Below are 288358 nucleotides of genomic sequence, written 5' to 3'. Positions count from 1 at the left end.
ACTGAGAAATAATGGCTTGGGGGGGGGGGGTGAGGTGGAAGAAAGGGAGAAAAAATATTTTTTAAAAAAGTCAGATAATACCAAGTGTTAGCAAAGTTGTGGAAAAATTAGTGAGAATACTAAATGGGGCAGCCACTTTGAAAACAGTCAGTTTAACAAAAAGTTAAGTCAAAAGGTTAAATATAGACCTAGCATTTGCTTCAGCAATTTCATTTCCAAGTGAATTGAAATATGCCCACATAAAAACTTCTACATGAATAACAGCATTCTTCATAATAGACAAATGGTGAAAACAACTGAAATGCCCACTGAATGATGGATAGGTAAACGAAAGTGAAATGGAATAATATTTGACCACAAAAAAGAATGAAGTACTGATATATACTATGACATGACTGAACCTTGAAAATATTGTGCTAAGTGAAAGAAGCTAATCACAAAAGACCACATATTATATTATTTCATTTGTAAGAAATGTCCAGAATTGGTAACTATATAGAGACAAAAAGTAAATTAGTTATTGTCTAGGGCTGGGGGGTGGATAATAGATGGGGAAAGGTAGGTAATAGCTAAAGGGTACAGGGTTTCTTATTGAAGAGATGAAAATGTTCTGAAATTGAATGTGGTAATACTTGCACAACTTTGTGAATATACTAAAAACCACTGAATAATACTTTAAATTAGTGAACTGTATGGTTCAATAAAATAACAATAAAAGTCAACTAAAGACTTCAACAAGCAGTAATTTCCCTGATTCCTGGAAAAGGAGACAACATTTTAAAGACAGAAATTTCTTTTAAATCAATTTATAAATTCATTTCAATCACATTCAAATTTCTAATGGAATTTATTTGGAATTTCGTAAGTTGATTCTAAATTTCATCAGGAGGAATAAGTATTTGAGAATGCATAGATGTTTTTGAAATAAAAAGAGAGAAATAGGAGTTATTAGTTTTATCAGATGTAATAATATACTATAAAGGAACAGGAATTTAAAGAACCCTGCAAGATGCAGGAAAAAGCAAATAGAAAAATGGAAGAGAACACAGAAACAAGAACCATCTTCGTAAATCCTGGACCTTTAGTAGATAATAAAAGTGGCATTCCAAATCAGTGAAATGGGTTATTTAGTTAATAATGTTGGACTCAGTGACCCAAATCTTAAAATTTGAATTTCTTCTGAAAGAATTAACATTAAGATGTGAAAATAAAACCTTAAAAGAATTGGATGAAAACATAGGAAACTAATTCTACAAACCTGGCTTGGGGAAGGCTATTCTCGGCCAGCAGAAAAAGAAAAGTTGGAGGGATTTGTCCTTATAAAAGTTAAAATTTCCACACGATGAAAGGCCTTAAAATAAAGTTAAATGTTGAAATAAAATATAGCTTAATAATTTCAACATTTGAATATATTAATATTTTAAGATCTGGAATATATAAAGTGCTCTTAAATCCTGTAGGAAAAAGATACTCTTCAAATATTATCTATGTAAAAATGACATCTTTGTTTGCCATCATGGGATTTAAAAAAAATTAATTTGAAAGATTTTCAGCAGGCATGTACTCTTTACTTTGGGAGAGAGTGTGAAGATATGGGGCCCATTTCTATGCTCATGACGAGATATCTCAGCAGAGGAGAATCTCATAGCCCTATAAAGACTTAGATATGGCTCATCTGGTTATCATTCTGACCCAGAGCAATTAAGCAGCAGGTGGTGGAAGTGGGTTCAAACCCAGAGAGGTCCACTGTGAACCATTCCACCACAACTACCATCTGGGAAATAACAGTTCCCTCCATGCTGTTTCTCATTCCAGGAGGCTGGGTGCTACCCTGGCACACTCCTCCTCTCCTGCCCACGCAGACAAGGTTTGTCTGTCCACCTGCAGCACACACCTGATGTGCATCCTGCCAGCCCAGGGGGTCGCAGTGCTCACCCTTGTCCTGGCTTGCTGCATGGATCTCCAGCTGGTCTCTATTGGCTCTCTGGCCCCCACTTCCACTTTCCACACAGGGGACAAGGGCGAGCTCTTTAAAATGCAAATCAGGTCAGGATCCACCCAACAGCTTTCATTGCATGTTTGCACTAAGAGGACAGTCCCACTCTTTGAAATGGCCCTGCCCACTACCTGGTATCAACATTTGGACCACATTGTCCTTCCACTTCCTTTTTCTCACCTGGCCCTCAGATTGCAGGTTAATGTCTTTTCTTCAGAGGTGCTTTTCCTCCATTTTATGCCAGGAATAAAAACAGGATGTTCCACATAGAGAAAGGGTGGAGTGAGGAGTAGGGAAACAAATGGCTCTGGGAGAGACTCCTGAAACCTTTCAAGCAATCCTTCAGCTTCCAGCCCCACATGTGCATTCTCTCTGGGAGCGGTGGTTCCTCCCACTGCTGGTTCTGTGGAGCAAGCCAGAGCCATCTTCCCCGTGGCTTAATTTCAGCAGAGCATTGGCTCCTTTCGGGACCTGTTGCAGTCCTGTCTGCAACTCCAATGTCCACAGGCTCTGAATATGGCCATTCTGCTTATAACTATTCACCAGAAAACCCTCAACTGACCTAAACTCATGTAGTGGACAAACTTGATGGAAACTGACTGAAGTCATTTATTTATCTTCATTTATCCGACTTGGTTTGAATATTCATGACTGTGACCATAGGAATGTTAACGGGTTTGATTACGGGGTGCCACTGCAAACCCTTGAGAGAGCTACACAATGTAGGGTATATGCACTACATACCTTTTAAAATAACACAAAATCTAAATTCAGAAACCATATGGCCGCAATGATCTCAGGTCCACCTGCTTCCATCTTCCAAAACGTTGCCATCTATTGTCTGCTGTCAGCTCCTCTCCTTGTGTCCTAGTGGCCTTTGGCAGAATGCTTTATTCTTTTGAAGGAAGCACATGAATTCAACTTGTCATATTTTACAGATTGCATTACTATTATAATTCAGAGAAAGAGAGAGAGAGCAAGAAAGAGAGAGAGAGAGAGAGACAGAGAGAGAGAGAGAGAGAGAGAGAGAGAGAGCAGAGGAGGAGGAGGAGGAGGAGGAGGAGGAGGAGGAAGGAAGGAGGTAGGAAGGGAGGGAGGGAGGGAGGGAGGATGATAAACCAAGTGTGGCAAAATGTTAATAGAGTAAATGGGTATTTTTTGGACTGTTCTTGTTCTTGCAATTTTTCTATAAATTTGAAATTATTTCTACATAAAAAGTCCATCCACATCCCTTATTATTTCTGCCTGCCCCTCAGCATCTCCCATTTAATCTCAGCTTATTGTCTTATTGTCATTTCCGAGTATATCTTGTTCCATGGATTCCCAAGTTTTTTAGAATTTTATTGAGATCACTTCTCAAATGATTTCTGAAATTTACATTTTGTTTTTGCAGTAGTTCAACAAATATGTTCTTCCTCTATGAGTATAGTTCTTTGCCAACTTGCTTTTTCTTTTTCTTTGGTCTTTTATGATCTTTGCAGAGGCCCCCTTTCCTTCATTTATCACAGTTGAATGAGGAGAGAGACAGCTGGGCATGGTGTTTTTTTGGCACACAGAGTGAATGGGCTCTCCTTCTTCTCCCTTTGCCTCTTCAGAGAATGGTTACTTGTGCAAACCATTTCTTACCAACTTCCTTGTAGCCTACAGAATTTACTTTCATGGGTCTCTGTTGTCCTGAGGGTGGGGTGTTCTGATCCTGTAGTCTGGCTGTCCTATAAAGGAGTGAGTGTATTCTTGCCGTTCGCAGCAATCTGTAGGTTTTCGCTTGTCAGAAGGACAACTATAACCTAAGATGCAAGGCTCCTGTGTGTCTTGGCTCCCATGGGTGTATCATTTGTCACTTCTCAGAAGGCTCTTCCACTTGCTGGCTAGTGCTAGAGATGGAGCATGGGCATAAGAGAGGAGAAAGGCATGAAAGAGCTGGCTGTCTCACACGCCACTTTCACACAGTGGCACTCAGGGAGATTCTAATGGGCCATTGAGCAACAGTTCTAATTTCCAGCACTGTTGCAATTTTCCTGTTTCACAAGCATTGCCTCTGCAATGTCTGGGTAGGGAGATTGTGTCATGAGTTGCTGAAGTGTTGCTATCAACACTAGCATTAAACTGCATTTAATTAAAAACAGAACACACCCCCACACCCCCAGAAAAGAAGGAAGGAAGGAAGGAAGGAAGGAAGGAAGGAAGGAAGGAAGGAAGGAAGGGAGGGAGGGAGGGAGGGAGGGAGGGAGGGAGGGAGGGAGGGAGGGAGGGAGGGAGGGAGGGAGGGAGGGAGGAAAGGAAGGAAAAGAGAGAAAGAAAGATGGGAAAGGAGAGAGGTGGGGGGAGAAGGAAAGAAAAAGAAAGGAGTACGCAGAGGTTGCTTGGGAACAGAAAGATTGGGTGACCAGGTTATGGATCATTTGTAGAAAACTGTGACCAGATTCCTCTCTTTAGGGTCATCCTGACCCTTTCTTGCTCAAATACTTTCCACACTTCCCATTGCTTCCAGGGATAACATGGCATTCGAGTTTCTTCCTGGTCTGGTTTCACCCCACAGTGAAGCAGATTCTAGTTTAATACTGAAAAACATTCTAACCAGGCCATCGGAGAGTGGTCACCATCCCACATTGGGATGGGTACGAAGAGAAGCAGGGCATGGGTTCTGTCTTCCCATGGCTGGAGTGCCTCAAATCCTGGCACTCCATGGCAGTTTTAGAGATGACGTCTTGGAACCCAGTGAGTCAAAGTGGGGGCAGAACGGTTGGGCAAAGGCAGAATAACCACCACAAGGTGTTGATGCACCCCATACTCACATGGGAGGGCAGTCAGGATGGGAGCTGCAGAGAACGAAAGTTGATGTCTATGGAAGGCTGACTCTGTCAGGTACTGTGTGTGTGCTTCACATTGTGAATTCACTCAATGCTTACACACTGCTGTGAGTGAGGGCTATTTGTGACTCTATTTCATAGGGGAGGAAATTGAGGAATAGTCAGTGCCCCGTGAGGTGGGCACTCTCATCATCCTCTCTGTATACCTGGGCAAACCAAGACACAGAGAGAATTCAGTATCTTGCTTAGGAGGATGAGAGGGATTTGAATCCATGTCTCCATCAGAGCCTGTGCCTCTAATTATTGCTCTGCTCAAGCCCTGCCAGAGGCCAAGGGATCCCCTCCAAAGATTTTTCCACAGCTGAAATGCCTTCATTCTTATCCTCCTCTTCCACTCCCTTGGTTGTTTTCAATCCCTCCAGACTGACCGCTTTTTTCTCCCACCCTAGCTCAAACCCCACCATCTTGCTCACCTCTTCACGGGCTTCCCCTAATCTTTCAGTGCTTCATACTGGTAGACCTGAAACTCAGCTGAACAAAGCCCTCTATGGCTGTCTCCTTGCCTACAGTAACACCTCCCAAATTGCAGTCATTTTCCTTGTCAAGGTCACGATTTTTGCCATATACTTGAATTACCTGTATTAGGACTGTAGTTAGCCTTGTTCTTCAGATCAACTCCCTACATAAATGTATTAATTTAAAAGGAAATACCATAGCTCTCCCATAAATGGAAACCCAGTGCTTTTCTAATAGACCTTAAAATAAACAGAAAACCATTAAAATTTAAAAGACTCACTCAAGGACCACCTGTATAATCAGGAACTTTTCTTCTTAGCACCATTTGAAATCACACATCTATTTGCAATTATTTATGTGATGTGCTATGAACACTCAACCTTTCAAGAATAAATAGAGGCAAAGTAAATAGCACGGGATGATGGAAGATACTGAAGAGGGCAAAAAAAGTGCAGAGGAAGATCCTTCTGAAAATTATCTACTGTAGGACCAGACAAAGATGTCAGAAAACTCCTGAGTTGCAGCTTGAATAGGCATCCTGCAGACTGTCATCACCTGCCTTATCATTAGCATCTCCAAGAACTTGTTAATTTGTGTCTCAGTCCTAATTTTCAATGGGCAATCTTGGTTACTTCTTAGTTGTCAATTCCATTAAGACAAGGGACTTTTCTGTTTTTGCCTACTAGATGAATATTCACTGCCTGGACACATGTGGAAACTTTCATTTTTTTCCTGTGTTGTGAGAAGTTGGAGGGTTGCAGTCACAGCTATGAGACAAGGTCCATTTCCAAAGAGAAGATCTATTTATATTTAGACACAGTGAAGTCTTAATTTTTTCTTTCTTTTTTTTTTTTTGTCAAGTCCATATATCTTTTCCCTTATTGTCTTAATCTTTGGTTTCAGGTTTATTAAGTTTTCCCTTATCCCAAGATTACATAAGTAGTCACTGAAATGTACTTCTAGTGTTTTTATGGTTTCATTTTACGTTTGAATCTTTAATCCAATTAAAACAAGAAACAAGCATCTAATTTTATTTAATCTCAAGAGGTTGGCCATTTGCCCAACTATTTATGAAAAAAATCCACACTTTTCCCACTGGTTTAAAAGGTCATCTTTTCACATTGTAACTGTTTATATAACTTTAGGTTGCCATGTAGATTTTTTATTCATTTCCATTCCATTTTTGCATACGACATTCAATGTTCAAAGGATTTAAGCTTTTATATCTGATAATCCTATTTCCCCACCCACTTGATTTTCCCCCCCAAATATTTCTTGCTAGAAAATGGACATATTTGGCAATGCTATGTTTTCCCAGGAGCACATCATGTCTCTCCATTGACTAAATAATTTATATATCTCAGGTAGGAGTTGCAGTCACCTGTCCAGTGTGTTTCCTTGTTTAGTTTACTCCTAGGATTCCCGATTTTTCATTGAATTGTGAATGGGATCTTTTTTCCAATATATTTTGTTCCAGTTATTTTGGGGCGTTTGGCAAGCCATGAGGTTTTGTATATTTATTTTGTAACTGGCCACTGAACTGAATTCTCTTTTCAGTTGGAAGAGTTTCTCCCCCTGTGGCTTTTTTGGAAGTTTTACTCCTGTCCCCTTCTGAGGCAGTAGCCCAGGCAATCAAGGCTGACTCCATGGCTGTGGGGGATGGTTGAGTCTCAGCTCCAGCTTGTGGAATAGGCACTTTACCCTCATAAGCATCCATGGGTCCATCTCCAAGCAAAATATTTTTCCCGTGAAGGAGCTTCTTTTACGTCAGTTGGTATTTTGGTCAGGAATTACAGAATGTACTTCACAACAAATTCAAAACACACTGCTGTTTAATATCAGGACTTTTCCAAAAAAGATCAACAACAAATGTGTTACTTTCCTCACACCTTGGACATGTAGGAAAATGTGTGCTTAGGGAGCTGGCCAGGTGCCCGTCTGGGGAAGATGCCAGGCTGGATGAATGCTCCAGGGCAGGGGCTCGGCTTGTTCTTATTTGCCGGGCTCTGAATAGCTGCTAAGAGTCCCTTTAAGCCCCACGAGGCAACTCGTCCTCAGAGCACAGGCCAGGGAGCTGACAGCTTTTCTCCAGAGGATAGGCCTCCACAATACAGAGACGCCTGGGTTTACCAACTGAGTGCACCGCTGTGTTTTGTTTCCAGCATCTCCCATCCACCTCAACACCAAGAAGAAGGTGCCACTTTACCCTCCTTAAGAAGAGGAACTGGAGCGTCACATGTTTAAAATAATTTTGTCTAGGCATTCAGGAACAGAACATGGATTTGAGCCCAGTTTAAATCGGCAAGTATCAAATATTTTGGTCTCAGAATCCCTTTGCACTCTCAATTAATACATTAAAAATTATTGAGGACTTTGATGAGTTTTGAATAAAAGGTGAGTTATACCTGTCATTATTTAATATATTTGAAATTAGAACTGAGAGACTTTTAAAGTACATGAATATACAGCATAAATCTTGTGGGCTGTCAGAGCTACGATGCCATCACACATCACTCCTGAAGAGGCTTCGGTACCCTTATTAGAGAACAAGACAGGGAAATAATATCTTAGCATTAACATGAGCATGGTTTTCATCTCGAAAACCCTCTGAAAGGATCTTGGGGCCCCACGGCTCTCTGGACCACATTTTGAGAACCATGAGTCTAAACTGCTGAGAGCTGGGCCTTTGTGAGCACAAATCAAGGTGACTTAGTTTCTGCCCTGAAAGGATTGGTCCAAGATGAACTAATTGTGATAAGAAAATGAAGAGGAGGATGAAGAGACAGTGCTGGGGACCAGACTTTGCTGAGTGGCTTCCTTCAGTACCTCCAGCAACCCCATGACAGAGACCAGGACCACTATTGCCCAGGCTGAGGAAAAAGAAGTGGCTTGCCTGAAGTCATGCAGTGAGTGAATGGGCTCAGGAACAGAAAGACTGACCAAATACAGGGACCTGCTGGAATGACTTTCAATTACCTTCCCAGGCTTGCTAGCCCAGGTTAGGCCCTGACCTGATGCTTTGGCCTGAGCAGGAACTGTAGGACCCAGCCTGTTCTAGGACCTTCTTTCACCAATCATCAAACCTCTAAGCACCTACTCTGCACTAGGCTAATCTCGGGGGGGGGGGGGCCTGATATGAGCTCATGATTGAACAGATATCAAACCCCAGACTGGATAAATGAAGGACTGAATGTAGCTAGTGGACAGATGGAGATGTCACTCTTTTTTCTGGCTTTTGAAGGCAGGCCTCTGCAATTCACTATCCAGTTTCCCCCCATCTGCTGGCTGGGTGACCCTAAGGCCCGCACAGTATCCCCCCCAACCCCCACCCACACAGAGCCTTTCTTCATGGTGCTACTTTAGCCAGAGTTGCCCTGCCAGCCCCTCCCTCAACTCCCCAATTTCCTCCTAGCTTCTCATAGTATCCTAAGAGACACACAGTAAAGCCTCCACTCTCTCTGGTCCCTGCACTGGCCAAGGTCAACAGGACTTGGAATTAAGTGGTCTTCTCCATGATGTCCCTGCTCAGCTCTGGGACACACCACAGCATCTTGGCACCCCTTGTCCCAGCCATGTTGGTTAGCCCTTTCAACCATACCTACTTCCTTGCTCTACCCAACTGGCTTCCCTGCTGACCAGGAGCCAAGTCAGATTCTGCTCCTTCTCTCCTGTTCTCATTGCCACTGCTTCAGTGGGGCCACGATTCATCACCCCACAGGTCAGAACATCCCACCAGCTAGACCCCAGCCCTGCCTGCAACTCCCACTGCTTACTGGCCTACCTAGCACAGGGGAGACACAGCTCCTCCCAGAAGGCACAGTTCAGCTGAGGAGACCAGATCCCCCTGAAGCAAATGGGACAGCACGGGCAGGGCCAAGAGCAGGGGCAGGAGGTGGGAAGGAAAGGGAGTGCTTTGGAGGACAGGACTCAGCTAAGGGAGACGTGGTTAAAAGGGAGAGGAAGTACCAGGCAGGGAGAATGAATGCATTAAGCTACTCAGTTTCACCACTGTAAAATGAAGCAATAATAAACACTACCGCATAGGGGACCTGTGGGGGGAAGATTCCACCTACTTCTGTTACCCAAAGGCACGCTAAGTGCCTCTGACCCTCACCGCCCCTCTGGGCCTGGTGTAGTACGGTGCCTTTTCCAGCAACAATCATACAGGCGGCCTGTGAAGGGAGCGTCCGGAGGCTCTGGCCACACCCCAGTCATCTGCAGGTCAATACAGGCAGCCGCACAGCTCACTGCTCCTAGCGTTTTAGCCAGGGGGGCCACCCAGCGCCAGGGGCAATAAGCTCACAGGCCTGAGCTGAAAGAAAACTCTTTCTTCTTTGCCTTTAATCACTAACTTTCTGGCGTTGTCCTCCCTCCCCCCGCTGGCGGGAAAGTTATGAATGGAATGTACGAATTCCAGCCTGTGTGCGTGTCCAGGAATGCTGCTGTGGCGACCTTCACCGGGGGCGGGGCGCTCTGCCGAGAGCCACCAGCGGATCCTCCCCAGCGCCCAACGTCTCTGGCGGTCAGAGCTACCCAACCTGCTGGAGAGTCAGAGTGCAGGCCCAAGAGGGCAGCTGAGGAAGGCCAGGATGCACTTACCCACCAGGATAGCTCCAGGGCAAAAGCACACCTCAGCCCAGGAGATGTGCGCACAGGCACACATAGCAAGATGTGCACACACAGAGCAGGGTTCACCCACACACTGAGGTGTACACACAGCCTATGTGCACATACACAGAAACACTGCAGAGGGACATACACAATGGCATGCACACATCCACATCGTGCTCTTCATAAATACACAGGGTTGTTAGCACACACAGTGGCATGCACTCACACCAGATGCTTGCACACATGTGCACTCTCCCTGCATACACGTATTGCAATGGTGTACACACAAACACAGCAGGTCTTGCACACACATCAATGGGGCATGGATGTCTATAGCATAGTATGCACACACACACACTTGGAGGGAGGGTCCGAATGAACAGCCTCATTCTCCTTAGCAGACAAGCTGAGGACCCTGAAGTCCTGGGCACAAAAAGCCACCCCCAGCTCCCTGGGTTGGCCAATCCCCAGCCCCGGACCTGCTGGCCTGGTCTGTTGGGACTGAGGCCTCCAGGGAAGAGCAGCACAAGGGACTGCTGGGCGTACAGGACACTCCTTGCTAGGGAGTGTGCTAACTCAGAGCCTGTGTTTTTGCCTTTGTGTTTGTGTTAAACCACCACACAAACCTAAGGAGTGGAAGCTGTTGCCTGGAGAACTGGAATGCCAACAGGGACCTCTAAGACTAACCTTGCCTCAGCTCCTTGCTGTGCTCCTTGGCTGCCAGCCAACCCTCATGTCCATGCCAGCTGCAGCACCTTCACGGGCATGCTATCACTGGACACCGTGTTCTCCCACGGGATATGGGGTAAACAAGCTTCCCACCCCCTGGAAACTGGACATCCTTCCAAAACTTTTATCCATCCATCCATCCATCCATCCATCCATCCATCCATCCATCCATTCAGGAATTATTCGCTGAATGTCAATGACATGCCAGACAACACAGGGACACCAGTCAGTCAGGACATCCTAGTCCTTGTCCCCAGTCCCGTGCAAACTTCCAGCTCAGAGATACACTTTGTTTGGACTTGTTATGATTTTAAAACCTTTTGTTTCCTATAAAAATCTAGGTTTCTGTCTTTTGGGGAAGATGGAAAAATGTGACAGCAGGCCTGCCCAACCCTTCTGATGGTCCCAGGCACTGCAATCTGCTGCTGCTCTGCCTTCCCCTCTGCCTCCCACTGGCCTGTGGCTCATCTTGGGTCTCTTACTGCTTGACCCATCCTAGCAGACTTTTGTGTTCAGCCCACAGGGTGTTTGTGGCAGTGTCCCACCTGTCTCCGCCGGGGGACCGCCCTCATCCCAGGCAGGAACATCCCCAGTGTGACTGGAGAGACTGGATTATATCCCCTAATTCAGAACTCTGGGCCTATGTGTGTTTTAAATGCAAGGGAGGCAAGGTATGCAAGTCTCTGGGAGAAAGCTCAATCAGAATCAAGAGGTGCACAAACCTTGGGTTCTTCATAAATGCGTATAGCTTGAAATATTTCAGATGCTGACCTCAAGTGAAGCCAAGTGAGCGAAGCAACTGTCTGCTTTTATTCATCATTCCCTCTGAAGAAGACACTATGCTATTGCAAACTGCCCAATAGGCTGGGGGGGAGGGGGTCCATTCCCAGAGAGCTTAAACAGAACAAAATCCCTAAGTCACTTCCATGTTTTTAGATACAATTTTGATGACGCATTTCAGCATTTCTGATTTTCTTTATCGTGCTGTCCTTTGCTTTCGTAAGTGGACATCCAGCTGTGGGTTGAGGTCCAGAGCCCAAGTGAGTGACCCCAGACATTCCTCCTTCAGCCACCCCAAGCCATTTCTTTCTTGGCCCAATGAATTAGATTCAGGAGCGCTAAACTTCTCAGCACCACTGTCTGCACTGCCATTCCTCTTTGCCATTCTTTATTTCTTGTAATAATAAGAACAAAGTGCACCAAGACATTTGAGTAATTGCACAGCCATCGTGCCCATAGACAGGGTGATGCTGCTGGATGAGTCTGCTATGTTCCCCTACTGTGCTGACACTGAAGACCCCATCCTGGGATCCTGCTTTTCAGGTGGGTCTGCCTTTTCCTGTCAACACTTGGGGTCTGAATCCTCACACCCCAGAGTGACAAGGATTCTTTTGAAAAAGAACTTGCCTGTGAAGTGTGGCATGTCCTGCATCCCCACATCTGTAGCTTTCCTTCCCTCCCTTGTCCCATGAGGTGGCCCTACTCCTCTCCCCTTTTCAAAGATGCTGCGTAGATGGTGTGAACCCAGAGTAACCTGCATAAGCATCTGCGTTCCAGCTCTCCTTGGCCCCAGAGCGGGGCACCAGGATGAATGTCTGGGCTCATTCCAACTCCTTCTAGAAATACAGAAATGGACAAAGACCTGAAAAGGGGTGGGAGTTCCTGAGCTGACTGGGATTTTGGTTAAGTTAAAATGGGAAGTGGAGAGAGATTATTTGAGCCATGAATTCCATTTAAAATGACCTGTGTGCCTTTATGGTTTATAATTCATCCTCACTGTATGGTGTTTAAGTGTTTAGTTTTTTTTTAAAAATTTCTAACTTAAAAATTTGATCATCTTTTACCTTATTTTATTTATTTTATTTTGCTTTACTCTTACAAGGTTGGACAATTAAATTTGTGAGTTCATCCTAGAAAAAGTGCTACATACCTCATTGCTGAATATCACTACGGTCACCTTCCAAGTACTCCCCATATGAAGCTATGCCCCGACGCCACCCTTCAAAGCAATTTTGGAACTTTTTTTCTGGAATGGCCATCAGAGCTGTCATCGTATTACCCTTGATGTCCTGAATGTCATCAAAATGTCTTCCTTTCAGTATTGCCTTTCTCTTTTGGGAAAGAAAGAAGTAATTGGGGGCCAGATCAGGTGAGTAGGGAGGGTGTTCCAGTGCAGTTATTTGTTTACTGGCTCAAAACTCCCTCACAGACAGTGCCGTGTGAGCTGGTAAATTGTTGTGATGCAAGAACCATGAATTGGTGAAAAGTTCAGGTCGTCTAACTTTTTCACACAGCCTTTTCAGCACTTCCAAATAGTAAACTTGGTTAACTGTGTGTCCAGTTGGTACAAATTCATAATGAATAATCCCTCTGATATCAAAAAAGTTTAGCAACAAGTTCACAATCTTAATTGTCAGACATCATATGTTTCAGTTCTAATTTGGGCCTGGGTAGACTTCAGCGCTTGCCCCCAAGGTACTCCTGTGTAGCCCTGAGGCTGCTCTACTGAAGCAGTGGTTCCTGCATTTGGGTTAGTCCAGATTATGGGGGCAGGGGGAGATACCGCCCTGTCCTAGAGGGACCATAGAGGCTCAGGTCTTCACAGGCCCTTTCTCCCGGGGCTATACCTGGAGCCTCTGCTTTGAGATTCCGGGATGGAGCAACCCAAATTGGGCCAGGTGAGAGTGAGGAAGGAGGAGGTAGCCATATGCTTGATAGAGGCCAAAGGGAGGGCTCAGACATTTTGGGTCTTTGTCTTGAAAGTGAGGTCTCCACAGATCCCCTCCCTGCCCTGTCAAAGGCCAGTTACTCAAGAGGCAGCAGGAAGTCCTGGATGTGCTGAATTGTGTGCTGGCTCAGGCTTCTGGGCTGATGTAACCCCACTTGCCATTGTGCAATAGGATGAAAGGGCCACCAGGGAGAGAAGGCACACACAGTGGCTTTGTATCTTCCAAATGTAGGACTGGGTCAAACATACATACTTGAGATGGAGAGGGAGAGATAGCAAAGCCAATTCTCTCTTTGCAGGCGATACACACCCTGAGAGCCAGTGAGAACTGTAGTGAGGAGGATGCAGGGCACCTAAGTTCTCTGCTCTTATTAGCAGCCCTGCAGCAGAACCGGCAGGGAGATCTGGCATCTCCCACTCTAGTAGTAGGTCTCTGTAGCGGGACCTCTGCACCCCTCCTGGAGGCTGACTTCAGTGTATAAAAATAGGTATGGCTCATACAAGGTCCTCAAATCCATGGCTGAGCTACATAAACAGTGATCTGATCCAGTAGCAGAGGGACACCCAACAATGTTGACTAAGCCACGCTGGGCACTCTCGAGTGTGGTGACTTATAAAGATGTTTTCTGTGGGACTTTAAGCCAGTCTTGCATTTGACTCTGCCCTGATCTTAGAACATGACTCTGTTATCTCACAAAAGGTTTCCAGCAGAATCAGAATTCTATATTCGTCTGTTGCATTCCGCTGCCCCCCTCTGGTCAGGCTTCGAGGCCATCCAAAGATCCTGAATATTGGTCTGTACAGGGCACTAGGAAACAGGAAGTGTCAAGCACCTGTCCCCAGAGTGCCCTGGGAGTGGGCCTTCAAAAGAAAAGCTCTCTACCCCTTAGGAAATGGTTCTGGTTATGTCTCTTACAAAACTATCTGTTGTAATTTCTATGAGATTCTTCAGGAGCCTCGCAGACTCTCTCTTACATTACATAGGTAGAGGACACATACTTCTCTGGCCCCTGGGTAAGATGGGAAATCCTTTTATCTGCGGAGCACCAGCAGAGCACACAGCTCGCCCCTCTTTTCTTTGGTCTCTTTCTGTCTTTCTCCTTCATGAGAGTCAAAAGATATGGATGCTGGTCCTTACTTTGTCATGCACTGTGAGAACTCAGCCAGAAGGCGTTCCTCCCAGGGCCTCAGTTTCTCCCTCAATAAAATGGAGCTCTTGGGCTTGGGAGGTTGTTATGCTCCTCCAGCCCTGATATCACCTTGGATGCTAAGATTCAGGACAAATGGAAAACTTTTCCAGCCCCCAAGAAAATATGCACTAATGGGGCCTTTATCTTGTGTGGAGGCTGGGGCAGGATAACTGGAACCAGGGGTGTTCCAGGCTTCCATTACTTTTTGACAGTTTGTATTTCAAAATGTAGATATCTTTGTAGAATTTTCCAGTTATTAAAGTACTATGAACACATGAAACTACCCTCAACTTCCCCAGTGGTCAAAGGACTAAAATTGCAAATTACCATCTTATGTCATTTATCACTCACCAGACTGACAAAAATGCAAAAGTCTGTGACCAGAGTTGTTGAGGGTGCAGGAAAAGAGGCAATTCGCATGCTCTGTTCTGAGCAATTGCATGTCTACAAATCTGCCCTATAGAAGGACTTGCTTGAGGACCACCGGGGCATTCTTTGTAAGAGCAGAAATGGGAAATGAGCTGTTTCTGTCCACAAAAGAGGAGTTGGCTTATGATGCAGATGTGCACAGGTGAATCACGGTAGCTGTATCCATGCTCCTCTGCAATGTGACTGGAGCTCTGCATGGTGCACACTGGGACCTGTTTTTTATCCTTGAATGCATGCCTGTGACACACACAACATGTGGGAATGTCCTTATGCAAGTACTGCACAGCTCCTGCCATTATTACCCTGTGAGAACCCTGAGCCCAGCATGCTATGGCAAAGACCAGTCTAACCTGCTGAGGAGGAGAGTCCCCATGGAAAGGAATTGAGGGCTCCACTGGACAACTAGTACCAATTGCGAGATGTGAGTGAGGTCTTCTTGTGCCTCCTGAGCTTTAGGTAAGTGATCCTGTGACTATAGCCACAAGTATTATCACTGATGAGACCAGTGGAAGGAACCCCCAGGCTGGCAGTCCTCAGCACCATGAAAAATAGCAAATTAATATTGTTTTCAGACACTAAGGTTTTGGATGGTGTGATGTCAATTTTATGTATCAATTTGGTTACGCTATGATACCCAGTTTTGGATCAAACACCAGTCTAGATTTGCTGTGCAGAAAATCTAGAAACAAACACAGAGAGGCAGCCAAAATGGGGAAACAAGAAATTGTGTCCCAAATAAAAGAACACAACAAAGTTCCATTAAAAAACCTAAACAAATTAGAGACAACCAATTTACCAGATGCACAGTTCCAAACACTGGTTATGAGGTCATAAAATGGTGGCGTGAGGTGAGCCTCTTGAAATCTAGCATGGAATTTACAACAAATTGAACAACTATAACTCCGTGAAGGACTTCCTGTGTAGCAGACAGGCAAGACTAAGAGGCACACTACTGAAATAACCTAAAGGTAGGCAAATTGAGCAAGCGGGGGAGGAGGGAAAGGAGCAATGCAGAGACGAGGCTGCGCAGGCACAGGACACAGACCTAGCTTGGTATTCCAAGCTCGCTGCATCCCAGAACTACCGCAGCTGCAGAGAAGGAAAAACTCAGACTGTGAGGGCTCCGTTTATGTCCCACAGGGCTGAGGGGACAGCATATAACATGGCTGAACCCAACGCTCACAACAGAGACCTCAGAGAAAAGACTGAAGGAAGAAGGCTGAAAATGTTGGTTCAAGCCCTCACTGCTGCAGAGAATGGAAGCCTTAGGCACTGAGACTAGCCGCCCCCTCCTTACCCACCCAGAGATTGCCCCACCCCCACCTGCCCAGTGCTAGAAGCAGAGCAGTAGCAATGTTAGATCAAAAGACCAGCATATTTGCAGTTCTGAGAACTGTGGTCCACAGACACAGATTCACAGCCCAACTAGTTCCAGCAAAAGGGGGGGAGCAGTGGAAGCACTGGATGTGGTGGTGGTCACCGCCATTGCTCTGGGCCACCTCTCACAACCCACCCCGCCCCTGTCCCCAACTTTCTGGGCAGATCCCTGCAGGAGTAAACAGAACTGCTGAAATGCATGGACTCTGAATCTGGTGTAGGAAGACCTTTGGAACTTCAAAAGCTTTCTGCATTGCCACATGGACACAGCGCCCTATAACCCATGCAAACTGTTCACAGAGGAGAAGCCTGCCTTCCAGGGAACCCCCCCATTTTGTGAGAAGCTGGAATAGTGCAGAGAAAACATAACACTACAGTGTGAGAGAGAAAAAAAGGCTGCAGCTGGAGATAAAATAAAACATTCTACCAACACATACTGGAAAACAAAAGAAAGACCTCTTCCTATCAACCTGTTGCAGAACCTACTCCTGTAGATATCTAGGAAGAGAAATAATACATCACTAATTGCCATGAATAACCAAGGTAACAAGAAAGCTCACATAAAAAATGAAAAGTCTGAAGAAAATGACATTAACGATATGGAAATATGTGACTTAAGAGAGAGAATTCAAGATTGCAGCTCTGAAAAAACTCAATGAGATGCAAGAAAACACAGACAGGTAGTTTAATGAACTCAGAAACACAATCAAAGAACAAAATGAACATTTTAACAATGAGATTGAAATTTAAAAAAAAAACAAAATAGAATTTCTGGAGGTTAAGAACTCAATAGAAGAAATTAAGAAGGAAATAGCCAGTTTAGGTAGTAGAGTTGACCAGGTAGAGGAAAGAATCAGCACATCGAAGATAGAAACCTGGAAATGACACAGATGGAAGAAGAAAGAGACTTGAGACTTAAAAGAAATGAAAGAACTCTACAAGAACTTTCTGACTCCATCACAAAGAGCAATACAATAATAATGGGCACACCAGAAGGAGAACAAAGACAGAAGGGAACAGAGAGTATATCCAAACAAATAGTCAATGAGAACTTCTGAAACTTGTGGAGAGAATTGGATCCTTGAATCCAAGAAACAAATAGAACACCTAATTACTTCAACCCCAACAGGCCTTTCCAAGATAATTGATTTGAATCTGTCAAAAATCAATGATAGAGAAAGAATCCTCAAGGCAGACAGGGAAAAGAAGATGGTAACCTACAAAGGAAAGCCCATTAGATTATCATCAGATTTTTTCAGCAGAAACTCTACAAGCCAGGAGGGAATGGAAACAAATATTCAAACTATTGAAAGAGAGAAATTATGAGCCAAGAATAATATACCCAGCAAAGATAGATATGAAGGAGGAATAAAGACCTTTCCAGATGGAATGAAGCTGAGGAAATTTTCTAATACACTATGCATACTACAAGAAATAGTAAAGGAGGCTATTCGACCGCTATCAACAGGGACAAATTGTGGCAACCAAAACATACAAAGGGGGAGAGTAAAGGCCTGAACCGGAATATGGAAATGGAGAAAGTAAGCATGCTGTAGAAGATGGAGCACTCTAAATATGAAACTTTTCTTTTACATAAACTTATTCTTAACCTGTCAAAGAAAATCCAGAACTGAAATGTATACCCTAAAAAAAGAAGAAACAGAGGGAAAAATCGTAGAATACCACCACACAGAAATAATAGACTACAACAAAAAGGCAAAGAAACCATGGAGACACAGCCTTACCAGAAAACTAAAGATAGAATGACAGGAAATCCTCACATATCAATAATCACCCTAAATGTAAATGGACTGAACTCACCAATAAAAAGGCACAGAGTAGCAGATTGGATCAAAAAACTAAACCCAACCATATGCTGCCTCCAAGAGACACATCTCAGCTACAAGGACAAGCATAGACTCAAAGTGAAAGGGTGGAAATTGACACTCCAAGCAAATGGTACCCAGAGAAAATCAGGTGTAGCCATAATGATATCAGATGAAACAGACTTCAAGGTGAAAAAGATAACAAGAGACAAAGATGGACATTTCATAATGGTGAAGGGGACTGTACAACAAGAAGACATAACAGTCATCAATATTTATGCCCCCAATCAGGGAGCACCGAAATATACCAAGCAACTACTGACAGAACTAAAGGGAGAAATTGACCAAAACACAATTATACTAGGGGACTTAAATACATCATTGACAGCTATGGATAGATCATCCAAACAGAAAATAAATAACGAAATAGCAGCCGTAAATGACACATTAGATGAAATGGACATAATTGACATTTATAACTGACATTTATACTTCATCCTAAAACATCAGACTATACATTCTTTTCTAGTATACATGGAACATTCTCAAGGATAAACCATATATTGGGACATAAAACTAGCCTCAGCAAATTTAAGAAGATTGAAATAATACCAAGCATATTCTCTGATCACAAGGATTTAAAATTGGATATCAACTGCAAAAAGAAAGCAGGAAAAAAGACAAATACATGAAGATTAAACAAAATACTTTTAAAGAAAGAAGAAGAAATTAGAGATCAAAAGATACATAGAAACAAATGACAATGAAAATACATCCTACCAAAATTTTTTGGATGCAGCGAAAGCAGTTTTAAGAGGGAGATTTATATCATTACAGGCCTATCTCAAGAAACAAGAAAACTCCCAAATAAAAAACCTCATGTTACACCATAAGGAACTAGAAAAAGAACAAATGAAACCAAAGTCAGCAGAAGAAAGGAAATAATAAAAATCAAAGCATAACTAAATTAAATAGAGAACAAAAAGACAACAGAAAAAAATTAATATAACAAAGAGTTGGTTCTTTGAAAAGATTAACAAAATTGACAAACCCTTGCCTAGACTCACTAAGATTAAAGAGAAAAGACACTAATAAACAAAATACAGAAATGAAAGAGTGGAAGTTATCACGGATGCCACAGAAATACAAAGGATCATCCAAGAATACTATAAAGGACGATATGCCACCAATTCAATAACCTAGAAGAAATGGACAAGTTCTTGAAATATATAGCCTTCCTAGGCTGAACCATGAAGAATTGGAAAATCTATATAGACCAATCATCAGTAACGAAATTCAATCAGTCATCCAAAACCTTCCCAAAAGCAAAAGTCCCGGCACAGAGGTACTCACTAGTGAATTCTACCAAATCTTCAAAGAGGATCAAAAACCAATCCTGCTCAAACTCTTCAAAAAAGTTGAAGAAGAGACAGTACTCCCTAACTCATTTTATGAGGCCAACATTACCCTGATACCAAAACCTGGTAAGGATCCCACAAAAAAAGGAAACTACAGACCAATATCTCTCATGAATACAGACGCAAAAATCCTAAACAAAATTCTAGCAAATTGAATTCAACAATACATTAAAATAATTATTCATCACGACCAAATGGAGTTTATTCCAGAGACACAAGGATAGTTCAACATACGCAAATCCATCACTGTGATACATCATATAAACAAAATAAAGGACAAAAACAACATAATTATATCAATTGATGCAGAAAAAGCATTTGACAAGATACAACATCCATTTATGATTAAAACACTTAATAAATGAGGTATAGAAGGAAAATACCTTAACATAATAAAGGCCATATATGACAAACCCTCTGCTAATCTCATAATTAATGGTGAAAAACTGAAGCCCTTTGCTCTACGTTCAGGAACACGACAGGGATGTCCCCTATCACCTCTGCTTTTCAACATAGTGTTGGAAGTCCTCACCAGAGCAATCAGGCAAGAGAAAGAAATAAAAGGCATCCAAATTGGGAATGAAGAAGTTAAATTGTCATTCTTTGCAGATGATATCATGCTATATATAGAAAACTCTAAAGACTCCACCAAAAAGCTATTAGAAACAATCAATGAATACAGCAAAGTTGCCGGCTACAAAATCAACGTACAAAAGTCCATTGCTTTCCCACATATAACAATGAAATCTCAGAAAAAGAAGTAAAATAAAAAACAATTCCTTTCGCAATTTCAGCAAAAAGAATAAAATACCTAGGAATAAACTTAACCAACAATGTGAAAAACCTATATGCTGAAAACTAACACATTTTTGAAAGAAATTGAAGAAGACACAAAGAAATGGAAAGACATTCCATACTAACAGATTGGAAGAATCAACATAGTTAAAATGGCCATATTACCCAAAGCAATATACAGATTTAATGCAATCCCCATCAAAATCCCAATGGCATTTTTTAAAGAAATAGAACAAAAAATCATCAGATTTGTTTGGAACCACAAAAGACCCCAAATAGCCAAAGCAATCTTAAGAAAAAAGAGCAATACTGGAGGTGTCACACTCCCTCACTTTAGCTTGTACTACAGGGCAACAATAATCAAAACAGCATGGTATTGGCAGAAAAACAGACACATAGACCAAAGGAATAGAATTGAGAACCCATAAATAAAACCACATAAATATGGACAGATAATTTTTGACAAAGATGCAAAAATCATACAATGGAGAAAAGACAGCCTCTTCAATAAATGGTGTTGGCAGAATTGGAAAGCCACATGCAAAAGAGTGAAACTGGACTGCTGTCTGTCACCATGTACCAAAATTAATTCAAAATGGATTAAAGACTTAAGCATAAGACCTGAAACAATAAACTGTATAGAAGAAAACATAGGTACTAAATTTATGGATTGTCACGTTCAGCGCAACATGGACAGTGAGAGAAAGAGAACAGACGGCGAAGGGTTAAGAAAGAAACAGAAGTCAAGAAATTTATGCACTAGGGGCAAAGGGTCTCACAGCCTCAAAGGAATGAGAGCCCCGAATTGGCCCACCTTGTGGCTTTTATTGATGCACACACAAGTAAGTAACATTGTTTTTCCATGGTCTGTGAATTTCATACATTATATTAGTAAACTGATTCAAACCAATCACCCTTGCCTGCAAGCAGCTGGAACCAAATGTCCCAGGATATCTTAATTGTATGTACCTCCCCAAGGGACAAAACCTTTATGTGAAACTTACTGATAGGAATAGATGGAGAACTGATGTTATCACATCATTGAATCTCTTCCAAAGCAGGTTGTGGGAAGGAATATAGCCACAGAGGCAGAAGCTCTCCTTAGCGAGGGGAAGGTGGAGGTGTATGCCCGCCTCTATCAACCCCGCGAGTTCTCCCGATTGCCCCTATGCGATTGTGCCTGTCTTAGGTTGTTCCTCCCTTCAGGAATCTTACCCGTCATTGACTAACCATCCATCTTTTGGGGCCAAACAGGGAGACAGAAGGTGTAAGCACAAAGGTGAGGCAAAGTCCCTGAAAGGATCAGTCTCACAGACTCTCCTTTCTTTAGGGGTAGGTACGAGGGGACAGGCGGGTAGGCTGCTGCGTGACAACATCGGATCTTGTGTTCAAAGAGCATTTTAAGAATTTGACTCCAACGGCAAGGGAAGTAAAGCTAAAATAAATGAATGGGACTGTATCACAGTAAAGCTCTGAACAGCAAAAGAAACAATCGACAAAATAAAGAGGTAACCAACTGAATGGGAGAAGATTTTTGCAAACAGTGCCTGCAATAAAGGGCTAATATCCAAAATATACAAGGAACTCATGCAACTCAACAACAAAAAAATAAACAACCCAATTGAAAAATGGGCAAAGGACCTGAAGAGACATTTTTCCAAAGACAACATACAAATGGCAAATAGGCATATGAAAAAATGCTCAACCTCACTAAGTATCAGAGAAATGCCAATAAAAACCACAATGAGATATCACCTGACCCCGGTTAGAATGGCTATCATCAACAAGACAAATGGTAATAAATGTTGGAGAGGCTGTGGAGAAAAAGGAACCCTCATACACTGTTGGTGGGAATGCAAACTGGTACAGCCGCTATGGAAGGCAGTGTGGAGGGTCCTCAAAAAATTACTAATAGAATTACCATATGACCCAGCAATCCCTCTCCTGGGTATCTACCCAAAAAATCTGAAAACATTTATCCTTAAAGACAAGTGTGCTCCAATGTTCATTGCTGTTTTATTTACGGTGGCCAAGATATGGAAACTACCAAAATGTCCTTCAATAGATAAATGGATAAAGAAATTGTGGTATATATACACAGTGGAATACTATTCGGTGGTTAGAAAGGATGAAACAGGACCATTTGTGAGAACATGAATGGATCTTAAAATTATAATGCTAAGTGAAATAAGTCAGACAGAAAAAGCAGAGAACCATATGATTTCATTGATATGTGGTATATAAATCAAAAACAACAAAAGAATAAGACAAACAAATGAGAAACAACAACTCAGACACAGACAATAGTTTAGTGGTTACCAGAGGGTAAGGAGGGAGGGGGTTGTTCCTGAGGGTAAAGGGGATCAAATATATAGTGATGGAAGGAGAACTGACTCTGGGTGGTGAACATACAATATGATTTATAGATGACGTAATACAGAATTTTACACCTGAATTCTATGTAACTTTACTAACAATTGTGACCCCAATAAAGTTTAATTGAAAAAAAAAACTGGTTATAAGGAGGCTCAATGTTCTCAAGGAGAACTTCAACATAGAGACAGAAAACATAAAAATGGAGATAGAAAACATAAAACAGAACCAGTCAGATATAAAGACTACAATAACTGAATTAAAGTATACATTAGAGGGAATCAACAGTAGATTAGATGAATCAGAGGATCTAATCAGCATTTTAGGAGATAAGGTAGCATAAAACACGCAATCAGAACAACAAAAAGAAAAAACAATCCAAAGAAATGAGGAGAGTTTAACGGGCCTTTGGGACAACATCATGCATAACAATATTCACATTTTAGGGGTACCAGAAGGAGAAGAGAGAGAGCAAGGAATTGCAACTTATTTGAAGAAGTAATGACTTCCCTAACTTAGTAAAGGAAATAGATATACAGCCCAGGAAGCACAGCGAGTCCCAAACAAGATGAACCCAAAAAGTCTCACAGCAAGACACATCATAATTAAAATGCCAAAGGTTAGAGACAAAGAGAGAATCTTAAAAGAAACACTAGAAAAGCAGTTATCTACAAGGGAGCTCCCATAAGACTGTCAGTTGATTTCTCAGCAGAAACTTTGCAAGCCAGAGGGAGTGGCAGGAAATATTCAAAGTGATGAAAAGCAGAGATCTACAACCAAGATTACTACACCCGGCAAAGCTATCATTTAGAATTGAAGGACAGATAAAGAGCTTCCCAGACAATAAAAAAGCTAAAGGAATTAATCATTACCAAACCAGTATTACAAAAAATGTTTGGGTTTTTTTAAGAAGAAGAAAAAAACAAAGAAGATAAAAAATATGAATAATGAAAAGGCAATAACTACATGTCTATCAATAATTACTTTAAGTGTAAATGGATTAAATGGCCCAATCAAAAGACAGGGCGCCTGAATGGATAAGAAAACAAGATCCATACATATGTTACCTAAAAGAGACTCACTTCAAATTGGAAGGCACACACAGACTAAAAGTAAAGGCATGGCAAAATATATTTCATGAAAATGGAAATAAAACAAACAAACAAAAAGCTGAAGTAGCAATACTTATACGAGACAAAATAGACTTTAAAAGAAAGGCTATTACAAGAGACAAAGAAAGACCCAGAAATCCTACTTCTGGTTATTTATCTGAAGAAACCCAAAACACTACTTTGAGAGGACATGTGCATCCAGATGTTCATTGCAGCATTATTTACAATGGCTAAGATATTCAGGTAGCCTGGGTGTTCATTGATGGAAAAATGGATAAAGAGTAGGTGGTACATGTATACAATGGTATATTGCTCAGCCATGGATGGGAATGGGTTCTTGCCATCTGCAGCAGCATGAATGGACATGGAGAGTACTGTGCTCAGTGGAGTGTGTCAGACAGAGAAAGGCAGATGCAATGTGATTTTCCTTATATATGGAATCTAAAGAACAAAATGAACCAACAAATAAAACTGACACAAACTCATAGATACACAGAGAACATTTTGATCATTGCCAAATGGGAGGGGGGATGAGGATGAGTTAGAAAGGGGAAGGGATTAAGAAGTACAAATTGGTAGTTACAAAATAGTCATGGGGATGTAAAGTAAAACAGAGAATATAGTCAATAATAAGGTAACAACTATACATAGTGCAGGTGGGTACTAGACTAGTCAGGGGGATCACTTCTTAAGTTATATAAATGTCTGACCACTACGATGTGCACCTAGAATTAATATAAAATAATATTGAATGTTAAAATAAATAAAGTATAAAAATGAGGCAAATATTTATGCACTGCTATGGAAATAGTTTCATGACTGATTAAGGGGAAAAAAATAAAGCCAGTTGTAGAATATTACGTATATTTAAAGATAACCTTGTATGTAAAATACATCTCATAAATGCATACACAGCATGTAGAAAATGTTTTAAGTAACACACACCATCCCATGTATAGTGTACTCTGAGGAGAGTGTAGTAATGAAAGTAAGCTTTTAGTTTTTCTATGATCTGCTGCTCTATGAATCAGTTAGACTGAGTGTGGGCTCAAATATGACTTTAATGATAAGACCCTGTTGGGAGAGGCCTGGGGGACATCAGCTCAGTGTGAGGTCCAGAGCACAGATTTGTGTCAGGCTTGGGTTCACCAATTGCTATGGGACAAGGATGGTGGAGCCCTCATCTGGGCTTCAGTCTCTGCATCTGAAGTGAGGCTAATGATGCCACCTTCATGGGGCTTTTGGTAAGGCTGTGTACATGAAGGGTGCTTGGCATGCACCTAACAAATGGTGTGGCACTCATTCTGTTATGTATCTTCTCTACCAACCCCAGTGCCATGCAGTGAGAGCCACAGAGTGATGGGTCCAGAGTTTATGAATTCAGATCTAGCTTCCCCACTGACCACATGGAGGCTCAGACCAACAAATCCTCTCTCTGTCCCTTCCTTGTCCATGTGGATAGGTGGTGAGGCTGAAGGAGAAGGCTATAAAAGTGGGACGTGCCAGAAAAGGCAGCTCCATAGAGACCTACCAAATGCCTCACAAAACCTGTCCCTTCCGTTAGCAAGTTCCCTACCAGGAGGGAGACAATACTTAAATTAATCAGCCTGAACATAGAAAGCATCCAGAACCTTTGTGCTCTCAACCCCATTCCTTATTCCATTTCCTTTGGTGGCCTCCCCTTCTCTCTCCCTGCTATGCCCTTTTGGTCCCTGCATACCTGGGGCGCTGCTGTCTTTAGCCACTACTGTCGCTGCTGTCTCAGCAGGCCACTCCCCCAAGAGTTGTAAAGTCAAACATTACTGAGGCCAGAAAGGCCACATAAATAAGCAAAGCATAAGCATAACAAAAAAATATCTATATCAGGATAATGGTAGAGCCCTGGCCACCAAAGCAGGGACACAAGACCGAGTGTGGTGAGCAGAGGGCATGTGCCACATCTATAGAGGCAGCCACAGCTCAGCCTCTGTCAAATCTGGCCATGGAACAATGGGAGCCTGGTGGGTCCCTTTGAGCCACAGGCTGCCAGCTTGCCATCTCTCAACTTGATGAGCACTGTGGCCTACTTACTCTCCCTCCTATTTCCCCAACTGATGACCAGCCAAACCCTAGAAGCAGAGCTCCTGCTGACCTACTGATGATCACAGATGCACAAAGGGTAAGACCAGAAGCACTGTCCAAGCAAGCCACATTGAACTGTCTGTCAGCAATATGAAACCCCTAAGTTTGGGGTAGTTTCTTATATAATAGGTTATATAATGGGTAAGTAATGCCATCAAAGATGATCATCGTCAATGTTCAGATAAATCTTTCAAAATCTCTGTAAAACATATTCTCCTCTCCCTATTTCTCTTTATCATCTATTATCTGTTTGTTATCTATCATCTATAATCTATCTAAATATTTAAATAGAACAAGATCCTATTATACACACTTTAGTGTCACTTGCTTCTTAACTTTATTATCAATGCAGAGGAACCCTGCCCCCCCACCCCTGCCCCCACCTCCTCCACACATACACTCCTTTCAGCATCTGTGATTCTCTAGGGGCCCTGTGTTAACTTCAGAAATGATAAACACAACTGTTTGGCAGTAAGGCACACTTTTTCATTTTTCGTCTTGCACCCAAGGAATGACATAGGTGCCTTATCAGTCCAAGATTCAGCAGGAGACAGGTGGCATGCTTAGAGTTTAATGGAAGAGACTTAGATAAAGGGGTTATTTGCTGAGACAGAGTGTGGTCAGGGAGGAGCCAGCCTGGGATATTTCGGAAAGGAGCTGTTAGCTCTTGTTCTGCAGGAGCTAGGAGGGCTTGGTGTTGCTGGACTCCTGACAGCTGGAGCCTGTCAATGTAAAAAATGTCCAAACCTGTAAAGAATTTTTATGAGCTTATTTGAGCCAAACCAATGACAATTGCCAGGCAGCATGATCTCAAATGCTCCAGAGAATGACTGTTTTCTAGTTTCTTTTGTGCATTTGAAATTAAGGAGAGGACATAAAGAAAATTACATGAAAGTGAGAGAAAGAAAGGCGGGTATTGGATTACAGGATAGTTAAGATTTTGTGCCCTCTTGAGGGTGATTTTACTTATTTCAAAGGTGTGTTAACCAGGTGCACAGAAACAATGGACAGGGCTTGCTTAAGGCAAAAATAAACTTTTACTAAAGAAGTTATATGCCTGGGGGTGACTACCCACCATGACCTGCCCAGTTAGGAATTTACAGTCAGATCACCCTGTGAGGTTACTTTCAGTTAAATTTATTACAGCACCCCTTTTTTTTGTCTACAAGCCACACAAAGGAGATTTCCTAGTGGGAACAGTGGTCATAGAGGAAGCAGACACTCTCGGAAATGCAGCTAGGTGAAGAGAAAATGGGAGGACTAAGCACTCTGACCTCTCTCCCACTGGACCAACCCAACTGGAAGCTAGAGAATGAAAAGCCTGCATGATGGAATCTGCATTTAACCATCTGGGGCAAAAAGCAGAATAGAGACAGATAGACAATGCAGGGAGGATAAAGTGAATAACTAATCAAACACAAACCCTTGAAATTTCGTTCCAAAGTGCTCATTTTTTCACTATGACTCAAAGAGGTGTGTGAATCCCTTTCCTAGTGCTATGCCCTGCGGCTGTCCATATCGGCATTGTGAGCCTTAGTGTTTCACATGAGAGGAGAAGACTAGAGTAGTGCAGCTTTAGACCTGTGCGCCTGTGCTGGGGGGCTCCTCCCCTCTTCCCCTGAGCAGTGAGCTTGAAGGGACATCCATGAACTTGGTCTTGCCTCAGCCATCTTGGCATGTGTCTCCTGGGAGCCTTCAGTTGCAACTAAGGAAATAGCCAAGAAAATATCTGTGAATGGAAAGAACATTTATTATCTTACTTGGTAAAAAATTGAGAGCTAGGCCTTCAGGGCTGCCTCCACAGCTCAACCTTATTCTTACTGAGTGGTTTCTCCCCCATTTCCGCTCCCCCAGCCCCTGGCAACCACCAGTCTGTGTTCTGTCTCTATGGATTTACCTATTGTGGATATTTCAAATATAAGGAAACACACAGCATGTGATATTTTTGTCTGTTTTCCTTCACTTAGCATAATGCTTTTGAGGTTCATCCCATTCTAGCATGTTTCAGTATATTATTCCTTTGCTATAACTGTGATATAATAAATAATTTGTATGGCATTCGTCCCAGGGAATGGCTTCTAAAGCCCTTGGGATTTCCTGAGTGATCTGAGTGCCCTTGTTATTTGAAAGATGTGACTCATGCTCCTAGATAACTTTAGGACCAAGCTAGTCACCAGAAAGTCCACCTATGATTAGAGGTTTGAGATATTCATCACTGGAGGGGAGAGGGGCTGGAAATTGAGTTCCGTCACATGGCCAATGATTCAATTAATCATGCTTATGTAATGAAGCCCTACAAAAACTCTGGGCCCTGAGGCTCAGTGGAGTTTCTGGTTGGTGAACACATGGATGTGTCAGGAGGTTGATGCACCCTCATTTTGTGAGGAGAGGATGTGTGAGTTGTGTCGTATCTCCCAGACTCACCTGTGCCTCTCTTTATTGGGCTGGTCCTGCTGATAGGTATCCTTTATAGTAAAAGAGTAGTCATGACCATAGTGCTTTCCTGAATTCTGTGAGTCGTTCTAGTGAATTATGGAAACTGAAGTGATCATAGGAACCCCTGAATTTATAGCCAGCCAATCAGAAATGTGAGTGGCTCAGGAAACCCCTGAGATTTGTACCAGGTGTCTGAAATGGGGATAGTCCTGTGGACATTGCCCTTAGCCTGTGGAGTCTGATGCTAACTCCAGGTACGTGGTTAGTATCAGAACTGAATTGCCATACACCCCATTCAGTTTTTTTTGTTTGTTTGTTTTGTTTAATTTTATTTTATTAAATTTATTGGGGTGACAATTGTTAGTAAAATTACATAGATTTCAGGTGTACAATTCTGTATTACATCATCTATAAATCGCATTGTGTGTTCACCACCCAGAGTCAGTTCTCCTTCCATCACCATATATTCGATCCCCCTTACCCTCATCTCCCACCCCCCACCCCCCGCCCCCGTTACCCTCTGGCAACCACTAAACTATTGTCTGTGTCTATGAGTTTCTGTTTCTCATTTGTTTGTCTTGTTCTTTTGTTGGTTTTGGTTTATATACCACATATCAGTGAAATCACATGGTTCTCTGCTTTTTCTGTCTGACTTGTTTCGCTCAGCAATACTCTCTCAAGATCCATCCATGTTGTCACAAATGTTCCTATATCATCTTTTCTTACTGCCGAATAGTATTCCATTGTGTATATATACAACTTCTTTATCCATTCATCTATCGAAGGACATTTTGGTTGTTTCCATGTCTTGGCCACCGTAAACAAAGCTGCAATGAACATTGGAGCACACGTGTCTTTATCTCTAAATGTTTTCAGATTTTTTGGGTAGATACCCAGGAGAGGGATTGCTGGGTCATATGGCAATTCTATTCGTAATCTTTTGAGGAACTCCACACTGCCTTCCATAACGGCTGCACCAGTCTGCATTCCCACCAACAGTGTATGAGGGTTCCTTTTTCTCCACAGCCTCTCCAACATTTGTTATTATTTGTCTTGTTGATGATAGCCATTCTGACTGGGGTGAGGTGATATCTCATTGTGGTTTTGATTTGCATTTCTCTGATGATTAGTGATGTTGAGCATTTTTTCATATGTCTATTTGCCATTTGTATGTCCTCTTTGGAGAAATGTCTCTTCAAGTCCTCTGCCCATTTTTCAATTGGGTTGTTTGTTTTTTTGTTGTTGAGTTGCATGAGTTCCTTGTATATTCTGGATACTAGCCACTTATCGGAGGCACTGTTTGCAAAAATCTTCTCCCATTCAGTTGGTGGCCTCTTTATTTTGTCAATGGTTTCTTTTGCTGTGCAGAAGCTTTTAAGTTTCATATAGTCCCATTCGTTTATTTTAGCTTTTACTTCCATTGCCTTTCGAGTCAAGTTCATAAAATGCTCTTTGAACCCAAGGTCCATAAGTTTAGTACCTATGTTTTCTTCTATGCAGTTTATTGTGTCAGGTCTTATGCTTAAGTCTTTGATCCATTTTGAATTAACTTTGGTACATGGTGACAAATAGCAGTCCAGTTTCATTCTTTTGCACGTGGCTATCCAATTCTCCCAGCACCATTTATTGAAGAGGCTGTCTTTGCTCCATTGTATGTTTTTAGCTTCTTTGTCAAAAATTATCTGTCCATATTTATGTGGTTTTATTTCTGGGTTCTCAATTCTATTCCATTGGTCTATGTGTCTGTTTTTCTGCCAATACCATGCTGTTTTGATTATTGTAGCCCTGTAGTACAAGCCAAAGTCAGGAAGTGTGATACCTCCATTATTGTCCTTTTTTCTAAAGATTGCTTTGGCTATTCGGGGTCTTTTGTGGTTCCAAACAAATCTGATGATTTTTTGTTCTATTTCTTTAAAATATGCCATTGGGATTTTGATGGGGATTGCATTGAATCTGTATATTGCTTTGGGTAATATGGCCATTTTAACTATGTTGATTCTTCCAATCCATGAGCACGGAATGTCTTTCCATTTCTTTGTGTCTTCTTCAATTTCTTTCAAAAATGTCTTATAGTTTTCAGCATATAGGTCTTTCACATCCTTGGTTAAGTTTATTCCTAGGTATTTTATTCTTTTTGCTGCAATTGCAAAAGGAATTGTTTTTCGTATTTCTTTTTCTGAGATTTCATTGTTAGTATATAGGAAGGCAATGGACTTTTGTGCGTTGATTTTGTAGCCGGCAACTTTACTGTATTCGTTGATTGTTTCTAATAGCTTTTTGGTGGAGTCTTTAGGGTTTTCTATATATAGCATCATGTCATCTGCAAAGAGTGATAATTTAACTTCTTCATTCCCAATTTGGATGCCTTTTATTTCTTTCTCTTGCCTGATTGCTCTGGCGAGGACTTCCAACACTATGTTGAAAAGCAGAGGTGATAGGGGACATCCCTGTCGTGTTCCTGAACGTAGAGCAAAGGGCTTCAGTTTTTCTCCATTAATTATGAGATTAGCAGAGGGCTTGTCATATATGGCCTTTATTATGTTAAGGTATTTTCCTTCTATACCCATTTTATTAAGTGTTTTAATCATAAATGGATGTTGTATCTTGTCAAATGCTTTTTCTGCATCAATTGATATAATCATATGATTTTTGTCCTTTATTTTGTTTATGTGATGTATCACATTGATGGATTTGCGTATGTTGAACCATCCTTGTGCCCCGGGGATGAACCCCACTTGGTCGTGATGAATAATCTTTTTAATGCATTGTTGTACTCGATTTGCTAGAATTTCATTTAGGATTTTTGCCCCTGTATTCATGAGAGATATTGGTCTGTAGTTTTCTTTTTTTGTGCTGTCCTTACCAGGTTTTGGTATCAGGGTGATGTTGGCCTCATAAAATGAGTTGGGGAGTACTGTCTCTTCTTCAATTTTTTGGAAGAGTTTGTGCAGGATTGGTATTAGATCCTCTTTGAAGGTTTGGTAGAATTCACTAGTGAAGCCATCTGGTCCAGGAGTTTTGCTTTTGGGAAGGTTTTGGATGACTGATTCAATTTCGTTACTGATGATCGGTCTGTTTAGATTTTCCAGTTCTTCATGGTTCAGCCTTGGAAGGCTATATGTTTCTAAGAACTTCTAAGAAACATTTCTTCTAAGTTATTGAATTTGGTAGCATGTAGTCCTTCATAGTATTCTTGGATGATCCTTTGTATTTCTGTGGTGTCCGTGATAACTTCCCCTTTTTCGTTTCTGATTTTGTTAATCAGTGTCTTCTCTCTTTTTATCTTAGTAAGTCTAGCCAAGGGTTTGTCAATTTTGTTAATCTTTTCAAAGAACCAGCTCTTTGTCACATTAATTTTTCTATTGTTTTTTTTTTGTTCTCTATTTCATTTAGTTCTGCTCTAATTTTTGTTATTTCCTTTCTTCTGCTGACCTTGGGTTTTACTTGTTCTTCTTTTTCTAGTTCTTTAAGGTGTAACATGAGGCTATTTATTTGGGAGTTTTCTTGTTTCTTGAGATAGGCCTGTAATGATATAAATCTCCCTGTTAAAACTGCTTTCGCTGCATCCGAAAAATTTTGGTAGGATGTATTTTCATTGTCATTTGTTTCTATGTATCTTTTGATCTCTCCTCTAACTTCTTCTTTGACCCAGTCTTTCTTTAAAAATATGTTGTTTAATCTCCATGTGTTTGTGTTTTTTCTGCTTTCTGTTTGCAGTTGATATCCAATCTCATAGCCTTGTGATCAGAGAATATGCTTGGTATGATTTCAATGTTCTTAAATTTGTTGAGACTGATTTTATGTCCCAATATATGGTCTATCCTTGAGAATGTTCCATGTACACTAGAAAAGAATGTATAGTCTGATGTTTTAGGATGAAGTGTTCTATAAATGTCAATTATGTCCATTTCATCTAGTGTGTCATTTAGTACTGCTATTTCGTTATTTATTTTCTGTTTGGATGATCTATCCATAGCTGTCAATGATGTATTTAAGTCCCCTAGTATAATTGTGTTTTGGTCAATTTCTCCCTTTAGTTCTGTTAGTAGTTGCTTGGTATATTTCGGTGCTCCCTGATTGGGGGCATAAATATTGATGACTGTTATGTCTTCTTGTTGTACAGTCCCCTTCACCATTATGAAATGTCCATCTTTGTCTCTTGTTATCTTTTTCACCTTGAAGTCTGTTTCATCTGATATCATTATGGCTACACCTGATTTTCTCTGGGTACCATTTGCTTGGAGTGTCAATTTCCACCCTTTCACTTTGAGTCTATGCTTGTCCTTGTAGCTGAGATGTGTCTCTTGGAGACAGCATATGGTTGGGTTTAGTTTTTGATCCAATCTGCTACTCTGTGCCTTTTTATTGGTGAGTTCAGTCCATTTACATTTAGGGTGATTATTGATATGTGAGGATTTCCTGTCATTCTATCTTTAGTTTTCTGGTAAGGCTGTGTCTCCATTGTTTCTTTGCCTTTTTGTTCTTGTCTATTATTTCTGTGTGGTGGTATTCTATGATGTTTCCCTCTGTTTCTTCTTTTATTACAGTATATATTTCAGTTCTGGATTTCTTTTGAGTGGTTACCCTTAAGTTTATGTCAAAGAAAGTTTGATGTTTAGAGTATTCCATTTTCCACAGCACGCTTACTTTCTCCATTCCCATATTCTGGTTTAGGCCTTTACTCTCCCCCTTTTTATGTTTTCATTGCCACAATTTGTCCCTGCTGATGGTGGTCGAATAGCCTCCTTTGTATTTCTTGTAGTGCAGGTCATGTATTAGAAATTTCCCTCAGTTTCTGTATGTCTGGAAAGGTCTTTATTTCTCCTTCATATCTAAAGGATATCTTTGCTGGATATATTGTTCTTGGCTCATGATTTCTCTCTTTCAATAGTTTGAATATTTGGTTCCACTCCCTCCTGGCTTGTAGAGTTTCTGCTGAAAAATCTGATGATAATCTAATGGGCTTTCCTTTGTAAGTTACCGTCTTCTTTTCCCTGGCTGCCTTGAGGATTCTTTCTTTGTCATTGATTTTAGACAGCTTCAATACAATGTGCCTTGGAGAAGGCCTGTTGGGATTGAGGTAACTAGGTGTTCTATTTGCTTCTTGGATTCGAGGGTCCAGTTCTGTCCACAAATTTGGGAAGTTCTCATCGACAATTTGTTTGAATATATTCTCTGTTCCGTTCTCTCTTTCTTCTCCTTCTGGTATGCCCATTATTCTTATATTGCTCTTTCTGATGGAGTCAGAAAGTTCTTGTAGAGTTCTTTCATTTCTTTTAAGTCTCAAGTCTCTTTCTTCTTCTATCTGTGTCATTTCCAGGTTTCTATCTTCGATGTCCCTGATTCTATCCTCCATCTGTCAACTCTACTACCTAAGCTGGTTATTTCATTTTTAATTTCTTCTATCGAGTTCTTAATCTCCAGAAATTCTGTTTAGTTCTTTTTTAAAATTTCAATCTCTGTTGTAAAATGCTCATGCTGTTCTTTGATTGTGTTTCTGAGTTCATTTAACTGCCTATCTGTGTTTTCTTGTATCTCGTTGAGTTTTTTCAGAACTGCAATCTTGAATTCTCTGTCATTTAAGTCACATATTTCTGTATCTTTAACTGCCTTTTCTGGAGATTTTTCACTTTCTTTCTGAGCTATGTTGTTGCCTTGGTTATTCATGGTGATTACTGGTTTACTATTTCTCTTCCTAGACATCTACAGGAGTGGCTTCTGCAACAGGTTGATAGGAAGCCGTCTTTCTTTTGTTTTCCAGTAATTGTTGGTAGAATGTTTTATTTTTTCTCCAACTGCAGCTTATTTTTCTTCTCCCACACGGTAGTGCTATGTTTTCTCTGCACTATTCCAGCTTCTCACACAATGGGGGGGGGTTCCCTGGGAGATGGGCTTCTCCTCTGTTAATAGTTCATCTGGGTCACAGGGCGCAGTGTCCTGGTGGGTATGCGGAGAGCTTTTGATGTTCCAAAGCTCTTCCAGCTCCAGATTCAGAGCCCGTATGTTTCCGCAGTTCTGTTTACTCCTGTAGGCATCTGCCCAGATAGGTGGGGCCAGGGCAGGGTGATTTGTGAGAGGTGGCCCAGAGCAATGGCAGTGACCATCACCACAGCCCATCCTGCTTCCACAGCTCCCTCCCCTTTTCCCGAACTAGTAGGGCTGCGAATCTGTGTCTGTGGTCCACAGTTCTCAGAACAGCAAATATTCTATTATTTTGATCTGACACTGCTACTCTTCCATTTCTAGCACCGGGCAGGTGCGGGCGGGGCGAGCTCTGGGAGGGTAGGGAGGGGGCAGTTAGTCTCAGTGCCTAAGGCCACCATTCTCTGCTCGGCAGTGTGGGCTTAAACCACCGTTTTCAGCCTTCTTCCCTCAGTCTTTTCTCTGAGGTCTCTGCCGTGAGCGTTGGGTTCAGCCGTGTTATTGCTGTCCCCTCAGCACTGTGGGCCATAAACGAAGCCTTAGCAGTCCAAGTTGTTCCCTCTCCCGCAGCTGCAGTAGTTCTGGGATGCAGCGAGCTCGGAGCACTGAGCTCGGGTTGCGTCCTGTGCCCGCGCGGCTCTGTCTCTGCACTTCTCCCTTTCCTCCTCCCACCGCTCGCGCGAATCTCCCACCTGTAGGTGATTTCGGTAGTGGGCCTGTTCGTCTTGCCTGTCTGATTTGCAGGGAGTCCTTTGTGGAGTTTTTGTTTTTTGATTTGTTGTAAATTCCAGGGGAGCTTTACAGAGTCTCACCTTACGCCGCCATTTTTCCTCCAAGTCTCCCGATGGGCATTTTTGTTGTTTCCATATCTTGGCTATTGTGCACACTGCTGCAATAAACATAGGGGAGCATAAATTTTTTTGAATTAGAGTTTTGGATTTCTCTGGATAGATACCTTGGAGAGGATTTGCTGGATCATAAGGTAGTTCCATTTTCAGATTTTTGAGATATCTCCATACTGTTTTCCACACTGGCTGCACCAACTGCAATCCCACCAACAGTGCACAAGGGTTCCCTTTTCTCCACATCCTCACCAACACTTGTTGTTTGTTGATTTATTGATGATAACCATTTTGACTGGGGTGAGGTGGTATCTCATTTTGGTTTTTATTTGCATTTATATAATGATTAGTGAGGTTGTGCATTTTTTCATATGTCTAGTGCTATGTTTGCCATCTGTATGTCATGGTTAGAAAAATGTCTCTTTGTGTCCTCTGACCGGTTTTTAATGGGGTTGTTTGTTTTTTTGGAGTTGAGTTGAGAGAGTTTTTTTATAAATTTTGGATATTAACCCCTAATCGGATATATCATTGGCAATATCTTCTCCCATTCAGTAGGATCCCCTTTAGTTTTATTGATAGTTTACTTTGCTGCGGAAAAACTGTTTAGTTTGATGTAATCCCACATGTTTACTTTTTCTCCTACTTCCCTTGCGTGAGGGGATGTATCAGTAAAGTTCTTACTCCGGGTATGTAAACTTTCTTCCTATATTTTCTTCTAGGAATTCTATGGTTTCAGATCTTACATTTAAGTCTTTAAGCCATTTTGAATTTATTTTTGTATATGGTGTAAGGAGGTGGTCCAGCTTCATTTTTTTGCATGTGTCTGTCCAGTTTTCCCAGCACCATTTATTGAATAGACTGTCTTTACCCCATCATAAATTCTTGTTTCCATTGTTGTAGATAAAATGACCATATAGGCATGGATATATTTCTGGGCCTCTATTCTGTTCCATTAATCTATGTGTCTGTTTTTGTGCCAGTACCAGGCTGTTTTGATTACTGTAGCCTTGTAGTATAATTTGATGTCAGGTATCATTTTACCTCCCACTTTGTTCTTATTTCTCAAGATTGCCGAGGCTATCTGTGGTAATTTATGGTTCCGTATAAATTTTAGGATTATATATTCTATTTCTGTGAAAAATGTCCTTGGTAGTTTGATAGGAATTGTGTTGAATCTGTATATTGCCTTAGGTAGTATGGACATTTTAACGATACTAATTCTTCCTATCCATGAGCATAGTATGTGTTTCCATCTATTTGCATCTTCTTTAATTTCTCTCTTCAGTGTCTTATAATTTTCTGAGTAGAGACCTTTTCTTCTTTGGTTAAATTTATTCCTAAGTATTTTATAGTCTTTGAAGCACTTGTAAATGGAACTGTTTTCTTAATTTCTCCTTCTGATAGTTTATTATTGGTATATACAAATGCAACTGGTTTCTGAATATTAATTTTGTATCCTGCTACTTTACTAAATTCATTTATCAGTTCTAATAGTTTTTTTGGTGGCATCTTTAGGGTTCTCTATATAACGTATCATGTCATCTGCATATAGTGACAATTTTACTTCCTCCTTACCAATTTGGATGCGTCTTATTTCTTTTTCTTGTCTGATTGCTGTGGCTAGAACTTCCAGCACTATGTAAAATTCACCTGTAAGCCATCTGGTCCAGGGCTTTTGTTTGTTGGGAGGTTGTTGATTACTGATTCAATTTCGTTGGTAGTAATTGGTCTGTTCAGATTTTCTGTTTCTTCTTCATTCAGCCTTGGAAGATTGTATGCTTCTAGAAATTTATCCATTTCTTCCACATTGTCCAATATTTTGGCTTATGGTTGCTCATAGTATTTCTTAAAATTTTTGTATTTCTGTGGTGTCTGTTGTCATTTCTCCTCTTTCTTTCTGATTTTATTAATTTGAGTCCTCTTTTTTTGATGAGTCTGGCTAAAGCTTTGTCGATTTTGTTTATCTCTCTAAAAACCACCTCTTGGTTTAATTGATCTTTTGTATTGTTTTTTTGGTCTCTATTTCATTTATTTCCACTCTGATCTTTATTAACTCCTTCCTTGTACTCCCTTTGGGATTATTTTGCTGTTATTTTTCAAGAATGCTAAGTGTGAAGATAAACTGTTGATTAGAGATTTTTCTTGTTTCTTTAGGTAGGCCTAAATTGCTATGAGTTTCCCTCTTAGGACTGCTTTGACTGCATCTCATAGATTTTTGGGTCGTCGTGTTTTTGCTTTCGTTTGTCTCAAGATATCTTTTGATTTATTCCTTTATCTCATTGTTGACCTACTCATTATTTAGCAACATGTTATTCAGCCTCCATGAATTTGTGTGTCTTCCAGGTTTTTTCCTGTAGTTCATTTCTAATTCCATAGCACTGTCAGAGAAGACAATTTGTATGATTCAATTTTCTTTAATTTATCAAGACTTGTTTTATGGCCTAACATGTGGTCTGTCTTGGAAAATGTTCCATGTGCATTTAAGAAGAACGTGTATTCTGCAGCTTTGGGGTGAAATGCTCTGAAACTATCGATTAAATCCAACTGGTCCAGTGTGTCATTTAAGGCCATTGTTTCCATATTGATTTTCTGTCTGGAAGACCTGTCCCTTGTTGTCAGAGGTGTGTTGAAATCCCCTACTATGATAGTATTACTGTTCATCTCTGTCTTTATGTCATTGAATGTCTGTTATATATTGAGGTGCTCATATGTTGGGTGCATAGATGTTTACTAGGGTTATGTCCTCTTGTTGTATCGATCCCTTTATTATTATATAGTGCTGATCTTTGTCTTTTAATATAGTCTTCATTTTAAAGTCTATTTTGTCAGATATAAGTATTGCAACTCCAGCTTTTTTCTCATTTCCATTTGCATGAAATATCTTACTCCAACCCTTCACTTTCAGCCTGTGTGTGTCTTTTGATCTGAGTGAGTCTCTTGTATACAGCATATACAAAGTTCTTGCTTTCTTATCCACTCGGCCACCCTATGTCTTTTGATTGTAGCATTTAATCCATTTACATTTAAAGTGATTATTGATAGGTACATAGTTATTGCCATTTCTTAAATTTGTAGTTAGTTAGGTTGTTTTCATCTTTCTTCTGTTTACAGAAGCGCTTTTAATATTTCCTGCAATGCTGGTTTTGTGGTAATAAATTCCTTTAACTTATTCTTTTCTGGGAAGCTCTTTATCTCTCCATCAATTTTAAATGATAGTCTTGCTGGCTAAAACAATCTAGATTGTAAGCCTTTGTTTTCCATCACTTTGAGTACCTCTTGCCACTCAATCCTGGCCTGCAAAGTTTCTGTAGAAAAGTCGTTTGATAGTCTTACAGGGGTTCCTTTTTTATCTACCCTGCTGTCTTTCTCTTGGTGCTTTTAGGATTCTCTCTTCGTCTTTAACCTTTGCCATTTTAGCTATAATGTGTCTTGGTGTGGACCTGTTTGGGTTTATCCTGGTTGGAACTCTCTGCACTTCCTTGGCTTGTATGTCAGTTTCCTTCACTAGGTTAGGGAAGTTTTCTGTCATTATGACTTCAAATATGTTCTTGATCCCTTGATCCCTCTCTTCACCTTCTGGTATTCCTATGATGCGCATGTTGTTGCACTTGATGTTATCCCAGAGGTCTCTTAAACCATTTTCATTGTTTTTTATTCTTTTTTCTTTTTGTTGTTCCGTTTGGGTGATCTCTGCTAACTTGTCTTCTAAGTCACTGATTCAATCCTCTGTCTCATCTAACCTGCTGATAATTCCTTCAAGTGTGTTGTTTATTTCAGTTATTGTATTCTTTAGTTCTAACTGGTTGTTCATTATGATTTCTCTATCTTTGTTTATGTCGTCACTAAGCTCCTTAAACATTCTTATCATCAGTGTTCTGAACTCTGTCTCTGATAGTTTGGTTACCTCTATTTCATTTTGTTCCAATTCTGGAGGTTTCTTCTGTTCTTTTATTTGGGACATGTTTCTTTGTTTCCCCATTCTGGCTGACTCTCTGCGTTTGCTTCAATGTATTAGATCCCCTAGGGTTCTTGGTTTTTACTGGTTTATCTAATGTAGTATGTGTCCTTTATATTTGACTTGCACCACTTCCCTATTCTCCTGTGTGTGTGCTCCAAAGGTAACCCTTGTGTTGTGTATATTGTCTTAGTAAAGTTGAGTTTTAATCTCTTTTAGCTTGTGAGTAGGTGGGATTGACTCCTAGGCTGACTAGTTGTGAGAATTGTCTCTGCCCCCAGTGGATGATCTGTTGCATGAGGGTTGTCCACTCAAATGAGGCTTGGCCCCTATGAGCTCTTGTGCCTGTAGAGAATCCCCTCTGGGTGTGTCACTTGTAGGTCAGACCCAGTAATACTCTGGTTTGGTCTGGAGTTGGCCTCTGGGTGTGTTGAATCTTGTGCCTCTTGGACTGGGCCCTGTTGTAGGGCAATTTCAGAACAAAGCAAATCACCAAGCACAACAACAACAAAGAAAAAACCAAATACACTCACATGTAACAACAAGCGATAACCCACACTCAACACAGGCAAAAATATCAAAGATACCAAAGCAAAACAAAACCAAAAGAGGAGGACCAGTCTTGGCTTAAGCCCACCAAGTAATATCCAGGTTGTCCTCTGCTGTACCAAAGAGTCCTCTGCATCTTGCGCAGGCAAAGCTGGACACCTTGTGCCCAGAGTGACTCTGCGACTATAGTTCCAGATGAGTGGGGCTATGGGGTCTGGATGGTAGTTTTTACAAAGTCAGTGCAGTTTCTACTCTTGCCTACACATATGCGCAGTGAGAGTAACACAGCCAGTACTGTGCTCAGGTCTGCTGAGTCTTAGGGCACTTCTTCCGTGTGTGTGTGTGTGTGTGTGTGTGTGTGTGTGTGTGTGTGTATTTGTGTGTGTGGAGGGCGTGAGATTTCTGAGCTGCTGAAAGCCCATTGTTGCCTCTGCCACCTGCTGCTGACCCCTGGGTGTGTCTCAGCAGTTGTAATTGCTCTGGCCTAGGCAGACCAGAAAAGGTGGGGGCTGGGTATGGAGTCTTCTTTCTCCCAGCCCAGCGGTGTCACACTCTTCCCAGCCTCTTCCCTGGGTCATAGCAGCTGCAAACCAGGTCCTCCCAGATCCTGAGCACTACTGCTCCTCTGGAATCTGACACTACTCCTCAGTTCAGGGGCCAGCTTGAGTCTCTGGAAGGGTGGGGGTAAGATGGGGAGAGTGGTTGGAAGGGCCTAGGTATTGTGTTTACTTCCTTTGTCTGACCTAGGGCCCAGCTGGAGGTCTCAGCTGAGGTTACTGCCTCGAATGCTGGATATGCTGCTCTCTTGTCAAGAGAGGTCAGCTGTTGGGATGCAAGGAAGGAGTCACCTCCTGGCTGTTGTGTTCTCTGTTCTGTCCTGGGACCCCGTGCGTCTCCGCAGCCACAGATGTGGGCCACATCTCCACTCCACTCCCTTTCCTCTTCCCCTGCTCACCCAGTTTGCCCACCTTCAAGTAATCCTCGTATGAGTTTCTTAGCTGTTCTGTGTGATGAGCAGAGTCCTTTGAAGGGTTATAGATGTTCAATTTGTGGTAAGTTCTGGAGGAGAACTCAAGAAGTCCACCTTGCTGCTTCCATTCCTCTGGCGTCTCCCAAGTTTTTAATTTTGATGCTGTCCAATTTATACTTTGTTGTTATTGTTGTTACTTGTGCTTTTGGAGTGATATCTAAAAATCCATTGCCCCTGTTTTCTTCTAATAGTTTTATCTCTTATATTCAGGCTGTTGACAAAATTGTTTTTCACTATTATGGGCCCTGTGCACTTTCACGTAAATTTGAGAATTGGCTTTTGCATTTCTGCCAAAAAATATGTTGGAATTTTGATAGAAATTACATTAAATTTGTAGATTGCCTTGGGTAGGATTGACATTTTAACAATTTTAAGTTTCCAATCCAAGAACACAAATGTCTTTCCATTTAATTTATTTAGTTTCTTTCAGCAATATTTTGTAGTTTTCAATATACAAATCTTTCACCTCCTTTGTTATCTTATTCTTTTGAATGCTATTATAAATGGAATTATGTTCTTAATTTCTTTTTGAGATTGTTCCTTACTGACATATGGAAGCACAACTTATTTTTATGTATTGAGTTTATATATCCTCAACTTTGTTAGCTTGTGTAGTTTTTTTTTTGTGTGTGTGTGAATTCTTTAGGATTGTCTATGTACAAGATCATGTTATCTGTCAATTGAAATACTTTGACTTCTTCCTTCTGAATTTGGATAACTTTTATTTTTTATTTTTTCATATTTTGTCGCTCTGGTTAGAACTTCTAGTACAATGTTGAATAGCATCAGTGAAAGCATGCATCGTGTCTTGTTCTTAGAGGGAAAGCTTTCAGTCTTTCACCATTGATATGATGTTGGCTGTAGTTTTTCATAAATGCTCTTTATCATGTTGAAAAAATTCCTTTCTATTTTTAGTTCTCTGAGTGCTTTCTATCATGAAAGAGTGCTATATTTTGTTCAATTCCTTTCCTGCATCTATTAAGATGATCATGTGTTTATTTTTCTTCATTCTATTAATGTGGTGTGTTACATTGATTAATTTTCTTATGAACCACCCTAGCATTCTCAGAATTATTTAATTCTTAAATATGGTGAAATCTAGCAATATTTTAAGTTTTCTAAGTTTGTTATATCACACTTATAAAAATCTTCCTCTATCTGGCTTGTTTCACTCAGCATAATGTTTTCCAGTTTCATCCCCAATGCAGTATATGAGTATATCAGTACTTCATTTCTTTTTATGGCTGAATAACATTTCATTTATAGATATAACGCAATTTATCCATTTATCCACTGATGGACATTTGGGCTATTTCTACCTGTTGACTATTGTGAATGGTGTTGCCTTGAGGTGTCTGTTTTGGTTAATTCGTTGTGTAGCAGGAGACCCTTCTTAAGTGTTGTTTCAGATATGTGATATTCTTTCTGAATTTTTGTGTATGTTTCTTTTTCTCATAGTAACCTGTCTTCTAGCTTCCAATGTTGCAGATGAGAAATCAGAAGAGATTTTTATTTCTTTCCTTTGGTAAAAAAATTGTTTGTTTGTTTTTTCTCCTGAAAGCTTATTAATATTTTTCTTTATTCTTGGAATCCAGGAATCTTTCCAGGACATTCCATCAGTCTATTCTGCAATTTGATAAACTCTTTTAATCTGTGAATGCAAACTATTCAATCTATCTCCCTCTATCATTTATTACCTGGTGCCTGTCCTTTCTACTCCCTTTCTCCTTCCTTACTGCCTTCACTCACAGTCTCACTCTTAAGAGTTAGGCAGGATCCAGATCACTGGTGTAATAGTACATTTGACACTCTGAAGAGATTTTGTTCTCCATTACATGCTATGTGACAAAATTATTTTAAGTAATAATTTTAGGTAATAATCATTATTTTCTTGAATTTTCTTTAGTTTAAAAAAGAGTTAAAAAGATGAAATTTCAATTAAAATATTTTTTCAAATTCAGTAAATAATACCATGTATAAACTAAAAATTGAATTTACCCAGCAAATTATTGCATCTTGAATTTATAATCACTGTGCTACTATGGTTTTTTTGGATTATACTGTTTTAACGCAAGAATATATAGTGCACAGCAATTGGAGAGAAGAACTACATGCAAAGCAATCTGGAACAATCCCAAACTGTTACAAACTTATTTTTGGAAAGAAAATGTGCCAAAATCAATGTGTGTAGTTGATTTTGAGTGTTTTGGGGGTTCCACTATATAGCAGGAAGTTTTTCTGAATTAACTTCCATATAGAATTAAATGTTTATTAAAGAATATGTGATAAGAACATACTACTTTGAAGCATACTATTTAAAAAACCAGTAACTGACTTTTAGTTTCAGCTCCAAAATGTAAGTGGCCTGGAAGTCATTGCCCCTTTCCCCATAACAACAGCAGCAACAACAACAACAACAAAAACCAACCCTGAACAAACTAAAAATCATTGCATTATCATTGAGCCATAAGAGAATTGAGATTATAGGGTAAACCACCACTTCAAAATTTGGATAGACAAGTGAACACAGAGTGTTATGGGTTTAACTGTAATAGGGTGGGTAGATAGATAGAAATGAGCAGGAGAAGGAGAAATTTAGCTCCAGTTAGAAAACCCTAACTGCAGCTCCTACTTGGGTCAAGACCCCTTATAGCTGCCTAGCAGGATTCCAGGCTTACATAGACCTCTAAGGGATGTGTTTACACATGCCCCTAAATCAAAGAAATGCATTGTTAAGAGAGGAAGACATACTGCTTATCAGGAATGCATTCTGTTTGTCAGGACCACCTTACTAGCCCAACAGGATTCCAGGTTTTCACGTACCTCAAGGGGATGTATGTACATCTGTCCCCAAACCAAGGGGATGTGTTTACACATGCCCCCAAACTAAGAGGGTGTGTTTATACATGCCCCTAAATCAAAGAAATGCATTGCTTAATGCCAGAGAACTAGGGTCTCAGGTAGAGAAAGAGAGATAAGAGAAGGAAGAGGGAGGAGGCAATTCTACCCATAGAAATAAAAGACTTCATGCAATGTAAGATGAGCCTTCTTCCCTCTCCTGGATCAGCCCACACCATATCTTAGAGTGTACTCCCATTTTCTAATGAACTTGTTGTTCTAGGCTGCTTCCCTCTCTTGGGTCAGTCCACTCCATCTCTCAGAGTGTACTTTCTTTCACTAATAAGTTTCTGGCTGTTTTATTCTGCACAAAATTCTGTCTCTTGATTGAGTTCATTCCTTCAAGAAGACAAAGAACTGAGGTTCAATGTCATTTCCTGGTAACAATTATGTCCCCCAAAGATATGCTAAATCCCTAACCCTCAGTACCTCAGAATGTGACTTTATTTGGAAGTAGGGTTATTGAAGATATAATAAGTTAAGTTAAAAAGAGGGCACATAGAAGTGACGTGGGCCCTTAATCCAATATGACTGGAGTCCTTATAAGAAGAGGAGAAATCCAGAGACAGACACACAGGGAGAAAACATCATGTGTTGATGGAGGCAAAGATTGAAGTGCTGTAGCTGCATGCCAAGAAACTTTAAGGATGAATAGCTACCACCAGAAGCTGGAAAGAGGTAAAGCAGGATTCTCCCCTATAAGTTTCTGAGGGAGCATGGTCCTGCTGGCACCTCGATTTAACACTTCTGGCCTCCAGAACTGTGAGAGAATGAATTTCTGTTGTTTTATGGCATCCCATTTTTGGCACTTTATTATGGCAGCCCTAGCAAACTTATACACAGAGAAACACAGCCAAGGTCAGCTTCTCTAGAGCAGAGAACACTGGAACCACGGGCTAATATGAACACTTAAATGGTATTTTGATGAATGGCTGGGGGCTGAGTGTGAACTAGGATGAGAATAGTAAACTACTGGGGGTAAAACATAGTCTTGAGGGAGTTCCTACACTTTTGCAGGTTTTACCTCCAGGACATCTACCAGCTTCTTACAGCAAAGAACCAAGAAAAATCACCCTGAACCTTTGGCAGGGGATGGACAAACACAATCATTTAGAAGTATACCTAGTGTAGCCTCCATAGCAAAGTCCAACTCTCCAGTGAAAACGACGTTGTCAGATCCTATCTCATATAGGCTGAAGTACAATGATCTGATTTTAGTCCCCTCTAGGCTCCCTGTGTCATGTAATCTGGAGAGAGAACAAAACTCTTAGAAACATTTGTGAAGGTCATAGCTCAGGGACACAGATCCACTAAAAGACTGAGATTTAATCAGAAGATTGCAGAATGCTTTCCCTCTCTCACTCCTTACCATAACATCAACAGGACCCCAGTATAATGTAAGTGAATTACAGCTTAAAAATCTGCAAGGCTCAGAATCTTTTTAAGAAGGAATGCTAAGGAAAATCTAAAGACAGTGGGGGAGTGAATAAAAAAGGACTCTAGAGGAATTTGAAGCCTCTGGCACCTACAGTTACAGCAAACATTGAACACAGCCTAACTCCTAGTTATATTATTAATGATATCAAACCTCACATGAAAGGTCTATTTACCTCAGTCCCTATTACCCAATACATCATGTCCAGCTTTCAACAAAAATTACAAAACACACTAAAAGGAAAAAGCACAGTATTAAGAGACAAGGTAGGCATTAGAACCAGACTCAAGTATGTATGACACAGATGTTGAGATTATTAGACAGAGGATCAAAAGCAACTATGACTACTATGTAAAGGACTCTAATGGAAAAATTAGACAACATGCAAGAAAATATGGCTAATGTGTAAGCAGAGATAGTGTAAGCAGGGAAACTAAAAATAAAATAAAACACGATGATGCTAGATATAAAAAACACTGTAACAGAAATGAAGAATGCTTTTGATGGAGTCATCAATAGACGGGACATGACCAAAGAAAGAATCAGTGATCTTAAAGGTAGGTTAATAGAAACTTCCCAAACTGAAATATAAAGAGGAAACAACAAAAACAACAACAGCCAAACATGCAAGAACTCTGGGACAATTACAATAGGTGTAACATATGTGTAATGGAAATACCAGAAGGAGAATAAAGAGAGAACAGAGCAGAAGAAATATTTAAAGTAACATGGAAGAAAGTTTCCAAAATTAATGACAGAAAATAAAGCACAGCTTTAGGTAGTGTGAAGAATAACAAACAGGATATTAAAGAAATTATGTCTAGGCATATCATATTTAAACTGTACAGAACAAAAAACCAAGAGAAAATCTTGAAAGAATCCAGAGGAATGTAAACACCTTACCTAAAGGGAAGCAAGGAGAAGATTACAGTAGACTTATTGTTAGAAACCACACAAACAAGAAGAGAGTGGAATAAAATATTTAAAGTGTTGAAAGAAAAAAACACATCAACCTAGAATTTTATATCAAGCAAAAATGTTCAAAAGTAAAAGAAAAATAAACACTTTTTTTTTTCAGACAAACAAACTCTAAAGGAGTTTATTGTAATCATACTTGTACTTCAAGAAATGTTAAATAAGTTCTTCAGGGAAAAGAAAATGATGTAAGTCAGAAACTCTGATCTACACAAAAAAGGAAAAGCATTGGGGAGCATTAAATGAAGATAAAATAAAGCTTTTTACTTATTTTATTCTTCACTGACGTAATAAACAAATGCTTGTTCAAAGTAATATTAGTAACCATCTATTGGTTGAATACAGCATATGGGTAAGTGAAAGGAATGACAGTAATATTATAAAGAACAGAAGGAGGCATTGGGATACTCTGTCATAAGGTGTCTACTACTCATGAAGCAATATACTATTATTAGGAAGTAGACTTAAACTAGTTGTTAATGCATATTGCAAATTCTAAAGCAACCGTTAAAATTTTTAAAAATATATGAATTTGACTCCAAAGGCAATGGAAGTAAAAGCTAAAATAAACGAATGGGACTATATGAAACTTAAAAGCTTCTGCACAGCAAAAGAAACCATTGACAAAATAAAGAGGCCACCAACTGAATGGGAGAAGATTTTTGCAAACAGTGCCTCCGATAAGGGGCTAGTATCCAGAATATACAAGGAACTCATGCAATTCAACAAGAAAAAAACAAACAACCCAATTGAAAAATGGGCAGAGGACTTGAAGAGACATTTCTCCAAAGAGGACATACAAATGGCAAATAGACATATGAAAAAATGCTCAACATCACTAATCATCAGAGAAATGCAAATCAAAACCACAATGAGATATCACCTCACCCCAGTCAGAATGGCGATCATCAACAAGACAAATAGTAACAAATGTTGGAGAGGCTGTGGAGAAAAAGGAACCTTCATACACTGTTGGTGGGAATGCAGACTGGTACAGCCGTTATGGAAGGCAGTGTGGAGGTTCCTCAAAAAATTACAAATAGAATTGCCATATGACCCAGCAATCCCTCTCCTGGGTATCTACCCAAAAAATTTGAAAACATTTAGAGATAAAGACACGTGTGCTCCAATGTTCATTGCAGCTTTGTTTACGGTGGCCAAGACATGGAAACAACCAAAATGTCCTTCGATAGATGAATGGATGAAGAAGTTGTGGTATATATACACAATGGAATACTATTCAAGGTAAGAAAAGATGATATAGGAACATTTGTGACAACATGGATGGATCTTGAGAGTGTAATGCTGAGCGAAATAAGTCAGACAGAAAAAGCAGAGAACCATGTGATTTCACTGATATGTGGTATATAAACCAAAACCAACAAAAGAACAAGACAAACAAATGAGAAACAGAAACTCATAGACACAGACAATGGTTTGGTGGTTGCCAGAGGGTAAGGGGGGTGGGGGGTGGGGGGTGGGAGATGAGGGTAAGGGGGATGGAATATATGGTGATGGAAGGAGAACTGACTCTGGGTGATGAACACACAATGGGATTTATAGATGATGTAATACAGAATTGTACACCTGAAATCTATGTAATTTTACTAACAATTGTCACCCCAATAAATTTAATAAAATTAAATTAAAAAATAAAATAAAAAAAATAAATTTTTAAAAAGAAATTAATTGATATGCTAAGAGAGGAGAGAAAATGGAATCCATAAAATGCTAAATTAAAACCACAGAAGCAGAAAAAGGTGAGTGAAAAATAAGAAGCACAGAAAAAGTGCAATGAATAGAAAACATTTATAAACCTGGTAGTATTAATCCAATTCTATTAAGATTAACTTTAAATGTGAATGGTCTAAATAATCAAATTAAAATTGATAATCAGAATAGACTTTGAAAAATAAGATCCAACTATATCTGGACTACAAGAAATCCAATTAAATGTAGACATGTGTAGGTTAAAAATAAAGGGGTGGAAAAGTGAATATGGCACATCAGGGAACACCCAAATCTGTCCCTAACAATGAATTAATTAGCAAAAACTGCCAGAATCACTTGTTTAGAAATGCTGCAAATTAATCAAAATCTTACAATAAACAAAGGAATACTTAATCAAGAAAAACCAGCTGAATCTCAGTAAAAGACCTTTGTGGCATTTTAATTTATCCTGGTCCTATTCCTTACTGGCCTTGAGACAGCAGCCTGACTTCACAGTGCAGGTACCTAGTACTGGATGGAGAAGAACTGAAATTATTCTGAGTAAATTGTTATTTGTTTTGCCCTGTCTGGTGACCGGCTCCCTGAAGGAATGGATCAAAGGACTTGCCTTTATTTTCCTAACTCCGAGTTTTACCACAGCTTTCAGTATTCTGTCAAAAACACTTAAAAGCAAATATCAAATTCACTGCTATCTGAGGCCAGGACGACAATTGGGACAAACAATAGACTTTACGAATAAGTTTGGGAGGAAAGGCTGGGGAATGAGATACTTTTCAGGACAAAGGCTTTGAAAAGCTACCACATATCCCTGGGAACATGGAAGCCATATGTCTTCAGGGCTGAGTGCATGCTTTAAAAAGACCTTAGAAGGCCTTTAGCTCCCACCTCTGGGTGACCTTCAGACTTTTAAGAGCCAGAAGTGAGGCTAAGGCAGAGTTGTGAACTGCTTGCTGAATGTTGAAGTCATGCCCCAACACACAAGCAAAGCCCATTTGTAAAGAAGTTTTTCCCCAGGCATTTAAAGAAATCTTTGTTGAATCACTAGCTGACCACTAAGCATGACCTCTGGGGTCACACAAGACAAAGAATACAAATGTCACAAAATTAGTTCAGAAAAGTCACTAAGCACACAAACAACAACTATAAGAAGCAGCTACACTGGGGGTAAGAGAGAACTCGATTGCCAGAACTGCCTCATTATAATACTCGAAATGTCCAATTTTCTACAAATTCTCTGAGGTCAGCATCATCTTAATACCAAAACCTGATAAAGGCATTACAAGAAAGGAAAACTACACACAGATATCTCTCATGAGCAGAGATGCATCAATCCTCAACAGAATATTAGAAAATTAAATCCAGCAGTATATAAAAAGAATTATGCACCCTGACCAAGTGGGATTTATTCCAGGTATGCAAGACTGATTCAACATTAGAAAATAAATTAATGTAATCCATCACAACAAGCTAAAGAAGAAAATCATGTGACCATATCAATAGATGCAGAAAAAGTACCTGACAAAATACAATACCCATTCATGATTAAAAAACAAAATAAAACAAAAAACAACTCTCAGCAAATAAGGTATACAGGGAAACTTCCTCAGCCTGATAAAGAGCATTTACAAAAACCCTACAATTAACATATTTAATGTTGAAAAACTAATGATTCCCCTATAATATCAGGAAAACAGAAAGGATGTCCCCTCTCACTACTCCTATTCGACACTAGACTAGAAGTCCTAGGCAATGCAATAAGACAAGAAAGGGAAGTGAGAGGTATCAATTTTGAAGGAAGAAATAAGACTATATTTCTTAACAGATGATATAATCATCTATGTAGAAAATTCTAATGACGCTCCTAGAACTCGTAAGTGGTTATGGCAAAGATGCAGGATATAAGGTTCATATAGAAAGTCAATTGCTTTCCTATATGCTGGCAATGAACAATTAGATTTTGAAATTAGAAGCATAACACCACTTATATTAGCGCCAAAGGAAATACTTCCAACAGAATATGTACAAAATCCCTAGAACAAAGATCTAGGACCCAGAAGAAGAAGCTAGAGTTTTGTAGAGGATAACTACAAAACTCTGATTTAAAAAAATCAAAGATCTAAATAAGTAGAAAGATATTCCATGTTCATATATAGGAAGACTCAATATTGTTCAGATGTCAGTCTTTCCCAACTTGATCTTACAGATTCAATGCAATCCCAATTAAAATCCCAGTAAGTTACATTGTAGGCATCAACAAACTGACTCTAAAGTTTATACATATAGGCAAAGTCCCAGAACGACAATACAGTATTAAAGAAGAAAGAGGAGTAATGCCACTCAATTTCAAGGCTTAAATAAAGTTGCAGTAATCAAGACTGGTACTGACTAAAGAATAGACAAAGAGATCAATGGAATACAGTAGAGAAACTAGAAATAGACCCACATGAATAGAGTCAGCTGGTCTTTGGCAAAAAGGTCGATATCAATAGTGAAAAATCATGTTGACAGCATATAACCTTGATATGATGTGATGAAAATGACATTCTACCTCTGTGGTCTTCCCATAACCCCAAGTCTAATGATGAGAAAAACAGATAAGTTTCAATAAAGGGACATCTTACAAAATGCTTAATCCTCAAATTGTTAAGATGATCAGTTAAAAAAAAAAAAGGAAAATCTGAGAAACTATCACAGCCAAGCCTAAGGAGACATGACAAGTAAATATAATGTGCTCTCCTGGGACAGAAAAAGATGTTAATAAAAAACTAAGGAAACCAGAACTATGGGCTTTAGTTAATAATCATTTCTCAATACTGCTTCATTAATTGTAACAAGCATATCATGCTAATGTAGGATGCTAATTTTAGGAAGAATTGGATGAGGGAATATATAGGAACTCTCTGTAAAATCCTCTCACTCTTTCTGTAAATCCTAAAAGAAAAACTTAATTTTTAAAAAATAAGTAACTGCAGCAAGCAAGTCTTAGATCAACAGAAGACTATTTTGCGGACTATTTTAATGTTGGGAATGGCCAGTGCATTTGATAATAAAAAGTCAACTCTCTTTTAGTTGGTTTTCTAAATTCTCTCCAAACGAGGCACCCATTACTGTCTGAGCTGAGGGTGGGCACCCCCACTGCCTTCCCCTTCGTATGCATTGCTCCAAACTTCTTGTATTTTTATGGTAATTTTTATTTTACTTGATATTTTTGCTATCTTTATGTATATTTGTGGTCATTTTTCTATTGGATTTTTATCTTTTTCATTACTAGTATGTAAAAGCTTTTTACACCTAAACACTATTAACTTTTTGCATTAGTTTTCTAAGGTAACACAAATCCCACAAAATCTCACAGTTCTGGAGGCTGGAAGTTTGAAATCAAGGCACCGGCAGGGCCATTCTCCCTCTGAAACCTGTAAGGGAATCATTCCTTGCCTCTTCCTAGCTGTTGGTGATTTGCCAGCAAATTTTGGCATTCCGTGGCTTGAAGGTGCATCACTCCAATCCTGCATTTCACCTGGCCTTCTTCTCTGTGTGTGTGTCTGTCCCTGTGTCCAAATTTCCTTTTTATAAGGATACCAGGTGTATTGGATTGGGGCCCACCTGAATGGCCTTATTTGTACTTGACAACCTCTGTAAAGGTTCTACTTCCAAATAAAGTCACATTCTGCGGTACTGGAGTTAGGACTTCAATCCCTTTTTGGGAGGTACACGATCCAACCCATAGCACTCTCTGACGGTCATTTCAGTTGTGAATTTTTTTACTAGTGACTTCATTCTTCTTTAATATTTGTGGTTCTTTTTAGCATAAACACATTTCATATTTTCACATGGTTAAATCAGTCATGTTTTACCTTTATGACTTCTGAGAAACAAATGACTTCTCTAAGTTTTTAGAATTATTAGTCCATATCTTATTGAAATGTTTTATTGATGTTTTCATGTTTAAAATTTAATTCCTCTAGAAATTAATCTGTGTGTGGTACAGAAGTATCTCTTGATTTAAACATAGATGCGTACTTCTTAAAGACAAACAGTTCTTGCCACATTGAGGAAGAAAATGTCCCCTGACAGCCTCTTAATTAGCAAAGAACCTCCCCTGCCCCAGTGGAATCAGTAAACAAAACTATTATCCAGTATAATAGTTTTTAGTCTTGTGTTCTTTTCCTGCTTCCTTTCAGGCTTAGCGGGGTAAGAAAGCAGTCACAGACCTCCTTCTTTCAAAGGCTGCTCCCTTAGCAACACAATGAGAGGCTTAGAAATGAACACTCCAGAAAAGACTGGATTAAATTATTAGCCAAGAACTGTAACTGTCCTCAATCTCCATCTGAGAGAAAAGAAAAGATGTCACTCATTCTTACACTCATGGACAGACTTACACCTATGCTCACACACATATGTTATACTCAGATATATGAACATATACTGAATTTTAAAAATACAACTCTAAAATCCAGCTGTCTTACTATACTCTATTATTATATTTTTTTTAATTTATTGGGGTGACAATTGTTAGTAAAATTACATAGATTTCAGGTGTACAATTCTGTATTACATCATCTATAAATCCCACTGTGTGTTCACCACCCAGAGTCAGTTCTCCTTCCATCACCATATATTTGATCCCCCTTACCCTCATCTCCCACCCCCCACGCAACTTACCCTCTGGTAACCACTAAACTATTGTCTGTGTCTATGAGTTTTTGTTTCTCATTTGTTTGTCTTGATCTTTTTCTGTTTTTGGTTCATATACCACATATCAGTGAAATCATATGGTTCTCTGCTTTTTCTGTCTGACTTATTTCGCTTAGCATTATACTCTCAAGATCCATCCATGGTGTCACAAATGTTCCTATTTGTCACCATGTACCAATATTATTGTTTTGAAAGGGACAATTAATGTACTTACATTTTGTCTCGTTCCTTTCTAATGTTTTTGCCTAATTTCTTTGTCTTATTGCATTATTTAGAATTTTGTAGACATTGTTGATTAACAGCTCATTGAGCATATGTATGTTGTCTGACTTGAGTAAGGATGACTCTGGTGTTAACTAATTAAACTTGACTTTAGCTGTTCTCTTGTGACAGATTCTCTTTCATTAAAGTTTAAATTAAATTAAATTAACTTTTAAATTGAATTAAAAGGGCTTTCCATGCCATCCATATTTATTGATCTATTTATGTTGTCTACCACTTTTTTTAATTGATATGCAAATATAAAGAATGTTTGTTTTAAAAACTAAACCTGAAATATTTCTGACATACAAAAGTATAAAGTACAATTTAATAAACACACATACAAGGTGTGATTAAAATAAATATGGTGAATGTTTAAATTACAAAAATGTATTACAGTACAAGACACGTTGCCATTAACCCCCCTCAAAATACTCCCTCTCACTTTAAACACACTTATCCCATTGTTCTTGCCACTTTCTGAAGCAGTTCTGTAAGTCTTCTTTAGTTATGCTGTCATGGCTGTCTCAATGTCCTGAATCCATTCAAAACGTTTTCCTTCGGTGGTCATTTTGATTTTGAGAAAGAGCCAGAAGTCGCACAGTGCCAGATCTGGTGAATAAAGTGGATGAGGACACACCATAATGTTTTTATTTGACAGAAATTGCCATACCAGAAGCGATGTGTGACATGGAGCGTTGTCATGATGGAGGATGAAGCAAAGACATTCATGAAAGAGGACTTCCAGAACTGCTTCAGGAAGTGGCAAGAATGATGGGATAAGTATGTTTGAAGTGAGGGGAAAAGTTTTGAGGAAGATTAATGGCAATGTGTCTTTTACTGTAATAAATTTTTTATTTAAACATTCACCATATTTTTCAATCATACCTCTCATATTTCATCACTTAGCTTGCACCCCAAAATAACGACTATCCTTTTGGTGATTTATCGATTTTTGTAAATTTATGATTCAATAATATTTCTATGCTACGAAACAGTCTACATTACATGTGTTATTGTTTTATAATGTTTGAAACTTTATATACATAGCATCAAAATCTAAACTTTACATTTATATGTCTAAAATGTTTCATAAATTGATAATAAGTATTTCTTTGATTAACTCAGTACAATGGGGACTGAAACTATCACTCAAGCCATTAATAAACATGTTACTTTGTACTCATTCAAATGATTACTGTGGTGAAGAAGAATGCTAAGTAGTGTTCATATGATCATTTAATTTTCTTTAAGAAAAAAATTCTGAACCTTGTTTTGCCAAAATTCATTCTGGAAATTCTATTTTCATTTTTAATCAGTAAGAAAGGACAGATGGAATAACATGATGAAATAAAGTTACCAAAGTTCTCCAGTTGTCAATTTTTCTTATTTGTAAAATTTCAATAAACAGAAAGGTGTTAGTCCAGTAAAAGAAAACAAAGCAGCTCACCAGTATGAGAATAACATGGGTAGCTTTGTTTTCAAGAGAGTACTGTGAAGAACAGATGGTACTGCAGACATGCTGAGCTGTTTTGTGGTGTCTCAAAAGGAATTCACCATGTACATACTATTGAGTATTACTAGAGAAAGAAGGTAGAAATGTCAGATGAATACTGTACTTAGAAATGTTACTGCTAGACAGTGATTGTACGTACTGACTACAATAAGGACTATAATACCCAAGTCTAGCATTAGTGGTATTCCTGTTGGCCGCAGTTTTTAAGATGACCACAGTATAGATGACCATGTTGATGAACCAGAAGAAAAGTAAAGAGGATTTAATGAATGTAATGATTTTGTTTTTGAGCCAGGCCCATTTACAATTAGTTGGAGTCATAGTCAGCACCTGAAATGTACTCTGGAGGCATGTTGTATACAGAGAAATACTTCGAATATCTCTTTGAATATAGAGCACTCTTTACATCCAATATCACCCATCTTGGGCCTAATTCCAAAATATGACATTATATTTGGAACCCCTCTGAATATGAGTGTCAGGGCATTAGCCAAAGTGAAGTGGGCAAGAATCAAATCTACAAGCTTCTTATGGGGGAGGATTAAGAAGGTGTACATATATAATGTAAATAAAAAGTAATTCCCCATGAAACCAATACAAGTTTGAAAGGTGAAGATCCAAAAAATTATGTCACTGGAAATCATTGTCTTTCAGTCTCTCTTAGATCTTCAAACCAAGGCCAGCACATCATAATAAGGCTCTGGGGAGAGCAGGACATGCCTCCTGAGATCTGAAAATGGCTAGTGCGACCCAAAGCCAAGATTTAAAGACCCTTATAGTCCCGTCTACCTTGGGTCGGGAATTTGGGAGGCCTGGCCCTTTTCCCCCAGGCTCCACTCTCCAGGGTTTGTCTACCACTTCTTGGTCATTTCTATTTTCCATGAAAAATTTAATTGTATATAGACTTAAAATGTTTGGGGACTTGCAGTTTCTATTCCAGCATAAGGAGTTTGGAAGAAGTTGTCACTCTATTCTCACAAATAAAAAGTTGAACAAACTGAAAATCAACAACTCTTCTTAGATCTGTCAGAGAATTGAGATCATAAGGTGAACCAGTGCCCTCAAAATGAGAGAGAGAGAGAGAGAGAGAGAGAGAGAGAGAGATTGAAATACAGAGAACCACAAGTTACCAGAATAAAAACCTCCAAGCAGAAACCTCATGGGAACCAGTGGTGCTTGGATTGGAAAACCTGAATTATAATTGACAAATTGCTGGAGTTCAGTAAAATCTTTAGGGGGCCAGTCTTAGAGAGGTGGTCTGCATACCTTTGTGAATTTTGCTTCCAGAAACTTCACCAGACTTTCACAGTGAAGATGGGAGAAAAATCCCCTGTGCTTCTGGCAGGGGGAGGGAAAAAGCAACCATATGAAATACATCCAGAACACTCAATTCTTATTAAGGCCTGTCCTTTAGTGAAACTAACAGAAACTAACTGTCTAGCAGGACGGGAAATACCCAGCTCCAGCCCTCTCTAGCTTTCCTCTCACCGAAGGGGGATAAAACAACCGAGAAGGAATAGTGAGGGACACAGCCAAAGAGCGCAGGCTCACTAAAAATCTGAGACCTAATCACAGGCCTATAGAAAGTTTACCCATTCCACACCTCACCAGCACATCAGTAGGGCTCCTGTACAACAGGAGAGACAAAAAAAAGGACACCAGAGGAAATTTTAACCTCTGACACCTACAGCTAGAGCAAACAGTAAACGCAGCCTAACCCCTAGCTGGATGAACATAAAATTTCACACTAACGGCCTATTTACCTCAGTTCTTTTTACTTAGTACATTATGCCCAGCTTTCAACAAAAAATTACAAGGCATACTAAAAGAAAAAATAAAACAGAAGCACACAGTTTGAAGAGATGAACGCACATTAGAACCAGACTCTGATATGACAGAAATGTTGGAATCATCAGGTTGGGAATTTGAAACAACTATGATCAATATGCTAAGGGCTCTAATGGAAAAAGAGGACAACATGCAAGAACAGATGGGTCATGTAAGCAGAGAGGTAGAAACTCTAAAAAAAATGTTTGCCTACAGCTAAACAAATTATTCTCAATTGTTAGTTCTATTTTATATCTGTGATTGTTTTTCACATTTCCAATACTGTATTTTATATTCTTTCTCTCTGTCTTGTAAACTTGCCAGAAACTTATCTATCTTATTGATTTTTGCAAAAGAAACAGTTTTGATTCTATTTCCCAATTGCCTATTTATTGCTTTGTAATTAATCAATTTCTGCTTTTATCTTTATTAATTTCATTTCTCCTGAGCTCATTTAGTTCATTTTGTAGTTATCTTTGTAACTTCATTAAACTAGTTTATGTTCATCTATTTTCATTATTTCTTACTGGTTAACAAATCATTAAGATCCTGAATCCATGTGACTGTGACAGTACTGAGTCAGTGACCTCATAGAAGTTGGGACTGGCAGGGGAAAAGTTCTCAATGCCAAGGTACAGGGAAGGGCTGAAAAAACAAGATGGATAGACTGTAACTTCTGGTTCCTTGGCACTAGTTATTCCTTTGCTACATCTATTTTAATGTCTGAAAATGTTTCATCATGGGATTGTACTACAGTATGTATATGAAATCCCAAATATTGGACATTTAGGTTCAATTGCAGGACATTTAGGTTCAATTGCATCTGTTTGGGCACCAGGACTTGTATGAGGGGCTGAGGCTACAATGATGAAAAAGACAGACATGTTTTCTGTTCTTATAATATTTTATTGATGAAAATAATGCAACAGATAAGTGTGGGGACAGAGCCCCAGAAAGTAGTTTACAGGCTCTCGGCCTCACGTGGAAGGGTGCTGGCTCGGGTGGTGGATGGCCGTCAGCTGTAGCCAGTTAGCCAATTATCCGCTAATGTAAGTGTTGCGGCTACGGAGGAGAGCCGAAAAGAGCCGAGGATTGCTGAGGAGAGCGGAGGAGAGTCGAGGAGAGTGGAGGAGAGTTGGCAGAAAAACGGACAGCAGGTCGGACGTCCGGTGAACCCAGCCTCCAGTGAGACCATAGTGGTATGACTCCCTGTCGTGCGGGAGACCCTGCTCACTGTGCCATTTGTCGTGCGGGAGACCCTGCTCGATTTCGATGAGCCATTTGTCGTGTGGGGCGGCCTACGGGGTCTCTGCTCCTGCTCCCCACACAAGAACGCAGGATATGGTGAGGCCAAAAAGGAACACCCACGGAGCCATAGGTAGGGGAGTCATACCACTATGGTCTCACTGGAGGCTGGGTTCACCGGACGCATGACCTGCCATCCGCCTTTCCGCCAACCGACCGACCAACGACTCTCCTCCACTCTCTTGACTCTGTTCCTCTCCTCTCTTCCGCTCTCTTCGGCTCTCCTCTTCCGCTCTCTTTGGCTCTGCTCTGCTCCTGGGCAATCCTCGTCTGTCCTCGGCTCTCCTCCATAGCCGCAGCAGTTATACCAGCGGCCAATCGGCTAACCAGCCACAGCCAACAGCCAATCAGCCACAGCCGAGCCAGCACCTTTCCACGTGAGGCCGAGAGCCTGTAAACTACTCTCTGGGGCTCTGTCCCCACACTCCCCTACCTATGGCTCCGTGGGTGTTCCTTTTTGGCCTCACCATATCCTGCGTTCTTGTGTGGGGATTGGGAGCAGAGACCCCGCAGGCCACCGCACACGACAAATGGCGCAGCGAGCAGGGTCTCCCGCATGACAGTAAGTCTTGGCAATATCCATTACTATGTATTTAGGATAAATTCTTAGAATAAGACTTGCTAAGTCAACAGGTGTGCATATTTTCACAGTTTTGTGGCAAATTAGCCAAACATCATATATTGATATCATTGGTATTGAACAATGTCTACCTCCTGAATCACCACTGACTGCTGGAATTTCAAAAATTCTTTGCCAGTTTAAGTGAAAAATTATATCATATAGTTGTTTTTATTTTCTTTTATTATCAGCATTTGTTGACCATTATATCTTTTGTGAATGGCCTTTGATCATTTCAGTATTAGTGTTTTGTCTTTTATGTATTGGCTTATATTGTATGTATATAAAGAATACTATACATGGGTCTTTGTCTGACAATTATGTTGCTAACGTGGTATCCATATTTTGGTAGTTTGGTGTTAATATACTTTATGGCACTTTAGGACATATAAATATTGCTAATTTTAAGTTGTCAAATCTATGAATTCTATATTAATTTTGTCTTTGTACTGATGCATAGAAAGTTGTCAAATCTATGAATTCTATATTAATTTTGTCTTTGTACTGATGCATCCTTGTGATTAGATAAACATTTAACTATATTTTCCTCATGGTGATGTATTCTTCCATGCAAGGCTAGGGTCTTTACAAAAGTCCTTGTCCAAAAAGTGGGAGAATACTCATTTGACAAAGTTACTGAGTGCCACCTATGAGCCAGGCAGCAAATCTCTACTGCATAGTCTCTGGCTCTCCTGAGATCTGGTCTGAAATCTGTCTGGTCCTCCTTTGCAGGTAAAGGGTGGTAAGGAGAGAAAGAAAGCTTATTCCATGGCATATTGCAAGACTTATTTATGATCTTGCTAATTTTGAAGATATTTATAGCTATGCAAATTAGTTGAATCTTTGATTTCAAGACTCCTGTACCATTTTGAGTTTCAACCAGCAACAATTGAGAGCTCTTGTTGCTCTACATCCTCGGCAGCATTTTGTGTTGTCACTGTTCTGGATTTTGGCCATTGTAATAGGTGTGTAGTGGTACTTCATTGTTGTTTTAATTTGCAATCTCTAATGACATACGATGTTGAGCATCTTTTCATATGCTCATTTTCCATCTGCATATCTTCTTTGGTGATGTGTCTGTTCAGATCTTTTGCCCATTTTTAAATCAGTTTGTTCTTTCATCTCCTTGGTTAAATTTATTCCTAAATTTTTCTTTTTTAATTAAAGTTTATTGGGGTGACAATTGTTAGTAAAGTTACATAGATTTCAGATGTACAATTCTGTGATACACCATCTATGTGTCACATTGTGTGTTCATCACCCAGAGTCAGTTCTCCTTCCATCACCATATATTTGATCCCCCTTACCCTCATCTACCACCCCCCTCCCCCCTTACCCTCTGGTAACAACTAAATGATTGTCTGTGTCTATGAGTTTTTGTTTTATCCTTGCGTAATTGCTCTGGCTACAGCTTTTAGTACAATGTTGAATAGCAATGGTAAAATCTTCAGGTTTATCTGGAGAAACAGACCCAATAGGATATGAAAGCTGGTGATATAATTTTAGTCTGAGTTGAAAGGCCTGAGAACCAGGGAAGCTGATTATGAAAATCCCAATTCAAGGGCAGTAGGAGGCCAGACTTCTTATCTCAAACAGTCAGCAGAACAGACCAAATACTCCCCTCCTCCACTTTTTGTTCTTTGCAGACCCTCAATAGATTGCTTGAGGCTTTGGAGTGGGCAATCTACTTTACTGAGTTCACTGATTCAAATGTTAATCTCACCTGGAAACATGCTCAAAGATACATCCATAAATTATTTTTAATCTGGGTACTCTGTGGTTTAGTCAAGTTGATACACACAATTAACTATCATAGTAGGCATCTTTGTCTTGCTTCATTTTAGGGGCAAATCTAATGGTCTTTCACAACTGAGTATGATATTAGCTGTGTTTTTTTTTTTGTTTTTTTTTTTTTTACTTAAATTCACTTTATCATGTTGAGGAAGTTTCCTTATAGCTCGCTTACTATTTTTGTCATGAAAATGTGTTGGCTTTCGTCAAATACTTTTTCTGCATTGATTCAGATGTTCATGTGGGATTTTTTCCTTCATTCTATTAGTACTATATATTATATTGATTGATTTTCTTATTTGAACCAAAATTCAGCATAAATCTCACTTGGTCATGATATATAATCTTTTTATTATATTGTTGCGTTTGATTTGCTAGTATTTTGCTAGTATTTTTTGAGAAATTTTGCATCCATATTCATAAAAGATATTGTTTTGTGATCTTTTATCGTAATATCTTTATGTGCCTTTGATATCAGAGTAATGCTGGCTACATAGAATGAGCTTGGAAGTATTCCCTCCTCTTCAATTTTTTGGAGGAGTTTGAGAATTGTGGTTAATTTTTCTTTAAATGTTGGTAGAATTCACCAGTGAAAGTACTCGGTCCTGAACTTTTCCTTATTGAGAGGTTGTTGTTGTTTTTTCTTTTTTCTACTGATTCAATCTTTGTTATTTGTGTTGGTTTATGTAAAATTGCATCCCTAAATAAGCTATTCAATAGAAGTGTGGGACCAGGGAAAAAAATGAACACTTTGTGTTTGCATTGTTTTCTCACTATCTTACTGGATATGAGACGTGGAGTCTCTGGAACAGGGTCTGTATTTTCTCCATTCAGATTTCAGGTTAAAAGAAACAACATCATAATGTATTTTTCTCTTGCTACGGATCAAGCCACAGGGATCCTATAAAAGGAAGCTCACCTTTATATAGTGGTACCTCCAGGAAGTTTCTGATGTCTAATAAACAAGAGAGTTAACTGGCATGAAGGAGGCCTGACAGAAGCAGTTTAGGACAGCAGGTTCTCTGGAACAGGAGCCAAGCAGAGGCCTTGTTGATGAATGGTAAAAAGTGGGATAGGTTTTGGCTACCTTACAATAAGGCTACCTTGTTACCAACCTCTAATTCTGAAAACTGATCTCCAGTCTCTCTCCAGATAATCCCAACTCCTAGGGTTTGCATTTTGCCTTTGGAATTATTTCTGTATTGCATTTTTAGTTTCCTTATCATTCTTTTCTTTAAATTCTTGTTATAGCAGCATGCCTGTGTTGCTTTTGCATGCCTCCATCACTGATTCACACTACAAGTCTCTGTTACAAATTTTTCCATGATCAATCATCTAAAATGTAAGGTGTTTGCCTGGTTTTTGAATTCAAGAGTTTGTTCATCTTTAACTATCTCTTGATTACTTAGACCTACTAGGCCTGAAGCTGAAATGAATGCTACCAAGTAGCAGGTTGGTAAAATGGATCTGTTTTTCTTCAGAGGGGGGCAGGTACTGGGGTTCTGCCACTATGCTCACTTCTTTAGAAAATGAGAAGACATAACCTACTCCATTTGGAAACCTCAAATAAGGTTTGGGGCATGTTTTGAGGTCTTTCTATAACTTTTTTTTTAAATTTACACACTTTATACATAATAACTTGTTTAATACTCTTACAAATCCTCTGATTTGGTATCATCATCATACCTATCAGGATATCGAAGCACTGCAAGACTAAGTAATTTGGCCTTGTTAGCCAGTAATTTCGATTAGTAATTTTAACAATGAGTAATTTCTCAAGGGGACTGTAATTTCAGCAAGGGGACTGGAGTTTGAATTTGGACTGTCTGGCTCCTAACCCCACGCTCTTCACCCTTTCCCCACCATCCTGTGTTCTGTTGTATATTTCAACATGGGGCTGGGTTCAAAATTATTGGCCCATTTTGCCACCTCCTGTTTTCTGGTAACTCAAAGTGCTGGTCAGTTTTTGTTGCAAAATAAGAGTTCAAAGTAATAAAGGAAGTAGCCCCAGGAAAAGAACTTGGTTGTACTATGACCAGTGGAGGTTCTCTGCCGTGGGCAGTGGGCAAACACCTATTGAAAATGTTGGTAACTCAGGGCAGCTGGAGAGGGAACAGCATGCTGAGGAAGCTTGCTCTGAGGGTTGTAGGCCAGTGCTTCAATGCAGCTATAAGTGTCACCCAGGGACTACCACAATAGGTTCCATCAAATATAGACGTAGGACTTTTTGTGGTGTGATGTTAGACATTATACATGGACAAAATCAGGAACAAGCTAGGAGACATGAAGGACTATTGTTCCTCAAGTCCGGCTCCCAAATACCTTGAATTAGTCAGGATAGACTCAGTTGCACTGTGGTAACAAACAGCCCTGAAATAGCATTGACTTAACACAATAAAGCTATGTTCTACCTCACCCAGAGTCTATTGCACATCCAGGCAGCATTCTTGATACAGGGACACAGTTGTCTAGGCCACGTTGATCTTGGGACTTCATTGGGATTCTGCAGTAGGAAAACAAGGAATGGAAGGTCCAACACTGGCAATATAGAGCGTCAGCTTGAAATTGATGTTCACCATTTCTGTTCACAACCCATGGGCCAGAGCTGGTCAGATGGCCTCAGCTAATTATAAAAGGGGCAGGAACTGGTCAGCACCAGAAGTTTCTATCATAACTCTGACACCTAATTGTTTTGAGGAGGAAGATAAGGATGAAGTTTGGCACCTTTTTTCTTTTTTCATTTCCTGAAGGACAACTTACTATAGCAGAGTGCACAAATCTTGTGTGTACAGTGTGATGAAGTTTTATATATGGATATCCATGTATATTCAGCACCCAGATCAAGAAATACAATTCTCATAGTTCCCCAGAAGACATTCTGGTGCTTGCTCCCAGGCAATTCCCCAAAACCTCTATTCTGACCTCTATATACCAGTTTTGCTTCATTTTGTATTTTACATATTGGAATCCATAGTTATGTGCTCTTTTGTATGAATGAAAATTTAATATTGTGACTGTGTGAATCATCTGTGCTGTTGTAAGGATTAGTAGTTTGTTTTTGTGGTTGTATAGTATTCCATTGTGTTCTTTTAAAAAAGATTTTTATTAAAATATAGACAACATACAATATTATATTAGTTTCAGGTGTACGCTATAGCTATTCTCTCTCTCTCTCTCTCTCTCTCTCTCTATATATATATATATATATATATATATATATATATATATATACCTAAGCAAGTGTTCACCATGAAATATACAGCAACCATCTTACACTATACCACTCAATCACAATATTATTGACTATAGTTCCTATGTTGTACATTACATCACTGTACTGCAGAGTGGTTAGATATTTACATAATTTAAGAAGTGATTCCCCTAACTAGTCTAGTATCCACCTGGCACTATACATAGTTATTTCCATGTTATTGATTATATTCCCTATGCTTTACATTCCATGGACTATTTTGTAACTTCCAAGTTATATTTCTTAATCCCTTCACCTTTTTCACCCTGCCTCCAGCCCCCCTCTCATCTATTACTCCAATAGATCTAGCACTCATCTGACACCATACATAGTTATAACAATATTATTGACTATATTCCTTATGCTACACCCTACATCCCTATGACAACTGTGTAACTACCAATTTGTACTTCTTAATCCCCTCCCCTTTTTCACAAACCTCCTCCCATCTGGCAACAATCAAAATGTCCTCTGTATCTATGAATTTGTTTCTGTTTCATTTGTTTGCTCATTTTTTTCTTTAGATTCTACTTATAAGTGAAATCATATGACATTTGCCTTTTGCTTTTTGACTTACTACGTTCAGCACAATACCCTCTAGGTCCATCCATTTTGTTGCAGATGGCAAGATTCCATTCTTTCTAATGGCTGAGTAATATTCCATTATATATATATATATATATATATATATATATATATATATATATATATATATCACCTCTTCTTTATCAATTTATCCATTCAGGGACACCCATGGTGCCTCCATATCTTGTCTATTGTAAATAATGTTGCAATGAGTGTATGGATGAGCACAACCCCTCGAAGTAGCATTTCAGATAAATACCCAAAAGTGGGATTACTGAATCCTTCTTTGTCTCTTGTTATAGCCTTTGTTTTAAGGTCTATTTTGACTGGTAGAAGTATTGCTATCCCAGGTTTTTATTTCATTTTCATGAAGTAACTTTTTTTTAAATTAGTTTCAGGTGGACAAAACCATATAATAGTTAAACATTTACACCCCTCACAAAATGATAACCCCTCCCCCAATCTACTACCCTTCTGACATCGTATGTAGCTGTTACAATTCCATTGACTCTATTCCAGTGCTGTACTCCACATCCTGTGACTAGATCATATATATATATATATATATTATATATAATATAATATATATGTATATAATATATAATGTACATATATTATATAATATATATAAAATTATAGTTAACATTCAGTATTATTCAGCTTCACCTTGGATTAAGAAACTGTAGTACATTTATACAATGAAGTAACTATTTTTATCCCTTTACTTTCAGTCTGTGTGTATCTTTGATCTGAAGTGAGTGTCTTGTAAGCAGCATATATATGTGTCTTGTTTTCTTATCCATTCAGCCACCCTATGACATTTGATTGGAGCATTTAATACATACATTTACATTTAAAGTCAATGTTGATACGTATGTAGTTATTGCCATTTTATTATTCATATATTTATTTGTTTATTTATTTGTGTATTTATTTATGTCTTAGAGAAGTCCCTCTAAGATTCCTTGTAATACTGGTTTGGTTGTGATGAACTCCTTTAGCTTTTTCTTGTCTGGGAAGCTCCTCATTTGTCCTTTGATTCTAAATGATAGCTTTGCTTGGTGGAGTAATCTTGATTGTAAGTCCTAGCTTTTCATCACTTTTAGTATTTCCTGCTAATTCCTTCTGGCCTGCAAAGTTTCTATTGAGAAGTCAACTTACAGTCTTATGCGAGCTCCCTTGTAGGTAACTAACTGCTTTTCTCTTGCTACTTTTAAGATTCTCTCTTTGTCTTCAACCTTTGGCATTTTAATTATGATGTGTCTTGGTGTGGGCCTCTTTGGGTTCATTTTATTTAGGACTCTGCACTTCCTGGGCTTGGATATCCATTTCCTTTGCCAAGTTAGGGAGGTTTTCTGTCATTTCTTCAAATAGGTTTTCAATTCCTTGCTCTTTTTCTTCTCCTCCTTTACTACTATTGAAACTGGAGGCCAAACGAGTCCAGGGCTTGTGCTGCCTGCTCTGCTCAGCCAATAGACCAACACAGAAGTTCAGTCATAGAACATGAATGTATTATCAGAGCACCAGAGGTCTGAGAAGGCAGCGGGTTAACACCTCCCACAGCCTTAACATTCTCAGACTAGTCTGCGATATTTAAGGGAAAATCTGGGCAATCCTCCAGAGGCTATGTATGTTTTCAGGGGTCTGCATGGAGTATTCCCTCTGGTGATGTGGCTTTCCAATGTGGTCACTAACCCAGGAGCAGTGATGACAGTAACCTGGAAAGAATGCTGGGCCAAAAAATTGTAATTGGCAAGCACAGGAGGCATTGTGACTAGTAAGCAAGCATACGTTTCAGGGTAATTATCTAAAGCAAGGAACTGGGATAGGGGATATTCCAAACTCAGAAGCTGGACAGGGGACATTCCAAGCTCAAACTGCAGGGAGGGGGTTGATCAATTGTTAAGCTCTAGGCCAGGGAGAGGCAAGACCTCTTTTGTGGGGGTCCCAACCAGTTATTGCCATTCACTATGATGCAAATGTTGGTACACTTGATGTTGTGCTAGAGCCCCTTAAACTGGCCTTCTTTTGTTGGATTCTTTTTTCTTCCTGCTGTTCTGATTGGGTATTTTCTGCTACCTTATCTTCTAAGTCATTTATTTGATCCTCTACTTTAACTAATCTACTGTTGATTCCCTGTAATGTATTCTTTATTTCCATTATTGTATTCTTTATTTCAGACTGGTTCTTTTTTATGTTTTCTATTTTCATTTTTATGTTTCCTGTCTCTTTGTTGAAGTTGTCCCTGAGATCACTGAGCATCCTTATAGCCAGTGTTTTGAACTCTGCATCTGGTAGATTACTTGTCTCTGTTTAGTTTAGTTATTTTTATGGAGCTTTGTTCTGTTCTTTTATTTGAGATATGTTTCTTTGTCTCCCCATTTTGGATGCCCCCCCAAGGGTTGTTTCTATATATTAGGTAGGGCTGCAATGTCTCCCAGTCTTAGTAGAGTGCCTTATTTAGTAGGTGTCCTGTGGAGCTCAGTAACACAGCCTCCCTGGTCACTAGAGCCGGGTGCTCCAAGTCGGTCCCTTATGTGGGTTGTGTGAGTCCTCCTGTTGTAGCTGAACCTTGGTTGCTACTTGCACATCAGTGGGAGGCATTGACCCTCAGTCTCATTGGTTGTAAGGCTGGTATGACTACAATGGAGGAGCTGTTGAGGAGAGGCAGACCCTATGGAGCAGGATTCGCTTTAGCAGGACTCTGGTGCTGGCTCAGTGTACCCTTTGGGTGTGTCGTCCTTGGAGTCAGCTGGATGACACTCCAGCTCATTTCAAAGCTGTCCATTGACCATGCCAGCCCCAGGGTCACCTGTGGGGGACGTGCTGTAAGCCAAGTTCAGCCATAGCATGTACCCTGCCTGGGGCCACCTGGCATGAGCCACAAAGCAATCCAGGGATGGCTGCTGATGGCCTGGAGGTGCCTCAAGACACCAAGTCACAAACCAAGGCTAGCTGTTGCTTATGCTGGGCTTAGGACTTCTCAGACAGAGGCACAGGACACACTGAAGCCAGATGCTACTTGTTTGGGTTTGTGAACCTTTGAGAGATTTAAAAATATTCTACAGTATGAGCCAAGGCATGCAGTTTGTACAAAAAAAGCCACTGGAAGCAGTTTGGGTGTGCCCGAAAGTAGGGAGGGGCATGGTCTCAGAATTACCAAGGCAGGGCAAATGAACTGTGTTAGACAGTTTGATACAGACTCAGATATGGTGGCCGCCTGCATCTGCACACCGGAAAGGGGGAGGGCTCAACAAAGAAACAGTGGCTTCTGCCAGCTCCTCCATCTGGGAGAATAGTGCTCCTCTCACCCTCAACGTGAAGCCAGACAACTCAATTCCTCCCCGTATGTCCTTTTTGCCTTTCGAGCTGCTGCCCCAGCACTGGCGCTCAGGGTGAGTGAGTTGGTCAGCGAGTAAGTCCACATGTGGGCCCTCCAAGAGGAGTATGTATAACCACCCTCCATCACATTCAGCCACAATCTCCATTGGTTTTCATACCCAGAAATCATGGGGCCTTCTCTCCTCAGCACTGGACCCCTGGGCTAGGTAGCCTGGTGCAGGCTCTGGGATCCCTCACTCCTCCAGGTGTGGAGGAAACCTCCACAGCTGAGGTATCCCTCCTAGTTTTTAATGGTCACACATGTGTATGAGACCAGCATGTTCCACAACTCCGCCCCTCCTACCAGTCTTGAGGTGGCTTTTCTGTATGTTTGTAGTGTACAGTTTCAGTTCAGCAAGAATTCAGGCAATTCTCAAGGATTGTTGTTCTGTAGTTTAGTTGTAAGTTTGATGTGGTTGTGAGGAAGGTAAGCACAGTGTTTACCTACTTGGCCATCTTGATTGTAAAAACTCTCAGTTGCATTCTTAAAATACCACCATTTAATTAATCTTCCTACTGTTTAAAGATATTTGTGTTGTATTCCATTTGGGGCTAATGAAAAACAAATAAACTTGTGCATATTCTTGACCATAATTTTGGGGAGAATGAGCACTCACTTCTCTTGGTTATCTATCATAAATGAAGTTGTTGGTTCATGAGGTACGTGTTGGTTTACCTTTATTAGATGCTTTCACATGGTTTACAAAGTGGTTGTACCAATTATGCTCCAATCAGCAGTGTATGAGTGTTCCAGTTGCTCCTCATTCTTGGCAACACTTAATATTGTTATTTTAGCCATTCATGGATGTGATATGGCATCTCATTAAGACATTAATTTGCATATTCCTGCTGAGTATTGATATTAAGTAGCTTCTCATGTATAGATTGATGATCTGGATATCCCCTTTTGTGAAATATCTACTCAAGTCTTTTGCCAGTTTTTAATTAAGTTATCTTTTTTCTTATTGATTTGTGTAAGTTCTTTAGATTTTCTGGTCTCAAGCTCTTTCTTGAATAAAAGGCAACTTTTGAGGGTTGTTTTTTTTTCCCTTTTAATGGTATCTTCTGGTGAATAGCTCATTTTAATGAACTTCAATTTTTTAACATTTTTCTTTTTGTGTTTGGTGGTATCTTGATATTGTTATAACCAGGCAAACATAAATAAACAAGTCCTCCTTGTCCATTATTCTCAGCCTCAGAGAACCCTTAAAGGGATTAGCAGTAAATGGACCCCAATTTCCCTTATTCATAGCTAAACCAGTGTCTAATCCTCACAACGGCAGGGGTGAAGAGGAAATGAAAGCAAGAGAAAGGAGACAAAGGCCACTTCACCTGGAGGGCCCAAGTTGTTCTGTGTCTGCTTAGCCCTGGGAGGCAGGAAGCAGAAAGTGAATGCAGAGGTAACAGATCACAGAATCTACCTCCTAAAGCCAGTGGGTCCTGACTGCAACAATCAAGTTCTGATCAATGGCTCACTCTCAAATCCATCAAATTAGTAACTCCTCCCACAAGGAGGAACTAGGAAAGTCCACATGGGCCTATGGAAAAGGAGTCAAGAGCTCTCTGTTGCCATTCCCTCTTAACCCATTGGGCTTTGCAGCCTCACCTGTGGTCAACAAAGGGAGTGTCCACCCTTTCAGGTCAGGAGACAACAGCATTTCACAGTGTTTGGCCTCCACTTCCGTGATGCTGCTGTCCTATGAACTTCCCCTTCTGTACCTGACTAGGATCATGAGTATGGACAGTCTACCTGCTTTCTCCAGCTTCAAAGTCACAGCAAGACTTTGCCCCAAAGTGCTGGGAAACAGCAATTCCATGCTTAAGTATACACTCAAGAGAAATGTGTATGCATGTTCACCGAAAATCATGCACTAGAATGTTCATAACAGTGCTATTCCTCACAGCCCCAGACAAATGGTAGAATAAGGAAATCAGCTACTGTTTATCCATGCAATGGAATACTGTACAGCAGTGAGAATGAATTGCAGGGACAAATCTCACATAATGTTGCGTGGAAAAAGCCAGAATATATACTATGTCGTTCTGTGGACATAAAAGGCCCAAAGTGAGCAAAATGAACCTATGGGGCCAGAAATCAGGAAAGGGTTTTCCATTGGCGGTTGGAGAGTAGGGGACCAAGAGGACTTCTGGAGGCTTGTAATATTTGACCTGGGTGAAGGTCACTGGGTATTTTCATGTAAGACTTGTCAAGCTGTACACTTAAGGTATGTATATTTTCTATATACATATTGTACATCCAAAAATGAAAAAAAAAAGGTCTGGACCTGGGGAGGTCAAGAAGATGGGGAGATGGTACTTCACAAAGATAAGAGTCCTGGCCTCCTTCATATACTCTAATTATGCAAGTGCTGGTGGGGTACTAAGAGGGAGTGGAGTCTTTCCAAGAACCACAAAGGCATTTCTCCTGTCGCCTTTAGACTCTGGAGCTCCCGGGCAGGAAGGTCCACGTCCTGGGAGACAGCCCTTTTGAGTTTTGAACAAAGTACTTTTGGCTGCAGTCCTGGAGGCATCTCTGGAAATGCCAGGTTGCATTGTCTCCAGACAGACAGGGAGAGAGCAGAGAAAGACGCACAGAGAAGAGGATGTGGACTCAGAAGAGTGGCTGGTACAAGGGGCACAAGGCTGTGACTGGGAAAGAATGGCAGTGCACTGGTCCCTCAAGCCCCCCTTGACTGACAGGAGAGTGGGCCCAGCCCTGGCCCTCCATCGCAATCTGGGCTTTGACAGGCAGTCCAAGGCAGCAGCTGGGGGGCACTTGCTGAGCCCCCCCACCCAGAGCCAACCCCAGGTTTCCGGACCTCCTTGTCCTCATTTGCATCAGGACAAAGCTCCCTGTCCTCTCCTCCGCTGGGAGGGCAGCCACAGCCAGGACTGTGGCCAGGACAGCAGGATGCTCTTGCCATACAAATTAGATGAGGCTGTACGTCCAAGTCCTGCTCTAAGACATCATGATCTCAGACCCAAGTGTGACTTCAGCCTGGAAAACTGGGGGTGGGTGTGCTCTGTGAGGCCCTGAAGTGTGGGAAAAAAGGTGGGGTGGGGGTGATGGCGGGTGCTTGTGGCTTCAAAGATTCTAGCTCTGTGACAACAGTGGCTCTGTGTGTCCTTTCAAGTTTTTAGTTAAAGTTTGAGAGCGGGTAATATCTTTACATGGTTCAGGAATCAAAGTGATTAAAAAAAAATTACTTCTGAAAACCACCTCTTCCATTCCTGTCTACTCTGCTCTTATGTTACAGGTTTATGCCCATAGGAAATGTAAGCAAACAGAATATATACTCTTCTCTATGCCTTTCTCGTTGTTCTGTATCTCACTTTCATTTTTTATTTTTATTTTTTTGACTTTTTTGTTTTTTAATGTAACAGCAGGTCCTAGAGATCTCTCACTATACGTGCATAGATAGCCTCTTCATTCCTTTTGACAGCTGTGTTGTGCCCTCATATGCTCTTAACCAGGACACTGTGGATAGGCACGTGGCTTCTATGTGTGCCATTTTGCACCCATGCAGGTGTATCTGTAGGAATCTCCCGTTTCTGTCACTGAAACCTAACCCCTCACTGACCTTCAAGGCCCACAGTGGCTATGTCCCAGGCTCAGCTGCCTGGAGAGTTTCCAGGGCTGGACTGCATGTCACGTGGTCCCCAATCCCTGGTTTTACTATCTTCTCAGCTTCTACCTGAAGGAGACCCCAGTTCAGGGAAGATTTGACAGGGCCTGATTTACCTCCTGGGATGGTCCCTTAGATGAAACCCAGTGTGAGCCTTTGGTTCCAGAAGACCAAGCCATAGAAAGCTCAGAGTGGCTCCTCCAGTCCTGGTCTCACCCTCAGGGGCTGTGAGTATTTTCAAAGAGCCTTGGGCAGTGAGATCCACAGGACATTGTGAGCCCTATTCCCCCTGACCACAGATGTTGCCCCTGAGACCCAGGCATGGAGGTCTAAAGTTGGGATGTATGCCAGAGGCCAAGCCAGTGTGGAGGGAGGTGTGCTAAAGGGACTCAGGAGGTGTACCTGCCCACAGCACCTGCCCTCCTGCAGCCTCTCTGGGCACAGGAAAAGAGTGAGGCAGGGTGCCAGCCTGCCTGCGCAAGGATGTGGAAAGAGGTTAAAATGACTTCTGGCTTCCAGGCCAGATCTGAAAATGGAGGTGGGCTTTCTGTCTTGATCCTAGAGCAGGCTCCCAGGGTCAGTAGTGATAGGTACTTGGCCTTTCCCAATGGCTTCTGGAAGGTCCATGGCTCAAGCAGAACATCAAAGAAGCTCAAAATTTACCCAGAGTCCTCTCTAATGGGACACAGGATGACGCTAGGGGAACTGTGCCAACAATAAGGGGGTGACAGGAATCAGGAGGATACATCATCTCAGGTTAATGATGATTATGGAAAACAGAATGTCCACTTCCTGCACTGTGCCTTGCTTTAAACCTGAGACTAAGAAGTTTGTCCCAGGTTTGTGGTGAGACCAGGACCCCTAGCTCACATGTGGGTCCAAGACCCCAGCCCACGTGTGAGACCAAGACCCTTAGTGCATGTGTGAGGGAGGACCCCTGGCCCCTATGTGAAGCCAGGACCCCTTGTCCACATGAGAGGGCAGGACCTCTGTCCACATGAGAAGCCAGAACCTTAGGCCTGTGTGAGAAGTTAATACCCTCAGCAAGTAGGTGAGCTCTATGTCTCAAACACGTTCCTGTGACCTGAGTATGAAGCCCGTTTTCTAACTGCGTGTGAAATCCAGGTCCTAGACCCATGGTTCAAGCTGCCTGTGAGATTCTATTCATTATGTCAACGTTAAATAAATATTTATCAAGCCCTGTGGTAGATTGTGCTGTTATTCTCCAGCAGTCCATGGTAGGGCTATGCTTCCATGCCCCATTGACTCAGTCCTAACCAGGGAGGTGAGAGCAGTATCAGAGGCTTTAACTGTGTAGCAGAAGCTTTTAATCATGCAGTTGCATTATTGCTCTTTCTCCTCTTCCATTAGACTGACATGGCCCGGTAGGCGTTGCTACTTCAGCCTTGATTCTGGATGAAGGTGACATGGAACAGAGACCCACCTAAACTAAGAGAGACATAAATGTGAGTGAGAAATAAGACTTTGTTGTTCTAAGTCACTAGAATTTGGAGTCATTTCTAACTGTGGCATAACAGCTTCTTCAGCTGACTGATACCAGTACCTACCTTGTGCCGGGAAATGTGTTCCACACGAGGAATATGGCAGTGAACAGGCCGTGGAAACATGCAGGCCCATAGAATAAATTTCCCCCACCCCTTCCTGACAGGGAAGATTGGGGAAAAGCAGGTTCAGGGCAAAGATCAAGAGTCCTATTTTCAATATACTAAGACTGAGGTGTCTATAAGATAGCCATCCAGATGGAGTCATCCAATATGTGTCTGGCTACAGGGATCTGCAGCTCAGAAGAGAGGCTTGGGAGGCCTATTTGGGCTTTGTTAGAAGTTAGTTTGCCAGGTAAGAGCCAGGCACTGTCAAGAAAGCAGGCAGCTTATACAGCCTGGGGAAAACATAAACATTTCAGAAATCCACACAAGTATTGGTAGGGGTGAAGGAGAGGGTAGGAGGAGTCTTGCTGTGATGCATGGAATGAAGATTCAGGCTGTTTGGGTTTCGGATGAATGAAAGAGAGACCCATGATAATTGGATGGCTTGGGGCTTCCAGGCTGAAGACATGTCAGGTCATATCCCACATCCTTTAGAGCAATGTGTCCAAAATGGGGTCTGCATATCCCAGGTGGTACACAAGCTGGTATTAGAGGAGATTATATTATGTTATATTATATTATATTGTATTGTAATGTATTGTATTGTATTGTATTATATTATATTAGTTGTTTGATAGTTGTACTATTTTTTTTTCAGGTACCTTCTATTTATGGTACCTGACATTGGTTTTTCATTTCCAGTGAAGATATGCACATATTTTAAAAAAGACATTTAATTTTATTTAAAGAAAAATTTTAATAATTATAAATATAGTATAAAAATATACCACAAAAACCGAGACGGGGAACTCAGTGAAGTTAAGTAAACTGGCTGCGATCTCCCAGCTAGGCAGTGTGCAGGGGGGACTCAAGCCCAGTCTGGAATGAGGTTGACCCCCTCTGAGGCCAGGAGGGGAAGGACTGGGCTTGGAGCCGGGGACTCCCCCCAGTGGCCAGCACTGCTCACCTCTCCCAGCTCTGTTGGCCCCATGTCCCTTTAGAATCTTTATCCAACAGCTCATTTTCCAATGCGTACAACAAGCACTTTGGCCTCTCTTGGAAAGGCTTCTGGCCTGACTTAATTATGAGCAAAGGGCCAAACTGTGTGCTTGAGTCCTTTGGGGGCACTTAAAAATCAGACTTCCAAGTGGGAAAACATGCAATGGGAATTTTGAAATACAGTCTGGGAGAGATCACGATCAGAGAAAGTTCAGTTGATGAACAAACACCTGCCTTTTCCAGGTGGCCTAGAGACCGGCAAGCTGGTGGCTCTAGAGCATATAACACAGGGTCTAGAAAAATCCATTTACACACTGGAACCCAGACTCAGATCTAGATTATGACTTTCCCTCTGTCATTCACTTGTGGTGACATTGATCGATAAATTTCTTCTTGGAATCTCAGTGTTCTCATCTGCAAAATTGGATAACAATCTCTACTTCACAGGGTTGTTGTATAAAGACAGTGGGCCACAGGGCCTGGAGTATGTTACTCCCCATTTTCCCAGGAGCTTCGCCTCTCTGCCGCCATTGGCAGTTCTTTATTTGCAAGCAACAGAAACCATGTCTGGTTGACTAGAGCAAGAATCAATGATTTGGGTAGCTCACAGAAAGTGAAAAATCCATTCTTCAGAACCAGAGTAAGGGCAGTTCCCACTGAAGACATGGAGAGTACTCTTCTTGGGGAGCAGGGATCAGCAACACAGGGCAGCTATTCTCCATCTTATCATTACTCTGCTCAGGAGTCAGATTCCAAGGGACCTGGAGACTCACTGACTTATATCACAAGCCCTTGCCTAGGAAATGTGTCAACTGCTTTCTCGCATTGACTGATTTCTCACATGACTGTATGCAACCTGGACCTGTAGTTTCCCAAAGTAAAATCAACGAGTGCTATCAGAAGTGGGGTAGGGTATGGGGAATGCAGAAAAAAAGGAGGGGAGTCTACAACCATAAGTTCCTGCCTCTGAATGTGCTGTCTCTCAGCCCCTCCTTCTGTTCAGAACAGGCCACTCCCTTCATTCTTTGTTTTCTAGTCCCAGTTACTCTTCAAGGACCATTAAGGATAATGCACCTACTGGATAATCATCACAGCATCAAAACCATGTTAATGTCCTATGTGGACATCAATCTTTACATTCCCCAAAGTGCTCTGTGGTCACAGTTTCTTCATACCATTCTCTCCCTGGCTCTTCATGACACACCTTCCAACTGCCAAGGCAGGCAATCCCCCACTTTCAGAAAGCTCTACAGAGTCTCAGATGAGAGAAGAGATAGGAAGAGGCTCTTCCCAGGCCATAACGCTTGTAGGACTTTACTTACTAATTTTAATAGTTTTCCTATTTACTCTTTTGGGTTTTCTGTGAATCAAAATCAACATATCTGAAAATTGTAATACTTTATCTCTTCTGATAATTATATGTTCTATTTTTTTCATTGCACTACTTCAAAATTCTACAGTAAAAATGACAGCTTATACCCGTTTATTTTCTGAACTTAATGAGTGTTCCTCTTAAGTTCTGCCATTAAACATGATGTTGGTTGATATTTAAAGGGTTTGAAACAGTGTTTGGCATACAGTAAGTACTGTATAAGTATAACAGAGTAATTCTCATCCTTCTATAGTTCTGTGCCCATCTGTCTCACAAGCACAGGAAAGGACTGCCTCACCCCTTACATGCCCTAGACTTGGGCGTAGCTAACGAGAGCTTTCGGTTGTGAGTCTAGAAACTCACACACCTAGTGGGGACTCAATGAATGTTTGTTGGTTTAAAATGCATGTCTGAATGAATCAGTTGAAGGAGTTCCAGCATCCCTTATCTGGGGGCATGCTGGCCTCTTGCCAGAGGGGAAAGAGTATGGCAGAACCATCTGATGGTGTTTAAAGCTTGAGTTAGAAATGGCCATCATCAACTCCTCCCCAAGCCCTTATACCTATCCTCCTTCCTATGAGCATGGTTGACCGTGCTGAGCCCTCTCCATCTCTGGGTGCCCAACCCAGATATGGGTGGATAACCCCCAGGAAGAGGCAGGCAATCCTCAGAGCAGAGTTCCTGACATAAGGCTTAGGAAGTGACTTTGACCACCCTTTCCTCTGGAAATGTATTCTTTGATAAGCCATTGCCTTCATAAATAATGTGAAGTAAACATCCCAGAATTCTTAACCTTTGGGGGTGAGACTCCACCTAAAGCTACAAATCCTCACTCTGGGGAAAAACCCCATTGTGAGTAGTACAAACAAATTTCTGCATAGTACTTCTAATAATTACTGACTCCATGAATCTTGTCCCCAAGCTCCAAATTGAGAAGATCCTATATTTTGGAGGTTTGCATGACAAGGGGAGGGAAGAGACAGGTAGGCAAGGCAAAGGTGAAGGATGAATTTTTAGCATGGAGAAGACCTAAGCAATAATCAGTGGAGAGTGGCGATGTGGAGCTAGAATAGATAATGATGAAAGGAGGTCCTCTGGGCATCTGAGAGGACAGGATTTAGAGCCCTGGAGGCTGGGGAACCCCAGAGAGGTGAAGGACACCTCTTCTCTGGAACTAAAGAGAAGAAGAGAAAGAGGAAGCAGGTAGGGCCTGCTTGGCCCAGGTACCATCAGCCTAATGTATACATGACCAACACAGGTGCAGGTTTATGGGGATGAGTGTCAGAGCATAGGACATCATTCTTTCCATAAGCATTTATTGAGCATCTACCATGTGTCAGGCATTGTTCTAGGACATAGTTCCTGCTCTCATGGAGCTTCAACAGTGCCCTGTTAAATAAGTGAACAAAATTACATTAATAAACAGGACAATTTCAGGCACTGCTCAGAGCTGGAAGAAACTATTTGGGGGGATTGAAAAGAGGACAATGGACATCACTTCCAGTCAGTACCTGAATGAAGAGAAGGGGCCAGCTAAGTCAGAGACACCAGAGGGGAAGACAGTGAGTGCATAGGCTCTGAGAGGAGTCTCACTCCAGAGACTGTGGGCTCACCTCACTGTGTAACTCTTCATTGCCCACCAAGGGCCTCAGACAGAGGTGGAAGTAAAAACCTATAGTGACTAAATAAATCAGGAATGGGTAATGTGTGCACCATGCCCTCCTCATCTGGCCCCTAGATTTGCCCTGATTCTCATTTACCCCGTACATCCCCTCTCTCACTCTGAAGCTTGCCAGGCATAGTTCTTCCCCACAAGCTATGCTCAGCACACTCTTCCCCCAAGTGTACCTTTCACCAAGCTGTGCCTTTCCCTTAGGAGTACATTTGCTCCAGATGTACTCTTCCTCAGGTGTATCTTTCCTTTAAGGGTGCCCTTCCCCCAGGCGTGCCCATTCCCAGGGGGCACATTGCTACCTCACCTTTTTAAGACTCTGCACAGCCATTACTCTATTATAAAGATTCTCTCACCACCCTGATACCTCCCCAACTCTCCTCTTTCTCTTCTCCACCTTTATTTCTCTCATCTCACATGCCCTATAACTTCCATGTTTATTGTGTTTCTTGCCCATTCCCAGTCATCAGATATAATCACCACAAGGGTGTGGTGTCTTTAAGAACTGTTTTCTTTGCTGTATCCCCAGTGTCCAGAACAGTGTCTGACACATAGCAGGGGCTCAGTACATATTTACCAAAAGAGAGAATGAATTTTAACTTATCCATCTCCTTTCCCTGATTTTGAACTTCTGGAGCACAGGAACCCTGCCTTTTTCATCAGGACCAACATACAATGGGTGCTTGTTTAAATGTTAGTTGAACTTGGTGGCCCATCTTCCACAGTGTGAAGACACCAATAATTTCATAAAGCTTCAGAAAAAGAACAATTTCTTTACAAGAAATGTTCTTCCCAGGGCAGGTGCTGGTGGGGACAACTCCCAACAACAATTGCAAAGCTCTGTGCCCCATGAGTAAGCATTTCATCAGAAGGTGACCTCATACTGTGTTTCCCCGAAAATAAGACCTAGCCAGACAATCAGCTCTAATGTGTCTTTTGGAGCAAAAATTAATATAAGACCCGGTCTTATTTTACTATAATATAAGACTGGGTCTTATCTAACATAATGTAATATAAGACTGGATCTTATGTTAATTTTTGCTCCAAAAGATACATTAGAGCTGATTGTCTGGCTAGGTCTTATTTTTGAGGAAACAGGGTAGGGGCTTACTCATTCTTATCCACAAAGAAATTTTACAGGTTCACTCCTGTAATTTTACAGCATTACTCCTATGGAGACCTAAGAATACCAGAAATCAGGGGCAGCCCTCTTGGGAAGGGAATCAAGTGCTGTAATCAAACTCAATAGACCAACCCTAGAAACAGAGAGATAGCCATCTGAGAACCTAACTAGACCTGGCCTTGGCTGGGCAGCTTGCTGAAGGACTCAGGAGCTCAGGGACATGAGGCCGGCACTCTTGTGCTCAGCAGGGCTTTGCATGAGCAACACTAATTGCTCCAACATAGGCCATCAGGGCCTGGAACTGAAACCAGAGCCTATAGCTCTTAGGTGCTCTTCCTTCCGTTTCTCAGCTTACATCCCTGCTTCCTGGGCCAGCAAAGCCTTCAAAGGTTAGCTATCCCAGCTCTGCCTGGACTGACCTTCCAACGGATACCCTTCTCGCCTTCCAGTGTTTTTGGCTGCCATCAGGACATGGCAGGGTGTGTCCAGCCTGGGTGTGGGTGGGGACTACAGCCAAATTACCCAGGGGATAGATCCTTAGGGCACAGATTCCTGCTTCCCTGGCATCCCAGAGGGATTTCCAAGGGCATGCAGCTATTTGTCTATTCGTTAACTCACTCTACAACTCTTTTTTGTGTACTTCCTACTGCAGCATACTGTGCTGTGTGCTGGAGATACAAGGGTGAGCCAATAGACATTCATTTCTAGACCCCACAGTGGAGAGGGAAAATCATGACTCCGTCAGCTCGAAAATGAACATCATTAGGCAAATGGACAACTGCGTGCCTTTGTCTTCTAGTTCCTTTGGATCTCCCATGACCTTCTTTTCCCCCAAGGAGAAGTAGGACTCGGCAAAGCTGTCAGTTTCTTGACTTTTTAATTCAAAACCCTTTTTCCAGCTTTTGTCAGTCAGGAGAAGTTAGATTATTCTGTAATAACATATTAACCCTCAAATCTCAGTGGCTTAATGTAACACAGGTTTATTTCCCAATTAGTCTAAATGTGTCATGGCCCACGGCTCTCCAGGACAGCTCTCTTATAAGCAATGGCTCAGAAACCCATTTCTACATCCTGTGACTCCATCATTCTCCCCCTGAGAGACATGGAGTTAGAGTTATGTGCGGGCTCTTAAACACTTCAGCCTCCAAGTGACATTTCTGCTCACAGCCACTGGTTAGAAGAGTTGGGTGCAAAGCATACTCAAAGTTCATAAGTGACATTCAAGGGACCAAGAGGGACATAAATTGAGATTGGCAAAGTGACCATAGCAAATGGATTGTTGTCTCATCCTGAACAAAGGCTCGTGCCTTTGAGTACTTGAGTTGGAATGTGGTCTCTGGAGTAGGACTGAGAGACAGGGAGATGACAGGAAAGAGAGAAAGCAGCCCAGCTTACTCAGCAGAGCTGGCCTCTGGTTGCTTGATCCCACCACACCTTCTGAGGAGCCTTTGGAAATGCATCTGTCAGGGGAGGAGAAGCCCTTATCTGTTCATCCCATCTCCCATTGATCAAGGTCTGCCTTGTGGGGTGTGGAAGATCCTTCACTTCTGGATGGCCAGCTGGGTTTCTGGGAAGCCCTGGCCAACTGGCATCAACAAAGCAAGATGGGAGCAACATCCAAATGGGCAAATATTCCAGTGCCAGCTAAACAATGTATCTTCTATTTCCTGTCTTGATAAACATATTTCTAGAATGACCTTTGAGGTCAGGTTTGAGTGCAAAACTCTTAGGTTCCTCAGATTCTCATGCTTAATCTTATCTCCAGGACAGGCCTGCCTTCAAAGGGCTCTTGGGAGAAGCACAGAGCCGAATCTATGGGGAGTTAGGCAGTTCTATTCATTGAACTTTATTTCCATTCATTGAACTTTATTTTTATTTTATTGAACTTTTCAAAGAAGTTTAAATTTTTTTTCGTTTTGTTAAAACACACCTTCCAATCCTCTGTCTTCATTTTAAACTCTGCTTTCAGTGTTCTGGACACAAATAGTCAGACTCCAACCCGGTTTAAGCACTCTGTTACTAGTGTTACTTACTTGAATTGCTTTTTGTACTTGACAACCATGTAAATTTATTTTGATGTGTTAATTATTGTTAATTGTTCTCTATTTACGCTAACTTTAATTACTGGATAATACTTTGATTCTCCAATATTTTTAGAACTCTGCTTGATTACCAGTGAAATTGGAATGTTCTCATCATCACCTCCTGTCCCTTCATTCTGTGTGAGGTTAAATGAGCTTGCCAGGATCTTCACCCACCCTTGTCCCCCTTAACCCATCCATGGGTGACATGGGGTTTGCAGAGTCTGACTGGGGTGGGCCCCACCTAGAAGAGGTAAGGTTGTTGTGGCTGGGCCCAGGTATGCGTGAGAGAAGTCCAGGCCTCTCATCACTTTAATGTGGTAAGGGGTAAGTGTCTTTCAAGACAGGTGAGAAGCCATCTCCTCAACATGTGGGTCTGCTGTGTGTTTTACAAAAGCAAAAACTCATCTCCTTTCCTTACCACAAAGGAAATTTAGTGTAGGGAATGATGCACGTCACATATCAAGCTTGACTGAGAGCAAAATGGGGACTACTTTGGACTAGAGGAAAGGGGAAATTGGGAGATGTGTCCTGGGATACCTTTAGCTCAAAGGCCTTTGTCTAGAAGGGCCTCCCTCCCTATGTGTGGTGTAAGGAAGCACCTAAGTTAGCCCAAATCTCAACCTTGGTATGTAGAACCCATATCCTGTGGAGATTGGCCAGGTCCTCTGTAAAGAGCTTAGCTGGAGTGTGCGGGCTTTCCCACTGGCTTCTTTAGCATTCCTGCCATCCAGGAGCTAGCCAGGCATGAGGAACACCCTTGATTGCTGTAGCAATGGAAATTTGAAATTTCCCAGAAACAGCAGCTGAGAAAATGAGGCTGAGGGAGTGAAGCTCCTTCCTTCATTACCCCATGCAGGTGACAGAAGACACTGCTTCTGCTGCACGCTAGATCCCATCTAGCTGGTGGCCTCATCTTGATTCCTGCTTGGACCCTGTGCTAGCCTTCCCTGCATTTTCCCCTGTATTTGGTGCCAAGTAACTGAAAACACTGCAATCAGTGCTTAACCAAGGGTTTTCTCTACCACAGTCAAAAAAAGGTGGGCAGATGGCCCAGAACTCCACATCTTGATCAGGGTCCTGCTCTGGCACCTAAGCAGGTGGCTCTGCTCCTGCTGGTGAATAAAGAGGGATGGCATCTGCAGGTGCCAGCAGAGGTCAAGAGTGGACGTGGGGGACAGCCCTTCCCATAAACGACTGTTGAATGTTTTCACACTGTGTCCTGTGGCCAACAAAGTGGCAAAAGAGGTGAGAAATCCTGTATTTTACTTTTCTAGTCCCCATAAAAGAGAAAAGTAAGGGAGAAAGTGGGTAGCAATGAAAGTTGGGTGAGAGTATTTCACAGTTATTAATGTTCATTTTTATAAAAACAACACATGGACACAATTAAACATTCAACTAGTACTGAAAGTATGTGAGAAAAAGACCAGTTCTCCACACCCCACCTGTCCACTTCCTGCTGGCTCTGCTTCTTGTGGGTGATCACGTTCACTTCTTCAAGTGCTGGTTTTGCCCACCCTCAGGTCCCTAGTGCCTGGGACAGTGTCTACCACTTAGTAGGTATTTTACAACTAGAAGTTAAATACTAACTGAATCAATATTTTTAAATAGTATGCTTATACTATTATTGTTCAGTGAACAAATTTTGAAATGCTTTACTGAGAGTCTGTTATGGCAGAGGAGGATTTAGTCCTCAGTGACAACCCTGTGTAATTTCTCTTTCTCTCATACCGCCCAGTCTCTCAATATGAACATAGCAAAATTTTGGTAAAATTAATGGTATGTTATAAAATTAATAATCTATTATGACTATGCAATATTATGCATTACAGAGGCAATAGTAGTATACCATGAATTTTTTCTTGTCCTGTGTTTTGTTATTTTTAGAGTTAGTTTTTTAAATTTTCTTGATTTTCAAACTACTGATCTTTATTTTCAATTTTTTCAGAATACCCCATCAGACCTGAAAACACATAGTCATATTTTTTTTAGGTGTTTCATCCTAGTGAAGAATCTGTCAATTCCTGTCCTGACACCTCTGGGTCCCTTGCTATATGGACCCTATGTTGTCTGGCCTGGCTTATCACCCTGAGGCCACCCTGTTTCCTGTACTGGTCCTCCTGTTTCCTTGATCCAAACATTGCTATTTCTTGGTTAATTCTGCTGTTTTTATGGATCATGTACTCCAATGGCTTCTAAGAAAAATGTGGGGACATAGCAGTTTCCGGTCAAGATGATGAAGTAGGTAAATGTTGTGCTTGCCTCCTCTCACAACCACATCAAAATCACAATTAAACTAAGAACAACCATCATTGATAACCATCTGAGAATCATCTTTTTATAACTAAGGAGATACAGAAGAAGCCACATCAAGACTGGTAGCAGAAGTAGAGACATGGAACAGGCTGGTACCACACCCATGTGTGGCAGTCAAGAATTAGGAGGGACATCTCAGCTGCAGAGGTCCCCTTGGAGGAGCGAAGGATACCAGCCTCATACCAGGCTCCCCAGCCTAGGGTTCTAGTGCTGAGAAGAGAAGACCTCACAACTTCTAGCTGTGAAAACCTGCAGAGATTGTGGCTGAGTGAAACAGAGAACTACTGAAGACCCTCTTAAAGGGCCACACATGGATTTACTCACTGATAGACTGTCTCACTCTGAGCTCCAGTTCTGGGACAGCAGCTTGAAAGATGCCAGGGACATATAAGGAGGAACTAAATTGTCTGGTTTCAGGGAGAGGACTGAAGGGGCAGCTTTCTCCCAGAGAGAAGTGCTGGCAGAAGCCATTTTTCCTTTGCTAAGCCATCCCCCAATCCAGCATGCACGCACAGGCAAGCTCCATATCCGAGTCTCCATCAACCTGCCTATCACCATTTTCCCCACCCTGTTGATTCCCTGAGATCATGCCACAACCAACTTGTGGGCCCACACAAGCTGCTTCCAGTGGCTTTTCCATACAAATGGACTGTCTTGGTTCATTTTGTGAAATTTCCTTAAAATCTCTCAAAGGTTCACAAACCCTAAACAAGCAGGGCCTGAGTGTGCCCTGTACCTTTTGCTAAGCAGCCCAAGCCCAGCACTAGTGGCAGCCAGTCTTAGTTCACAGCCTCGCCTCTCTCAGTCACCTCCATGCCCAGCGGAAGTGGTAATCATCTTCAGATTACTTTGTATCTCAAACCAAGTGGCCCTGGGCAGTGCACAGGAAGCAGCTGAACTTGGCCTGCAACAGAGCCCCTCCAAAGAGGCCTCAAAATCCACACACCCCATGGCCAGCTTCAGACAACACCAGAACACCACCCAACCACCTCCACAAACCACACACCTAAAGGGCAGACTGGGCAGGCACCAAAGCCATGCAAAAGTGAGCCCTGTTATGCAGGGTCAGACCCTGCACAACAGCTCCTTTATTATAGTCACAGCCGGTCCTCACCACCAATTAGCCCAAGGGTCAGCCGCTCCCATTGATGTGCAAACTGCAACCAAGGCTCAACTACAAGAGGAGGGCACACAAAACCCATACAAGGGACACACCTGGAGCACCCAACTCAAGTGACCAGGAACACTATGGCACTGGGCCTCATAGGACACCTAATACATAAGGCCAGTCTACTGAGACATAGTAGTCCTTCCTAATACATAGAGACAAACACAGGGAGATAACAAAAATGGGGAGAGAAAGAAATGTCCCAAATAAAAGAACAAAATAAAGCTCCAGAAAAAGAACTCAAGAAAATGGAGGCAAGCAATCGATCAGAAGCAAAGTTCAAAACACTTGTTATAATAATTCTCAATGATCTCATGGAGAACTTCAACAAAGAGATAGGAGACATAAAAATGGAGATAGGAAACATAAAAAAGAACCAGTCAGAAATGAAGAATACAATAACCACAATGAAGAACACACTAAAGGGCATCAACAATAGATTAGATGAAGCAGAGAATTAAATCAGCAATTTAGAAGGTAAGGTAGCAGAAAACACCCAATCAGAAGAGCAAAAAGAAAAAACAATCCAAAAAATGAGAGTAGTTTTAGGGGCCTCTGGGACAATATTATGCATGCCAATATTTGTATCATAGAGGTACCTATGATGCAAAGAAGAAGAGAAAGAGCAAGGAATTAAAAACCTATCTAAAGAGATAATGATGGGAAACGTCCTTCATCTGGCAAATGAAATAGACATACAAGCTCAGGAAGCACAGAGAGTCCCAAACAAGAGAAATCCAAGAGGCCCACACCAAGACACATCATGATTAAAATGCCAAAGGTTAAAGTCAAAGAGAGAATCTTAAAAGCAGCAAGAGAAAAGCAGTTTGTTACCTAAAAGGGAGTTTGCATAAGATTGTCAGCTGATTTCTTGATTGAAACTTTGCAGACCAGAGGGATTGGCAGGAAATATTAAAAGTGATGAAAAGCAAGGACCTACGACTGAGATTACTCTACCCAGCAAAGCTATCATTTAGAATCGAAGGACAGAAAAAGAGCTTTCCAGATAAGAAAATGAGTTCATCACTACCAAACCAGTATTACAAGAAATATTAGATGAACTTTGTTAAGAAGAAAAAAAAACAAAGATCAAAAATATGAATAATAAAATGACAATAACTACATATCTATTAACAATTATTTTAAATTGAATAGATTAAATGCTTTAATCACAAGATAGGGTTCCTGAATGAATAAAAAAGCAAAACCTTACATATACTTCCTACAAGAGACTCACTTCAGATCAAAAGACATACACAGACTGAAAGTAAAGAGATGTAAAAAGACATTTCATGAAAGTGGAAACTAACACACAACAAAAGAAAGCTGGGGAGTTCCAGAAAAATGGCGGTGTGAGGTGAGCCTCTGTAAAGCTCCCCTGGAATTTACAAGAATCGAACAACCAAAACTCCACAAAGGACTCCCTGCAGAGGAGACAGGCAAGACGAAGAGGCCCACTACCGACTGAAATCACCTACAGGTGGGAGATTCGCGCGAGTGGAGGGAGGAGGAAAGGGAGAAGTGCGCGGAGTCGGACCCGCGCGGGAGCAGGACGCAGACCTAGCTCAGTGCTCCGAGCTCGCTGCTTCCCGGAACTACAGCAGCTGCGAGAGATCGGACTGCTAGGGCTCCGCCAGGGCTCCACAGGGCTGAGGGGACAGCATATAACACGGCTGAATCCAACGCTCAGGGCAGAGACCTCGGAGAAAAGACTGAGGGAAAAAGGCTGAAAACAGTGGTTTAACCCTGCACTGCCAAACAGAGAACGGAGCCTTAGGCACTGAGACTAGCCGCCCCCTCCCTCCCCTCCCAGAGCTCGCCCCGCCCCACCTGCCCGGTGCTAGAAGCGAAACAGTAGCAGTGTCAGATCAAAAAAACAGAAAATTTGCTATATTTGAGAACTGTGGCCCACAGACACAAAGTCACAGCCCAACTAGTTCCGGCAAAGGGGACAAAGCTGTGGAAGCAGGACCAGTTGTGGTGGTGGTTGCCGCCATTGCTCTGGGCCACCTCTCACAGCTCACCCCGCCCCTGGCCCCACCTATCTGGGCGGATCCCTGCAGGAGTAAACAGAACTACTGAAACATACGGGCTCTGAATCAGGAGCTGGAAGAGCTTTGGAACATCAAAAGCTCTCTGCATACCCACCGGGACACTGCGTCCTGTGACCTACACGAACTATTAACAGAGGAGAAGCCCGTCTCCCAGGGAATCCCCCCATTGTGAGAGAAGCTAAAGTAGTGCAGAGAAAACATAGCACTACCTTGTGAGAGAGGGAAAAAAAAAGCCTGCAGTCGGAGAAAAAGTAAAACATCCTACCAACAAGTAATGGAAAACAAAAGAAAGACCGCTTCCTATCAACTTGTTGCAGAAGTCACTCCTGTAGATGTCTAGGAAGAGAAATAGTAAACCAGTAATCGCCATGAATAACCAAGGCAACAAGATAGCTCAGAAAGAAAGTGAAAAATCTCCAGAAAAGGCACTTAAAGATACAGAAATATGTGACTTAAATGACAGAGAATTCAAGATTGCAGTTCTGAAAAAACTCAATGAGATACAAGAAAACACAGATAGGCAGTTAAATGAACTCAGAAACTCAATCAAAGAACAGCATGAGCATTTTACGAAAGAGATTGAAATTTAAAAAAGAACCAAATAGAATTTCTGGAGATTAAGAACTCAATAGAAGAAATTAAGAATGAAACAACCAGCTTAGGTAGTAGAGTTGACCAGATGGAGGAAAGAATCAGTGACATCGAAGATAGAAACCTGGAAATGACACAGATAGAAGAAGAAAGAGACTTGAGACTTAAAAGAAATGAAAGAACTCTACAAGAACTTTCTGACTCCATCAGAAAGAGCAATATAAGAATAATGGGCATACCAGAAGGAGAAGAAAGAGAGAAGGAACAGAGAATATATTCAAACAAATTGTCGATGAGAACTTCCCAAATTTGTGGACAGAACTGGACCCTCGAATCCAAGAAGCAAATAGAACACCTAGTTACCTCAATCCCAACAGGCCTTCTCCAAGGCACATTGTATTGAAGCTGTCTAAAATCAACGACAAAGAAAGAATCCTCAAGGCAGCCAGGGAAAAGAAGACGGTAACTTACAAAGGAAAGCCCATTAGATTATCATCAGATTTTTCAGCAGAAACTCTACAAGCCAGGAAGGAGTGGAACCAAATATTCAAACTATTGAAAGAGAGAAATCATGAGCCAAGAATAATATATCCAGCAAAGATATCCTTTAGATATGAAGGAGGAATAAAGACCTTTCCAGACATACAGAAGCTGAGGGAATTTTCTAATACACGACCTGCACTACAAGAAATACTAAAGGAGGCTATTCGACCACCATCAAAAGGGACAATTTGTGGCAACCACAACTCAAAAAGGGAAAGAGTAAAGGCCTGAACCGGAATATGGGAATGGAGAAAGTAAGCGTGCTGAAGAAAATGGAATACTCTAAACATCAAACTTACTTTTACACAAACTTAAGGGTAACCACTCAAAAAAAATCCAGAACTGAAATATATACTGAAATAAAAGAAGAAACAGAGGAAACATCATAGAATACCACCACACAGAAATAATAGACAACAACAAAAAGGCAAAGAAACAATGGAGACACAGCCTTACCAGAAAACTAAAGATAGAATGACAGGAAATCCTCACATATCAATAATCACCCTAAATGTAAATGGACTGAACTCACCAATAAAAAGGCACAGAGTAGCAGATTGGATCAAAAACTAAACCCAACCATATGCTGTCTCCAAGAGACACATCTCAGCTACAAGGACAAGCATAGACTCACAGTGAAAGGGTGGAAATTGACACTCCAAGCAAATGGTACCCAGAGAAAATCAGGTGTAGCCATAATGATATCAGATGAAACAGACTTCAAGGTGAAAAAGATAACAAGAGACAAAGATGGACATTTCATAATGGTGAAGGGACTGTACAACAAGAAGACATAACAGTCATCAATATTTATGCCCCCAATCAGGGAGCACCGAAATACACCAAGCAACTACTAACAGAACTAAAGGGAGAAATTGACCAAAACACAATTATACTAGGGGACTTAAATACATCATTGACAGCTATGGATAGATCATCCAAACAGAAAATAAATAACGAAATAGTAGCCCTAAATGACACATTAGATGAAATGGACATAATTGACATTTATAGAGCACTTCATCCTAAAACATCAGACTATACATTCTTTTCTAGTGTACATGGAACATTCTCAAGGATAGACCATATATTGGGACATAAAATCAGTCTCAACAAATTTAAGAAGATTGAAATCATACCATGCATATTCTCTGATCACAAGGCTTTGAAATTGGATATCAACTGTAAAAAGAAAGGGGGAAAAACACAAATACATGGAGATTAAACAACATACTTTTAAAGAAGGACTGGGTCAAAGAAGAAATTAGAGGAGAGATCAAAAGATACATTGAAACAAATGACAATGAAAATACATCCTACCAAAATTTTTGGGATGCAGCGAAAGCAGTTTTAAGAGGGAAATTTATCTCATTACAGGCCTATCTCAAGAAACAAGAAAACTCCCAAATAAATAACCTCATGTTACACCTTAAAGAACTAGAAAAAGAAGAACAAGTAAAACCCAAGGTCAGCAGAAGAAAGGAAATAATAAAAATTAGAGCAGAACTAAATGAAATAGAGAACAAAAAGACAATAGAAAAAATTAATGTGACAAAGAGCTGGTTCTTTGAAAAGATTAACAAAATTGACAAACCCTTGGCTAGACTTACTAAGATAAAAAGAGAAGACACTGATTAACAAAATCAGAAACGTAAAAGGGGAAGTTATCACGGACACCACAGAAATACAAAGGATCATCCAAGAATACTATGAAGGACTATATGCCACCAAATTCAACAACCTAGAAGAAATGGACAAGTTCTTAGAAACATATAGCCTTCCAAGGCTGAACCATGAAGAAATGGAAAATCTAAACAGACCGATCACCAGTAACGAAATTGAATCAGTCATCCAAAACCTTCCCAAAAGCAAAAGTCCGGGACCAGATGGCTTCACTAGTGAATTCTACCAAACCTTCAAAGAGGATCTAATACCAATCCTGTACAAACTCTTCCAAAAAATTGAAGAAGAGACAGTACTCCCTAACTCATTTTATGAGGCCAACATTACCCTGATACCAAAACCTGGTAAGGACAGCACAAAAAAAGAAAACTACAGACCAATATCTCTAATGAATACCGATGCAAAAATCCTAAATAAAATTCTAGCAAATCGAATACAACAATGCATTAAAAAGATTATTCATCACGACCAAGTGGGGTTCATCCCCGGGGCACAAGGATGGTTCAACATATGCAAATCCATCAATGTGATACATCACATAAACAAAATAAAGGACAAAAATCATATGATTATATCAATTGATGCAGAAAAAGCATTTGACAAGATACAACATCCATTTATGATTAAAACACTTAATAAAATGGGTATAGAAGGAAAATACCTTAACATAATAAAGGCCATATATGACAAGCCCTCTGCTAATCTCATAATTAATGGAGAAAACTGAAGCCCTTTGCTCTACGTTCAGGAACACGACAGGGATGTCCCCTATCACCTCTGCTTTTCAACATAGTGTTGGAAGTCCTTGCCAGAGCAATCAGGCAAGAGAAAGAAATAAAAGGCATCAAATTGGGAATGAAGAAGTTAAATTATCACTCTTTGCAGATGACATGATGCTATATATAGAAAACCCTAAAGACTCCACCAAAAAGCTATTAGAAACAATCAACGAATACAGTAAAGTTGCGGCTATAAAATCAACGCACAAAAGTCCATTGCCTTCCTATATACTAACAATGAAATCTCAGAAAAGAAATACAAAAACAATTCCTTTTGCAATTGCAGCAAAAGAATAAAATACCTAGGAATAAACTTAACCAAGGATGTGAAAGACCTATATGCTGAAAACTATAAGACATTTTTGAAAGAAATTGAAGAAGACACAAAGAAATGGAAAGACATTCCGTGCTCATGGATTGGAAGAATCAACATAGTTAAAATGGCCATATTACCCAAAGCAATATACAGATTCAATGCAATCCCCATCAAAATCCCAATGGCATATTTTAAAGAAATAGAACAAAAATCATCAGATTTGTTTGGAACCACAAAAGACCCGAATAGCCAAAGCAATCTTAAGAAAAAGAACAATAATGGAGGTATCACACTTCCTGACTTTGGCTTGTACTACAGGGCTACAATAATCAAAACAGCATGGTATTGGCAGAAAAACAGACACATAGACCAATGGAATAGAATTGAGAACCCAGAAATAAAACCACATAAATATGGACAGATAATTTTTGACAAAGAAGCTAAAAACATACAATGGAGCAAAGACAGCCTCTTCAATAAATGGTGCTGGGAGAATTGGATAGCCACGTGCAAAAGAATGAAACTGGACTGCTATTTGTCACCATGTACCAAAGTTAATTCAAAATGGATCAAAGACTTAAGCATAAGACCTGACACAATAAACTGCATAGAAGAAAACATAGGTACTAAACTTATGGACCTTGGGTTCAAAGAGCATTTTATGAATTTGACTCCAAAAGCAATGGAAGTAAAAGAAGCCATCGACAAAATAAAGAGGCCACCAACTGAATGGGAGAAGATTTTTGCTAACAGTGCCTCCGATAAGGGGCTAATTAATATCCAGAGTATACAAGGAACTCATGCAACTCAACAACAAAAAAACAAACAACCCAATTGAAAAATGGGCAGAGGACTTGAAGAGGCATTTCTCCAAAGAGGACGTACAAATGGCAAATAGACATATGAAAAAATGCTCAACATCACTAATCATCAGAGAAATGCAAATCAAAACCACAATGAGATATCACCTCACCCCAGTCAGAATGGCTATCATCAACAAGACAAATAGTAACAAATGTTGGAGAGGCTGTGGAGAAAAAGGAACCCTCATACACTGTTGGTGGGAATGCAGACTGGTGCAGCCGTTATGGAAGGCAGTGTGGAGGTTCCTCAAAGAATTACGAATAAAATTGCCATATGACCCAGCAATTCCTCTCCTGGGTATCTACCCCAAAAATCTGAAAACATTTATAGATAAAGACACGTGTGCTCCAATGTTCATTGCAGCTTTGTTTACGGTGGCCAAGACATGGAAACAACCAAAGTGTCCTTCGATAGATGAATGGATAAAGAAGTTGTGGTATATATACACAATGGAATATTATTCGGGGGTAAGAAAAGATGATATAGGAACATTTGTGACAACATGGATGGATCTTGAGAGTGTAATGCTGAGTGAAATATGTCAGACAGAAAAAGCAGAGAACCATGTGATTTCAGTGATATGTGGTATATAAACCAAAAACAACAAAAGAACAAGACAAACATGAGAAACAGAAACTCATAGACACATACAATAGTTTAGTGGTTACCAGAGGGTAACGTTGGGGGGGAGGGGTGTGGGAAATGAGGGTAAGGGGGATCAAATATATGGTGATGGAAGGAGAACTGACCTTGGATGGTGAACACACAATGAGATTTATAGATGATGTAATACAGAATTGTACACCTGAAATCTATGTAATTTTACTAACAATTGTTACCCCAATAAATTTAAAAAATAAATTTAAAAAAAAAAGAAGTTAAGAAAAAACATGCTACTAAATAATGAATGGGTCAAAAATGAGATCAAAGAAGAAATCAGAAGATACTTTGAGACAAATGAAAATACAATGACCCAAAATATATGGGATACAGTAAAAGCCTTCTTAAGAGGGAAATTCATACCTATGCAGGTCTACCTCAAAAAACAAGAAAAGTCTCAAACCAACAGCCTATCTTTACACCTAAGGGAACTGGTAAAAAAATGGGAAACAAAGCCCAGAATACAAGGAAGAAAATAATAAAGATCAGAATGGAAATAAATGAAATAGAGACTAAATAAACAATATAAAAGATGAATGAAACCGAAAGCTGGTTTTTTTGAAAGATTACGAAAATTGACAAAACTTTATCAGATTCGTCAAGAAAAAAAGAGAGAGAACCCAAATAAATAAAATAAGTAATGAAAGAGGAGAAGTGGCAATGGGTCCCTCAGTAATACAAAAAAAATTATAAGAACATACTATGAGCCACCATAAGCCAAAAAATTGGACAATATGTAACAAATGGATAAATTTCTAGAAGGATACAATCTTCCAAAGCAGAATGAAGAAGAAACAGAAAATCTGAACATACCAATTACTACCAACGAAAATGAATAGGTAATCAACAAGCTCCCAACAAACAAAAGTCCTGGATCAGATGGCTTCACAGGTGAATTTTATCAAATATGTAAAAAGGAATTAACATCTATTCTCCTCAAACTATTCCAAGAAGTACAAGAGAAGGGAATTACAAGGCCAACTTTACCCAGATCCCAAAACCAGACAAAGACATTACAAAAAGAGAAAGCTATAAACTGATATCCATAATGAACATAGATGTAAAATTCCTCAACAATTATTGTGGCCCTGTAGTACAGGCCAAAGTCAGGAAGTGTGATACCTCCATTATAGTTCTTTTTTCTTAAGATTGCTTTGGCTATTCGGGGTCTTTTGTGGTTCCAAACAAATCTGATGATTTTTTGTTCTATTTCTTTAAAATATGCCATTGGGATTTTGATGGGGATTGCATTGAATCTGTATATTGCTTTGGGTAATATGGCCATTTTAACTATGTTGATTCTTCCAATCCATGAGCACGGAATGTCTTTCCATTTCTTTGTGTCTTCTTCAATTTCTTTCAAAAATGTCTTATAGTTTTCAGCATATAGGTCTTTCACATCCTTGGTTAAGTTTATTCCTAGGTATTTTATTCTTTTTGTTGCAATTGGAAAAGGAATTGTTTTTTGTATTTCTTTTGCTGAGATTTCATTGTTAGTATATAGGAAGGCAATGGACTTTTGTGCGTTGATTTTATAGCCGGCAACTTTACTGTATTCGTTGATTGTTTCTAATAGCTTTTTGGTGGAGTCTTTAGGGTTTTCTATATATAGCATCATGTCATCTGCAAAGAGTGATAATTTAACTTCTTCAATCCCAATTTGGATGCCTTTTATTTCTTTCTCTTGCCTGATTGCTCTGTATTGGCAGAAAAACAGACACATAGACCAATGGAATAGAATTGAGAACCCAGAAATAAAACCACATAAATATGGACAGATAATTTTTGACAAAGAAGCTAAAAACATACAATGGAGCAAAGACAGCCTCTTCAATAAATGGTGCTGGGAGAATTGGATAGCCACGTGCAAAAGAATGAAACTGGACTGCTATTTGTCACCACGTACCAAAGTTAATTCAAAATGGATCAAAGACTTAAGCATAAGACCTGACACAATAAACTGCATAGAAGAAAACATAGGTACTAAACTTATGGACCTTGGGTTCAAAGAGCATTTTATGAACTTGACTCCAAAGGCAATGGAAGTAAAAGCTAAAATAAACGAATGGGACTATATGAAACTTAAAAGCTTCTGCACAGCGAAAGAAACCATTGACAAAATAAAGAGGCCACCAACTGAATGGGAGAAGATTTTTGCAAACAGTGCCTCCGATAAGGGGCTAGTATCCAGAATATACAAGGAACTCATGCAACTCAACAACAAAAAAACAAACAACCCAATTGAAAAATGGGCAGAGGACTTGAAGAGACATTTCTCCAAAGAGGACACACAAATGGCAAATAAACATATGAAAAAATGCTCAACATCACTAATCATCAGAGAAATGCAAATCAAAACCACAATGAGATATCACCTCACCCCAGTCAGAATGGCTATCATCAACAAGACAAATAGTAACAAATGTTGGAGAGGCTGTGGAGAAAAAGGAACCCTCATACACTGTTGGTGGGAATGCAGACTGGTGCAGCCATTATGGAAGGCAGTGTGGAGGTTCCTCAAAGAATTACGAATAGAATTGCCATATGACCCAGCAATCCCTCTCCTGGGTATCTACCCAAAAAATCTGAAAACATTTCTCCATAAAGACAAGTGTGCTCCAATGTTCATTGCAGCTTTGTTTACGGTGGCCAAGACATGGAAACAACCAAAATGTCCTTCGATAGATGAATGGATAAAGAAGTTGTGGTACATATACACAATGGAATACTATTCGGCAGTGAGAAAAGATGATATAAGAACATTTGTGACAACATGGATGGATCTTGAGAGAGTAATGCTGAGCGAAACAAGTCAGACAGAAAAAGCAGAGAACCATGTGATTTCACGGATATGTGGTATATAAACCAAAAACAACAAAAGAACAAGACAAACAAATGAGAAACAGAAACTCATAGACACGGACAATAGTTTAGTGGTTGCCAGAGGGCAAGGGGGGTGGGGGGGGGAGGTGAGGGTAAGGGGGATCGAATATATGGTGATGGAAGAACTGACTCTGGGTGATGAACACACAATGGGATTTATAGATGATGTAATACAGAATTGTACACCTGAAATCTATGTAATTTTACTAACAATTGTCACCCCAATAAATTTAATTTAAAAAAAAAAAATCCTCAACAAAATATGAGCAAACCAAATTCAGCAATACATTAACAAGATTGTATATCATGGTCAAGTGAAATTCATTCCTGGTGTGCAAGATTGGTTCAAAATCTGCAAATCAATTACCATGATACACCACATAAACAAAAGGAAGAATAAAAATCACATGGTCATATCAATAGACGCACAAAAAGCATTTGACAAAATCCAGCATCCATTTATGGTAAGTACTATCATCAAAGTGGGAATAGAAGGAACATGTTTCAGCATAATAAAGTCCATATATGACAAACTCACAGCTAATATCATACTCAATGGGAAAAAGCTAAAAGCATTCCCTTATAGATTAATGACAAGACGATAATGCCCACTTTCTCCCTCCACTTTTACTCATAGTACTGGAAGTTTTAGCGACAGCAATCAGAGAAGAAAAGAAATAAAAAGCATCCAGTTGGGAAAAGAAGAAGGAAAATTGTCATTATTTGCAGATGACATTATACTGTATATAGAAAAGCCCAAATATTCCACCAAAAAAACATTAGAACTGATGAATAAATTTAGTAAACTAGCAAGATACAAAATTAATATTCAGAAATCAGTTGCATTTTTATACACCAGTAAAGAATTATCAGAAGGAGAAATTAAGAAAACAACCCCATTTACAATTGTATCAAGAAAAATAAAATACTTAGGAACAAATTTAACCAGGAAGTAAAAAGTACCCCCCAAAATTATAAGACATTGAAGAGAGAAATTAAAGAAGACACAAATAAATGGAAACATATACCATGCTCATGGAGAGAAAAAATTCATATAGTAAAAATGTACATACTACCCAAAGCAATCTATAGATTCAATGCAATCCCTATCAAAATACCAATGGTATTTTTCACAGAACTAGAACAAATTATCTTAAAATTTATATAGAATTCTAAAAGACCCTGTGTAGCCATGGCAATCCTGAGAGCAAAGGACAAAGCTCTAGGTATCAAGTTACCTGATATCAAATTATACCACAAGAAAGAACTGAATTGCCCATAACAGACAATTGGATGAAGAAATTGTGGTACATTTATGCAATGAAGTATTACTCTGTCATAAAAAATAATGAAATCTTACCATTTGCAACAACACGGATAGACCTAGAGGATATTATGCTAAGTGAAACAAGTCAGACTGAGAAAGACAAATACTGTACGATCTCACTTATATGTGGAATCTAAAGAGCAGAATAAATGAGCAAACAAAACAGAAATAGACTCAGATGCAGAGAACAAACTGATGGTTGGTAAATGGGAAGAGGATTGGGGGATGGATGAGAAAGGTGAAGGGAAGTACAAATTGGTAGTCACAAAATAGTCACAGTATGGGGAATAGAATCAATAATGTCATAAAGACTATGAAGGGTGTCAGATGGGTGCTGGACTTATTGTGTGGATTATATAAATGCCTAACCACTCTGCTGTACACCTGAAACTAATATAAAATAATGTTTAATGTCAGATAGATAGATAGATAGATAGATCGATAGATAGATAGATCGATAGATAGACAGATATACTGGGAGTGCAAAAAAATGTATACAAGTGGACACTGTGGTCAGCGTTGCTCAAGCAGTAGTTCGCCGTAATCAGCAGTATCTAGATGCTGATGGTAACCACTTTGAGCACCTCTTGTAATTGCAGATATCAAATGTGACTTGTATTCATCTTTTGTTATTGGTATATGTTGAGTATTACAATTTTTAATACAGTTTTCCTTTCTTAAAATGTGTATACATTATTTGGCACCATCTATCTATATCTATCTATATCTATCTATATCTATATCATCTCATCATGGATGTAAAAATACAGCATAGGAAATACAGTCAATGGTATTGTAATAGCTATGTACAATGTCAGAGGGGTAACAGACTTGTTGGGGTTATCACTTTGTGAGGAATGTAAATGTCTAATCACTATGTTGTTTTGTACACCTGAAACTAATTTTTTAATTTTACTAACAATTGTCACCCCAATAAATTTAATTAAAAAAAAAAAAAAAGAAAAAGAAAAAAAAAAAGGAAAAAAATAAATAAATAAAAAAATAAAAAAACAGAAACACTCTAGTAGGTACAGAGAACATTCTGCTGGTTAACAGATGGGAGGGGTGATAAGGAAATTAGTGCAAAAGGGGAAGGTTTAATAAGTACTAATTGGTATTTACAAAATAGTCATGGGGATGTAATATGAATAAGGAATAGAGTCAATAATATTGTAATAAATACGTATGATGTTAGATGGGTACTAGATTTATCGGAGTGACCACTTTGTTATATGAATGTCTAATCATTATGTTGTACACCTGAAACTAATATTGTGTGTCAACTGAAATTGAAAACTAAAAAAATAAATCAAAAAACAAAAACAAAAGCAGCACAGAAACAGCATGATTTTGTAAATGAGATGTGTGCTCCAGTAGCAAGTATTTACTGGGTACTTTTTGTTTTGGTTTTACTATAGTCATTACTGGGCTATCATTCACAAGTGTTCTACTTAACAATGGAAAATATAAATATGATTTTCATGTGTTCACTGAATATTTCCAACTGTATAGGGGATATTTTTATCTCAGTCTTGTTTCATTTTTCATTCCTTTGTTTTGTTTTTTTAAGCTAGGATAAAGCAAATAATCTTGGAAAGATTGGATTCTCCTAGGTGTAATTTTTTTTTAATTAAATTTATTGGGGTGACAATTGTTAGTAAGATTACATAGATTTCAGGTGTACAATTCTGTATTACATAACTTTCTTACCATCCTAAATGAAACTAGTTTTTGTCTCATCTTAATTTCATTAAGCAGGTCATTCACTGAGCAACTCACTGTCTCATACCCAATAATCCTGCAGCATGACCCCTTCAGTCCGTTGATCCTACCACCCTTTCACTGTCCTTGCCCCTCGTGTACTCACTTCTCTCCTTACCCAGCCTAAATGCCAGTCAATCACTAAATCACTCCCCTGTGATACTTCCAGCTGTCTTCCCCTACCCTTCCTTCTCTTAGTCGCTTGGCAAAACCTCAACCCTCATGAGATCTTATTGTGCCTGCTTCACATGGCTGACTGATCTCACTTTAAATTCATAACCATGAAACCCAAGTGGGACCTCTATGCTGCCTGATAATCATTTTATTTCCATAAACAAATCATTGTCGCACTCTTCCTAGGAGACTGCATCATAATCTCTTCCAGCATCCTTTCCCTTATCTTCACTCTCAGCTGATGACCTTGCTTCCCATTTTAATGAAGGAGCATAGTGGTCCCTTTAAAACATAAATCATACAGTGTCGTTTCTCGGCTCAAAACCATCTACTGGCTCCCTTTCTCCCTCATAGTAAACACTGAAGTCCTTACAATAATTTACAAAGCCCTATTGATCTGGTTCCATTACCTTTCTAACCTCTTTCCCTATGTTATCTTCTCCATTGCTGATCCTGCTTTACTGGCCTCCTTGTTTTTCAGTTAACATATCAATCACTCTCCTACATCAGGGCGACAGTACTTGCTGGTTCCTTTGCCTAGAACACTCTTCCCCCAGATACATTTACATGATTCACTCCTTAGCTTCCTTTATCTTTGTTCTCAGTGATGTCTTCTCTGACCATTTTATTTACATTTGAATCCCCTCCTTCACCCTGGAACTCCCTCTACCCCCTTCCTAATTTATTTTCCTCCATAGCACTTATCACCATCTGCATACTATATGTTTTATTTCTTTGTTTTGTTTATTTTTTTCTTTAAATTAAAGTTTATTGGGGCAACAATTGTTAGTAAAGTTATATAGATTTCAGGAGTACAATTCTGTAATACATTATCTGTATCTCACATTGTGTGTTCACCACCCAGAGTCAGTTCTCTTTCCATCACCATATGTTAGATTCCGCTTACACTCCTCTAGAGCCCCACTCTCCCCTCCCCCTTGCCCTCTGATCACCCCTAAACTATTGTCTATGTCTATGAGTTTTTGTTCTTTCAGTTGTTTGTCTTGTTATTTGGTTGTTTTCAGTTTATATACAACATATCAGTGAAAATATATGGTTCTCTACATTTTCTGTCTGACTTATTTCGCTTAGCATTATAATTTCAAGATCCATCCATGTTGTTACAAATGGTCCTATTTCATCTTCTCTTACTGCCAAATAGTATTCCATTGTGTATATATACCACAACTTCTTTATCCATTCATCTAACGAAGGATATTTTGGTTGCTTCCATGTCTTGGCCACTGTAAATAAAGCTGCAATGAACATTGGAGCACACTTGTCTTTATGGAGAAATGTTTTCAGATTTTTTGGGTAGATACCCAAGAGAGGGATTGCTGGGTCATATAGTAATTCTATTTGTAATATTTTGAGAACCTCCACACTGCCTTCCATAGTGGTTGCACCAGTCTGCATTCCCACCAACAGTGTAGGAGGGTTCCTTTTTCTCCACGGCCTCTCCAACAATTGTTATTATTTGTCTTGTTGATGATATCCATTTTAATCAGGGTGAGGTAATACCTCATTGTGGTTTTTATTTGCATTTCTCTGATGATTAGTGATGTTGAGCTTGTTTCCATATGTCTATTTACCATTTGTATGTCCTTTTTGGAGAAATTGCTCTTCAGGTCCTCTGCCCATTTTTCAATTGTTTTTTTTTTTTTTTGTTTGTTTTTATTGTTGAGCTGTATGAGATCCTTGTATATTTTGAATATAAGCCCCTTATCGGAGGCACTGTTTGCAAAAATCTTCTCCCATTCAGTTGGTTGCCTCTTTATTTTGTCGATGGTTCCTTTTGCTGTGCAGAAGCTTTTAAGTTTGGTATAATCCCATTCATTTATTTTAGCTTTTACTTCCCTTGTCTTTGGAGTCAAATTCATAAAATGCTCTTTGAACCCAAGGTCTATAAGTTTCATACCTATGTTTTCTTTTATGCAGTTTATTGTGTCAGGTCTTATGCTTAAGTCTTTGACCCATTTTGAATTAATTTTGGTACATGGTGACAAATAGCAGTCCAGTTTCATCCTTTTGCACTTGGATTTTCAATTCTCCCAACATCATTTATTGAAGAGGCTATCTTTTCTTCATTGCATGTTTTGGGTTTCTTTGTCAAAAATTGTCTGTCCATATTTATGTGGGTTTATTTTTGGGTTCTCAATTCTATTCCATTGATTTATGTGTCTGATTTTCTGCCAATACCATGCTGTTTTGATTATTGTTTCCCATAGTACAAGCTAAAGTCAGGGAGTGTGATACCTCCAGCATTGTCCTTTTTTCTTAAGATTGCTTTGTCTCTTCAGGGTCTTTTGTGGTTCCACACAAATCTGATGATTCATTGTTCTGTTTCTTTAAAAAATGCCACTGGGATTTTTATGGGGATTGCATTAAATCTGTATATTGCTTTGGGTAATACGGCCATTTTAACTATGTTGATTCTTCCAATCCATGAGCATGGAATGTCTTTCCATTTTTTGTGTCTTCAATTTCTTTTAAAAATGTCTTATACTTTTCAGCATACAGGTCTTTCACATCCTTGGTGAAGTTTCTTCCTAGGTATTTTATTCTTTTTGTTGCAATTGCAAAAGGAATTGTTTTGTCTTTTTTTTCCATTTCTTTTTCTGAGATTTCATTGTTAGTATATAGGAATGCAATGGACTTTTATACATTGGTTTTGTAGCCGGCAACTTTACTATATTTGTTAATTGTTTCTAATAGCTTTTCGGTGGAGTCTTTAAGGTATTCTTTATGTAGCATCTTGTCATCTGCAAAGAGTGATAATTTAACTTTTTCATTCCTAATTTGGATGTCTTTTATTTCTTTCTCTTGCCTGATTGCTCTGGCGAGGACTTCCAACACTGTTGAAAATCAGAGGTGATAGGGGTCAGTCCTGTCATGTTCCTGGACGTAGAGCAATGGACTTCAGTTTTTCACCATTAGTTATGATATTAGCTGAGGGTTTATCATATATGGCCTTCATTATTTTAAGGTATTTTCCTTTTATACCTGTTTTATTAAGTGTTTTAATCATAAATGGATGTTGTATCTTGTCAAACAATTTTTCTGCAATTATTGATATAATTATGTGAATTTGTCCTTTACTTTGTTTATGTGATGTATCACATTGATGGATTTGCATATGTTGAACCATCCTTGTGTCCCTGGGATGAACCCCACTTTGTCATGATGAATAATTTTTTTAATGTATTGTTGCATTTGATTTCCTAGAATCAGGGTAATCTTGGCCTCAAAATTAGTTAGGGAGTATTGTCTCTTCTTCAATGTTTTGGAAGAGTTTGAGTAGGACAGGTGTTAGATCCTCTTTGAAGGTTTTGTAGAATTTACTAGTGAAGCAATCTTGTTCCGGACTTTTGCTTTTGGGAAGGTTTCGAATGACTTATTCAATTTCCTTACTGGTGATCGGTCTATTTAGATTTTCCAACTCTTCATGATTCAGCCTAGGATGGCTATATGTTCTACAAACTTGTCCATTTCTTCTAGGTTATTGAATTTGGTGGTATATAGTCTCTCATAGTATTCTTGGATGATCCTTTGTATTTCTGTGGCATCTGTGATAACTTCTCATCTTTCATTTCTGATTTTGTTGAAATGAAAGAACTCTATAACAACTTTCTGACTCTATCAGAAAGAGAAATATAAGAATAATGAGCATGCCACAAGGAGAAGAAAGAGAGAAGGGAACAGAGAGTTTATTCAAACAAATATTCAATGAGAACTTCCAAAACTTATGGAAAGAACTGGATCCTCGAATCCAAGAAGCAAATAGAACACCTAATTACCTCAACCCGAACAGGCCTTCTCCAAGGCATATTGTACTGAAACTGTCAAAAATCAACAGCAAAGAAAGAATCCACAAGAAAGTCATGGAAAAGAAGACAGTAACATACAATGGAAAGCCCATTAGAATATCACCAGATTTTCTTGTAAAGTTTCATCAGCAGAAACTCTACAAGCCAGGAGAGAGTGGAACCAAATATTCAAACTATTGAAAGAGAGAAATCATGAGCCAAGAATAATATACCCAGCAAGGATATCCTTTAGATATGAAAGAGGAATAAAGACCTTTCCAGACATACAGAAGCTGAGGGAATTTCCTAATACACGACCTGCACTACAAGAAATACTGAAGGAGGCTATTCAACCAGCATCAATAGGGATAATTTGTGGCAACCAAAATGTAAAAGGCAGGAGAGTAAAGGCCTGAACCATAATAAGGGAATGGAGAAAGTAAGCATGCTGAAGAAAATGGAATACTCTAAATATTAAACTTTCTTTTACATAATCTTAATGGTAACCACTCAAAAAAAAAATTCCAGAATTGAAATATATAACGTAATGAAAGAAGAAACAGAGGGAAACATCATAGAATACCACCATACAGAAATAACAGACAACAACAAAAAGGCAAAGAAACAATGGAAACTCAGTCTTACCAGAAAACTAAAGATAGAGTGATAGGAAATCCTCACATATCAATAATCACCCTAAATATAAATGGACTGAACTCATTCAACAAAAAGGCACAGAGTAGTAGATTGGCTCAAAAAGCTAAACCCAACCATATGCTGCATCCAAGAGACACATCTCAGCTACAAGGACAAACATAGACTGAAAGTGAAAGGGTGGAAATTGACACTCCAAGCAAATGGTATCCAGAGAGACTCAGGTGTAGCCATGTGAAGTCAGATGAAAGAGACTTCAGGATAAAAAAGTTAACAAGAGACAAAGTTGGACATTTCATAATGAGACAGGGGAATATACAACAAGAAAGCATAACAGTCATCAATATTTATGCCCCCAATCAGGGAGCACCAAAATATACCAAGCAACTACTAACAGAACTAAAGGGAGAAATTGACCAAAAGACAATTATGGTAGGGGACCTAAATACATCATTGACAACTATGGATAGATCATCCAAACAGAAAATAAAGAAGTGTCAGCCCTAAACGACACGTTAGATGAAATGGACATAATTGACATTTATAGAGCAATTCATCCTAAAACAAAAGACTATGCATTTTTTTCAAGGTTACATGGAACATTCTCAAGGATAGACCATATGGTGGGCCATAAAACTAGCTTCAGCAAATTTAAGAGATTGAAATCATCCCAAGTATATTCTCTGATCACAAAGCTTTGAAATTGGATATCAACTGTGAAAAGAAAGCAGGGAAACCCACAAATACGTGGAGATTAAACAACATACTTTTAAAGAACGATGGGGTCAGAGAAGAAATAAGAGGAGAGATGAAAAGATACATAGAAACAAATGGCAAGGAACATACATCCTACCAAAATTTTTGGTATGCAGCAAAAGCAGTTTTAGGAGGGAGATTTATATCATTACAGGCCTATCTCAAGTAACAAGGAAAATCCCAAATAAATAACCTCATGTTACACCTTAAAGAACTAGAAAAAGAAGAACAAATTAAACCCAAGGTCAGCAGAAGAAAGGAAATAATAAAAATCAGAGCAGAACTAAATGAAATAGAGAACAAAAAGACACCAGAAAAAATTAATGTGACAAAGACATGGTTCTTTGAAAAGATTAATAAAATTGACAAATCCTTGCATAGACTCACTAAGATAAAAAGAGAGAAGACACTAATAAAATCAGAAATGAAAACGGGGAACTTATCTCGGATGTTTTGTTTATTGTCTATCTTCATCCACTAGAATGTAAGCCTGGGCCTATGACCCAAGATGGTGGCCTGTTTTGTTCACTGTTGAAATCCCATTACCTAGAACAGTACCTGATATATAGTGGTTGCTTAATAAGTATTTGCTGAAGGAATGAATGATTGACTAGAGAATCTCTATTAAAGAAGTCTGAAGCTTAAATGCATAAATAAATAATGTCAGATTTTTAAAAAAGAAAAAAATGTGGAGTGTATGTCTCTATGTGTAAATTTTCAGTACTTGTTTGTCTTAAAATGTACTCCTTCCACTCTCTATGTGTATCACTTTGAGTTGGAAATAAAATAGGTAGTTGAAAGTAACTTTCCCTTAGAATTTTGAGTGCAGTGGTTCTTGCCATTGAGAATGCTACTGTTTGCACCCCCATTTCTTTGTATATACCTGTTTGGATTTTGCTTTTCAGTATCTCCACATTTTTCTGTATTGTGAAATTGTATGCACACATGCTTTTTCCATTCACTGCAATGACAACAGATGAGTCCTTTCCATTTGGATGTCATGGTCCTTCAATTCCTACATGGACGCAGTCTTGAACTTACCTTCTGTGGGCAAGAAGAGGGTCATAGTTAAGAAGGTACATAGTGCCACTATTTGAGACTGTTTCAATTTTTTTTCAAATTATTTATTTTTAATAGGAATCTTATTTCAGAACATAAGAGATTTTCTTATTTCCTGGCTGATATTAATTCATGATTTGGAGCTTTCTTTTGTCCTCTATGTCCTCTACACTCTTTCTAACTTCCTGGGTATGCGTGTGTGTGTGTGTGTATGCACACTCTCACCTGTCTAAAAGTAAAAGACACAAGGCAAGCAAAGGGTTTAACTCTAATATACAAAGGGCTTCTAGAAATTGACAAGAAAAAGAGAAAAAAAGAAGATGCAGGAAAATTACAGACAAATGTAAAAGAGGAATTCAGATTGTCAATAAACGCAGTAAAAGATGGTAACTTCCTCTAGGGGTGAGAGAGTTGCAATCTTAAAGCAATAGTAAGATTCTCTTTCCACAGGTCTGATTGAAAAAAATGAAAATTAGATAACATCCAGTGTTGGCAACTCCCCTGCTCTCTTACATTGGGTTGAACAAAGGGGGTAAAATCTTATATAATATTTTAAAAATCAAATTTGATAATCCCTATTAAGATCAAAACTATCCATATCATTAATTCAGCAGCTCAACTTTTGGAAAACTAGCCTACAAAATAAGTTCCAGCACATAAGGATATTTGCTACAATATTGTTTGTTAGGATGGGGGTACTGAAGCACTATGATGTGCATCAGGGTGGCTGACTACACCATGGATGACCTTCTAAGGTCATTATGTCCATCAGCTGTGACCATGTGAGGAAATGATGCATGCATTCAATGGACTACTATGCAGATATAAAGAGAAATACTAAAATACTTACATATATATATATATATATATATATATATATATATATATATATATATATATTAAACTCTTTTCAGTCATCAAATAGTCAAAGGTAGTGTCAGCACAATCATTCCTACACTGTTGTGTGGTGTTATGGGATAAAGGAAGTGGTGATTATTATCCATGTCCTTGGTAATGGGGAGCCTCACCATTAGAGGAAAGCCATACAGATGTGAGTGAGATCAAAGGGGTTAAATAAAATGATGCAAGACTACATTTGAACTGAAAATTTCAGTATGAACTTTTGATAACTTCTATTGTATTGAAAGTGTGTCCTAGCTCTCAGTACTGAGCACACTGAGCACATACTAACTTTGTAATTTGGGGGATGGGGCTTTGGAGAAATAGCTAATTCCAGATCTGGGGTAGGAGATGCACAAAATGAACCTACCACATTCTTTTATAACAGAAAGCAGGGAACTTTCAAATAACATAGGAGGCATGGCAACTGCACTCAGGAGCCTTGCTGAAAAGGTCCCACTGTCCAAAGATAGGACATTTGAACAGTAGGGAAAAAAATAACTGCAAAGAATTGAAGTACACAAAATATATCAAATTCCATGAGTATCCGTAATGATGCTTTAAAAAAAAAGTCATTGGTCACCTTTGGGAGATGCTAGTGAAAGTGGTAAAATGGAATAATGGATCCAGGAAATGAACATCAATGCCAACTAACATTAAAAAAAAGAGACACAGATATTATGTGCCTCCTGTGAAATTTAAGAACATAATTTCAGAAGTATTGTCACAAAAAACACACAAACAGAACAAATGTGAGTCTGACTATGCCTCTAGATCCAGTTCCAATTTACAGCAAAGGGATGTAACCCAAAAACCCAGTAGAAAACTCTACAAAATAATCCACTTTGTTTCTTCAACAGATAAGTTGCAAAGGATAGACAGAGTTGGGGTGAGGGGAGAAAAAAAGGGGAGAGGGAGAGAAAGAGGAAAAGAGAGAGATGGGAGAGAGGTTAAAAACTTCATAGAATGTGTAGATGCCTGACCACTGTGCTATATACCTGAAGCTGAAGTTGAATAATATTGAATGTCAACTATAATTAAACACACACACACACACATACACACACACACACACACACACACACACACACACACACACACACAAGGTATGACAATTAAGTTCGTGAACCAACGACGTTGCTAAACTTTTTTTTATATCAGACGGATTATTCATTATAAATTTGTACCAACTGGACAAACAGTTAACCAAGTTTACTACTTGGAAGTGCTGAAAAGGCTGCGTGAAAAAGTTAGATGACTTGAACTTTTACCAACAATTTGTGGCTCTTGCATCACGACAGTACACCAGCTCACACAGCACTGTCTGTGAAGCAGTTTTGAGCCAGTAAACAAATAACTGCATTGGAACACCTTCCCTACTCACCTGATCTGGCCCCCAATGACTTCTTTCTTTACCCGAAGATAAAGGCAATGTTGAAAGAAGACATTTTGATGATTTCAGGACATCAAAGGTAGTATGAGGACAGCTCTGATGGCCATTCCAGAAAGAGATAGAAAATTGCTTTGAAGGGTGGACTAGGTGTTGGCATCAGTGCATAGCTTCCCAAGGGGAGGACTTCAAAGGTGTCTGTAGTAATATTCAGCAATAAGGTACATGGCACTTTTTCTAGGATGAGTTTTTGAACTTACTTGTTTGATCTGATATTTCAAGTAAAATTTTTTAAAAAGGGGGTTCTTAAGAGACATATCAACTAATTGCAGAATGTAGACCTGATTCAAACCTACTAAATGTACTATATGTGACAATTTAGGGAATTTAAATACATACTAGATTCATTAGAAATCCTTCTGACATTAAGAAATTATCATTAATTTTTAGGTGTGATATGAGGTTGTAGTTGTTTCTTTAAAATAACTTTATCTTTCAGAGATACATACTGAAATGTTATAAATGCGATGACTTGATGTCTGGGTTTTGATTCAAAATAAGCTAATGTTGGAGAGGAGAAAGTGGGTACAGATAAACAAGTTGGGCTATAATTTTTGAAGTGAGACGATGGGAACATGAGATTTTACTACACTGTTTGGTCTAATTTTGTACGTATATGTATAAAAGTTCCATAATAAAAATTAAACCAAAAGGAGACAAAGAAATGTAACATACATCTAGTAAATATTACTGAGGCAAACACATTTTTAACTATTGAATTTCCTCATAAATAAGCCTATTAAAGAGCACTGGAAAATGCAATACAGTAATTGGTAGCATTCTACAATATTTTTCTACAAATTATGAATATACACTTGCAGGAGGATTTGTAAAAACCCATTAATGTGAGGCAAATGAGTTCTGTGGCTTAAGATAAATTTTCTAGTGAGATCACATAGTTTAAAGCTGCCTTGAAGATGATAATATCTGGAAAAGTGTGTTAAGGACTCAACAATGGCCCTATAGTGTTAGTAAAGACACTCATACAGTTTCCACAGAATTGTTTAATGGGGAAAAAATAAGTTAGATTCCTTATCTGCTGACTTTTTGGGATATCCATGATGCATTTTTAAACAAGAAAAGGCATTGCAGAGTAACAAGCACAGTAACATGACTCGAATTTTGTAAAATAAACAGTAGTGACATCAGTTACATCAGAGAAGTCCAAAGTGGGTGGATGTGTGCATGGGGTGGGGTGGGGAGGATTCATCTTTTATCCACCTTTGGATTAGTTCACATTTTATACTGAGCACATATAAATTCTGCATTAATTTATAGCCTTTTAGTAATTTCTATACACAGATCATCGATGTTCACTTTAAAGAGTTTTGAAAATGGCATAACCTGTTGTAGCCGCCACCCAAAAAAACTATAGAACATTTCCATTACCCCAGAAGGTTTCCTGGTGCCCCTTTCCTGTCAATCTACAGACCCACCCACCATTTACCCTGGTCCAGTCAACTGCTTTCTGACTTTTATCACCATAGATTGGTTTTGTCTGATCTTGGCCATCCTATCGATGGAATCATAAAGCATACACTGTTTTGAGTCTGACTTCTTTCATTTAACATAATGTTGCTATATGTATTCCTTTGATAAGCCATATACTATTGTATAATTATATCACACTTTGTTTATTCTTTGTCCTATTTATGGGCATTTGAGTAGTGTCCACATCTTGGCTGTGGTGAATAAAGCTGCTATGTACACTCTACAATGTATGTTTTGGTTCACGTGGTTAAAATATCTGGGAGTGAAATGGCTGGGTCACAGGGTATGTAATTATTTCTAACAAAGCAAATTGAAAAATAAAGCAAGAAAGTTACAGCAATTTAAAAGGGTAGTTTCTGGTCCAGGAATAGGCAAATTATCAATTATAGAAAATACAAAAATGAGCGCTCTTCCAATTGCCAGCCTCAAACAGGCCCTTGTTGCTATAACCTCTTCATGACCGTTCTTTGCAATTGTGGTCACCTGGGACCCTTCCACTTCCAGAATCACAGATTCAGGCATCCCCCATCCCACTCTCTGCCCATATATTCTCTCGTTCAGCCTCTGGTTCAACTGCTCCAGCATAATCACTAGTTGGCCTTTAAGGGAACTCTAGTTCACTGACCTCTATAATTCCCCTCACCCATCAGTATTTTCCTTGTCCAGCTTAGATACTGCAGTTCACTACTGCCTTTTACTCTTCACTGTAATTATCTGGGCAAATTGTTAGCCAAAATCTGTTTCCTTTTCCGCAGTGCTTCCTATTTAAGTAGATCGGTGCGGCTGGAAAAGGGTCTCAAAACAGTACAGATGGGTCCTACTTTTTATTTTAAGATTTTGATTAAAATATAGCTAACATACAATATTATATTAGTTTCAGGTGTACATCATAGTTATTCAACAGTACCCATCTGGCATTACACATAGTTATCACCATATTATTGATTATATTCTCTATGTTAAAGAAATGATCACCATGATAAGTGCAGCAACCATCTGACACTGTACCACACTATCCCAGTATTATTGACTATATTTCCTATGCTGTACATTACATTCCTGAGACTTATTTGTTTTATACCTGGAACTTTGAACCTCTTAGTCTTCTTTATTTTTTCCCCTCTTTTTAAATTTTTCAATTATAGTTGACATTTAATATTATTTTATATTAGTTTCAGGTGTACAGTATAGTGGTTAGACATTTATATAATTTACAAAGTGATCCCCCTGACTAGTACCCACCTGGCACTATACATAGCTATTCTCATGAATATTTTGTAACTACAAATTTGTATTTCTTAATCCATTCACTTTATTTCACCCTGCCCCTAAACCCCCTCCCATCTATCACCCCGATATATCTAGTACCCATCTGACACCATACATAGTTATTACAATATTATTGACAATTCACCATATGTTTTGATCACACATCATACCACCTCTTCTTTATCCATTCATCCATTCAGGGATACCTAGGTTGCCTTCATATTTTAGCTTTTGTAAATTATACTGCAGTGAACATATGGATGAGCACATCGCCTCAAAGTAGTATTTTGGGTTTCTTTGAATAAATTACCCAGAAGTGGGATTACTAGGTCCTTCTTTGTCTCTTGTTATAGTCTTTGTTTTAAAATCTATTTTGTCTGATATAAGTATTGCTACCCAGATTTTGTGTGTTTGTTTCCATTTTCATGAAATATCTTTTTCATCACTTTACTTTCAGTCTCTGTGTGTCTTTTGATATGAAGTGAGTCTCTTGTAGTCAGCATATGTAAGGGTCTTGTTTTCTTATCCATTCAACTCCCTATCTTTTGATTGGAGCATTTAAACCATTTACATTTAAAGTAATTGTTGATAGGTATGTAGTTATGCCATTTTATCATTCATATATTTGTCTTTTTTTTTTTTCCATCTTAAAGAACAACCTCTAAGATTCCTTGCAATACTGGTTTGGTGGTGATGAACTCCTTTAGCTTTTTCTTGTCTGGGAAGCTCTTTATCTGGTCTTTGATTCTAAGTGTTAGCTTTGCTGGATATAGTAATCTTGGTTGTAGGTCCTTAGTTTTCACCACTTTGAATATTTCCTGCCAATCCCTTCTGACCAGAGGTACAGGACACACTCAAGCCAGATGCTGTTTTTCTGGGTTCCATAAAACTTTCAAAGACCTAGGGAAGCCTTCAGCATGAGCCAAGGCAGGCAGTTTGTATAAAAACGCCACTGGAAATTATTTGGGTGTACCTGAAAGTTGGGTGGGGCAGAGTCTCAAATCACTAGGGCATGGCGAACCAATGGTGTTAGCCAGCTTGATGGACACAGATATGGCAACCGCCTCCATCTGCTCACAAGGAAGGGGGAAGGCTCAACAAAAAAACAGTGGCCTCCCAACTTCTCCATCTGCGAGAGAGCTGCCCCTTCAGGCCCCATTTTGAAGCCAGACAACTCAGTTCCCCAACATATATGTCCCTGCCAGCTCTCCAGCTGCTGCCCCAATGCTGGAGCTCAGAGCCAGTGATTCCATCAGTAAGTCTGTGCATGATTCCTTTAAGAGGAGCTCCTGGTAGTGCAGCCTCCCTTCGTCTCACTCAGCCACAATCTCCACTGGTTTTCACAACCAGAAATTATGGGGACTTCTCTTCTGGCGCTGAAACCCTGGGCTGGGCAGGGGCTGGGACCCTTTGCTCCTCTGAGAGTGACCTCCACAGGAGAGATATCCTTCCTGATTTTTAATGGTCACACATGGGTGTGGGACCCACCTGTTCAGAGTCTCTGTCCCTCCTACCAGTCTCAAGGTGGCTTCTTCTCTTGTCTTTAGTTGTAGGGCTTTGGTTCAGCAAGATTTCAGGTGATTATCAAAGATGGTTGTTTTGTCATTTAGTTGTGATTTTGGTGTGGTTGTGAGAGAAGGTAAGCACAGTGTTTACCTACTGCGCCATCTTGACTGGTACTTATATGATCAACCATCTCAAATGAGCCCCCAACACTACACAGGCTACTCCAACTTTCTCAAACCAACACTCTTTCCTCCTTCCCACCTTAACAGATGATCTCACCTTGCAGTTTAGAGAAAGAATGAAAGCTATGAGGTGAGATCTACCATCTTGTACCAACATGAAACAGAGGTAGAGGAAATCCACCATTCATGTATCACCCATCCATCTATCCATCTACATAGCCAGCCATCCACCCACCCACCCATCTACACATCTACATATTCATCCTTCCACCCATGCACATATCCATCCATCCATCCACCCATCCACCCATCTACATATCCATCCATCCATCCATCCATCCATCCATCCATCCATCCATCCATCCATCCATCCATATATCCATTCAACCATACACCTACATACCCACTCATCCAATCCATCTATCTGCCTGCGTTACTTCTCACTGGTTGCAGTGTCATAGAAGGTCACTCCCTGAATCTGTTTTTGGATGCCTTCCCTTTCCACCTTTTCAAGAACAATAGACACTACTAATTTTCCCTTTTCTTCCCTGTACATTCAGTTTTCCCTTCTGAGCTGAATCCTTCCCACAGGCTTTTTATACTCTTAAGTCTCTCTCATTAAAAATGTTTTTCCTTGACTCCAGGTCTTTCTCCCATCTTGCCATCTCTTGTTATCTTCCCCTTAACAGCCAAACACTTCACAAGTCTCCATGTCTTCACTGCACACTCACTTCTCACCCCTTCCATGATAGCTCTGCTCCCATTATTCTTGACACAGTGCTCACTGAAGGTACAATGCCTTTCATGTTGCCAAACCTACTACCCATACTATTTTCCCCATCTTGTCCTCTCTGTAGCAGTCAAAGCTCTTGGCTCCCTGTGATAGTCATATACCTGGTTGCTCATACCTGTATTTCTTGCCTGTGCCCCACCCCATTCCATACTGCAGGTTCCTGGCCCCAGCGAACCACATTTCTCAGGCTCCTGCCCAGTGAGTGCCTTCCAGTCTGTTTAGGCACTGGGAAGCCCTGGGGGAAGAGAATAAGAGAGTAAGCCTACATAATTTCTCTGGGCTTCAGGCTGCATCTCCAGGAGTGGCTGAGTGTTCTATCTTCCTGGGCAGCCCTGCCAGTCCCAGTTCCACATTGTCCTCTTTTATGTTTGTTTATTTGTTTGTTTGTTTTCTCCTGCTGGCTGACTCCAATTTCAGAGCTCTGCAACTTGGAGCAGAGCAGGGCAAGTGTTTTCAGCAATCAGGTATGACTGACACAGGGGGTAAACAGTGTTGACTGCTATGGAGAGATCAAGATGGGGCGAAAAGTATGTGCATTGGTTTTAGCAATATGAGAGCCACCAGTGACTTCATCTTTTCTTTGTCAGTCTATCCGGCCTTAGGGTGGTTTCAACTTCCTGTTTGCTGCTAATCTCTGGGTTGCCTCACCATTTATTGTCTGCACCCTCAGCTCTTCTAATGTTTCTATAACTACTGCTTCATATTAAGTTTCCTCCATTGAACTTGGGTGGCCTCTCTCCTAATTGTACAGTACCAGGTCATCTGTTGATCTTTCTAGGTCCACTTTCTTCCTTCTCTTGCTGCTTGGTGCTCAGGAATTTGACCTGGAAGGACTGCATTCATGGCCTTTTTGCCTCTGACTTCTAGTTACCCAAACATTAGGGAATCCTGGAAGGAGATCTGAGGAGAGAGGGAGGAGAGTGAGATAGTATTAATTCTTTGGCTCTCCCTTGTGGCTGGCTGTGTCTTTGCCCAAGTTCACCACTCCTCTCAAACAGCCCTCTCTCCACACTGTCCTCCTTTGGGTGTGGTAAATGCTGTATGCCCCTGCTCCCAGACCCTTATAGCGTAGAGGTGGTAAGAGCTCGGCTGTCGCTGGCCCTGGGCACCACCCCATATCCTCTGAGACCAGTGCTGCCCACTTCTCACTTGTCTCCTGCTTTCCAGTCTCTCCATCTCATGTTTCTCAAATGCAGACACTGCTGCTACTTAGAGCTAGAGCACTGCTTCCCAAATGCTGGGCCCACAACCAGCAGTGAACTGGGACAGAGTTTTCAACAAATCCAATTGTTCCTTAAAGCTTTTTGGTGCTAAATAGCCTTTTAAATGAAATTATCATGACCAGTGGAAATTTATTTTTTAAAACTTAATTGTGGTAAAAGAACACAAAATTTACCATCTTAACCATTTAAAATATTTGGTTCAGTGGCATTAAGTATACTCACATTGTTGTGCAACCATCACCACTGTCCATCTTGAGAATTTTTTCATCTTCCCAAACTGAAACTCTGTACCCATTAAACACTAACTCCCCGTTCCTCACTCCCTGTAGCCCCTGGCAACCACCATTCTATTTCTTTTCTCTATGAATTTGACTACTCTAGGAACCTCATATAAGCGGAATAATATAGTGTATATCCTTTTATGTTTGGCTTATTTCACAAAGCCTAATGTCCTTAAAGTTCATTCATGTTTTAGCATGTCTCGGAATTTCCTTCCTTTTTAAGGATGAATAATATTCCAGGAAATTGATTTTTTTTAAATGTTCTTACTTTGCAAAATAAAAGTTATTAATAGCAAATCAATGTCATCCAAATGCTTCTGAAATGGTCCTGGCCAATAAAATCACGTGTCTGGCTGCCACTGGATCTCAGGGTAAAACGCAATCTCTTTGCCCCATGTTGCATGTTCTCAGGACCCCAGACCTCTCAATCAGTTACATGTTGAGCATGATGAGTCATGCTTTCTCATCGTTCCTTGGAAACCACTTATATGTCCCTGTTTCTATGCACCCTGCATCCATTCTTACTCTTCTCTCCATCTGGAATCTTTCTCATTTTTTCCTAATTAAATTCATCCCAGTCCTGCCATGCCTCCTCCTCCCAAGGAATCATAATGCACCCTAGACTCCCTCTCTTAATTTTTTCCCTCTCACAGTTTATATCACTTCCTCATCTTTGATTTCTGCTGTATCTGCACGTTCATCTCCCACACTGGACTATAAGTACCCGAGGGAGTCTGAACCTGACTCTCCACTATTCTCATTTAGTCCTTGGCAATAATCTCCTGGGGGTCATCTTCAGGCCAGGAGCTGTTCCAGGCACTAGGAATACAAAAACAACCCTAAGGTTTGATTTTACACAGGGGTCAACAGGCTCTGCCTGAAGCTGGTGAGACCCTCACAGAAGGATGGCTGTGAACTTCCTGTTAGTTTAGCTTTTCAGAAACATTTTTGTTTGTGACTCTAGATTCTCAGATGTGTCTTGGTTGAACGCCTGGAGCTATATTAAGGTTAACTCATATTTTTACCTCTATATGTGCTATGATCTGAATGTTCATGTGTCCCCCAGGTTCATATGCTGAAATCTTAAACCCCAAAGGTGATGGTATTAGGAGATGAGAACTTTGGGGGTGATTAGGTTTTGAGGGTGGAGCCCCATCAAGGAGATTAGTGTCCTTATAAAAGAAACCCCCATGGAGCCCATGTGAGGACACATGAGAAGTTTGTGATGTAGAAGAGGGCCTTCACCTAACGATGCTGGTACCCTGATCTCTACTTCTAGTCTCCAAATCTGAGAGAAATAAATTTTCGTTGTTTATAAGCCACCCAGTGTGTACTGTGTTATAGCAGCTAGAATGGATCATAAAGCAATATGTAAAATCACACGTTGATCATTTTAGGGGAAATATCAAGGAAAACCATCCTGAATTCTAGGTTCCCAATGGGGAGAGGTTCTAAGGGAAGGGACATCAGGTGACACCATGAGTAATTCAAAAAGCAATGTAGAAGCATGGGATGGTCTCATTTTGTGTTTGAACAAGAGGCCTCAGGAGTTGAACAAAGGGGAATACTGGCCCCAAATTTGCAAAGAAAGTTCAGGTCATGTGCTTTGCTCATTTTGATTTCCCAAAGGCTATAGACCTTGACAAGTTAATGTTTCCTTTGCAGGAAATGTACACTGAGTTACTGAGTTCCTAAAGTACAAGCTGAGTCATTCTTACACAACAGAAAGTGAATCTATCTCTCTAGCCTTCTGGTCACCCACTCATCCTCTAAACTGTCCCTGGATTGGATCAGTAGTCCCATCCCCTTACCCACAACATAGGGCTGTGCAAGTACCCACTGTCCTCCCGGACACCTAGGAATCTACAGAAAGCTTAAGCATTGGCTTTTTCTGTTGGGCACATCCTCCATCCACACTCAACCATCCGTGCCTTTTTTGAGTCAGGGTCCATTCAGGGCTCTGGGGTCTACAGATGAAGTAGTCCCTGTCTTTGCCCTCAGGGGCCTTGCAGTTGAGAGACAGACAGACAGACAGACATGTGGAATTTATATTAGAGTGTGATCTGTGCATAAATGTGGGAATTCACAAGGGAAGAGGTCTGGAGAAGGCTTCCCCAAAGAAATATAATACATAAGCCAATCCCTGAAGCATAAGCTCAGATAGATGAGTGAAGGGACATTCCTGGCAGAGTGAATTGAGCTGGCAGAGGTGGGTTCAGTATGACTCATTCAGAGAGTATCATAGAGTTCAAGGATACAGAAGAGCTGGTTTCTGCCACTCTCTGACCTCAGACCCCATTTCTCTATCTGGTCCATGAAATGATGAATTCAGAAGCCACATGCTGTCACTTCCACCATATTTCATGTGTTAGAAGCAAGTCACTGAGTACAGCTCATGCTCAAGGGCTCAAAGAATTGCACTTATGCTCTTGAAGGAGGGAGTATCAAAGAGTTTTAAAATTACCACAGTCCACCCAATGGCCACAAATTATTTACAGTCCTCCCACATGCAAAACATATACCTTCCAAACCTCCCTCCCAAAGTCCCATCCTACTATAGAATGAGCTTGAAGTCCAGAATCTGCATCTAAATCAGGTTCTGTGAAGGATACTCCTTGGATGTATTTCCTTCAATGTAACCCCTTGAGTACAGTTCTCAATTTGCACACCTGTGAGTTACAGGGATAAGTAGTCTGCACTCCTATGCCTGCCACACAACATACAATGGTGGGGTAAGTATAGCATGACCACTGTAGATAGTATTGTTCAAAGAGGATAGAGATGAGAGGCACACAGGTGTCACTAGGGAACTGGAGCTGGCAATTCTGAAATTGATCTAGGCTGATGTTGGAAGTTCCTTGATTAGGACTCAGTCTGACTCTGACCTCTCGATGCTCTCGGTTCTACCTTCGAAGTCTTTGTTGTGCTCTCAAGTCATCTTTTTGTTTCCATGAAATGTAGTTCATGTTTATATCTGTGTGCTTTGTCAGGGTACTTCTTGCCAGTAGAATTGGGGTGGATGGGTAGAAGGGGCTTCCAGAAGTCTCTTTTCATTTTGTACTATCTCTGATCCTTTCAGTCCAATCTCCAAGCTGGCACCATTTTGCCAATATAGTTCTTTTAAAAACGGTGTGTCTTATGTAAATCTTTTTGAGGTTTACTCCTTTAGACAACTGGAATCTCTTTGAAGTAAACCCTTCTCTACCTTGGGCTTTGGCTGAATGACAACTTTAAGCTTCTTGGAAGTTCTACTGTTTAACTGAATACTCTTGAGGTGTCACTTAGGATTTTTTTGAGAAATTAACAAAGGATTTACAGCCCCACCTTTGGCATCATCTTTTGGCCAACTTTTCCTGGCATGGCCCTGGATTACATCTTTGCCTGGAAGTTGTTTGTTAATTTTAGCATCATTTGACATCTGGAGAAACTGGGAACTTTAAAAACCAGCACATTTTGGTCCCTTTTTACTTAACGGTCCTTCTTTTGGCTTATCTCTCTTCTCTCACATTTTAGTATATGAAGTAAGAATAAGCCAGGAACACCTTCAACATTCTACCTGAAAATTTCCTTAGCCAGATTGCCCAGTTCATTTGGCACGTTTTCTACTTTGTATGTTACTGCAGGTGGCAGTGTCACTAAACTTCCTGCTTAAACATCTCTCCTTTCCTGCTCTTTGTTCCCCTTTAGACTATGGGTTCTTCTCTGATTTACTAACACCTTTTTGGGGTGTCCAATGTACAAGTCATTCTTTGGGGGGGTTCCTGTTACCTCCTATCATTCTGCCTTCTCTATTCTAGCTTCAAATTTCTGCTCACACTGCTTTCACATTCCAGGCTCCTGATATTCAGTCATTTATCCTACAAATTTTATTGATCACTTTCTGAACACAAAACACTAAATTAAGTGTTGGGGAATTCCTGGGGACTAAGATGGTCTTTGCCCTCAGGTTCTAGTGGGGGAGACATGTCAATCAAATAATCCCAGAAGCCATGACAAAATTACAATGGGCGGGGAGAATGCATGAAGGAAAATTAGAGGGCCCTCTGTGATCATATAATGAAGGATCTGTTCTAGTGGGTGTGTGCCCAGGAAAAGAGTCCCTGAAGATGTGATATTTAAGTAGGAACCTCCTGAAGTATGAATGGGATTCCTTTGGGGAAAAAGATGAATAGCACGTGGAAAGTTCATGAGTCAAGAAGGTCGGTATATGTGAGGGATAGCCAGGAAAACTGGAGACTGGAGCAGAAAGAACAAGGGGACAATTCCTGAGAATGGGCTAGAGGGCTCAGTAGAGATGGGTCACCTCAATCTTGGGTGTTCATCCTGGTATGTGGACATTAAGCCATTCAACAAACATTTAGCATCTACTATGTGCCATCACTGTTATTGGGAATACAACAGTGAATGCATCACACCAGTTTCCTACCTTTAGAGAGCTTAGAGTCTAGTGGTAGAGACAGGTAATAAACAAGAAATAACGAACAAGAAAATCTCAGATATACAGTAAGCGCTGTGAAAGAAATACAACGGTAACGTGATAGGGAGTGGCTGAGGGACTTCTTTAGACTGTGTATAGCTTCTCTAAGCTATACCTGGAATAGCTTCTCTAAGGCTCTGCATCAGATATTTGATATGTAAGCCTCAATACAAAGGCGAAGGTGAGAGAGGGCTGCCTCTGTAGTATTTAAGAAAAGAATGTTCCAGCAGAGGCCAATGTAAAAGCCCTGAGGCTGGAGCAAGCTTTGATGTGTTCAGGCCCTGAATAGAGGTCCAGGTGTCTGGAACTCAGGTAGCGAGAGCCCTCCAAAGAAGTGAAGGTAGGAAAGGCATAGAGAAGTCCAGCAGTGGGTGTGGCAGGAGGGGCATTCCAGGCAGAAGGACCCACTTGAATAGAGGATGGATTGCAGGAAAAAATGGGCAGATTTATTTTCCTCTGTATTCTTTTTTCCCCTGATTTTCCTTGGCCCAGAAGGAAACAAATAACCCTGCCTGAGGCAGGACTGGTCAGGTTGGGAGACAGGGGAGGTGTTCCTGGCATACCGATTAGGTGGAAGGGAGCACTGGAAGAAGAGGAATTGCCTAGAAAGGCAGGAAGGACACTGCAGGCAGAAACCCAGACGCGCAGTTACTGACTCTCTCAGGTTCATGGAGGTTCAGAGAGCAAGGATCTTATTTGACTCTGCCTCGTGTCCACAACATATGGCAGGAACTTGGTACATTATTTTTGAGTGAGTGAGTGAGTGAGTGAGTGAGTGAGTGAGTGAATGAAAATTACCCGGTTTGGCGAGAGTTTCCCTTTACCAATTTCAGCCTTGCAAGTACTCATAAACTCGTGGCGCTTGGGCCTTTTCAAAGCCCCGTGAATTCTGGAAGGGTCTGTAGCAAGTCTTCCCTATAAATGCAAGCAGGCCCAGAGAGGGTGAATGATGCGTCGCGCCACGGTCTCAGAGTTTGTGAGAGTCCTTCCCACCCCCGCCCAGAGTGACTTTCTGCTCTTCCCGCGTCCCCCGCCTTTCTCGCCTCTGCCGGGCGCCTCTCCCCTCCCGAGCTCTGACCTTGACTGTGGCTCCCGGACTGGCCGGCGCGGGTCCCACCTCTCTGCCGCTCAGGGCCAGACTGCGTCAGCCACAGTTCCCAGACCGCGGCTCTCAGAAGTCCCTTCTGGCCCGCAACGCCTGCACCTCCTTCCCTGCTTGGTGAGTCCCGGCGCACCCCGAACCCCCGCCCAGAGGAAGGCAGGCTACCCCAGTTCGCCCCTACGGGGGTCCCGGGGGCTCCACGAGCCTCACCACAGGAACGTGGGGCCTGGGATCCGGATCCCGGGTTCCCCTTGGGGCAGCCGAACCTCCAGCCTGGCCTGGGATCTTCAGTCTAGACGACCGCGACAGGGGGCTGGGCAGGGAGGACAGAGCTTAACAGAGCCCGCTCCAACCTGTGGGGTGGGCATTATAGGCCCGGCTTACAGAAGAGAAAACTGAGGCTTGGAGAGAAAAGGGGACAAGCCAAAGGTGACACGGATTGTCTGTGACAGGGGGACCCCTGGGCCATCTGCCCCTTTCCTAAACCCCTTACCCCATTCTCGGGATTGGGAAGAATCCCCCCGCCCCCCCCCCCATTGGTCCTGTGAAAGAGGAGCCAGGACCCTGGGGTTGCCCTACCCATAGCCCAGCCTGCCCCCCCATCCCGGGGCGCGGGGGCGGGGGGGGGGGCGCGGGAGGGGGTTCGCCGCTCATTTACCAGCTGCCTAGGAGAGACAGAATTCTCCCTTAGGTGGGGACAGAGACAATTTAACAAGTAGTCTCAAACTCGGGGATAAGAGGTGTGGGCTTTGGCGTCCCTCCCCACTGACCACTACTCTGTGACCTTGAGCAAGTTTCTTAAGCTCTGAATCTTAGTTTCTGTGGCTGAAATTGGGAGGGGCGATAAATAATTGTGCCTACCTCCTAAGGTTGCTCGAGAATCACATGAGATTATGCATCATGTCTGGCCCTAGGAAGCCCTCTGTGAAAGTTGACTGGTTATTAACCTTCGAAACAATGTTGGGAGACATGAGGCTGAGAGATGGAAGTGATTCTCCAAAGTTGAACCCAGGTCTGCAGCCTCTGTTGGTCTAGGTAGCAGTGCACTGTGGCCTTTCCCTATGTTCAGGACCTTAGAAAAGACACTCCCCCAGCGGACCCTGGCTGTGGGAGGGACAAGCGTGCTGCCTACCAGGTGCCAAGCTGAACAGGCTGATTGCAGGAGGGGAGTCAGCTTTGTACCTTCCAAAGGGCACTTAGAGGAATGGGACACCTGTGGCTGAATGAAGGCTGACCACCTGGCAGCTTAGCTGAGCCTCTGCCGTCTTCTAGAGCACCATCCCTTAGTGGGTGGCAACACTACAACATGAGAACAAGGGACTCAGAGTTGCTGCTCCTGCACAGCACAAACACAGCTCCCCTCCAGGCGGGACCTGGGAGCTGGGTCCTGAGGAGACAATCCTAGGTGGGGGTTTGGGGTAGGAGGCCTGGGAAGCCATTGCAGTCCTAATGCTGCTAGGGCCGCCCCACAGCATCCCTATGTCCTCCCTCTATCCCCCCACGTCCCTATTCTTTCTGCCTAAGGTAACACCCACGCACCGCCTGGGTCAAGGACACTGAGTGGTGCCAACTCAAAAAAGAGGCAAAGGCTAGAAGGCTGCCAGATGGCCCACGTGGGGCTCTGTAGTCCCCTTTTTCCGGCTTCTTCCCATCATTGCACTCGATATTTCTGTGACCAAGGGCCAAGGTTGCCTGAGGCCCCACCCATTGCTCCTCAACTGGAACAACAGCCCCACCAGGTGGCTCCTAGACTCTACCTTCCAGCTTCCAAAGAAGTCTTGTTTCGCACTCCTTTATTTTTCAACGAAGAATACGTGCCCAGTGTAGAAAAGAAAAAACAAAACAATATTCTGGAAAGAAAAAGATAATTGCAGTCACGAAACAAAACAAAACAAAAGACCCCAAAAACTCTACCCAGCGACTTTCAGGCTTTTTTACACTGCAAGTACACAAACATTTTAAGGTGCTTGCACACACTCCTTAAAAAATTATAGTGGTGTTTTTCCTGTTGGGTGTTTTGGCTTGTAAATTGCTGGGCATGAAACAGATTACACTGTCATTTATATCTGCTCCATGGCTTACCCAGTGTGAATGTGTGATTTAAAAATACGTCTTTATTTGCTTGTTCAAACATAAGTTAAATTGCTCAGTCAGAAGAAAAGAACTATTTTTAGGATTTTGATATATTTTTTTAATTTTATTTTATTAAATTTATTGGGGTGACAATTGTTAGTAAAATTACATAGATTTCAGGTGTACAATTCTGTATTACATCATCTATAAATCCCATTGTGTGTTCACCACCCAGAGTCAGTTCTCCTTCCATCACCATATATTCGATCCCCCTTACCCTCATCTCCCAGAGGGTAAGGGGGGTGGGGGGTGGGGGGTGGGAGGATTTTGATATTTATTACACCGATTTATCAGTGCACTAAGTTATCCACTTATCATATACCACTATCAGAGGTATATAAGATTGTCTATTTCCCTATAACCTAGCCAACATAGGATATTTATATTGTTTTAAATATCTTCCAATTTTATAGAATTATAGTTTTGTTTTATTATTAAATCAATAAATTTAATAAAATTAAAAAAAACAAGTTTTTGATTACTTGTGATTTGAACATGGTTTTTGTTTTTTTTTTCTTTTGGCAAATTGCTTCAGAGACATGTAAAATCTTCATGTATGAAAGTTTATCACATACTTTCTTTTACATTTGTTTTTTAGTGTAAGGCTTGTAAAGCCCAGTATTTACTAGTATTTTCTAATATTTCATGTTTTCTTGCTATATTTAATATTTTAAATATTTAGTTTTAACCCAATTTAACTGTATTTTGGAGTAAGATGTGAACTATAGAGATAGATTTTAATTAATTTATCTAATTAATTAAGTTAATAGACTATATTTTATAAAAATTTTGAGTTTACAGAAAAATTGAGCAGAGAGCACAGAGAGTTCTCATATACTCCCTCAGGCCTACCCCCCACCACCCTACTTTCCTTTATTATTAACTTCTTGCATTGGCATCAGTGTGGTACATTTGTTTTTCTTAGTAATTCAATATTGATACATTATAGTAACTAAAGTCCACAAGTTTACATTAGGATTCTCTTTTGTTGTATATCATATGGGATTTGACAGATATATAATGACCTGCATTTGTCATTATAGTAGATAATGGTTTATCTACTGTAAAAAATATATTTTGTGCTCCACCAGTTCATTCCTCCTTTTTCCTCACAAATCCCTGGTAACCACAGATCTTTTTACTCTCTCCCTAGTTTTCCCATTTTGAGACTGCCATATAGTTGGAATTGTACAGTATATTGGCTTTTAATATTGGCTTCTTTTACTAAGTACTATGCATCTAAGCTTCCTCTATCTCTCTCTGGGGCTTCATAGATAATTTCTTTTTAGCACTGAGTAATATACAATTGTCTGGATACCACAGTACAGTACATATATCCATGTACCTACTGATAGACATCTTGATTGCTTCCAAGTTTTACTAATTAGAAACAAAGCTGCCATAAATCCATGTGCGGGTTTTTGTGTAGATGTAAATTTTCAACTCATTTAAGTAAATACCAAGCAGTGTGATTGCTGGATTGTATGGAAAGAGTATGTTTAGTTTTGTAAAATACTGCCAAACTATTTTCCAAAGTGGCTGCACCATTTTGCATTCCCACCAGCAATGAATGAGAGTTCCTGTTGCTCCACATCCTTGTCAGCACTTGGTATTGTCAATGTTTTGGATTGTAGTCATTCTGACAGGTGTGTACAGGTATTTCACTGTTGTTTAAATTTGCAATCCCTAATGACATACGATGTTGAGCATCTTTTCATATGCTTATTTGCCATCTGCATATCTTCTTTGGTGAGATGTCTGTTCAGATCTTTCCCCCATTTTTTAATTGGATAGTTTGTTATCTTATTTTTGAGTTTTAAGGATTCTTTGAATATCAGTCATTTATCAGATATGTGTTTTGCAAAGAGTTTTTCCTATCTATGGCTTCTTTTTATTCTCTTAAATAGTGTCTTCTACAGAGCAGAAGTTTTAAATTTTAATGAAGTCCAATTCATTTTTTTTTTTTTTTTCGTTCATGAATTGTGCTTTTGGTGCTGTACCTAAAAAGCCAAACCCAAGGTCAACTACATATTCTCTTATATTATCTTCTAGGACTTTTACAGTTCTACATTTTATATTTAGGTTTATTAATGAGTTTGAGTCATTATTTTTCTTTTGCATGTAGATATTCAATTGTTCAAGAATCATTTGTTGAAAAGTCTATCTTTTCTCCACTGTATTGCCTTTGCTCCTTTGTCAAAAACCAGTTTATTTCTGGGTTCTCTATTCTGTCTATTGATCTACTTGTCTATTGTTTTCCTAATACCATAGTGTCTTGATTACTGTAGATTCACAGTAAGTCTTAAAGTCATGTAGTTTCAGCCCTTTGACTTTGCTCCTCTCCTTCAATATTGTATTGAATATTCCAGATCTTTTGTCTTTCTACATAAACTTTAGAATCAGTCTGTTGATATCCACAAAATAACTTGTTGGGATATTTTTTTTTTAATTGGGGAATATTGGGGAACAGTGTGTTTTTCCAGGACCCATCAGATCCAAGTCAAGTTGTGTTTGTTTTTTTTCAAGCTAGTTGTGGAGGGCCCAGCTCAGCTCCAAGTCAAGTCATTGTTTTCAACCTAGTTGTGGAGGATGCAACTCATCTCTAAGTCAAGTCATTGTTTTCAATTTAGTTGTGGAGTCATTGTTTTTCAATCTAGTTGTGGAGGGCGCAGCTCACTAGCCCATGTAGGAATCGAACTGGCGACCTGGGTGTTATGAGCACTGCACTCTAACCAACTGAGCCAACTGGCTGCCCCCTAATTTGCTGGAATTTTAATTGACATTGTGTCGAATCTATAGATCAAGTTAGACATAACAGATATCTTGACAATATTGAGTTTTTCTATCCATGTTATATGGAATATCTCTCCATTTATTTAGGTTTTATTTGGTTTCTTTCATCAGAGTCTTGTGGTTTTCCTCATAGAGATAGTTTACATATTTTGTTAGATTAATACCTAAATAATTTCATTTTTTGGTGCTAACATAAATGTTATGGTGTTTTTTTAATTTCAAATCTTAATCATTAATTGGTGACATATAAGAACCAATTGACTTTTGTACATTAAACTTGTATCCTGTAACCTTGCTATGATTGCTTATTAGTTCCAGGAGTCTTTGATTCTTTGAGACATTTTGCATAGACAATCATGTCGTCTGTGAAAAAAGTTTATTTTTTCCTTCCCAGTCTGTATACATTTTATTTTCTATTCTGTGTTATTGTGTTAGAATTTCCAGTAGGATGTTGAATAGGAGTAATAAGAGGGAACACCCTTGCTCTACTCCTAATCTTAGTGGGAAAGCTTCTAGTCTCTCACCGTTAAATATGATGTTAGCTATACGTTTTTGTAGATGTCTTCATCAAGTGAAATTTCTCTCTATTCCTAATTTGCTTAGAATTTTTACCATCAATGGGTGTTTGATTTTGTAAAATGCATTTTTACATCTATTTATGTGTTCATATGATTTTTCTATTTTATTTTAGCCTGTTGATGTGATCAATTACAAAAATTGATTTTTGAATTTCGATACCTAGAATAAATCTCACTTGCTTGTGGTGGATAATACTTTTTACACATTATCCATTTGCTGATATATTGTTGAGGATTTTAATATCTATGTTCATGAAAGATATTGGTGTGAACTTTCCCTTTCTTATACTATGTTTGTTTTTTATTAGGGCAATGCTCCCCTGATAGAAAAAGTCAGAAAACATTCCCTCTGTTTTTATTTTCTGAAACAGATTGCAGAGAATTGGTATAATTTCTTCATTAAATGTTCGGTGCTTTGTGTTTTGAGATGGTATTAATTATTGATTCAGTATATTTAACAAGCATAGGCCTATTTAGATTATGTGTTTCTCCTTGTATGAGTTTTGGTAAATTGTGTATTTCAAAAAATTGTTCCATTTCATTTAACTTATCAAATTTGTGGGTGTGGCATTATTTATAATATTCTTTTATTATTTTATGATTATAGGATCAGTAATGACGGCCCTTCTCTCATATTTAATATTAGTAATTTGTGTCTTTTCTGGGATTTTTTTCTTAGTCTGGCTATAGACTTATCAATTTTACTCATGTTTCAAAAGAAACTACTTTTGGTTTTATTATTTTTCTCTATTGATTTACTGTTTTCAATTTCATTGATTTTTGCTCTACTTTTTTTTTTCTTGTCTTTTGAAAATAACTTTACTTTCCATAGAACTTGGAATAGTACATAGATTATAATGAGAACCCAATGCATTTGATTGATTGATGTTGGAAAACAGAAATAGCTGTGAATTACGGTTGGAGTAATTTCTCTTTGCTGAGCAGGATATTAACATCAAATACAATGCTTCATTGTAATCTTTCCATTCTAATTCCCAGTTTAATTGTTCTCAAACAACCGTTTAAAAAAAATGCATCTCAAAAATAGTCCGAGGCATACTGGTTACATTTACATTAAATTTTCTCCTCTATTATTTTCTTTAATGATGTCTTCAGAAAAAGGTCTATAAAGGCATACCCTTTGCCAATTAACTATTCAGTAAGGTTTTTTTATTAGTTTCAAGTGCACAAAACAAAGTAATACTTAGACGTTTATCATTTATACCCCTCACACTGTGTCTACCCCTCTCCCCCCATCCACTACCCTCTGACATCACACACAGCCATTACATTTCCACTGTCTCTATTCCTAATGCTGTACTCCACTTCTTGTATGTATATATATATATACACTTGTAGTTTACATTCATTACTGTTCAGCTTCAGTTTCAGTGTACATTGCAGTGATCAGGCATCTACGTCATCCCTGAGGTGGTCTCCCTAATGAGAAAAGTGTCCATCGAATACCGTTCAAAATCTTTACAATATTATTGATTACATTCCCCAAATTAAATTTCACAACCCCGTGGCAATCTAGTGGACACTGTCTGCTTTCTTTCTTTATTCTTTTTAATTTATTGGGGTGACAATTGTTAGTAACATTACATAGATTTCAGGTGTACAATTCTGTATTACATTATCTATAAATCCCATTCTGTGTTCACCACCCAGAGTCAGTTCTCCTTCCATCACCATATATTTGATCCCCTTACCCTCATCTCCCACCCCCCCAACCCCCTTACCCTTTGGTAACCACTAAACTATTGTCTGTGTCTATGAGTTTCTGTTTCTCATTTGTTTGTCTTGTTCTTTTGTTGTTTTTGGTTTATATACCACATATCAGTGAAATCAAATGGTTCTCTGATTTTTCTGTCTGACATATTTCGCTCAGCATTACACTCTCAAGATCCATCCATGTTGTCACAAATGTTCCTATATCATCTTTTCTTACTGCCGAATAGTATTCCATGGTGTATATATACCACAGCTTCTTTATCCATTCATCTATCGAAGGATGTTTTGGTTGTTTCCATGTCTTGGCCACCGTAAACAAAGCTGCAATGAACGTTGGAGCACACGTGTCTTTATGGATAAATGTTTTCAGATTTTTTGGGTAGATACCCAGGAGAGGGATTGCTGGGTCATATGGTAATTCTATTGGTAACTTTTTGAGGAACCTCCACACTGCCTTCCATAGCGGCTGCACCAGTCTGCATTCCCACCAACAGTGCATGAGGGTTCCTTTTTCTCCACAGCCTCTCCAACACTTGTTACTATTTGTCTTGTTGATGACAGCCATTGTAACTGGGGTGAGGTGATATCTCATTGTGGTTTTGATTTGCATTTCTCTGATGATTAGTGATGTGGAGCATTTTTTCATATGTCTATTGGCTGTTCGTATGTCCAATTTGGAAAAATGTCTCTCCAGGTCCTCTACCCATTTTTCAATTGGGTTGTTTGTTTTTTTGTTGTTGAGTTGCATGAGTTCCTTGTATATTTTGGATATTAGCCCCTTATCGGAGGCACTGTTTACAAAAATCTTCTCCCATTCAGTTGGTTGCCTCATTATTTTGTCGATGGTTTCTTTTGCTGTGCAGAAGCTGTTAAGTTTCATATGGTCCCATTCATTTATTTTAGCGTTTACTTCCATTGCCTTTAGAGTCAAATTCATAAAATGCTCTTTGAACCCAAGGTCCATAAGTTTAGTACCTATGTTTGCTTCTGTGCAGTTTATTGTGTCAGGTCTTATGCTTAAGTCTTTGATCCATTTTGAATTAATTTTGGTACATGGTGACAAATAGCAGTCCAGTTTCATTCTTTTGCACGTGGCTATCCAATTCTCCCAGCACCATTTATTGAAGAGGCTGTCTTTCCTCTATTGTACGTTTTTAGATTCTTTGTCAAAAATTATCTGTCCATATTTATGTGGTTTTATTTCTGGGTTCTGAATTCTATTCCATTGGTCTATGTGTCTGTTTTTCTGCCAATACCATGCTGTTTTGATTATTGTAGCCCTGTAGTACAAGCTAAAGTCAGGAAGTGTAATACCTCCATTATTGTTCTTTTTTCTTAAGATTGCTTTGGCTATTCGGGGTCTTTTGTGGTTCCAAACAAATCTGATGATTTTTCGTTCCATTTCTTTAAAAAATGCCATTGGGATTTTGATGGGGATTGCATTGAATCTGTATATTGCTTTGGGTAATATGGCCATTTTAACTATGTTGATTCTTCCAATCCATGAGCACAGAATGTCTTTCCATTTCTTTGTGTCTTCTTCAATTTCTTTCAAAAATGTCTTATAGTTTTCAGCATATAGGTCTTTCACATCCTTGGTTAAGTTTATTCCTAGGTATTTTATTCTTTTTGCTGCAATTGCAAAAGGAATTGTTTTTTGTATTTCTTTTTCTGAGATTTCATTGTTAGTATATAGGAATGCAATGGACTTTTGTACATTGATTTTGTAGCCAGCAACTTTACTGTATTCGTTGATTGTTTCTAATAGCTTTTTGGTGGAGTCTTTAGGGTTTTCTATATATAGCATCATGTCATCTGCAAAGAGTGATAATTTAACTTCTTCATTCCCAATTTGGATGCCTTTTGTTTCTTTCTCTTGCCTGATTGCTCTGGCAAGGACTTCCAACACTATGTTGAAAAGCAGAGGTGATAGGGGACATCCCTGTCGTGTTACTGAACGTAGAGCAAAGGACTTCAGTTTTTTACCATTAATTATGAGATTAGCAGAGGGCTTGTCATATATGGCCTTTATTATGTTAAGGTATTTTCCTTCTATACCTATTTTATTAAGTGTTTCAATCATAAATGGATGTTGCATATCTTGTCAAATGCTTTTTCTGCATCATAAATGCATATCTTGTCAAATGCTTTTTCTGCATCAATTGATATGATCATATGATTTTTGTCCTTTATTTTGCTTATGTGATGTATCACATTGATGGATTTGCGGATGGTGGACCATCCTTGTGCCCCGGGGATGAAGCCCACTTGGTCGTGATGAATAATCTTTTTAATGCATTGTTGTATTCGATTTGCTAGAATTTTATTTAGGATTTTTACATCTGTATTCATCAGAGATGTTGGTGTGTAGTGCTCTTTTTTTGTGCTGTCCTTACCAGGTTTTGGTATCAGGGTAATGTTGGCCTCATAAAATGAGTTAGGGAGTACTGTCTGTTCTTCAATTTTTTGGAAGAGTTTGAGCAGGGTTGGTATTAGATCGTCTTTGAAGGTTTGGTAGAATTCACTAGTGAAGACATCTGGTCCCGGACTTTTGGGAAGGTTTTGGATGACTGATTCAATTTCGTTACTGGTGATCGGTCTGTTTAGATTTTCCAGTTCTTCATGGTTCAGCCTTGAAACGCTATATGTTTCTAAGAACTTGTCCATTTCTTCTAGGTTATTGAATTTGGTGGCATATAGTCCTTCATAGTATTCTTGGATGATCCTTTGTATTTCTGTGGTGTCCGTGATAACTTCCCCTTTTTCATTTCTGATTTTGTTAATTAGTGTCTTCTCTCTTTTTATCTTAGTGAGTCTAGCCAAGGGTTTGTCAATTTTGTTAATCTTTTCAAAGAACCAGCTCTTTGTCACATTATTTTTTTCTATTGTCTTTTTGTTCTCTATTTCATTTAGTTCTGCTCTGATTTTTGTTATTTCCTTTCTTCTGCTGACCTTGGGTTTCACTTGTTCTTCTTTTTCTAGTTCTTTAAGGTGTAACATGAGGTTATTTATTTGGGATTTTTCTTGTTTCTTGAGATAGGCCTGTAATGAGATAAATTTCCCTCTTAAAACTGCTTTCGCTGCATCCCCAAAATTTTGGTAGGATGTATTTTCATTGTCATTTGTTTCTATGTATCTTTTGATCTCTCCTCTAATTTCTTCTTTGACCCAGTCCTTCTTTAAAAGTATGTTGTTTAATCTCCATGTATTTGTGTTTTTTCCCGCTTTCTTTTTGCAGTTGATATCCAATTTCAAAGCCTTGTGATCAGAGAATATGCTTGGTATGATTTCAATCTTCTTAAATTTGCTGAGGCTGATTTTATGTCCCAATATATGGTCTATCCTTGAGAATGTTCCATGTACACTAGAAAAGAATGTATAGTCTGATGTTTTAGGATGAAGTGCTCTATATATGTCAATTATGTCCATTTCATCTAATGTGTCATTTAGGGCTACTATTTCGTTATTTATTTTCTGTTTGGATGATCTATCCATAGCTGTCAATGATGTATTTAAGTCCCCTAGTATAATTGTGTTTTGGTCAATTTCTCCCTTTAGTTCTGTTAGTAGTTGCTTGGTATATTTCAGTGCTCCCTGATTGGGGGCATAAATATTGATGACTGTTATGTCTTCTTGTTGTATAGTCCCCTTTACCATTATGAAATGTCCATCTTTTCCCCTTGTTATCTTTTTCACCCTGAAGTCTCTTTCATCTCATATCATTATGGCTACACCTGATTTTCTCTGTGTACCATTTTTTGGAGTGTCAATTTCCACCCTTTCACTTTGAGTCTATGCTTGTCCTTGTAGCTGAGATGTGTCTCTTGGAGACAGCATATGGTTGGGTTAGTTTTTTGATCCAATGTGCTACTCTGTGCCTTTTTATTCGTGAGTTCAGTCCATTTACATTAAGGGTGATTATTGATATGTGAGGATTTCCTGTCATTCTAACTTTTGTTTTCTGGTAGGGCTGTGTCTCCGTTGTTTCTTTGCCTTTTTGTTGTTGTCTATTATTTCTGTGTGGTCGTATTCTGTGGTGTTTCCCTCTGTTTCTTCCTTTATTACAGTATATATTTCAGTTCTGGATTTTTTTCGAGTGGTTACCCTTAATTGTATGTAAAAGAAAGTTTGATATTTAGAGTATTCCATTTTCTTCAGCACGCTTACTTTCTCCATTCCCGTATTCCGGTTCAGGCCTTTACTCTCCCCCTTTTTATGTTTTGGTTGCCACAAATTGTCCCTGTTGATGGTGGTCGAATAGCCTCCTTTTGTATTTCTTGTAGTGCAGGTCGTGTATTAGAAAATTTCCTCAGCTTCTGTATGTCTGGAAAGGTGTTTATTCCTCCTTCATATCTAAAGGATATCTTTGCTGGATATATTATTCTTGGCTCATGATTTCTCTCTTTCAATAGTTTAAATATTTGGTTCCACACCCTCCTGGTCTGTAGAGTTTCTGCTGAAAAATCTGATGATAATCTAATGGGCTTTCCTTTGTAGGTTACCATCTTCTTTTCCCTGGTTGCCTTGAGGATTCTTTCTTTGTCGTTGATTTTAGACAGCTTCAATACAATGTGCCTTGGAGAAGGCCTGTTGGGGTTGAGGTAATTAGGTGTTCTATATGCTTCTTGGATTCAAAGATCCAGTTCTGTCCACAAGTTTGGGAAGTTCTCATCAACAATTTGTTTGAATATGTTCTCTGTTCCCTTCCTTCTTTCTTCTCCTTCTGGTATGCCCATTATTCTTATATTGTTCTTGTAGAGTTCTTTCATTTCTTTTAAGTCTCAAGTCTCTTTCTTCTTCCATCCGTGTCATTTCCAGGTTTCTATCTTCAATGTCACTGATTCTTTCCTCCCTCTGGTCAACTCTATTACCTAAGCTTGTTATTTCATTCTTAATTTCTTCTGTTGAGTTCTTAATCTCCAGAAATTCTATTTGTTTTTTTTTTTTTAATTTCAATCTCTTTCAGAAAATGCTCATGTTGTTCTTTGATTTTGTTTCTGAGTTCATTAAACTGCCTTTCTGTGTTTTCTTGCACCTCATTGATTTTTTTCAGATCTGCAATCTTGAATTCTCTGTCATTTAAGTCACATATTTCCATATCTTTAAGTTCCTTTTCTGGAGACTTTTCACTTTCTTTCTGAGCTGTCTTGTTGCCTTAGTTGTTCATGGCAATTACTGATTTATTATTTCTCTTCCTAGACATCTACAGGAGTGGCTTCTGCAACAGGTTGATAGGAAGAGGTCTTTCTTTTGTTTTCCAGTACTTGTTGGTAGAATGTTTTATTTTCTCTCCGACTGCAGCCTTTTTTTCTCTCTCACACGGTAGTGCTATGTTTTCTCTGCACTATTCCAGCTTCTCCCACAATGGGGGGATTCCCTGGGATACGGGCTTCTCCTCTGTTAATAGTTCACCTGGGTCACAGGGCGCAATGTCCATGTGTGTATGAGGAGAGCTTTTGAAGTTCCAAAGCTCTTCCACCCCCAGATTCAGAGCCCGTGTGTTTCAGCAGTTCTGTTTACTCCTGCAGGGATCCGCCCAGATAGGTGGGGACAGGGACGGGGTGATTTGTGAGAGGTGGCCCAGAGCAATGGCGGCAACCACCACCACAGCTGGTCCTGCTTCCACAGCTCCTTCCCCTTTGCCTGAACTAGTTGGGCTGCAAATTTGTGTCTGTCGTCCACAGTTCTCAGAACAGCAAATATTCTGTTCTTTTGATCTGACACTGCTACTGTTCTGTTTCTAGCACCAGGCAGGTGTGGGTGCGGTGAGCTCTGGGAGGGTAGGGAGGGGGGCGGCTAGTCTCAGTGCTTAAGGCTTCTATTCTCTGCTGGGCAGTGAGGGCTTAAACCACCGTTTTCAGCCTTCTTCCCTCAGCCTATTCTCCAAGGTCTCTGCTGTGAGCGTTTGGTTCAGCTGTGTTACATGCTGTCCCCTCAGCCCTGTGGTCCATAAACGGAGCCCTAGCAGTCCGAGTTGTTCCCTCTCCCACAGCTGCGGTAGTTCTGGGATGCAGGGAGCTCGGAGCACTGAGTTAGGTCTGCGTTCTGCACCCGGGTGGCTCCGTCTCCACACTTCTCCCTTCCCTCCTTCCCCGCTCCCGCGATTCTCCCACTTTTAGGTGAATTCAGTAGTGGTCCTCTTTGTCTTGCCTGTCTGCTGTGCAGGGAGTCCTTTGTGGAGTTATTGTTGTTCGATTAGTTGTAAATTCCAGGGGAGCTTAACAGAGGCTCACCTCACGCCACCATTTTGATGACGTCCTATCAATATGTCACTCTCTTCTTTCTAATCCCCTGACCTTCTCTCTTACCCCCACACCCCCCTCCCATCTAGGAACACTCAGTTCTTCCTCTATGTCTCTGAAACTGTTTCTGATTAGTTCATTAACTCTTTCTTTTCTTTAGATTCCACATATAAATGAGATTATATTGTATTTGTCTTTCTCTGACTTACTTCACTTAACATAATGTTCTCTAGGTCCATCCATGTTGTTACAAATGGTAAGATTTCTTTCTTCTTTATTGCTGTGTAATACTTCATTCTATAAATTTACCATGGTTTCTTAATCCAGTCGTCTACCAATGGGCATTTCGGTTGTTTCCATGTCTTGCTATTGTGTATAGTGTTGCAATAAACACAGGAGTGCATAAAGTTTTTGAATTCGAGTTTTGGATTTCTCCAGATAGATACCTAGGAGTGGAATTGCTGTATCATAAGGTAGCTCCATTTTCAGATTTTTGAGATACCTCCATACTGTTTTCCATAGTGGCTACACCAATCTGCAATCCCATCAACAGTGCACAAGCGTTCCCTTTTCTCCACATATGCGCCAGCACTTATTGTTTGTTGATTTATTGATGATAGCCATTTTGACTGGGGAGAGGTGGTATCTCATTGTGGTTTTTATTTGCATTTCTCTGATGGTTAGTGAGGTTGAGTGTTTTTTCATATGTCTGTTTGCCATCTCTATGTCCTTTTTAGAAAAATGTCTCTTCATGTCCTCTGCCCATTTTTCAACTGGGTTAATACAATAGTGGCCTCGTAAAAAGTGTTTGATTTTTTGAGTTCAGTTGAGTGAGTTTTTTATAAATTTGTGATATTAACCCCTTATCAGATACGTCATTGGCAAACATCTTTTCCCATTCAGTAGGATCCCTTTTTGTTTTATTGGTGGTTTCTTTTGCTGTGAAAAATCTTTTTAGTTTGATGTAATCCCACATGTTTATTTTTTCTCTTACTTCCCGTGCGCGAGGGGATGTATCAGTAAAAATCTTACTCCGGATAATGTCTGTAAAGTTTCTTCCTATATTTCCTTCTAGGAATTTTATGGTTTCAGATCTTACATTTAAGTCTTTAAGCCATTTTGAATTTATTTTTGTATATGGTGTAAGGAGGTGGTCCAGCTTCATTTTTTTGCATCTGTCTGTCCAGGTTTCCCAGCACCATTTATTGAATACACTGTCTTTACCCCACCCTACATTCTTGCTTCCATTGTTGTAGATTAAATGGCCATATAGGCATGGATTTATTTCTGAACTCTCTATTCTGTTTTATTGATCTATGTTTCTGTTTTATGCCAGTACCGTGCTGTTTTGATTACTGTAGGCTTGTAGTATAATTTGATGTCAGGTATCATTATACCTCCCACTTTGTTCTTATTTCTCAAGGTTTCTGAGGATATCTGGGGTCTTTTATGGTTCCATATAAATTTTAGGATTATATATTCTATTTCTGTGAAAAACGTCGTTCGTAGTTTGATAGGAATTGCATTGAATATGTATGTTGCCTTAGGCAGTATGGACATTTTAACTATATTAACTCTTCCTATCCATGAACATGGTTTGTGTTTCCATCTATTTGTGTCTTCTTTCATTTCTTTCTTCAGTGTCTTATAATTTTCTGAGTACAGATCTTTTATTTCTTTGGTTAAATTTATTCCCATGTATTTTATAGTCTTTGGAGCAATTGTAAATGGCATTGTTTTTTAAATTTCTCCTTCTGATGTTTTATTATTGGCATATACAAATGCAACTGATTTCTGTATATTAATTTTGTATCCTGCTACTTTACTAAATTCATCTATCAGCTCTAATAGTTTCTTGGTGGAGTCTTTAGGGTTTTCTATATATGGTATCATGTCATCTGCATATAATGACAATTTTACTTCCTCCTTACCAATTTGGATGCCTTTTATTTCTTTTTCTTGTCTGATTGCTGTGGCTAGAACTTCCAGCACTATGTTGAATAGAAGTGGAGAAAGTGGGCAATATTGCCTTGTTCCTGATCTTAAGGGGAATGGTTTTAGCTTTTCCCCATTGAGTGTGATGTTAGTTTTGGGTTTATCATACATGGCCTTTATTGTGTTGAGATATGATCCCTCTATTCCCACTTTCTTAAGGGTTTTTATCATAAATGGCTGCTGGATTTTTTTTTTTTAAGTGTGTCTTTTTTTTTTTTTTTTTTTAAGATTTTATTGGGGAGGGGAAACAGGACTTTATTGGGGAACAGTGTGTACTTCCAGACCTTTTTTCCAAGTCAAGTTGTTGTCCTTTCAGTCTTAGTTGTGGAGGGCGCAGCTCAGCTCCAGGTCCAGTTGCCATTTTCTAGTTGCGGGGGGCACAGCCCACCATCCCTTGCGGGAGTCGAACCGGCAACCTTGTGGTTGAGAGGACGCATTCCAACCAACTTAGCCATCCGGGAGCTCAGCTGCAGCTCAGCTCAAGGTGCCGTGTTCAATCTTAGTTGCAGGGGACGCTGCCCACCATCCCTTGCGGGACTCGAGGAGTTGAACCAGCAACCTTGTGGTTGAGAGCCCACTGGCCCATGTGGGAATCGAACTGGCAGCCTTCGGAGGTAGGAGCATGGAGCTCTAACCACCTGAGCCACCGGGCCAGCCCGGCTGCTGGATTTTGTCAAATGCTTTTTCTGCATCTATTGATATGATCATATGATTTTTGTTTTTCATTTTGTTAATGTGGTGTATCACATTAATTGATTTGCAGATGTTGAACCACCCTTGTATACCAGGGATGAATCACACTAGATCATGGTGTATGATGTTTTAATGTATTGTTGAATTTTGTTTGCTAATATTTTGTTGAGGATTTTTGCATCTATATTCATTAGAGATATCGGCCTGCAGTTTTCTTTTCTTGTGGTGTCTTTATCTAACTTTGGGATCAGGGTAATAGTGGCCTCGTAAAAAGCGTTTGGGAGGCTTCCCTCCTTCTGGATGTTTTGGAAGAGCTTGAGGAGAATAGGCGATAATTAGTTTTTGAATGGTTTGTAAAATTCAACTGTAAAGCCTTCTGGTCCAGGGCTTTTGTTTGTTGGGAGATTGTTGATTACTGATTCAATTTTCCTGGTGGTAATCAGTCCAGTCAGGTTTTCTGTTTCTTCTTGAGTTAGCCTTGGAAGGTTGTATGCTTCTAGAAAATTGTCCATTTCTTCCAAATTGTCAAATTTGTTGGCATATAGTTGCTCATAGTAATTTCTTAAATTTTTTTGTATTTCTGTTGTATCTGTTGTCACTTCTCCTCTTTCATTTCTGATTTCATTAATTTGGGTCCTCTCTCTTTTTTTTTTTTTATTAAATTTATTGGGGTGAAAATTGTTAGTAAAATTACATAGATTTCAGGTGTACAATTCTGTATTACATCATCTATAAATCCCATTATAACCCAGAGTCAGTTCTCCTTCCATCACCATATATTCGATCCCCCTTCCCCTCATCTCCCACCCCCCACCCCCCGCCCTCCCTTACCCTCTGGCAACCAAAACTATTGTCTGTGTCTATGAGTTTCTTTTTCTCATTTGTTTGTCTTGTTCTTTTGTTGTTTTTGGTTTATATACCACATATCAGTGAAATCACATGGTTCTCTGCTTTTTCTGTCTATTTCGCTCAGCATTACTCTCTCAAGATCCATCCATGTTGTCACAAATGTTGCTATATCATCTTTTCTTACTGCCGAATAGTATTCCATTGTGTATATATACCACAACTTCTTTATCCATTCATCTATCGAAGGATATTTTGGTTGTTTCCATGTCTAGGCCACCGTAAACAAAGCTGCAATGAACATTGGAGCACACATGTCTTTATGTATAGATGTTTACAGATTTTTTGGGGTAGATACCCAGGAGAGGGATTGCTGGGTCATATGGCAATTCTATTCGTAATTCTTTGAGGAACCTCCACACTGCCTTCCATAACGGCTGCACCAGTCTGCATTCCCACCAACAGTGTATGAGGGTTCCTTTTTCTCCACAGCCTCTCCAACACTTGTTATTATTTGTCTTGTTGATGATAGCCATTCTGACTGGGGTGAGGTGATATCTCATTGTGGTTTTGATTTGCATTTCTCTGATGATTAGTGATGTTGAGCATTTTTTCATATGTCTATTTGCCATTTGTATGTCCTCTTTGGAGAAATGTCTCTTCAAGTCCTCTGCCCATTTTTCAATTGGGTTGTTTGTTTTTTTGTTGTTGAGTTGCATGAGTTCTTTGTATATTCTGGATACTAGCCTCTTATCGGAGGCACTGTTTGCAAAAATCTTCTCCCATTCAGTTGGTGGCCTCTTTATTTTGTCGATGGTTTCTTTTGCTGTGCAGAAGCTTTTAAGTTTCATATAGTCCCATTCATTTATTTTAGCTTTTACTTCCATTGCCTTTGGAGTCAAGTTCATAAAATGCTCTTTGAACCCAAGGTCCATAAGTTTAGTACCTATGTTTTCTTCTATGCAGTTTATTGTGTCAGGTCTTATGCTTAAGTCTTTGATCCATTTTGAATTAATTTTGGTACATGGTGACAAATAGCAGTCCAGTTTCATTCTTTTGCACGTGGCTATCCAATTCTCCCAGCACCATTTATTGAAGAGGCTGTCTTTGCTCCATTGTATGTTTTTAGCTTCTTTGTCAAAAATTATCTGTCCATATTTATGTGGTTTTATTTCTGGGTTCTCAATTCTATTCCATTGGTCTATGTGTCTGTTTTTCTGCCAATACCATGCTGTTTTGATTATTGTAGCCCTGTAGTACAAGCCAAAGTCAGGAAGTGTGATACCTCCATTATTGTTCTTTTTTCTTAAGATTGCTTTGGCTATTCTGGGTCTTTTGTGGTTCCAAACAAATCTGATGATTTTTTGTTCTATTTCTTTAAAATATGCCATTGAGATTTTGATGGGGATTGCATTGAATCTGTATATTGCTTTGGGTAATATGGCCATTTTAACTATGTTGATTCTTCCAATCCATGAGCACGGAATGTCTTTCCATTTCTTTGTGTCTTCTTCAATTTCTTTCAAAAATGTCTTATAGTTTACAGCATATAGGTCTTTCACATCCTTGGTTAAGTTTATTCCTAGGTATTTTATTCTTTTTGCTGCAATTGCAAAAGGAATTGTTTTTTGTATTTCTTTTTCTGAGATTTCATTGTTAGTATATAGGAAGGCAATGGACTTTTGTGCGTTGAATTTGTAGACGGCAACTTTACTGTATTCGTTGATTGTTTCTAATAGCTTTTTGGTGGAGTCTTTAGGGTTTTCTATATATAGTATCATGTCATCTGAAAAGAGTGATAATTTAACTTCTTCATTCCCAATTTGGATGCCTTTTATTTCTTTCTCTTGCCTGATTCCTCTGGCAAGGACTTCCAACACTATGTTGAAAAGCAGAGGTGATAGGGGACATCCCTGTCGTGTTCCTGAACGTAGAGCAAAGGGCTTCAGTTTTTCTCCATTAATTATGAGATTAGCAGAGGGCTTGTCATATATGGCCTTTATTATGTTAAGGTATTTTCCTTCTATACCCATTTTATTAAGTGTTTTAATCATAAATGGATGTTGTATCTTGTCAAATGCTTTTTCTGCATCAATTGATATAATCATATGATTTTTGTCCTTTATTTTGTTTATGTGATGTATCGCATTGATGGATTTGCATATGTTGAACCATCCTTGTGCCCCGGGGATGAACCCCACTTGGTCGTGATGAATAATCTTTTTAATGCATTGTTGTATTCGATTTGCTAGAATTTTATTTAGGATTTTTGCATCGGTATTCATTAGAGATATTGGTCTGTAGTTTTCTTTTTTTGTGCTGTCCTTACCAGGTTTTGGTATCAGGGTAATGTTGGCCTCATAAAATGAGTTAGGAGTACTGTCTCTTCTTCAATTTTGTGGAAGAGTTTGTGCAGAATTGGTATTAGATCCTCTTTGAAGGTTTGGTAGAATTCACTAGTGAAGCCATCTGGTCCCGGACTTTTGCTTTTGGGAAGGTTTTGGATGACTGATTCAATTTCGTTACTGGTGATCGGTCTGTTTAGATTTTCCAGTTCTTCATGGTTCAGCCTGGGAATGCTATATGTTTCTAAGAACTTGTCCATTTCTTCTAGGTTGTTGAATTTGGTGGCATATAGTCCTTCATAGTATTCTTGGATGATCCTTTGTATTTCTGTGGTGTCCGTGATAACTTCCCCTTTATGTTTCTGATTTTGTTAATCAGTGTCTTGTCTCGTTTTATCTTAGTAAGTCTAGCCAAGGGTTTGTCAATTTTGTTAATCTTTTCAAAGAACCAGCTCTTTGTCACATTAATTTTTTCTATTGTCTTTTTGTTCTCTATTTCATTTAGTTCTGCTCTAATTTTTGTTATTTCCTTTCTTCTGCTGACCTTGGGTTTTACTTGTTCTTCTTTTTCTAGTTCTTTAAGGTGTAACATGAGGTTATTTATTTGGGAGTTTTCTTGTTTCTTGAGATAGGCCTGTAATGAGATAAATTTCCCTCTTAAAACTGCTTTCGCTGCATCCCAAAAATTTTGGTAGGATGTATTTTCATTGTCATTTGTTTCTATGTATCTTTTGATCTCTCCTCTAATTTCTTCTTTGACCCAGTCCTTCTTTAAAAGTATGTTGTTTAATCTCCATGTATTTGTGTTTTTCCGCTTTCTTTTTACAGTTGATATCCAATTTCAAAGCCTTGTGATCAGAGAATATGCATGGTATGATTTCAATCTTCTTAAATTTGTTGAGACTGATTTTATGTCCCAATATATGGTCTATCCTTGAGAATGTTCCATGTACACTAGAAAAGAATGTATAGTCTGATGTTTTAGGATGAAGTGCTCTATAAATGTCAATTATGTCCATTTCATCTAATGTGTCATTTAGGGCTACTATTTCGTTATTTATTTTCTGTTTGGATGATCTATCCATAGCTGTCAATGATGTATTTAAGTCCCCTAGTATAATTGTGTTTTGGTCAATTTCTCCCTTTAGTTCTGTTAGTAGTTGCTTGGTGTATTTCGGTGCTCCCTGATTGGGGGCATAAATATTGATGACTGTTATGTCTTCTTGTTGTACAGTCCCTTCACCATTATGAAATGTCCATCTTTGTCTCTTGTTATCTTTTTCACCTTGAAGTCTGTTTCATCTGATATCATTATGGCTACACCTGATTTTCTCTGGGTACCATTTGCTTGGAGTGTCAATTTCCACCCTTTCACTTTGAGTCTATGCTTGTCCTTGTAGCTGAGATGTGTCTCCTGGAGACAGCATATGGTTGGGTTTAGTTTTTTGATCCAATCTGCTACTCTGTGCCTTTTTATTGGTGAGTTCAGTCCATTTACATTTAGGGTGATTATTGATATGTGAGGATTTCCTGTCATTCTATCTTTAGTTTTCTGGTAAGGCTGTGTCTCCATTGTTTCTTTGCCTTTTTGTTGTTGTCTATTATTTCTGTGTGGTGGTATTCTATGATGTTTACCTCTGTTTCTTCTTTTATTTCAGTATATATTTCAATTCTGGATTTATTTTGAGTGGTTACCCTTAAGTTTATGTAAAAGAAAGTTTGATATTTAGAGTATTCCATTATTTTCAGCACGCTTACTTTCTCCATTCCCATATTCCGGTTCAGGCCTTTACTCTCTCCCTTTTTGAGTTGTGGTTGCCACAAATTGTCCCTGTTGATGGTGGTCGAATAGCCTCCTTTAGTATTTCTTGTAGTGCAGGTCGTGTGTTAGAAAATTCCCTCAGCTTCTGTATGTCTGGAAAGGTCTTTATTCCTCCTTCATATCTAAAGGATATCTTTGCTGGATATATTATTCTTGGCTCATGATTTCTCTCTTTCAATAGTTTGAATATTTGGTTCCACTCCCTCCTGGCTTGTAGAGTTTCTGCTGAAAAATCTGATGATAATCTAATGGGCTTTCCTTTTTAAGTTACTATCTTCTTTTCCCTGGCTGCCTTGAGGATTCTTTCTTTGTCGTTGATTTTAGACAGCTTCAATACAATGTGCCTTGGAGAAGGCCTGTTGGGATTGAGGTAACTAGGTGTTCTATTTGCTTCTTGGAATCGAGGGTCCAGTTCTGTCCACAAGTTTGGGAAGTTCTCATCGACAATTTGTTTGAATATGTTCTCTGTTCCCTTCTCTCTTTCTTCTCCTTCTGGTATGCCCATTATTCTTATATTGCTCTTTCTGATGGAGTCAGAAAGTTCTTGTAGAGTTCTTTCATTTCTTTTAAGTCTCAAGTCTCTTTCTTCTTCTATTTGTGTCATTTCCAGGTTTCTATCTTCGATGTCACTGATTCTTTCCTCCATCTGGTCAACTCTACTACCTAAGCTGGTTATTTCATTCTTAATTTCTTCTATTGAGTTCTTAATCTCCAGAAATTCTATTTGGTTCTTTTTTAAGATTTCAATCTCTTTCGTAAAATGCTCATGCTGTTCTTTGATTGAGTTTCTGAGTTCATTTTACTGCCTATCTGTGTTTTCTTGTATCTCGTTGATTTTTTTCAGATCTGCAATCTTGAATTCTCTGTCATTTAAGTCACATATTTCTGTATCTTTAAGTGCCTTCTCTGGAGATTTTTCACTTTCTTTCTGAGCTATCTTGTTGCCTTGGTTATTCATGGCGATTACTGGTTTACTATTTCTCTTCCTAGACATCTACAGGAGTGACTTCTGCAACAGGTTGATAGAAAGCGGTCTTTCTTTTGTTTGCCAGTACTTGTTGGTAGAATGTTGTATTATTTCTCCAACTGCAACTTATTTTTCTTCTCCCACACGGTAGTGCTATGTTTTCTCTGCACTATTCTAACTTCTCACACAATGGGGGTATTCCCTGGGAGATGGGCTTCTCCTTTGTTAATAATTCATCTAGGTCACAGGGCGCAGTGTCCCGGTGGGTATGCGGAGAGCTTTTGATGTTCCAAAGCTCTTCCAGCTCCTGATTCAGAGCCCGTATATTTCAGCAGTTCTGTTTACTCCTGCAGGGATCCGCCCAGATAGGTGGGGTCAGGGACGGGGTGAGTTGTGAGAGGTGGCCCAGAGCAATGGCGGCAACCACCACCACAGCCGGTCCTGCTTCCACAGCTCTCTCCCCTTTGCTGGAACTAGTTGGGCTGTGAATTTGTGTTTGTGGCCCACAGTTCTCAAAACAGCAAATTTTCTGTTGTTTTGATCTGACACTGCTACTGTTTCGCTTCTAGCATCAGGCAGGTGGGGGCGGGGCGAGCTCTGGGAGGGGAGGGAGGGGGCGGCTAGTCTCAGTGCCTAAGGCTCCGTTCTCTGCTCGGCAGTGCGGGCTTAAACCACCGTTTTCAGCCTTTTTCCCTCAGTCTTTTCTCCGAGGTCTCTGCCCTGAGCGTTGGGTTCAGCCGTGTTATATGCTGTCCCCTCAGCCCTGTGGAGCCCTGGCAGAGCCCTAGGAGTCCGAGTTCTTCCCTCTCCCGCAGCTGCGGTAGTTCCGGGAAGCAGCGAGCTTGGCGCACTGAGCGAGGTCTGCGTCCTGTGCCCGCGGGGCTCCGTCTCCGCTCACTTCTCCCTTTCCTCCTCCCTCCACTCGCGCGAATCTCCCACCTGTAGGTGATTTCAGTCGGTAGTGGGCTTCTTCGTCTTGCCTGTCTGCTGTGCAGGGAGTCCTTTGTGGAGTTTTTGTTGTTCGATTCTTTGTAAATTCCAGGGGAGCTTTACAGAGGCTCACCTCACGCCGCCATTTTTCCGGAAGTTCCTCTCTCTTTTTTTTTTTAATGAGTCTGGCTAAAGTTTTGTCCATTTTGTTTATCTTCTCTAAAACTAACTCTTGGATTCATTGATCTTTTGCATTTTTTTTTCTGGTTTCTATTTCATTTATTTCCGCTCTGATCTTGTTATCTCCTTCCTTGTACTCCCTTTGGGCTTATTTTGCTGTTCTTTTTCCAGATCCCTTAAGTGTGAAGATAAACTGTTGATTAGTGATGTTTCTTGTTTCTTTAGGTAGGCCTGCAATGCTATGAATTTCCATCTTAGGACTGTTTTTGTGCCATCCCATAGATTTTGGGTTGTCGTGTTTTTATTTTCATTTGTCTCAAGATATCTTTTGATTTATTCCTTGGTCTCATGGTTGACCCATTCATTATTTAGAAACATATTATTCAGCCTCCATGAATTGGTGTGTCTTCCAGTTTTCTTCCTGTAATTCATTTCTAATTTCATAGCACTGTAGTCAAAGAAGACAATTGGTATGATTTCAATTTTCTTGAATTTATCAAGACTTGTTTTGTGGCCTAAAATGTGGTCTATCTTGGAAAATGTTCCATGTGCACTTGAGAAGAATGTGTATTCTGTAGCTTTGGGGTGAAACGCTCTGAAAATATCGATTAAATCCAGGTGATCCAATGTGTCATTTAAGGCTGTTGTTTCCATATTGATTTTCTGTCTGGAAGACCTTTCCCTTGTTGTCAGAGGTATGCTGAAGTCCCCTGCTATGATAGTGTCACTGTTGATCTCTGTCTTTATGTCAGTCAATATCTGTTTTATATATTTAGATGCTCCTATGTTGGGTGCATAGATGTTTACTAGGGTTATGTCCTCTTGTTGAATCGATCCCTTTATTATTATGTAGTGCCTATCATTGTCTTTTAGTAGTTCTTCATTTTAAAGACTGTTTTTTCAGATATAAGTGTTGCAACTCCAGCTTTCTTCTCATTTCCATTTGCATGAAATATCTTACTCCAACCCTTCACTTTCAGCCTGTGTGTGTCTTTTGATCTGAGGTGAGGCTCTTGTATACAGCATATACAAGGGTCTTGCTTTCTTATCCACTCAGCCACCCTATGTCTCTTGATTGGAGCATTTAATCCATTTACATTTAAAGTGATTATTGATAGGTACATAGTTATTGCCATTTTTAAATTTGTAGTTAGATTGTTTTCATCTTTCTTCTATTTACAGAAGTCCTTTTAGTATTTCTTGCAATGCTGGCTTGGTGGTAATAAATTCCTTTAGCTTATTCTTTTCTGGGAAGCTCTTTGTCTCTCCATCAACTTTAAATGATAGCCTTGCTGGATAAAGCAACCTAGGTTGTAGGCCTTTGTTTTTCATCACTTTGAGTATCTCCTGCCACTCCCTCCTGGAGTGCAATGTTTCTGTAGAAAAGTCATTTGATAGTCTTATGGGAGTTCTCTTGTACGTAATCCTCTGTCTTTCTCTTGCTGCTTTTAAGATTCTCTCTTTGTCTTTAACCTTTGCCATTTTAACTATAATGTGTCTTGGGGTGGACCTGTTTGGGTTTATCCTGGTTGGAACTCTCTGCACTTCCTGGGCTTGTATGTCGGTTTCCTTCAACAGGTTAGGAAATTTTTCGGACATTATTACTTCAAATATGTTCTCAATCCCTTGCTTCCTCTCTTCACCTTCTGGTATTCATATGATGCACATGTTGCTGCGCTTGATGTTATCTCAGAGGTCTCTTAAACCATCTTCTTTGTTTTTTATTCTTTTTTTCTTTCTGTTGTTCTGTTTGGGTGATCTCTGCTAACTTGTCTTCTAAGTCACTAATTCGATCCTCTGCTTCATCTAACCTGCTGTTAATTCCTTCATGTGAATTCTTTATTTCAGTAATTGTATTCTTTAGTTCTAACTGGTTGTTCATTATGATTTCTCTGTCCTTCTTTATGTCGTCTCTAAGCTCCTTAAACATTCTTATCATCAGTGTTCTGAATTCTGTCTCTCATATGTTGGTTACCTCTGTTTCATTTGGTTCCAATTCTGGAGGTTTCTTCTGTTCTTTTATTTGAGACATGTTTCTTTGTTTCCACTTTCTGGCTGACTCTCTGTGTTTGCTTCGATGTATTAGGTAGATCCCCTAGAGTTCTTAGTTCTTGCTGGGTTATCTTACGTAGTATGTGTCCTTTATATTTGACTTACACTACTTCATTCTTCTCCTCTGCGTGTGCTCCAAAGGTGACTCTTGTGTTGCATATATTGTCCTGTTAAAGAAGATCTTTAATTGCTTTTTGCTTGTGAGTAGGTGGGGTTGACTCCTAGGCTGACTAGTTGTGAGACTTGCCTCTGCCCACCGCAGGGTGTTCTGCTGCATGAGGGTTGACCGCTTAAATGAGGTTTGGCCTCTATAGGGTCTTGAACCTGTAGAGAATTCCCTCTGCATATGTCACTTGTAGGTCAAACCCTGTAGTTCTCTGGTTTGGTCTGGAGTTGGCCTCTGGATGTGTTGAATCTTGTGTCTCTTAAGCTGTACCCTGGTGTAGGGCAATTTCAGAACAAAGCAAATCATCAAGCACAACAACAACAACAACAACAAAGAAAAAATCAAATACATTCCCATGTAAAGACAACTGATAACCCACACTCAACACAGGCAAAAATATCAAAGATATCAAAACCAAACAAAACCAAAAGGGCAGCTCCAGTCCTGGCTTAAGCCCACCAAGTAATCTCCAGCTTGTCCTCTGCTGTACCAAAGAGTCATGTGTGTATTGTGCAGGCAGAGCCGGTCACCTGGTGCCCAGAGTGACGTTGGGACTGCAGATTTAAATGAGTTGGGTTGAGGGGTCTGGATGGTAGTTTCTACAAAGTCAGTGCAGTTTCTGCTCTTGCCTGCACATATTTGCACTGAGGGTAGCACCACCAGCCCTGTGCCCAGGTCTCCTGAGTCTTAGGGCACTTCGTGTGTGTGTGTGTCTGTGTATGTGTGTGTGTATATGGCGGGCAGGAGATTTCTGAGCTGCTGAAAGCCCAGAGCTGTGTCTGCCGCCTACTGCTGATCCTTGGGTGCATCTCCGCAGTTGTAATTGCCCTGCCCCAGGCAGGCCAGAAAGGGTGGGGGCTGTGGATGGAGGGGTCTTCTCTCTCCCAGCGCAGCTGTGTCACACTCTTCCCGCAGGCCAGAAAAGGTGGTGGCTGGGGGTGGAGGAGTCTCTTCTCTCCTAGCCCAGCAAAAATCACACTCTTCCCAGCCTCTTCCCTGGGTCAGAGCTGCATGCTGGTCTTCCCAGAGCCTGAGCATCAAGGCTCCTCTGCAATCTGACACTACTCCTCAGTTCAGTGGACAGTTTCAGTCTCTGGAAGGGCGGGGGTAGGATTAGGAGAGTGGGGGTAAGGGCCCAGGTATGGAGTTTGTGTCCTTTGTCCAACCTAGGGCCCAGCTGAAGGTCTCAGCTGAGGTTACTGCCTCAAACGTTGGACATGCTGCCCCCTCGGTGGGAGAGATCAGCTGTGGGATGCAGGGAAAGAGCCCACCTCCTGGCTATTGTGTTCTCTGTTTTATCCTGGGATCCCCTACATCTCTGCAGCTGTGGATGCCAGCTGCGTTTCCACAGCCACAGATGCCCGGCGTGTCTCCACAGCTGCAGGTGCTGCCGTGTCTCCACGCATCTCCACTCCGCTCCCTTCCCTCTTCCCCGGCTCGCCCTATTTGTCCACCTTCAAGTAATCCTTGCATGAGTCTCTTAGCTGTTCTGCATGATGAGCAGAGAGTCATTTGATGGGTTATAGATGTCCTGTTTATGATAAGATCCCGAGGAGAACTCAAAAAGACCCCGCTGCAGCCATTCCTATGACATCACCCCTTATCCAGTAAGTTTCTGCTCTACTTTTTATTATTTCTTTTTCTCTGCTTTCTCTGCTTTGATATAATTTGCTCTTGTTTTTCTAGTTTCTTAAGATAGAAGCTTATATTATTGATTTTTAGATATTTTTCTTTAACAATATACGTATTTAATACTATAAACTTCCCTCTACGCACTACTTTAGCTGCATCACACAAATTTTGGTAACTTGTATTTTAATTTTAATTTAGTTCAAAATATTTTAAAATTTTTCTTGAGACTTCTTCTTTGACTCATATGTTGTTATTGACTTCTGGTAATTCCAGTATGGTCTGAAAGCATACTTTGTATGATTTCTATTCTTTTAAATCTGTTAGGGTGTGTTTTATTGTCTTTCTTGGTGAATATTCCATGTAAGCTTGAGATGAATGTATATTCTGCTGTTGTTGGATGAAGTATTCTATAAATGTCAATAAGGTCCAACTAACTGATGATGTTTTTCAGTTCACCTATGTCCTGACTGATTTCCTACCTGTTGGATCTCTCAATTCGTGGGGATTAATAGAGGGGTGTTAAGTTTCCAACTATACTAGTGAATTTGTCTATTTCTCATTGCAATTCTATCAGTTTTTGTTTCACATATTTTGATGCTCTACTGTTAGGTACATACACATTAAGGATTGTTATATCTTCTCAGAGAATTGAACCATTTACCTTTGTGTGGTATCCCTCTTTATCCCTAATAATTTTCCTAGCTCTTAAGTCTGCTTTATCTGAAGTTAATAGAGCTATTCCATATTTCTTTATTAGTATTAAGAGGGTGTACTTTTCTCTATCCTTTTTCTTTTAGCATATCTATATTTTTATATTTAAAGTGGGTTTCTTGTAGACAACATACAGTTGGGTTTTGATTTTTTATCCACTGTAATAGTCTCTATGTTTTAATTGGTATACTTAGACCATTGATGTATAAAGTGATTATTGATATAGTTGGATTAATAGCAAATATATTTATTATGTTTTCTGTCCATTGCCTTTATTTTTTGTTTCTTTACCATTTTTGGTCTCCCACTTTTGTCTGACTTCTCTGGTTTTAACTGAGCATTTTGTGTGATTCCACTTTCTCTCCTCTCTTAGAATATCAATTATACTTTTTGTTTGTTTGTTTGTTTTTTTCTTTCTTTTTTTGGTGGCTGCTTTAAAGTTTGCACTATACATTTACAATTAACCCAAGTACATTTTCAAATAACAATATACTGTTTTATGGGTAGTGCAAGTACCTTGTAACAGAGTATTTCTGACTTCTCCCTCCCATACCTTATTATCAATACTGTCATTTCACTTATCCACAAGCTATAATCACTGAATATATTCCTGCTATAATTATTTTAAATATATTGTTATCTGTCAGATCAATTCAGAATAAAAAAATATTTTACCTTTATTTCCTCTTTAATGTTCTTCTTTTCTGTATGTAGATCTGAGTTTCTGAATTTTATCATTATCCCCCTTTCTTTTGAACAACCTGTTTTAAGATATTTTATGAGTCAGATTTATTGGTGACAAATTCCCTTAATTTTTGTTGAGAAAGTCTTCAATTCTTCCTCACTTTTGAAGGATAATTTCACTGGATACAGATTAGATCCAGTTCTAGGTTTTTCTGTCAATGGGATTTTTGTGTCAATACTTTAAATATTTCATTCCAAGAAGAGAAGTCTGATGTAATCCTTATTCTTGTCCCTTTATAGGCAAGGATTTTCCCCCCTCTGGCTTCTTTCAAGATTTTCTCTTTGTCTTTTATTTTCTTAAATAAAAGCTTAAATGTAATATGCCTTTGTAGATTTTTTGGGATATTTTACTCTGGTTGTTTTTCTCTGAGCCTCCTGGACCTGTGTTTTGATGTCTTTCTTTAATTTTGGAACATTCTCAGTTGTTAATTCTTCATATATTCTTCTATTTCTTTCTACCCCCTTTTAGTATTCCTATTACAAGGATGTTACTCCTATTGTAATTGTAATTGTCCTGCAGTTCTTGCATATTCTGCTCTGTGTTTTTCTTTTTCTCTTTGCATTTAAGTTGAGGACATTTCTATTGACTTATCTTCCAGGTCGCTAATTCTTTCATCTGCCGTATCCAGTCTATTGATGAAGCTATCAAAGACATTGTTCATATTTGTTACAGTTTTTTATTTCTAGAATTTCCTTTTGATTTTTTCTTAGAGTTTTTCTCTCTCTGCTTGCATGACCCATCTGCTCTTGCATATTGTCCATTTTTTCCATTTCCATTAAGGGCAATGCTAAATTACCTTTAGCATTTTGATCATACTTATTTTAAATTCTCAGTCTGATAATTCCAACATCTCTGTGGTATCTGAGTCTGGTTCTGATGCTTGCTCTGTCTCTTCAAACTGTGTGTTTTAGTCTTTTAGTATGTCTTGTAAATTTGTTGTAGAAAGCTAAACACGATGTACTGTGTAAAAGGACCTAAGGTAGATAGGACTGTAATGTGAGGTTTTATTTTCATCTGGCTAGGGATTAGGTTGTGTTTACTGTTTGTTATAACTCTGCTGTCAGAGTCTAAAATTTCGGCTGGTGCCCTTGTTTTTGTCTTCTCTCTTGTTTTCCTAGAGACCCTTAAGTAGGGTCTGAGGCCTGCAGTTCTTTCATTTGTAGTCCTCTGTTGTGGTGGTGAGGTGTGGGGGAGAGGAGGCAATTTATAGTCCTATAATCACCATATTTTGCCATTAATGCACACTTTTTTACCCAAATGTGTGAAGGAAGAATAAGAATGCGCATTACGAGGTTGGACAATTAAGCTTCTGAATTCATCCTAGAAAAAGTACTATATATCTCACTGCTGAATATCACTACGGTCACCTTCAAAGTACTCCCCTTGGGAAGCTATGCACTAGGGTTTCCAAATCACCAACATTTTGGAACCTTCAGGAATTGAGAACAGGAAATCGTATTTCCCGATAATTCTCAAGAATTCCCGAAATAATCTTTTTATTTAATTTTCGTTGATCATCTGTAATAATGTCTGTGACAGTAAATGTTAATAAACAGAAAAGCCATAGAAAAGGTGGGGCAACCACGGTTCGTGGTCCTGGCACAGACTTTCAGAGGTTTTGAGACACTCCTATATGTAAAAGGTCCACGCAAAACTTGAGTAAATAAAATTTCCTAAATGGAGGTCGACCAGAATTTCATGCCTAGTGCATCTCTTGCCCTGAGCGCTAAACAGGGTCAATAGGTGTCCTTTCGGCTAGGTTTCTGTTATATTTCAGATTTTCTCAAAACAAAAAATGTAATTAATACGAACTTTATTTAATCAAACCTTACAGTGTACAGTAAGTTTTTACATATAACACACAATGTATTAACATTCCCAATCTCATTTAAATATTTTATTTATTAAAGTAAACATTAATAGAAAATAAATGCAAATATTATTCATTTGAAAATTTAAAAAGTACTTCAAATAGTTTTATTTGTCATTTTTAAAATGAAACTTTAAGAAACATAGAGCATTAATTGCCCAATCAGACAATTGTGATCTTCATTTTGTAACAAATATACTTGATTTGGAAAAATTTCTTTCATTTTCTGTAGACATTGGTCGAATTGTTATGAGTACGTCGAAAAGTATCTTCAAATTGACAGTGAGAGAATGCGTTGCTTCATATAAGCTCATTTCCTTCCTTAGAGAAGCAAATATTTTGTCTGCATGCATAGGGGTAGGCTTTGACGTCAAAATTGATGTTGCTTTTGTCAATTCACACTTCAGATCAGATTCTGATTTAATGTCAGAACTCTCTGTTAGGTCATCCTTTATTTCTTCTCTTGGAACTTCTTCTGCTATAAATGTTCCTTTAAAAAGTCTTTCCATTAATGACTTCGGCAATCATGCAATTTCATTCTTACTTGACAAGGAAAAAAATTCATCCTCATCTATCTCACATAGACAACTAATGTTGTTCAAGTACTTTGTGAGAGACACAAGATCTCTATTTCTATGTTTAACCAATTCAAATTTTATGTCCTTTAAAAACATTAAGAAAAAATTTAGAAAGACCTATATTGTGCAGTGAATATTTATAGCTAAAAAGTGCCACAAAGCATTATGATATGAGATTGGAAATTATTGTAATATTGGAATAAAATATTAGCAGTGCAAGTTGTTTTTAAATAGGCTGATGTACCCACAGCAGCTGAGAGAGCCAAGAACACTCACATACATCACAATTTTCAGCCGCAAACAAACTGATCGGATGTGGTTGGTGCTATTGGCTGTCACTTTGTGGAAATGATTCATCGTGAGGAACAGAAAACAGTTTGTATTTACACAGTGAAATATTTATTTTCACAACACAGGATTTGACTACAATGTCACATTAAGGTAAACTACCTTAGATTTCCTTAGTTAGTTCACCGGAAGATAACTTTGTAGCCAAATCCTGGATTGTGAAAATAAATATTTCTCTGTGTAAATACAAACTGTTTTCTGTTCTCCATGATCAAATATGCTTGATTTATAAGAACTAAAATTAGCTGGTCATGTGATATCTGATTCTGGTGTTGCACCATGCATGTCTGGTGATGTGTAACATTGTAACACAATGTAACTTTAGATAGCAATAAATAAGAAAAATGTCTAAGAGATACATTGTGAGTAGTATGTTTATTTCCCATTGTGGGCATTACCGGGTTCAAGGAGCCGATTTTCCCGATTTCTTGACCAACTTTTCTTGGGATTCAGAAACAGGAAAGCGAAAAAAATTCCCAAGAATGGGAGGGAAGGAATTTCCCCCGGAAACCCTACTATGCACCGACACCAGTGCCTAGTCCACACTCAAAGCAATTTTGGAACTCTTTCTGGAATGGCCATCAGAGCTATTACCCTTGATGTCTTGAATATCATCCAAAGTTTTCCTTTCAATATTTCCTTTATCTTCAAGTAGTGAAAGAAGTCATTGGGGGCCAGATCAGGTGGGTAGGGAGGGTGTCCCAATACAGTTATTTTTTACTGGCTAAAAACTCCCACACAGACAGTGCCGTATAAGCTGATGCATTGTTGAGATGCAAGAGCCATGAATTGGCAAAAAGTTCAGGTCGTCCAACGTTTTCATGTAGCCTTTTCAACACTTCCAAATAGTAAACTCCAGTTGGTACAAATTCATAATGAATAATCCCTCTGATATCCAAAAAAGATTAGCAACATTGTTGCAACAAGTTTGTGAACTTAATTGTCAGACCTCATATACATGGGTAGTACTAATTCTGTATCTATATAAGTGTTTTTAATTCTTTTATTTATGCTTATGAGTTAAAAATATAACTTGAGAAATCAATAACAATATCCGTATGCAAAACAACATCCTTTAATATGATAATTGGTTTTGTTGAACTTACCAGGAACTGGCAACAACGAAGAGTTTTTGGCCCTCTATGATGTGTAAATATCACAAATTTGTTACCGGTACATAAAACTTCTTGTACCATAATATATTTTTAAGAAATGCTAAAAAGTCACCCCAATAAATTTAATAAAAAAAAATTCCTTTATAATACAAAAAAGAATACCTAAATGTAAACAAATAAAAATTTGAATTAAAAAATTAATACAAAAGATATTTTTCCCTGAACGTTTGGCATTTTTGGGCAAAGCGTGAGTGGGCATTATACATGGGAACACATTGTACACAGCAAAATATGGTATGTGTCAGTGTTAATGATCCTGCATGCCTGACTGTGGCCTTCACAAATGCTTCTCAGCCCCCATCCTCCACTTTAGGTGAGACAGGAAGGTGAGAGGGGCCTGGAGTTGGGTATTCTCCCTAATTCAGGTTCATTAGGCTCTGATAAAACATCAGTCAGTTAGGCTCTGGTGAAATAGATTTCCTAGAGGGAAGGACTTGTTAAGAACAAAATGTGCTGAGTGTATTTTAAAGTGTCTACTTTCCCCCTCCACCTGCCAAAAGCATGAGGAAATTTTTCTCTGCTCTTCACTGTGAGGGCCTGGTAGGGCTCCTGGAGGTAACAATTACAAAAGTGTGAGGGCCCTCCTCAGACTGATATCCCTGAAGTTTTAGCTCTCAAGCTTGTCCATATTGAGTTTCAATAATTCATCAATTACATTTTAAGTTTTCCTACCCTGGCAGTGGCTCTCGTAGAGGTTTCTGCTCCTGGGCTTCTCTGCTGGTGAGATGCAATTCTCTGTAGCCACCTAATTGTCTCTCTAATTTTGGAGCAGCAGTTTGCCCTGTGACCTCAATTCCCTGATGGATCTAAGAAGAGTTGTTGATGTTCTGTTCATTCAGCTTTTTTCTTGTGAAGACAGAAGTGATGACTTACAAGCTCCTTACATGCCGGACTGGAAACTGGAAATCCTCTCGCTCGCTCTCTCTTCTTTTCCCAGCACACTGAATAACCCATCCTTCTCCCACTGATTTAAAATGCCAAGTTAATCATATGAAATATTCCTTTCTCTCACTCTCTTATTCTCTTTTTATATATGTATGAACACACACATTCTTTAAGGGTGGTTAAGAAAATTGCTAATCTTTCTTATGTTCATAAATACAAAATTTCTAAACAAGATATTAGTTAATTAAATCTTGCAGTGTCTTAAAAATAATGTGCTTAAGTATGTTTCTTCCAAGAAGGCAAAAATGATTCAACATTAGAATAGTTATTCATGAAATTCACTAAATAAACAGAGATCTCTCAGTATGTGCTAAAATATTTGATAAAACTCAACACTTATTTCTGATAAGTTCTTAGCAAACCAACAATAGGAGGAAGCTTTCTTAACTTGACAGGCCTCCATATAGCTATCAGAAAATTTTTGCAAGACTTACCAACTAATGACAAGCTCTACAGAGTACAGGGAACTGCAGGGAGAAATGAACAGAAATCAGCTTAGTGCTGAAAAACTTTTACTTACCTCTTACATTTCTTGACACATCAAAAGTATAACATAGAGAATCTGAATAATAGAATAATAAAGTCAATCTATATATGGAACTTCCACTACAACCAAAAAGCACATTTCTTGTCTTAGAACATTTACAAAATTGACCATGCGGTAGGGCCCAACTCACTGAGAGAGTAGAAGTATTCTGGGTCATATTTTTTTTTTTTTTTTTACTTTTTTTTATTCCACTTTATTTCCCCCTATTACATAACAATATTCTGGTTTGGGAGCTATATCTCCTATTTGTAGTCTTGTGGTTTGTGATTTCCTTGGATGCTATTACTTCTTCTTGTCAAGTTAATGCCTCACCTTTGTGATATTGCTTTCTTAGTGATTCTACACTGTTGGTGTCTTTTTGTGGTTGTAATTTCCCATTTGCCTGTGTGTGGTTGCAGTTTCTGTTTCTGTAATGCGACTACCTTGATTGAGCCTAAATCCTCCATGAATTAAAATATTTTTCAGTCAATGCACTTTCATGCTATGTTTATTTTATTCTATTAGAGAAGTGTTTTTTCATAGTGAGGTAAACCTGCCATATTAGAAAAAGAGCAAGTTTTCAGTTGGTGTGGCCATCTGCATTCCCCAGCTCCTACTAAAATATCTCTGGTTGTAGACAGCAAAAATGACTAATGATAAGCCATGAATAGACTCATTTTTGTCCTCTCTTTCATATCCCCCCATCCACCATCACCTCCAGCCTTTACCCTCCAGATGACAGGCACACCCCAGCACTGAGATGCCAGCATTTTCTGTTGGGTGCTGAACTTTTCTTCTTCAGACAGGCTTATGAATCACTCTAATTATGGAACATTCTTGCAAGCTCTATCCAGTTCCTTATAGTCCCCTTCACCCTCAATGTGTCCTTATCCCTGAGGTTAAACATCATTATTTATTACCCTACCAGACTGCTATTTTTCTTATGAAAGCATTAAGAAGAAAGCAAAATATCTTTTGTACCCATGTTTCTATCTAAGTGAGATGATGAAAGCTAGACTAAGATCTTATGTCTATCCTGCCCACTAATCTATATTCCCTGCCAAAGTCCCTTCAAACACTTAAATTTATGACCCTTGCACTCAGGAGTCCTCATTTCTCAGGTACAATAAATGCTGATTTATGGTGTAACTCTCAGTTCTTAAGGTAAAGAACTCTCTTTACCTTAATTGCATATGTGTGTCCCTCATCCCCAAATCCTGATCTCTGGCACCCAAGGATTCTTATAAAACACCATTAGAGTAGATTCATGGCAGAAGAATGTTGCCCATGGCTGGAGCTCAGTCTCTATTTTCATCTGCCCTCTCCTCCCTCCAAATTTCTCATCCACCTCAGGCTTCAAACACCCAAGCCCAGAGCATCTTCTTTCCTCATTAGTTAACAGCACAAAAGTGTGTGCTGAAGTCAGATATTAGTAGGGCATAATGATAGGAGGTTTGGAGATAAATGCAGACTTTAAAATAATGATAGTGGTCACACTATCAAAGCTTTTAAAAATACGTTATTTCAGAGTTTCTTTTTCATTTACATAGTCCATGAATGAAGGCAAAAAATGAACAGTCATGTATTCATTTTGATATATATTAGAATGACTAGCAATTCAACTCATAATTTAAAGATGTTCACAATTTCTTTTTAAAATATGTATATATAGTGAATAACAGAGTATTCCAAGGCAGGCCAATACTCTCACTTAGTCCAACTATAAAAGTTGGATAAATTTATATGTGTATTTACATGTCTATATTTATCATTTGTCTATACATTTAAAGGCATCAGAGACCTTCAGAAGCAATAAGAACTAGAGGAAGTAAAGTTCTAGTGAAAACAGAACTTTCTGAGATGGAGTGAGGATCTGTAGCTGACTTTTCCCTATGGACACTTACTAATATGTGTGGATGATAAAGTATGAGAGAATCTTGGTTTGGTTCAGGCAAAGTCTTATTATGCTGGAGACACAGACACTGTAGATGCTTTATTGATCACACAGGAATGATGTGACAAAACTGGTGTCTTGAGGGGACTTACAAACATCACTATTTCTCCTCCAGATATCTGTTGAATTCCAAAGCTGCAGAAGGGGGATAGCTAAGAGTTAAGGCAAAAAACCTCTGAAAGGCATACTAGGAATTCCCACTATTTCTCAGTGCTAAGGAGACAAAGACCTGTCCAGGTCTAAATTTGGAAGCCCTGGGGGGCCAAACCCAAGGCAAGGAGAAAGCCAGAGATAGATTAAATTTTACTAAAACTGCAACAAACCATCAAGCCAAATCAGTCCATAATTGGATCTATGCAATTGCCACTCTCAACCCTACATGTACTTAACAGATGAAAGGGTAAACTTTCTCTGGTAAAATATATTATGAGGAACATCTACTTTTTAAACACACAATACCTGTAGTCAATGGAAAAATTATGAGATATTTGCAGAGACAAGATCATAGGAACAATAAAGAGAAAAGCAGACAATACAAACAGATTTACAGATTATGTAGACACCCAAGTTGCAAACTAGTATGTTAAAATAACCAAAAATAGTACCTTCAACAATACAGAGGAAAAGATGGAATGTTTCCCAGATATATACCGGGGGTGCCAAAAGAATGTATACACATGACTTGTATTCATCTTTTGTTATCGGCATATATTGAGTATTAAAATTTTAATAGATTTTTCATTTCTTAAATTGTGTACACACACACACACACACACACATATATAGATATAGATATAGATATAGATATAGATATACATATACATATACATATACATATACATATACATATCAACTAGGTGGGATGGGTTTAACAACAGGCTGGATTTATCAGAAGACGGTATTAGGGAACTGCAAGAGAGGCCAATAGAAAATAACCAAACTGCAGCACAGAGAGAAGAGGAAAAATAGAACATAAGACATATATGGTATACAGTTAAACAATCTAAAATGTATGTAATTGGAGCCTCAGAAGAGGATTAGAGGGAATGAGATAGAAAATGCACTTGAGGAGACTGATGGACACAAGCTTTCCAGGGCTAATGAACTGATGAATAAAATTAACCACAGATTGAAGAAATTCACTAAACCTCAAGCAAGATAAATATAAAAAAAAACCACATCTAAGCAAACCACACCAAGACCTGAAAAGGACATTTGTTACAAGAAAGAAAATTACAAATCAATCTCTCTAATAAGCATAGATAAAAAAATGTCTTAAATGAAATATTAGCTTATCAAATCCATCAATATATAATAAGGTAATAAATCATGATCAAGTAGAATTAATTCCAGGAACGCAAGTTTGGTTTAGTATTTGGGAATCAATCAATATGATTCACTATGGTAAGATTTTTAAAAAGGATAAAAATCCCATGCATAGAAAGAACATTTGCTAAAAATTCCACTCCTTTTCATAATTAAGCAAGCCAGGAATATAAGGCAAATTTCATAATATGCTAGTCTATCTACCAAAAAATCACTAAATATATCAAAGAGTCAAATACTGAACAATTTCCACCTGAGGTCAGAAATGAGAAAGGGACTACCATCACTGTCTATATTCAGTATTGTAGTGGATTAATTGGCCAGTATAATAACGAAACAAAAGAAATGAAAGCCTTCAGTATTAGAAAGAAAGAAATAAAACTACCATCATAACATGATTGTATACTTTGAAAATCCCAAAGAATCTACATACATTAAAATTCATGTGTGAATTAAATAAGTCACTGTTCAATCTAAAGTCACTGCATAAAATAATTTTTTTTCTATATGCTAGCAACAAACATTGGAAAATAAAAATTATGCCATTTATTATGGCATTGAAAAACAAGTACCCCAGAATAAATGTAACCAGAAAAGAAAGGCAGACTTCTATGCTGAAACTATTACTGAGGACAAAAGAAGAAAACTTAAGAAAAAAGAAAGATATGCCCTGTTTATGGAAAGAAAGTCATAGTATTAGAAGAATGGTAGTTTTCTTCAAACTGAAGTACAGATTCAGTGAAATAAACAAAATATAATCAATCAAAATTCCAGCAGAATATTTTTTGACACCAATTGATAAAAAGGGGGCCAAAATAGTCATAGCAATTTTGAAGAAAAACAAAACTGGAGGACCTAGACTACATAAATCAAGACCTATTAAAAATCTCTAGAAACTGATAATCAACAAAATAGCAGAACAGGCAGGATCAACCTCTTGTCCCCTCCCCCCACAGAAACATTGAAAAGAAAATGGAAACTGTCAGAAACAACTTTGTTAGAACTCTGGGAAATAGTCAAAGGTTTACAGAAACCAAATGACCACTTACGCAAGAAAAAAGCAACTTAAAAAAATGTAAGAAATCTTTGGCACTTTTCTCACCCTTGCCCCACCCCCTTCCTGGCATGGTGGCAGTCATGAAAATGGTAATACATGTTTTAGTGTGAGAGCCAGGTCCCTGGTTCAGGATGGAGCAGAGCATGCTTAATTCACAAATTATTGTGTATGTCTGTTGTAACCTGTGCAAGGGCTACCTAAAAGACTGGCACAAAGTGTTCATCTGTGTTTCACTTAACTCAGAATTCAGGCTATAAAAGCAATAGGCATTGCTTGAAAACACAGTAAAGTGAACCAACAACCTACAGAAGCCTGGGACAAAAGATTACAGTCATGACATCCATTAAAACACCTAAGGCACAGCAGGAAAAGAGAGGGAAGATTTTCTTTGGGAAACTGGGGCATTCAAAAGCACTGATGTACATTGAAGAATTTAGAAATCTTGGTGCATGCCCAGGGCAAGATGCATGGTCAGAAAAGGCTTGAGAAGTTCCTAAGCTTTCACCTTGGGTGATCCCTAAGCTCAGTGCAATCCGGGCTAAATGTAAAAGGAGTGTTCCAGCACAGAAATATTCTGGAAAAATTGGGAGAGTTGTTTTTTTCTCTTACCTATGGCATTCAAGAAAATTTCTGCCTAAACATTGGCAGAACACAAGCTAAGGAACAGATACTTCAGTGACCAAACATGACAAAGAATATAGTATTTGCTAAAATACTTTGAAAAAGTCACTAACAAAGAGACTACTATTGCTTTCAAAAATCAAAAACACAGCAAAAGTAATAATGGAGGAAATGAAAGACAAAAAAGAATGTCATACAGAAAACAAGGAGAAGGGGGAGAATCTGATTTCCAGAGTTGCCATATTATAATGGTAACTTGTACAGTTTTCAACAACAACAGCAACAAAAACACAAAACATGCAAATAAACAGAAAAGTATGACCCATTTAAAGGAACAAAATGAATGGACAGAAGTCATCATTGAGGGTGTCCAGATATCAGACTCACTAGACAAAGACTTTAAAACAACTGTCTTAAATATGTTTAAAGAAGTGACAGAAAATATGGACAAAAACTAAAGGATATCAGAAAAACAGTTATAAACAAAATGAGAATATGAATAAAGGGATAGGAAATTATACAAAGGAATCAAACAGAAATTCTGTAGCTGAAAAGTACAATAGCTGAAATGAAAAATCCACTAGAAATGTTCAACAGCAGATTTAAGCAGGCAAAAGAGAAAAACAAACAGTGAAGTCAAAGGAAATTTGACTCTGCAGATCAAAAGGAAAAAGAATAAAGGAAAGACAGCAGAGTCTAAGGAATCTGTGATACCATAAAGAAAACCAATGTATTCATGAAATCCCAGAAGGGGAAGAGGAAGAGAAAGGAGCAGAAAAAAATATTTGAAGAAATAGTGGCTGCAAACTTCCCAAATTTGATGAAATACGGTAACCTACAAATTCAAGAAGCTCAGTGAACTCTAGGTAGGAAAACTCAATAAGATCCCCCCCCCCAAGATACATTATAATCAAACTGTTGAAAGACAAAAAGAGAGAACCTTGAAGGCAGCAAAAGAAAAGAGACTCATCAAGTACAAGGTATCCTTAATAAACTTAACAGCTGAGTTCTCATTAGAAACTCTGGGGGCCAGAAGGCAGTGGAACGACATATGTAAAGTGTTGAAAGGCAAAACCAAACCAAACCAAACAAACAAACAAACCTGTCAACTAAGTACTCTATATCTGACAAAGCTGTCTATCAAAAATGAGGATGGAATTAAGATATTCTCAGATAAACAAAATCTGAGGGAAATATTACCACAGGACCTATTTTACAAAAAAATGCTGAAGAAAATCCACCAGATTGAAATAAAAGGACATCAAAAATAACTTGAGGGCTGGCCCGGGGCTCAGGCAGTGGAATTTCCTGTGCTCCTAACTCCGAAGGCTGCCAGTTCGATTCCCACATGGGCCAGTGGGCTCTCAACCACAAGGTTGCCAGTTCAACTCCTCAATTCCCGCAAGGGATGATGGGCTGCACCCCCTGCAACTAACAACAGCAACTGGACCTGGAGCTGAGCTGAGCCCTCCACAACTAAGAAAGAAAGGACAACAACTTGAAGCTGAACGGCACCCTCCACAACTAAGATTGAAAGGAAAACAACTTGACTTGGAAAAAAAAAAAGGCCTGGAAGTACACACTGTTCCCCAAAAAAGTCTGTTCCCCTTCCCCAATAAAATAAAATAAAATAAAAAAGGTAACTTGAAGCAGTATAAAGGAATAACAATCACCATTAAAAGTAAACACAGGGGCATACATAAAGCCAATATTATTGTATGTTTGGATTGGAACCCTGTTTTTTGTTTACTATGTGATTTAAAAGACAAGCATGTAAAAATTAATTATGTATGTCAATTATACCTCAATAAAACTGAAATAAAACATTTAAATAGAAAGATTCATTTTTGCTCTGTATACTTCATTCATGAGAAGAGGTATATATTTATAATTTCCTGATAGTAATATAAATACCTGTAAATAGTGAGAGAAAAAAATTAATGATAAATCTGTTTTTGGATATTAAATGTATAGAGATGTAATTTATGACAACAAATAAAAGGTGAGCATGGAGCTACCTAGAAGCAGAGTTTTTGTATACTATTGAAGTTTAGTTGGTCTCAGTTCAAAGTAGACATTATAAATTTAGAATGTTAAATGTAATCCCCATGGTAACCATAAAGAAAATATGTGTAAAAATATGCACAAAAGAAAATGAGAAGGGAATCAAAATAGTTCACCACAAAATATCAACTAATTATGAAAAAGGCACTAATGGCAGAAATGAAGTACACAAAAGGTATAAGGTATACAGAAACAAATAGCAAAATCACAGAACTAAGTCTTTCCTTATCAGTAATTATTTTAAATGTAAATGTATTAAACTATACAATGTAAATGGAGATATTGGCAGACTGGATTAAAAAAGGATACAACTATATTCTGTCTACAAAAGACCCACTTTAGATCAAATGTCACTAATATGTTGAAAGCAAAAAGATGGGAAAGATATTCTATGCAAATAGTAATCAAAAGAGAGCTGGGGAGGCTATACTAGTATGCGACTAAGTAGACTTTTAGTCAAAACTATTACAAGAGACAAAGGAGGATATAAGTGTCAACTTCATCAAGAAGGTATAACAATTATATGCCACTAAAGAACACACCCCAAAATATTTGAAGCAAAAATTGATACAATTGAAGGAAGAAATAGTTTTGCAATAATAGTTTGACATTACGGTATGCCACCTTCAATAATAGATAAAATATCTAAATAGATTAATGAGGAAATAGAGAGAGGACTTGCACAATACTATAAAACAATTATGCATAACAGACATATATGGAACACTCCACCCAACTCACTTGTACATGAAACATTTTCCAAGATAGATAATATTATAGGCAACAGAACAAGTTTCAATAAGTTTAAAGAGACTGAAATTATACAGAGTATCTTCTCTGATCACAGTAGAATGAAGCTAGAAATCAATAACAGAAGGAAAACTGGAAAATTCACAAATATGTGGAAATTAAATAACATCTTGAACAATTAATGAGTCAAGAAGAAATTACAAAAGATATTTTAAAATATTTAGAGATAAGTGAGAATGAAAATGCAATATATCAAAAATTCATTGGATGTAGCAAAGGTAGTGTTCAGAGGGAAAAATATAGCTGTAAATGCCTACATTGAAAAAAGAAATACCACAAATCAATAAAACAAATGCTCAATGGGGAAAAGCTGAAAGCTTTTGCCCTAAGGCCAGGAATAAGACAACAGGGCCCACTTTTGCCACTGCTATTTGATATTATACTGATGTTCTAACCAGAGTAATTAAACAAGAAAAATAAATAAAAGGCACCCAAATTGGAAAGAAAGAAGTAAAACTATTTCTATCCCATGATCCTATACATAGATAATCCCCCCACAATCCACAAGAAATCTGAGCTAATAAATAAATCTGCAAAGTTGCTGGGTGTGAGCTCAATATGCAAAAATCAGTTGTGTTTTGATTGTTCACAGTTTCAACGAACAATCCAAAAATGAAAATTTAAAAGTAATTCCATTTCCAATAGCATCTAAAAGTAGAAAATAGCTGGAATTTAACTAAGGAAGTGAAAAACTCGTACAATGAAAACTATAAAACACTGTTGAAAGAAATTAGAGAAGATCTAAGTAAATGAAAGACATGCATTGTTCTTGGATAGGAAGACTTAATATTGTTGTCAATATCACCCAATGTGATCTACAGATTCAACACAATCCTTATCAAAAGTCCAAAAGTCCCAAAGCCTCTTTTTTTCAGACTTACATGCAATTGCAAGGGTCCCAAATCATCAAACCAAGCAGAATCGGAGGACTTTCCGATTTCAAAACTTACTACAAAACTACAGTAATCAAAGCACTGGGCTACTACCATGTTTCACCAAAAATAAGACTTAGCCAGACAAGCAGCTCTAATGCATCTTTTGGAGCAAAAATTGATATAAGACCCAGTCTTATTTTACTATACAATAACACCGGTATAAATTAATATAATATAATACAATACAAGGTCTTATATTAATTTTTGCTCCAAAAGACGCATTAGAGCTGATTATCTGGCTAGCTCTTATTTTCGGGGAAACACGATAGCATAAGGATAAAAATGTACTTCAATTGAATAGAATTGAGGGTCCAGACACCACAGAAATACAAAGGATCATCCAAGAATATTATGAAGGACTATATGCCACCAAATTCAATAACCTAGAAGAAATGGACAAGTTATTAGAAACATATAGCCTTCCAAGGCTGAACCATGAAGAACTGGAAAATCTAAACAGAACGATCACCAATAACGAAGTTGAATCAGTCATCCAAAACCTTCCCAAAAGCAAAACTCCTGGACCAGATGGCTTCACTAGTGAATTCTACCAAACATTCAAAGAGGATCTAATACCAATCCTGCTCAAACTCTTCCAAAAAATTGAAGAAGAGACAGTACTCCCTAAGTCATTTTATGAGGCCAACATTACCCTGATACCAAAACCTGGTAAGGACAACACAAAAAAACAAAACTACAGACCAATATCTCTGATGAACACCAATGCAAAAATCCTAAACAAAATTCTAGCAAATCGAATACAACAATACATTAAAAAGATTATTCATTACAACCAAGTGGGGTTCATCCCCAGGGCACAAGGATGGTTCAACAACCGCAAATCCATCAATGTCATACATCACATAAACAAAATAAAGGACAAAAATCATATGATTATATCAATTGATGCAGAGAAAGCATTTGAGAGGATACAACATCCATTTATGATTAACACACTTAATAAAATAGGTATAGAAGGAAAATACCTTAACATAATAAAGGCCTTATATGAAAAACCCTCAGGTAATCTCATACTTAATGGTGAAAAACTGAAGCCCTTTGCTCTACGTTCAGGAACACGACAGGGCTGTCCCCTATCACCTCTGCTTTTCAACATAGTGTTGGAAGTCCTTGCCAGAACAATCAGGCAAGAGAAAGAAATAAAAGGCTTCCAAATTGGGAATGAAGAAGTTAAATTATCACTCTTTGCAGATGACATGATGCTATATATAGAAAACCCTAAAGACTCCACCAAAAAGCTATTAGAAACAATCAATGAATACAGTAAAGTTGCCGGCTACAAAATCAACGTACAAAAGTCCATTGCATTCCTATATACTAACAATGAAATCTCAGAAAAAGAAATACAAAAAACAATTCCTTTTGCAATTGCAGCAAAAAGAATAAAATACCTAGGAATAAACTTAACCAAGGATGTGAAGGACCTATATGCTGAAAACTATAAGACATTTTTGAAGGAAATTGAAGACACAAAGAAATGGAAAGACATTCCGTGCTCATGGATTGGAAAAATCAACATAGTTAAAATGGCCATATTACCCAAAGCAATATACAGATTTAATGCAATCCCCATCAAAATCCCATTGGCATTTTTTAAAGAAATAGAACAAACAATCATTAGATTTGTTTGGAACCACAAAAGACCTCGAATAGCCAAAGCAATCTTAGAAAAAAGAATAATAATGGAGGTATCACACTCCCTGACTTTAGCTTCTACTACAGGGCTACAATAATCAAAACAGCATGGTATTGGCAGAAAAACAGACACATAGACCAATGGAATAGAATTGAGAACCCAGAAATAAAACCACATAAATATGGACAGATAATTTTTGACAAAGAAGCTAAAAACATGCAATGGAGGAAAGACACCCTTTTCAATAAATGGTGCTGGGAGAATTGGATAGCCACGTGCAAAAGAATGAAACTGGACTGCTATCTGTCACCATGTACCAACATTAATTCAAAATAGATCAAAGACTCAAGCATAAGACCTGACACAATAAACTGCATAGAAGAAAACATAGGTACTAAACTTATGGACCTTGGGTTCAAAGAGCATTTTATGACTTTGGCTCAAAGGCAAGGGAAGTAAAAGCTAAAATAAACGAATGGGACTATATGAAACTTAAAAGCTTCTGCACAGCAAAAGAAACCATCGACAAAATAATGAGGCAACCAACTGAATGGGAGAAGATTTTTGCAAACAGTGCCTCCGATAAGGGGCTAATATCCAAAATATACAAGGTACTCATGAAACTGAACAACAGAAAAACAAACAACCCAATTGAAAAATGGGCAGAGGACCTGAAGAGACAGTTCTCCAAAGAGGACATACAAATCGCAAATAGACATATGAAAAAATGCTCAACATCACTAATCATCAGAGAAATGCAAATCAAAACCTCAATGAGATATCACCTCACCCCAGTCAGAATGACTATCATCAACAAGACAAATAGTAACAAGTGTTGGAGAGGCTGTGGAGAAAAAGGAAACCTCATACACTGTTGGTGGGAATGCAGACTGGTGCAGCCGTTATGGAAGGCAGTGTGGAGGTTCCTCAAAAATTACGAATAGAATTACCATATGACCCAGCAATCCCTCTCTTGGGTATCTACCCCAAAAATCTGAAAACATTTATACATAAAGACAGTGTGCTGCAATGTTCATTGCAGCTTTGTTTACGGTGGCCTAGACATGGAAACAACCAAAATGTCCTTCGATAGATGAATGGATAAAGAAGTTGTGGTATATATACACAATGGAATACTATTCAGCGGTAAGAAAAGATGATATAGGAACATTTGTGACAACATGGATGGATCTTGAGAGTATAATGCTAAGCGAAATATGTCAGACAGAAAAAGCAGAGAACCATATGATATCACTGATATGTGGTATATAAACCAAAAACAACAAAAGAACAAGACAAACAAATGAGAAACAGAAACTCATAGACATAGACAATAGTTTAGTGGTTACCAGAGGGTAAGGGGGGTGGGGGGTGGGAGATGAGGGTAAGGGGGATGAAATATATGGTGAGGGAAGGAGAGCTGACTCTGGGTGGTGAACACACAATGGGATTTATAGATGATGCAATACAGAATTGTACACCTGAAATCTATGTAATTTTACTAACAATTGTCACCCCACTAAATTAAAAAAAAAAAAAAGAATTGAGGGTCCAGAAATAAACCCATACATATATGACCAATTGATATTTGACAAGCCCACTGAATCAGGAAAGAATATTATATTCAATAAATGTTTCTGGGACAATCAGATTTCTACATGCAAAATAATTAAGTAGGACCTCTAACAGACAGTGTATACAAGCACTAACGCAAAATGGGTCAACGACCTTAACTAAATATAAGACCTAAAACCATAAAACTCTTAGAAGAAAAGATAAGAGTAAATCTTCATAATCTTGTATTTGGCAATAGAATTTTAGATATACATCAAAAGCATGAGCAACAAAAGAAAAATAGATAAGTTGGATTTCGTTAAAATTAAAAACTTTTGTGCATTAAAGAATGTTACCCAGAAAGTGAAAACACCACTGTCAGAATGAGAGAAAATATTTGCAAATCATATATCTTTAAGGTTTTAATATTCAGAATTTTTATATATATATTTTTTAAAAATCCTACAACTCAACAAAAAGGCAAACAACCCAATTAAAAAATAGTATACACCGAAGAGCAGAATTGCTGAGTAATATGGTAATTGTATGTTAAGCTTCTTGAGGAACTGCTAAACTGTTTCTCACAGAGACTGCAGGGGTGGCAGAGCCCATGACCCAGGCATGCCCCTGCATTATGGCAACTGTGACCTTGACCCTCCCAGCAGTGAGGACTGCACCCAAGACCCTAGTACCCAGCATTGGGGTCCTTCGCCCTAAGGTTACAACAAACATGGCAGTGCTCAGGACCAGGAGTTCCAGGAGCCAACACAGCACCCACAACCCAAGTACACTCCTGCTCCACGGCAGTGGTGACTGTGACCTCGGCCCTCCCAGTAGCAGAGAATGCACCCAGGACTGATGCTCACAGCAGTAGTGAGGCTCTAGGAACCTCATTGGCACCCAAGACCTGAGGCTCCAGGAACAACAGCAGCACCTACAACCCAATGACACTGACAGCAGCAAGACACTAGCAACCTTGGAGGAACAAGCAGTGACAACAAGGGCACTGGGGACACCACTGACAAAGGCTAGTGGAGAGTGGAAAGTGCTGGCTCTCAACTATAGCTAGAAAAAGCTCAGAAAGATGTTTGCTACTTCAAATGCACCAGCAGAGGAAAAATTCATCAAGCACCATGAAAAATCATAGTAACAAAGTATCAAAATGAAAATGACAATTCTCCAGAAAGTAAAATTCTTGGAAGATTGTGATCTAATTGATAGAGAATTCAAAATAGCTGTTTTAAAGAAACTCAGTGACCTATAAGAAAATTCAGAAAGACAGTTCAATGACCTCAAGAATAAAATTAATTAACAGAAGGAGTACTTTACCAAAGAGATTGAAACTCTAAAAAAGAACCAAAGAGAAATTCTGGAGCTGAAGTACTCAATAAATGAGCTGAAGAATGTATTAGAAAATATTGGAAATAGAGCAGACTATGGAAGAGAGAATTAGTGAGCTCAAAGATAGAATTCTAGAAATTCTAGAAATGTTTCAGGTGGAAGAGGAGAGAATACTAAGATCTAAAAAAACAAACAAACAAAAAACGAAACAACTCTAGAGAACTATACCACTCCATTAGAGAAAAAATCAACATAAAGATAATGGGTATCCCAGAAGGAGAAGAGAGGGAGAGGGGAGCAGAGAACTTATTTAAAGATATAGTAGCTTAGAACTTCCCAGACTTGGGGACAGAACTGGCTATACAAGTCCACAAAGCTAATGGAACGCCTAATTATCTCAATGTAAACAGTCCTTCTCCAAGACATATTATATAAAACTGTCAAAAGCCAATGATATACAATGAATTTTAAAGGCAGCCAACAGGAAAAAGTCAGTAATCTACAGTAACCTATTAGACTATCATCAGATTTCTCAGCAGAAATTTATAAGCCAGAAGAGAGTGTAATGACATATTCAAAATACTGAAAGATAAAACTAGCATCCAAGAATATTCTACCCAGCCAAGTTAGCCTTCAGATATGAAGGACAAATAAAATCTTTCCCTGACAAAAGTGGGAGTTCACCACCACTAGATTTTCCTTACAAGAAATGTTGAAAGAATGCTTCTGCCTGAAATGAAAAAAGCAAAAGTATACAAAACTTTGAGTAAAGTGATAGACAGAATCATAAAATTGCAAAGTTATTTCAGAATAGAGTGTTAATCACTAAAGGTTAGTATAAAGGTTAAAGGAAAAAAACATTAAAAAATAACTATTGCTACTGCCATTTGATAACAAACTCAGGACATAAAATGGGACTATGTGCAACAACAAAAGCATGAAAGGGGAGGAAGAAAATGATGGAACCTGGCAAATCAAGATAAGATGCTATCAGCAGGGAAAAAAAGATTATTTTATCTATGAGATATTTGATACAAACCATTTGATACAAACCATTTGATAATCACAAAACAAAAATCTAGAGCAGAGATATGAAACATTAAAAAGAGAAAACTGAGAAAACCACCAAACTAAAATGGCAGCCAGAAATATAAGGGCAAAGAAATAATGGAGATTGAAAAAAAGAAAAAAAAGATAAAAATGGCAGTAGTAAGCCCTCATATACCAATAGTTACCCTAAATGTAAATAGAATGAACTAACCAATCAAAAGGTACAGCATGGCTAGATAGAATAAAAAATAAGACCCAACTATGTGCTGCCTGCAGGAGACTCATCTTAGCTCTAAAGACAAACATAGGCTCAAAGTAAAAGGTTGGAAGATGATAAGCAAACAAAGCCAAAAGAAAGTGACCGTAACCATACTTATATCAGATAAAACAGGTTTTAAGCCCAAAAAAGGTAATAAGAGACAAAGATGGATGTTTTATAATGATTAAGGGGACAATCCATCAAGATGACAACATTTATCAATACATATGCACCCAACATTGGAGCACCAAAATATATAAAACAACTATCAACAGTCCTAAAGGGAGAATAACAGTAAGGAACTTTAATACCCTGCTTACAGCAATGGATAAATCATCCGGACAGAAAGTCAACAAGGAAGCAGCAGCATTGAATAACATATTAAACCAAAAGGACTTAAAAATATATACAACAGAATGCACATTCTTCTCAAGTGCACATGGAACATTATTAAGAATAAAACATATGTTGGGACACAAAGCAAGTCTCACTAACTCTTTTTTCCCTTTCAAGGGTAAAAATTTTATGTTTTAGGAAACTTATACTGCACATTTTCAAAGAGAGTCACATAAGAAAGCAAAAATGTTATCCTCCCCTCATATTAGAAATAAATAAGGACATAAACTTTTTCTTTTTTAATCATGAGACTTGAAAGTTTAGCACCAGCATCCAAAATGAACAGAAAGGGGAAAAAGGCGTTTTACTATATATTTCAAATTTCTTTAGTAGGGGTTCTCCCCATACGGTATTAATATTTCTTCTTTAGTTCATATTATAAAAATAGTAAAATGCAGGGGAAATATATATAAACCTAGTGGTTGCTAAAAGTGGGGAGATTTTTCCCTTGTCTTCTGTGAGGCATTCCCAGAAAAATTGCTGTAAAAAATTGGTTGACATTCTCCTTTTGTACTTGTTTTGTAAAGAATAATAGTAAACATTCCAATGTCCACATCTTGGTTATTAATCTTATTAATCTTGGTTATTATTGCTTGGATGTTTCTTTGGTGTTAGCATGGTCATGGTCTGCTTTTTGCTATATTTTTTGAATGGTCATCAATTCCTTAGGTCATCTGCTAATGGTGAAGGTGCCTGGGGAGCCTGGTGCTCAGTACTGCTCTGCTTGGTAGCTGGAGCAGGGTTCTCAGATGGTGCTTCACCTGCCTTGGTCTCTTTGCCACCTTGTGAAGAAGTATTAGGAGGATGGGGACAATGCCAATATTTTTATGAGCACCGGTATTCACAGTGAGTAGGTGGCTGATTTGGACCATTGACCACTTGTGATTCTCTTTATCTTTAGCTTCTCCCACAGCTAGGGCAGATCATGGGTGAGGAGGTCCCCTGTGATACCGTGGACGGTAAGTTGGATTTCGACGATCCCATCCCTGAAGTTGTGCTCCCTCTGGGACTCCATCCTTAATCTCTCCAATCTCACTAGTATTACTAGGAGGTCCCGGTATCTGCCATAGTAGCCACATCTGTAACGGGGCTGATCAGCAGCACAAGGGCTCCCTTCTGCAGAAGCTCCATCTGGGACAGTCACATTGGCTGCTTCTGCAGCCTTTTCTCCTTCAACCACATCAAATTCTACAGTTTCTCCATCTACACCGCGCAGATATTTCGGTGCATTGTTCTTTTTGATGGCAGTCTGATGTATGAGTACATCTTCTTTGGTGTCATTTAGACTTTTTTTTATTAGTCTCAGGTGTACAAAGCAACATAATAGACATTTACACCCTCAAAAAGTGATACCGCCCAATCTACTACCCCTCTGACATCATATATAGCTGTTACAATATCACTGACTATACGTATTCCCTATGCTGTACTTTACATTCTGTGAATACACACACACACACACACACACACACACACACACACGAGTTCTGCCAATTAAGTTTGTGAACTTGCCATTGTGTGCTTACATTGGCAGCGCTGTACAAACAGCTTGGTAAGGTTTTATAACCTTGGTGTATCAGTGTCTCACAACTATGTTTGTGTCAATGTGTGGTGGTGTCTTGCTGAGTGGTATTCATTATTGTTGTGTGTTTTTGTGTGCTATCGCGAAACTATCTGAGCTTGAATTAGAGCAATGAACAAACATTAAATTTCTTGTTAAACTTGGCAAGAGTGGAAGTGAAATCAGGGACATGTCAATCCAAGTTTATGGGGATAATGCCATGAAGAAAATGGCAGTGTACAAATGGATTAAATGTTTTTCTGAGGGAAGAGAATGTGTCACTGATGAAGAGAGGTCAGGGCCGCCAGTAATGAGCAGAACTGACAGAACACTGCAAAAATTCAGTGAATTGTGTGTCAAAACCATCGGCTGACTGTGAGAAGCATAGCAAACCAAGTAAACATCGATAGAGAAACAGTTAGGAAAATTTTAACTGAAAATCTTGGTACAAGAAATGTGTGTGCACAAATGGTCCCAAATGAGCTCTTGTATCATGACAATGCACCAGCTCACATGGCACTGTCTGTGAGGGAGTTTTTAGCCAGTAAACAAATAGCTATTGGAGCACCCTCCATATTTACCTGAAAATAATGGAAATATAGAAAGGAAGATATTTTGATAACATTCAGGACATCAAGGGTAATACAATGACAGCTCTGATGGCCGTTCCAGAAAAAGGAGTTCCAAAATTGCTTCGAAGGGTGGACTAAGCACTGACCTTTGTGCATAGCTTCCCAAAGGGAGTACTTCAAACGTGACTGGTAGTGATATTCAGCAATGAAGTATATAACACTTTTTCTAGGATGAGTTTGTGAACTTAATTGTCAGACCTTGTGTGTGTGTGTGTGTGTGTGTGTGTGTATGCGTGTGTGTACCAGGGTGCCAAAAAATGTATACAAGTGGACACTTTGGTCAATGTTGCTCTAGCAGTAGTGTGCTGTAATCAGAAGTGTCTGGATGCTGATGGTAACCACTTTGAGTATCTCTTGTAACTGCAGAAGTCAAACATGACTTGTATTCATCTTTCATTATTGGTATATATTGAGTATTACAATTTTAATAGTTTTGTCCTTTCTTAAAATGTGTATACATTTTTTGGCACTCTCTAGATAGGTAGGTAGATAGATAGGTAGATAGATGATAGATAGATAGATAGATAGATGATAGATAGATAGATAGATAGATAGATAGATAGATAGATAGATAGATAAATAGATAGATAGATAGATAGATAGATGATTATAGTTGGCATTCAATATCATTCTACTTCAACTTCAGGAGTATAGTGCAGTGGTCAGGCATCTACAAAGTCTATGAAGTGATCCCTCTGATTCCAATACCCATCTGGCACCCTATGTAATCTTTAAAACATTATTGATTATATTCCCTATACTGTATTTCATATCCCTGTGACTATATTGTGACTACTAATTTGTACTTTCTAATCCCTTCACTTTCTCCCCCATCCCCACCCCCTCCCATCTAGCAACCATCAGTTTTTTTCCTTTATATCTCTGAGTCTATTTCTGTTTTGTTTGCTCGTTTATTCTGTTATTTAGATTCCACAAATAAGTGAGATCATATGGTATTTGTCTTTCTCAGTCTGACTTATTTCACTTAGCATATTTTCTAGGTCCATCCATGTTGTTGCTAATGGTAAGATTTCATTCTTTTTTATGGCCAAATAATACTCCATTGTATAAATGTACCACAATTTCTTTATCCAATCGTCTATTGATGGGCATTTTGGTTGTTTCCATATCTTGGCTATTGTGAATAGCACTGCAATAAACATAGGAGTGCATATATTTTTTTGAGTTAGTGTTTTGGATTTCTTTGAATAGATACCCAGGAGTGGAATTGCTGGGTCATAAGGTAGTTCCTTTCTCAATTTTTTGAGGAACCCCCATACTGTTTCCCATAGTGATTGCACCAGTCTGCAATCCAACCAACAGTCCACTAGGGTTCTCTTTTCTCCGCATCCTAGCCAACATTTGTTGTTTGTTGATTTATTGATGATAGCCATTCTGACAGGAGTAAGGTGGTATATCATTGTGGTTTTTATTTGCATTTCTATAATGATTAGTGACGTTGAGCATTTTTGCATATGTCTGTTGGCCATCTGTATGTCCTCTTTAAAGAAATGTCTCTTCATGTCCTCTGCCCATTTGTTAATTGGGCTGGGGTGGTTTTTTTTTTGGTTTTTTTTGGGTGGTTTGTTTTTTGGTGTTGAGTTGTTTTGTTTGTTTGGTTGGTTGGTTGGTTGGTTGGTTTTGTTTTGATTTTTACAAATTTTGGATATTAACCCCTTATCAGATATATCATTGGCCAATATCTTCTCCCATACATTAGGATGTCTTTCATTTTATTGATGGTTTTCTTTACTGTGAAAAACTTTTTAGTTTGATGTAGTCCTACATGTTTATTTTTTCTTTTGTTTCCCTTGGCTGAGTGGATATATCAGTAAAAATATTACTCAGGGTAATGTCTGCAAATTTACTTCCTATATTTTCTTCTAGGAGTTTTATGGTTTCAGGTCTTACATATAAGTCTTTCATTCATTTTGAGATTATTCTTGTATATGGTGTAAGAAGGTGGTCCAGTTTCATTTTTTTGCATATATTTGTCCAGTTTTCCCAGCACCATCTATTAAATAGACTGTCTTTACACCCATGTAAATTTTTGCTTCCATTGTCATAGATTAAATGACCAGATAGGCATGGATTTTTTTATGGAATCTCTATTCTGTTCCATCGATCTATGTGTCTGTTTTTATGCCAATACCAAACAATACCATGCGGTTTTGATTACTATAGCCTTGTAGTATAATTTGATGTCAGGTAGCATGATGACTCCCACTTTGTTCTTATTTCTCAAGAGTGCTGTGGCTATTTGGGGTCTTTTATAGTTCCATATAAATTTTAGGATTATTTGTTCTAGTTCTGTGAAAAATGTCATTGATAATTTGAAAGGGATTGCATTTAATCTATGTATTGCCTTAGGTAGCATGGACATTTTAACCATATTAATTCCTCCTATCCATGAGCATGGTATATGTTTCCATCTATTTGTATCTTCTTTAATTTCTCTCTTCAATGTCTTATAATTTTCTGAGTACAGGTCTTTTACTTCTTTGGTTAAATTTATTCCTAAGTATTTTATTGTTGTTGAAGCAATTGGGAATGGGCTTGATTTCTTAATTTCTCCTTCTGATAGTTTGCTATTGGTGTGTACAAATGCAACTGATTTCTGAATATTAATTTTGTATTCTGCTACTTTGCTAAATTCATTTATCAATTCTAACAGTTTTTGGTGGAATTTTTGGGGTTCTCTATATATAGTATCATGTTTTCTGCAAATAATGACAATTTTACTTCCTCCTTTCCAATTTGGATGCCTTTTATTTCTTTTTATTGTGCTGTGGTTAGAACTTCCAGTACTATGTTTAGTGAAAGTGGGCAACCTTGTCTTGTTGCTGATCTTAAGGGGAATGCTTTTAGCTTTTCCTCATTAAGTATGATGTTAGCTGTGGGTTTATCATCTATGGCCTTTATTTTGTTGAGATATGATCCCACTCTTCCCAGTTTGCCAAGAGTTTTTATCATAAATGGATACTGGATTTTGTTAAATGCTTTTTATGCATCTGTTGATATAACCATATGATTTTTATTTTTCATTTTGTTAATGTGGTGTATCACATTAACTGATTTGTGGATATTAAACCAACCTAGATACCAGGAATGAATTCCACTTGATCGTGGTGTATGATCTTTTTAATATATTGCTGAATTCGGTTTGCTAATATTTTGTTGAGGATTTTTGCATCTATGTTCATTGGGTATATTGGTCTATAGTTTTCTTTTTCTGTAATGTCTTGATTGGGGGTCAGGGTAATAGTGGCCTTATAAAATGAGCTTGGGGACCTTCCCTCCTTCTGAATTTTTTGGAATAGCTTGAGGAGGATAGGTGATAATTCTTTGTGAATGTTTGGTAAAGTTCACCTGGGAAGCTATCTGGCCCAGGACTTTTGTTTGTTTGAAGCTTGTTGATTACTGATTCAATTTTGTTCATAGTGATTGGCCTGTTTATATTTTCTGTTTCTTCTTGATTCAGCCTTGGAAGATTGTATGTTTCTAGGAATTTATCCATTTCTTCCAGATTGTCTAATTTAGTTGCTGATAGTACTTTCTTAAAATTTTTTGTATTTCTATGCTCTCTTTTGTCACTTTTCCTTTTTCATTTCTGATTTTATTAATTTGGGTCCTCTCTTTTTCTTGATGAGTTTGACTAAAGGTTAGTAACTTTGTTTATCTTTTCAAAAAAACAGCTCTTGGTTTCATTGATCATTTGTGGGTTTTGTTGTTGTTGTTGTTTTTTTGGTCTTTATTTTATTTATTTCCACTCTGATCTTAATTATTTCCTTCCTTGTACTCACTTTGGGCTTATTTTGCTGTTCTTTTTCCAGTTTCCTTAGGTGTAAAGACATACTGCTTATTTGAAACAAGATTTTTCTTGTTTCTTTAGCTAGGCCTGCTTTGCTATGAAGTTACCTCTTAGGACGGCTTGTGTTGAATCCCATAGATTTTGGGTTGTTGTGTTTTCATTTGTATTTGTCTCCAGGTATCTTTTGATTTCTTCCTTGATCTCATTGTTGACCCATTCATTATTTAGTAGCATGTTATTCAGTCTCTCTGTGTTTGTGTGTTTTCCAGTTTTCTTCTTGTAATTGATTTCTAAAATTCATAGCACTGTGGTCAGAGAAGATGTATGATATGATTTCAAACTTCTTAAGATTATTGAGACTTGTTTTGTGGCCTACCATGTGGTCTATCTTGGAAAATGTTCCATGTAAACTTGAAAAGAATGTATATTCTGCTGCTTTGGGATAAAATGCTTTAAAAATATTGATTAGATCCAACTGGTCTAATGTGTCATTTAAGGCCACAGTTTCTGTTTGATTTTCTGTCTGGAGGATAGGTCCATTGGTATCAGTGAGGTGTTGAAGTCCCCTACTATGATTGTGTTACTGTTGATCTCTGTCTGTGTGTCAGTTAATAGCTGTTTCATATAGTTAAGTACTCCTGTGTTAGGTGCATAAATGTTTACTAGAGTTATGTCCTCTTGTTTCATTGATCCCTTTATTATATAATGTACTTTTTCTTGTCTGTTATTATAATCTTTGTTTTAAAGTCTATTTTACCTGATATAAATATTGCTACCCTAGCTTTTTTCTCATTTCCATTTGCATGAAATATTTTATTCCATCCCTTTATTTTCAGTCTGTGTGTGTCTTTTGATCTGAGGTGGGTCTTTTGTAAACAGCAGATACATGAGTCTTTTTTTCATATCCTCTCATCTACTCTGTATCTTTTGATTGGAGTATTTAATCCATTTACATTTAAAGCGATTATTGATATTAATAGGTACATAGTTATTGCCATTTTATTATTTGTATTTCTGGTCTTTGTTTGTTAGTCTGTTTTCACCATTCTTCTGCTGAAAGAAGCCCTTTTAATATTTCCTGCAATACTGGCTTGGTGGTAATGAATTCTTTTAGCTTTTTCTTTTCTGGGAAGCTCTTTGTCTCTTCTTCAATTTTAAGTGATAGCCTTGCTGGGTAGAGCAATCTTGGTTGTAGGCTGTTGTTTTTCATCACTTTGAATATTTCCTGCCTCTCTCTTCTGGCATGCAAAGTTTCTGTAGAAAAGTCAGCTGATAATCTAATGGGAGCTCTCTTGTAAGTAAGTAGCTCTCTTTCTCTTGTTGCTTTTAGGATTCTCTTTGTCTTTAATCTTTGCCATTTTAACTATGATATGTCTTGGTGTGGGTCTGTTTCAATTCATCTTGTTTGGGACACTCTGCACTTCCAGGGCTTGTATGTCGTTTTCCTTCACCAAGTTAAGGAAGTTTTTGGTCATTGTTTCTTCAAATAGGTTCTCGATCCCTTGCTACCTCTGTTCTCCTTCTGGTATTCCAATGATGCAAATGTTGTTGCACTTGATGTTGTCCCCCAGGTCTCTTAAACTATTTTCATAGTTTTATTTATTTATTTATTTATTTATTTTTGTTGTTGTTGTTGTTGTTCTACTTGGGTGAATTCTGCTACCTCATCTTCTAAATCGCTGATTTGATCCTCTGCTTCATCTAATCTGCTGGTAAATCCTTCTAGTGTATTCTTCATTTCAATTATTGTCTTCTTCATTTCTGACGGGTTCTTTTTCATGGTTTCTATATCCCTTTTTATACTTGCTATCTCTTTGTTGAAATTCTCACTAAGTTTCTTAAGCATTCTTATAGTCAGTGTTTTAAACTCTGTCTCTGGTAAGTTGGTTGCCTCCGTTTCATTTAGTTCCATTTCTGGAGGTTTTTCCTGTTCTTTTATTTGGGACATGTTTATTTGTTTCCTCATTCTGGTTGCTGCTCTGTACTTGCTTCTATGTATTAGGTAGATCACCTATGTCTCTCAGTCTTTGCTGGGTGGCATTATGTAATATGTGCCCTTTGGAGTTGAATTGCGCAGTCTCCCTAATCCCCTGTGCATGTGTTCCAGAGGTGTCCTTTGTGTTGTTTGCATTCTTCTGTTGTAGTTGAGCCTTGAATGCTTTTGGCTTGTCAGTGGGTGGGATTCATTCCCAGGTTGACTAGCTATAAGGACTGGCTACACCCACAGTGTATGAGTTGCTGTATGTGGGCTGACACCTCAGAAAAGTCTTCAGGGGCAGACTGTTGTGCCTATTGAGAACCTCCTTTGGTTGTGCCACTTGTGGGTTTAACCAGGTAGTGCTCTGGTGTGTTCTGAAGCTGGTTTCTGGGTGTGCTGTTTCTGGTGTCTCTTGGGTGGGGCTCTCATGCAGGGCAATTTCAGCCCTGCCTGTTACCAGTCCATGGCTACCTGGTAGGTACCTCAAAGTTATATGTGGCTGCTGCCCATGCTGGACCTGGAGGCATATGGGGGTGGCCTTGATGTGAACTGAGGCTGGCTGCCACCAATATTGGGCCTAAGGCAGCTTAGAAAAATACCCAGGGCCCCCAGGCCTGTTGCTACCTGTCAACTGCCCATAAGACCCAGTTGTTGAAAGAGGCTCCTTACTTACAACACTGGCTAGTTAACTCAGTGTTGAGAGTGCCCTCAGTGATGCAGCACTAGCAGTGTGGGGTGGAGTTCAAGTGAGTCACAAGACGTGACTGGTGGACTTTACAATGTTAATTCAGATTCAGATCTTATACCTGTATCTGGCTTGTGACCACCTTGTATAGCGCCCTGATGACACTGCAGCCAACCTCCACCTCAGGCTTGCAAATTCCAGAGAGCTGCTCCCGAGTGTTTACAGAGCAGTTTTGGGGTCACTGTTCACCACCCAAATCTTCCCAGGCCATTATGGATTGTTTACTGCTGTAACAAACTTCCTCTATGGTTTGTGAGGGCAGGGCTAGTCACTCAGGCAGCCAAAGTGCCCCTGGCAATGCAGCTTTAGGTAGGCAGGGTGGAGTTACAGGGGTATAAAGGGTGTGGGTCAATGGTTTCTACAAATTCAGTGCAGTCTCAGCTCCTGGACCAGTGCTGGGCCTGTGACCACCCTGCAAAACAAAACAGAACAAACCAACAACAACAAAACACACACACACACAAACCCAACAATCAAAACAAACAAAAATGCAAAAAAGCCAACAAAACAAAACACAACAAACAAAAAAAACAGAGTAAACTAAAAGCACCAAAAACTAATCGGAACAAAAAATAACAAAAAATAAAACAGAAAAAAGACGAAAAAGAAATAGAAAAGAAAAGAAGAAAGATGAAAGAAAAAAGAAAAGGAAAAGAGAAAGAAAAGGGAAAAAAAGAGAAAAAAAAGCAAACAAACAAACAAAAAATACCTGCTAAGTCCAGCTACTACCCATCTATGTTGCAGCACAGGTCTTGGCTTAATGCCCTCTGCAATCTCCCCAGGCTATTGCAGCTTGCTGCTGTAGAAAACCTTCTCTGTAGCTTGTGGAGGCAGAGCCAGCCACCAGGTGCCTAGAGTGCCCCTGGTAATACATCTCTAAGTGGGCAGGGTCAGGCTTCCCGAGGGCTATGGGGTGTGGTTTCTACAAAGTCAGTGCCGTTTCTGCTCCAGCCCACAAAAATGCACTGAGAACACCATAGCCAGCTACCAGAAGGTGGGCTTTTCCTCTGTGAGCAGGTTGCCTAGGTCTTGGGGCACCAATTTTATGGAAGGATATGGAGGACAATAGAGTTCTGAGCTTCTGAAATTCCAATGCTGCCTCTTTAGCCCAATGCTGAGCCTGTGTGTCTCAGCAGCTCTGATTGCCCCACAGAGATCTGCCCAGAAAGGTGGGGACAGATGGGTTGTGAGAGGTGGCTGGTGCTTTGTGGCTGCGACCAGCCCAGAACTGTTTTACCCCCACAGCTCTTTCACTATTGCTAGAGTTTGCATCTGCAGATTTGGGACCCCATCGCTCCAGTTCTCAAGGCTGTAGATATTCTTTTCTTTCATCTGACACTGTTACTCTTTCTTCTGGAGCTTGCTTCTAACACTGGGAGGGTGGGGTGGAGCCAAGCTCTGGGGAGGAGGGGAGGCAGCCAGGCTCCATGTTTTATTTTCTGTTTTCTGGCTGGCAGTGAGGACTTAAAGCACAGTTCCCACCTAAGGTCTCTGCTCCAAATGCTGGGTTCAGCCATCTTATATGCTGATCTCTTGGGCAGGAATATGGGCCACAAGGAGTGTGCCTGCAGCCTGGATTCTTTCCTCTCCTGAGGCTGCAGTGATCTCTGGTCTGCATCCTGCGGCCCACGTCACTGCACTTTCCCCTTCCCTCCTCCCCTGCTAGCCAGATTTACCCACCTTCAGGTGATTTGATGTATGGGTCACTCAGGCATTCCTGTGTGATGAGCAGGGAATCCTTAGTTGAATTATAGCTAATCAACTTGTTGTAACTTTCAGGGGAGATTTCAAGAAGCACTCCTCACACTGCCATTTCTGTGACGTCATCTCTTGGTATCATTTACATTTTAAATCCACATCCATTTCTGATGTAGAACCACTTGAAGTGCCAAGGATTTTGGTGGTGAGAACTCTTTTCTCGGCATCTTCACTGCCCATGGAGGCTGAAGAGGTGAGGGCCACAGAACTCATGGCTGCAGGGGCAGCATCCCCACAAGGGGTTTCTTGTGACGAGGGTGGCAGGTGCTGGGTATGCGCCTGCAGGCTCCTGGGTGCTGGATCCTGAGAGGTTGTGGTGTCTGTCTCCACTGCAACCTTCAAGAGGATGGTGGTGTTTTCACCAACCTACCTCATGCTGCCTCCTCTGCTCTCAGTCTGGCACCTGGGTGGTGATTGATTGGAGGTAAGCATGGCTGGTGGTCACAGTCATCAGGCTCACTCTGGAGAGGCTGGTGAGGATGTCCTGGTTTGAGCAGTGGTGGCCAGGGTGAGGTCTCCCAGCAGAAGCAGCTAGAGATCTTGGGCTTCACACTAGCTCTTGAGATCATTGCTGTATCTTCTTCCAAGTCTCAATAAATTTAAGAAGACTGAAATTATATCAAGCAAGAGTTACGTTATCAAAATGGCAGTGTGAGGTGAGCCTCTTGAAATCTCCCCTGGAATTTACAACAAATTGAATAACTATAATTCACAAAGGACTCCCTGTGCAGCAGACGGGCAAGATTAAGAGGTGCGCAACTAATATCACCTAAAGGTGGGCAAATTGGGTGAGATGGGGAGGGGAGAAGCAGGAAGTGCAGAGATGCAGGCTGCACAGGCGCAGGACGCAGACCAGAGCTTCCAGCTCCGTACTCGCTGCATTCTGGAGCTACAACAGCCACAGCAGAGGGAAGAACTTGGACTGCTAGTGCTCTGCTTATGGCCACAGTCCCACCTGAGGGATCAGCATATAACACAGCTGAACCAAACGCTCACGGCAGAGATCTCAAAGCAAAGACTAAGGGAAGAAGGGTGAAAGTGGTGGTTTAAGCCCTCACTCCCAAGCAGACGACAGAAGGCTTAGGTGCTTAACCTAGCCACCCCTTCCCCACCCTTCCAAAGCTCACCCCACTCCCACCCTCCCGGTGTTAGAAGCAGAACAGTAACAGTGTCAGATCTAAAGAACAGAATATTTGCAGTTCTGAGAACTGCTGCCTGCAGCCACAGACTCACAGCCCAACTACTAGTTTCAGCAAAGGGGAGGGAGCCTTGGGTTCAGGACTGTCTGTGGTGGTGGTCACTGCCATTGCTCAGGGCCACCTCTCACAACCCACCTTGCCCCAGACCCCACCTATCTGGATGGATCCCCACAGGAATAAACAGAGCCACTGAAACACACAGCCTATGAATCTGTTGCAGGAAGAGCTTTGCAACTTCAGAAGTTCTCCACATCCCCCCGGGAGGTGGAAGCCTGTGACCCACGTGAACTGTTCACAGAGGAGAAGCCACCTTCCAGGGAATCTGCCCATTGTGTGAGAAGCCAGAAGAGTGCAGAGAAAATATAACACTACAGTGTGAGAGAGAATAAAAGGCTGCAGTCAGAGAGAAAATAAAACATTCTAACAACACCTACAGGAAAACAAAAGAAAGACCTCTTTCTATCAACCTGTTGCAGAACCAACTACTCTACATGGCTAAGAAGAGAAATAATAATTCATCAATTGCCAAGGATAACCAAAGTAATAAGACAGCTCAGAAAGAAAATGAAAAGTCTCCAGAAAATGAACTTGAAGACATGGAAATATGTGACTTAAATGACAGAGAATTCAAGATTGCATTTCTTAAAAAACTAAATGAGATGTAAGAAAACACAGACAGGCAGGTTTATGAACTCAGAAACATATTCAAAGAACAAAATGATCATTTTACCAAAGAAACTGAAATTTTAAAAAGGAACCAAATAGAATTTCTGGAGATTCTGAACTCAGCAAAGCAAATGAAAAATGCAATAGCCAGCTTAGGTAGTAGAGTTGACCAGATGGAGGAAAGAATCAGTGACATCAAAGATAGAAATTTGGAACTGACCCAGATGGAAGAAGAGAGAGACTTGAGACTTAAATGAAATGAAAGAACTCTATAAGAACTTTATGACTACATCAGAAAGAGCAATATAAGAATAATGGGCATACGAGAAGGACAAGAAAGGGAGAATGAAACAGAGAGTATATTCAAACTAATAATTGATGAGAACCTCCGAAACTTATGGAAAGAACTGGATCCTCGAATCCAAGAAGCAAATAGAACACCTAATTACCTCAATCCCAACAGGCTTTCTCCAAGGCACATTGTATTGAAGCTATCAAAAATTAATGACAAAGAATCCTTAAGGCAACCAGGGAAAATAAGATGGTAACCTACAAAGGAAAGCCTATTAGATTATCATCAGATTTTTCAGCAGAAACACTACAAGACGGGAGGGAGTGCAATCAAATATTCAAACTATTGAAAGAGAAAAATTATGAGCCAAGAATAATATATCCAGCAAAGATATATTTTAACTATGAAGATGGAATAAAGACCTTTCAAGACATAGAGAAGCTGAGAGCGTTTTCGAACACAGGACCTACACTACAAGAAATACTGAAGGAGGCTATTCGACCAGCATAAATAGGGATAATTTGTGACAACAACAACAACAACAAAAAAAAAAGTGGGGGAGAGTAAAGGCCTAAACCAGAATATGGGAATGGAGAAAGTAAACATGCTGAAGAAAATGGAATACTCTAAATAACAAACTTTATTTTACATAAAAGTAGTGGTAACCACTCAAAAAATAAATAAATAAATCCAGAACTGAAATATAGGACATAATAAAAGACAAAACAGAGGGAAAAATCATAGAATACCACCATGCTGAAATAATAGATAACAACAAAAGGGCAAAGAAACAATGGAGACACAGTCTTACCAGAAAACGAAAGATAAAATGATAGGAAATCTCATATATCAACAATCACCCTAAACGTAAATGGACTGAACTCACCAAAAAAAAAAAGGCACAGAGTAGCAGATTGGATCAAAAAATGAAACCCAAACATATGCTGCCTCCAAGAGACGCATCTCAGCTACAAGGACAAGCATAGACTCAAAGTGAAAGGGTGGAAATTGACACTCCAAGCAAATGGTATCCAGAGAAAATCAGATGTAGCCATACTGATATCAGATGAAACAGATTTCAGGATAAAAAAGGTAACAAGAGACAAAGATGGACATTTCATAATGACAAAAAGGACTATACAACAAGAAGACATAACAGTCATCAATATTTATGCCCCCAATCAGGGAGCACCGAAATATACCAAGCAACTACTAACAGAACTAAAGGGAGAAATTGACCATCCACAATTATAGTAGGGGACCTACATACATCATTGACAGCTATGTATAGATCATATAAACTGAAAATAAGTAAGGAAATGAGTAAGGAAATCAGCCCTAAATAAGTAAGGAAATCAGCCCTAAATGACACATAAGATGAAATGGACATAATTGACATTTATAGAGCACTTCATCCTAGAACATCAGACAATGCATTCTGTTCTAGTGTACATGGAACATTCTCAAGGGTAGACCATATAGTGAGCCATAAAACTAGCCTCAGCAAATTTAAGAAGACTGAAATCATACCAAACATAGTCTCTGATCACAGGCTTTGAAATTGGATATCAACTGAAAAAGAAAGCAGGAAAAACCACAAATATGTGGAGATTAAATAACATACTTTTAAAGAATGACTGGGTCAAAGAAGAAATAGAAGGAGAGATCAAAAGATACATAGAAACAAAAGAGAATGAAAATACACCCTATCAAAATTTGGGGGATGCAGCAAAAGGAGTTTTAAGTGGGAAGTTTATATCTCAAGGAACAAGAAAAATCCCAAATAAATAACCTCACGTTACACCATGAAGAACTAGAAAAGGAAGAACGCATGAAATCCAAAGACAGCAGAAGAAAGGAAATAATAAAAATCACAGAACTAAATGAAATAGAGAACAAAAAGACACTAGAAAAAAAATAATGTGACAAAGAGCTGGTTCTTTGAAAAGATTAACACAATTAACAAACCCTTGGCTAGACTCACTAAGATAAAGAGAAAAGATACTAATAAACAAAATCAGAAAAGAAAAAGGGGAAGTCATCACGGATGCTACAGAAATACAAAGGATCATCCAAGAATACTATGAAGGAGTATATGCCACCAAATTCAATAACCTAGAAGAAATGGAGAAGTTCTTAGAAACATATAACCTTCCTAGACTGAATCACGAAGAATTGGAAAATCTAATAGACCAATCAACAGTAAGGAAATTGAATCAGTCATTCTAAATCTTCCCAAAGCAAAAGTCCAGGACCAGATGGCTTCACTAGTGAATTCTACCAGACATTCAAAGAGGACCTAATAGCTGTCCTACTCAAACTCTTCCAAAAAATTAAAGAAGAGACAGTACTCCTCAACTCATTTTATGAGGCCAACATTACCCTGATACCAAAACCTGGTAAGAATAACACAAAAAAAGAAAACTACAGACCAATATCTCTGATGAATACAGATGCAAAAATCCTAAACAAAATTCTAGCAAATCGAATGCATTAAAATGATTATTCATTACAACCATGTAGGGTTCATCCCAGGGGCACAGGGATGGTTCAACATACGCAAATCCATCAAAGTGATACACCACATAAAGAAAATAAAGGATTTTCATATGATTATATCATCGGATGCAGAAAAAGCGTTTGACAAGGTACACCATCCATTTATGATTAAAACACTTAATAAAATAGGTATAAAAGAAAAATATCTTAACATAATAAAGGCCATCTATGACAAACCCTCAGCCAATATCATAATTAATGGTGAAAAACTGAATCCCTTTGCTCTACGTTCAGGAACACAACAGGGCTGTCCCCTATCACCTCTGCTTTTCAACATAGTATTGGAAGTCTTAGCCAAAGAAATCAGGAAAGAGAAAGAAATAAAAGACCTCCAAATTGGGAATGAAGATGTTAAATTGTCACTCTTTGCAGATGGCATGATACTATATGTAGAAATCTCTAAAGACTCCACCTAAAAGCTCTTAGAATCAATAAACGAATACTGTCAAGTTACCAGCTACAAAATCAATGTACAAAGGCCCATTGCATTCCTCTATACTAACAATGAAATCTCAGGGGGAAAAAAATACAGTTCATTTTGTAATTTCAAGAAAAAGAATAAAATACCTTGGAATAAACTTAACAAAGGATGTGAAAAACGTATACTGAAAACTATAAGACATTTTTAGAAGAAATTGAAGAAGACACAAAGAAATGGAAAGACATTCTTTGTTCATGGATTGGAGGAATCAACGTAGATAAAATGGCTGTATTACCCAAAGCAATACACAGATTTAATGCAATCCCCATCAAAATCCCAATGGCATTTTTTAAATAAATTGAACAAAATATCTTCAGATTTGTTTGGAACCACAAAATACCCTGAATATCCAAAGCAATCCTAAGAAAAAAGAACAATGCTGGAGGTATCACACCCCATACTTTCACCTTATACTATAGGGCAACAATAATCAAAACTGTGTGGTATTTGCAGAAAAACAGACACACAGACCAATGGAATAGAATGGAGAACCCAGAAATAAACCCACATAAATATGGAGAGATAATTTTTCAGAAAGAAGCCAAAAACTTGCAATGGAGAAAAGACAGACTCTTCAATAAATGGTGCTTGGAGAATTGGAAAGCCACGTGAAAAACAATGAAACTAGACTGCTATCTATCACCATGTACCAACATTAATTCAAAATGGATCAAAGACCTAAGCTTAAGACCTGAAACAACAAACTGCATAGAAGAAAACATAGGTACTAAACTTATGGACCTTGGGTTCAAAGAGCATTTTATGAATTTGACTCCAAAGGCAAGGGAAATAAAAGGTAAAATAAATGAATGGGAGTATATCCAAATTAAAAGCTTCTGCACAGCAAAAAAACCATCGACAAAACCAAGAGGCACCCAACCGAATGGGAGAAGAGTTTTGCAAACATTGCCTCCGATAAGGGGCTAATATCCAAAACATACAAGGAACTCATGCTACTCAACAAAAAAAAAAAAACCCCAAACAACCCAAATGAAAAATGGGCAGAGGACCTGAAGAGACAGTTCTCCAAAGAGGACATACAAATGGCAAATAGGCATATGAAAAAATGCTCAACATTGCTAATCATCAGAGAAATGCAAATAAAAACCACAATGAGATATCACCTCACCCCAGTTAGAATGGCTGTCATCAACAAGACAAATAGTAACAAGTGTTGGAGAGGCTGTGGAGAAAAAGGAACCCTCATACACTGTTGGTGGGAATGCAGACTGGTGCAGCTGCTATGGAAGGCAGTGTGGAGGTTCCTCAAAAAATTAAGAATAAAATTACCACATGACACAGCAATCCCTCTCCTGGATGTGTACCCAAAAAATCTGAAAACATTTATCCATAAAGACACGTGTGCTCCAATGTTCATTGCAGCTTTATTTATGGTGGCTGAGACATGGAAACAACCGAAGTGTCCTTTGATAGATGAATGGATAAAGGATATGTGGTATACATACACAATGGAATCTATTCGGCCATAAGAAAAGATGAAATAGTACCATTTGCGAGAACATGGACGGATCTTGAGATTATATTGCTAAGCAAAATAAGTCAGACAGAAAATGTAGAGAACCATATGATTTCACTGACATGTGGTATAAAAACTGAAAACAACAAAAGAACAAGACAAACAAATGAAGAAACAAAACTCATAGACATAGACAATAGTTTAGAGGGTAAGGGGGGAGGGGAGTTCTAAAAAAGGGTAAATGGGGTCAAATATATGGTGATGGTAGGAGAACTGCCTCTTGGTGGTGAACACATAATGTGAGATATAGATGATGCATTACAGAATTGTACACCTGAAATTATGTAAGTTTACTAGCAATTGTCACCCTGATACAGTTTAATTTAAAAAAAGAAATTATATCAAGCATCTTTTCTTACTATACAGTATGAAACTAGAAATGAACTTCAAGAAGAAAACTGAAAAAAAATCACAAAAATGTGGAGATTAAACAACATGCTACTGCACAACTATTGGTCAATGAAGAAACCAAAGAAAAATTATAAAAATACATGGAGACAAATGAAAATATGACATAAAATCTATGGGATGAAACAAAAACAGTACTAAGAGAGAAATTTATAGCAATACAGGCCTACCTCAAGAAACAAGAAAAATCTCCAATAAACACTCTAACGTGTATCTAAAGGAACTAGATAAAAGAACAAATGAAGCCCAAAGTCAATACAAGGAAGGAAATAATAAAAATCAGAGCAGAAATAAATGAAATAGAGATTTAAAAGACAATAGAAAAGATCAATGAAACCAAGATCTGATGTTTTGAAACGATAAAGAAAATTGGCAAAGCTATGGTTATTCTCATTAAGAAAACAAGAGAGAAAGCTCAAATAACCCAAATCAGAAACAAAAGAAGTTACAATGGGTAACACAGAAATACAAAGCATCAAATATAAACAACTATACACCAACAAATTAGAAAATCTAGAGGAAATGGATAAATTCTTAGAATTATACAACCTCCCCAGACTGAAACATGAAGAAATAGAAAATCTGAATAGACCAATCACCAGTAAGGAGATTGAAACAGTAATAATAATAATAATAATAATAATAATAATAATAACCTCCCATAAAACAAAAGTCCAGGATCAGAAGGCTTCACTGGTGAATTCTACCAAATATTTAAAGAAGATTTGATAACTATTCTTTTGAAACTCTTCCAAAAATTTGAACAGAAAGGAAGACTTCCAAACTCATTTTGTAAGGCCAACATTACCCTGGTACCAGAACCAGACAAGGACAACAACAACAGAAAATTACAGATCAACATCCCTGATGAGCATAGATGCGAAAATTCTCAACAAAATATTAGCAAACCGAATACAATACATTAAAAAGATCATGTGGGATTTATTCCAGGGATGCAAGGATATTCAATATGGGTAAGTCAACCAATGCAATACACTACATTTACAAAATAAGGTTTAAAAACCATACGTTCATCTCAAGACATGCAAAACAGCATTTGACAAAATTTAGCCTCCATTTATGATTTAAAAACAAACAAACTGTCCCTAAAATGGGCATGCAAGGAAAATACCTCAACATATAAAGACCATGTATGACAAACCCACAGCTAGTATCATATTCAACTGGAAGCTTTTCCTTCAAGATTAGGAAGAAGACAAGTTTGTCCACTCTTGCCGCTATTAGTCAACATATTTTTGAAAGTCGTAACTAGAACAACCAGGCAATAAAAAGAAATAAAAGGAGAAAATAAAGCTTTCACTATTTATGGATGACATGATTTTTATATATAGACTATCCTAATGACTGCACGCAAAAAAACTATTAGAAATAATAAACACAGTTAAGTTTCAGGGTACAAAAATCAACATATAAAAACCTGTTGCATTTGTATATACTGAGTGAAAAAAATCATACACGGAAATTAAGAAAAGAATTCCGTTTACAATCACACCAAAGAGAATGAAATACTTAGCAATAAATTTAAACAAGGAGGTGGAAACCTGTATACTGAAAACTGTAAGACATTGTTGAAAGAAATTTAAGAAGATATAAAGAAATGGAAAGATATTTCATGCTCATGGCTTGGAAGAATTAACATTGTTAAAATGTCCATACTACCTAAAGCAACCTACAGACACAATACAATCCCTATCAATATCCCAAAAGCATTTTTCACAGAAATAGAATTTTAAAATCCTAAAATTAGTGTGGAACTACAAAAGACCCCAAATAGCCAAAGCAATTCCTAGAAAAAGAACAAAGGCAAAAGTATCACACTCTCTGATTTCAACCTGTTACTAAGCTACCAAAATAGTATGGTATTGGCAGAAAAACAGACACATGAATAAATGGAACAGAATCAAGAGTCCAGAAATAAACCCAGACATATATGAACAACTAATTTACCACAAAGGAGCCAAGAACATAGTGGAGAAAGTCTCTTCAATAAATGATGTTCAGAAAATGGACAGCCACATGCAAAATAATCAGACTAGACCACTATCTTACATCATACACAAAAATTAAATGCATTAAAGACTTGAATATAAGGCCTAAAGCCATAAAACACATAGAAGAAAACATAGGCAGGAAGCTCCTTGACATCAGTCTTAATGATGTTTTTATGGATTTGACTTCAACAGCAAAGAAACAAAAGCAAAAATAAACAAATGGGACTACCTCAAACTAAAAATAACTTCTGTAAAGGAAAGGAAACCATCAACAGAATGAAAAGGCAACCAACTGAATGGGAAAAGATATTTGCAAATCTTACCTCCGATAAAGGGTTAATATCCAACATATACTGGGGGTGCCAAAAAGTGTATGCACATGACTGGTATTCATCTTTTGTTATCAGTACCTATTAAGTATTACAATTTTAATAACAGTTTTTTCCTTTCTTAAAGTGTGTATACATTTTTTGGCACCCTCTGTATTTTTTTAAAATGTCCAGTTACTCTTACTGGGATGTAGTGACTGGAGGAGACTCAAGAGGGACTTCTGAAGTAATTCTTTATCTGAGTGCTGATTACAAGGGTGTGTTCAGTTTGTGAAAATTCATTGAGCTACATACTATGATTTGTACACTTTTCTGTATGTATGAGGCGTACAACTTCAATAAAATTTTCAAAAAATGTATATTTTTGTAAATGGACGAACACACAATGGGATTTATAGATGATGTAATACAGAATTGTACACCTGAAATCTATGTAATTTTACTAACAATTGTCACCCCAATAAATTTAATTAAAAAAAAAAAAAAAAAAAAAAAAAAAGAAATGTGTCAGATGAATAACACGCTTTACAGATATGTTGACTGAATGCCCAAACGTTGGAGACATTTGAATGGTCTAGCTATGTGTCATTTCATATAGCTTCCTTCTTTTTTCCTTTTTCCCCCTTCTTCCCCCACCCCCCACTCCGGTTCAAGCCGCTGTTTCTCAGTCTAGTTGTGTAGGACACAGCTCCCTGGCCCATGCTGGTGTTATGAGCCTTGCGCTCCCCCCAGGCTGAGGCAGTCGGTTGCCAGTCATTGGTCGGCTGCTCACAGCAGCTCATGGCAGCTCTCACCGGCTGCCGGCCACTCATGCTGGCCAGTGGAAGCACACGGTAGCCCACGGCTGCCCACGGCTGCCCACGCCATCCTCCAGCTGCCCACGGCAGCCCAGTTCCAGGGAGAGCTGTTGTTCACAATCTTAGCTGTAGAGGGCGCAGCTCACTGGCCCATGTGGAATCAAACCGGCTACCTCCGAGTTAGGAGCACCTGAGTCACCCGGCCAGCCCTCTATCTTTCTTCTTAACAAGCCCAGTGGCACACCCTCCCACTTCCCTCTTCCACCTTCAGTCCTCAGGGCCTGTCCACCAGGTATCCTTTTCTATGAGGCTGAGGTAGACAGGGGAATAAGCCTGACTTGTAGGCTGAACGTCATTTGAGGCATATGACATCTTTCTTACTAACGAATGAGGAAACTGAGGCTTCATGTGATTTGGCCAAGGTCAAAGACTGGTTAGTTACAAAAATATGTTCAAATACCCCTCAGAGAACGTGACACCCAGTGTTCCATGTGAATTCAGAGGGTTTCAAGGAGGAATTCCTAATTCTGCAATCTCGGTGTGACTTGCCCACTGTAGCATCTAAAATCCCCCCTTGCAATAACTTTACCTCTGATCTTCTCACAGTGGCTGTCTCCCCACAGTGGCTGCCACTGGGGAGCCCCAGAAAGGGGCCGAGAGGTAGGGACAGGCAAATGAGGTGCTATGCAGCTGCACCACTTGGGCCAGAGAGCCCTGTCCAATGCTGCAACTTTGTTCCTTCCCCAGGTCCTCCTGACCCACCCTTGCTGCCATGAAGATCGCAGTGATTGGGCAGAGCCTGTTCGGCCAGGAAGTTTACCGCCATCTGAGGGAGGAAGGCCATGAGGTCGTAGGCGTGTTCACTGTCCCAGACAAGAATGGGAAGGTGGACCCCCTGGGTGAGTGGATGGCCTAAGAGCAAGGAAAGGGGGTGTGTAGGAAGGTGGGTAGCAGTGGATGGAGCAGAAGCCTGCAAGATCTTGTGGTGAGGCCATGCTGTCCCTGGCCAGATGCAGCCGAACACGGTCTACTCTGAATCCTGCTCAGGTGCCAAATGGCTGCCCGGCTTTTCTGGAACCAAGTGGAAACCCCCTTCCCACCTGATCATGGGGTGGGATTTGCATCCTGGAGATGGGTCATGGAAAAGCTTGGCTTGCTCCCAGGGCCCTATTGTCTGATCACTCCAGGTTTCTCTGAACCTTGCATCCAGGCCCTGAAAAGGACGCTATCAGTAGTCACTGTGTCCCCACCACTAGGAATGCCTGGTACACAGAGCGCTGAGCCCCACTCTAGGAGTTTCTGCTCAGAGGAATGGAGTGAGGTCTGAGAATTTATATTTCTAACAAATTCCCAGGTGATGCTGATGCCCCTGGCTCTAGGAGGAACACATTTTGAGAATCACTGGCTGAGCTAGGGACTTCAGCAGCATGGCAGGATGCAGGGTCCCTTAGCTCAGATGCACGACCCTCCCGGGACACTCACAGGTCCTTCACATGTCCTTCTCAGGTCTGATGAACACAGAATATGGGGTTAAGCTTAGGAAGGGGGCCTCGTGGGACTGGCCAGGTACAAGGTCTTGGTTCATAGGGAAGAGTGAGTTTCCCTGAGACCCTGGACTCAGTTCTAGCACCACCCCAATGCCAGCCAGGCCCCCCGTCCTAGATCTGACTGCAGTGTGACCCATGACATAGAGCTTGAGCCCAGCCCCCAACCACCAAGTGACCACTGACACCAACCTCTGAGCCTGGACCCAGATTGAGCCTGGCTGTGGCTGTTGCTTGACTTTACCTCAGATGTCCTGCAGAAGTAGTCCCTTGGTCACAGTGGGAACAGCTTTTACAAGCAAAGTCCAGTCTGTTCACACTGATCTCACCCTCCCTCAACACCCCTGGATCCCAAGGTACAAAGGCAGAGGGGGCTGGAGGGTGGGTCAGGTCCAGTCAGGGGCCAGACATCAGGTGTGCTAACAGAGAACAGAGTATAAGGAAGTGTCCAATAGGTGCTAAAGACAGGAAGCCAAAAGAGACTCAAAGGTACTGGTTAGTGACTGCAGGAGACAGCTGCCACCTCTAAGGCTAGGGGAATCAAGGGAAGAAGCTGTAATTTCTAAAACTTGGAAGCTTGAGGGGCTATAATTCATACCTGTGAGGAGGACGTGCTTGCTGTGGGTACTGGTAACAAGGTAGGAGGAGGGGTTTGAAGGCTAGAATCTGGACCTTGGAGGGCAGACACCAGTGGGAGGGGATTGTGTGCATTGAGGCTAGTTCTGCAGATATTGGGAAAACTGCAAACTGACTCAGCTGCTGCTCTGGGGTGAAGATGTGAGACCAGAGTGATGCTCACAGGACAGAAGTTCACAGAAAGAAGCAAGCTTTTCCTCCCCTCTTCTCTCCCTTCTCCCCCTCCATCCTGGCAGTGTCCCGCTAGCACCCCTTATTGGCAGTGCTGATGCAGTTTGCAGGGTCCCAGACCCCACCCCAGAAAGGAAAAGTGTAGAGAAACAGTAACTTGATAACGGGCATGGTGAGGCTGTGGGAGCAGTATGAGGTCAAGAGGTCAGCTGTAGAGGGTCAGGCAGGAGTCTGGGAGAGGGAGGCACCCAGACATCTTGGTGGTCAGTAGAAGTCAGTCCAGACAGAACTGAAACCTCACCCTTGGTTAGTGCTGTCCCCTCTGTGCTGCCCAATGGAGCCTTGTTGAGCAGTGGGGAAGGGTGAAAGGGACAGACCTGGAGAGAAGGTGCAGGAGTCACTTTGCTGGGAAGGCAGAGATGGCCATGTGTGGGTGGGTGCAAGGAGGGGCCAGTTTCTCACTCGCTGTCCCACAGGCTTGGAGGCTGAGAAGGATGGAGTACCAGTGTTCAAGTTTCCCCGCTGGAGGGTGAAAGGACAGGCTCTGCCTGATGTGGTGGCAAAATACCAGGCTTTGGGTGCCGAGCTCAACGTCCTGCCCTTCTGCAGCCAGTTCATCCCCATGGAGGTCATCAATGCTCCCTGCCATGGCTCCATCATCTACCACCCGAGTCTGCTCCCCCGGCACCGAGGGGCCTCAGCCATCAACTGGTAAGATGGCAAAACCACCCCCATCTGCCTGAATCATCATCCTCCCTTAGCCTGGAGCTATTCTCTGGGGCTGCAGAACAGGCATCATGCAGGTGCCTGTCCTGTGCTGCCAGATGGCATCCACACACCAGACTGGTTAAGTGCTATCAGTAAGCAAGAACCTTCGAGAGAACTGGGGATAGGCATCACTAAGCACTCTGCAACTGCAAAGTGGGCAGTCAGTTCCCATCTTGTGGCGGCGGCCTTGGGGACAGAGTGGGTCAAGAGGCTTGCCAGGCTTCACCCTGGAGACCATTGGGGCCACCAGCCCAGGTGATGTACCCAGAGGTCTGCTTTAACTTCCACCCACTGCCACACTCTCAGTAGCACCTCACTTGGAAATAGATAAAGATAGATGATGAGAAGTACTAAGAAGGCAGACTAGGTGATCGTCTGGTGGGTAGGTCAGTTTATATGAGTAGTAGGGTGGGGAGGCATCTGAGCTGGGAAAAGAGGGCTTGCAGTCAGACTGGTCTGGTTGGAATTCAGACCCCTAGATCTCCAGCCATCTCTCTTCATTTCTCTGGGCTTCAGTTTCCTTATCTGTAAAGGGAGCATGCAATGCCTGTTACATCAGGTGGGAAGATTAAGTTACATGAGTCATATAGGACTTTTACCACAATTCCTGGCACATGGTTGGTATCAATAAATACCATTTTCCTTCTCTTTTCCACTCTTGCCAGAGTAGGACTCAATCCTCCCAGGGGGCAAGGGGAAGGGGAGTACTGGAGGATGGCAGGGGCCATAAAGGGTGCCCCCAGAGCATCCTTCTCTGTGGTCCTTCCTGCTAGACTCAGAGTTTCACTCTTCTGCTCTCTAGGACTCTCATTCATGGAGACAAAAAAGGGGGGTTTACCATCTTCTGGGCAGATGATGGCCTGGACACCGGGGACCTTCTGCTCCAAAAGGAGTGTGAAATCCTCCCAGATGATACTGTGAACACTTTGTACAACCGCTTCCTCTTCCCCGAAGGCATCAAAGGGATGGTAAGAGCTGGGAGCTGACTGTGCCCAGGTGCCTACAGGGCCTCTCCTTCCCACACACCTTCTCTATGCCCACCTTGCCGCCCAGGTGTAGCCGGGAATCTGTTCCCCTAATTTCAGGATTCTGGAGGGAGAGAGCTCTCATTTTAGGGTTTCAAAGAGGCAAGATTAAGACATATAATGCATTGTATTAGGCAGTACTCTTGCTTACAACTGACAGAACCCAACTCAAAAAGCTTTAGCAAAAAAGGGGTCATTTTTGGTTCATTTAATAGAAAAGTCTAGAAGCGGAGATGGTGTCAAGCACGGCTGAATCATTAGGATTTTATTTTTCTCTCTTTCTTCACCCTGATTCTACTTTTCTGTTTGGTTCGCTTCATTCTCAAGTTGTCTAACCTCAAATGGGGAAAAAGATAGTCACTGGTAGCTCAAGGCTTACACCTGTGGATTGGAGGGGAAGAGAAACCCTTTTCTCCTAGAATTCATGAATGAAAAATCAGAAAAGACTGTGATTGGCCGATTTTACAATCATGTGATTGCCCTGAGCCCATCTCTGGCCAGGATGATGGAGTACTCCAATTGGCTAGCCTCAGTCACATACTTCCTGTTGTGGCCAGTTGGGGAAGGAAGGTTGGTCTAGTTGTAGTCTTGCGGACTGAGTTTACTGCAGGAGAGAGGCTTCCGTTACTGGAGGAAGACACAAGAATGACTGAGAGAGACACTTGTACTTGGCATAGGAGGCAGGCCCCACGGGACCTGACCCCAAAGAGGTTGGTGTGTGGGATTGCAGCTGGGAGGATGCCAGCCAGTAATGGCCAAAGGCAGACACATTCCTGATTGTCGCCAATTTCAGCAGCAGGTAGGAGTCAGACAGGAGGAAGTCTCCCGGAGGAGAGGAGAGCATTTACTGTTTGGAAGTAGCAATAAGCATAACAATGACATAAAAGTGCTCACTATTGACCACATGTCAGTTGTCCCCTTACCTTCAGCCAATCTGGTCTACCACCACCTTTTATTGTTTAGGTATGTTAAACTAGATGCCTCTTTGTATTCTCTCCCATGCAAAGTAGAATTGCTAGAGATTTGATATGAGAGACAGAGACACTGGTTACCTTGCACATCTCACAGAAATCAACTAAAAATATCCTTTAAGGCTGGGCTGTCCAAGGGCAGCCAGTAGTCACGTGCTGCTATTAAATTAATTGAAATGAATTCTAATTAAAAATTGAGTTCCTCAGTCTCAGTAGCTACATGACAAGTCCCTAGGAAATGTGCATGGCTGATGGCCACTGTATTGGACAGTGCAGTCTAGAACATCTCCACCACAACAAAACATTCCACTGGGCAGTCCTGCTTTAGACGTTTCTGATACTCTCGTCACTTCTCAGTCTCGGCGTTTCTGGGAGCTCTCCCCCCAGACCTTCTCTCACAATGAACCCAGGCTCCTTGGCTCCCCTTCCTCCCTGTCCTGATTCCTTCTCCCACAACCTTCCTCTTTCCTTTAACAGAGAAACTACTTCTGATTAATCTCAGACCTCCAAACCTATCATGAGACTCATGATCCATTCTCCTTACTGGTCAGGGAAAGTTTTAGATAAAAACATGAAATTTGTGCATGTTACACTTATACAGTGCTTTATATTTTGTGTAATCTTCTAAGATCTATGTAATCTTGTAAAACTTTGTAGAGACGGCAGAGTTCTGTGCCCATTGTACAGATTGGAATCGGATTCGGGCTAGCTCCATGTCTTCACATAGGAGTTATTTCTTGGGTGCCTGTTGTGAGCCAGGCATGTATGGTTACGGTGGGTCAGGATCCAGACTCAGTGAACTCAAGGGATGGGAGTAAGGGGTGGGTCCTAATGCTGGGGATACGAGTGACCCATGTCTCCCCAGGTGCAGGCTGTGAGGCTGATTGCCGAGGGCAAAGCCCCCAGACTCCCTCAGCCTGAGGAAGGAGCCACCTATGAGGGCATTCAGAAGAAGGAAACAGCCAAGGTGAGTGCCAGGGTTCTGCCCACCCTGAAGCTCTGCCCACCCTGAAGCCAGGGCTGGAGTGCAGAGGGCATCCTGGGGAAGCCAGGGTTCAGGCTGGGCAACAAGGTTATAATTATTTAAGATGAGAAAAGAGGGCTATCCAGGCAGGGAAAGTGTGAGCAACACCCATGGATTGGGGAAAGCGTGTGGCACTTGGACAGGCAGGGAACAGGGTCTGTTTTGGGTTCTTACCTGTTCCTCTTCAGGAAGAATGGGCAGATATGGCCCTCAGGGAGAAGAGCTGGTTGTGTGTGTGTGTGTGTGTGTGTGTGTGTGTGTGTGTGTGTGTGTGTAATATCAACAGTCATGCCAGAAGTCTCTAAGATGAGGAACGAGAGATAATTCAGTTCCTCAAAGCTGTCACAAGTATGGGAGTCTTGGGGGCCTACAGGATATACCTCTGCTCAGGGCTTATTGCTTGCTGTGTAGGCATCTATGGGAGTTCTATAGGACAAGAGAAACTGTTGGCAGGGCACAATGGGATGGGCCTGTACTTTGTGCTGTGGACTCTGTAAGGCCTTGGCCATCTTAACAAAAGAACATTATCTTCCCCAAATCATCAATTTACACTTACTCAACCCATGAAATACCGAGAGTCAGAAAGTACCCTGACTGTGGGTACCAGAGAGAGACCCCATCCAGCTTAGGGACTCAGACTAGTGTACGAGAAATCGCCGGACTTCCTAGTTTCTTACCCCCAGGCTTCACCCACTGTCAGGGGTCATCAGGGTAGAGTGTTACCCAGATGGTCAGGGAGTAGAGAGACACCAGGTGAGCAGACATGTCCTACCCCACAGATCAACTGGGAGCAGCCAGCAGAGGTCATTCATAACTGGATCCGTGGCAACGACAAGATGCCAGGTGCCTGGACAGAGGCTTGTGGGCAGGTATGTTCATGCATGGCTAGGATTGGGCTGGATGCACTGGTGTGCCCCACTGACTGCAAAACTGTCAAAATATGTTTGAACTGGTTGGCAAATAGCTACTTCCCTAAACCCCAATCCCACCCAAGTGCCCCCAGCCACTTCAGCCCCTAGCCCAGGAGCATGGCTAGAGTGTAAAGGGACAGCACAGTTGAAGGCCTCCAGGCCTTGCAGCAACTCTGGGGTTGAGCTGTCTTGGCTGTAAAATATTTTGACTCTCACCCCTGGGCTCGTGGAGGCCCAGCTCTGACTTCAACTTGGCCCCGGGGGAGGAGCAGCATACTCACACCAGGGGCTAGGCAGTGGGCAAACCAGATGCTGAAGACAGGGAGCCCTGGGGCTCACAGTCTCTCTCAAGGCATCAGGGGCTGGCAATACCCTTTGTAGGGTAGTCCCATCCTCCACAAAGTCCTGGACTGTCTGAACCCCTGACCACTGGCCAACTGCCCAGACTGTGTTGGGGAGTCCTTTTGCTGCCCTTGCCATCACAAAACCCTATGCAGAGTGACCAGTGCTTGGTGGCATCCTCAGGGCAAGTGTCTTCACCCCATGGTGACTTGAGCAGGGTTTCTCCCAATGTCTGTCCACCTGAGGTCTGAGACCATGGGCCAATACAAAGGGTCTTAGAGGAACACAGGGCTTGAGGGCTTCCAATGCCTCCAATGTTCCTACAGGCCTTGTTTGTACCCCTGGATGCAGAGTTCTAGGGCTGTGGCTCTCACATTGCACTGCCCTTGGCCCCTACCTCATCTCCCTAACCCTGTCTAGGCTACCTACAGTGGAGGTCTCTTCTCATCCACCACCTTCTGGTTTTCTGGTCCTGTTTCCAAACAGAAGCTGACATTTTTCAACTCAACGCTGAACACTGCAGGCTTGGTGCCTGAGGGAGAAGCTTTGCCTATCCCGGGAGCCCATCGGCCAGGGGTGGTCACCGAAAGGGGATTGGTCCTCTTCGGGAATGATGACAGAATGGTAACGATCCTGCTGTTGGTCACATGTCCATACAGTAGGCTCAAGACCCTGCATACTCCTGTCCAAGTGTTCCCACCCTGCAGTTAGACCCCAGGCTGCTCTGGAGAAAACAGGAGAAAATAAGACAGCAGATTCCAGGAGTCCATGCTGGCCCCAACCACTGGGTTTGCCCACTTCCATGTTTCAGGAAGGCCATCCTCTTGATCTTCCTGACCAGATGCCTCAGCCAGAGCTGGGTGTCCTGTGAGGGTGTTAGAATCATGGAGACGCTCTCTCCATGGAGCCCTGAACTTAGGGCCTCATATTAGTCCTGCAGAGTGTCCAAACACTACTGGGTGTGGTCACTGAAACTCTATGCCTCTGTTTCCTTCTGTTTTAAGAACCCTGGGAGCCATGCTGGGCACATAGCATGCTCTGATTTATATTAGCAGACTCTGAAACTCAGAGCAACAGCTAATATTTATGGAGTGCTTTCTGTGAGCCAGGGAGTTTTAAAATAATTTATAGGTATTAAATTTAATTCTCCTAAAAACCCTATGAGACATGTATTAATATTATACCACTTTACAGAGGAGAAAACTGAAACACAGAGATTTAAATAATCTACCCAAGGTCACCCAAGCTAGTTCATGGCAGAGCTGGGATTCAAACCCTAAAATTCTGGCTCCAAGGCCCACCAGTTGCCACAGTACTCTACTATTAATGCTCACTCTGTACAGTGTTGGGCAGGTCTGGACTTTAAGGTACTAGGGGCAGGGAACAAGGAGGACAGGCAGGGAACCCCCAGCACTTGAGGGAATTTCAACAAACCTTGTGGATGTTGGACGCTTGGCTGCTTTGGTGTATACAGCCCAGGTGGAGTGTGGCATGGCTTTGCTTGGGACTGGTGTGACCTCACTCTGGGTGCCCACCTTTCCGTGCTCTGCCCTTGGAGGGCCTGAGGCTGCCATCGGAATCTGCGATTTACAGTTGTTGGGTGTTTTAAGTATTCAAGATTGATAAATGCAGTTGGAAGACTAGATCTATCTTGGGTCAGCTTCCCTAAAAGCAGCTCCTGAGATGGGAGATCTTGTGCACGTGATTTACGGAGGGAGTTCTCTGGAAAAATCATGTACCAGTTGGGAAGGACAGAGGACAATGCTAAGCGAAGATAATGGTTCTGGAGCAGTCTGGTCTCCATTTGATCCCAGGGCAGACTCTTCAGTGTGACTTGCATCTGCCGATTGTGTCCCAGCATCTTTACATCACTCAGTCCTCTGTTTCTGCTCCCCCGGAGCTGGGTGCGGGACGATGAGGGATAGCCCCTGGGCCTCTCTGTGCACAGCCATGCTTATCCACCAACAGCAAGGAGGAAGGAGTACAGAAGTAGGCCACTAACAGCACCCCCCTTGTAGCAGCTGGCTGGGCATCCTTGCCACAGGAGGGAGTCACCGACTGCATCCCCTGTGATATCCACAGGGACAGCAAAGTGAAGTAGGCAGTCTTGATGGATACCTTTGGTTGAAACCTTTCTCAAGAACTTCCATTTGGGTCTGACTGAACTTTAGCTCACAGAAAGCTCCAGAACACCTTCAAAAGGCAGCAGCGTAGGGGTCAGGCAGGACCATTCTTATAGATGTCTTATCAAACAGAGATGTGCTCCCCCACCCATGAGTTCATCTGCTCCTCTTCCAACCCAGAGGGCATCTATGACCTTCACCAGATGGAAGGGTTTCAGGAGCTGGCTGTTGTGTGATAAGTTGTTTTCTCAGTTGGCTTTCAAAGTAGTGCTTGAATTATTTTGTCTAATGAGTGGGTATCAGTTTTATAGAAATAATAAAGTCATTACACTTAAAAAGAAAGCAAGACCATAGTGGGGTGGATGATAAGGAAAAGTGAATATGAGCGTTACAGTCTCCTCTGTGCCCCTAAAACAGCAGCCTCCCCACTCTGAACTCTTTTCCTCATCATTCATCCAAGACTCCCTGTGCCTTTCTTATGGCAAGGGTTGGAGACTAGCGCAGAGCTCTCTGTGGAATTGCTCTGTCCCTGCCATAAGGGCAACCTCAGGCACTGTGCAATCCTCCCTGTGCAGCTGCTGGTGAAGAGCATCCAGCTGGAGGATGGCAAGATGATCCCGGCCTCACACTTCTTCAGGGGAGAAGACAGCTGTGCCCTCGAGCTGACTGAGGCAGAGCTAGACATCATGGAGGCTGTGCGGGTAAGAGACCACTTCAGGGCTACTGTCTGGTTGCGCAGGTCACTCAATGCACATGTGTTTTGTGAATCACACTTCCTGACGTCAGACTGTGCACACTCCCTGTGGATGTATGTGCTGGCCCCAGGCACAGTGTTTGTTCTATCCTGTCTTAGGGCTTTCTATGTCTTCTTGCCCCTTCTTCTTCTACTATTGGGACTCTGAGATTTGGCCAGCTGGGTCTGACTCTTCTAGAGATTCATTGTCAAAGGTGGACAAATGAAACAGAAGCCCCTGGAATAGCTGAAAGAGTCAGGTGCCAAGCCGTGGTCTTGTGATAGAACATGTGCACTGGAACCTTGCAGAAAGGCTTTCTGAGAGGGATCACCCTGCAATGTGACCAGCACAGGTGTCTAGTCAGGCAGACCCAGACTCCGATCCAGCTCCCCGCTAGGGATGCAGGCCAGCACTTCCCTTTCTGAGACTCAGTCTCTTCCGGCTGAGTCCAGTATGTGGTCATTTCCCAGAAATGTTCCTGGACTCCTTCCTCTCCCAACCCATCACCCTCTCCCTGGAAGGCATGATATTGATGATGCTTGGCCTTATTAAATGGATGACGTTGGATGCATTGTCAGCCATTCATTCATTCAATCATGTATTCAACTACTTATTTAAGAAATACGAATTGAGCTCCTACCGATGCTGGGTGCTAAGCCAGACACTAGGAATGCGAAAATAAGCATGTTCCTGCTGTCATGAAGTGTCCCTTCTCATGGGGAACAAAGCCAATGAACAGCCAAGCAAGTGAACAGAATACTTTTACACAGGGAGAAGTGCTATGAATGAAATAACAAGGTAATGGGAACGAGGTCTTTGGAGACTGCAGGACATTAGAAAGAATAATTAGGGAAGGCTTCCCTGTGTGGAAGGAGGGGAAGCCTTGAGCAGAGACCTAAATGTAGAGAAAATATCTGGGGGAAGTCTGAGACAGAAGGGACAACAAATGTGAGACCCTAAGAGGGAGGACCTACCTGTCTTAGCGAGCCACAGGAAGGCAATGCAGCTGGAGCCCAAGGAGGAGGGTGATGATGGGAGGAGGAGGCCCAGCTAGCAGGCCACATTGGTGACTGTAGATGTTGACAACTGCAGATGGCAGGACTCAGATGGAGGGTTTGAGGAGCTCACACTGCTCCAGAGGGCACCAAGAACTTCCTTAGTGGAAAGGTGAACATTGTGAATGTCTGTTAAGAAAAAAAAAAAAAGCCTATTCATTCAAAAAATATTATTGGAGCAATTGCTCTCGCCCCTATGCCTGCCCTGGGCTTATAGGGCCAGCTGGACAAACTGACCTTCTGAAGCTTATAATCGAGTGGCACTCAGGGAGGGATGAGGTTGTGTGTTTGTAGAGCTAGGCCTGATTCAAACGCTGCTTCAGCTGAGTCCTTCATCTGTGAAACAAAGAATAAACTTTGCCTCCATGGATGTTGTGAACGGTGAAGGGGAGAACGCATATGACAAAGATCAATTTAGTAATGCCTATTAGGACCTCAATAAATGTTGGCAGTGAGCTTAACTGCCATCAAACGAAGCAGATACTTCTAGAGAGTATGTACCCATGCAGAGTTCTAAACACTTCAGGAGTAGTGGTGTATTTAATTACTGTAACAACTCCATGAAGTAGGTACTTTTGCAACCTTCATTTCCCCCCTGAGGAACAGTGCCAAAGTGGAGTACTGAGGGTAGTGCTGGGGCTAGAGCCCAGGTGCTTGGCTTGGAGTTCTTGCCTCCACTGCTACCTATATGGCCTCTTGGTCATTAGCATTGTTATCATTACCCCTGTTGGTCACAGCTGGCCTGGGCCCTTTCAGGATATATGGTCTGGAGGCGAATGGGGTGGAAGGGAGATAGCTGGAGATGAAGGCCAGTGAGGGGCAGTTGCAGCCCCCCAGTATTGGTGGTGTGGGTCTGATCTGGTGACTGCAGCAGGGGTCAGCCCATGTTCTCCATTCAGCAGAACTCATCAAGTGCCCACTGTGAGCTGGGGCAGGCCATGGGCAACAAGCCAAGCCTTATAGCCTCTTGAGCTGAAGCCGTGCAAGGCATCGTAGGTGGCACAAATGCCGTGTTTAATGAGCAACTTCTGTACTCCAAGCACTCTGCCTGCATCACACAAGGTATCCTCCCACAGCTGTTATCAGCCTCTTGCCTGCATCTTCATGGCTTGTCAGAGATCAAACCAGGGTCTAAAGGAGACTGTGTGGCTTCAGGGTACACTGCCTCTCGGAGGTTCCACATGTATCCAAAAAGGGCTGGTGTGTCTTGCAGGCACCATACAGTGGCATGCCCACACACCAGCAGGTGACCGGTGACCCCAGGCCACGTGAGTCTGAAGAGGATAGCCCATATCCAAAAATCAGTCAGTGAAGGTTTCAGGGAAGAGACGATGCAGAAATTGGCCTTGAAGAATGCTCAGAATTTAAATGTGTTGCCAATGGGCAGGGGCCCCAGGCAGAGGTGTGAAGGGCAGTCAGCAGTCATGTGGGGACAGGGAGTGGCTCAGTATGGCTGCTAATGGTCAAACTGAGTATGGGAAGGGTAAACCGTGACACCTTTCCAAAAAAAGAACGAGGGGGTAGAGGTTAGACTAGGGGTCATGGGGGGCTGGTCCCAGTTGGGTCTGCCCACCCGCAGCCCACCCAACCCATCTAATACTGGCAGTGGCCTGGAGCTCAGGCAGAGCCTGAGGCCCCTCCTGGTTCCTGTCCTGATAGGTCTGTCTGGGAGCCTGCCCAGAAAATAGTCATTCCATCCTGGGCTGGACTGGGAAATAGTCATTCCTTTGTGGGAGACTGGGAAGGTGCTGCCCACTTAGCTGTCACTGTACCACAAGGCCGGCTAGCAGGCACTGCTACCCTCCACAGAACTGGGGACAAAACCAGCTGGCCTCTCAGTGAGGACAAGCCCCAAGCCTTCTGAGTCCCATCAGTGTGCCTTGTTTTCTCCCGCATAACTACCCCTCATTTTGCTTTCCCTTCCATACCGCAACACCCACACACCAGTGTCATGCTGGGGATATTCAAACCTAGACAGCAGCAGCAAGGTGAGGCCAGGCGTAAGGGAGACCCAGGAGGAGCTGGGCCCTGCCTTCCTAGTTCCCAGCCACACCTTCAACTCTGGCACTTCCGTCCTCCTTCCAGCCCTGGATTGTCATGGGGACCCCAGAAAAGCTGAGGATCAACGTGAGGTGGGTGTGAGGACAGCAGCTGAGTGGCCTGGGCTTTGACAGTATGTCTCTCTCCAGGGGGTGGTCACTCCAAGACCTTCAGACTCCTCAAAGCAGCTGTACCTTGGAGGGGACCGAGGCCCAGCCTGATACCAGGCTGTCCACGCACATGTCAGGGGCTGCTCTCATCCTGATGACTGATACCTGCTTCCATCTCCCCTGGGAGCTGTGTTCTCACCATGCCTATTTTTCAGAGTACCTGGAAGCGGATTCTCCCTAGCATCCCGGAGGTGGAAGACTCCACCGATTTCTTCAAGTCAGGGGCCGTATCAGTGGACATTGTGAGGTAAGGCCAGGGGTGGAGGGTCCCATTTCAGAAGTCTGAGGCTGTGTTGCGCATCACCCCAAAACTGAATGGCAGGAAAATGACCACCATTTGTTATGCTCATTGATTATGCAGATCAGGGATGTAGAAAGGGCCCACAAGCCTGGCAGGTCACCTCAAATGGCTACAGGTCAGCGGACTGGTGGGAACTGGGACAATTGGGTAGGAATGTGCTGCTGCTAGCTGGCTTCTCACTGCCATTACTGGTGCCTGGGCCTGGAAGGCTGGCATTGCTTTTCTGGCATCGCTGACCAAGTACCTGCATGTGGCAGCTTGGGGACTTGGACTTTTCTCTGTGGCTGCTCACAATGCTCAGAGTGAGAGTGCCCGCAAACGAGGCAGGTATGGTAACGACTTTCATCACCCAGCCTGGAAAGTCTCATTGTGTCACTGCTACTGACTTGAGTGGTCTCAGCAGTCACAAACTCATCCAGATTCAAGGACAGGTGGGGGGGCTGAGACCCACCCCTCAATGGGAGGAAGATAAACTAATGTGTGGCTCTGTTTTAAAACTGCCACAAGCCCCAACACTCCCAGTGACAGCCAAGATATGTGAGGGGAAAGGGACAGGCAGGTATGGCCTGAGCAGATGAATCTAACCTCACAAATGGCCCCATTAGGCATGTATTGGATGTTAATGGAATCATTACTGTAATATTTTAAAAATTGAGGTATTGCTCTGTACAGTGAAGTGCACAGATCTTAAAGAGAACAGTTTTGTAAACTTTATTTAACTTGTATAACCCACACAGTTATATCATATATAATATATAGATTATGTTGTATGTATCATATATAACACAAGTCATATCTTAATCTAGATAGACACCAGCCTCATCCCCAGGAGGCTCCCTCCTGCCCCTTTCCAGTCAGTGGCCCCATGCCCCATGGACAATCCATCGCCATAGATTAGTTTACTTGTTCTTCAACTTCATATGAATTGTCCTGCTTGCCACTTAACAGTGTATAAAGGGAAAGATGTGGATGGAGTGTATTAAAACACCTTTGCTTATAAGCAATAGTAACTTAATTCAACCTGGTTTAAACAAATTAACAAAAATAAATAAATAAATAAAGTCCAAAAGTCCATGGTGGGGCAGCTGGATGGTTCAGCTGGTTGGAGCGCTATGCTCCTAACACCGGGGTAACCAGTTCGATTCCCACATTGGCCAGTGAGCTGCACCATCTACAGCTAGACTGAGAAACAATGGCTTGACTCAGAGTTGGGGGAAGGGAGGGGGAAAGGGGAAAAAGAAAAGTCCATGGTGGCTTTCTTTAGGCATAGCTGACTACTCCAAAGGCTGAAATTATGTCATTAATGTTGTCATCATGTGTCGCTTCATTTTGGGGCAGGATTTCTCCTCATAGTGACAAGATAGCTACACAGTAGCTCTGGTCTAATTTCTTGTCTTTTCAACATTCCCATTAAAAAGGGTATGCTTCCCCAGCAGTTATTACAGAAGTCCTTGACTTGAATTTTACTGCCTCTGCTAGAGTCATGAACCAATCACTGGCCGGGGAGGCATGCTCTGATTGACCAAAACTTGGACATGTGCCCACCTCTAGAGCCAAGGATTAAGCCAACTACATTGAACTCACATCTCTAGAAAGAGGGGATAAGGTTGTTTCTGTGGAAAATGTCAATGTTGTTCCCAGAAGCAGAGGAAGTGAGTGCTGGGAAGGCAGAAACAGAGATGTCTGACACATGTGGGGAGGGGTTTCTTGTACTTCAGATGGGCTCACTTGAGTGTCTGCAATCAGCTGCCAGACCAGCTGGGGCTTGCTGGTCTAAGTTAGACCTTTTAGTGGGATTGCCCAGGCTTAGGTACTGATTTAAACAATCAAAACTTTTGGGAAGAATTTGAGAATATGCTAGAATTTAATTATGATAAACCTTAAGTTATAGAAGGTGAAGAGTGAATTCAAATTATGATATACTCAGTGAAGTATGTGAATACACTTCTGTACAAGCACCACACGTTAGCTATGTTCTTGGGTAATGCTCTTAACCTATGTATGCCTCAAAATCCTTATTCTAAAACTGGAAAAAAAGAGACCTGCCTTTTTTCCTTTTGTATTTTTCTTTTTTTTTTTTTTTTTGGCTTACTATATATGAAACTTTAAGAGCAGCATCAAAAATACATAAAGTGATGGGCTTTCAATAATTATTAGCTATGATTTTTCTTTGGTGTTGAACTAGCTCTCAAAACTTAATTCTGTCATTTATACATGATCTCATCTTCCCCTCCATTTCTCCAATGTTGATTATATATTTCATACATTTTTGCATTGTAACATTTGTATATATCCTATTTCTCCCAGTATGTTGTAAGTTTTTAGAAGACAAAGACTTTGCTTCTTTGTGGCCTTTATTACTTAACCCACACCAACGCTTTTAATCAACTGTTTTATTAATAGCCATCTTTCACTAACCCTGGGGAAAACTTGGGAAAATTATCTCTTAAATCCTCAATTTCCCCCGTTTAGTAATATCTACCTTGCAGGTGTTCTGTAAAATTATTTAAATGTCTTGCACAATATCAGACACATATTAAAGATTACATAAGTGTCTGTTCCTATCTCTTTTGTATTCCATTTAACAAATAATTGTTGATGGTGGTAATGATTATTATTTTCTAAGAGCTAATTAGTGTTTGGGAGAGCATAGACAATGGGTTAAGAGGAGATAGATATGACTTGAGAACATCCAGGAAGAAGCTACTATAATGTGGTCCCATTTTATTAATTAGGAAAGTGTAAATATAGGAAGAAAAAGTTATTTTAGATGTGATGTGACATCTTTTGTTGTTCACTAAACCACCACATTTTCTATATCCATATGATGTTTTCCATGATAGAATAATAATATCAAACATAGGAGTATCTTTTGAATTGAAATTAGGATCTTTAGAACTTTTTCTTCTTTCATGACTGAGACTTTGTACCCATTGAACAGCAACTCCCCATTTTCCCCTCCCTGCCCCCAGCCCCTGGCAACCACCATTCTAGTTTCTGCTTCAATGAGTTTGACTACTTTAGATGCCTCATATAAGTGGAATCGTACAGTATTTGTCCTTCTGTGACTGGCTTATTTCCCTTAGTATAATGTCCTCCAGGTTTACCATGTTGTAGCATATGACAGGATTTTCTTCTTTTTTAAGGTTGAATAATATTCCATTATAGGTATATACCACATGTTATTTAAGCATTCATATTTTAATGGACATTTAGGTTGTTTCTGCCTTTTGGCTATAGTGAACAATGAACAAAGGAGTGCAGATATCTTTTTGAGATCCTAATTTCAATTCTTTTGGATAAATACCCAGAAGCAGGATTGTTGGATCATATATAGTACTCTGTCTAATGTTTTTAGCAACCTCCATACTGTTTTCCGTAGTGACTACACCATTTTACATTCCCACCAACAATACACAAGGGTTCCAATTTCCCCACATCCTTGCCAGCACATGATTTTTCTGTTTTCTGTTTGTTTGTTTGTTTGTTTTGTGTTATATTTTGTTTGATAATGGCCATCCTAATAAGTGTGAGGTGATGTCTCATTGTGGGTTTGACTTGCATTTCCCTGATGATGAGTGATGTTGAACATCTTTTCATATACCTGTTGGCCATCTGTATGTCTTTGGAGAAATATCTTCAAGTCTTTCACCCATTTTTAAATTGGGTTATTTGTGGATTTTTTGCTGTTAAGTCGTATTTTGGATATTAGCCCCTTATCAGACAGATGGTTTGTGAATATTTTCTCCCATTCTGTAAACTGACTCCTCATTCTGTTGCTTGCTTCATTTGCAGAGCAAAACTTTTTATTTTAATGTCATCCCACTTGTCTATTTTGGCTTCCGTTGCCTGTGATGTTGGTGTCATATCCAAGAAATCATTGCCAAGACTAATGTCATGAAGCTTTTCTTTTATGTTTTCTTCTAGGAGTTTTACAATTTCGGATATTGCATTTAGGTCTTTAATCCATTTTGAACTGATATTTGTCTAACAAAGCTGTAATGGCCACTGTAACAAAAAAGTACCTTCAGACTGAAAGATGAAACAGGCAATTCTGTAGAATATGAAAGAACTTATTGTAAGGTAATTTACTTATGGGAAAATTATGAGTTAGAGTGGACAAATGGGCCAACAGTTCTGCGCAAATTATTCTCCACTACCAGATCCCTGTTAAAGTACTTTTTTTAATAGTGTAACTCGAGTATTAATGATTGACAAGACAAAGGGACAAAGAATGAGGTAGCGCCACGGGCCATATCTCCTGGTGGTCTTGTGATAGATGATTGTTTATAATTGGTACTATTACTAGTTTGATATTTATGTCAGTTGTCATGCTATTCAGCTGTTAATAACAAACATATTTATGGCTACATTTTAAGGAACACAGATAATCATCAACTAGAAAGCTTTTATATTCTTACTAAGGACAGTGAGGTTGGTCAAAGGTCACAGCATGAAAGGATACAAAGATGGAGATAGTTTTGTTCACACGTACATCTATACAATGTTTGTGTGTGGTTTAAGATTAAGGTCCAATTTCAGTCTTTTGCATGTGGGTATTCAGTTTTCCCACCATTTGTTGAAGACATTATCTTTCTCCCATTGAATATTCTTGGCACCTTCTTAAAGATTAGGTAACCTTATATGCATGAGTTTATTTCTGGGCTCTCTATTCTGTTCCATTTTCCTATATGTCTGCCTTTATACCAGTATCATATTTTTGATTACTATATCTTTGTAATATGTTTTGAAATTAGGAGTATGAGACCTCCAGCTTTGTTCTTCTCAAGATTGTTTTGGCTAATCGGGTCCTTTGTGGTTCCATATGAATTTTAGGACTGCTTTTCTATTTCTATAAAAATGACACTGGGCTTTTGATAAAGATTACACAAATCTGCAGATAGCTTTGGGTAGTATGATCATTTTAACAATGTTGTCTTCAAATCCATGAATACAATATGCTTTACCATTTCTTTGTGTCTTTTTAAATTTCTTTAAGAAATATTTTATAGTTTTCAGTTTACAGGTCTCTTATCCTCCTGGTTAAATTTATTCCCAAGTATTTTATTCTTTGCAATGCTATTATAAATAAGATTCTTCTCTTGTTTCCCTTTTTGGATGCTCATTGTTAGTGTATAGAAATGCAACTGATTTTTGTATGTTGATTTTGCTTCCTGCAACTTTACTGAATTTGTTTACTAGTTCTAAGAGTATTTTGCTGGCATTTTTAGATTTTTCTACATATAGGATTATGTCATCTATGAACAGAGCTCATTTTACTTCTTCCTTTCCAATTTATACACCTTTTATTTATTTTTCTTGCCTAATTGCTTGTGGTATGACTTACAGTACTATGCTGAATAGAAGTGGTTACAGTGGGCATCCTTGTGTTATTCCTGATCTTAGAGAAAAAGCTTTAAGTCTTTCACCATAATGACGTTAGCTGTAGACTTGTCATATATAGCCTTTATTATGTTAAGGTAAGTTCCCTCTATACCCACTTTGTTGAGAGTTCTTATCCTACATGGATGTTGGATTTTTTCTGAATCTCCCGAGATGAGCATATAATTTTTATCCTTGGTTTTGTTGATGTGGTGTATCACATTAATTTGTGGATATCAAGCCATTCTTGCATAACCACTTGATGATGGTGTATAATCCTTTTAATGTATTGTTGAATTCAGTTTGCTGATATTTTGTTGAGAATTTTTGTACCGTTAGCCATACTCATCAAGGGAAAAAAAAGAGATCTTTAGGTATCTAAATGTTGAATGACTATAATGTACACCTGAAACTAATATAATATTGTATGTTAGCTATATTTTAATAAAAGTCTTTAAAAAAGAAAAAAGAGAGAGTGCCCAAATAAATAAAATCAAAAATTAAAGAGGTTACAATCAACACCACAGAAATGCAAAGGGTCATTAAAGAATAGTATGAACAATCACATACCAACAAATTGGATAACCTAGAAGAAATGGATACATTTCTAGAAATAAGCAACCTTCCAAGACCAAATGAGGAAGAAACAGAAAATCTGAACAGACTGTACCCTTCTCAAACTATTGCAAAAAGTTGAACAGGAAGGAATGCTTACAAATTCTACAAAGCCAGCTTTACCCTGTTAGCCAAACCAAAGACACTACAAAAGAAAAAAATTACAAGTCTATTTCATTTATTTCTGCTCTAGGCTTTGTTATTATTTTCTTTCTGCTAGCTTTGGGTTTAAGTTACTTTTCTTTTTTCTAGTTATGTTGTGTATTGATTTGAGATCTTCCTTCTTTCTTATTGTATACATTACAGTTAGAAATTTCCCTCTTAACACTACTTTTGTTGTGATCCATAAGTTTTGGTATGTTGTGTTTTGTTTTGTTTTTTTTGACTGATAGTATTTTTTAGTTTCCCCTGGATTTCTTCTTTCACCCATTGGTTGTTTAAGAATATACTGTTTAATTTCCACAAATTTGTGATATTTTTCCATTTTCTTTTTGCTATTGATTTCTAGTTTCATTCCATTGTGATCAAAAAGATGCTTTGTACGATTTCAGTGTTTTAAAATTTATTAAGACTTATTCTGTGGCTAACAAATAGTTTATCTTGGATACGCTCCCATGTGCACTTGAGAAGAATGCAAATTCTGCTCTTCTTGGGTGGAGTGCTCTGTAGATATACAATTGGTTTATAGTGTTTTCAAGTCCTCTATCTCCTTATATGTCTTCCCTGTGGTGTTCTGTTCATTATTGAAAGTTGGATATTTACATTTTTAAATATTATTGTAAAATGTATATTTCTCCCTTCAATTCTGTCAATTTTTACTTTATTTATTATGGGATTGTGTTTCTAGGTGCATATATGTTTATAATTGTTATATCCTCTTTCTGTGTCAAATTTTTTACCAATATTCTTTGTTTCTTGTAAACTTTTTCAATTTAAAGTCCATTTTGGCTGATAATAATGCAGCCACCCCAACTCTTTTTTGGTTTCTATTTGCATGGAATATCTTTTCCATTTTTGTACTTTCAACCTTTTAATGTAATTGTAGCTAAAGTGAATCCCTTGTAGCATATGGATGGATGCTCTTTTTTATTCATTCTTCCAATCTATGTTTTTAATAGGAGAGTTTAATCCATTTTCATTTAACAAGATTACTGATAAAAAAAGGATTTACTTTTGCCATTTATTTATTTGTTTTTTGTATGTCATATATGCTTTTTATTCCTCAATTTCTCTATTACTGCTTTTTTTGGTAGTGTGCAACTTTGATTCCTTTCTTATTTCTTTTTAGTTTTTTCTTAGTTATTACCTTGGAGAATACAATTAACATCTTAAACCTATAATAATTTAGTTTAAATAATATCAACTTAGTTTCAGTAATGTATAAACACTCTAATCCTATACATCTCTATACATCCCCATTTACATTGTTATTGTCACAGGTTACATCTTTACACATTGTATACCCATTAATATAGAGCTTAACTTACTGTTTTATGCATTTGTCTATTATATCATATAAGAAAAAGAGAGAGATTTCTAGTCAAGATGGCAGAGTAAGTAAACACTGCACTCCCCTTCTCTCAGGACCACATTCATTACAACTAAACCACAGAACAACCATTATGGAGAATCACCTGATGTCTAGCTGAACTGAAGCCCTACAACTATGGACATAAAGAAGAAGCCACCTTGAGACTAGTAGGAGGGGCAGAGATGCAAGATGGGCTGGTCCCACACATGCATGTGACCATTAAAAATTGGGAGGGATATTTATCCTGTGGAGCCCCCCACTTCCCGCAAGGAACAAAGGATCCCAGCCCCTCCCCATCTCAGAGTTTCAGTGCCGAGGAGAGAAGTCCCCATAACTTCTGGCTGTGAAAACCAGCAGAGATTGTGACTAAGTGAGATGTAGGGCAGCTGCCCTCCCAAGTGCTCCTCTTAAAGAGACTATGCACAGATTTACTCACTGATGGACTGACTTACTCTGAGCTCCAGCGCTGGGGCAGCAGCTTGAAAGGCACCAGGGACATATGGGGAAGAACTGAATTGTCTAGCTTCAGAGTGAGGGGCAGCTTTCTCCCAGACACAGGAGCTGGCAGAAGCCATTGTTTCTTTGTTGAGCCCTCTCCCTCACTGTGGGCAGATGCAGGCAGGTGCCATATTTGAGTCTCCATCAAACTGGCTATCACCTTTTGTCTGCCCCACTCTAGTGATTCCCTGAGACCATGCCCCACCCAACTTTTGAGTACATACAAGCTGCTTCCAGTGGCTTTTCTGTATAAACCACCTGCCTTGGCTCAAGCTGTGGACTTTTCTAAAATCTCTCAAAGGTTCACAAAACCTGAACAAGCAGCATCTGGCTTCAGTGTATCCTGTACCTCTGGCTGAGTAGCCTTGTGTCTGGCACTAGTGATAGCCAGCCTTGGTTCATGGCTTGGCCTCTCAAGACACCTAAAAGGACAGCATGGGTGGCAATCATCTCTGGGTTGCTTTGTGGCTCATACCAGGTGGCCCCAGGTGGGACACAGACTGTGGCTGAACTTGGCCTTCAGCGGGTCCCCTTCCAGGAGGCCCAGGGGCTGGCAGGCCAAGTGGCCAGGTTTGCAATGGGCCAGGTAATCTTGCAGCCATCTGAGGATGACACACCCAAAGGGCAGCCTTGGCAAATACCAGAGTCCCTCTGAAGTGAACCCTACTCTGTAGGGTCAACCACTGCAGAGAGCTCCTCCACTGTAGTCACAGCCAGTTCTCACAACAAATCAGCCAGGGGTTAATCCCTCCCATTGATGTGCAAACAGCAAGCAAGTCTCAAATATAATAGGAAGGCACACACAACCCACACAAGGGACACAACTGGAGCACCTGGCTCTGGTGACCAGGGAGATTGCACCACTGGGTCTCACAGGACAGCTACTGCATAAGGCCACTTTACTAAGACTGAGAGGCATAACAGCCCTTCATAGAAAGAAACGCAGGGAAGCAGCCAAAATGGGGAGACAAAAAAAATTCTGAAAAAGAAGAATAGAACAAAGCTCCAGTAAAAGAACTAAAGAAAATGGAGACAAACAATCTATGAGAAACAGAGTTTCAAACACTGGTTATAAGGATTCTCAATCTCAGGGAGAACTTCAGTGAAGAGATAGGTGACTTAAGAATGGAGATAGAAAACATGAAATAGAACCTGTCGGAAGTAAAGACTACAGTAACTGAAATGAAAAATACATTAGAGGGAATCAATAGTGGATTAGATGAGGGAAAGGATCGAATCAGCAATTTAGAAGATAAGGTAGCATAAAACACCCATTCAGAAGAGCAAAAAGAAAAAAAGAATCCAAAAAAATGAGGACAGTTTAAGGGGACCTCTGAAACAATATCAAGCATACCAAAATTTGCATCACAGGGGTACCAGAAGGAGAAGAGAGAGAGCAAGGAATTGAAGAAATAATGACAGAGAACTTCCCTAACATGATGAAGGAACTAGATATACAAGTCCAGAACGTGCAGAGAGTGGCAAACAAGATTAACCCAAAGAGGCCCAAACCAAGACACATCACAAGTAAAATGCCAAAGGTTAAAGACAAGGAGAGAATCTTAAAAGCAGGAAGAGAAAAGCATTTAGCTATCTACAAGGGAGCTCCCACAAGACTATCAGCTGATTTCTCAACAGAAACTTTGCAGGAACTATTCAAAGTGATAAAAAGTAAGGACCTACAGCCAAGACTACTCTATCCAGCAAAGCTATTATTTAGTTTCGAAGGACAAATAAAGAGGTTCCCAGACAAGAAAAAGCTAAAGGTGTTCATCACCACCAAACCAGTGTTACAAGGAATCTTGGACATCTTTATGTAAAAAAAAAAAGATGAAAAATATGAATAAAAATGGCAATAACTATGTATCAATAATTACTTCAAATATAAGTGATTAAAGGCTCCAGTTAAAAGACACTGGGTGGCTGAATGGATAAGGAAACAAGATTCTTACGTATGCTGCCTATAAGAGACTCACTTTAGATCAAAAGAAACACAGATTGAAAGTAAAAGGATGAGGGTAAAGATATTTCATGAAAATGGAAATAAAATTTAAAAAGCTGTAATAGCAATACTTATACCAGACAAAATAGACTTTAAATCAAAGGCTATAACTAGTGACAAAGAAGGACCCAGTAATCTCACTTCTGGGTAATTATCTGAAGAAACCCAAAATGCTACTTTGAGGGGATATGTGCATCCATATGTTCACTATAACATTGTTTACAATAGCCAAGATGTGGAGGCAGCTTTGGTGTCTGTGGATGTATGAATGGATAAAGAGTAGGTGGTACATATATACAATCAAATATTGCTTGGTCATCGAAGAGAATGGTTCTCACCATCTGCAGTGGTATAGATGGATGTGGAGGGTATTGTGCTGAGTGAAGTATGTCAGATAGCGAAAGACAGATGTAATGTGATTTCACTTCTGTGTGGAATCTAAAGAAATAAACAAACAAAACAGAAACAAACTCATAGATACAGAGAACATTTTGATGTTTGCCATATGGGAGGGGAGTTGGGAATGCGTGAAAGAGGGAAAGGGATTAAGAAATATAATGTGGTTTTTACAAAGTAATCATGGGGATGTAGGGTACAGCTAAGGAATATATTCGATAATACTGTAATAACTATGTATGGTGTCAGATTGGTACTAGATTTATTGGGGTGATAGATGCAAGGGGGATGGAGGACAGGGTGAAAAAGATAAAGGCATAAAGAATTAATACAAATTGTTAGTTACAAAATGGTCACAGAGATATAAAGTACAGCATATGGAATATAGTCAATAATATGGTAATAACTATGTGTAGTGACAGGTGGGTCCTAGACTCATCAGGGGGATTATTTCTTCAATTATATAAATATCTAACCACTATGTTCTTCACCTTAAATTAATTTAAAATAATATTAAATGTCAACTTTAATTGAAAAATTTTAAAAGGGGGAAACGGTGAAGTCCCCTACACCTAAGAGTTTCAAATTTTCAGGTATGAAACAAATAAGTCATGAGGATATAATATACAGAATGGGGAATATAGTCAATGATATTGTGATAGCATAGTATGGTGTCAAATTATTGCTGGATGTATCATGGTGATCACTTCCTTAGGTATATTAATGTTGAATAACTATTGTGTACACCTGAAACTAACATAATATTGTATGTTAACTATATATACATTTTTTATTTTATTAGTTTCAGGTGCACAAGACAAAGAAATACTTAGATGTTTATCATTTATATCCCTCACACTGTGTGAACCCCCCTACCCCCATCTACTATCCCTCTGACATCGCACAAAGCCATTACATTTACACTGTCTCTATTCCTAATGCTGTACTCTGCTTCCTGTAACCATATACATACATATATATACATATTATAGTTGGCATTCATTATTGTTCAGCTTCAGGTGTACAGTGCAGAGATCAGGCATCTACATCACCCCAGAGGTGGTCTCCCAAATGGGACACGTGTCCATCGGATATCCTACAAAATCTTTACATTGTTGATTACGTTCCCCAAATTAATTTTCAAAACCCCGTGGCCATCTTGTGGTTAACTATATTTTAATAAAATTATTTTTTAAAAAGAGAAAAGTTATATACTATACCAAAATTACAATACTACTGGCTTTCATATTTACCTATGTAGTTATCTTTGCCAATGTTCTTTATTTTTTCTTAGGTTTTGAGTTAATCTTTAGTGTCCTTCATTTCAGCCTGAAAGACTTCATTTAAGATTTCTTGTAGGGCAGATCTATTTGTAACGGACTCCCTCAGCTTTTGTTTATTTAGAAATGTCTTCATGTCTCCTTCATTAATTCTTGGTTGATTAATTTTTCTTTCAGGACTTTTCAATCCCACTACCTTCGAGTCTTCATAGTATTTGAGGGAAAATCAGCTTTCAGTCTTATTGAGGATCCTTTGTATATGAGGAGTCACTTCTTTCTTGATGTTTTTCCCAATACCTTCTTTGTCTTTGCATTTCAGTGAGTTGACTATAATATGTCTCAGCGTGATTCTCTTCAAGTTCATCCTGCTTGGAGTTCTTTGAGCTTTTTGGATGTGTATATTCATATGTTTCCTCAGATATGGGAACTTTTTAATCATTATTTCTTAAAACATTTTTTTTGATCCTATCTCTTTGTTTTTCAGTAATGACTATGTTGATATGTTTTATGATATCCCACAGGTCTCTCAGCCTCTATTCATTTTTATTCATTCTTTTTCTTTTGATTCCTCATACTGGATAATTTCAAGTTCACTGATTCTTTCTTCTGCCAGCTTAAATCTGCTGTTGAACCCATCTAGGAACTTTTTCATTTCAGTTATTGTACTTGTCAGCTTGAGAAATTTTTTTGTTTCTTATTATAATTTCTATCTATTGATTTTCTTATTTTTTCATACATCATTTTCCTGATTTTCTTTAGTTCTTTGTCCATGGTTTTCTTTAAATCATTTAACATATTTAAGACAGTTGATTTAACATCTTTGACTAATAATTTCAATATCTGTTCTTCCTCAGGGATGATTTGTTGTTTTTTTCCAAATTTACTTTTTTCCTATGAATGGGCTATACTTCACTGTTTTTTTCATATTTTTACAATTTTTTTTGTTCAAAACTGGACGTTATGAATGTTATATTGTAGTATTTATGAAAATCTAATTCACTCCTCAGAGGTTGCAAAATCTTGCTTCCTGAGTGCTGGAGCCATCCATTTGTGACTTTTCCAAACTGTTTTTTACAAAGTGCATATTCCTTGTTGTGTGTAGTCATTGAAGTTTCTCTTCTGTTATCTTTGTGGTCAGCCAGTGGCCTAACAAGGATTTTCTTAAATGTCTGGCTCCCAAAAGGGAAAAATAAAAGTACTGCTTCTTTAAATCTCCTAGAAGTTGCTTCAGCCTCTAGGGGTTGAAACAATGGCTGCCAGACTTTGTTCTGGTTCCTCAGTGATCAAAGGTAGTGTCATAATCCTGAGTTACAAAAGACAAAGTCGTTGTTGCTCACCCTGGCTACAAGGAGCTGCAATCAGGAATGTGGCCCACTGCCTCTATTGCTTCCTGTCACAGAGAGAGAAGTTAGAGATGGCAACCAATACCTCACTGAAAGGATTAAATTCACTGCAATCTACTGACATTTGCCAGCCTCCACAATATGTACTCCCCTGGATACTGCAAATGTTTGACTAAACTCTAGAATTTCAGAACGTTTGATTAAGACGCTTCCTACCAGTTCAATAGTTACTTAGGTGGAGGGATGGATTTTTGGAGCTTCCTACTCTGTCATCTTCTGTCTAAACATAGGTTTTTATTTCTCTTAAGTAAATACATAAGAGTGAAATGGTAAGTATATGTTTAATTTTTAAGAAACTGCCAAAATGCTTTACAAAGTGGGTTCCAAAGTATCATTTTACAATCCCATGGGCAGTGTATGACAGTTCAGTTGCTCTGCATCTTTATTGGTAATTGGTATGGTCAAGCTTTTTAATTTTAGATGTTCTAATGAATATGTGGCCATAACTTGTGCTTTTAATTTGCATTTTTCCTAATAACTAACAGTGTTGAGCATCTTTTCTTTTTTTATTAGTTCCAAGTGTACAAAACAACATAATGATTAAACACCTCATAAAGTGATAAATACAAGAATTCTACTGACCATCTGACATCATACATAGCTATTACAATACCACTGACTATATTCCCTATGCTGTACTTTACATCCTGTGACTGTATGTATTTTTTAAATAATAGTTGGCATTCAATATTATTTTACTAGTTTCAGGTGTACAGTGCAGTTGTTAGGCATTTATGTAATTTAAGAAGTGATCTCCCAGTAAGTCTAGTACCCATCTGACATCATACATAGTTTTTACAACATTATTGACTATATTCCCCACACTGTATTTCACATCCCCGTGACTATTTTGTGACTATTCATTTGTACTTCTTTTTTTTTTAATTAAATTTATGGGGTGACAATTGTTAGTAAAATTACATAGATTTCAGGTGTACAATTCTGTATTACATCATCTATAAATCCCATTGTGTGTTCATCACCCAGAGTCAGTTCTCCTTCCATCACCATATATTCTATCCCCCTTGCCCTCATCTCCCAACCCCCACCCCCACCCCCCTTACCCTCTGGCAACCACCAAACCATTGTCTGTGTCTATGAGTTTCTGTTTCTCATTTGTTTGTCTTGTTCTTTTGTTGCTTTTGGCTTATATACCACATATCAGTGAAATCACATGGTTCTCTGCTTTTTCTGTCTGACTTATTTCGCTCAGGATTACACTCTCAAGATCCATCCATGTTGTCACAAATGTTCCTATATCATCTTTTCTTACCGCCGAATAGTATTCCATTGTGTATATATACCACAACTTCTTTATCCATTCATCTATCGAAGGACATTTTGGTTGTTTGCATGTCTTTGTTTACGGTGGCCAAGACATGGAAACATTTGTACTTCTTAATCCTTTCACCTTTCTCACCCATACCCCAGCTTCCCCCCATCTAGCAACCATCAGTTTGTTCTCTGTAACAATGAATCTATTTCTGTTTTGTTCGCTCATTTATTCTGCTTTTTAGATTCCACATAAAAGTAGGTCATATGGTATTTGTTATTTGCAGTTTGACTTATTTCACTTAGTGTAATACCCTCTAGGTCCATCCATATTATTGCAAATTGAGCATCTTTTCATATGCTTATTTGCCATCCATATTTCTTCTTTGGTGAATCTGTTCAATCTTCTGACCATTTTTACTTAGACTGTTTTGTTTTTTCTTAGTGTTGAGTTTTGAGAGTTCTTAATATATTCTAAATAAAAGTCCTTTATCAGATATATTATTTGAAAATATTTTCTCCCAACCTATGGCTTGTCTTTTCATTTTTTAACAGTGTCTTTTGAATATTATTATTAATTTTCTATTAATTATTATTATTATTAATAGTTGAATTATCTCATTTACTCATCACAAAATAGTAGTAGCACTATTACTATTCCAACTTTTCTGGTAAACAAACTAAGACTCAGAAGAATTAGTCATTTGCCAAGGTCACAGATTAGTAATTGGTGGAGCCAGAACTTGAAACCAGGGCCTCTGAGACCATGGACTGGGATTTTAACCTCAATTCTAGACTAGTACTCATGCTTTGGGTATTGAGATGAAGGTTTCTTCTGGGTAAGTATGTTTGGCATCACCACCTCTGCCACTAGAACAATGCAGGTCTGCCAAGCCTCTTCCCATGCTTCCATTTTTTTTAATCTCCTTTCCTCCAGACTGGTGGAAGAAATAAAAGAGCTGTGTGATGGCCTGGAATTAGAAAATGAAGAAGTTTACATGGCAACCACCTTTAAGGACTTCATCCAACTATTAGTGAGAAAGTTGCGAGGAAACAACAAAGAGAGTGAATGCATCATTGACTACGTGAGTTCTGGGGGGCCCCATGTAGGTATGGCCCTGCAGACCCCTCAGGCATCCATATCTATGGATCCAAAATGACACATGGGGGAAACCTGGATGTACAAGAAGGAAGGATCCCCATGAGACCACCCTTCAGTGTCCCAGGCTCTCCCTGGCAACTTGATACCCTAAGGATGCCAGAGCAGTAGGACAACCTCAATAGAGGAAATTACGGTCTAAGATGCAGTATTTGGGATAAGTTCTGAGTCCTAAGACATGAGACCAGGATATTAAGAAGAGGCTTTTACAGAGGACTTCTCTCCCTGTTTCTCCTTTGATGGGCTTTTCCAGCAGTGGCTGCATGTCTACTGTGCCTCCAGCTCCTGCCAGATCACCCTGCCGGGACTCTGGTTCCCCTGGGTAGCCCTAGCTCCTAATACTGGTACCACCACCTCCTCCATTTGTCCCTGTAATTTAGCGATGGCAGTGGCTTCCTCCTATTGCTGATCTCTGAGTTGACTCACAGCTTCTCAGCTCTTCCACCACCTGTGTAACCAATTCTCTGCATTAAATTATTTTTGTTGAAATGCCAGAAAAAAAGAAAAAAGAAAGCAAGAGAGAAAGAAATTGGAAATGTTTTCTCAATAAGGAAAACAAATGTTTCTATACATTCAAATTATGTTATGGAAGGATGTTGAAGTAATTATAAATCTGTTTTGTTGTTTTTGTTGTTTTGTTGTTGTTGTTTAAAGAAACTCTTGAAAAATATCCCCAGATTATCTTGGTAGGTTACCAACTCCCATAGGAATTAGCGTTGGGGTAGTTTGTTTGGCTGGTAGTTTGAAACAAAAGCTGATGAAGAAAGGTGGTCAGAATAGACCTCAGGTTGGTTTTGGGTTTGTGAGAAAGTGACTGATAAACAGGTTTAGGGGTGGCATCCCAGAGGCTCCTGCATTCAGTGTGGAGTTGCAGATATGTATGGAAGTGAGTGGTGGGGCTGGTGTCATGTCTGGTGGCTTATAAGGGTCTATCCACCTACTTCCTATGTGTGGAGACCAAGCAACCAGCCTGAAGTCACATAACAGGTAAGTGGTAGAGCTGGGACTCCATCCCAGGCAGTGTGGCCTCAGAGTCTGTGCTCTCCATTTCTTCTTGCCACTCAGCTCCTCAGACTGCCCACATAACAGCCTGTGTGTGTGTGTGTGTGTGTGTGTGTGTGTGTGCACGCTTGCATGTGCACCAGTGGTTGTCTATCTATCTGTGTTTCCTTTGTCAGGGTTTGTGCCAGTCACTGATTCCCATTTGTGAAGAATCCACACTACAGCTAAAATCTATGAAACCTTCCTTCCCAGGTGGAAAAGGCAGTGAACAAGCTGACCCTCCAAATGCCCCACCAGCTCTTCATTGGGGGCAAATTTGTGGATGCTGAGGGCACCAAGACCTATGAGACCATCAACCCGACAGATGGGAGTGTGAGTGCAGGCCCCGCACCTGCTTCTCTCCTGCCTCCCACTGTTCCTCCACCTATGACCTATTCTCCCACCTCCCCCTACCTGGCCTCTGGGGGTCCTAGCCCAGGGGGCCTATGCTTGGACACAAAAGTGTTGCAGTCAGTCTCCAGTCTTCCATACAGGAATAGTATAGAGGAAGATATGGTGGGGAGGGGTTGGCAGGGAGGCAGGAGGACTCTAAATGTCTTCAGCCTGCTTCAGAGGCTAGGAGTAGATTTTAAAATCCCCCCAAGAAGAAAGGAAAACCATTCCCTCTCCCTCCACACTTCAACAATAATCCCAGTGTCAGCCCCACCTTCTCAAATATTTGTACACCCCAACATTGGGAAATTCTTCCCTGAATCCTGTGTTTGTCTGACTTTCTTGACTGTGACCTGTTGCATCATGACCCATACATGCATTCTCACACATGTACATGCCTGGAACGACACTTACTCTTACAGGTACATATTGATCATTTTCTGTCTTGTCCCATTCTATAGCATCACTCCTGAAAACAGATAGCACACTCAAAATGGATCATTTGAAGGGAGTTTAAAGAAAGTGTTTCACAAAGGAGTGGAAAAGGTGTGGTAACACAGATAAGGTGTACAGTGCTCTCAGGCAGAAATATCAGGAGCTGTTTCCACCTCGAGGCCAGTTTTAGGAGTCCTGGGAGGGAGGCTGTTTGGACAGTGCTGCCCAGCAGGTGTTATCTGTGGAAGAGCAAGGCAGAGCTGGCCTCATACCTTCTACCACCTTCTCCCACCTGCACCCAAGCCTGAGCTGTAGTGCATAGGGACACCCTCAGGGCATGCAATGCAGAGAGGGATGGGTCGAGTCAGCTCCAATGTCTAGCCTATCCCACTTAAGAAATAAACGTTCTGCCTGGGACTCAGTAAATTAATGGGTCTCTGCTCTTGGTTTGGAAAGGCTAAGCTGACCCTCAGCCTTGTAGGTACAAACCTAAGTCTGTTGCTCTGTGTGGGCTCAGTGGGAAAGTGAAGAGAAGGTCCCTGGTACGTAGAAACACATAAAACCTTTCCCAGACCCCACCTTCCTCTCATTGTGACTGCCCAGTACCCTACCATTGGCAGCCTTCCTTTCTGAGGCCACCCAGGTGGCCAGAGGAGCAAGCAGACGACGTGTCTGTGCCCACTGAAACCAGAGAGGGCTTCACAGCTCTGCTTCACCACAGGTCATCTGCCAGGTGTCCTTGGCCCAGGTCAGCGATGTTGACAAGGCAGTGGCTGCTGCTAAAGATGCCTTTGAGACCGGATTGTGGGGAAAGATCAGCGCGAGGGACCGGGGTCGGCTCCTATATAGGTGAGAGCCCCACACCCACCTGTCAGCCACCACCACCTTCAGCTTGGGGTGGGGCTGGGTGCTCAGGTCCTATTCAGAAGAGTTGGGGTCCTGGACAGGTCATGGAAGCCTGAGGCTCAGCAAAGGCTACTCAGAGGAAGTTACTTGAGAGACAGGAGGGATTTCACCAGACACAACTGGCTTTAGGGGAAAGGTGTCACTGGTGAAGGGACAGATGAGGAGGTATAAAAGTGAGGGAATGTTTCAGATGACAGCCACAAACTGGCAAAGCTAACAACTGGTCCTGACATACCCAGAAAGGCACAGTGCTTACCTGAACCAGCCTAGGCCAGAGGAAGGATTGGGGCTCCTGTGCACAGAAGCCAGTAAGGACAGGGATGTGGCCCACCCTCACATTTTCCTCTTTTTTTAAGTAAGGGCGAAGGGAGCCCCCTCTCCATAGCCCCAATCAGAAGTCTTAGGAAAGGACTTGGGCTTGCTCCAGCTTATGGCCTTAGGGTGGGAATGAGGCCGGGAAGACAGGCTGCTCCCCTAGAATCAGGTAGTCCCAGTGGGGCAGAGCAGTCACCCCCAAGGAAGTGAGGTGATGTTTCCAACAGAAGGGCAGGTGCTGGGCAAATGAACTGAACAGTGTCTGAAATCTTTGTGAGCAGTTTCAGGGTCCTGATTTGGTGCTCTGGATTCTGGGGAAGCCCTCAGGCACAGAGCTTGGTGATGATGGAGTCTGAGCATACTTTTCATCCAGCAGGAAAGCCCCCATCTTGGTCATGCAGTCAGAACGCCTTTAGTTTCTATTCCAGAGGTCAGAAACACCATGGCAGACCCCGCAGCAGGGGAGCAGAGAGAAGGGCCTGCGTGGTGTGCAAAATGTAATAGAGATGGAGGACTATGGAGGTTGGACATGCCCAGCCTGCCATAGCTTTAGTGTTAAGACTCCTTGGAGAACTCATCAGTTATTAAAAATAACCATTGGCTAGTGACTTAGAGCCTCTGGAGATCAGTCAGAGCTGTGAAGTGTACATGCCCTGGCTGGTGGTGATGAGCTGCTGGCTCTGGAACAGGGACTGCTGTGAGAGACAGCACTGGCCCAGAAGAAAGTGTCCTTCCCTTGAGATGCTCTCCTACCATCTGGTGACACAAGTAATAACCTCACTAACCACAAAGATAATGAGGAGGTGTTGCCCTGCACAGCTCTAAGTAGAGACCCGGACTGGGTGGACCGACATAGCAAGGCCTGAGAGCTCCTAGTGACCTGGTCACTGCCCCAGGTAGCCTCCCAGTCTCCAAAAAGGAGGAGTGCCCATCGCTACCCCAGGAGGGGACAGGGCAGGATTTCCCAGAGACATGACTGCCCAGCAGCCCTGGTTCAATGAGGGAAGTAGGACCACCATGGGTATTATGGAACATGGAATGCATGACAGGGACACAACAATTGTGGGAGAAGCTGGTAAGATAGATCCTGAAGGGAGAGTTAGAGAAAGTCACTAGCTGGTGCCCCAGAATCTCTGGGAACAAGATAGAGCCTGCCTGGGAATCTGGGCAGCCAGCCATACGCAGCTGCCAGAGTGGGACCACGAAGACCCAGTGAAAATATCTGTGGGAGGCTGCCACCTTGTGTTCAGGTCCACCTCCAAGGCTCTGGTGATTGTCTGGGTTGCTGTTGGTCAGGGGATGGGGCTCTCAGAGGCAGAGGTGCAGCTTCACCAGGTTGACATTAGAGCAACTCTGCACAGCTCCCCTCAAGGAGCCTCCCAGCTAGTGCGATCAGGTGACAATTCCTTTAGTAAGTGTATCCTAGGTATTAGATTTATAACTCAGCCACATCACACATGGCATTGTCTAGGAGTGTCAGGGGTTGGAGGGATTTGGAGCTGATCAAGGAAAAAATAATGACCATGAGAGGCAACAACTCATAACAGGCTTTATTGGGTTACCAGTGGGGAAGTCCCTAAAGCAGGAGACCCTCCAGAGGCTGCGTTGAGGGTAGGGGACCACTACTCAGAATGGGAGGGGGTAAGGGAACTCCAAGGGACAGGGGAGATCAGAGAAGGGGCTGCCATGTCCAGGTGATGTCACTCAGCAATGCAGTGGGAGTCTCCGAATCAGAGGGCTCTGGCAGTGGGGACTATAATTATATAGCCCTTCTCAGCAGTGGTAACAGCTGTCAGAGAGAGTCTGCGGGAATGCAAAGTAGGCAGGCTGTAAGTGGCTACAATTTGATGCTTTGGGCTAATTTAAAAATAACTGGATATGTGAAAATTTGCACCAGTGGGCTTTCAAGTTAATGGATCTCAGCCTGCAGTGAAGAAAAAACAACATAGGGGCTAATATACAGATGCTATCTTTGGCTAATTTGTAATATAGATTTATATCTTTGGCTCATCTGTTCTTGTGGATGATGGAACCCTACTTTTTGAAATACCACAAAATATTTTTAATATTTCATCTATAATGTTTCTCAAAAAGTTTGCACCTTTGCTTTTCTTACCCAGAGCATGACCTGGGCACTGTTCCTGAGGCAACAGCATATCCCTGCTGCTATTTTGTTGTGCTCATTCAGTCCACAGTTTCACTCACCAACTTTTCATAGCATGCTGCCCATGTGCCCATGAGCAAGAGACCAGATGCTGTCCCTGCCCTCATAGGAGAGGAAATAGTACTGAAATGCTCAACTATATGAATATCAGTAACAGTCAGGCGAGGTTTATAAAAAGGCAAGGATGCAATTAGAACACTGCAGGGAGATGGCATTGCTTTGGGGTGGGTGGGATTAGGGTCGGTTTCCCAAAGGGTCTGAAAGAGTTGCAGAAGGTTGAGAGGGGAAGCTGGAGTACAGGAACTGCCGTCCAGGCCTATGGTATTAGCACAGCTCCCACAGGTCCCAGACAAGAGGCCTGACTTACCTGACACTTGAAGGGGACCGACGTAGGCAGAAGAGAAGAAGAAGGCAGTAGGTTTCATGGCCCCAGGAGGAAATGGGTAAGGTCTAGGGGCTGGTCAGTCAAGCACAGGGTTGGGACTATGTCCTGAATGTGGTGGGCAGCCATTGGGGGAACTTGAGGTGTGCACAGGTGGACTGGAGCAGATCTGGGAGTGTTAGGGCATTGCCAGTGGCTATATGCAGAAAGAAGCAGAGTAGGAACAGGTCAGCAGGCTTGTCTCTGGGCTTAAGCTTCCCTATGTGCAAGATTGAGGGCTGCTCTAGATTGGTAGTCTCTACCTTCCCCCATCCACCCTGCCCCCTGGGTGCATGAGACCTTCACATCAGGGAGGGAGCACCATTCTAACTCCCAGGCCCCCCACAGCAGCACGCCCACCAGAATCATGGGTGAACAACTGGACATCGGAGTGTTCAGACTCCAGGAGGGCTATGTAGACATTCCTTCCCTTGCACCTTCCCTGTTATTCCTCCCTCTCCATTCCTGGAGACACCGGCTTCAGGAGTATCCTCCCATGGATTGGCTGGTGCTTGAAGCCAGGCAGGCTTTCTCCCCTGGCAGAAGCTGTTCAAAGACAGAGAGGGTGACCTTCTGGGATGGTGACCTCCTTGTTACAGAGGCAGGCAGCCTCCTCTGCAGAATCATGTATGAGTGTTACTATAAAGTAGTCAATCCATCAATATTTCAGGAAGGAGTAAATAGAGGGATGGAGAGAGGGTGAGAGGGCATCCTCACACTCATCCAGCGAAGTAAATGTTACTGTTCCATCTCACAGATAAGGAAACTGAGGTCAGTACATCTAAGTGTGCAGGGTAGGGCCCCCAGCCCCTTGAAGAAGGGCCTTAAAAAAGCAGACCAGGCTATGCCAGGCCTGAGCCTCTCTCCCTCCTTTCCCCCATGCCTTGGCCAGGTTGGCAGACCTCATGGAGCAACATCAGGAGGAGCTGGCCACCATTGAGGCTCTGGATGCGGGTGCCGTCTACACGCTGGCCCTGAAGACCCACGTGGGCATGTCCATCCAGACCTTCCGCTACTTTGCTGGCTGGTGTGACAAGATCCAGGTGGAGCATGAGAACTCACATAGGCAGGCCAGGCCTGGCAGGGAACTCTATGGGTAGCACATTACTCTGAATGCTGTGTAACATGGCTGTGGGCCTCCAGTGTTTGTCATGGGCTCCCCACCTGCTCTCCTCTCCGCAGGGCTGAGGAGTGCGGGCAATGAGGGAGATGGGCTACCACAACTTAGTGCCTAAGACAACACCATTTATTAGCTCCCAGTTCTGCAGGTGGGAAGTCCAGGGGGGCTCTACTGGGTTCTATGCCAGGATCTTACATGCTTTATGTCAAGGTGTGGCTAGGATGGGCCTTATCCAGAAGCTCTGGGGGGAAAACCTGCTTCTGGGCCGATTCAGCTGTTGGCAAATTCAGTTCCTACAGTGGCAGGATTGAGGGCCTTGGTCCTTACTGACTGCTGGCCAAGGCTGAGCTCAGCTCCTGCAGACCGCTCTCTGGTCCTTGTCCTGGCCCTCCATTCCCCTATCCTTCTGATTCTCTTCTGCCACTAATTGGAGAAAACTCTCTGCTTTTACAGGGGCTCCTGTGATTATGCTAGGCCCACCCACCTGCTTTATCTCCCCATCTTAAGGTCAACAGTACCATACCGCATTATTGCAAGAGGAGTAACTGGCTATGTCCCAGGTCCCAGGGAGCTGGGCCTCACCTTCAGGGCCATTGTTGGAGGTTTGCCTGCTAGAGGCTGTGATGGATCAACCCTTCCCTGGGGAGACCCATGGCTGCAGGGCTCACAGTGTCTCTGTCAGTTCTGGACCCCTAGCCTCTAGTTTCTCCACAGGGCTGAGGAGTGCAGACAATGAGGGAGGTGGGCTGCATGCTCTACCCATATCTGAACTCAGATGTCCCCATTATACATAAGCTAGGAGGTTTGCATCTCCTACCCATCTGGGTAGTGGGGGCATCAAGACGCAGATAAGAACCTGCTCTTCACTGTGCCCCAAGGGCAAGGTAGCTACTCAGAGGGAAAGGGTAAGGACCTGGAATCCCCTGCTACTGACAGCCCCCCATGCTTCTTCCAGGGCTCCACCATCCCCATCAACCAAGCTAGACCCAACCGCAACCTGACCTTGACCAGGAAGGAGCCAATCGGGTGAGTCACAGCACAGGGTGGAGAATAGCCACACACGAGGTGCTTTTCATGCAACATGCTGTGTGGAGCCCTCATATAATCCCCTTTTATGTATTTATCAAATAAGTATTTATTTGCCAACTACTATGTGCCAAACTTTTCAGGGGTTGTATATACAACAATGATCAAAACTGCTGAAAATTTCTATTCTCGGGATAAAAACAGCTTCCACTTCCATAGTACCTGTTCTGTGCCAGGCACTATTTTAACAACTTTATAAACATAATTTTATATCATCCCCACAATAACCCTATATCAGTCAGAGTCATAGCAGGAAACAAAGTACACCCTAAAAATTTTATCTGAAAAGTATAATGATCAATGTGCATAAAAATGAGGGACTACTACATAGCCCCAAGGAACAGAAAAAGTGATGGAGAAACAGGCAAGAGTAGAAAGAGATGCCCAGCAGGAAAAGGCAAGTGTCCAGGCAGCATAGACCAGACTAGAGACTGGGGAAATGATTTAAACCCAGCAGCGAGGCCCTACCTCACCATCAGATGACCCAAAGGCCCAGGGAGAGAGAAGAGCCAGCACATTGCCTGGGTGGGGGCCAGTGGGTCCACTCCTGTGAAAGGCAACTTGGCAGTGACCGTTCAGTACTCACATGTCCTCACCCCACAAAGCACAACTGTGGTGACTCACTCACAGGGGCTCACAAGGAGACACACCCAAGATGCTGACAGCAGCTGCACTGGAACCTGACAGCACAGCCAACGCTGAGCTCTGTGGTGTCCCCGAGAGGAATGGTGTGTGGCTGTGCTGGGAGTGCAGCAGCACTATAGCCGCAGCACAGCAACAGGTCCTGCAGAAACCACTGTTACATGAGGAAAGCAAGCTGAGGGATGGCGTCTAAAAAACATCCCACATTCTCCTGTCCTGTGGTCCCTCTTCACGAGTCATATGCATGGGAGCGCAAGGAAAGGTCTGGCCAGGGGTGACCTTGGGATGGAGGGGAGTCTCCTGGGACAGAGGCTTCACCTCGGTCAGCACCTTTTGGTCATTCCCTCCTGCTCTGTACCCCTCAGGGTGGGGAGAGTGTGGTCCACCAGCAGGAACCTCACATCCTCCTGGATGGTGGTCAAAGGCCCTCAGCTTCATTGGGACTGTGGGAGTGTTTCGTAAAGAGTGCGTGCTCAAATGTCACTTGGGTTGGTAACAATGAGTACAGCTGGACAAACCAGGTCCTGAAGGACAGGCCCGCTGGTGAGGGGGGCTCCTGTCAGGAGAGTGGGCTGTGGGGGAGGGTGGGTTGTGGGTGCAGGAAAATCCCTCCTTTAGCCCACAGGAAAGGGGTAAGGCTGGGGGCAGGTGGCATAGACTCCAGGGCAGAGGTTCCCCAGGCCAGCCATACAGCTTAAGCTATGGGGAGAAAAGGAGAATTGCCTACCTAGTGCTGAGAAAGAGCGAAGGCCAGCTCTTTCTGATGTTCAGAAAATGTTAGAAAACTTATGTTTGGCCATCTCACTGCTCCTCTCAGTGTCATCCAGTGGCTCCCAGTGCACCTGAAATGAAATCAAACTCCTGACTTTGGCCGTATGCTCACTGGGAGCCTGATGTCCCTGACCCCACTCCCTCACTGCATTTAGCCATGATGGCCTACTCCTGGACCCTGGGCTCTCTACGCCCATTCTACCCTCTGTATATTCACACCAACCCCTCCCCCAGCTTCTAGTCCTCCAGCTATTGGTCATCCAGTTGTTAGCTGTGTGGTGACCTCCTCCCCTCGACCAGTGCACCAAGTTGGCCTACTCTGTAATTTGCAATCTCATTTTGTTCTCTTTATGACACATGCCATCCAAACTGATGCTTCTGCACTCCCAGGGCACACACAGAGCATTCCAAAAATGTCTGCAGAAGGACAGGGCAGTGGCTCCAATCAATGTGCACAACCAAATGCCCTGGCTAGTGCCGCAGTGACCTTCAAAGTGAGGCCACAGCTACGTTACCCCTCACTCAGCTACACACTGGCCCAACCTCCCCTGGGGCCAGGAGCTCTCTTTAGTGAGAAAAGGGTGTAACCTCCCATCATCCAGGCACACTGGACAGAACACTGGGACAGGCAGGAGTCACCCTATTGCAGTGCCCAAGGAACTGGAGCACAGCAGGGCAATGGCTGGGAGGGGTGGGCCTCAATACTGGGGGAGCCAAAGCCATGAGATTTCCACTAAGAAAGACCATCAAGAATAAACAAGGCACAGAGGCTAATGAAAGAGTGGTTTCACCACAGCTTGGTGAGTGATGTATTCATTCCGTCCATGCGTCCCTCGCCCCTGCTGGCTTTGACTCTATGTCAGGGCCAAACCTGCAGACACTCCCAGCCCCAGGGGTCACAGTCTTTCCCCTATGTTGGCAAGTGTAGGAGGTTGCTGGGGCCGCTGCAACAGAGATCTAGGAGGCTCAAACAACAACTTGCCTTAGTGTTCTGGAGGTGGAAGTCCCAGATCAAGGTGTCTTTAGCAGGGTTGATTCCTTCTAAGGCCATAAGGGAGAATGTGCTTCAGGCCTCTCCCTAGTTTCTGGTGGTTCTCTTGCAATCTTTGGTGTTGCCTGACTCTGTCTTCTTGTTCACATGGAGTTCTCCGTGTGTGTGTGTGTGTGTGTGTGTGTGTGTGTGTGTGTGTGTGTGTCTGTCTTCACATGTTGTTCTCTTCATAAGGACAGCAGTCATATTGGGTTAGGTACCCACCCTACTTCAGTAAGATCTGATCTTAACTAATTATATCTGCCATGACCGTATTTCTAAATGTCACATACTGAGGTTCTGGAATTAGACTTCAACCTATGAATGGGGGGAGGGGCACAATTCAGCCCATGACAGTGGGACTTACTTCTCTGATATCTTTTCTTCTCTGGAGTCCCCCACAACCCAGCCCGCTCTCTCCCTGATGACCTCACCACTTCCCTGGGAACACTCACTCTGGTCCCTACACCTGTCTTGTCTCTTTCAGTCTGCTGGGTGTACATGGTGTGAGAAAGTGACTTTCCTAACCCCTCAGCATGCCCCATCACTCCCAGAATGGCTTGGAGACCCCCAAGTCAGCCTCAGCACATGCCCAGCCCCATCTCCCTCCCCCTCTGCCTGATGGAGCATTCTGTGGCTCCTCACTCACTACCCGTCATGCCCTAGGTTTTTGTACACGCTCTCCCACTGCCTAGGTTCAGCTAAGCAGTCGTCTTTTTGGGAGTATTCTCTGATGGTCATGGTGGTGATGAAGATGATGATGACGATGATGATGAAAGTAACAGTCATGTAGTCAGCACCAGGCTCTTGCATACACTAGCTCCTCTAATTATCTGACACTCATGCAGAGAGGTGCTGTTATGGCCCCCTTTTACAAGGGACAGAGGAAGGTAGAGCCCCATGCCTGTTGGGACCACAGGTGTTGTCATCAGTTCGCCTGGGACTGTGGGTCAGCCTCTCCTCCATGAAGACACTGACCAGACAGAGGCTTTCTCCTCAACTGAGGGGTAACACTAAACTGGGTGCCATCTCTTAATGCAAAGCAGACAGACTTTATCAGGCTTCCCAGGCTGACTCCATGCTTCTCCTCTCCACAGAACTGAGCCCTGGCCTCATACCCATCCTCCTGGCCCACTTGTCCCTGGACCCTGTCCATGTCCCCCCCAGCCTGCCATGTGACCCCAGGCCCTCTCCCAGACCCTGCTAGTTGCCAAGGTTCTTATCCATGCCGGCCTGCTCTCACTTCCCTGGTTGTCGGTGCTATGCCTTACCAAACTGTGTCCCTAGACTGGTCTCATAGTTCCCATCAGAAAATGTCCAGTGTCCCATGCCATTGTGCCCTGCTGGAAAGAGGAACTCCTGACAGACTGGATACACTGCCCCATTAGGGCCCGGGAAGGTAGGCAGGAGCTGCCTTCAGCAGGACCTTTGGTGCCATATCAGGAGACCTGGCTTTGTAGTGGATAGCAGGCCTGGGAGAGAGAAGAAGATGGCAGGCCCACTGTGGGCACCCAGGCTGAGAGAAGAGATGAAAGTCTGCTTCTTCTATATGGCAGAGTCTGTGGCATTGTCATCCCCTGGAACTACCCCCTGATGATGCTCTCCTGGAAGACGGCTGCTTGCCTGGCTGCTGGGAACACAGTGTTGATCAAGCCTGCCCAGGTGGGTGAGGGCAGGGCCTGTGGGCTGTAGAGGGCATGGGGAAGCACCCTGAGCAGAAGGGGCAAGATGGCCCTTTGGCCCCTTCGCCCATGCCAATCCTGGTTTCTCTTCAAAGGAGGAAGGGTACTGCTGATGAGGGCCAGTCTACTGTGGGCAGAGGTAGCATGCAGTAGTGCCAGCCATAAGTAGACTTCATGTTCTTTCAGCCACAGGGTGGCTGAGTCAGGATAATCATGCTTGCATTTGCAGCTGCCTGTTGAGCAGAGTCAGGGATTTCCTCACAGATGGCAGCACTCCAGATTCCGGGGATCAGAAATCCTGCTTGGTGCCCCTGACCCTGGCCCTGTGCTCTGAGACAGCCTGAAGTGGTCTATTAGTAGAACTGGTGCCCTGGTTGCCTATTTGGCTTCAGAAACCAAAGTCCTGGAGGGATGTGGGGTGAGCAGTGGGATTTGTGCATCCACCACCCCAGCGCCTCACAGAGAGGGCATAGAAGTGGGATGTCAGGAGTGGTTCATGCAGGCTGGGAGGGGCTGAGCAGTGTCCCCCAGAGGTGAGGACACCCCATCCCCTTCAGGAGCCTCAGCTTCTTCACCTGTGCGTTGGCAATAACAGCCCCCCCTCTGCCTGGCTCTAGGGGATTCAGGAACTGAAGAAGAGATGCTCCAGCATGTGGATCTGGATAGTGCTCCCAGCAAGTCCCCCATTCCGCCAGTTTCTTTGGGGGCAATTTGTCCCTAAGGGTATTAACATAATTTTTAAAAAGCTAACAATAACAATAGCTGACATTTATAATATTATAGTGCTTGGAGTTAAGTATTTTTGAGCATTTTAACATATATAACAAATTAATAGTAATTTACATACATTTGCTTATTTAAGCATTACAACAACCCCCTGAGATGACCCCTAACCTCTCCCTTTGTGTGTGTGTGTGTGGGGGGGGGACCAGCTGACAGGTCAAGACAATTGTCCCTGGAAGATCCCCACTAGCCTGTTGCCCTTAGGAACACCTGGAACCCACTCCCAGGGCAAACACCCCACAGATTTGGCCCCTCAGCCTGAGGCCTAGCTGTGGGTGGGGCACAGCCTTACCTTGGCAAGGAAAGTTGCCAGGACCAGAAATGTATTCCCTCTTCCCCAGAAGAGGGCTAATTGCTGGCTGGTCAAGGGCAGAGCACGGCCTCCAGCAGTGGGGCAGTCATCCACATCACAGCTGGACCCTATAGCTCTAGGCCCTCTCTGGGCTGAAGTGCTGCCAGAAGCCAGCAGGTGGACAACTAAGGCAGCACCACAGCCAGAGGAGGAAACCAGTTTTTCTTAGGGAACAGGGAATGGGTGTGCCCTGCAGCCTTCTGAGTATGAGGCCCTGCTTGGCAGTCCTTGGGACTCTGTACTTCCTGAGGGCTCAGTGTAAATGGGAGGCAGAAATGAATAGGCAGGAAAGGACCCAGGCCTCGCTGAGGGGCTGGAGCCCTGCCAGGAGAAGGTGCTAGAAAGGTACCTGAGGTTAACAGGCCCTTGTTCCCGGCTCCCAGCTGGAGCTGTGTGAGAAGCTGGCTGAGTTGGTGGTATCCACGATGGGGAGGCATGAACATGGCTTCCCCCAGGGGTCTTCCTACCACGGCTGCCCCTCCCTGCTTGCTACCGAGGCTGCTAGGAGAGGATGGCAGAATTCCACTTCCCAATCCCTCCTGACCCAGTCTTCTGTCCTGCCTCCTTAGGTGACCCCACTCACAGCCTTGAAGTTTGCAGAGCTGACCTTGAAGGCTGGCATTCCAAAGGGTGTAATCAACATCCTTCCAGGATCTGGTAAGGGCTATGGATGGGGGCATGGGCATGTGGGAGAGCCAGGGCTCCAGGCAGCTGGAGATGCATTTGGTCAGAACAGGGCCTGGCAGGTGGAGCCATCTGGTGCAGAGTGGGTGGGATGGCCAACCTGATGGCGGAGGAGGCCCTCCTATTGTTTCTGATGAGAAGTCAGCAGGTTAATCTTGCATTTGATGAGACATTTTTTTCTTGCTGCTTTCGAAATTTTCTCTTTATCTTTCAGTATTTTTACTATGATTACCTCTGCATTTATTTTACATAAAATTCATTAAGCTTCATGGATATATAGATTAATGCTTTTCATCAAATTTGGGGAGTTTTGGGTCATTATTTATTCTAATGTTTTTCCTGCTCCTTTCTCCTCTCCTTCTGGTATGCTCATTATGAATATGTTGGTGTATATAATGCTTTCCAACTTAACTCTGAAGCTCTCTTCATTTTTTCTTTTCATTCTTTTTTCTTTACATTGCGTAATCCCTATGCTCAAATTCACTGATTTTTTTTTCCACTGATTTTTTTATTCTACCAGTTCAAAATACTGTTGAGTCTCTCTACTGAATTTTTCATTTCAGTTATTAAACTTTTCAGTTCCAGAATTTCTACTTGGTCCTTTCATAGTTGGTTCTTTATTGATATTATTTATTTGGTAAGGCACTGACATCATAGCTTCCTCTAAGCATGGTTTAATTTAGTTCTTTGAATGTATTTATAATGGTGGCTTTGAAGTCTTTGTCTGTTAAGTATGACATGTGGGCCCTCTCATGGTCAGTTTATAATGCCTGCACTTTTTTTTTCCTTTGTTGAGTCACACTTTCCTGTTTCTTTGCATGCTTTTAATTTTTTGGTTAAAAACTGGATATTTACATAATATATTGTACCAACTCTGGATACTGATTCTCTTCCTCCCTTTCCAGAGCTTGTTTCTATTTGCCTGTTGACTTGTTTTATGACTTGGCTAGACTGGTTAAGTGAAGTCTATTTTCCCTGTAGTATGCAGCCAGTGATGTCATCCCTCAGAGGGCACAGCCTTGGGCATGCACGTCACCCTAGGATGAAGCAGTTTGGGCAGGTTTCTCATTGACTGTCTTTTCCCTGGTCTCTCTGTTAAGCTGTCTGCCTCCTTTGGTATCACACCCAGCTGTTCAGCTCCATTAACTGCAGACTGGTTGTTCTATTGTTTTCAACAGTGCCCCAAGCATAAATTGCTCTATAATCTGATCCAATTAGATTTGGGCCCCTTTACATGGGTAGTTTTCTAGGCCATCCTTTGAGGTTCTTAGCCAGAAGGGCTCTTCCCTGGTTCTCTCTGGTAAACCAATGGACCTGTGGTTTACCTTATTGCTGTCACCGTTTTGAATAAAGTCTTTTCCTTTGCAAAGTGTTTTGGAGCTCTCTGTCCTTACAGAAAGCTTCTCTGAGGGATATGGCATCTCACCAGGTTATGGCATCTGCCCTCCTGGTGAGATGCCAAAATCTCTGAGACACTACCTCAGGTGCTGGACCCCCTGAGGGAGCTAGGACTAGGCAAATGAAGTCGCAGTGGACTCAGCCTGCTTCACGTATGGTAGAGCCTTCATCTTTTGAGTGGGAGCTGGGTGGAAAACATACTCACCAAGAATTGAACCTCTGAAACTCAGAATGGAGGAAATGAGAAATGCTGATTGCCTGCCCCTCCTGGTGAGATGCCATATCCCTGGACTGGTTGCTGGAGGAGAGAAGGTCCTGCCTTCCTCGTCACACCTGCCTGGAATAGAGCTTCCAGCAAGATGGAGGGAGAGGGGAGATATGGAGCGAGAGAACGGTTCACAGTTCATGTGCCATTGACTCTCACTGTTCTTACTGAGATTTAGTAGCTTTTCTTGAATAAATGTCTCTCCATTTGCTGTATTTCCCCAGGATTTTTCTAGAGAATTTAAGTGGTTGTTATTTAAATGATTTTCACCAGTTATGGTTGTTTTCCTGGGAAATTGCCCACTGGGCTCCTCATGCTGGCTTTCCAGAAGTGTACTTCCACCTTATAACTTTTGAATATATTGTATTCATGCTTTTATTATTAAGTAACATATAATTGTATATTTGATCTCCTCTCTAATCCAGTAAATCAAGAGATTTTTTTAAATTTTCAAATAAATTTTTTGGTCTAAAATTTTGTTCTTACATTCTAGTTTTATTATGTCATGATCAGAGAATAGAGCCTGTGTTTTAATTCTCTAGGGCTGCCGTAACAAAACACCACAATCTAGATGGCTTAACAGCAGAAATTCAGTCTCACAGTTCTAGAGACTAGAAATCTGAGATCAAGGTGTTGGCAGAACTCTGCTTCTTCTAAACTCTCCAGGAAAGAATCCTTTCTTGCCTCTTTTTAGCTTATAGAAGCATCACCCTGAGGTCTGCCTTGATCGTTACATGGCATATTTCCTGTGTGTGTGTGTCTGTGTCCAAATTTCCTCTTTTCGGTCTTATTGGATTTGGGCCCACCATAGTGGCATCATTTAACTAATTACATCTGCAACACCTTATTTCTAAATGAGGTCACATTCTGAGGTATGGTGTTAGGACATCAACATACGAATATTTTAAGGACACAATCCAACCTATAATAGCATATAAAAATTTTTCTCACTGATATGTGGTATATAAACCAAAAACAACAAAAGAACAAGACAAACAAATGAGAAACAGAAACTCATAGACACGGACAATAGTTTAGTGGTTACCAGAGGGTAAGGGGGGTGCGGGGTGGGAGATGAGGGTAAGGGGGATCAAATAAATGGTGATGGAAGTAGAACTGACTCTGGGTGGTGAACACACAATGGGATTTATAGATGATGTAATACAGAATTGTACACCTGAAATCTATGTAATTTTACTAAGAATTGTCACCCCAATAAATTTAAAAAAAATTTTTCTTCCTAAAATGGAGAATTTCTTTGTGATCTGATATATAATACCTTATAAATATTTCTTGGATAGCGGAAAATAGTGATATTATTATTATTATTATCAAATAGACATTATATTTTTTCAAAGCAATTTCAGGTTCACAGCAAAATTGAGTGGACAGTATAGATAGTTCCCATATACCCCTTGTCCCCATGCATGTGTAGTGTCCCTCATTATAAACATCCTGCATCAGATGGTACATTTGTTACAACTGATGAACCTAAATTGACAAATCATCATTATTCAGAGTCCAAGGTTACCTTAATTTCACTCTTAGTGTTGTACTCGTATGTCCTAGGATAAATGTGTAATGAGACATATACACCATTGTAGTCTCATATGGAATAGTTTCACTGCCCTAAAAATCCTCTGTGTTCCACCTAGTCATTTCTCCCTTTCCCCAACCCCTGGTCACCACTGATCTCACTGTCTCCATAGTTTTGCCTTTTCCAGAATGTAATATAATTGGAATCATACAATATGTAGCCTTTCAGATTGGTTACTTTCACTTAGTAATATGTATTTAAGGTTCCCCCATCTCTTTTTGTGGCTTGATAGCTCATTTCATTTTAGTGCTGAATTATATTCCATTGTCTGGATGTGCCACACATTATTTATCCATTCACCTACTGAAAGACACTTGGTTGCTTCCAAGTTTTGGCAATTATTAATAAAGCTGCTATAAACATCTGTATGCAGGGTTTTACGTGGATATAACTTTTCAGCTCCTTTGGTTAAATACCAAGGAGCAAGGTTGCTGGATGGTACGTTGAGTATCTTTAGTTTTATAAGAAACTGTTGAACTGTCTTCCACAGTAGTTATTCCATTTTGCATTCCCACCATCAGTGAATGAGAGTTCCTTTGCTCCACATCCTTGTTAGTATTTGCTATTGTTAGTGTTTTAGATTTTGGCTATTCTCATAGATGTGTAGTAGTATCTAATTGTTATTTTACTTTGCATTTCCCTAATGACATATGATGTGAAGCATCTTTTCATATGTTTGTCACCTGTATATCTTCTTAGCTGAGGTGTCTATTCAGGTCTTTTGCTCATTTTTTAAATTGGGTACTTTGTTTTCTTATTGTTGAGTTCTAAGAGTTCTTTGCATATTTTGGATATCAGTCCTTTATATTGGATGTGTTTTTTGCCAATATTTTCTCTCCAAAACAGTGATTTTTTTTTTTTTTAACAGAGAGTGGTGGAATGGAATTAGTATTGAAATCATTTGTGGAGATTTAAATATATATATATGGTGTCCCACTGCAAACCTTTGGAACTGGAACCTTCACAGGTGCACGTGGGCATATGTAATTTTATAAGCTGAGAGGCAGGGGAGTAGTGGAGATGGAGGTGGAGGGACTGGGTGGGTAAAGGAGCCCAAGACTTGTTGATTGATGGGTTGGGGAAGGAATGTGTCAAGATTGACTCTCAGTTTCTTGGCTTCAACAACTGGCTGCAAGGAGACTTCATTTACTGAAATAGAGAATCTGGAGGAAGAGCACGTCTAGGGAAAAATTAAGAGTTCAGTTTCAAGTATATTGAATTTGAGAGGCTGTGAGACATCCAAGTGGAGGTGTGGAGCAGACAGAGAAGTGATAAATGGATCTGTATTTCAGAGGAGCTTGGCTTGGAGATACAGATTGAGAAGATGATGTGCCTGAAGATGGCATTTGAAAAGGTGAGCCAGGGTGAGATCAGCTGAGATGATGCGAATTGAGACGAGCAGAGCAGGGCCCAGGATAGAGCTAGAGGCACAGGGTATTTTAAGGTTGGATAGAAGAAGGGAAAAGGGGATGGAAAAAGAGCAGTCAGAGAAGTAGGGGGCAAATTAAGAGAGTAGAGAGTCTGAAGCCAAAAGACGAAAGAGATTTAAAGCAGCGAAAGATTACGTTTGGGGAGAGATGACCATGAAGACTCATTGAAAAAAGAGATTTGAAAGGTGAAAAGGAATTAGCCACCTTGGGGGCCAGGGTGTGTGCAGGGCTTGGGGTGAAATGAGAACGCTATGGAGTAAGGGGCAGGTAAGTTTCCAATCATTCAGGTTCCAATCATTCCAAACGTGAAGCAGCGAATGTCTGGGCTCTACACACCTGGGCCCTCCACACCCAGGCTCTCCATGCCTGGGTCTCTCCTGGCCAGGCTGCATCCCTAAGGAAGGCCTTTTGGAGTGTGTGATGCTTGGGCAACACTGCCTCCACAGCCAAGCCAGGCAATCCTTGGGTCTCTGTTGGAGACCCTGGAAGAGCTGGAAGCCTGGGTGCCTGCACCCTCGGTATATACCTTGATATGTTGAAAGCCACATGCAGACTGTATGAGTTTGCTTGGGCTGTTGTAACAAAACCCACAGACTGGGCCTTAAACAACAGATACTTATTGCTCACAGTTTTGGAGACCATAAATCCAAGATCAAAGTGTGAGCAGGGTTGGTTCCTTCTGAGGCCTCTCTCTTGGCGTGCAGATGGCTGTCTTTTCCCTGTGTTCTCACAAGATCTTTCCTCTATATGTATCTGCTCTTCTTACAAGAACACCAATCAGATTGTATTAAAGCTAATGACCCTAATTGGATTGGATAATGACTTCATCCTACCTTAATTACCTCTTTCAAAACCCTGTCTCCAAATACAGTCACATCTGAGGTACTGGGCATCAGGGCTTCAACACATGTCAGATGGTGGGGCAAAGGTGTAATGGCCACTGTAACAAGAAGGTATCTCAAGACTGACAAACAAAGCAGGCAACTCCATAGAATATAACAATTTATTAAACGGTAATTTATTTATGGGAAGACTGGTTTGGAGTGGAAAAGATGACCCAACAATTCTGCGCAGATTACCCCACCTAACAGACAGCTGTTACCATGCTTTTTGTTTTTTATAGCACAACTTAGGTACTAATGACTGACAGGACCAAGGGACAGAGAATGAAATAGCACCAGGGGCCATACCTTCTGGCAGTCTTGTGATCTGATGATTGTTTGTAATCAATACTATTACCATTTTGATACTTATCTCAGTTGTCACGCCATTCCATCCGGCTGTTACTAACAAACATATTAATGGCTACATTTTAAGGAACACCGATAATCATCAACTAGAAAGCTTTGATATGCTTACTAAGGACAGTGAGGTTGGTCAAAGGTCATAGCATGAAAGAAAAATGAAGTGAAATCCAGGACACAGACATGGAGTTGGTTTTGTTCACATCTGTATCTATACGATATGGATTTTGAGGGAATACAATACTGTCTTTAACAGGCAGCAAAGCCAGTGAGCCCCAGGAACTGAGGGCACTAAGCACACAGGGCACATCCCAGAGCTCTGGCCTCAGGGTGGACATGTGAGGGATAGCGGGACTCATACCTCCCCACTCCAGCACCGGAGAGGCCACCCTGACTCCCCCACTTCTTCCCATCCACAGGCTCATTGGTTGGCCAGAGACTGTCAGACCATCCCGATGTGCGGAAAATTGGGTTCACCGGCTCCACAGAGGTGGGAAAGCACATCATGAAAAGGTAGGCGTTTAGGGTGTGTGGGAGAGGCCGCCACGGCCTCAGAAGCTGTGACTCTGGTCACAGTGTCTGGACATGGACAGTGCTGTGTGTGAGCTTGATCCTGCTTCTCCAGCCTCCATGTGTACTGTGGTTCCTGGAGGCCAGGTTAACGCAGGTTATTTCGTGTGTGACAAGCTCTTGGTAAGTCCGGTGGTGGCTGCTATGTGGAGCTCACTTGGACCTGTGAAGTGCTGGAGCTGTGTGTGGCTGCTGAGTGCTTGGAATGGAGCTGCTCTGAATTGAGTTGTGCTGGGAATGTAAAAGACACACCGGATTTTCAAAGCTTAGCACACAAAGTAAAGCATCTCATTAATATTTTTTTTATATTGGTTACAAGTTGAAATGATAATATTTTTGATTAATTGGGTTAAATTAAATATATTAGAATTAATTTCACCAGTTTGTCTTTAGCTGTTTTTTTCTTAATATGGTTACTAAAAAGAATGTCATTACATGTATGGCTAGTATTGAGGTTTTGGTTCTATTCTAATAGAGGGTACTGATCTAGGACATCCTCTAACTCTTATTCCTTGTACTTTGGCCTCAAACTAAAACAGTGGGGTTGTGTTCCAGGCTCTGTCACTAATTCACAATGTGACCTGGGTCAAGCCCTGACCCTTCCAGGCCTCAGTTTCCCCACCAGTTCAATCAAGGTAGTTTATAGCTAAGTGATTCTGGTCTGCGTTGGTAGACAGAGGTAGCAGCTCACAGCCATGGCTGCCCCAAGACAGTCGCCAGATGCCTACGCCCCACCCCACTGAAGCTGAGTTTCTGGGGTGGGTTTTGGGTACCTGCACTTTGAATGATGAGTGCAAACAGAGAGCAGCTTGGGGTTCTTCTGAGTCCGCTGACTTGCAGGATCTCTAAGGATACATGACCACCCCTTTCTGTCTCTGCTCCAAGGTTCACATGAATGGGGAGTCCAGCTACGGTATGACAATTCCACAGGGAGAAAGGCTTCTCTTATATTAAAACAATGTCTCTTTACTGTAGCTCCTAATGCAGAGCAATACTCTTTCTCCCTGGGATACTTCTGCAGCCCTTGACCCAACACTCCCACTTTGTGGGGTTCACACCTCTCAGCCCTGCACACTCCCTCTGAACCAGCCTGCGCTGTGACCCCTTTCTCAAATGGGTACCACACTTGTGCCGATTTCAGTGGCTTTATGTGACATCTACTTTTTGAGTCAGGAGCCACGGCCAATGCGGCTGGTGGATCAGGTCTTTAGGGTCAATAGAGCCTGATGTTGCAGCCTGTGAGTGCACCAGGGCGGGGCTGCTCTGATTCATTTTGAGTGCAGTGGAGTAAACCTTGGTGTTGAAGAGGAGGAGTCTGGAGAGAACAAGGGACTGATGGACAGAGAGACAGATGACAGAGCAGGGGATGTAATTGCAAGTAGTCACAGCAGTTTATTTACCTCTTTTGATTCAAAAGCTGGCCAGTCTCCCCTGTGCTGTGTAGGTGAAATTCACATCTGAACATGTGTGCACAGAGTCCAGAGGGAGGACTCAGGAAATGTCACTCTAAGGACTCCAGGGAAGGAGGGTTTGTGCGGGCAGCACTCTGGCTCTGCAGCTGCTGTTTTCCTGGATTCTCTTCAAGCACCCGTGGCTGGTGCCTGAAACAGGGAAGTCTTCCTCCTGAATTCAGTCCTGAACAAGGAACCCCCTGCCCTGTGCCCAGTTTACTGAGTGTCCCTCTGAGGACAGTATCAGTAAGTCCATTTTGTTTCCACTGATGCAGTGTGCACAGGACCCCGAGCTACTCTCTCTTTTCACCCGACACTAAAATTTGAGATGCGAAGCCCCTACGGCACTGCAGCTGCCCCACCTGGGGATGCTTCTTTGTGGACTTATTGGTTCGACATTTATTGAACACCACCTACATGATCAGACAAAAGCCTGTGCCCTGCTGGGGTTTAGGCTCCAGTAGGTGGGGTCAGACAAATGCACCGTGGTGCACAGCAGCTTACATTTTATATGGGGCTGTTAAGGCAGGCACCATAACAAGGGACTTTGGAGCAGAGGCCTGAAAGAGGTGAGGAATGAGCTGTGGGGACCTCTGAAGAAGGAGTGACAAGGAGGGGGACAGTGAGAGCAAGTCCCTGAGTTAGGGTGGGGTTGGCTGTTGGAGGAGGCACAGTGGGAAGCCAGTGAGTGAAAGGAAGTGAGAGGGAGTAGCTAGTACCTGTGGGGTCGGGAGAAGTCACTGGGCCTGGTCTCATGGGGCTCCCTCCAACCCTTTGCTTGCTTTTTCAAGTAAAGCATGTTTTGGAGTTGCCCTTGGCCCCCTCCACCTAGAGCCCCATGTCCCTTTCTCCCATGGATCTAACTCCACCAACACTGTTCCTTTCAGCTGTGCCCTGAGTAACGTGAAGAAGGTGTCCTTGGAACTGGGCGGGAAGTCACCCCTCATCATCTTTGCTGACTGTGACCTCAGCAAGGTTGTGCAGATGGTGAGAGCCAGCCTGGGGGCAGGTCATTGGGGCAGGGGAGGTGGGATGCTTTCTCTGATTCTACAGTCAAGCTCACACATTTAACCTAGACTGTAGTGTCACCACAAGCATACGAAGTCTGACAATAAGGTTTGTGAACTCATCCTAGAAAAAGTACTACATACCTCATTGCTGAAAAGCACTATGGTCACCTTCAAAGTACTCCCCTTGGGAAGCTATGCACCGATGCCAGCGCCTAGTCCACCCTTCAAAGCAATTTTGGAACTCTTTCTGGAATGGCCATCAGAACGGTCGTCATACTACCCTTGATATCCTGAATGTCATCCAAATGTCTTCCTTTCAATATTTTCTTTATCTTTGGGTAAAGAAAGAAGTCACTGGGGGCCAGATGAGGTGAGTAGGGAGAGTGTTCCAATACAGTGACTTGTTTACTGGCTAAAAACTCCCTCACAGACAGTGCTGTGTGAGCTGGTGCACTGTCATGATGCAAGAACCATGGATTGTTGGTGAAAATTTCAGGTCTTTTTCATCTAACTTTTTCACGCAGCCTTTTCAGCACTTCCAAATAGTAAACATGGTTAACTGTTTGTCCAGTTGGTACAAATTCATAATGAATAATCCCACTGATATCAAAAAACGTTAGCAACATCGTTCTGACTCGATTTGGACTGACGGAAATTTTTTGGTCATGGAGAATTGGTTGACTTCAATTGTACACTTTGACACTTTGTTTCAGGGTCATATTGATACACACATGTTTCATCATCAGTGATAACATGGCCCAAAACATCATCTTGCCTCTCCAAAAGGTCTTGGCAAACTTCGACTCTCCTTTGCTTTTGTTCATCGGTGAGCTCCTTCGGGACCATTTTTGCACACACCTTTCTCATGCCAAGATTTTCAGTTAAGATTTTCCTAACTGCTTCTCTATTGATGTCTACTGGGTCTGCTATGCTTCTCACAGTCAGCCGATGATTTTGATGCACAGTTCAACAAATGTTTGCAATGTTTCCATCAGTTCTGCTCATTACTGGCCGCCCTGACCTCTCTTCATCAGTGACACATTCTCTCCCCTCAGAAAAACATTTAATCCATTTGTACACTGCCGTTTTCTTCATGGCATTGTCCCCATAAACTTGGACTAATTCATGCCCCTGATTTCCCTTCCACCGTTGCCAAGTTTAACAAGAAATTTAATGTTTGTTCCTTTCTCTAATTCAAGCTCAAACATTCTCGCGATGGCACACACAAACACACAACAACAATAATGAATGCCACTCAGCAAGACACCTCCACACGTTGACACAAACACAGCTGTGAGACACTGATATACCAAAGTTATAAAACCTTATTGAGCTGTTTGTACAGTGCTGCCAATGTAAGTGCACGGTGGCAAGTTCGTGAACATAATTGGCAGACCTCGTAGACTGTGGCAGGAAGGAGCCGTGGGACAAGGAATGACATGTGCCCTCTAAAACCACCTTCCCAAGAAGTTTCATAACTATGAGAATAACTGGAATCAGCCTCATGGGTTGGGAAACATTCTGAAATCAGCACTGCAAACTTCCTATCTAGATAAGCAAAGCAGAACCCTGGACACTTGGGCACAACGCTACCAATAGTAAACCCCCCCAACCTTGGCCCATGCCCACACTTGCCCAGGTCCACCACTGGGCAGTCTTGGGCAAGTTACTTAACCTTTCTGGGGCTCCGTAATCTCACCTATAGGATGGGAAGAATAGTATACCTAACTCCTATGGTTGTTACAGGTATCATAAGCTACTATGTCCGAAGGACATAGAACGGTGGCTGCATCTGGCAGGTGCTGTGTATCAGTTGTTCTTATATTAGCATTATTATTGTTATGCCTTAGTCCCCCATCCACTCCTATGGGAGCAAACCAGTAAGGCCCTGTTCATCCGGGTGCCCAGATAAACCCTTACCCCATCCAAGTCCCGCTGTGATTTGAAGGATGATGTGACACCCAGCACGGACACAAAAGGGAGTCCAGTCTCACTAGATGGGGAAACCAAGGGCAGCCAGTCCATCAGCCCAAGGGTCTTGGCCCTGGTGCTGAGGCTGACGCTGTTGGACTAAAGGCCCAGGCCATGACACTGGGCGGTGCAGACCCAGCTTCCAGGAGAGCCAGACTTGATCCAGAGCAGCCAGGCTTTTGCTCCTTCCACAGCTCCTACATGGGGTTCCTCAGGTCTATAAAGCAGGCTCCCCTGGGCCTCAGAATATTTATTCCGTATTCCTGCCAGTTCCCTCAGGTCTGGGCTGGCACCCTGTCCCTTCCAAAATGGTGCTTTGCTGCCTGCCTTTGCCCACCTTTTGTTTCCTGCTCTACGCTAACAGACTTCCCATGCTCAGCTCCAAGGTTGTGAGCTCTGACCCCTTTTGAGTCACCCTAGGGAGCCCGCCCAGCGGACAGGGTCTCCATGCTCACTCTATTTCAATCCCGCTTGTCCTCCACTCTCTGCAACATGGACAAAGGCCTTGTCCCCTAGGGGCAGGTCACCCTTGGCCTGTCCTCTTGAAGTGACTAAGGAATGAGTGGGGTGCATGTGCCCCACAGTGGCTGGGCCTGGCCTCCTTAGGAAGTCAGGACATGTGCATTCTTCCCCTTTCCTATAGACGGGAGTACCAGGGCCTAGTGGGAGTGGGGCACCCATGCCCATAGGAGTGACTATAATCCAACATTCTTGTCGGTTTGCCAAAGGGAATGAGTGCTGTCTTCTTCAACAAAGGCGAGAACTGCATTGCAGCGGGCCGGATTTTTGTAGAGGACTCAATCCACGACCTGTTTGTACAGAAGGTGGTAAGTACTACCACAGGGTCTCTGCGCACCGGGACAATCACTTGGGCTGCAGGGAGCTTAGGCCAGGTGGAGTCAGGCATCATTCACCTTGGGCAGGGAACCCGTGAGGAGCTGTAGCAAGTCTTCACTGGTTTTTATTATTTCAGCAAGAAATAGCAACCCTGCCACTCAAATTGACATAAAAGGGCCTGTTTTAGGTCAGGTCCCTGCAGTGGAGCCTGAGCCAGGATTTCATGCAGCTTACTAAGGGTGAGCTCTCAGGTGAAACCTGGAAGAGTGAGGGACCAGGAGAGAACAGGGACTGAGGACGTAGCCTCAGGTGATATCCAGCCTTGGCCTGACCCACGGACCTAAGCTCTAGAACACGAATGACACCATTCAGGAGTACCGTTGGAGTTAGGAAACCAGGCTTTTGTCCCTTACCAACTGCTGTTGACTATGGCTGGAGGAGGACACCTCGTGTCAGCTCATGGCACCTGCCAACAGCCACCTCTCACAACTGCTGCAGGGTGTGTGCTCACAAGTAAAGGGGATGGGGCAGGTTACTGACAACATATACTACATTTTACAACATAGATCCAGACAGGGAAATCACTTTTTTCCTACCAACTCTGTCGTAAAAGGATGTAGAGAAGAACATGGGTTGGTATGACCGGGTCTCTGTTCCATCGTTAATCCATTCAGGGGTAGCAGGATTTGGAGAGCTCTGGTTGGCTCAGCTTCAGCCAAGATCCTGCCTCCCCATCATGTCGTGGAGAGCAAAATCCAATCCCAGTGGATATGAGAGGGGATGCTGGGGGCACAACCTCTATGTGCAAGTTTAAACAAACTATATTTAGGAATCCAGAAAAAATGAGAGAGTGGGTCTGGAGACAGGGTGGGGTGGCTATTAGGAAAGAGTTCCTGGAGAAGAAGATCTTGAATAATGGTTAAAAATATGAAAGGCAGAATATGAAAACAGAAAACAGGTTTTCTAAAAGGGAGTGTAACTGTTTTCCATGTAACAAACTACTACAAAAACTAGTGGCTAGGAAGAACAACTGTTTATGCAGCCCACAATCCTGTGTGTTGGCAATGTGGACACCAGCCCAGGTTCACCCAAACTTGCTCACATATCTGCGGTGGTGCCAGGTCAGCTGGGGCACTTGGTGGCTGCTCTGGATGGCTTGTTTTTGGAGACTTCTTTGTGAAGTTTGTGCCCAGGCACATGCAGGGCCTGTTCTAGGACTCCCAGGCACGAGAATGGAAGTTTAAAGGCCACTTGGAGCTCATTCAACTCCACCGGAGGAGGCAAGGCTCGGAATCCCAAATACAGGGAGTGAGCTGAGCATCCAGGAGAGTCAGCAAGGTTGCTCTTGGTGTCCTGGGGAGACAGGGGAGCAGTTGGGTGGCCAAGCTGAAGCAGAAAGGGGAACAAAGCACAGCTTGGTACCAGTTTGTGGACACTTCAGGACAGTCAGGGGAGCTAAGGGGCCCTGGTATGAGGGAAGAAGGTGGCTGTAATGGGGGTTGAGCCTCTCCTGCATCTTATTAGCCCTGGCGAGGTATGTGGAGCCTGCACAGGAGTTAAGTGGCCCTAGCCACAAAGGAGGAGGCCAGTCAAGCCTGACCTTCATGCAGCTACAGTGAGGGCAGAGATGACCTTGTTTGGTCTTAGGAAACCAAGGAAGGAACACAGGAGGAAGTAACAAAAACGGGACAGGGTGACTCTAGCCTGGAACCCTGAATACCTGGCATCTGCCACCTGCTGGTTATGTTCACCTGATTTCCTTATCCTAGCACAGCATCCCATACCCAGCTCTTTTCTGACTCTCCCCATCCCAGCCTCAGAATCATCAGATAATATCTGGCACATCCTTTGAGGAAACCCAGGCCAACTCTAGGCAGCAAAGCCTAGACCTACTTGGATGTTGGCCAAGGCAACGGGAGGGCATTCCAGAGGAGGGGGTCTGCAAGCTGGATTCTGAAGCAAGCAGAAGAAGTAGGGGCAAGGGTCAGTGGACTCAAGACTCAGGCCCTTCCCCTCCACTTAGTGTCTGTCCCACCTTGTCACCAGGGCATTTTAGCAGGACTGGTATTTCCCCACCCCATCCCCATCCCATATCCTAGAGTGCCTGGAAAAGCCTTCCTTCAGCTTCTTAGTCTGTGAAACTGGGTGATGAACCAGTGTAAAGACACACCCTGTTATGCCCCCCCCCCCACCTCCCTCACTGACACATGCACAGCCTGCCTCTCTTTTTCACTGTCCTGTATCCCTGCACAACTGCGTTTCCCAGCATATCTGACACTAGGCTCAGGTCTCCTTATATGTGGCATACATTTGGGTTTCAGCCTGGAAGGCAGGTTGGGAACCAGAATATGGAACTCCCTGAGTTCCTGAAACTGGCATGTGGACTTTCTTCAGGAGCCAGTGGTTAGTCACCAAAAGTGCAAACATGGGAGGGGAGGTCAGATTATGAGCAAAGTCAGAAACTGCAGCACCTGAGTGAGACCTGACTGGAAGGACTTTCCACAGGTAGAAGAAGTGACGAAGATGAAGATTGGCAACCCTCTAGACCGGGATACCAACCACGGGCCACAGAATCACCAAGCCCACCTACAGAAACTGATAGAGTATTGCCAACATGGTGTGAAGGAAGGGGCCACACTAGTCTGTGGTGGGAATCAAGTCCCTCGACCAGGTAAGTCAGAGCGCTCCTGGCCCACTTGGGTAAATTGAGGCATGAAGCAGCATGGCCTGTGGTTTTCTGCCCAGTTCTAACTGGAGGTGTCTAAAGTCCAGGTACCTTGGATGGGGTGGCCTTGGCTATTTGGACACCTGCCAGACCAGGTGTGGGACTGGCAAGGTGAAGCTACCAGAACTGAAAGCATAGTCAGTGCTGGTTTAATCTGTATTATAGTAGACTCTGACTTACCACTAACATCACCACATCCTTGACATTCTTTCCTCCCATGGATTCCATGGCCCAGGATTCCGTGGTTTTCCTATCTTTCACTGTTATTTGTCAGCAGTTGCTCTTTACTGGAAGCTCACTCTCCACATGTATCTTAAATGTAGGTACATCCCCAAGTCTGTCCTGAGTTTGGAGCACTCCTTATGTTAGACACTTTTCCTGGAGGATATAACCCTACACAATGACTCAGACCCTCCCAAATATCTGTCTCCAAGGCTCCTCCTCACTCAAAACTCCTGACTACCTAGACACCTCCACCTACATGTCCCCCAGGCCCTTCAAACTCAAAGGTACCAAATCCATCACATGATCACAGTGTCCCCAGACCCAACCTGATCCCAGACACACACAACTGCCTCCCTAGAATCTTCCATTTAATCAAGTCAGCAGAGCCAGAGGAGCAGGAGCTCCTCTGGATTATTTGAGCTGCTTCCCCATTAGACTGCCTGATCCAGAGGAACAGGAGCCATGTGTTTCCTCTACACTGTTAGGTCCTTCGTGCCAGCTCCAAGCCTCATACCAAGCCTGAGTTAATTTGATGGAATAAAGGAGGGAAGAAAAGAATTAATTCTAGACTCCTCTCTTTTCTTGACCTCCTACTTTTAATTAATTGCCTAATGCTCTTAAATATGTAAATCTTGCCTCTCCTGTATCCATGTCACCATTGGGCCGACTCTGAATCTCATTTCGCTTGGACTGTCATGGAAGCTTCCTGCAGGACCCACTGAACCCTGCTAATCCTTTACTTATGCAGTTGCCAGAGGTTTGGTTATGTCTCACCCAATGTTGGAACACTTCCACTGTGACCCATCATCCTGTAGCAACAAGCTCAAACTCCCTAACTTCCCACCAGGGGTCTCTCATGATCTGCGTCTAACTTGCTTGCCTTTGACCCATACTCTGGCCATGCTCAACTCTCCCTCTGTACATGAGTCTCATTTTATTGCTCTCACTGCATTTGCCACTCCTCTGCTGGGTGAATACCTCCCTGGTTTCCCCACCTGGTGAACTCATTATCCAGTTCAAATGACAGCCAAGCACAGGTCATCACAGGTGCTCCTGGACACCTCATACCTCAACAGAGTTTCATAACCACTGTACTGCCACTGTTTGCCTACCGCCTTCACAGCTCCAACTTGACTAGGGGTTCCATGATGCCAGAGTTCAGGGGTTGATGGGAGAGAGTGAAATGAAGGCATTGTTCAAAGAGCAGTTCGGGGATGCAGCACCAAGGAACTAGGAACAATGGGGAACCCTCACCATCACCACCTGACCTGAGGAGCAAGAGGAGGGAGCAGAATTCCTGGGACCCAGTGAGAGCAGAACTGTAGGACAGGGGTTGCCTCCTAGTGACCAAACCTACTGGAAGCCAGAGGACAAGGAAGCACGGACATACAGTGCTCATGGTGGAGCCCAGAGCAGGGCAGAGGAAAAGGGAGAAGGGAGACAGTCCTGGGAGGTCCTAGCCAAATCTCCTCCCCATCACCATGCCACAGGTTCCAATGGAGAGCCATCTGGGAGGCTGCACTAGCCAAAGAATCCAGATATGTTTTCAGATTCGATGTCACTAGAAAACCTCGTCTTTTTTGTGATCTTGAGCTTCTGCATTGGCCTTGGACAGACTTGGATCCGGATGTCAGCTCTATTACAGACCAACTCTAAGCCTCATTTTCCTCAGCAGCATTTATTTGAAAGGGTTTAGGGGCTCCCATGAATTCGTATGCCTCGGGCAGGAAAGCACCCCACAGTATGTGGCATCTACCACACAGATGTCACGAATTGCATTGCTGGAGTGGGATGTGTGCATAGTGGCTGGTGAGACTCAGCATGGACAGGGAGAGGCAGGACTACTGGAGGATGGCTTTCCTGAATGCCACAGACCTCTGTCTCCCCTCCCCCGGCCCCCCCCCCAGGTTTCTTTTTCCAGCCAACCGTTTTCACAGACGTGGAGGACCACATGTTCATAGCCAAGGAGGAGTCCTTCGGGCCCATCATGATCATCTCTCGGTTTGCTAACGGGTAGGGATCTCTGCTTATGTCTCTCAAGAGCCTGATTCTTCCTGGGTGGTTCTGGGGGCTTCACATGAGCTTTGGGGACAGAAGGAGAACTCAGATGGGGTGGGAGCTGTGGACAAAATCTGGCCGTCTGCAGAGTCCTCATCAACCACTGAGGTGAGGAGAGCCCCAGGGGACTGGTAGGGCTTTGGGTCCTACTGTGAGTGTCCTTTGTGTCTCTGGATGGCTCTCTTAGTGTGTTGGTATCTGTCCTAATTGTCTACTGATGTATAATAAACTACCCCAAAACTCAATGGCTTGGAATAGTAACAGTTATTTATTTCACTCATGAATCTGCAATTTTGTTAGGGTTTGATGGGTCCATCCTGCCTCTGCTCTGTGCCACGTCTGGCCCTCAATCAGGACATTTGGAGTGGCTGTCTTCCAGTTGGCTCTGGGACACCTTATAGGTTCTTTCCCCCATGGCAGCCTCAGAGCCTCTGCTCTGCATCTGGCTCCCCCGCAGAGGCTGAGTGTAAGCCTCAAGGTTTCTCAAGATCCATTGATCAGCCTCAGAAAGCCCAGAACCTAACATTCATCATGTCCTATTTGTCCAGCAAGTCACCAAGACCAGCCTGGGTTTAAAAGAAGAAGGATTTGACTCTGTGGCCACATTGATCTACTACAAGTTCTTTTATGGATTATTAGTTTTCAGAGTAGAACCTTTAAGCAGATTACAAAATGGCACCTCATCCTAACACACTATCCTTCCAACTGTCAAAATATCAAAATTATCATTACACGCTGATTTTTTATTAGAATAATTTGCCATCTACCAAGCAAATACTGTGCTAAGTCTTCAAGCCTATGATGTCTGAGATGGGGACACCCCAGACATGGCTCCCTGGGGAATACTCAGTGCATGTACCTTTCCAGGTGTTGTAGGGACCCCTTTTGCCTCTCTCTGGGCTCCCATCACCCTGTCTGTAAAGTGAGGGGCTCGCCCTTGTTGACCCAAAGTGTCCTTGTGGTCGTCTGTGTGCAAATTCTACTCTGCTCTTCCTCGTCTCTTTAACTCTGTCCTTCTCTCTTTGTAGTCCTGTCTCCTCTACTCTTGCTGTAGGCCTGGAATGTTTCTCCTCAGAAGGTCCTGAGTGGTGGGGAGCTTTGAGGGGCCTGAGCTCCTCTGTGGGGGAGGTGCAGGTCTCTCTGAGTCCCAAGTCCAGGGCTGCTACCCAATCCTCCTTCACCAAGTTCTTCCTGGATTTTCCCTGCAGTGACGTGGACACTGTGCTGTCTCGGGCCAATGCCACAGAATTTGGCCTGGCCTCTGGAGTCTTCACCAGGGACATCAGCAAGGCCTTATACGTCAGTGACAAGCTGGAGGCAGGCACCGTATTCATCAACACATACAACAAGACCGACGTGGCTGCTCCCTTCGGAGGGTTCAAGCAGTCTGGATTTGGCAAAGACCTGGGTAACCTAATCCTAAATATCTGTTAGAGGTCACTTGGTGCCAGATCCTGTCCAAGGGATCAGGCGTGTAGCATTGACAAGATGGTGCTCACTTCTTACTGTGAGAGGACAAGTGATAATTAAGGCAGTAAACAAGATCCTTCTAGAAAGTGAAGAGTGCTAGGAAGCAGACAAGACAAAGTGATCTGGGTGAGGATACTGGGAGAGCAACTTTAGCCTGGAGCCAGGAAGGGCCTGTCTGAGGAGGTGGCACCTGCCCTGAGACCCCAATGGTGGAAGGAGCCAGCCATAAAGACCAGGGGTACATGTTCCTAGAAGAGGGAATGGCAAGTCCTGATGGAACCAGCTTTGGTCTTGGAGCTGCAAGGAGAGGCTGGTGTGGGCCCAGGGTAGAGAGGACAGGAGGAGAGCAGGCCCAAGAGGCAGGCAGGGGCCAAATGGTGGGGCCCAGGGATCACAGTCAGTCGTCAAGTTTCATCCTCAGAGAGAGGGAAAGCCATGGGTGCCTACTGGGGCAGTGTGAGTTCCTAGTGTAGAGACAAGGTCACCACGGTAGGAAGCTGAATGCAAGCCTGGCCTGATCTGCTGGTGAAAGTGGAGTTCTGCTCCAGTACTCCTCTTTCGCTGAACTGCTGCTTGACTTAGGGTGAGTCCCATTTCTCCATATCCTGCCACTCTGGAAGCCAGCAGTTGGGGACTAGCTCCAGTTGGGAATCACAGCTCTGATGCCGAGCTTGGCAGAGGCCAAAAGGTATAAGAGAGCAGCACACTGTCTCTTAGACACCTCCATCCTTCCAGACCTCCCCTGCCCAGCTCAGGGTACTCAGGGATGTTCACATTGAGGCTGAAACCAAAGGGCACTTACTGTTTTTTCTCCTTTGCTCCATCTTTTAAATCCTGTGGGAAGCTCCAAGAATGCTTGTGAATAGAGCCCAACAACACCCCCAAAAGCCTGACACCACATAAACACTGCATGCAGAGCCAGAGCTCACACACACACATACACACACACATACACATGCTGGACACTCCTGTACCCTCTGTCCTTGCCATCTCTGGGCTATTTTCCTGGTGTCTTCCATGAAAATCCACGAGGACCATCATCCAGGGAGACTACGGGTGCTGAGTCCCCAGGATATGATCTCTGTCACTTATGACTCTGCCCCTGCAAGCTCCCCCAGCCTCTCCTTCCTTTGTCCTCTGTGTCCTTCTCCCACAAGCCAGGCCTTCCAAACTTGGGATGGGCCAGAGACCTCAATGGACCCCAGCTGGTGGTGAAAACAATGTTGGCAGCAGCATCAGGGAAACATGGCTCTTGGACCCAGGCTTTGTGTCGGGGGGAGTTGTCAGGCAGCCACAGGCTCCTCATGCTGGTTATGGGGCCAACAAATACTCACCACTTAGCACAGTTGAATTCCAGGGGTCTCAGGGGCCCTGTAAGGCACCCCTTTTCCTAATCACAACTTGATCTGGAATTGGTTGGGAGGCAGCAGTGGGAGAGGCTGGCACATCTGGGTAATAGGAAGGCACCAAGAGAAACTTTCAGCTGCCCTGGAACTGATGGGGCTGCCCTCCCTTAAGAGGAGGTCGCTGAAGCTAGGGAAGTCTCTGGTATGGTGGCCTCAGATTGGTTCTGTATTCCAATGCCTATTGGAATCCTGGTCCCTCTTTCACTGGCAGCTGACCCCCCAGGCCTTGGTTTCTCATCTGTAATGGGCTGAGCTGGGGTTGATGTAGTGATCCATGAGATAATAAGCATGCAGGAGTCTCTATGATGATGATGGTTCCAACGGCACGCACTGTCTTGCAGGAGAGGCAGCCCTGAATGAGTACCTGCGGGTCAAAACAATTACTGTCGAGTACTGAAGAAAGGTCTAGTGAGAAGAAAGCCTCCAGCTCACCCTCCACAATCTGACCTGCCTCCCCTGGCAATTCTATTGCCCTTCTCACCCCCTCCTGATACATGGTACCTCCACGAGAAGCAGCTGATGGAATCCTCCTGCCTGCATCTCCTGTCCCTGTCTGGGACCTGTACCCCAACCCCCGTCCAATCAGAGTGACATTTGGCTGGGTAAGAAAGAGAACCCAGGGCAAATAAAGGTTCTGATCAGCAGCAGCCTGCACCTTGTGTGTGTCTCTTCATCCGTCTAGGTGTGCCCTGGGTGACCCTGCAAGTCCTGACACACAAGTGAGGTCACAGGGACTGGGAGAGCCAATCAGTCACCTTGGTGAGATACACAGAAGTGAGAAATGAATGTGTGTCAGCTCTGGCCTCAAAAAAGATGATGAGGTGGAATTAGGTGTTTGAGAGGTTTGTGGGGGTACCCCCACACACTGCCCCAAACACTAAGGAGAGGAAGCAGGAAGAGCCAAGGAAGCCAAATGTGATGCAACCCCATTCCCCCAACAGATACAGACTGTTGTGGGAGCCTCCCTGAGGCAAATAGGACTCAGCTGACTTCTAATTCAAGAACATTGCAGCAGGAGGCTGTCCCTGGACCACCATGGGTCATTGCCCCAGGCTAGCATTCCATACCTGGAATGCTCCATCTTTTGCCCTATCTTTTTTTTTTTTTAATTTTATTGAATTTATTCATGTGATATCAGTTAATAAGATTATATATTTTTAAGTGTACAATTCTATAATACATCATCTATATATTGCATTTTGTGTTCACGCGAAGTCAAGTCTCCTGTCATCGTATATTTCTACCTCCACCATCCTCCTTTCCCTCAGGTATCCACCATACTATTGTCTATGTTTGCGATTTTGTTTGTTTGTTTTCTTTTTTTGTCTTATTTGTTCATTTGTTGCTTTCTACTTCATATCCCACATGAGTGAAATGATATGGTTCTTGACGTTTTCCATCTGACTTCACTTAGCGTGATATGCTCAAGATCCATCCATGTTGTCATAAATGGCAGTATTTCATCTTTTCTTATGACTGAGCAGTTATTCCATTGTATACATGTACCACATCTTCTTTATCCAATCATCTATCGAAGGACACTTGTTTGTTTCCATGTGTTGGTTACTGTGAATAATGTTGCAATGAACAGAGAGGTACATATATCTTTATGAATAAATGTTTTCAACATTTTTGGGTAGATTCCCAGAAGAGGGATTACTGGGTCATATGGTAACTCTATTCTTAATTTTTTGAGGAATCTCCATACTGTTTTCCATAGTGGCTGTACCAATATATGTTCCCACCAGCAGTGTATACCTTTTTCTCTACAACCTCTCCAACACTTGTTATTTATTTTCTTGTTGATTGTAGCCATTCCAACAGGTATGAGGTGATACCTCATTGTGGTTTTGATTTGCATTTCCCTTATGTGAATTGAACATCTTTTTATCTGTTGCCTGGTTGTATGTCTTATTGGGAGAAGTGTATGTTCAGGAACTCCGCCCATTTTTTAATTGGTTTGTTTGGGTATTTTTGTTGTTGAGTTGTATGAGTTCCTTATATATTTTGGATATTAGCCCCTTATCAGAGGTGTTGTTTGCAAATATCTTCTCTCCCATTCGGTTGGTTACCTTTTGTTTTGTTGATAGTTGTTTTGGTGTGCAGAAGTTTTTTAGTTTGATATAGTCCTATTCATTTATTTTTGCTTTTGGTTCCCTGGCCTTTGAGGTCAAATTAATAAAATCCTCTCTAAGACTAAGGTCCATAAGTTTAGTACCTCTGTTTTCTTCTATGTTTTTTCTTGGTTCTGGTCTTATATTTAGGTCTTTGACCCATTTTGAGTTAATTTTTGTGTATGGTGACAAATAGCAGTCTAGTTTCATTCTTTTACGTGTGGCTTTCCAATTTTCCCAGCACCATTTATTGAAGAGGTTTGCATTTTTCCATTGTATATTTTTGGCTCCTTTGTCAAAAATCACTTGCCCATACATATGTGGGTTTATTTCTTGGTTCTCAATTCGGTTCCATTGGTCTTTGTGTCTGTTTTCTGCCAATAGCATGCTGTTTGTTTGTTTTTTCAAGACTTTATTGGGGAACAGTGTGTACTTCCAGGACTTTTTTTTTTTTCCAAGTCAAGTTGTTGTCCTTTCAATCTTAGTTGTGGAGGGTGCCATTCAGCTTCAAGTTGTTGTCCTTTCAATCTTAGTTGTGGAGGGCACAGCTCAGCTCCAGATCCAGTTGCCGTTGCTAGTTGCAGGGGGCACAACCCACCATCCCTTGCGGGAGTCAAACCGGCAACCTTGTGGTTGAGAGGACTTGCTCCAACCAACTGGGCCATCCCGGAGTTCAGCGGGAGCTCAAGATGCTGTGTTCAATCTTAGTTGCAAGGGGCGCTGCCCACCATCCCTTGCGGGACTCGAGGAATTGAACTGGCAACCTTGTGGTTGAGAGCCCACTGGCCCATGTGGGAATCGAACCAGCAGCCTTTGGAGTTAGGAGCATGGAGCTCTAACCGCCTGAGCCACCAGGCTGGCCCAATAGCATGCTGTTTTGATTATTGTCTCTTTGTAGTTTAATTTTAAGTCAGGGAGTGTGATACCTCTGACTTTGCTCTTTTTACTCAGGAGTGCTTTGGCTTTTTGGGGTCCTTTGTGGTTCCATACAAATCTGATAATATTTTTGTTCTATTTCTTTAAAGAATGCCACTGGAATTTTGATGGGGATTGTATTAAATCTGTATATTGCTTTGGATAATATGGCCAGTTTGACTATGTTGATTCTTCCAATCCATGAACATGGAATATCTTTCCATTTCTTTGTGTCTTCTTCAATTTTTTAAAAATAATGTCTTGTAGTTTTCAGTGTATAGGTCCTTCACATCTTTTGTTAAGTTTATTCCTAAATATTTTGTCCTTTTTGTTGAAATTGCAAATGGAATTTTTTTTTTATTCCTTTTTCTGAAATTTCATTGTTAGTATATAGGAATGCAATGGATTTTTGTACATCGATTTTGTATCTTGCAACATTACTGTGTTTATATTTCTAATAGTTTTTTGGTGGAATCTTTAGGATTTTTCTATATAAAGAATCAAGTGGAGTTCATTCCAGGGGCACAAAGATTACCACCACATTAATAAAATAAAGGCTAAAAATCATATGATCTTATCAACAGATGCAGAAAAAGCATTTGATAAGATACAACATCCATTTATGATTAAAACATTCAATAAAATGCGTAGAAGGAAAGTACCTGAACATAATAAAGGCCATATGTGACAAACCCTCAGCTAATATCATACTCAATGGTGAAAAACTGAAAGCTTTTTCTCTAAGATCAAGAACAAGACAAAGATGCCCCCATCACCACTGTTATTCAGCGTAGTACTGAAAGTCCTCGCCAGAGCAATTAGGCAAGAGAAAGAGGTATAGGAATCCAAATTGGGTATGAAGAAGTAAAATTGCCACTTATTTTGCCCTATCTTGTATCTTCTGTGTCTCAGAATTCCCCTGGCCCACTGACCTCCCTCCTGCATTTTCTTCTCTCTTTCAAGTTGCCCTCTCACCCTGCTGTAGCCTGGAGCCTCCACTGTGCTCACCCTCTCCTAAGTCAAAAATGCTACAACCCCCCTTACTGTCTAATGCCTCAGTTTACCTCACATGTCAAGCTCTTTTTGGCATGCCAAGCCCCCACCCCCACCTGGCTCTGCCCCTCTGCAGACCCCTGGTTGTGCTGGTGGTCCTGGCCCAGCTTTTGCTTGTTCAGTAGCCTCTTCAGTCCTCCCCACTAGCGGACTCTGTCCTACAGGGACCTATGAAATTCCTCCCATCTCCTCCCAGGCCTCAAGCCTGGCCTTCCTCCATTGCTCCATTATCCTTTCTCTTCCATTCAGGATATAGTCTTATAGAGGGTCCATTCAAACCTCCCCTTGTGAAGGATAATAATAGCCAGTAATAAACTGGTTGTCTGGTGGAATTCCAGACCTTTTCTATGTATTTATCTCATGTAATCCTTCCATTAGCTCAATTATTTTTATCCACATTTATAAACAAGGAAATTAAGGCAGAGAAGTTTAATTGCCCAAGCTCACACAGATAATTGAAATTGCATTCCCCTTAGTTGGTGAAGACTTTGAAACCCCCCTCTGCCTATATACCTCAGTATTGCATCCCTAGATTCTCTCCAGTGCTAGGAACTAGGCCCACTTGGGAGTTCCCTCTCTGTCAGGCCTTAGCTGCTATGGTCTAAGGGAGCAGGACACCCCATTGACACCACTCCCGCCATGGGGTGAGGAACCTCTATTCCCCACGTGTCTAATACACCCCAAATGTGAAGTGGGCCCTCCTTTTGACACCCCGAGTCCCACTGCCACAAGGCTGCAACGTCTTACAAAACCTTCTTAGAGGGTCAGGAATAAATAACAACTCCTATTGCATGGGGCAACTCAGAGCCCTGAATCCCAGACCCCCAGCTAGGCCCCACTGAAAGCATCTCCTTGCCCATTTCCCACCTGCCAGCCCATGCAAGGTGAGCTCATCCCCACCCATGGAGTGCTCCTGGAGTGCCTGGCTTCAAGTCTTGATGGCTACAGAAGGAAAGAAAGAGCTTTTAGTCTCTGTTCCTTACCTCAGCATAGATCATGACTGATGGAGAATCACCTTTCCTGTTAGAAGGGGGTGTGGACCTGCCTTAACACAGTGACTTACATCAGACCAGACAAGTCCCACATCTGCCCCTTTCCCAGGTCCCCATTGTTTCACTTCCAACACCCCCAGAGCCAGGGCATCAATAGCAGAGTCCAGGCTAATGCAGCTGGCCCTCAGCTGGTCTTTTCACACACTTCCCAATGCAAGGCATCCAGAGGAGTCAGTACTGGCTTCCCTGTAAACAGTCCTTCACAGCGGAAAAGCAGGCAACACCTCAAGCACAGGCCTATCCAAACCCAAATCAAGCCAAAAAACACTTTTCTCCCTTCTTTGGACATGCACATAGAGATTGGTTTTAGCCAGGGTGCCCACTAGAGTTCTATTTGAGACCTTTGGTTTAGATGTGTAGGACTGGGTTCCTAATCTTCCCCCACTTCAAGAGATCTCCTGAAACTATAAGATGAACATATAAGAAAAACCACCCAGTTTTCCCCTCCTATGTATTTCTCGCCTGTGTGTGCTGTTCCATCCCTCTTCCAACTCTAGGTACTGCTATATCCACATGGGTAGAAAATGGTTTTACATACAACAGTTCACTTCTGACACTTCTTGTCACCAAATGTGTGAGGGGTTTTCCCACACAAAGCAATTCTCTGCAACAGCAGCTGAGTGTCCTGTGATTTAACTCAATTTTGACACTGTCTACCTGAAGATGGTGTCAGACCCTGTAGGTTAAGGTCTCAGTCTCACAAGACTGCTCCCACCCCGTTTCAGATGTCAATCACAAGTAGTACGTCCTCAGGTTACCTCCAACTTCTATCCAACTTTGCTGTAAATTAGAGGTTCCCATGCCCCCCCCACCTCTTAAGTTCAATTAATTTGCTAGAGGGGCTCACAGAACTCAGGGAAATACTTACTAACATTTACCAATTTATTATATAATAATAGATATGATTAAAAAACACAGATGAACACTCAGTTTTTCCTCTATGTCTCTGAGACTCTTTCTGATTAGTTCATTCATTTATTCTTTTCTTTAGATTCCCCATGTAAGTGAGATCATATGGTATTTGTCTTTCTCTGTCTGACTTATTTCATTTTGCGTAATGCTAGATGGTAGGGGGGGGTGGGGGTAAGGGGGAAGGTGAGGGGATTAGAAAGCACAGTCGGTAACCACAACATTGCCACGGGGATACAAAAGTCAATTTGGGGAATGTAATCAATGATGTAAAGATTTTGTAGGGTATCCGATGGACACTTGTCCCGTTAGGGAGACCACCTCAGGGAAGAAGTAGATGTCTGATCACTGCACTGTACACCTGAAGCTGAAGCTGAACAATAATGAATGTCAAATATAATTATATATATATATATATATATATATATATATATATATATATATGGTTACAAGAAGCGGAGTACAACGTTTGGAATAGAGACAGTGGAAATGTAATGGCTGTATGTGATGTCAGAGGGGTAGTAGATGGGGGGTGGGGGTTGTCACTTTGTGAGGGATATAAATGACAAATGTCTATTACATTGTTTTGTACACCTGAAACTAATAAAAAAGAAATAGAAAGAAATTCTGTAAAAAATGAGAGAGAAGAAAAAAACACACAGATGAACAGCCAGATGAAGAGATTCATAGGGCGAGGTCTGGGAGGGTCCTTAGCATAAGAGCTTCTGTCCCTGTGGAATTGGGGTGCATCACTCTCCCAGTGTGGATGTGTTTGCCAACCTGGAAGCTCTCTGAACCCCATACTATTGGGATTTTATGGAGTCCTCCTCATGTAGCCATGATCAATTATTAACTCAGTTTCCAACTCCTCTCACCCCTCTAGAGAAGTGGGGAGGAGGACTGAAAATTCCAAGCTTCTAATCATGGTTTGGTCTTTCTGGTGCCCAGCTCTTGTCCAGGAGCCATCTGGGAGCCCACTCAGAGTCACCTCACTACAACAAAAGATGCTTCTAGTGTTCTTATCACTTAGGAAATTGCAATGATTTCAGGAGTTCTGTGCTAGAAACCAGGGGTAGAGAGCAATGTAGTTTCTATTATCTCACAGTAAGGATTGTAAGACTGTTAGTTATTTCCCATTTCCTTTTCTTTGTCTCCTTCTTTCTTAAGTCACAGAAGCCCCAAATTTTACACCTGGCGGTGTTTGAGCACATGACTGCTCCAAAGAAAGAATCCTCAGCCTCCTTTGCAGCTAGGCAATGATCATGGAACCCGGCCTAATGAACAGAATTCAAGTGGAAGGATATGTGCCACTTCCAGACATGCCTTTTAAAGGATGAGTCAGATGTCACTGTCCCTTTTTTCCTCTCCTTGGGCTGGCTGGAAGCAGATCCAGTAACCAAAGTGGTGGGCATTTTCCAACCATGTGGCTATGGCAGCACCTGGAGTGGGTGAAGGGATGGAGCAGCACATGACGGAAGAAGTTTAAATCCCCAGCATCATGGAGGTGTGTATCAACCAAGGAAACTTGCCAGCAGACTATTACATGGAAAAATAAACTTTTACCACTCTCTTTTTGCAATTTTTAAATGCGTTTATTTTTCATCATGCTAACAGAAGACTTTGAGGCAGTTTAGCAATATAATAAACAAAATAAAAATATGCATGAGCATATCGGGACAAAGAGGAATGCAGCAGAAAGATCAAATCAGGAGTGTGGTTTATACTGAAGCTGTGAAATCATACACTCTTCTAAAGTTGGGTCCCAATTTAGCTCAGTTTCTAGCCGTGAAGAGTACAAGAGAAGCTAATCCATGGTCGGAATATAACAGAAACCTTTTTTTTTTTCTGGAGTAGGGGAAGAAATTCATATTATAAGTCCCCCTAAAAAAAATTTTACAATGTGATGACCACTGTCTTATACTATTTTACAGTAGAGTGGTGAATTGCAGATAGCTGTTTCTTGTGACCAGCCCCAAAGTAGGCTGAGCATATGTTAAACCCCAACCAGTACAAGCAACTGCATTTGTAGTAGAGTTGGAGAATATACTATCCAACTACTCCAACTGGAGTGGGAGTGGGAGTGTGGACAGACCGCTGTGGTTCAAACTGGAGCTCTCTGTTAATCTGACTTGATCCAAATGTGGTGAGTCTGAAGAAATGGAATTCACCAGAAGCCTTTTCAGGGAGAGCCTTGCATTTATTTAGAAGAAATATTCTAATGTAGTAAAGAGGGGCTGCTGAGGATTTTAGGATCAAGAGATGGTCACAGGATTTCTCCATGTAATAAAAGGAAGAGGAGAAGGTGAAGCTGGCAAGCTGGGTGATATGGGGGGAAGGAAGAGAGGGTAGATCCTCAACAGCAGAGAGGCAAATAGTCTTAGAGAAAATGTGGGGCATGTGGTATAAGCTCCCTTCCCCTTCTCCCCTCCAAAGTCAACAATTACCCATTGTTCCCTGTGTTTTCCTGTGAACTGACCCTTTGGGGCAACTCCAAACTGGAGATGGCTCATGTACCCAAGGAGACATGGGCAAAGCAGAGCAGAGCAACAAAGAACATTGCAGGTAGCACCTGGTTATGTGAGTCCACACCTAGGGTACCTGGTTGGTCTGCGCATCCCATTAGTAACGGTCCAAAAATGCTGCTTCTCCCAAGTGAAATCTTAAGGCATGTTGAGCAGTGAGGTGTCTGCTTTCTATTCTCTGACAATGCCTGGCAGGTATTCTAACCATGACACCAGCTGTTGTAGGGTCTGCGGAGCTGGGCCAAGGATTGAAGTGCCCTTATAAATTGAATTACAAATAGGTCAAGGGTTTTAACAATAAATACATTTAAAAGATGAGGATTCACGTCACTCTACAAATAGCATCAAATTGAAATGTTTACATACAGTCTTGCCTGAAATGCCTGTATGAGACTAACTCACTCTTAGAAACATAGTCTTGGTACATAGTGAGCATTTAAAGGTAACTAGGGATGAATAGATTCATAAACGTGTCTCATCCTGGCTGTTGACGAGTTACTGATCTTCCTCTACACTTCAGTCCCCTCATCTATAAAAAGTCATGGTGTTTTGAAAATGCCTAATACTCAGTGAGGACAAGATAAATGTTAACTTCATGGAGGTTTATAAAATGTATGATTCATGGAGTGGGTAGATAATTTCCAAGTTCTAGGTTACATTAAAATTTTATTGTTCATTGAACAAATAAATACTGTGGTCCCACTTTTTAAAAAAGAATGAGGAGGGGTGGCCAGTTAGCTCAATTTGTTAGAGCGCATTGATCTTAGCAACAAGGTTGCCAGTTTGATCTCCGCATGGGTCACTGTGAGCTGTGACCCTCTCTCCACAACTAGATTGGAACAACTACTTGACTTGGAGCTGATGGGTCCTGCTAAAACACACTTAAATAAATTTAAAAAAAAGAAGGATGAGGATAGAACACAGTTTCTTTACTTCACTATTCCCAGTGCCAAGAACAGGGCCTCATGTACAGTAAGTGCTCAATAAATATTTAATGACCAAATGAATAAAATCATTCTAAATTCTCACTGCAATGGATTATCTTCTAAGAAAAAAAGAATATGTTACCAAAATTGTTTCAAGAACTAGTCAAGAACCTGACTAGATTCATTAACCTTTGGAAAAACATGGAAAAGCCACCAAAGAGTTATCCCTTGTATCATTCAGGTTTGGCTAGCTTAACAACTCAACAAGCTTGTTTCTTGCTTATGCTGCATGTCCATCATGGATTGTTGGGCGCTGTGTTCCAGGGCTCCTGTTCCAAGACATGGACATCCACCTGGAAGAGGGACAGAGATTCTGGAGAGTCTTGTGTTAGCACTTAGGTGATCTTCACTGGAAACGACACGTTGCTTCTGCCTCCGACCAACTGGCCCATGCTAGCCAGAGTCCATCTAATCCAGGGGGCAGGAAGTTCAACCTCCATGTGCCTGGACACAGGGGAAACGGAAAATCAGTGGGCAGCATTAATCACCACCCTTAAAAAAGGTCTCAGCTCACACCAGGAACATTTTTAACTATGAAGAAATAGATACTTTCCATACCAATGTTCTAGAACATAGAAAAGGATGAAAAGCTTTCTAATTCTTTATACAGAATTATCACATCTCTAGTGCCCAAACTTAATAAAGATAGCACAAAACCAAAGGTATAGTCAAATACATGAATGTCAAGATATTCAACATCCTCAATAAAATACTCATAAACTGAATCAGCTGTATATAGCAAATAATTCTTTATGACCAAACCATGTGCATCCCAGGAATACAAGGATGGGTTAAAGGAAAATATAGAATCACTTCCATTCACAATAAAATGCCATTTTCATATATTTATGTTCAAATCCTAGGTCTGTCACTTATTAACTGTGTGACTTTGGGTAAATACTTAACCTCTGTGATCCTTAGTTTTTCACATCTGTAGAATGGGCTCATCACAGTCCTTATTTCCTAGGATAATTGTAAGAGTTAAAAGACATAATGACTGTGAAGTGTTCAGAACATGTGTGTGTGTGAGATGTCAGAGCTCAATATTAGCTAATTTTATTACTATTATTGTCACATTAAATCAATAGTTATTTCAGTCATTTATCCAGCTCTTTATTCTACAAATGTATATTGAGCACCTACTATGTGTCAGACAGTCTTCTAGGATGAAGAAGTTGCTGCCCTTGTAAAGCATACATTCTAGTGGGGGAAAAAAACAGCAGAAAACCAAATAAATAAATATAGTATATCACATAGTGATAAGTGTTTGGAGAAAAATACAGCAGTGAAGGAATGGGGAGTGTTGTCTTGTGGTGAGAGTGGGGTTGGTGAGATATTTTATATAGGATTCTTGGGAAAGGCCCTTCTGATAAGGTGGGATTTGAACAGCTATCTGAAGGGAGATGGGAATGATATGAGATGCCATTCAATGTGTGGTGGATCATAAAAATGGCCACAATCCTTTGTAGCTGATTCCATCAAGATATAGAGTTTATTTCTATATCCCTTGAAGGTGGGTAAGCTTTGTGATTGTTTTGACCCATAGGCTGTGGCAGATGTCACCTTGCGCCAGGGCCAAGGCTCACCCTCAAGAAGACATGTGGCTTTCTCTCTTGCTGTGCTTGGAATCACCTCCAATCCTGTGAAAAATCCCAACCAGCCTAGCGGAAGATGAGAGATGTGTTGTTCAGCATTGCCAGTTACCAGAGGCACTGCCACCTAGATGGTCAGCAACGGACTGCATATGCATGAGTAAGTCCCTGAGGAGACCAGCAGAAGGGCCACTTGGTTGGACTCAGTCTAAATGTTATAGAATGTTAAGATAAAGAAATGATTGTTGCTTCCAGCCATGCAGTTTTGGGTTTTGTTTGTTTTATGTTGCAAAAGCTAACTGATACAGATGATTTTAAGAAATGAAATATTGGAATCAATGTTTCAGTGTGGAAATTAGATATAGGGGGCATGCATGGAAGCAAGGATGCCATTAGGAGGCTGTTTCTCTAATTCAGGTGAAAGAAAAAGGTGGTGGTGGTAGAAGAGATGATTTCTCTGAACATTTTTGAAAGTAGAACTGATAAGATTTGCTGATGAATTAGGTATGGGATGTGAGGGAAAGAAAAGAGTTGAGAATAAATTCCAGATGTTTGGCTTGAACAACTGGAAGACTAAGTGCCATTTAGTGAGATGGATATGACAGTAGAAGCAAGCTCGGAGGAAAAATTGAGCAGGTTGGTTTTGAATGTATAAAATTTGAAATGCTTATGAAGCATCCATATAGAGATATCAAAAAGACATATTACATAGGTAGAATTAAGAAGAGATGTTCAGGCTGAAGATGTAGATTTGAGTGTTATCACCATTGAAGGTATTTAATGCCCCTGGATGAGGTTGGCTAGGGCACCTGTATAGATAGAGGAGAGTTGCTGACTAAGGGAAGGACCTGTGCATTGCCATATTTTGAGATTGGGGAGATGGGAAGGAGCCAGCAAAGGTGAGTGACAACAAGTGGCCAGAGGTATGAGGAGAACCAAATGAGTGATGTCCTGGAAGCCAAGTGCAGAAAGGGCATTTAAGGAGGAGGTAGGCATTGACCAACTGTGCCAAACGCGGTAAGGTGAGAACTAAAGACTGATTCCTGGATTTGTCAACATCGAGGTATGTGTGATCTTGATGTTAGCTGTTTTGGAGGAGTGGTCAGGGCAAGGGGAATGGGAGGAGACACTAGGAAAGAAAGTATAGACAACTCTTTCAGAGTATTTGCAGAAATAGGACCAGAAATAGTGGCATGAAACATGCTGATGGGAATATTCCAATAGAGAGAGGAAAATATTAAAATGCAGGGGACAGAGGGAACAATAATTATAGCAATGCCTCAAGTAAGTTAGAGAGGATAAAACTCCATATATAAGAGAATCCCATGTACTGTTCATCTCTAAGGCTGAATCGGTAGATATATTCTCATTCGGATAAGGAACAACATTGCTTGACATCACCACTGTTTCTTAATTGTACAGAAGTTTTGGCCAAAGCACTATAGCAGGGATTAAGTACAAATATTGCAAAGGCAAAGACCAAATTATTGTTACTTGCAGATAATATATCAAAGCATACATAAATACTCTGGTGATAAGGCTTCAGAATAATTATATATTAAACCTTCCTGAGAAGTCTTTTGTAAATAGGAATCTAAAAATACAAGTTACCAAAAGTGAGACTGTTAAAGCCAGGCTATGGCAGAAATGGAAACGTTTTGCTGCCAGCACCCACATGCTTGAAAGCAGGGGAACGGCAGCAATGGACTTGGCCCTGACGGATCAAAAGCCCCCACTGTCGGTGGTTGGGCCTGATAGCCCCATGGGGGGCTGGTTTGACCCATTATTTACAAGTGACACCAGGGATGGTGGTCAAGTGGCCACTGCAAGTAACTGTAGTATATGTATATGGAGGTCCCGATGCCAGAACGACTTTGAGGGAACCTATGTGCTCTCACTATGGCCTATTACGGGGTCCCCTGTTCTGCTACATGTTAAAACTACGCAAGGGACCCCAAGCACTGCCATAAAGGTCTGTACCACAACCCAGGGAGTGCCGGTGGCAGCGACCCTCCTTTCCCAGGACAAAAAGCTAGCATGTATCCTCCCAGATGGAAGGGATTTGCCATTGTTGGTTCCTATGACTACTATTTCTTTCTGCCCATAGGTGCCTATAGGCTAATACGACACAGGGCCCCTCACGGAACATGCTTGTCTGTAGATTGTGAGGCGAGACCCTGGGGGGTGGAGTGTGGGGACAGATTCCCAGAGAGCAGTTTCTAGGCTCTTGGCCTCAGGTGGAAAGTGCTGGCTCGGGTAGTAGATGGCCATCAGCTGTAACCAGTTAGCCATTAGCCACTGATATAACTGCCATGGCTGAGCTAGCAAGTGCGGATTGCAGCTAGCAAGGGGTTGGCTGTTTGACAGAGGAACAGACGGCAGGTTGCGGATTTTGTGGCTCCTGCTTCCTGTGTCTCCAACCCAGCCGCCAGCGAGAATATAGTGGTATGTACCCCCCATCCATGGCTCCGTTGGTGTTCCTTTTTGGCCTTGCCATATCCTGCATTCTTATGCAGGGAGCAAGACAAGAGACCCCGCATGACACTACCCCAACAACCCAGCCAATAAGATGCAGTCATCATTCTGAACTCTCACTTTTCTCCAATAGACTTTCATTCAAAACAACTGCTCCCAACTTCCTCCTTTTTCTCCATAAGACAATGTTCCTCTCCTGTTTGTTGGACTTGCCTACAGTTTTTGCAATAACTTGCTTGTTCTGAGTTACATTCTCTGCTCTTCCTGCATAAATCCATTTTTGTTGGTAAAATAACTGACTTTTATTTTTAAGGTCAACAGAGGTCAACTACTAGTTGCCATTTATCATTTATTTTGCTAATTTATTTCTCTTCTATTAGAGTTAAGAAGAAAATAAAATGTTTCTTATACCCATAACTATATTGAAACAAGACAGGTGCATCTCAAAATTATGAAACCCAGGGCAAGAGTACAAATGGGGGCCCACAAACCAAATATTTAAATCATAAGACTTGCAGGGTGGCCGGATGGCTCAGTTAGTTAGAGCGCAAGCACTCAACAACAAGGTTGCCAGTTTGATTCCCACATGGACCAGTGAGCTGCGACCCCCACAACTAGATTGAAGACAATGAGCTGCCACTGAGCTTCTGAAGGGGTGGCCAGATGGCTCAGTTGGTTAGAGCATGAGCTCTCAACACCAAGGTTGGTGGTTCAATTCCTGAATGGGACGGTGGGCTATGCCCCCTTCAACTAAAGATTGAAAAATCGCGACTGGACTTGGAGCTGAGCTGCACCCTCCACAACTAGATTGAAGGACAATGACTTGGAGCTGATGGGCCCTGGAGAAACACACTGTTCCCCAATATTCCCCAATAAAAATTTAAAAAAATAAAATAAATAAAAATTTAAAAATCTTAAGACTTGCAAATAAAACCAATAAGCTTTTGTCAATTGCAAAAAGTTAAAGTCTACTCGGTATTCTGTGAGCCTCCAGTGAGACTATAATGGTATGACTCCCCTATCTATGGATCCGTGTGTGTTCCTTTTTGGCCTAGCCATATCCTGCATTCTTACGTGGGGAGCGGGACCAGAGACCCCGCAGGCCGCCTCGCACAACAAATGGCGCAGCGAGCAGGGTCTCCCACATGACACCTTGGAATGTCAGAGTAATCTCTTTTTCCAGACCCCTCATGGCACAACCTGCCACGCTCTTCAGGGTACAATCTGCCACACCACAGCAGGAGACCACAGAACTCCACATTTCTATCTTATTCCCCCAACACCATCTCTATGTGTGTAAAATATTAATTGTTAGCTATCTTGTGCACACCAATGTAAAAGAAGTATTTGTCTCTCCATTTTACTTTTTTATCCAATCCTAGAGATTTTCCTGTTTTGCTTTCTCCCACCCCCTTAATCTACCACCAATGGGTTTCATGTAACCCTCCTCCTTTGATTTTAATGTATAAAATAAGGTGCAAAATTGCCATTTTCTGGAGCATTTTCTTAATCTATTGAGATTTTGCTCCCTGACAATTGTTATTTTGGCTCAACAAACTCATTAAACTTCTCTATAGGTTTAGATGTTTCTTATGTTGAAAGCTGAAATAATATAATGGAGTATTTTACTAAGTCTTGTTAAATATCTGACCTCCATTGCACTTGACATTTCCACTTCTCAGACTTCTCTCTGGTGGGACTCACATTCTGGCTCTGTGAGCATGAGCAAGCTTCTTCTGGCAAAACCCTGCAAAGAAACATTGCCTGAGGGCCACTCCCTCCAAAATATCTCATCCCTCTTCAGGTTTTGGTTAGAATAAGCCAGCTCTGCAAAGACATTTTTGAGACAATCAGGGAAAATTGAACCAGATTGGGTATTGTTAACTTTGTTAGGTGTGATAGTGGTATTGATGTCATAGGCACGAATACCTTGGAGTGGAGACTGAAGCCCTGGGCCAAGAAGGTTCTTGGTTTCAGTTAGGAAAAAATTCAAACGTGAACTGATAAAGAGTTTAAAGTGAAAGTAAGTTTATTTAGCAGAGAGTAAGAAAAGGCCACTCCACAAACAGAGTCATGGTCTCTAATTGCTAGTGGAGGAAAGACCCCCTCCAACCATCAGGGTAGGATTTATATGTGTTTATTGTTTCCACAAAAAAATGCTTGGTAAAGAATAACAATGGTAAGTCTATCTTTAACTTCTGCAAGGTACAAAAAAGATAAGGGCAGGTTTACCTTTAACTTTTGTAAGGTACAGCCTGTGGCTAGTTTTTATAGGTTTAATTACGGGACTGGCTATTACAACGAAATCTGCTCATTAGGTTTCAAATGGTCTGTTCTCTGTGATTGTTTAATGTGTGCCTGTGTTCTGTGCCTGGTGGCACAGGAGACTTTGAATTCAATTTCCTAGTTCTTTCCTTTATAATAATAGTCCTTGTAATGCCACAGGTAACACTGGAGCTCAGATCCCTCTCCAGAGTATGAGCAATGGATACAGTGCTACCAAAAAGGAACAATAACGGAGCCATGGATAGGGGGTTCATACCACTCTATTCTCACTGGCGGCAGGTCGAGATACAGGAAGGAGGGAGAAACACCTGCCAACACTCCAACAAGGGGTCCTCCTGCATCACAGCCCCAATGGTGGCCAGTCGGGGCACAGAAACAACATCTATGCATCCGCCATTTTCCATGCCTGTGGAAGCAGCCGCAGGACTTATATAGCATACAGAACAGTGGCTATGTGCCAAATATCGTGTTTCCCTGAAAATAAGACCTAGCCAGACAATCAGCTCTAATGCGTCTTTTGGAGCAAAAATTAATACAAGACACAGTATTATAATATATTACATTACATTATATTGTATTATACCTGGCATTACATTATATTATATTATATTATATTATATTATATTATATTATATTATATTATATTATATTATTATATTAATATATAAGACCCAGTTAGGGGACAGAGCCAGGAGTGCAGGTTCCAGTGGAAAGGTGCTTACTCGGGTAGTAAATGGCCATCAACTGTGATTGGATGGCCATCAGCTGTGGCTAGTTGGCCGTCACCTGTGAGCCATTAGCCACTAATATAACTGCCGTGGCTATGCTTGCCTCAGAAAAAGGGGAGCTAGCAAGAAGATGGTGGCTGAGCTAGTAAGAGCTGATTGCAGCTAACTAGTAAGGTTGGTTGGCAGAGAAGCAGATGATGGGTTGTGGATTGTGTGGCTCCTGCTTCCTGTGTCTCCAATCCAGCCACCAGTGGGACTATAGTGGTATGACTCCCCTATCTATGGCTTCGTGGATGTTCCTTTTTGGTCTCGCCATATCCTGCGTTCTTATGTGGGGAGCAGAAGCTGAGACCCTGCATGACACCTGGTCTTATATTCTAGTAAAATAAGACCAGGTCTTATATTAATTTTTGCTCCAAAAGACGCATTAGAGCTGATTGTCTGGCTAGGTCTTATTTTCGGGGAAACATGCTAATTACAGAAGTGCGTACTCAGGGATGCATCTTGCGCATGCATGGTAGCCAGTGACCTTGTAAGCAGAGCAAGAGCTTGGGAACTGCTCTCCTAGGACGTTGTATATGGGGCTGAGCGACTGGGAACTTCTCTCTTAGAACCCTGGGACAACAGTCCTCATGCCTCTTTGCTATGTTAATATTATTGAGACAAGTTAGTCAGTATGTTGTTAGGCAGACAGGAAGGTCCCTGGTGGAATAAACAAAAGACAGCCATTTCCTAAAACTCCAGCTCCTGAAGTAACTCATTCACTCCATGACAAATGGAGTGGATTTGATTTTGTTAATCCCTTCAGGGCGGGCAAACAGAGCAAACACCGGTAGACGAATTTCACTAGAAGGTGCCAGTTCCTTTCTTCAAACGGGCAAGAGAAGATAAAAGAATAAAAGCCTTAGCCATTATGGAAGGCACTGTGGAGGTTCCTCAAAAAATTACGAATAGAATTACCATATGACCCAGCAATCCCTCTCCTGGGTATCTACCCAAAAAATCTGAAAACATTTATACATAAAGACACATGTGCTCCAATGTTCATTGCAGCTTTGTTTACGGTGGCCAAGACATGGAAACAACCAAAATGTCCTTCGATAGATGAATGGATAAAGAAGCTGTGGTATATATACACAATGGAATACTATTCCGCGGTAAGAAAAGATGCTATAGGAACATTTGTGACAACATGGATGGATCTTGAGAGTGTAATGCTGAGCAAAATAAGTCAGACAGAAAAAGCAGAGAACCGTGTGATTTCACTGATATGTGATATATAAACCAAAAACAGCAAAAGAACAAGACAAACAAATGAGAAACAGAAACTCATAGACACAGACAATAGTTTATTGGTTACCAGAGGGTAAGGGGGGTGGAGGGTGGGAGATGAGGGTAAAGGGGGTCAAATGTATGGTGATGGAAGAACTGACTCTGGGTGGTGAACACACAGTGGGATTTATAGATGATGTAATACAGAATTGTACACCTGAAACCTATGTAATTTTACTAACAATTGTCACCCCAATAAATTTGAAAAATAAATTTAAAAAATAAAGAATAAAAGCCTTTGCCCCCATGCAGGACACCCCATTCGGGACCCCCTCCCGTGAGCTCTGACCCTTTGCTTTTAATAAGCTATCCTCTTTACAACTCCTTACAACTCCTTACCTTTTCTTGGTCCATGCGAGATATGATCCCGGTACTCACAGAGAAAATTTCCTACGTCATTATGGGAATGCTTCCCCGCCCCCTTTTTCTGCCTCCCCACACTCACACACTCCAGGGTTCAAGCCATTGTTTCTCAGTCTAGTTGTGTAGGACATAGCTCCCTGGTCCATGCTGGTATTATGAGGCTTGCAGTGTCACAGCAGTTCATGGCAACTCTCGCCGGCTCACGATGGCTGTCGTCCAGCAGCCACTCACGCTGGCCACCGGCCACTCCCGGTGGCACAAGGTATCCTGCGGCAGCACTCAGCAGCCTGTGGCAGCTTATGCCAACCTCTGGCTGCTCGAGAGAGCTGTTGTTCACAATCTTAGCTGTAGAGGGCGCAGCTCACTGGCCCATGTGGGAATTGAAGCGGCAAATTCGGTGTTAGGAGTTTGGTGCTCTAACCACCTGAGCCATCCGGCCGGCCCTGGAGATGTTTTAAAAAACAGACCTTATTGATAAGATAAGCATACTCAATTATTTAAAGGTGAAATATGTTTGTTGGGATGCTTTAAAGTTCCTCCAGGGAATAAAAAAAGGTTTACGTGACAATGAACCCAGGAAGATTTAAAAAAAAAAAAAAGGCAAGATGCAGACATGACTGAAACTGGCTGACATGTGTGGGGACACTTTACTGTCCTACTTTTGTATGCCTGAACATTTCCAGAACTAAAAAAGTTAACCACAACAGCAAAACACTAATCCTGGAGACTTCATGGCTGGCCTTAGGAATGGCCAGTATTCACATACCCTTTAAAGAAATCCTCATGCCCCCTATCCTCCATGGCGATTTTGTAACTATGACCCTATATCTTCTATTTTTTTAAATTTAAACCTCTGATGTAATTCAATTTGACAGTGGTTTGGCTTGGGAGTTTTTTAAAGCTTTTTTTTACCTTTCTTTCCTTCCCTCTCCTCCCACGAAAACTTGATGACTGTTTACTGTGCATTCACTATGCATACCAGTTTCAATGGTTGTTTACTTCGGACCAGCTTGCACACCTGGCCCAGTAATTTGGGAGGAGTTTTTTGCATCTGTATGAGATTCATTCTTGACCCTGGGGCCAACCAGCCTCTAGGAAGCTCCTTTTCCTGAAGTTGTCTGGACAACTTCTCCTTCCTTTTGTGGACAGAAAAGGGGCCACAGGTTAAATCTGACAAGCTCAGAAGCCTGAAAATAACCATGTAGGATGGCATGAACATAAAAATTCCTAACCAAGGTGGGCCATGGCAGGAAGTCACATCTTTAATCTGTAGCTTTCCTTGACAAAGGTCAATCTCTACCTTAAGCGAGCCTGTCTATTGTCTTTTTGCATTTAGGATAACATGCCCTTGGAATGTCAGTAATGCCTTTTTCCAGACCAGAGCAGAAAATTATAGAATCCTTCATTATTATTCTTGTCTTCTGATTACCATCTCTATGTGCTGTAAAAAGTGAACTATTAACTATCCTGTATCCACTTATGTAAAATAAGTACCTGTCTCTCCAATTTATTTTTATCCAATCCCAGAAATTTCTGCACTTTGCTTTCTCCCACCCCCTTAATCTGTTACCAATGGATTTCAAGTACAGTGGTACCTCAGTTTTTGAACATAATCCATTCTGGAAGACTGTTTGACTTCTGAAACATTCAAAAACTGAGGCACAGTTTCCCCATAGAAAGTAATACAAAATGGATTAATCCATTCCAGACCTTTAAAATCAACTCCTAAAACTGCAAATTTAGCATGAATTTTACTATCTAATGATACCATAGATCCATAAATTGTATGGCGTTCATAAGCTGAAATGTTCGTCAACTGAGACCTTCCTTTGAAAACTGAATTACCACTGTAATCCTCCTCTGTTGAGTCTCCATATAAAATAAGCCACAAACCACCATTTTGTGGAGCATTTTCTCAATCCGTTGAGATTTTGCTTCCTGACAATTGTCATCAGTTTCGCTCAAATAAACTCTTATAAGCTTTCTGTTAGGATGGATGTTTTTTCGTTGACATTACTTGGCATAGTCGGCAGGATTCCAAAGAAGCCCACCGAGGGCCACCCTGTGGACTTGGACCCAGTGCTAGGTACCAGCAGGGGCCCATTGTGCCTCACTGGCTCCCTACCTCACATCGGGTGAACTTGGGTAAGTTTTTCATGGAATTCCAGACCTCCTTATTTTAAGGTAGGAAGCTCTGACTTTATTTGAGCTGTTTAAAAAAAAAGAATCCTCGACGTGGTGATAGGTAGGTAGAAGTCAGAAAATGTAGGAGGAGCGGTAGGAAGGGTTCCATAGTGCCCACAGAAAAAGCTCATAGCTAGCTTTCATTAACTGCCTCCAGCCACATAACTGTTTTTACAACAACAAATGACAAGAGGTGGTCTGGAGCAAGATAAGGATCTGAGTCAACAAACCTCCACCCATCTTAGGAGGTCATCCTCCCCTCCATGGAAGAACATGCACCACTTTTCCCGCCAAAAAAATATGTAACTCCCTCACCCCATTGAGCAAACTATAAGTCCTCAGGACAAGGGCTGTCGCTCTCTCTGGCCCTCGAGCTCTCTGGCCTACAAGCTCTCTCTGGCCTACGTGCTCTTTCCCCCTTTCTCTTTCTCTCTATCCCCCCCACCCCCTCCTTACCTTTTCTCCCTCTCCCACCTCTCCTAGGCCTCTCTCTCTCTCCTCGCCTGTCTCTCTCTCCTCTCCCACCTCACTATGCCCATTCTCTTCCCTGAGAATGCATCACTAATAAACCCTGCTTGCATAATAATCAGCGTGCTGACCTTTGATTCTTCACTGTGTCAGCAAGAAGAACCGTGACTCCCATAACAGTGAGATAACCCAGTTTAAAGGCAAGAGTTAAGATAACTCTAGGACAGGAGAAAAAGTGGGAGGCTGGTTTTTAATTTTGACTTTTCAATTGGAATTGCTTACTATGATTCTGAACAAAACCTTTTGCTGGATAAATGAGTCTGAACTTGTTCAACTACAAATATAAGGGGCATTTACTCCCTGCAGCTTGAATTTTGGATATTCTTAGGTGACTAAGAATCTATGTGGAGGTGTTTGAGGGTACTCCTCAAAATGTGCAGTGGCCCCATACGGAATTCCAACACAACTGCAATTAAATATTTTTCTTGTCCGGGGATGTGCACATAAAGGCTGGTTACCTAGGGCTCCACATCCTCATGGGTGTACCAGACAGCCAGGGAGAGAAACCGAGGCACATAAGAGGGTTGAAGCGACTCGGGAGGTGACAGCCCCTTGGAGCTCAGCCCATAAGCAGCACACTTCAGCCCACTACATAATATCACTAGCTATTTGTTCAGACTCTGCAGATCTCAAAAGAAAACTAAAAATTGGGAAATTGTGCCTAAAAGGCTGACAAGTTCTCAGCCCCCAGTCCCATTAACACTCCTGCAGATGTATAGTTCGTAGGGAGCCTTTACTTGAAAGTACTCACAGAAGTGGAAAGATTTAACTAGAAGTGGTATCAACTTAAGATGGCCAAAATGGAGCTCTTTTGACATCTAAATTAATTTTGTGTGTGTGCATAATTAGAAAAAGTTGGCCTGAAAATCAAACTGAATGAAATAGGAGGCTTATCTCAACTGGCAAATAGAAGCCTCTGACATGGTGCAGAGAGACGTTCTTCTCTCCAGGAAGTTAGTAAGAAAATTTAGAGACTGTCTCTGAACTAAAGAAGGTTTCTGAAGCTGCTCAATGCCAACACCCCACTCTTCCCTCTTCTCCAACTGCCCCACTGTGTGCTTTACTTTGTTACCTGGACTTACTCTCCTTTCCTCTGCCTCTCTCTCTTCTCCACCTCTATTGCAGCTCCCTTTAGAGAAAAGCTCATTTCAGGTGGAGTGGAATCAGCAACCGCATTCAAAGAGGACTAAGAAATCCCCTAAAGTTTTCCCCAACCCTCTCTAGGACACTGAGGAGTTCACAAAGGAATTTGAATTAACTGTTAGAACATATAATCCTGGTTTTTCTGATTTATTCCAATTAATGTACCTAACTGGTTTCTGAGAGCAGAGCAACAAAATTACTAAATAAACTTTGCTGGTGAAACTGCTGCAAAGGAAGCTGCTTTTTTTGTAAAAAGTCAGGTCACCTTAAGGATTGCAGAAAACTCAAATGGGATTTAGAAAAAGAAAAGAAACAGAAGCAAGCATAGGGCAGCTCCAAGAGGGCATTTCCCCCTGTTACTAACACTGGGGCTACTTTATCTGTTCACACCACCCGACTAAGTTACCCTCTCCCTTGGAGTAAAGCTTCTGTACAAGTGGTAAGGACATCTAATCAACCAATGTCTGTTTAAATCAGAGTCTATTCCCCTCCAGCTAGGAAATGTCAAGGGTCAACATATTTTTACTAGTCAAATCTGCCCAATTCACCTGATAGTGTGAGACTTTCTAACCAATGATGGTCACATATTCTTCCAGAAGGGTGAAATGTATTTAGAACTAAATGAATCAGATTGAGAAAATAATTTTATTTTTATTTTATTATTATTTTCTTAAGGAGGGCACAGCTCACAGTGGCCCATGCAGGGATCCAATCAGCAACCTTGGTGTTATCAGCACCATGCTCTAACCAACTGAGCTAAACGGCCATCTCCTATTTTTTATGTTTTTAAGGAGGGTACAGCTCATGGTGGCCCATGTGGGGATTGAACCGGCAACCTTGGTGTTATTAGCACCACACTTTAACCAGCTGAGCTAACCAACCACCCCGGGAAAAGAATGATTTTAAAATAAACTACATGAGAGAAAATTCGTCTTGAGACCGACTGAATGTTGCAGGATGTTCCAATACAACTTTAGGCTTTTCCCAGTACAGATATTGGCAAGATTAAGTCAGCCCCTTTTATTAAAATAACTATTGATAATACTTTGCCTCAACCTAATATTTGCCAATATCCTTTGAGGCCTGATGCACTAGCTGGAATTAGCTCATTACACAAGATTACCTTTAAAAGGGGGGCTTATAATTCCATGTATGAGCACCTGTAATTCTATCCTTCCAGTAAAGAAACCCAATGGGAAAGGATGGAGATTTTCACAGAATCTCAGACCTATAAATATGTTACCAAAGAGGGGGGCCCTTCTCTGCAAGATGTTTGGGCTTGGCTCTCACACTGGTGGTCGAACCCAGGCCTTGGGGAGGAAAACTGGGACTCCTAGTGTTAGGCATGGCCAGAGGAATGAGTCATGGGAGACCAAAATTGGTCTGTTAGAATTTACTTGGCGTGTTTGAGCTTCGGGAGGTTAGGCTAGAAAAGACCATAACCTTCCTGAGCAAAGAGGGGTATGGAGTTTTATAGGAGAGGGTAAACGAGGCTGTTCCCCCTTCAATGTTTCAGGGAGTTTTCTTTGACAAAGCGTTTCAGGTTTCAGGGCATGACCAAGCCCTCCAGCTCCACACCCTGGCCCCACAGGGCCCTAAGAGATAAAGCAAGACAGGCTCAAGACAAGATGGCTTTTAAGATAAGGTTTCTTCTGCTCCTGGCCTAAATATGGCTTCAATACCTAGCTGCATTGCCGGGGGTAGGGCCCTCCTTGGCACGGTCTCCAGCAAAGAATTGAGACACTGTGGGGGCAGAGTCCCAGAAAGTAGTATCCAGGCTCTCGGCCTCACATAGACAGGTGCCTGGCTCAGGTAGTAAATGGCCAACTGTGATTGCAGGGCCATCAGCTGTGGCCAGTTGGCTGTCAGCTGTAACCAGTGAGCCATTGGCCACTAATATAACTGCCGTGGCTATGCTAGCAGAGGGAAGGAGGAGAGAGAAAATGGGGGCTAGCAAGAAGATGGCGGCTGGGCTGGCAAGTGTGGATGGCGGTTTGCGGACAGTGTGGATCCAGCCTCCAGTGAGAGTATAGTGCCGCCAGAGAGAATATAGTGGTATGACTCCCCTACCTATGGCTCCGTGGGTGTTCCTTTTTGGCCTCACCATATCCTGCGTTCTTGTATGGGGAGCGGGAGCAGAGACCCCCAAGGCCGCCCTGCATTACAAATGGCGCAGCGAGCAGGGTCTCCCGCACGACAGACACAGAGGTAAAATGGTGAAAGAAGTTTATTAGAAGAGAGAGTACACTCCAAAGATTTAGGAGTGGGCTTAGCACAAAAAAACGAGGCTCAAGGCATTATTAGAAGAAAAAGTACTCTCCAAAAGGTTTCGAGCAGGCGCAAGCAAAAGCAAGGCTCAAAAGGCTCAAAGGGCTCAAGGCTCAAGGTGGCATTATTAGGAGAAAAAATACAGTCCAAAGGGTTTCGTGCGAACCGAGCAAAAGAAGCTGCTCAAAAGGTGGCTGCTCCTGGGAGCCTCTGTGTTTTATCTTTTTTCCTCTGGGATGGGCTGTTCCCCTCTGGGCATGGGTCCGCTTGATTGACACCTGTGATTAATAAGGGGCCATTACCTCACTCTCTTAGACTGCGCCTGTCCCTCCCCAGAGTTCAGTCTGTTATAATGATATTAACGAACTTCTGGGCATATGTATGATATTATAATGATGGTATAATGAGGCTAGGGTGAGATGGAGGTTGTGGTGGCCTCTAACAGTAGTTAATGCTTAGGGCAGATAAGGGAAGAATTTGAGAGGTCTCCAGGCGGTGCCCCATAGATTTTGTTGGCTGTGAAGGAATGCAGGGACCCAATTACCTGTGTCAATCAGGGCATCCTGCGGGATCTCTGCTCCAGCTCCCCACATAAGAACGCAGGATATGGTGACACCGTAAAGGAACACCCACGGAGCCAAAGGTAGGGGACTCACACCACTATAGTCTCACTGGAGGCTGGATTCACATGACGTGCGACCTGCTGTCCGCTTTTCTGCCAACTGACCGACTCTCTGACTTCCCTTGACTCCCCAGTGTAGCCACAGCAGTTATATTAGTGGCCAATGGCTCAATGGTTACAGCTGATGGCCATCTACTACCCGAGCCAGCACTGTCCACGTGAGGCCGAGAGCCTGGAAACTGCTCTCTGGGGCTCTGTCCCCACAACCTATTTTTAATTGCCTGCCTTATTTCTCCTGAGAGAACTGATCCCTATAAATCACTGTGGGGAGTTGAGGGACAGGTCTCTTTTTTTTTTGTTTCTGCTTCAAGCTGAGAAGGGGGTTAGTAGAGCTGTCCCTAACCTACTGGGGATTAACGAAACTCTCGCCCTTTGTGTTCTTAAATAAACAAGAGGGGGTCTCATATCTGCCTTGGTTGGAGTTCACTGGAAGCCTCACTGGGACGTAATTTGTATCCCGACAGCCCCTAGATGAGGAGAAACAGACTTTAGTTAATAAATTTAAAGTGCTGGCTACAGGGGTAAGACTCAAATCCTATTTTAATTTCAGGTGATGTTTGTTCACCCACGAGTTAGGTCTGAACTGGCCTGGAGGAGTGTTAAAACCATTTGGTTTCTGGGATGGCTGTTTATTTACCCAAGAGTTAAGTCTGAAATGGCTTGGAGGAATGTTGGGCTGCAATGATTATAGCTCACAGGCTTTTAAGTAGTTATTACACAGGGGTGAGAGACATTCTGTGATTTAGGCCAGGATTGGAAGAATGATTAAGACCAGGTGCCAAGAAGCTAAGGAACTAGGGAAAAGGAGACTTAAAACTTCTATAGTGAGGGGGCTCTCCCTTATCAAATAGCTACCGTGTGATTCCAAATCCACATACCCTATGATCAGCTATTCCTGTGTGTACTACAAAAAATAGATTTATGTAGTACTTTGTTAAGCATTCCTGTGGCGGAAAAAAATAAAAATAAAACAGAAAATACCTCTTTGCTTTTCCACCTGGGAAGATCAGAGTTTACTTGGACAGTAATGCCCCAGGGGTATGCAGAGAGTCCCACCTATTTCTTACAGATACTAAACACTGATTTGAATGATGTTGAATTTCCCAGAAATTCTACTCTAATCCAATATGTGGATGATATACTCTTATGCTGTAGGATGTATTAGATTCCTAAGAGGACACAACTTACCTATTACAATAGCTAGTCATAAAAGACATAGGGTCTCAAAAGACAAGCTTTGATTCTGTCTATCTTGGTGTCGTGCGGGGTGGCCTGCGGGGTCTCTGGTCCCGCTTCCCACATGAGAATGCAGGATATGGTGAGGCCAAAAAGGAACACCCACGGAGCCATAGGTAGGGGAGTCATACCACTATGGTCTCACTGGAGGCTGGGTTCACCGGACGCGCGACCTGCCATCTGCCTTTCCGCCAACTGACCGGCGACTCTCCTCCACTCTCCTCGACTCTGTTCCTCTCCTCTCTTCCGCTCTCCTCGGCTCTCCTCTTCTGCTCTCCTCGGCTCTGCTCGGCTCCTCGGCGATCCTCGGCAATCCTCAGCAGTCCTCGGCAGTCCCCGGCATGGCAGTCCTCAGCTCTCCTCCTAGCCGCAGCAGCTATACCAGCGGCCAATCGGCTAACCGGCCACAGCCGATGGGCAATCAGCCACAGCCGACGGCCATCCACCACCCCAGCCAGCACCCCCCCAACGTGAGGCCGAGAGCCTGTAAACTACTCTCTGGGGCTCTGTCCCCACACTTGGTTATCTCATATCTAAAGATAGGCTATTAATTAACCTTAAAGACTTAGAGGAACCTAAAGAAGCTCTAGACAATTAAACTCAGTAGTTAAAGGGCACTCTCCCTGCAGGACAGCCATCTCTGCAATTGTCATGTTATGTAAACAAACAGAAGAGATAGTTATAGGCACTCCTTTATTTGCGTTACTCATTCTGTTGAATCAGTGCTGAACTCTCATTACATTCAACACCTCTGTCAGTTGACTGGCTTCTCATAAAGCACTCTTGCTTTCTGCACCTAATGTTACTTTAAGTCAATAACGGTCTTAACCCAGCAACTTTATTACCCTCTTAACAGGATGAAGACATCCACAGTTATGTTTTGCTTACTGATCACCCTCTTGTTTCTAGGAATGATTTATAGAAAACCCTTATTGATAATGCGGACTCTTATCTGAAAGATGAATGGGGACATTACCAAGTTGGATATGCAATAACTTCCATGGTAAACATAAACTAAAGTTTCTTATTTACCTGAATAAGATTGGCCCAACAAGCTGAATTAATTGATCTAACAGGAGCTTGTAAATGAGCCAAAGATCAAATAACCAATACTTACACTGACAGTTGCTATATCTTTGGTGTAACTCACAACTTTGAAATGTTATAGAAGCAATGATGATGTAGGGGACGAGCCCCCAAATGATGTAGGGGATTTTTCTCCTGTGAGTGTGAGTGTGTGAGTGCCAGGATCGTGTCTCATGAAACCAAAGAATGGAAACACGGACCAAGGAGAGGGAAGGAGCTGTAAAAGAGGAGAGTTTATTAAAAAGCCAAAAAAAAAAAAAAATGCAGCTCCTGAGTGGGAGGGGGTTCCCGAATGGGATGCCCCCTGACTGAGGCAAAAGCTCTTACTTTTATACCTTCCCTTGCCTTTTTGGGGAAGGGGAGCTGGCGCCTTTTAATGGAATTGTCTACCAGGTTTGTTCTGTTTGCCCATCCTGAAGGGATTAGCAAAATAACCCATTCCTATCTATCAGATCTGCCAGGCCAAAAGGGTTTGGATTTATAAGATAATTTATTAGCCTCAAGGCACTGTTACATTTTGTCCTGGAGTGGAGGAGTTATCTCAGAATCTGGAGTTTTAGGATATGGCTGTCTTTTTTTTTATTTTACCAGAGATCTGTCTGCCTAACAACATGCCAGCTAACCTGTCTAAGTGAGGCTTCTTAACTTCCTCAGGGCAGCCCATAAGAACGGAAAACAAGTTCCAGAATTTAAATTAGATATCATACAGCAACTGAAACAATTGGCAATTATCAAAAATTCCAGGACATTCTAAGGCTGCCACCATGGAAGCAAAAGAAAATAATTTAGCTGGTACTGCAGCTAGACCAGCAGCAATAAACAGCCAAATTATCCAGACTTGAGAATGTTCCTTCTTATTATTAAATCAATAAAAGACTCTTTTTTACAGGTCCAATGGATAGCTGCAGAAGAAGGGGGGGAAAAAGAAAATATGGCAACAAAAAGGGGAAAACTTTGACCCAAACAGATATAGCTTAGCATGTACATGAGCTAATGCATTGGAGTCTTGGAAAGATGGTTTCATGGTGTAAAGAATATTATTGAAAACCTCCTACTGTAGCTCATAAAGAATATAGCAGATGTTCTATCTGTCCAAAATGTAGCCCTGGAAAATCACTCCATGGTCTCAAGGACATTTCCCATTTCCTTTAGGTCCATTTGAGGTATGGTAATTGGATTTTATCCAAATGCCACCATCTCAAGGATACAAGTATGTATTAGTCATGATTTGTTTGTTGAGATATTCCCTTGCAGGAGAGCAACAGCCTTAATGTTAAAGTTATTTAAAATCATCATCATCATCAACATCATCATCATCATCATCATCCCCAATTGGAAAATTTCCTGTGAGTTACATAGTAACTGAGAGACTCATTTCACTGGGCCAATAATATAATCTATTTGTAATATTTGGCTTATTTTACAGTATTTTCATTGTGCCTATCACCCCAGTCCTCTGGATTGGTAGAGTGTACAAATAGTAAATTAAAACTCAACTAGGTAAATTTTCAGAATCTTTTAATCTCCTTTGGCCAAAAGATCTCCTTATAGTGCTTCTCAACCTGAGATATACTTTTCGTAAACACAGGCTTTCTCCTCATTAATCATTGTTCACCCTATGTGGAGTAACTTACTAAAAGGAGACATTCTACATTATTATCAAGGACTTATCAATTGTCTTAAAGAAATAAATAAATTAGTAACTGATTCACTTCAGTGTGCTCCTGGGAGGCGAAGACTTCAAAGACCACAACCAGGAAATTTTATCGGTTGGACAAGACATCAGGTAAAGACTCTCCAACCTTGTCAGAAGGGACCTTTCAGTGGATATCAGAGACTCCTCAAGGATGAGAAGCCACTGACATCAGGGTTAGACAGCTATCCCAAGACATCGAGAAGACCTCTATATCTACATAATTGATATTGAACTTAAAATAACTATTTATTTGATTGTCTTTACCAGTCTGCTAATGATATTAGTAATGATGATGATTATACTTGTTGTTTAGGCTTTTCTCAAAACTTGTACTTATATAGCCCAACTGTTAATAATTGCTGAAGGTATATAAGATAACTTTTATATTATCAATAATATTATTTTTATAGTTTTGAAATTTAGAAGGAATGTTATCATAGAAGAAAGAAAAGGGATGTGTGTATTTTTAGAGAAGTTAAAAGGACGTAGTTTGTCCTAGTAAGTTGATTATTTCTGAATGAGGAAAAGGAGACAAACTGAGAAGGATGAATAAGTTGTAGGTTATTGAAAAAAATATATTGAGAAAGGAATTTTATATATATAAATATTAGAACCCAATTATGCTTACCCCCAACTCAACATAGACTAATAATCATATTAATTCAGATAAAAGCTCAAGTGGATGTATATTTTTAATAAATGGCCCTCTATAATGGCTGCTGAGGCACAGAAAATAAATTTATTTATGAAACTCTTACTGTCCTCCTGGCCTCTAGAAATTTTTAGGTAACAATTATAATTTACACCATTGTATTCTTACAGCCTTAGCCCCTATTAAACCTTAAAGTTACAGTTCCAAGTTATACACCTAACAGAAATCAGATTAATAAATGACATTTAATTGCTTCCAATGTAAAGTAGACTGGCCATATTAAATAAAAAAGGTAAATGATTATGCCCCCGATCAAACTGGAATTCTGAATTTACCCAATCCTGATGTATCGTATTCACCTCAACAACAATATATGGTATATGGGAAGGGGACATTTTTGTTGGAAAAGGTTAGAAAATTCTTCTGTTATGCTAACTGATTTATATTATAATGACACCAAGTTTACAGTAAATACTATGGATATATATTATAATACAAATTAACTTTGCCTGAGATTAATAAAACCATGATAATGTCGATACTGAAAATCCAATGTACAGTGGTACCTTGGTTTTCTAACGTAATCCGTTCCGGAAGACCGTTCAAGTTCTAAAATGTTTGAAAACCGAGGCACGGTTTCCCATAGAAAGTAATGCAAAATGGATTAATCTGTTCCAGACCTTTAAAATCAACCCCTAAAACAACAATTTAGCATGAATTTTACTATTTAATGATATCATAGATCCATAAACTGATACACAATGAAAGCAATAAACAAAATATACTGTACTGTAAAAGCAATAATAAGTAAACACAATGTAAAAACAGTACTGCAGATGATAAAAATGAAAATGTAATTTTTTCGTACCTGCAATGATGATAGTCATGGTTTGGATGGGGGTCCCCTTCAGTAATCACAATAGGTGACTGTTCTTCAGGTGTTCTGTGGTCCTCTTCCATAATCGCAATAGGCAAGTGTTGTTCAGGTGTTCTGTAACCCTCTTCCATAATCACTGTAGGTGACTCCTCTCCTGCCATTCCTTCCCTTGTTGTCACACAGCACCCTAACCGTTTGTCCCTACCATCCTTTCCTTAAGGAAAGAGGGTTGCGGGGTTGTCCCTCTTAGGGGTTGAGTTTTATAGGTTTCCTCTCTTGGTCCCAGTATGCTGGGTCTGCGGTCAAAGACGAGTAAGATCAAGGAAGGAACGACTTAAGCCAGACGGGACCCCAGGGACCCCCATGAGTTAATGTGAAACTAGGAGGGATGCCCCTCCTCCAATGCTTTCTGGAAGCTGCTGACGCATGCTTCCTATGTCCGGCACCCTATTGTGCTAAGGAACGTTAACTGAGCGAACTTATCTCGCTTCCCGCTTAACTCATGAGGTAATTGCTCTGAGAAACCTACTCCCCCAGGGGTTGTACACACCGCACCTTGATCATGTGGGGACAGCATGCACAGGTTGCTTTGGGACAATATGATTGGGTATTGGAAATATGCTAATTGTATCAGTGGTGTGAGAGTCTTGCAGACCCTGCCCAGAATCATGTGATGCCTATTGTAAAAAAACAATAAATACCCACGAAGACCTGATTCGGGGCTCCAGTCCCTTGAGGCTGTGAGTCCCTTGGTCCTCTGTGGTTTCTTTGCATTCAGTGTCTCTTGTCTCTTTATTTCTATAATAGAATTTAGCCCTTGCCGCCTCCCTCGTTTTCCCCACTGCTTGTGTTGTGCAGGACGCAACATTTCCTGGATTTTTTTACACCACTGACACCTGGTTTAGACACCAGATCTTTTCCTCACTAAAAATTTTTTAATTGACATTTGCTTTTTCTGATGTTTTAAAATTTTTCTAAAGTGAGACACAGCGTTACCATTGAAAGTGTTAGTGGCATGACTTACAGCAGCTTTATCAGGGTGATATTTTTCAACAAAAATTTGCACTTCAACCCATTTTACACACATTTCTTTGATCAGCGCAGTAGAAACACTTTCTCTTCCTTCCCCCTCTGAAGACAATTCCTCAGTTGCCGTCTGTTGCTGCTCCGTCAGAATGTTTTGAAGTTCTTCTGTGGTGAGTTCAGTCTGTGGTCTTCTACTAACTCCTCCACATCATCACTACTCACTTCCAAGCCCATGGACTTTCCCAGAGACACAACATCCTCAACAATAGGAGCATCCTCTTCAACATCCTCAAATACACGTTCAGGGACAGCATCTGGCCACAGTTTCTTCCATGCTGACTTCATTGCTCTGTGAGACACATCCCTCCATGCTTTGTCTATGAGACGTAAGCAACATAGGATATTGAAATGATTCTTCCAGAACTCTGAGCGTTAGCTCTGTGTCTGAGGTCACCTCCAAATACCTTTGGAACAGTGCTTTGGTGTAAAGCTTCTTAAAATTAGATATGACCTGCTGGTCCATGGACTGGATGAGAGGAGTCGTGTTGGGGGGCAAAACCTTTACATTGATAAAACTGAACTCTTCCATCAACTCATCCTCCAAGCCTGGGGAGTGAGCTGGAGCATTATCCATAACAAGAAGGCACTTCATTGGAAGACTTTTGTCTTGGAGGTATTTTTTTACACTTGGCCCGAACACTTCATGAACTCACTCAATAAAAATTGTCTGGTTACCCAAGCTTTGCTGTTTGCCCTCCACATCACATGCAATTTGCTTTTTATGACACTGTTTTTCTTAAATACCCTGAGGTTCTCAGAATGGTAGACTAGCAAAGGCTTCAACTTAAAATCCCCACTTGCATTCCCACAAAATAAAAGGGTTAGCCTGTCTTTCATGGGCTTGTGTCCTGGCAATGATTTCTCCTCCTTTGTTATGTAGGTCCTCTTTGGCATTTTCTTCCAAAAGAGGCCTGTCTCATCACAGTTGAAAACTTGTTAGGGAAGGAAACCCTTTGCCTCTACATAATCTTGAAATTCCAAAACAAGTTGGTCAGCGTCGTCTTTATTGGCACTGGCAGCTTCACCATGTCTCACCACATCATGTATGCCATTTCTCCTCTTCAACTTTTCAAACCACCTTCTATTTGCCTTGAAAATATCACTCTCAGCACTTGTTCCAGTGTTTTTGATGAGGTCGGCATGCAAACCTAAAGCTTTTTCAAATTATGCTCTCAGAAATGCTGCCACTGGCCAACTATTTTTCATTTATCCACATGTAAAGCAATTTTTCCACTTCTTCAATTGTCTGTGTTCCTTGTCTTGTAAGTGTTTTAACACCTCTTGCAACATTGGCTCCTTTAATGGCGTCTTTATTTTTTAAGATGGTACAAATTGTAGATTTGACAATACCAAACTGCGTTGCCAGATTACATACACAGACACCACTTCATGTTTGGAAATAATTTCCTTCTTCACCTCTATTGTTGTTCTGTTAATGATTCTCTTGGCTTTGCAGCTTTTATCCATTTCTCACAGCAAAGGGTGATTGGCAGAGGGCTCCTGAGATGACATGAACACAGACTGCACACAGTCATAAAAACAAATTGGTTGCAAGAGGGCTACTTAGATTAGCTGAACACAGAGTTATGCACTGGGTTCCACACAGGCACAAAACCACATTGGTTTCAAGAGTTGAGACGAGATGAGCACAGATTGATTGCACACAGTCACCAAATAAGCCCAAATATCATCTCTGTGTTGCACAGGTGCTCAGGACTCAAAAGCTGACAGCTAGACCTCAGGATTTTGCACTGAGCGGAAGCTGCACGACATGTTCGACTTCTGAGCCATGTTTGAAAACTGAAGAATTTACTTCAGGGTTTAGGGCATTCGTAAACTGAAATGTTCGTTAACAGAGACTGAAAACCAAGGTACTACTACTGTATTGGGAAATTTAACTTAATCCTCCCCATGAAGTCCTTTCTATGGAAACTAATTGGGCAAAAGAAAAATTAGAGCCTCTAGATCATAACATAATAGAGAGTCTTCATTCATCTGGCCCAACTTATCATGAGGTACAAATAGCAGTAGATGAGGGAGGAAAACATATTATCTTAATAAAAAATTATGATAATGCATGTAAAGTCGTCATGTCCTGCAAGACAAAAGCTGTGGGAAGCGAGAAGGGAAGCACAGGGTTAAGAAAGACAGTAGCTAAGAATAGAGTGCAAGCGGGGCCAAAGGACTCAAGCCTCAAGGACTTAGTCCCAAATCGGGCCACTGCATAGCTTTTATTGATCAACAAATGAGAAAGGAAAGCTTGTTAATCTTAAGATCTGTGAATTTCATACATTATAATAGGAAACTGATTCAAACCAATCACCCTTGCCTGCAGACAGTGGAACCGAAAGTCACAGGATGTCTTAGTAATTGTTGTAAGTACCTCCCCAAGGGACAAAACCTTTATGCTGAAACTTACTAATATGAATAGATGGAGAGCTGATGTTATCACATCATTGAATCTCTTCCCAAGCAGGATGTGGGAAGGAATGTAGCCACAGAGGCAGAAGCTCTCCTTAGCCAGGGGAAGAAGGGGGTCTGTGCCCACCTCTATCAACCCCATGAGTTCTCCAGATGGCCCCTATGGGACTCTGCCTGGCTTAGGTTGTTCCTTCCTTGAGGAATCTTACCTGTCATTGACTAACCAGCCATCCTTTGGGGCCAAACAGGGAGACATAAGGTGTAAACACAAAGGTGAAGCAAAGTCCCTGGAAAGATCTGTCTCACAGACTCTCCTTTCTTTAGGGGCAGGTACGAGGGGACAGACGGGTAGGCTGCTGTGTGCCAACATAAATGGTTTTTGGTTGGCTAGGATTACTCCCCTCAGACTCATACTTGTCTAATGTTGGACAGTTTCTGCTCCTAATCGGTGTTACTGGCTTAATACTATTGCTCTTGGTCCTAGTTTGTACATGTTATACTGGATACAAAAAAGCAACATAAGACAGATGGGGGAAAAAACCTCAGATCATGATAAATCAAAGATTAAAAAAATGATCCAGAATATATTTAATGAAGACATATAGGATCTGACTGCCTCCCATTCGCTCGCCTTTTCTTTTAAATAAATAATTCAGCCTTGACTGCCACTTAAGGTTATGGTCTTGCCCCACCCCCAATGGTCCAACATTCAGCACGACAAATGCTGACACTAAGATTTCCTAGGAATGAGCCTTCCAAGCACCATGGGACCACAGTATCCAACCAAAAGGGTGGTCATCAATGCATCCTTTGGATTGATTTATAACCAAAAGGGGGAAATGTGGATGGAAAAGGGGGCACATTTTAAACCTGACAAGCTCAGGAGACTGAAAATAACCACATAGGATGGTGTGAACATAAAAATTCCTAACTAAGGTGGGCCATGGCAGGAAGTCACATCCTTGGCCTGTAGCTCCCTTGACAAAGGTCAATCTTTAGCTTAAGTGAGCCTGTCGTCTTTTTGCATCTAAGATAACATACCCTGTGGAATGTCAGAGTAATCCCTTTTTCCTGACCCCTCAGGGGGCACAACCCACCACACCAGAGCAGAAAAATACAAAATCCCTCATTGTTATCTTGTTCTCCAAATACCATCTCTACATCGTGCTGTGCTGTTAAATGCTCTTAACTATCCTGTACTCACCAATGTAAAAGAAGTGTCTGTCTCTTCATTTTGCTTTTTATCCAATTTCAGAGATTTCCCCACTTTGCTTTCTCCCACCCCCTTAATCTACAACCAATGGATTTCATGTAACCTTTCTCCTTTGATTCTAATGTATAAAATAAGCTGCAAAACGGCCATTTTCCAGAGCATTATCTCAATCCATTGAGACTTTGCTTCTTGGCAATTGTCAGTTTGGCTCAAATAAACTCTTATAAGATTTCTCTTAGGCTGGATGTTTTTTCGTTGACACTTATCATAAGGTACAAATAGCAGTATACAAGGGAAGAAAACATAGTATTAGCTTAATAAAAAAAATTATGATAATGCATGCAAAGGGTTCTTTAGTTAGCTAGGAGGTTTGATCCCCTCAGACTCATACTTGGGTAATATTGTATATTTTCTGCTCCTAATGAGACAGGTTAGTTAGCATATTGTTATGTAAACAGGGAGGTCCCTGGTGGAATAAACAAAAGGTAGCCATATCCTGAAACTCCAGGTTCTGGAATGTCTTCATTCTAGGGCAAATATATGAGAACACACCTTGAGGTTAATAAACTGTGTCATAAATCCCTTTTGGCCGGACAAAGGAGCAGAGCTGATGCTACGGATGGGTTTGTTAATCCCTTTAGTCTGACAGAGAGGGATGGGTTCCTTAATTCCTTTAGGGTGGGCAAACAGGAGAAACCTAATTCCATTCAAAGGCACCAGCCAGCCCCCTTCTCCAAGCAGGCAAGGGAAGGTATAAAAGTAAGAACTTTTGCTTCAGTCACTGGGCAACCCGGTCGGGACCCCCTGAAACTCTTTCTGAGAACTGCAACTCTTTACGCTTTACTTTTAATAAACTATCCTGTTTTACAATTCCTCACCTCTCCTTTGTCTGTGCTTCCATTTTTCGGTTTCAGGAGATGTGATACTGGCACTCACTCACAAAAAAAATATCCTACATCACAAGTTGGTGTTACTGGTTTAATAATATTGCTCTTGCTCCTATTTTGTAAATGTTACACTACAGGCAAAAAAACCCAAAACATAAGATTCAGAGAATGTTACAGATACCAGGACCGGAAAGAACCCAAGTGGCACTCAGAGAGTTAGGAGAGTCAGCTTTATTACGCTGGTGGGCTCAGGGGGATCCTTCCCAAAGACTGAGCCCCTAGCAAGGTTTTGAGCAGGTTTTTATGGGTTGGGAACTTCCTTGAGTTGGGGAAGGGGTAGGTGTCGTTTGGTGATTGGCTCGGGGTGTGGCTTCGAGGGGGTTATGCGGAAGTGGGCTGGGGCTTAGGCTGGGGACCCCTCCCCCCCCCCCCCCCCCCCCCGCTCAGGCCACCATTTTAGGTCAGTTCCAGGTGGCAGGGAACCATTTTAGGTCAGTTTCTCCATCAAAAAACTTGGATCATGAGAGGTCTGTTAAGATAGGGGATTGTAATGCTGGCACTAAATCTTCTATTTTTTAGATTGGGACCTCTGGTATAATTCAAATTAATAAGTGCAATTTAGCTTGGGAATTTTTGAAAGCTTTCTTTTCTTTGCCACTTAAAGATTCTGCTTCCTATACATTTACTATGCAGTTTCAATATTTCTATTTACTTAGGCCCAGTGCTAGCCCTGTGACTCAGGAGAGGTTTTGCATCTGTATGGGATCCACTCTCTTGGCTCCAACTTAAACCTACATAACGTATGCAAAGGTTGTGATAACCAGCTTTATGCACCTTCCCTCACCCCCAAGTACAGGAAAACATAAAACTTGAGACCAAAGACTGGATGCAGTAGTTTGCAGTTTCTAGCAGACTCTGCCCAGCCGAACCTTCTCTTACTTTAATAAATCTTCTGTATTTCTGTCTGACTCGTGAATTCTTTCATGGCCTGCGAGTGAGCAGACACAATAAGGTCACAGATTAGAAATGATCCAGAATATATTTAATGAAGACATAGGATCTGATTGCTTCCCATTTTCTAACCTTTTCTTTTAATATAAATTAAAAATTCGGCCTTAACTGTCATCTAAGGTTATAGTCTTGCCCCACCCCCAATGGAGCCACGTTCAGCAAGACAAACGCTGACACTAAGACTTCCTAGGAATGAGCCTTCCTAGCACGGTGGGACCACACTATAGAACCAAAAGGTTGGTCAGCAATGCATCCTTCAGATTGATTTATGACCACAAGGGAAAACTGGATGGAAAAGGGGCCACATTTTAAATCTGACAAGCTCAGGAGCCTGAAAACAACCACATAAAAATTCCTAACTAAGGTGGGCGATGGTGGAAAGTCACATCTTTAGTCTGTAGCTTCCTTGACAAAGGTCAATCTACCTTAAGTGAGTTTGTCTATTGTCTTTTGGCATCTAGGATAACATGCCCTTGGAATGTCAGTAATTCCTTTTTCTGGACTAGAGCAGGAAACTATAGAATCCCTCATTTTTATTCTTGTCCCCTTATTACCATCTCTATGTGCCGTAAAAAGTGAACTATTAACTATTCTGTACCCACCTATGTAAAGGTACCTGTCTCCAATTTACTTTTATCCAATTCCAGGGATTTTCCTTTCTCCCACCCCTTTTGGATACCACTAATGGATTTCACGTAACCCTCCTATTTGATTCTATGTATAAAATAAGCTACAAACCGCCATTTTGCAGAGTATTTTCTCAATCCGTTGAGATTTTGCTTCCTGGCAATTGTCGTCAGTTTGGCTCAAATAAACTTAAAAGCTTTCTCTTAGGCTGGATGTTTTTCT

General features: G+C 41.1%; 1 protein-coding gene, 1 long non-coding RNA gene and 2 pseudogenes across 4 annotated transcripts; 2 read left to right on the top strand and 2 right to left on the bottom strand.

Annotated features, from left to right (window-relative positions):
* Window positions 1-53995: 53995 nt before the first annotated feature.
* Window positions 53996-54920, bottom strand: LOC141573040 (vomeronasal type-1 receptor 3-like; annotated as a pseudogene).
* Window positions 54921-117523: 62603 nt separating this feature from the next.
* ALDH1L1 (aldehyde dehydrogenase 1 family member L1) lies at window positions 117524-250859 on the top strand. 3 transcript variants are annotated; one of them, XM_074340449.1, is made up of 23 exons: window positions 117525-117699; window positions 188125-188276; window positions 190205-190439; window positions 191299-191464; window positions 193358-193459; window positions 194296-194385; window positions 195256-195393; window positions 197468-197593; window positions 201047-201138; window positions 216509-216656; window positions 217985-218104; window positions 219321-219448; window positions 223298-223448; window positions 224481-224551; window positions 228611-228716; window positions 230441-230528; window positions 236909-237002; window positions 239398-239497; window positions 242220-242318; window positions 244834-244999; window positions 247186-247291; window positions 248545-248744; window positions 250554-250859. In XM_074340449.1, exons 2-23 carry the CDS (start codon window positions 188150-188152, stop codon window positions 250607-250609), a joined length of 2709 nt encoding a protein of 902 aa, XP_074196550.1. In that variant the 5' UTR covers window positions 117525-117699; window positions 188125-188149; the 3' UTR covers window positions 250610-250859. The 3 variants fall into 3 exon arrangements, with proteins under 3 accessions (XP_074196551.1, XP_074196550.1, XP_019574697.2); XM_019719138.2 differs by lacking the exon at window positions 117525-117699 and adding an exon at window positions 167534-167571; XM_074340450.1 differs by lacking the exon at window positions 197468-197593 and having other exon boundaries at window positions 117524-117699.
* Window positions 167270-177310, bottom strand: LOC109438947 (Y-box-binding protein 3; annotated as a pseudogene).
* Window positions 250860-256838: 5979 nt separating the features above from the next.
* On the top strand, window positions 256839-261611 carry LOC141573174 (uncharacterized). The gene is made up of 2 exons (XR_012498808.1): window positions 256839-257759; window positions 261310-261611. It is a non-coding gene; the product is annotated as an uncharacterized LOC141573174 (long non-coding RNA).
* Window positions 261612-288358: the final 26747 nt, after the last annotated feature.

Source organism: Rhinolophus sinicus, linkage group LG09, assembly GCF_036562045.2.
Source record: "Rhinolophus sinicus isolate RSC01 linkage group LG09, ASM3656204v1, whole genome shotgun sequence".
NCBI classification, from domain to species: Eukaryota; Metazoa; Chordata; class Mammalia; order Chiroptera; family Rhinolophidae; genus Rhinolophus; species Rhinolophus sinicus.
The sequence above is the reverse complement of the archived record's forward strand: the minus strand, read 5'-3'. Positions and strand labels throughout refer to the sequence as shown.

Excerpts from the sequence above, each read along its gene's own strand:
- ALDH1L1 (XM_074340449.1), top strand. The coding sequence starts at position 188,150 with ATGAAGATCGCAGTGATTGGGCAGAGCCTGTTCGGCCAGGAAGTTTAC. Across the intron at positions 223,449-224,480 it reads GCTGGTGTGACAAGATCCAG|GGCTCCACCATCCCCATCAA; the intron begins GTGGAGCATGAG and ends TGCTTCTTCCAG. Across the intron at positions 242,319-244,833 it reads ACCTGTTTGTACAGAAGGTG|GTAGAAGAAGTGACGAAGAT; the intron begins GTAAGTACTACC and ends GACTTTCCACAG.